A 288,358-nucleotide genomic window follows, 5' to 3' on the forward strand; every position below is an offset into this window, starting at 1 on the left:
CTGTGATATCACTCCGGAGAAACATTGCATCATTTCTTAATGCATGTATGCATTTCTAAATGACAATAAAAGAGGACTGAGTGTTCTCATAATCTAATCTAAATAAATGTCACCACACATTCTACTGACAACATAACATGTTCACAATGCTTGGCAGAAGAAAACAAGCATAAACATTTTCAGTATGTGGACTGCTAGCAGGACTTCACACTGAAGATGAAGTATAAAGTTAATTGCAGGATTCTTAGTAGTGTGGAGGAACAGATGAATCTTAGGTCCAAATCCATAGATTTCTCAAAGTTTCCACTCAAGTTCATAGTGTGGTTTAGAAGGCTATATGGTGTGTTGGCTTTCATTAGTCAGGAGATTGAGTTCAAGACTACAAGGTAATATTGCAGCTCTAGATCTTTGGTTAGATTACACTTGGAATATTGTGTTCAGTTCCAGTCCCCACATTATAGAAAGGATGTGAAACTTTAGAGGGGGTACAGAGGAAATTTACTAGGATACTGACTGGATTAGAGAGCATGTCTTATGAAGAAAGGTTGAGGAAGCAAGGTAGATTTTTTTTAAGCAAAGAAGTATGCGAGGTGTAGAAAATTGAGAGGCAAAGCCAGAACTTTTCTTGCAGGGTGGCAAAGGCCAATACCAGTCGGCCTGAAACGTCGACTGCGCCTCTTCCTATAGATGCTGCCTGGCCTGCTGCGTTCACCAGCAACTTTGATGTATGTTGCTGGCATTTGTTTAAGTTCAGTGGAAGTTAGAAGGAGGTTCTTTTAAAAACCAATAATAGGTCATAAACACCTAGTCTGCAGATGCTGGAAATTATTGTCTGTCCTTTATCTTTCCAACCCATCTGGCTTCACCAGAGCTACTCTTTCCCCACCCCCCACCTTTTTTACTCTAATGTCTTCCAGCTTCTTTTCAGTTCTGAAGGGTGTTGGCCTGAAATGTCGACTATATATTCATTCCCACAGATGTGCAGTACGTGAGCCAGTTTGACCTGCAGGGCTCTTCCTAAAATTGATGTACTGCAATTACAGTAAGAACACTAAGAATGGCTTGAGTTATCTGAGAAGCACAAGGAAAATTAGAGATTTATAAAAAGATTAACTATGCAAAATCTGCACTCTTTTTTAAAAACTGGAGCAGAAGTAACAGATATCCTAAATGAATATTACATAAGTGTTTGATAGGATAAAATAAAGACATTTCCATGCAAAAGGAAAGACCAGTGAAAGAGTGAACAGAAGAGCTTCACCAATAAATCCAACAGCTTTAGAGGAAATTTCAGTACTGCCACATTCTTTCTCAAGAAACATTAAGGCAAATTACTTGGGGCATTTAATAGAAAGCTAGGTAAGTCCACATGGAAGAAAGTACTAGGATATGATGATTAGATTAGGTGGTATGTATGAAGAATAAATATTGACATAGGACTTTGGCATTAAATAGTGTATCTGTCTTGTGCTGTAAAGTTCTGTGAAGCAACGTGCTGGCAAAAATGCAAAGGGCTGATACATAAACTCGCTTTAGCATTCCTGAGTACAGAAGCTCAATTCATACATTATTTTGATGCGAGGAAACCTCCACACTTTAAAATAATGACCAACCAGACCATACTTTATTGTTGATACTTAGCTACAATTACAAAAAGAAACCATTAAAAAGTAAATCGTGATCCATAAGGTGCAGAATGCAAATCTCTGCAGCAAGTTTACAGTATGAATGAGATAGATTCTATGTCCCTTGCAGACTGCTGCAGTATGTGATGTTGCAGTTCATTTAGTTCCAAAACATTTTGTACTCATTCCCATTCTGCTGCAGGTGCTTTAAAAATCACACTATTTACAATACAGCAAACGCCCGCAATATTCAAACGCCTCGCAAACACGCACTTTTTCTTTTCTTAAATGTCACAGTTATCATTCTGGTACAAAATATCAACAAAACAATAGATTTCTGCCACCGCTGCTGCTGACCCGCTGTTGCAATGAGGTTAGAGTGCATTAAAGTCATGTGTTGTACAGTGAATGAGGGACCGCAGGCACACAATAGATAGCAAGTTCATCACCTTTCACAAATAAAACCTTAGCAGTTATTACAGCAGCAAGGCCCAGACCTAAAATAAAACAAATCTTTTCTCATTAAGCATATTAGCATATACATTTCTCGTTTGAAATGAGGTAAAGCATGGTGCCAAGTGCAATGCTTAAATCGTGCTACATCTATATAACAGCAAAAGGGGGGTGGGGGGGAAACAGAACTGTGTTTTGTGTCTTGACAAAGACAAAAAAATAAAATGCAGCATCGATTAGGACTTTAAATGAGGAAGGTTGTTACAGTGGAAAAATATGATTTTATAAGTGACTGTAAATGATAGAAGCAGCCCACGCTTCTTTTAATTCTTAAAAAGTGTGATGCGCTGTTAATACTGAAAATAATTCCAAATTGGTGACATTGTGTTTGGTGTCATATTCTTTGTGACATTTCTAGCTAAATAAAATCTCTTTGAAAGTACAATATATGGAAATGAGTGTTTGCCCAAGTCTATGCCCATATGTTGGGGAACAAATCTGTTTTCTGGATCATGCAGATTAAAAGGAGTCTGCACTAATCAATTATGTACATGTGACAGCAGTTTTAAAAACAATTACTCATTTGTCAGCTTATACATTAATAAAAAGGTAGCCACATTTCTTTACTAATTAACAGATTTAAAAGGCTTTACTTTTCCAAGTGAAAAGAAAGTGATGTGAAAATGGAACATCTTAACACGTATCAAATTCATGTCTCCGTTTCATGTCAACAATAAAAGCTAAAGGCTAGCTTTCAAAATCTGAAACGGATCATTGTAGGAGAAGTGGGTAACATTGAGAGGATTTACCTGGAGAGCAAGCATTGAGACAAAGTTTCCAAATGTATTTTTAAAAACAAAAAGTAAATTAAAGAGGTATTATAGTTACAGTGCAAAAACAATTATTTAAAAATTTCAAGCATAATATAAAAACATAGCACCAAAAATAACGAGAAATCAAAAACGCATGCAAATGAGAACTGAGGTATTCAAAGGGAAGAACGCCTAATTGGTTTCTACTGAAAACATAACCACTACCTTGAGCTGAGCTAAGTAGGATGCATCCTCTCTTTAAAAGCTTGTACGCTGAAGACTGATTAAATGTAATCATATCTTATCACAGGATTTTCTGTTCCTTGCCTGTGCCATGTACATTTTAACTTTTATAAACTAAATGATGCAGCATGAATGTGGTTTCTTCACAAATACACAGCTTTGGTGTAAAATTCAACTGTTATGGTGCTATGGAAAAACACCGAGGATAGTCATGTGCGTGAATGTACATGTGCTGATTCGCGCGAGTGCTTGTTCTCTGTCCATGCATATGCAGGCGCCTGTGTGCATGTGTGCCTCAGTACGTGTATGTGTGTATGTGTATGCACATATATACATGTAATTTGCTGCATGCACTTATGTCTATGTATGTGTGTACGTATGTGCATTTTACCCCACCCCACTTATAAATGGAAAGGTGCTCATTAATAAAATAAACTTTCCAATTTTCTTTTAGAAAAATCTGCAGCATATTTTATGAATGATATGTCTAAAATCACTGTCATTAGAGCAACAGTTTCAGTGCTGCAGCACCAATTTACTGTCCTTTACATTTGGAAGCACCGCACTCACACCGTCAGCACAATGCACTTTCCCTAGAGACCAAATAGTGTAAATTTAGCTACTTGCATGAAGAAGAAAATTGTCAACACCTTAAATCTAAGTATCTGAAGCCATCTTATCTGTATTAAAATATATATGCAGCTACCTCTAGCTCTGCAGTAAGTTACACAACCACAACTCCAATGGAGGTCAGTCAAGGGCTGTAGTTCAGTATCATATAGTGTGTATTAAATGGGAATGTAAAACCAGCCATAGAAATGTATCAAAAGGTTCAAGAAAACAAAACAAGTGGGGGTTATTTTCAATTAAGGCAAAACCCTTTTGATTAAATGCAAGAGACTCATTGTGTGGCATTAAGTTGAACAAATGCTACTGTAAATGCCAGTCGCTTTAAGTGGAACCTGTTCCTATTTAAATTAAGTGCAAAACAAGGATAGGGCATGCCACCTCAAAATGTGAACAGATGACAAGGAAACAGGACAATACTGGCACGCTAGCTCTCTCTTACCAGCTCACACGACAGTTTTACACACCGTGGTTGGACTGGCACTAGTGCACAGGTCAAGAATTTCAAGATTACTAAAAATGTGCAATCTAATAACTAATCACTTTCCAGCATAAGCTTCCTGGCTCACTAAACACCAAGCAAAAGCTATTAAAAAAAATCAGTAAACAGCATAGGGAAACCTGACAACTGTTAAAATGCTTGCAAAATGAATATAAAGCACTCTTGTGATTAATCTAGCAAAAAGGGAAGGAGGAGGGGGAAGGATTGTGTTCGCGCAAGAGCTTACTATATTCTACAATTATTCTTAAATTAACTACTGTACTACAAACACTTTACACCTTCATAAAATAACTGGCTCACTCTTGACAACCCAGTCTCGTTTTTTGAGATCCCCAGGTGAGCTTATGAAAAGGTGCGGGCTGGGCTGGGGTTCGGGAGTACAGAGGACAAATCCTCAGCTGTTTTGCAATGGAGACTGGTTTGCCTTCAGGCTTCTTAGTGCTCGCCGAGCTGCCGCAGATTTAGCAATCCTGTAACTGCGACCAACTCCTTTGAATTTTCCTTTGCCAACCACCTCCACGGTGACGCGGACTTTGCCATCATATGTCCTTTCTGCAGGGCTTTTAAGGAAAAGCAAAGTAAGAGTGAGAAATAAATCTATTTAATGAGACATTTCAGTTAAACAAGGGAAAAAAAATCAACAGCTTACTTTGGTACAGAATGCACATAAAACAGGAGGATTATACTCAAGTCTGTGCTGCTGTTCAGTTATTTCTTGGCTTTAAATATTTGATTGCATATGGATGCCTATTCATCATGTAACTCAAATGACCAACCATACCACAATTTATTGTTGCTTTCCAAAATTCTGTGTTAATTTGCTTAATTAGGTTAAGTTTCCCAGTTACTGTGACGGGTATTACTGGATTGACCACTCTAGCCTCTGGACACTAGTCCAGTAACTTCATTGTTAAATTGCCATAAGTGAACAGTATACAGGGACGGTAGGAAACCACTTAGTCCCTCAATAAAAATATGGCTGAAACTCAAACTCTATATAGCAGCCTTTCCCATATTGACTGATTAACAAAAGAAAATCCATCTCAGATTTAAAACTAAGTATTGAACTTACAACAATTTGTTTACTTATATTTTTATTCTTCCTCAGCATGGAAAAGTTTTCTAACTTCATTCTTGAAAGGTCCAGCACTCTTTTTACAACTATGCCCCTACTGCAAGGCTCTGCAATTATAATATATTTCTTTCCATTTACCCTATGGTTCCCTTTAATATCCTGAAAATAAAAACTGGATCAAATAACCATCAACTAAAAATTCTCCAGGCAATAAAATCCTAGTTTGTATAATCTCTTTATATATAATGGACAGTTTTAATACCCCTACTTCCTAAAGATGGTAAAATACAGCTAATCATCTTTCTAATCCATTTCATTATGTCATATAAACCAAAGTATTCACAAACAGCAGAGCAAGTGCTTTAAACAAGACTTGAAAGTATTGTGGTTGGCTTATGATCAAACAGATTATATACTAAATGACAGAACAGATATCTAACCTGCCATTTAGGTCTCGGCTAATGTGAGTTTAAGTGAACTCTACCTGTAGATACGTTGCCTTCATTATAAACAAGAGTTTTTATATGCGCGCGCAGCAAAATCATCACAAAGTCATACACAATAACGTGGTTACTATTTTAGAGGCATCGTCTAAAGGTCAGCACAGCATCGTGGTCAAAGGGCCTGTACTGTGCTGTTGTCTTCTATTTAGTGATTTCTGCACAGAACGTGCTTGGAGTTACTGTACATATTATCCTTAGAATGTTGATGTGGATAAGCTGTGAAACTCCAGCTTCTGATTCTAGAGGCCATTGTGCTGTATAGTTGGGGAAACTTCAATGTCGGAAAACTGAAATAAAAGCTAAATTTCAGAGCAGGACTAAGGACATCTCAGAAGACTTGAATGCAGTTGAATTGCCCCCTTAATCTGTATTTTAAATATTCAATGCCTAGTTGTGTTTTTCAAGAAATTCTAACCCTTAGCACTTTATTTTTGTTTTATGAAAGATGTTATTCAATTTGCACATTTAATCTGGATCACATCAGCCCTTTGGCATATGAAGTCTGTGCCATTATTTTTCTCCAAAGGCTCTCCAGTTTAATTCTACTGCTCATTTCATCCATCCTATTTTGTCTGAGTTTGACATAATGGATCATGTTTAAATAAAAGTCTACAACAGAGAAGTCCACATTTTAAACAACATCTGTTCAAAAGAAATATTTTTTTGCTCCTCTGTTTCTTTCATTTTTAAAAATGTTCACTTCTTGCGTTCTTGTCAACAAGTAAAGAGCCCTGATTTATCTCAATCACATTGATGACTTAAATTTCTTTTTTAAAATGAAAAGTAGCTTTCAAAAACACCTCTTTTCTGGTCCTCAACCAAGCACTTTATCCATTGCTTATAATAATGTGAACAAGGCTGTACTAACCACAGGTTAAAGGGTCCTTTAATCCTCATTACCAGTTTATATTTTATTCATAGTGGCAATCCTGAAACACCTATCCTTACAGACATTCATATTTTTGCAAGTAACAAAATATACTATTATTATATTTTAAATGCGCTTGAATTCATTTTACCAATTTCCATTGTTCCTACTGTTTCTGTAAGTGAAAATACAATAATAAAAATTAAAGCATAAAACAACACAACTGGATATATCTCATATGGAGTGTAAGAGGTTGCAATCCCTGTTTGAGAATCTGAAGGAGCTACACCTCAAGTTCTGGCTTCACTTCAGCACCATGCTATGGTCACCAGTTGCGGAGAGGAGAGAAGAGGAGATGAGAGAGTTGCTCGAGGGAATCTCCTGTTAGGCTTACTCCTGGCCCTGGCCAAGATGGCCAATTATGGGTCCAGGCCAACTGCCTGCCCCTCTTCTAGGGTTATGTCTGTGCCTGAGTGTCTATGGGCACAATGGGGGAAGTTTCTAGAGCAGTGGGCCCCGCAGGGACTTGAATGTTTTATAGATAATAGCAATTGTATTTTAATTTGAAACTGTAAATAGTTTTGTGAACCTCTGATTATTGTATGTACTTCTGTGAATAAATATTTGTACATTTGTAAAAAAAAACCCTCTTTTATTTGCTTATATATTTGATACAAAGGTGTGGCTGTTTTCTGAACTGCTTTACTCTATTATTGGTGTGCAACATTTTGACAATCCTTTACCTGAATTTGGCAGTCTCCGGCTCCATCTCCAACAACTCACGAACAGGAGAGCGTGGCACATTTGCTGAAAACTTCTCTGAAACATGAAGTACAATGAAAAGCATTAGTATTTAAGCTAAACCAATAGGTACAACAACAAGAAGATGTTAACAAGGCAGCACTACCTATCAGGGGTCTCATCATTGGGTAGTACACTTGCCAAACCGTCTCCAAGGACATCCTGCTGTCCATATAGATGGCACCAGCGAGAGATTCAAATATATCCCCCATGGCCTTGGGAACCTCAATATCTTCTTCCTTTTCTTCATCCTCTTCAGATCTTCTTAGCTTTCAAGAAAAAACACAGTTAAAGATTGCAGACAGACTCTTGGTTTAGTGTAGGGGATGAAGAATAAGTGATTACTGAAGATTTTCTCCAATTGGCAAAATTTTGACCTGGAGGTTTACACACAAAACCTGTAACACTAGTAAAATAACTTAAAAATATTTTTAAAAATAAAATTATTTTCCAAGCAAACAGAGTCATTGCAGCCATTGGCGTGGTCTGCCAAACCGTTTAGATTCCCAAGAACCCAAGTCTTTTTTACAAAGACCCACTGTTTCAGCTGTTCTTCACAAAGACCCACTGTTTCAGCTGTTCTCATCCCAAAGAACCCTTATTACCACTCGATTCTGTCACCTACCCTGTGTTCAATTCTATGAAGCTTCTGATACTCTCTACCAATTCGACAGTTTCCTAATCCCAACTCATTCACCATTACCATCAATCTGTCTACGCCTGCATCCCACATCAGGATAATACAAGGGCCCTTGACTTCATCCATCAACATAGAACATATCACCCTCCCCCCCCCCACCTTATTTGAGGGGCTAATTTAAAATTGTCAGTACAAATGCAAACAAGTCAAGAGATGCTTTAGAGTCAATGATGCTTCAATTTTTTGTCACAAGGAATGTTTATGCAAAGAATAGGGACAAGCAGAGATTATTTTTGGACCACTCTGGTTAAAGTATCTTAAGTCTTTGATGGGCAGAATGGTTACACTAGGGAGTCAGCAGAGTCACTGAATCATGAATGGGATCCATAATATGTAATTATCGACATCAGGGTTTCTCAGCTGGGGTTCCATTAGAGGTTGCTAGGGGTTCCACAAGAGATAGTAATTAAAAAAAAAATGGCTTTTTGGAACACACTTTCAGTGGTGGGCAGTGACTGAGCAGCTTCGCTAGCAATCTCGTTTGAAGTCTCTCAGCCCAGTATGGCAGTGTGCAGTAGGTCCGCATTTATCTCACTCAGTCCACTCTCAGTCTTTGACGTGAAATAGGGGAGGCCGTCGACAATTGGTGAGCGCTGTATTGCACAGAGGGGAGGGTGGCAAGCTGATGGGGAGCAGGAGTGCATTTTCAAAGCATTACATGGACTTGCCCAACGCGGGCTGTGACATCAGCCTCTCCCTCCCCCAACTTCCCCCGATGCGTCGCCGACTGATTTATGGGAGCAAATAAACTACTAGTGTAGTAGAAAATCGGAGGGAATTTTTCATTCTAAAGATGGTCCAGTGTGGCGATTTTTTGAAGAGGAGGTGTGAGAAATATGGATTCTAGGCCACTGACTACAGACAATTCTGATAAGGTTGATGATAAAGAATTACAATCTGAGTCATTTCACTGCACTAGTGCAACAACGGACACAAAAAAAAAGTCCATCTCTACATGAAAGTTACTTATCAATGGATTTTACATGGACTGGTGATCCAAGTTGTCCTATTCCATTGTGACTAGTCTGTGGCAAACAACATACAAAAGTAGCAATGGCTCCAGCAAAATTGAAAGAACACTTTACAAATCACAGCCATATGACACATAAAGCGCTAATTGTTTTAAACCGCTATTGGAATCTCAAAACAAATAGATTAAAGCTTTTAAAAATAAAGTCACAGTCAGCAAAAAGAATCAGGAAACAAGTTATTTAGTAGCTTTAAGACCAGTTCACTCCAGAATGTTTAAAAAAAAAATCTGTGTGAAAACCTGGACACAGAGCTCACCAATCTCCTGCTACAAACAGAAATCAGGTGGATTAGCAGAGGAAGAGATTTCAACAGTGTGTTTGACTGAAAGGTGAATTGCAGGAGTACTTTCAAGAAAATAGTAAGCCAGATTTTGCTAAGTACTTGGAAGATGAAGAATGGCTGCAGAAACTAGCCTACTTAACAGACTTTTTTTAAATCATATAAACCAGTTGAACAAGTCTCTGCAAGGCCCTGGAGAAAATGTTTTTACTTCCAGTGACAAGATTCTTAAATTTAAAAGGAAACTGAATCTCTGGAAAAACCATGCTGCAAAAGAAAATCTTGAAATGTTTCCATTGCTGCTTGGGCTTGAGAGTGAGGAAGGATAACAGAAAGTCAAGTCTTATTAAAAACCACCTAGAAGAACTGCAGAACAAAATTGAACACTATTTTTCTCCTCCCTCAACTGTATGACTGGGTGAGGGACCCCTTCTCTGAACCTTCTGCTCAGCCTGAGAACTTGTCTTTGAGAGAAGAGGAAGAACTTTGTGAGCTGCACTCTGATCATGAACTCAAGATGAGATTTATTGGCCTGCCTCTAGACAAGTTCTGGATTTCTGTGAAAGAGTACCCTGCCATTCATAGGAAAGCAGTTTTCAACTTCTTACCTGTGTGAGCAAGCTGTTTCTTGTTTAACAAACATCAAGAGCAAGGATAGAAATAGTCTCATTTCAGTAGAAGGTGAAATCCATGCTTATCTCAAGTTTGACCCAGAATTGAGAAATTTATTATGTTTGCCTTATGAGATTTTAAAATTTAAGAAAGGAAAAGAGATTAATTTCAAGAAAGGCAAGCTAAGCTTAACTATTTTATTTTCCCGGGAAAGGCTGGCTAAACATTAATTTTCTACTCAAAAGAGCATTGACAATTATTTTTGGATTATTATATCAACAACTTACAGATCATGCTAATGTACTGTGACCTCTAGATATAATAATTTTTATGCAGAGGTTTCCTGAGACCTGAAAATTACTCCAGGGTAAAATGGTTGAGAAAGGCTGATCTACAGAGATGACTGTCTTACTAAAGAGTAACCGACGATTTATAATAAATACTGAGGGTAGGATATTCCTAGGAAGTTCAGCAACTCTTCAGATGTTTGAAATGATCCTTATCCCTAACCTTGGTCACCTTTTCCTCAGACTGTGGGAAAGTGCTAAGTCTCAATTCAGCAACATTTCATGATACCACATCTGTAACAATTGCAGTGAAAAGTTCTTGGTTCACTCTTGCAATAACTAAGGCAAAGTCCAAAGTAAATACATTATCAAAGTACATATACGTCACCATATTCAATCCCGAGATTCATTTTCTTGCAGGTATACTCAGTAAATCCAACAACTATAAAAGAATCAATGAAAGATTGCACCCAACAGCATGGATAAACAACCAGTGTGCAAAACACAACAAACAGTACAAACACAAAAGGGAATGAATAAATATATAAGCAATAACTATTGAGAACATGAGATGAAGATAAGTTGAAAGTGAGTCCATAGGTTGTGGGCAGTGATGGGGCAAGTGAAGTTGAATGAAGTTATCCCCACCGGTTCAAGAGCCTGATGGTTGAGGGGTAGTAACTATTCCTGAACCTGGTGGTGAGTCCTGTGGCTCCTGTACCTTCTTCCTGATGGCAGCAGTGAGAAGGGAGCATGACCTGGGTGGTGGGGGTCCCTGTTGATGGACGCTGCTTTCCTACGACAGTGTTCTGTGTAGATGTGCTTAATGGTGGGGAAGGCTTTACCTGTGATGGACTGGGCTGTAACCACTCCTTTTCGTAGGACTTTCCAATCAAGGGCATTGGTGTTTCCATACCAGGCCATGATGCAACCAGTCAACATACTCTGCACCACACATCTATAGAAGTTTGTCAAAGTATTGGATGTTATGCCGAATCTTCACAAACTTCTAAGGAAGTAGAGGTACTGCTGTGAAGTTTGCAGAAGATTCAGCATGATATCTTAATACTTTGGCAAACTTCTAATAGAAGTTCAATTTCAACTTCAATGGTCTAATCTGCCTACTTTCTTAACATTCTCCAGCTCTTCCAATATTGGACCTCTACACAAATTCAGCTTTGACCTTTTTCACATTATTGATTGTTCTTCATCCTCTATCAGGGGCATGCCTTCAAATGTCAATGCTCAATGCTATGGAATACCCTCCAAAAAGCTTCCTTACTTTATCGTTTACCACATTCACTGTCTTAATATCTGCTTATGCCCCAATACCAAATTCTGTTTCTTTGATACCAAGTGTTTCAGCCCAAATGTTCACAATGTCTATCACTTGCACAATACACTTCAACAGCTCATCAAGACTTCTTCAATACTACTACTACTATGTTGACTCAGACCTAGGGGGCCGGCATCGGGCACAATGACGAACTCTCCACTTCTCCCTCTCCCTCCTCAGTGTGTCTGAGGGCACACTGAAAGTCTCTAGATGGTTGTTATACACGAATGCTTCTTCAATAGTACCTTTTAAACATGTGCACAACCACTGAGGGACAGGGATGATATTCCATGTGTCTAAGAATTATCGGCATGCTTCATAGAACATAATACAGTACAGGTCCTTCAGCCCATGATGTTGTGCTGACCCTTTAACCTACTTTAAACTCAATCTAACCCTCCTCTCACACATAGCCCTCGATTTTACTTTTTCTTCAAAGTTACACCTTGCCCTTGGAGATGTAGCAAGTTCCTTCACTGCCGCTTTATCAGAGTACAGGAGTTTCCTGCTCATCGGCATTGTGGAGCATTTTCAACAGAGGTAGCTGTGCCTCAAAGTGTTGACTTCACTTCAACGAAAGTTAAAGGTGCTTAATAAATACTGATTTGTTAGGGATGCCCACATTCCATGAACTTCTTAAAGAAAAAGCCCCTTTGTCATGACTTGGTATGTTGTACCAAGAAGTGCTTTTTCAAATAATCCTTAAAATCCTTTTCTCCAAGAACCGTGGTTCATAAAATTTGCATATGATACAGAGTGTGGGGACTAACCTCAGAGTCCATTCCTTGCATTTCATTCTTTTCCAACTGGAACTGAACAAAGTCATCTATAACGTGGAACAACTCGGGTGAGATGGCTTTAAAGTACTTATGGTAGTCATATTTCACAGCTAAAGATGCAAAGATGGTATTATTCACAAGGGCTGAACGCAGGTCTGTCAACACTCCAGGAGAATGTTGCCGGGGATCTTCATAAAGGTGCTTGGTAATGAGGTAGTCCAAAATTGCATCTCCAAGGAATTCCAAACGCTGGTAACAATCTTAAAAAGAAAGATTTAAAAATGCTTAAAATATTGAGTAAAAATAATGAGTTAAAATAATTAATCTCACTGTATATATTGAAAAACATGCAGAATTGCCTTCCTGTATAAGGAATCATACTGCGGGAAACAGTGAAACCTGCTAATTTTCTGATTTATAAAATTTAAACTACTTAATCTCACATACATACATACATAGACACACACACAACACAAGCCCTTCCACTGGAAGCCTGTAACTAGTGCATCGTAGGCATCAGTGCTGAGATCCTTCCTGTTACCTACATTACCTTGGATAGGAATATAGGAGGTAAGATTTAAAGCTTGCAGATAAAACAATAGTTAGCAGTGTTGTGGAATGTCACAGCCTACAGGATATTATCAATCTATTGGCAAGATGGCAGAGCAACAGCAGACTATTTAATTTTGATAAAGACCAGAAGACCATAAGATATGGGAGCAGAAGTAGGCCATTTGGCCTATCGAGTCTGCTCCACCATTCAATCATGGGCTGATCCAATTCTCCAGTCATCCTCACTCCCGTCTTCTCCCCATACCCTTTGATACCCTGGCTAATCAAGAACCTATCTCTGCCTTAAAAGCACCCAATAACTTGGCCTCCACAGCTGCTCGTGGAAACGTGAGGTAATAATGCTAGAACACAATAATGAATGGTTGGGCCCTAGGAGTTTTCTGGAACAGAAGGACTTCCATGCACAGGTCAGAGGATTTCTGAAAGTGGTATTGCAAGTAGATAGGCACGAGCAGCCACATACTGTATATAGTAGGTAAAGGGATTTAAAACCAGACAGAATAGGTTTAGAGTAAAGGACAAAAATTGGAGAGGATATGAGGAAGAATACTTTCCATACAGAGGGTACCTGAATAGATAGTAAAAGCAAGCACATTTAAGCATCTAGATAAGTACCTGAATCACCAATTCTTAGAAGGCTACTTTCTGACTTTTGGATTTGTATAGATAGGTATGTGATGATTGGCATGGACATGGTGGGCCAAAGAGCCTATTTCTGTACTACACAACTCTATCACAAGCCCTTAAAACAGTGATCAGTCAAAATAGGTTCCTGCTGCTAAAAAGCACACTTCAGAATCAGATTTATTATCACTGACATGTGACATGCAATTTGTTGTCACATTGCCTTAGCTCATAATGTAGGTCAAAGGCCAATTAACAACTAATTAATCTACCTTTCCCAATAGTTACAGGGGAGGTGAAAGAAGAAAGATTTCTGTTACCAATAAACCAAATGCTTTCCAATCTTATTTGCTGCCCTTAGACATTTGCTTTGAGCCCAGGGCCAGTTTTAAATATATGCAGCTAACAAAGGGTTCTACCTCCCCATGCCATACTCACTGGTTCCTTCATAATTCTGCACACCTCTACCAAAACAAACCTACACAGTAATACTATACATTCATCAAAAATAATTGGCTGAGCTTTTTACCTGTGATTGTATTGTAGTGGTAGGAGGCATGAGTAAATGCCTGTAAAAGGTAGGCCTTGTTCTTGAATTTGTAGTTTATTTTATTTTCAAAATTTTCATAACCCGATATTAGATGGCCCAGTGTTCTGTCAGCATCCGGGTGATCAAACATGCACCTCGGAGGAATCTGAAGGTGCCCATATTCTAGACCTTTGCAGGGAGATTTCAAAGGAAGAATTTTGGATTCTCCTGCTTTATTGTTTGTATTAAAGGTGCCCTGCTCCTCAGGTGGCCATTTTCTCTCTTCATCCAGCTTTTCTTCTGCCGGCAGGACTTTCAAACCCAATGAGCAGAGAAAAAGCTGGGCAGCTCTTTCACCACAGCTGGTTAGGTAACAGCCCAATAAAGCCTCCACGCAATCAGCAATGCTCTTGTCTGCAATGCATTGCTCTGTGTGCAAGTCGTAAGAGATGCTCTGCTTGCCTGTGTCAACGCCACCATTCTCTTCAGATGGGTTCCAGAAACCCACAACAAAATCATCCTCATCTGTGGCCTTACTGGGGTCCAAGTAGCACATGGCATCCCAAGAGCTGTAATCAAACTCGTCACCATCAGAGACGGAATGGCCATTTCCTGTTGCAGATTTTTTAGGAGGTTTCCATTCAAAAGTTGTATCATTGGGTGGGAAGTCAGGCAGAGAGATCTTTTTCCCAAAGGCCCCAGACCCCATAAGCATATTGTCAATGAATTTTATATGCTCCTGATCATACTCTGAAAAGTCATCATCATATTCTGCCTCCTCCTTCTGGGCTGTCCACATCAGATCTTCACGGAAATCAGGGTCGTCATCATCCTCCTCCTCCTCATCGTCATCATCATCCCCATACGCATCACCGTTAGCCATTTGTCCTGTTACTGTCTGAAATAATAAATAACAGTTAGAAAGAGGTTTTATTCACATATACCTGTAGCCCCCCGGCCAACCTCAGGGTCGCTCGGCTCGCTGTCGTCTAGGGAAACAGCCCTTGGCCCCGCCAAACTGGGTAATTAGTTTGTGTGGATGCTGTGTGATGTACCCCCACCCCGCCCAAATAACAGACAATACACCAGATACGATTAAATGATTTACAGTTTATAGATATTACTGGAACTATATCATTAACAGAGAATAAAACATAAAAGGAAAATAAAAGGTGCCACACATCAAAATTCAATCTCTTTGTGCAGAAACAGTTGGAGCTCAGGACCCTTCTTCTTCACCCTGCGACCCCTCGGACCACCTCGACCGGCTGCCTGGGACCAACAACGGTGGTTGACCAGACGCTCCACACGAGTCCGTCTCCGTCCCCTTGCCGAACACCCTCCTTGGGGTCCGACCCCGTTAGCGGACATCACAGCACCTGGTCCATCCTCTGTCTCTCTCTCCTACCTTCTGCCTCCAAAACTCCGCGCATAGAAATCTTCCAAATACACCAAAATCATAACAACTATCCGAATTGGTTCGTAACATCTTATCAGCGCCTAACCCAAAACAAGCTGCTAGCGCAAAAACTTTCTCAGTGTTTAACATAACAAAGAAGCATTCCCAAGTATAACATAACAAAGAAGCCATTTTAATTAGCCTACGCAGTAACATAAGAGACGAAACCCCCTTACATACCCATGTCACTAAGATATTTGAAGTGATTATCCAAAGGCAAGCAACAGCTGACAGTACCATCACTGGTAATGTATGGTAGCATAATGCTTTATAGAGCTAGTGATTGTAACCGAGGTTCAATTCCCACTGCTGTCTGTGAAGAGTTTGTACATTCTCCATGTGATCATGTGGGTTTCCACTGGGTGCACTGGTTTCCTCCCACATTCCAAAGGCATACAGGTTAGGATTAGTGAGTTGTGGGCATGCTATGATGGTGCCAGAAGTATGGCGACACTTGTGTGCTGCCTCTAGCACATCAGACTGTGTTGAATGTTCACTCAAACAACATATTGCACTGTATGCTTCAATGTTTTCATGTGATGTAACACAAAGCTAGTCTTTCTTTCTGTATTTCGAAGAAAATGTAGTGGGGAGGCGGGAAGAAGGGAGGAAAAAGTAGTACAGTAGAGAAAGTTAAGGTAGCAGAATGAATTGTAGACAGTTCAGTGGATTCTAGTTAATTGGGGCAGCTACCTCTTTCCTTAAAGAACAAAAATTAATCAAGAAAATAGCAGCAATTCACTTCATTTATTTGGGACACTATGCCACTTCATGGGGCAGGATACAGTTGCTGAACTGGGTGGCCGTTACAAGGCACCACATAGTCTTTAGGGCGAACGTTTTTTTAAATAGCATCAGTTGCATGTGACACACATAAAAATTGCTGGTGAATGCAGCGTTCACTAGCAATTTTTATGTGTGTTGCTTGAAATTCCAGCATCTGCAGATTTCTTCGTGTTTGCATCAGTTGCATGCGTTTGTGTTCAAAAAGCAGAGATTTTTGTCACTGACAGTTGGTGAGAAATAAGCAGTAAGACAATTTGAAACTGTTTTACTCACTGCTGTTTTGAAGTATTCAGGTTTGGAGGGGCCAGAAACAGCCGAGAGTGAAAATGAAACAATTTCACTAAAGTTCAAAGTAAATTTATTATCAAAGTACATATATGTCACCATATCCATATACAACCTGGAGGTTCATTTTCAATGAAAGACCGCAACAACTTCAGCATTCAACCAGTGTACAAAAGACAACAAACTAAAAAATAATAATAATAAAGCAATAAATATTGAGATCATGAGATGAAGAGTCCGTGAAAGTGAGTCCATAGGTCGTGGGAACATTTCAATGATGGGGCAAGTGATGTTGAACGAAGTTATCCCATTTGATTCAGGAGCCTGATGGTTGAGAGGTAATAACTGTTCCTGAACCTGGTGGTGAGAATCCTGAGGCTCCTGTCCTTCTTCCTAATGGCAGCAGTGAGAAGACAGCAATCGATGTTCAAGTGTGACTTTCTGGTGGCCACTCGTTTCAATTCTACTTCCTATTCCCATTCTGACATGCCAGTCCATGGCCTCCTCTACTGCTGTGATGAGGCTACACTGAGGTTGGAGGAGCAACAACTTGTATTCCACCTGGGTAGCCTCCAACCTGAAGGCATGGATATCAATTTCTCAAACTTCTGGTAATTACACCCCCCCTTCCTTTCACCATTTGTGTTTCCCTCACACCTTCTCTTACCTGCCCATCACTTCCCTTCCTTTCCAGTTCTGATGAACGGTCTCAGCCCAAAATGTCAACTTGTGCTCTTCTGCATAGATGCCGCCTAACCTGCCAAGTTCCTTCAGCATTGTGTGAGAGTTACTTTGGATTTCTAGGATTTGCAGATTTTCACGTATTTGTGGGCTGCACCCACTATGTTTTGTAGAATTTTCTGTTCAAGGGCACTGATGTTTTTTATGCCAGGCGCTGATGCAGCCAGTAAATATACTCTCCACCACACATCTATAAAAGTTTGTCAAAGTTTTAGATGTCATGCTGATTCTTTGCAAACTCCCAAGAAAGTAGAGGTGGTGTCGTGCTTTCTTTGACAGATCCTCTGAAATGATAGCACTTACATATTTAAAGTAGTTGACCTCTCTGCAACTCTGATCCGCCGATGAGGACTGGCTCATGGACCTCTGTTTTCCTCCTCCTGAAGTCAATAATCAGCTCTTTGGTCTTGTTAACAGTAAGAGGTTGGTGCTGTGGCACCACTCAGATTTTCAATCTCCCTCCTATATGCTAATTCATTATTACCTTTGAATCAGCCAATGATAGTGATGCATCAGCAAACTTGACTATGGCATTGGAGGTGTGCTTAGCACACTGTCATAAGCGGGGGCTAAGCACACAGCTTTGTGGTATACCTGTGCTGATGGAGAATGTGGAGTGGTTGTTGCTAATCCACCAAGTGAGGAAATCAAGGACCCAATTGCACAAGGAGTTGTTGAGGTTTTTGAGGGGACGATGGTATTGAATGCTGAGCTGTAGCCGATAAAGAGCATCTTGATGTATGCATCTTTGGTCTCCACATGCTCCAGGATTGAGTGAAGAGCCAATGAGATGACATCTGTCGTGGACCTGTTTCTCCGGTAGGCAAATTGGAGCAGATCCAAGTAATTTCTCAGGCAGGAGTTGATATGTTTCATCACAAACTTCTCAAAACACTTCATCACTGTGAATGTAAGTGCCACTGGACGATAGTCATTGAAGACAGGTTACCACATTCTTCTTATAAGTGAAGTCTGTTTGAGCAGGTGGGTACATCAGACGGCAGAAGCGAGATGTTAAAGATCTCAGTGAACATGACAAACAGTTGATCAGCACAGGTCTTTAGTACTTGGCCAGGTACCCCGTCTGGGCTGGATGCTTTTCGTGGGTTCACACATCAGCCTTAGAGACTGAGATCACAGGATCATCTTGGGCTGTGGGAATTTGTGATGGTTTCCCATGTTTTGATGGTCAAAGCAAACAGAGAAGGCATTGGGCTATCTGGAGGTGAACCTCTGTTGTCATCTATGTTGCTTGATTTTTCTTCACAGAAGGTGATAACATTCAAGCCCTGTCACAACTGTCGAGTATCCTTGATTCAAGTTTAGTCCAGAATTGCCACCGCTTGTTTGATGGCTTTCTGGAGAATGTACCTGAACCTCTTGTAACTTTCTGGGACTTGAATGATTCTCACTTGGTCCTCAGCAGATTGTGGATCTGATGGTTCATCCAGAGATTCTGGTTGGGTAAGACTGAATGATTTTGTGGGGACACACTCGACTACAACAGTTTTTATAAAATCTGTCACAATTATAGTGTACTCATTCAGATCCTCCAATGAGTCCTTGAACTCAGCACAGTACACACTCTAAGCAATCCCGCAGCTGCCCCTCTGCACCCCGGCGACCACCTCTTAGTTGTCCTAATCTTTGGAGCTCTGCTGTATGCAGGTAAAAGGAGGACGGCCAGGTGATCAGATTCCCAAAATGCAGTCTGGGTATGGAATAGTAGACATTCCTCATCTTAGTAAAACAGCATTGGGAACTTGGGTGCTACAATTTATATGCTGATGGTAATTAGCCAGGGTTTTCTTCAAACAAGCCTGGATGAAGTCCCCGACCATGATCTGAAATGCATCAGGATGGACTGATTTTTGTCTAGAGAAGACATCATGTAGTATTTCAAGTGTGTGATTATAGTCGGCCACCGGTGCCATGTAAACTGTGGTCAGATCAATGGAGAACTCCTTAAGTAAATAGAACAGGTAGCATTAGACAACCATTAGGTATTCAAGGTTGGGGGAACACAGATTTGACAGAAGTGCCACATTCATACTTTGAATTGAGAAGCCTTCAAGTCTGATCACTGTATCTGGCAAGCTAACATACCTCGATTACCCACAGAACACAACAAACCCTCATTTCCCTCCAACAGCGAAACACTTAGAGAGGAGTGGTTTCATAAGACAGACACAGCATAGATTCAGAAAGGGCAGGTCCTGTTTGGCAAACTTACTGCAGTTCTTTGAGAACATAATGAGTGCAGTGGACAGAGGGGAACAGGTGGGTGTCATATATTTGGATTTTCAGAAGGCGTTAGATAAGGTGCTGCACAACAGACTTATAAATAAGATATGGATGCATGGAATTGGAGGAAGTGTATTGGCATGGATAGTGGATTGGTTAACCGATAGAAGGCAGAGGGTTGGTATAAATGGGTGTTTCTCTGGTTGGCAGTTAGTGGTGAGTGGGGTGCCGCAGGGGTCTGTGCTGGGCCTGCAGCTGTTTACCATTTACATTGATGATTTGGAAGAGGGGACTAAGTGTAGCATAGTAAAATTTGCCAATGACACGAAACTGAGTGGAAAAGCAAATTGTACAGAGGATGTGGAGAGTCTGCAGAGGGATATATATAGGTTAAGTGAGTGGGCCAAGGTCTGGCAGATGAAACACGTTGGTAAATGCGAGATCATCCACTTTGAAAGGAATAATAGAAGAGTAGATTATTATTTAAATGGTGAAAGATTGCAGCATGCTGTTGTGCAGAGGGACTTGGGAGTGCTTGTTCATGAACAGCAAAAAGTTGGCTTGCAGGTACAACAGATTAAGAAGGCAAACAGAATGTTGGCCTTCAATGCTAGAGGGACTGAATTCAAGAGCAGGGAGGTCATGCTGCAACTATACAGGGTACCGGTGAGGCCACATCTGGAGTACCATGTGCAGTTCTGGTCTCCATACTTGAGGAAGGATATACTGGCTTCGGAGTCAATGCAGAGGAGGTTCACCAAGTTGATTCCAGGGATGAAGGGGTTAAGCTATGAGCAGAAATTGAGTCGCCTGCTGCTGGCGACCGGGGCTGGGGTCGAAGCGTTTGGCAGAGATGGTGCTTGGTGTCAGAGGGCTGGTTGGAGCTCGAAGTTTTCGGACGACTCAGAGTCGGACTGAGGTCGGGTATAGCAGGGAGTTTTTTTCCTTCTCCCATCTGCGTGAGATGTGGGACTTTCGAGAGACTTTGAACTTTTTTACCGTGCTCACGGTCTCTTCATCAAGTTATGGTATTGCTTGCCCTGTTGTAACTATATGTTATAATTATGTGGTTTTTGTCAGTTTTTCAGTCTTGGTCTGTCCTGTGTTTCTGTGATATCACACCGGAGGAATATTGTATCATTTCTTAATGCATGCATTACTAAATGACAATAGAAGAGGACTGCGTGTCCTCATAATCTAATCTAATCTAATACCCTCTGGAGTTCAGAAGATTGAGAGGGGATCTTATAGAAACGTACAAAATTTTGAAAGGGGTAGATAAGATAGAAGTAGGAAAGTTGTTTCCACTGGTAGGTAAGACTAGAACTAGGGTACATTGCCTCAAGATTTTCAGGGGAGAAGATTTAGGACGGAAATGAGAGGAAACTGTTTTTCCCAGAGAGTGGGGAATCTTAGGAATTCTCTACCCAGGGAAGCAGTTGAGGCTTCTTCACTAAATATATTTAAGCAGTTAGATAGGTTTTTACATAGTAAGGGAATTAAGGGTTATGGGGAAAAGGCAGGTAGATGGAGCTGAGTTTATGGACAGATCAGCCATGATCTTATTGAATAGTGGGGCAGGCTCGATAGGCCAGATGGCCAACTCCCGCTCCTATTTCTGATCTTCTTATGTAATACAGCAATCTTGCCCCCAGGCACTCAATTTTGTTCTCCAGTGACTGCACATTTGCTAACAAGACACTGAGCAGAAGGGGTTTCATTCTGAAATCAGCCTGCTTTAGAGCCCCTCCTTCCCACCTCACTTCCAGCCATTGCGATTAATCTTCCTCTGCTTAAAGGTGCCATACCTGCTTACTTAAGAGTTAAGTCTGCTGAGTTCTTCAGAAGATTGTGAAATCTGTAGTTCATTGTCAATTTAAAAACACATTGCTGAAAGGGACATTACATGCTGCAGATTGCAATGAGAGTAATTCAAATGAGGTATATTTAAAAGTATTGTACATAGCCTGCAGAACATTGCCATCTCGCACCAATAGGAACTACAAAGAATTTGAAGGTATCAACAATCATCTTGAATGTTACAATGAAAATGAAGATTTGGAGAATGTGATCGTCGAAAGCATTGCCTAAAGTCAGTGCATTATTTACATTAAGTGTGTTTGCTCATTTACAGTCCATCGAAAAAACTTGACAAGGAATTCCTTTGTCAATAATTATTAGGAACAAATCACAGTTTTATGGTGCTATAGCAGTTTTATAGTATTGTAGTAGTACTCAGTTAAATAGTAGTTTGTCTTTCTTATACCTTATGTCTTTCAACTATTTCCATGAAACTTTGGCTACTTAGGGAAGATAACTGGGCAAAGATATACTGGTCCCGATGTATCCCAATTAACTGGAATCCATTGTATCTCAGAGTCATTGCTTTTTTTTGAATATCTGAAAAGCTATGTTGGCCAAGAGGGAATTAGTGAGGCAGTATGTAAGCAATAACTGTTTCTTGGAGTTGGAGTTAAAACATCTGCAAAGACACTAAAGAAATGGACAAAGACATGGATAAGGAGCAGAATGTGACAGCACAGTAGTAGGGTATCTGGCTCATCAACTTCTAGTGTCTGGTTAGACAAAAAAGGCAGTTCTAGTCAATCCTTCTTTCCTCACCATCACACAAATATTGGTATTTATTCAATTTCCTTTTTAAATACAAAATTATTATGAATCACTGCACTATACTTTCAGGCAGAGAATTTGCTGTACTGTGCAGCAGCATTGTGGAGTAACAGTTTCCTCTGACAACTCAGGATTTGATTCTGAACTCTCCCTGTAACTGGGTGGGTGCTCCAACCTCTTCCCACATTCTAAAACTGCTGGTTGGTTAGACAGCTACTGTACGTTTTGGGGTAGATTAATAACAACTAAGCCAGCTGGTGGTGTAATGGCATCTGCACCAGACTTCAAGGCCAGTGGTCCCAGGTTTGAATCCGGCCAGCTCCTTTCACGCTTTTCAACTGTGCTGTGTTGAGCGTTGAGCTAGCAACTGGGCCTTGCAAAAAAAAAATCAGAGACAAATGCAAAGTAAACGATGTGACAAAAGGCATGGAGAGAAACAGTAACAACAAAATGAGTGTTGATAGACATGTAGAAGAGAGCAAGTTTCAGAGGTGCAGAGAAATGAGAGGAGCAATGGAATTATTTGCTTGTGAAGTGCTCTAGGCTGAATAGTTTCCTGTATTGTTACAAGACTAAGATACAAGTATGAATGTTTTACTTATTGCATTCTTGAATTTTTTGCCAATCATTTAAAATATGTGCCCTCCACAAATGGGAACAGTTTCTCTTGATTTACTCTATCCAAGCCTATCATGATTTTGAACACTTCTATCTAATCATCTTTCGACCTTCTTGGTTCCAAATAAACATATTCCAGATTCACTGGTTTAACAGTTCATCCAAAACGCCTTCAGCTCCATTGGAAGTGACAGGGATAAATATGGAATCTACAAACCCCATTTCCAGAAAAGTTGGGATATTTTCCAAAATGCAATAAAAACAAAAATCTGTGATATGTTAATTCACGTGAGCCTTTATTTAACTGACAAAAGTACAAAGAAAAGATTTTCAATAGTTTTACTGACCAACTTAATTGTATTTTGTAAATATAGACAAATTTAGAATTTGATGGCTGCAACACACTCAACAAAAGTTGGGACAGAGCTAAAATAAGATTGAAAAGTGCACAGAATATTCAAGTAACACCGGTTTGAAAGACTCCACATTAAGCAGGCTAATTGGTAGCAGGTGAGGTATCATGACTGGGTATAAAAGTAGCGTCCATCAAAGGCTCAGTCTTTGCAAGCAAGGGTGGGTTGTGGCTCACCCCTTTGTGCCAAAATTCATGAGAGAATTGTTAGTCAGTTCAAAAGGAACATTTCTCAATGCAAGATTGCAGAGAATTTAGGTCTTTCAACATCTACAGTACATAATATTGTGAAAAGATTTAGAGAATTCAGAGACATCTCAGTGCGTAAAGGGCAAGGTCGGAAACCACTGTTGAATGCGCGTGATCTTCGAGCCCTCAGGCGGCACTGCCTAAGAAACCGTCATGCTACTGTGACAATTATAGCCACCTGGGCTCGGGAGTACTTCGGAAAACTATTGTCACTCAACACAGTCCGTCGCTGCATCCAGAAATGCAACTTGAAACTGTATTATGCAAGGAGGAAGCCATACATCAACTCTATGCAGAAACGCCGGCGAGTTCTCTGGGCCCGAGCTCATCTCAGATGGACCGAAAGACTGCGGAACCGTGTGCTATGGTCAGATGAGTCCACATTTCAGCTAGTTTTCGGAAAAAACGGGTGTCGAGTTCTCCGTGCCAAAGATGAAAACGACCATCCAGATTGTTATCAGCGAAAGGTGCAAAAGCCAGCATCTGTGATGGTATGGGGGTGCATCAGTGCCCACGGCATGGATGAGTTGCATGTATGTGAAGGTACCATTGACTCTGAGGCATATATTAGGATTTTAGAGAGACATACGTTGCCATCAAGGCGATGTCTCTTCCCGGGATGTCCATGCTTATTTCAGCAGGACAATGCCAGACCACATTCTGCACGGCTACAACAGCGTGGCTTTGTAGACACAGAGTGCGTGTGCTTGACTGGCCTGCTGCCAGTCCAGATCTATCTCCTATTGAAAATGTATGGCGCATCATGAAGAGGAGAATCAGACAACAGAGACCACGGACTGTTGAGCAGCTGAAGTCTTATATCAAGCAAGAATGGACAAAATTTCCAATTGCAAATCTACTACAATTAGTATCCTCAGTTCCAAAACGATTAAAAAGTGTTATTAAAAGGAAAGGTGATGTAACACAATGGTAAACATGCCTCTGTCCCAACTTTTGTTGAGTGTGTCGCAGCCATCAAATTCTAAATTTGTGTATGTTTACAAAATACAGTTAAGTTGGTCAGTAAGACTATTGAAAATCTTTTCTTTGTACTTTTGTCAGTTAAATAAAGGTTCAAGTGAATTAACATATCACAGATTTTTGTTTTTATTGCATTTTGGAAAATATCCCAACTTTTCTGGAAATGGGGTTTGTAGAAAAATAGAAGTCGGAGGTATCTATTACCCACGTCTTGAGATGTTTGCTAAGTTAGAAGTATTTGCACATAAATACAGTCTGCTTCCTGAAACACACAGATGCTGTGTAAACACCTATAAGAATTCCTTCTGCACTGGGAAAGGAGAGGCAAACCAGCTGAGCACGTGATATGTCAGGCCCCATTGTTGCAATATTTTTGATGCACATAGATTTGTTTCATTTTGGAGTGGTAACAGGGAGATAGAAACATAGAAAACCCACAGCACAGTACAGGCCCTTCGGCCCACAAAGCTGTGCCCAACTCGTACTTACTTCAGAAATTACCTCGGGTTACCCATAGCCCTCTATTTTTCTAAGCTCCATATACCTGTCCAGGAGTCTCTTAAAAGACCCTATCGTATCCGCCTCCACCACCATAGCCGGCAGCCCATTCCACGCACTCACCACCCTCTGCGTAAAAAACTTACCCATGACATCTCCTCTGTACCTACTTCCAAGCACCTCAAAACTGCCCTCTCGTGCCTGCCATTCCAACCATGGAAAAAAGCATCTGCCTATCCACACGATCAATGCCTCTCATTATCTTATACACCTCTATCAGGTCACCTCTCATCCTTCATCGCTCCAAGGAGAAAAGGCCGAGTTCACTCAACCTATTTTCATAAGGCATGCTCCCCAATCCAGGAAACATCCTTGTAAATCTCCTCTGCACCCTTTCTATGGTTTCCACATCCTTCCTGTAGTGACCAGAACTGAGCACAGTATTCCAAGTGGGGTCTGACCAGAGTCCTGCATAGCTGCAACATTACCTTTCGGCTCCTAAACTCAATCCCACGATTGATGAAGGCCAATGCACCACATGCTTTCTTAACCACAGAGTCAACCTGAGCAGCAGCTTTGAGTGTCCTATGGACTCAGACCCCAAGATCAGAATCAGAATCCTTTATTATCGCCAAGTATGTGGACACATACAGGGAATTTGATACTGGTTTCCCTGAGCTCTCGCTGTACAGAATCAAAAAGCAAACAAAACAATAGTGCAAATAATCGTGAACTATATACAATGAGGTATACCAGTGTATGTACAGGTGGACTTGGTTTATTTAATATACTAAAATTTAAGTGTTCATAAGACTGATGGCATACGGAAAGAAACTGTTCTTGTACCTATTTGTCCTGGCATACAGTGATCTAAAGCGCCTACCAGAAGGAAGGAGTTAGAACAGGTGATGTCCAGGGTGTGATGGGTCTACAATGATGCTGCTTGCTCGCTTCCTGAATCTAGATGCATACAAGTCCTGGATCGAGGGCAGCTTCACACCAATAATCCTTTCCGCAGCCCTGACGGTTCTTTGGAGTCTATTCTTGTCTTGTTTGGTAGCTGATCCAAACCAGGCAGTGATGGACGAACAGAGAACAGACTGGATTATTCCTGAATAGAATTGAATCAGCAGCTCCTGAAGCAGGTTGTATTTCTTGAGTTGACGTAGGAAATACAACCTCTGCTGAGCCTTTTTGATAACAGTGTCTGTGTTGGGTGTCCACTTCAGGTCCTGGGAGATTGCGACACCCAGAAACCTGAAAGTCTCCACAGCAGACACAATACTGTTGAGTATAGTGTGTGGGGGGAGTATTGGGGAGCTCCTCCTGAAGTCCACTGTCATCTCCACAGTCTTGAGCGTATTTAGCTCCAGATTGTTTTGACCACACCAGAGGGCCAGCCATTCCACCACCTGTCTGTATGCAGACTCATCACCGTCTCGGATAAGGCCAATGACAGTTCTGTTGTCTGCAAACTTCAGGAGTTTAACAGATGGATCCTGTGAGGTGCAGTCATTAGTGTAAAGGGAGAAGAGCAGTGGGGAGAGCACACATCCCTGGGGGGGCACCGGTACTGATTGTCCAGGTGCTAGAAATGATGCTCCCCAGCCTCACTTGCTGCACCCCGTCAGTCAGGAAGATCCCTCTGATCCTCCACACTGTCAAGAGTCTCACCATTAATACTATATTTTGCCATCATATATGACCTACCAAAATGAACCACCTCACACTCATCTGGGTTGAATTCCATCTGCCACTTCTCAATCCAGTTTTGCATTCTATCAATGTCCCACTGTAACCTCTGACAACCCTCCACACTATCCACAACACCCCCAACCTTTGTGTCATCAGCAAATTTACTAACCCATCCCTCCACTTCCTCATCCAGGTCATTTATAAAAATCATGAAGAGTAGGGGTCCCAGAACAGATCCCTGAGGCACTCCACTGGTCACCACCTCCAAGCAGAATATGACCCGTCTACAAACACTTTGCCTTCTGTAGGCAAGCCAGTTCTGGATCCACAAAGCAATGTCTCCTTGGATCCCATGCCTCCTTACTTTCTCAATAAGCCTTGCAAGGGGTACCTTGTCAAATGCCTTGCTGAAAGCCATATACACTACATCTACTGCTCTACTTTCATCAATGTGTTTAGCCACATCCTCAAAAAAATTCAATCACGCTCGTAAGGCACAACCTGCCTTTGACAGAGGCATCTTAATCATATTATGCCTCTCCAAATGTTCATAAATGTTCCTGCCTCTCAGGATCTTTTCCCTCAATTTACCAACCACTGAAGTAAGACTCACTGGTCTGTAATTTCCTGGGCTATATCTATTCTCTTTCTTGAATAAGGGAACAACATCTGCAACCCTCCAATCCTCTGGAACCTCTCCCATCCCCATTGATGCTGCAAAGATCATCACCAGAGGCTCAGCAACCTCATCCCTTGCCTCCCACAGTAGCCTGGGGTACATCTCGTCCGGTCCTGGTGAATTATCCAACTTGATGCTTTCCAAAACCTCCAGCACATTCCCCTTTCTTAATATCTACATGCTCAAGCTTTTCAGTCCGCTGCAAGTCATCCCGACAATCGCCAAGATCCTTTTTCCGTAGTGAATACTGAAGCAAAGTACTCAATAAGTACCTCTACTACCTCAGCCGGTTCCATACACTCTTTTCCACTGTCACCTTTGATTGGTCCTATTCTCTCACATCTTATTCTCTTGCTCTTCACATACTTGTAGAATGCCTTGGGGTTTTCCTTAATCCTGTCCGCCAAGGCCTTCTCATGGCCCCTTCTGGCTCTCCTAATTTCTTTCTTAAGCTCCTTCCTGCTAGCCTTATAATCTTCTAGATCTCTATCATTACCTAGTTTTTTTGAACCTTTCGCAAGCTCTTCTTTTCTTCTTGACTAGATTTACAACAGCCTTTGTACACCACGGTTCCTGTACCCCACCATCCTTTCCCTGTCTCACCGGAACATACCTGTGCAGAACTCCTCGCAAATATCCCTTGAACATTTGCCACATTTCTTCCGTACATTTCCCTGAGAACATCTGTTCCCAATTTATGCTTCCAAGTTCCTGCCTGATAGCCTCATATTTCCCCTTACTCCAATTAAACGCTTTGCTAGCTTGTCTGTTCCTATCCCTCTCCAATGCTATGGAAAAGGAGACAGAATGTGATCACCATCTCCAAAATGCTCTCCCACTGAGATCTGACACCTGATCAGGTTCATTTCCCAATACCAGATCAAGTATAGCCTCTCCTCTTGTAGGCTTATCTACATATTGTGTCAAGAAACCTTCCTGAACACACCTAACAAACTCCACCCCATCTAAACCCCTTACTCTAGTGAGATGCCAACTGTTATTTGGGAGATTAATATCTCCCACCATGACAACTCTTATTATTACACCTTTCCAGGATCTGTTTCCATATCTGCTCCTCGATATCCCTGTTACTATTGGGTGGCCTATAAAAAACATCCAGTAGAGTTACTGGCCTCTTCCTGTCCTAACTTCCACCCACAGAGACTCCGCAGACAATCCCTCTATCTTCCTCCTTTTCTGCAGCTGTGACACTATCTCTGAACAGTGCCATGCACCCACCCCTTTTGCCTCCCTCCCTGTCCTTTCTGAAACATCTAAAGCCTGGCACTCGAAGTAACCATTCCTGCCCCTATTTCGAGATATCAAACGAAAGAGACCCGGAGCAGTGGACTACGAGGGGTAACAAAAAGGGAAAATTTCCTCTTCTTGTATAAGATATCTGTTCGATTTGAACATATCTGGGCTTGTTTTGTCAAGAATTCTATTCTAAAGCTCTTGGATGCTTGTATGTGCCCTTTAGTAGGATGACTACCTACCATGATACTCTGGACATGGTTCCATCAAAGCCAAGTTAACTACCATCACAATTACTTATCAGTTAAAAGTTCTGAAGCTTGCAGATGAAGACATTGCCAACACGTTGCTCAGCAACAAAATGTTTACTGTCCATTGTGAATTCAGGCACTGGTGCAATTTCAAACAAGTCTTACAAAGTTGATGTGGAAAATATTACTTCATACTAAAAAGGAATCTGGGAGGCCCCCTAGCTCAGAGAGCTCCCTTTTATTTTTAAATAGGAGTCTTATCCACCTCGTCCATTAGAGAGAGTAGCTTACACCTACCGTGTCTTTCATTTCACTCTTGTCTGCAATGTATTTGTCCTGATTAACCACGTAGCCAGGAGGAAGCCAATTAACGGGTGGGTCAAATATTGAGACCACCATTCGACTAGGAAGACCTTTCTTCTTTCCGAGGCGATAGAGATTACAATTGCTGACCTGGTTAAGTGACACAAAAAGGCAGGTTATTAATTTTATCTAGCATTCAAATACAAAACTATCACCAACATTTTTCATGGAAAAGGGAAATGCCTACAATCAAACAGTGGGAAGAAATTTTATTTAACTGTCTTAAAAGAATAGGGGTATTATTGAATATGTAACTTATCCCACATTAGGGCAGTTAAGCTGATGCCAGGACTTTGAAATTATTCCAAATCAATCTTTCAACAGTCTACTGCAAATTATTTCAATAAGTTTGGTACTGCTTTCCATTGCCGTTCCATTCAGTTCTGACTTGGACAAAAAAATAACAAAATGGCATTTCAAATTTCTAACCTTTAAAATACACATCCAAGCAATATGATGGGACACTGAAAGATATGTTCAGCTTTAACAGTTCACAAGTCAATTAACGCAAACTGTCAATGCTTAATGACACTTGCTAATAAGCACTCAATCTGCATTTACTGTGGTAGTGACCATTTGGGCACCTATCCACCAAGTATCACTAGATTTTGTTGCAACTGCACTACTTTCATTTCTGTATGCATCCAACTTCATCTGCCAGACATTTGTCCCTACTACTAGCCGAGTTCTACACACTACTACAATTTATCACCTTTCCTCACCACTACACTGCAACCACCATCTTGAAATAAAGAATAAAAACCAGGCAGACCAACCAGCATCCAAAATGACATCTAATGCAAAGTTGCTCCAGCCTATTCAACTTTGGAACAAATCCTCATTTGCAAAACATCTAGAAACTGCAATCTAGACTGGTGGAGCTGCCTCACAAGTTAACCGAGCAACAGGCTGAAAGGGAAATTGTAGGAGTACCTTCAATTAAATGACAGAAAAAGTTATAAGAGGTGGCTAGAAAATTAAAGCTAGCCTTACTAGTGATACACAGTTCTTGTAAAATAAATAATAAAATCCATTCTCTCCCTGCCCCCCATGCAGGACATATACCAGAAGCACTGTCTTTGCAGAGCCCTCAGCATTGTCAAGGACTCTTCCCATCTGCAGCACAAGTTCTTTGATCTCCCACCATCACGCAGAAGATACTGCAGTAGAAGAACAAGTCTATTAGGCTGGGTAATGGCTTCTTTTCCCAGGCTGAGAGACTTTTGAACACCTTGCTATCAGCCAGTACACATACATTACAGTGCCAGCAGCATTATATTGATGCATACTTAACTATGTGGTATATGCTCTTTATGTCAACTTGTACATCTACAGAATATTTTTATTGTATGTTGTATGTTAATATTATTCTGTGCTGTATGTGATATATATATATACTGTGTTTTGCACCTTGCTGTACATATATGTATGGTTCAATCTTTATTTAAATTATTGTATGCCATATCCCCACAAAACATTAGGTTGGAAAATGGGATGTGGGGGGTTTGGAATATGAGAGTTTAGTATGTGTGCGCGCCAGAAGAGTCACTGAAGTAGTGCAGAGGAACAGGAAAAGAGAAGATGTAGATTTGTACTGAGATTTCAAATAAACACGAGTGGGAACATGGTCCAACCAAAAATGGGAAGAATAGAACAGGAATGAAGTCATAGATGGATTGGGATGTGGAGTTACAATTTTTCTTGTATTTTTATATAATCACCTATATAGGTACATATAATTGTTAAATGAATTTGCTAGTGATTACAGCACAGTTGCTCTTGTATTTTTCTAGAAGCTTCTTAGTTTTCAGTAGCAGGGACCACACCACTTGAATATGGCTATTTTATAGGCTAATAGTTATCACTGGAAGTTTTTGTCATCTCTATTCTGAGTACGAGATAACCATAACGGTTTTCTTCGTTTTTTCCTCTCGACTCCTCTTTCTTGTTCAATTTCCATTCTTGTAACACTTAATGAAACAACCATAAGCAACAGGTTTTATGCCTCATTCTTGAGATCCATTGGATTGCAAATGTATCAGGATCTAAAACATCATAGAAATTATAGAGCACAGAAATAAGCCCATCGTCTGTGACAACTGTGATGCTCATCTACACTAATTCTATTTGTCTGTATTACACCAGTATCTCTCTACTCTTTTCCTATCCAAGTATCTGTACAAGTGCTTTACCAATATTGTTATTGTACATACAACAGTGCAAGTGTTTGTTAGTCATTGATTCTATTGTATTTCTTTGTTCTGTGAATGCCTGCAAGAAAATGAATTCCAGGGTAGCATATCGGACATCAGAAGTTTTGAGAGGAGGGGACTTCATTCAGGTCCGTTGCCTGAGCACAAAAGACAGCACAGCGGGTTGCTACAGTGAAAAAGAGCTTTGACCAGCAACCAATTGGCATTTAGGATTAATTGATAAGCAACAGCAAATTAAAGGAAGGCCAGGACAAGTGCAGCAGCGATCGTCTGAATAGACAGAGTCAGGGTGATTTTGAGGCTTCAGCTCTTTGAGGTTTCAACAAAGAGATGATTTAGTCAAAGAAAGCAAAGGAAAGAAAAGCTGACGGTTAAGTTTTTTTTCCTTCCCTTCTTCGTATCTACTCAGCAAGGACAGTAGAGATGCCAAGCAGGATAGTGGGATGCGAGTAGGCAAGGAGACTGCCAGTGTCCCTGTCGACTACAACTGCAAGAAGTGCATCCTAACAAACCAGCTTCTAACAAACTGCGTTAAGGAGTCGGAGCTGGAACTGGGAGAACCATGGATCATTCGAGAGGCCGGGGGGGGGGTGGGGGTGGGGGTGATAGACAGGACATAGAGAGAGGCAGTTACACCCAAGGTGCAGGACACAGGAAACTGGGTCACAGTCAGGAAAGGGGAAAGGTTAAAGGAGCCAATGCAGAGCACCTATGGCCATCCTCCTTAACAAAAGGTATACCACTTTGGACAATGTCAGGGAGTGGGGGTGGGGGGGGGGAAAGAATGACCCTAACAGAGGAAAGTCACTCTGGCACTGAGTCTGCCTCTGTGACTCAGAAGGGAAGGGGCACGCTGCGGTGAAGGGGATTTGTTAACTAAGGAAAAGACTGGAGGTTCTGTGGGCAAGAATAAGATTCCCACATAATATATTGCCTCCAGGGTGCCAAGGTCCAGGATATCTCAGATTGAGTTTTCAGCATTCTTAACTGGCAGAGTGAACAGCCAGAGGTTGTGGTCCATGTAGGTACCAATGACATGGGTAGGATGAGTGATGAGGTTCTGCATAGGGAGTTTAGGGAGTCAGGTGTAAAGCTAAAGGGAAGAACTTCGAGGGTTGTGATCTCAGGATTGCTACCTACGCCACATGCTAGTGAGGTTAGAAGTAGGAAGATTATAGGGTTTAATACATGGCCAAGGTGTTGGTGTAGGAGGGAGGGCATAAGATTTTTGGATCATTGGGCTCTCTTCTAGGGAAGGTGGGACTTGTACAGAAGGGGCAGTTTGCATCTGAACTGGAGGGGGACTAACATCCTAGCAGGAAGGTTTGTTAATGCTGCATGATGGGGCTTAAACTGGAGTTGCAAGGGAATGGGAACCAGAGTGCCAGAACAGTTAGTGGGGAAGTTGAGGAGGGAGATGTTGGTAAGACCTCAGACATATATTTCAATGCAAGTAGTATCACAGGCGAGACGGATAATAGAGATGAACATGAGGTAGCTGTTTTACAAACAGAGGTAATGTGTAGTGAGGCGAGACTGGTGATAGGGCAGAACTGCAGACAACAGGATGAGTTGCAATGTTAAAGGCGGACAAAATAGAAAAGGGTGAATACAGGACTGAAGGTGTTGTATTTGAATGCATGCAGTATACGGAACAAGGTAGATGAATTTGCAGATTGGCAGGTATGATATAGGGATCAGTGAATCAAGGCTGATAAAACATTATATGTGGGAGCTTAATGTCTAAGGATACACAATGCATAAAGGACAGGCAGGAAAGCAGATGCGGTGGCATTGCTCTGTTGGTAAAAAAATGAGATCAAATCATTTGAAAGAGGTGACATAGGGTCAGAAGGTGTTGAATTATTGGGGATTGAGCTAAGGAACTGCAAGGGACATGATGGGAGTTGTATACAGATCCTCAAACAGTAGTAAGGACATGGCCTACAAATTACAAAGGGAGATAGCAAAAGGGCAATGTTACAATAGTCATGGAGGATTCCAATATGTAGGAAGATCGGGAAAATCAGGTTAGCACTGGATTAGAGAAGAAGAAATTTCTAGAGTGTCCATGGGATGACTTTTTAGAGCAGCTTGTGGTTGAGCCCACTAGAGGATCTGCTATTCTAGATTGGGTGTTGTGCAATGAGCCAGAATTGATTAGAGAGCTTAAGGTAAAAGAACCCTTAGGGATAATTGATCATAATATGATTGAATTCATCCTGAAATTTGAGAAGCTAAAGTCAGATGTATCAGTATTACAGTGGAGTAAAGGGAATTACATAGGCACGAGAGATGAGTTGGTCAGAATTGATTGGAAAAGAACACTGGCAGGGATGAGAGCAGAGCAGCAACGGCTGGATTTTCTGACAGCAATTCGGAAGCCACAGGATATATACATCCCAAAGAGGAAGGAGTATTTTAAAAGAAAGATGACACTACCATGGCTAACCAGTCAAAGCCACCATAAAGGCCAAAGAGAGAGCATATAATAGACTAAAAATCAGTGGAAAGTTTGAGGATTGGAAAGCTTTTAAAAACCAACAGAGAGCAACTAACAACACAAACAACAGGAATTCTGCAGATGCTGGAAATTCAAGCAACACACATCAAAGTTGCTGGTGAACGCAGCAGGCCAGGCAGCATCTCTAGGAAGAGGTACAGTCGACGTTTCAGGCCGAGACCCTTCGTTAGTCCTGACGAAGGGTCTCGGCCTGAAACGTCGACTGTACCTCTTCCTAGAGATGCTGCCTGGCCTGCTGCGTTCACCAGCAACTTTGAAGAAAGCAACTAAAAAAGTCATTAAGGCAAAGATGGAATATGAATGTAAGCTAGCCAATAATACTAAAGAGGATACCAAAAGTTTCTTCAGATACATAAAGTGAAATAGAGGTGAGAGTGGATATCGGACCACTGGAAAACTATGCTGGAGAGGTAGTAATGGGAGATAATGAAATGGCGTACAAACTTAATAAGTATTTTGTGACCGCCTTCACTGTGGTGGAAGTTCCAGGTATCAGGGTCATGAAGAGTGTGAAGTTACCATAACTAGAGAGAAGGCTCTTGGGAAACTGAAAAGGTAGATAAGTCATCTGGACCAGATGGTGTACACCCCGTGGTACTAAAAGTGGTGGCCCACAAGGCATTAATGATCTTTCAAGAATCACTAGATTCTGGAATGGTTCTGGACTGGAAATCTGCAGATATCACTCCATTCTTTAAGAAGAGAAAGAGGCAGAAGAAAGGAAATTATAGGCCAGTTAGTCTGACCTCAGTGGTTGGGAAGATGTTGGAGTCGATTAATAAGGATGAGGTCTCAAGAGTACTTGGAGGCATATGATAAAATAGGCCATAGTCAGTATGGTTTCCTCAAGGGAAAATCTTGCCAGACTGAGGCGCAAAGAGACTTGTGAGTCCTTGAGCAGGATTCCCCAAAGACTAATTTGCAGGTTGACTTTGTGTTGAGAAATGTAAATGCAATGTCAGCAATCATTGAAAGAGGACAAGAACATAAAAGCAAGGATGTAATGTTGAGAGATTATAAAGCACTGATGAGGCCTTACTTGGAGTATTGTGAGCAGTTTTGGGCCCTTATCTTAGAAAGGATGTGCTGAAACTGGAGCGGGTTCATAGGAGGTTCACATAAATAATTCCATGATTAAACGGCTTTTCATTTGAAGAGTGTTTGGTGGCTCTGGGTTTGTATTCACCTGGAATTCAGAAGAATGAGGAGTAACCTCATTGAAACTTATTGAATGGTGAAAGGCCTTGATAGATTGGATGTGGAGAAGATATTTTCTATGATGGGAGAGTCTAAGACGAGAGGACACAGCCTCGGAATAGAGGGGTGTCTTTTTAAAATGGAGATGAGGAAGAATTTCTTTAGCCAGAGAGTGGTGAATCTGTGGAATTCTTTGTCATAGGCACCAATGGAGGCCAAGTTTTTATATATATTTAAGACAGGTTGATAAATTCTTGACTGGTCAGGGAATGAAGGAATACGGGGAGAAGGCAGGAGATTCAGGCTGAGAGGAAAATTGGATCAGCCATGATAAAATGGTGGAGCAGACTCAATGGGTCAAATGGTCTAATTCTGCTCCTACATTTTATAGTCTCATATGGTGACACATTGATAATAAATTTATTTTGAACATTGCACAAGAATCCCAAGGCAACCACTATGTTGTTAAAGAAGAAACATGGATAAATACTTCTGTGTGAGTATACAGTAGGTTAATGTGGTATGGATGTATGAAATTGCAAAGGCAAAAGCATATGACCTTAGCAGGTATATTGAGTTGCAATCTAGCATACAAGTTAAAAACAGATCACATCACATCAAGGCCAGAGAGAGCGAGCAATCTAACAAGTGTAAGGGTATTGTCAAGAGTTTTTAGCACAAGCTAATAAAATTCACTTATAACGGAAGCTGTTCCTTAAAGAAGTTCCTGTTCCAAGGAATTTCTAAAAATACAGGTGTGGTCAAAGTAGTGTAACGATTAGAGAAATGAAAGCAGAGCCTGTGGCCACAAAGGAGGTCATCCAAAGGTCAGAGTGGCTTCCAAGAGGGTTGGAAAAAGCTGCAAGTGCTGTGAGGTCAAGAGTCACGGGAGAAGGAAAGCAAGTGGACAGGTTCACCCTTTGAAACAAAAGAAAAGCAAAAACATCTTGCATTTTGATTGGAAACAAAATGGGAAAAGAAATTAATGCAAAAGAAAGCAGCAGGGCGAGTTCGGAATCACAAAACAAAAATGATTGAACCAAATCTGGCAGCAGAGAACTGGTGCAGCAAAATGTCAGTCAACTAAGAATTGTATTGGATGAAGGATAAAGAACAAAAAATTATACTCAGATTATGCCAGTTTAGTGATTTTTCCACAGTTCAAGTGCCAGACTGAAAACTGAATAAGAGCGATTAGTTACTGAACTGATCCAAACTAGACTAGATTTTAAAATCTCAAAAGAAACAGAACCTTACCATTAGACCTATTCCTCCAAAAAAAATCTTTTAATGAGTGCTAAAGTAAATGAATTCAGGCTGAAAATGTAGCTAACTGAAGATCCATGTTTTCTCAGTAGGAAGCAAAGGGAATAGTTCTATTTTTAAAAAATAATTTTAAAGCCTGACATATCTGCCAGATTCCTACTAGTACATGGCATATTGTTGATGACCTAGATACTTGACCTCCAGTTAAAGGAGGGAGAATGAAGAATGTAGCTGTATCAATTGTGTGAGCTGTCGGTCTGGATGCCACCATCTAGAAAAGAACTCCGCATTGTAAATCCAGAAGACTCTTCCCATGTAAAGACATTAATTCTATCACTGAAAAACCCAATGGAGCTACAAGTGCCACCAGCCACAGGAGAACAACGTACTTATATACAAGGCGTGTTATACAAAGTATAATAAAACCCACATATTAATGTAGAGAATCTGCATGTCAGGTTCAAAGCCCTGGTGTAGCAGTTTGGGAACTCCTGTCATGGCTTCACTGCTACTTCAGGTTTGGGACTTAAAAAAAATCCAAAGGAGTGGAATATGGAGAAGTGAATAATGAAAATTCATATATTTGAATGAGAAGAGCACATTCAACTAAAATGGATTCTTGTACCTTTCCTGGTAATGCTGCCTTGCTGTATTTAAAATATTCACTTCATTGACAGGATTTAAGAAAAGCTGCCACATCAATTAAAAAGCAAAAAAAAAGGACTTTTCAAGTAGATTGATAGGTGCTGAAATAGAAAAATGTGCTAAGTGCCTGAAGGCTATGATGACTTTTGGTTAATAAAGTAAATAGACACCATCTTAAAAAACACAGCCAGTTTCAACTTACTCAGCTGAATAGATTAAAATACTAATGACTTGAATTTTAACAGCGATTATAAAACATCAAGTTGTTTCAGAGAAACAACCATACAGCTGAGCTTTAAAAAGTTTATAAGAATTAGTTTCAAAGGAAAGAGTTGGAAAGCTCAAGGCTTTATGGGTATTCGACAACTTTAATCATGGCCACATGACAAAGCACCTCCCAGGCACAAAAAAAAACAACATCCAGTTAAACTGCTTATTTTCCAATAACCAAAATAACACCAGGAATCAAAAATCACACAGAAGTGCTCAAGAATAAATAATGAAATGTTAATATACATATTATACACACGCACATAGAGTAAAGCAAATTATATTTGATTTCAGTTTCTTTTTGAGGGGTTTATTTTCCATTTTGAGGAGGAAATTGCAAACTATGCTTATAGATTTTTGATACCATCAATTTCCAGTCATTATAACAAAAACTATGAACACTGGAATTAAAAAAAAGTAACGGAGAAATGCTGGATGGTGCCAGGGCTTTGCTAGTAGCCTGGAATGTTAACCCATCTCTTCAGAACTTCAAACCTTTCGTGTTTTTATTTCATTTTGTATCCTTGTGGCTGCATCAATTTTGTTCAGCGCATCAATTAAACAGCAGCACGCCCGTCATAGCTAAAGCCAGGGGCGACTATTTAGGCAGAAACTGGTAATGTTTTCCAGGTGCCCCCTTTCTATTTTCTTTAAAATTGATTTATTAAGGAAACAGCTGCAATTACAACAATATAATTTAGAACACATTTCCTGCTAAATCATCCATTTTATTCTTTACACACCACACTCTGAAATAATTAAACACTACAATATTCCCCCCAATCTGAAATTATTCTGTCAGAACATGGGCTTCGTAACATTATTCCAGTGTATTACAGTATAATGTATAAATATGCTTCTAACAATCTGTCATTATGGTGACACCTAGAAGACTCTCCAGGATTGATGTGGGCAGACTCTGTAATCATTCAGTAACTCAAATGAAAAGTACAAGTGTCAAGATGTTTGGAAATATTGCACTGCACTTATAAAATAATAATTACTGTTATGACATTTGATTTCTTTTGACAGTTTGGAACAGATGGGATTTTTTTTTCAACATTCTCCAAATCTGATTTCCTTACATTTTCCTGTCGTGTGGCTGAATGTGCATCAAAAGCCTTTTTTTATCCTCCCCATCTGCCTTTTTATTGAGTCTACCAATTTAAGACGGCAGACAGGGTTAATTGTCCTGGCAATGTTTGCATGAGCACAAAAAGGCTTTTGCAGGAAGACTATGACATACCATGTTGAAACCTGACATTTAATTTCACTTGCCCAGATAGTCACTTGTGACAATTAAACAGTACCTGTCATTTCAAAAGGGCTATTTATTTCTTAAAAGGCTGATAACCTGCTTTAAAGTAAATCTTAAAAATTACACACATTAGTTGGAATTCAATATTTGCTCGAGCAAAGGACCGAGAGCTCCATTTGCAAGCTTTTAAGAGTGGTTCAGTTGATTCATTTAACAAGTGAGGACCCTGCCTGTTTGGATGATATTGAAATGAGAGGGACATTTTCTTCTTCTGCAGCAATAGACAAAAACAACTTCAGAAATAAAGGATAAAGTACTGGAATCCCAATACTGTACAACTGTTACAACTTCAAGTGAGTAGAGAAATCATATCATTGAGAAAGTCATTTTCAATAAAAGTGAACATTAAATGTGGTGACTTATTGCATGTTTGAAGAAACAAGACATAAAAATGTTAATGAATGAGTTCTCAAACTGATAATCTTATGGAAATGTACATTTAAAAAGAAGGACAAATCATTATTTTCACAGGATACCTTTCCTTGTTGTTTCGCCACCTAGGACTGTAGTGATGTTAGTAATTAATTTTGCTTGTGATCCCTAAAGGCATATTTCTAATACCAAGACTGGACTGGGATAGAATGCTCTGCTAAGCAGTATATTGCCTCTTAAGACAGGCAAAGATCCCAGTCACAGAAGAAAACTGAACTTCCTCACCATGATTTAGTGCAGGAATTTTCTTTCCTGAGACATCCTCCTTGGAGATTTAGCTTCTAGTTTTCCAAATCGAGGTGAAAGCTTCTATACTTTAGCAGCTTGCCCCCTAAACTGTTTGTGCATAATTATTAACTCAGCTTTTACTTTATAAAACTCAGTCCTGTCCCAGAGAAAGCCCATTTCCTTTTTTTCTAAGAAAGCAATTTTTGTGCCTGACTGGCAACCACTCACTCTGAGCTCAGTGTCTGCTTTAGATAATGTGATGCTGCTTGCCTGAAATAACAGGAACAGCAGCAGGTGACAGAGCCTTAAGCTTGGTGCCAGGTGGTCTTTGGTAGTACCACTTTCACCTGATCCGTGTATCTCTCAGCTTCAAGCCCTCAGTAAATTTATTGATTTGGCTTAAACCATCTTCAATAATTGAGCATCCCTCTACAGTACAGAATTCCCTCACATTTACAATATTCAGCCAGATGTCCTTGGTACAACTTCATGTCTGAAAATAACAAATAAGTACTTTAGCCCATGCCCAATTACTGAAATTGTAAGAGCACAAACTGTGGGTTACTTATTATTAATCAATAACAGACAGACAACACAAACACCTATGAACAGCATCTTGACGTCAACTATAGCTCTGCATTTAATACCATCATTCCCACAATCCTGATTGAGAAGTTGCAGAACCTGGGCCTCTATACCTCCCTTTGCAATTGGATCCTCGACTTCTTACCCAGAAGAGCACAATCTGCACGGATTGGTGATAACATCTCCTCCTTGCTGACGATCAACACTGGTGCACCTCAGGGGTGTGTGCTTAGCCCACTGCTCTACTCTTTATATACCCATGACTGTGTGGTTAGACATAGCTCAAGTACTATCTATAAATTTGCTGACGATACAACCATTAGTGGTAGAATCTCAGATAGTGACGAGAGGGCGTACAGGAGTGAGATATGCCAACTAGTGGAATGGTGTCGCAGCAACAACCGGGCACTCAGCATCAGTAAGACGAAAGAGCTGATTGTGGACTTCAGGAAGGGTAAGGCAAAGGAACACATACCAATCCTCATAGAGGGATCAGAAGTGGAGAGAGTGAGCAGTTTCAAGTTCCTGGGTGTCAAGATCTCTGAAGATCTAACCTGGTCCCAACATATTGATGTAGTTATAAAGAAGGCCAGACAGCAACTGTACTTTGGTACGTCAACAAATACACTCAAAAACTTCTATAGATGTACCATGGAGAGCATTCTGACAGGTTGCATCACTGTCTGGTATTGGAGGGGTGGGGGTTACTGCACACAGGAACGAAAGAAGCTACAGAGGGTCATAAATTTAGTCAGCTCCATGTTGGGTACTAGCCTACAAAGTATCCAAGACATCTTCAAGGAGCGGTGTCTCAGAAAGGTAGCATCCATTATTAAGGACCTCCATCACCCAGTGCCTACTCTTTTCTCACTGTTTCCATCAGGTAGGAGGTACAGAAGCCTGAAGGCACACACTCTGTGATTCAACAACAGCTTCTTCCCCTCTGCCATCCGAATCGTAAATGGACATTGAACCCTCAAGACACTACCTTACTTTAATATATATATATATATATATATAGCACAATTTTTAAGCTATTCAATATACATATACTGAAAATTTATTATTTTATTTTGTTTTTTTTCTTCTATATTATGTATTGCATTGAACTGCTAAGTTAACAAATTTCACAACACATGCAGTTGATAATAAACCTGATTCTGATAAACATGAAAAACAAAAGACCTGTAAACAATGTAGCAACTTTCTTTGACGCTAGTCGAAACTAGTTTCATTTCATATTAGAGGTTACTTTTTCCAAAGGCTACATTCAAATTTCAACCTTCAAGTATCCAGGTATTCAAGTATTCAAGAGACTGGAAGAAATGGCAAAGATCACAGCATGCAAAAGCTATAATACACTTATTGACACCTTTAAAAGTTGGAGATTTAACACTTACCTTCTTACTCCTCATGTAAGACAGTCGCCCTTCATGGGCATCAGGGTATGTACAAAAGAGATACGTTGTGATAGCATGTTTCAGGAATGAATCGCCAAGCATCTCCAGGCGCTCCAGATTGAAGCCATCACTGGCATTTGACAAGGTCAAGGCTTGGAGAATCAGGCCAGGGTTAGGGCCAAGGGTTTCTGTTGTATAAGCGCCAGGGGGGCAGTCACCCAAATCCAAAATCCATTGCAGAATTGCTAGAGGCTCTGAGGAATTGCAGGAAAATGCCTCCTTTAAGCAACAATCTGAGGTAGGTTTGTTAGTAATTCCGTCTAGGTTATTACTTTGTAGATTACATTCAGAACTGGGCTTGGGCTGGTTCTCACTGTGGTGTGTGTTAAGCATGGGAACTGAGGTAGCTGGTTGTACAAAGAAGTCATGCCTGTAAGAGTTAATTTGATTTTGATGGCAAATGCACCCTTGGTTTAGCAATTCAGCATTTCCATTGGTTAGGCTTTCGGTACAAACTACGCCATTAACTAGTATTGTGCTCTTGGTAACTTTGTCAGCACTGAAGAGCTTTTTGGGAGACAGATTCTTGGTGGCTGGATTGTTCACAGACATCTGGTGAAGGTTCTCAGAGGAGCTCTTGTCGATAGCACCTCGGTGTGCAGCATCTTCAGGGGCTACAGTTGTGCTGTGTTTACAGTAACACTCATTCTCATCTGTACAGCAGTTGGCAGCCAGGATATAAGCTTTGCTGTCTATAGACTTTTTCCACCCAAAGTCTAGGTTGGAATACCTTTAAGAAAAAAATCACAAATGTACAGTGATAAATTGGCAACTTCTGGAGAGCAAGAAGATAAAAGAGTGTAAATTAGGTACAAGCTCATTTTCCCAGGAGCAGAATTCAAAATCAAAGATGTCTTATCATTGTAATGCACTTCAGATAAAGTTAAGGAATAACCACTTACAAGAATGGAATCATATGCACGCTGGTCAGAATCAGCGAGGCAGGAGCCTGGGAATTTAATGCACCAAACTTCTACATTTATTGAAATGAATTTTGAATCTTGCCATGACAGAATTTAAATTGTTACGTTCAAGGTGTGAGCCCAGTGGGATGGCCATTTCTTCCCAGCCCGGCCTTGTTTTTGATAACATTGCATTGACCCTTTCTCTCATCCTATCAAAAGTAACAAAAATGCACAAATCCATTGTCTTCCTTCTATAACGTACAAGTTTTTAAAAATTCAATCACTGCTACTTTTTCCATCTTTTTTCCAATTTTGATGCCATCCTTGACCCAACAAACCAATTTTCCCATAAGGAATTTCTGAACTTTAGATAGGGTACATTCAAACCAAACTTTGGGTTGACAGAATTAGGCACCTCTCAATTGTTGGGATGAAAAAAGACAATATCAAGGTTCCAAATTCATAACTGCAACATAGGGCATCAGAAACATTCATGTTCTATTAAAGCAACACACATCAAAGTTGCTGGTGAACGCAGCAGGCCAAGCAGCATCTATAGGAAGAGGCGCAGTCGACGTTTCAGGCCGAGACCCTTCGTCAGGACTAACTGAAGGAAGAGTGAGTAAGGGATTTGAAAGTTGGAGGGGGAGGGGGAGATGCAAAATGATAGGAGAAGACAGGAGGGGAAGGGATGGAGCCGAGAGCTGGACAGGTGATAGGCAAAAGGGGATACGAGAGGATCATGGGACAGGAGGTCCGGGAAGAAAGACGGGGGGGGGTGACCCAGAGGATGGGCAAGAGGTATATTCAGAGGGACAGAGGGAGAAAAAGGAGAGTGAGAGAAAGAATGTGTGCATAAAAATGAGTAACAGATGGAGTACGAGGGGGAGGTGGGGCCTTAGCGGAAGTTAGAGAAGTCGATGTTCATGCCATCAGGTTGGAGACTACCCAGATGGAATATAAGGTGTTGTTCCTCCAACCTGAGTGTGGCTTCATCTTTACAGTAGAGGAGGCCGTGGATAGACATGTCAGAATGGGAATGGGATGTGGAATTAAAATGTGTGGCCACTGGGAGATCCTGCTTTCTCTGGCGGACAGAGCGTAGGTGTTCAGCAAAGCGGTCTCCCAGTCTGCGTCGGGTCTCACCAATATATAAAAGGCCACATCGGGAGCACCGGACGCAGTATATCACCCCAGCCGACTCACAGGTGAAGTGTTGCCTCACCTGGAAGGACTGTCTGGGGCCCTGAATGGTGGTAAGGGAGGAAGTGTAAGGGCATGTGTAGCACTTGTTCCGCTTACACGGATAAGTGCCAGGAGGGAGATCAGTGGGGAGGGATGGGGGGGACGAATGGACAAGGGAGTTGTGTAGGGAGCGATCCCTGCGGAATGCAGGGGGGGGGGAGGGAAAGATGTGCTTAGTGGGGGGATCCCGTTGGAGGTGGCGGAAGTTACGGAGAATAATATGTTGGACCTGGAGGCTGGTGGGGTGGTAGGTGAGGACCAGGGGAACCCTATTCCTAGTGGGGTGGCGGGAGGATGGAGTGAGAGCAGATGTACGTGAAATGGGGGAGATGCGTTTAAGAGCAGAGTTGATAGTGGAGGAAGGGAAGCCCCTTTCTTTAAAAAATGAAGACATCTCCCTCATCCTAGAATGAAAAGTCTCATCCTGAGAGCAGATGCGGCGGAGACGGAGGAATTGTGAGAAGGGGATGGCGTTTTTGCAAGAGACAGGGTGAGAAGAGGAATAGTCCAGATAGCTGTGAGAGTCAGTAGGCTTATAGTAGACATCAGTGGATAAGCTGTCTCCAGAGACAGAGACAGAAAGATCTAGAAAGGGGAGGGAGGTGTCGGAAATGGACCAGGTAAACTTAAGGGCAGGGTGAAAGTTGGAGGCAAAGTTAATAAAGTCAACGAGTTCTGCATGCGTGCAGGAAGCAGCGCCAATGCAGTCATCGATGTAGCGAAGGAAAAGTGGGGGACAGATACCAGAATAGGCACGGAACATAGATTGTTCCACAAAGCCAACAAAAAGGCAGGCATAGCTAGGACCCATACGGGTGCCCATAGCTACACCTTTAGTTTGGAGGAAATGGGAGGAGCAAAAGGAGAAATTATTAAGAGTAAGGACTAATTCCGCTAGACGGAGCAGAGTGGTGGTAGAGGGGAACTGATTAGGTCTGGAATCCAAAAAGAAGCGTAGAGCTTTGAGACCTTCCTGATGGGGGATGGAAGTATATAAGGACTGGACATCCATGGTGAAAATAAAGCGGTGGGGGCCAGGGAACTTAAAATCACCGAAAAGTTTAAGAGCGTGAGAAGTGTCATGAACATGGGTCGGAAGGGATTGAACAAGGGGTGATAAAACAGTGTCGAGGTATGCAGAAACGAGTTCGGTGGGGCAGGAGCAAGCTGAGACAATAGGTCGGCCAGGACAGGCAGGTTTGTGGATCTTGGGTAGGAGGTAGAAACGGGAAGTGCGGGGTGTGGGAACTATAAGGTTGGTAGCAGTGGATGGGAGATCCCCTGAGCGGATAAAGTCGGTGATAGTGTGGGAGACAACGGCCTGGTGCTCCAGACCTAATCAGTTCCCCTCTACCACCACTCTGCTCCATCTAGCGGAATTAGTCCTTACTCTTAATAATTTCTCCTTTTGCTCCTCCCATTTCCTCCAAACTAAAGGTGTAGCTATGGGCACCCGTATGGGTCCTAGCTATGCCTGCCTTTTTGTTGGCTTTGTGGAACAATCTATGTTCCGTGCCTATTCTGGTATCTGTCCCCCACTTTTCCTTCGCTACATCGACGACTGCATTGGCGCTGCTTCCTGCACGCATGCAGAACTCGTTGACTTTATTAACTTTGCCTCCAACTTTCACCCTGCCCTCAAGTTTACCTGGTCCATTTCCGACACCTCCCTCCCCTTTCTAGATCTTTCTGTCTCTGTCTCTGGAGACAGCTTATCCACTGATGTCTACTATAAGCCTACTGACTCTCACAGCTATCTGGACTATTCCTCTTCTCACCCTGTCTCTTGCAAAAACGCCATCCCCTTCTCGCAATTCCTCCGTCTCCGCCGCATCTGCTCTCAGGATGAGGCTTTTCATTCTAGGACGAGGGAGATGTCTTCATTTTTTAAAGAAAGGGGCTTCCCTTCCTCCACTATCAACTCTGCTCTTAAACACATCTCCCCCATTTCACGTACATCTGCTCTCACTCCATCCTCCCACCAACCCACTAGGAATAGGGTTCCCCTGGTCCTCACCTACCACCCCACCAGCCTCCGGGTCCAACATATTATTCTCCGTAACTTCCGCCACCTCCAACGGGATCCCCCCACTAAGCACATCTTTCCCTCCCCCCCCTCTCTGCATTCCGCAGGGATCGCTCCCTACACAACTCCCTTGTCCATTCGTGCCCCCCATCCCTCCCCACTGATCTCCCTCCTGGCACTTATCCGTGTAAGCGGAACAAGTGCTACACATGCCCTTACACTTCCTCCCTTACCACCATTCAGGGCCCCAAACAGTCCTTCCAGGTGAGGCATCACTTCACCTGTGAGTCGACTGGGGTGATATACTGCGTCCGGTGCTCCCGATGTGGCCTTTTATATATTGGTGAGACCCGACGCAGACTGGGAGACCGCTTTGCTGAACATCTACACTCTGCCCGCCAGAGAAAGCAGGATCTCCCAGTGGCCACACATTTTAATTCCACATCCCATTCCCATTCTGACATGTCTATCCACGGCCTCCTCTACTGTAAAGATGAAGCCACACTCAGGTTGGAGGAACAACACCTTATATTCCGTCTGGGTAGCCTCCAACCTGATGGCATGAACATCGACTTCTCTAACTTCCGCTAATGCCCCACCTCCCCCTCGTACCCCATCTGTTACTCATTTTTATGCACACATTCTTTCTCTCACTCTCCTTTTTCTCCCTCTGTCCCTCTGAATATACCTCTTGCTCATCCTCTGGGTCACCCCCCCTCCCCTCCTTGTCTTTCTTCCCGGACCTCCTGTCCCATGATCCTCTCGTATCTCCTTTTGCCTATCTCCTGTCCAGCTCTCGGCTCTATCCCTCCCCCTCCTGTCTTCTCCTATCATTTTGCATCTCCCCCTCCCCCTCCAGCTTTCAAATCCCTTACTCACTCTTCCTTCAGTTAGTCCTGACGAAGGGTCTCGGCCTGAAACGTCCACTGCGCCTCTTCCTATAGATGCTGCTTGGCCTGCTGCGTTCACCAGCAACTTTGATGTATGTTGTTTGAATTTCCAGCATCTGCAGAATTCCTGTTGTTCATGTTCTATTAAACTTGGTTTTATCAACATAAAAGCTAAAATAATTCTAAAGCACTTGAATTTTGTACTACCCCAATGCAGAACCTGCAGATTTGAGCTTTTCAGCAAGGCACTGTGCTTTTGAAATCATATGCTACAAGTAAAAGAAAACAGACTAAATCAGCTTGTAAATCAAAGTAAACTGCCCATTTTTCATAAAGAGTTTTCTAGGCATGCACAAGCCTCACCTTCACATTCATGGAATATCAAGCTGCACTAGTTCAAGATTCCCAGAATATGCTTTTCCCAAAAGATTTTAACTTAAAAATAGAAAGTGCTGGGAACACTCATCCAGTCTCATAGCATTTGTGGGAACAGAATTCATTGTTTTGGGTCTTTGACTGTAACCATTAATAGTTTTTTGTTCCAATAATGTTGCCTGATATGCTGAGCCTTTCCAGAATTGTGTTTTTATTTTAAAATTTCTAGTATCTGCTGTCTTGATTTTAATTTATCATAGAATCGGACATATCTTGTTCTTATGCAAACAATGATACAACAGCTGTGGGAGTCCTTTACAAATCTGCTCACAAAATTCAGAGACAATGTAGTTAATAAGCAGAAGGGGAAGCAGAATAATGTTGCCTGGGGTATCAGGCAGGAACTAATTTGCCGTAGCTCCACGAAACTGATTGGCACTGTTCTCAGTATGAAAATACAGTGCCGTATTTCTTCTTCCTACCACAGAATGGAAAGCACTATGATAACTACGGCTCTCAATATTCAATGAACACACAAGCTTCAACCACTGTCATAGTGACTGCTGAACCCTCAGGGGTACTTCAGCGCAGCCACTTAAGTGAGCAAACGTTTATACAAGTAGTCAGGATTTTGCTGTAACATAATCTTTGCGCTGTGATGACTAGATGACATTATGTTACTGCCGCAAGCTAACATGTACAAACTATGGATAGATCCTTCCTGAAGTTTGTTGCAAGTTATTCACAAAATACTTTGCACAGGGTCACAAGATGAAACCTCTCAAACATTACAGCACAAGGACACAAATTCATCCAAAAGCAAGTACTTCTAACTGTAAAAGCATGCTTTACACATTGCATAATCAGACACCAAGGATGAAGTTCAAGAGTGTAATCAATCTCAGGGTTCAGATGACGTTATATACCACTTACTATATGCCTTCACGGTTTCATGACATCTGAACCTTTTCTATTAGATTAGAGCCTTGTAAATTCCATCCCAAGAGAGTCGCTATTTTGTATAATACAATAATCACTGTAAAAATGATTGCATTGCTAGTGTTTACCCTGGACTGTTACCAGCATTCCTGATTTGAACTTCACCTCTTATGTCAACTGCAGTGATGTTTGTTCCAAACACCGTTACTACGACGTGATCTGTTATCCCCAAATGTTATGTTATATTCATGGTTCCTAAAATCAACCTTGTAGTTTCAGGATCCATTAAATGATCCTGAATCTAATTCTGTATATACACAAGACCGTAACCAACGATAATCATTGCTTGGAAAGCAAATACACAAATTGTGATGCCTTTTTAAAAGCTCTATGTACTTCACTCAAATATCGCTCAATGGCACAAAATCCTCACTGTCAGATCCCATCGATGCCAAGGAAACAAGTGCATCTCAGTCTAGGTGTCAACAACTGAGATGTGCCACTCCTCCTCCAAGACCTGTGGTTGACAATATTTTCCCCGACAAAAGTAGTCGGGAACAAGCGCTCACACTAAGGGAAAACTATAAAGAAAAGAATGAAAACAAATAATATGCCCACTTTACTTTGGGGGGGGGGGGGAGGAGTGGAATTCAACAGGTCATGCTCTTGCACAAAATTGGGTCCCTAAGATGTAAATGAAGGTTACCCTGAGTTTTTCTTTTTACTGAAATTCAAAGAGTCTAACTTCTCTCATATGTTTTGTAGGGATGATTTTGGGGAGCAGCATAGGGGAGTTAGGGTTTAGAAACAGGGACGGGGGGGGGAGGTGGAAGGGAGGAGTTCGACTGGAGCGCTCAGCAGTCAAAGGCCAGCGATCCTTGAGGACAGATGCTGGATTGGCAGGTGAAAACCAATGATCCCTGTGGTCAAGGGCTGGTGAACCCCCTCCTCAGGTCAGTTAGTCAAGAGTTGGAAATCAGAGACAGAGCAAGTGGAGTGAGGGGGTTGGGGGGGGGAGGAGAGCAGGAGCAGAAGCGTGCAAGTGTGAGAGGGAGAAAAGGGGCTTGTTTTGCTGTTGTTGTTATTCCTTGTGTTGTGGGCATGCTATGTTGACGGTGTAATGTGTTGACAACACTTGCGGGCTGCCCCCTTGGTTGTTAATGCAAACAATGCATTTCACTGCATGTTTCGATGTACGTGTGATAAGAATCTGAATTTATCATCCTGCCACTGTCTGTAAGGAGTTTGCACATTCGCCCCTTGACTACGTGGGTTTCCTCCCACAGTTCAAAGATGTACCAGTTGGTAGATTAATAATAAATTGTCATTGTAAATTGTCTTGGGATTAAGCTAGTGTTAAATCGGGAGTTACTGGGCAGTGTGGCTCAAATGACTGGAAGGGCTTATTTTGTGCTTTATCTCAAGTTTAAAAAAAAGGCGAGTGAAGGAAACTTGTGCTTGATAGTGGTGGGAGTGCAGCTTAAGTGTGTCTGAATACAATTTGTCACTGTTACTGATATGGGCTTTGATGAATTTGGTAAGCTCAACTCCTGGAGAAGTTTAAACACAGCATAATTTATTCTCAATTACAGAAGTCCCCTGCTTTTCGAACGTTTGATTTACGAAACCTCACTGTTACGAAAGACCTACATTAGTTACCTGTTTTCGGAAAAAGAAGGTGTTTTCACCGTTACGAAAAAAGGCAGCGCGCTGAAAAAAGGCAGCGCGCTAAAAAAAGCAGCACACACCCCGAGCAGCCACTCTCCCCCGGATTCGGAACTGCATTCTCGCCAGCATTGCTTAAACACGTGCCTGTGAGCAGCCGTTTGCAAGAGGAGTTCTAAGGTATCGGAAAAGTCTATGGGAAAAGACTAAAGGTGTTACACTTAGCGTAAAACTAGACATAATTAAGCGTTTCGATCGTAGTGAACGAAGGACGGACAAAGTGAGTTCGGCTTGTGGAAGTTGACGAAAATGATGTTGAAGAGGTTTTGGCATCCCATGACTAAGAACTGATAGATGAAGAGCTGATGCAATTGGAAGAGAAAAGGATAACAATCGAAACCGAATGCAGTAGCGAACAGACTGAAAGTGAAGTCGTCCAGGAACAGAACGTGAAGCAACTGCATGAGATTTTCGCTGCAATGAAAAAGTACAACTTTAATTTTGAAAGGGTATGTTGGTTTAGGGCATATTTGCAAGATGGTTTGAGTCCTTACAAAGAACTGTATGATACAAAAATGCACGAGGCTAAGCAGTCAAGCAAGCCTTCCACATCAGACGACGAACCTCGACTTTCGACATCGAGGCAGGCAGACGTGGAAGAAGATGACCTGCCTGCCCTGATGGAAACAAACCACCCTAACCCCTGGGCTGCGGAGAATGCAGCGGTAGCTGGGATGCACCCAACACACCTTTAAGAAAAAAAGCCGAAATAAGCAAGCTAATTAGGTGCCACCCGGCACGTAAATGTCGGCCCAGATCAGAGGCGATTGCCGATTGCGTTGCCTCTGATCTGGGCCGACATTTATGTGCCGGGCGGCACCTAATTAATTAGTTTGTTTATTTCAGCTTTTTTCTTAAAGATGTGCTGGGTGTGTCCCGGCTACCGCTGCACGCTCCGCGGATCGGTATCAGTTTGCTGCCCAGAAGGTGGGGACCACTGCACCACCCCAACCTCCGACGACTCAGCCTAACACACCATCAGTGTGCTCGGCGCTGTCTTCCCAATTCCGGTAAGTGATACTACATTGTACATACATTATTTCTACTTTAGATCGGCCGTGTATTTTTATGTGTTATTTGGTATGATTTAGCAGCTTCATAGCTTAAGGGTTACTGGAGAGGGTGTTTCTGCCAGGAGCGCTTGTGTGAGATTTTCGCTACAGAGAACAGTGCGGCAATGATTGTAGAGAAGTATTTCTATTTTATACAGGCTGTGTATCTATCATATCACTCCTGCTTTTATTATATGTAAATGTTATTTTAGGTTTTATGTGTTATTTGGCATGATTTGGTAGGTTATTTTTGGGTCTGAGAATGCTCACAAATTTTTCCCATATAAATAAATGGTAATTGCTTCTTCGCTTTACAACATTCCGGCTTACGAACCGTTTCATAGGAATGCTCATAGGATGGCGGGGGAAACCTGTATAAATTAACCTTTCCAGAACATGGATGTACTAGATAAACACTCTATATTAGAACTCAAATATTTGGCTTTTATATACACTCAATTTAAAAAAAAATCAAGAAGGTAGAAAAATATGAATATGCATCCCGAAAAGAGCAGCAATTTTGGCATTATCATGGAAATCCCGATGTTGTCACTGATTCCGTCTTTGTTCACAGGCTGTGCTAGTATCAATCAAGAAAATCAGTTAAGTTGATGACTTAGAGACTAGTCTCAACCAAAGTTATCGCACAAGGTCAGTGAGGTTTATCAACAATCTGGCATAATCACTGGCTACGATTAGTCATAAAACTTCATTTTAATATGCATGTGTTCATGTATACTATTTTGGGAAACAGTAAAAATTCCAGTTGTTAGTTCACACTCTATAAAATGCTTAAAATAATTAAAATGGTGCCGTCTCTGGTCTTGGTTTAGTGTTTGTAAGGATTTGTTAAGGGGATTGGCTGTTTAGCTTGCTCGATGACACCACTGTCTGAAGACTAAGGATTTGCATGAACTGATGCCTAACAGCAACGGACAATGGAAAAGGTTTTTACAACAAGTCAGTGGCAGGCACTACTGCTCTACCACTAATCACAGGATACAGATCATTAGGTGGCGAGATTTTTTGAAAAATGGGCAAGGAACTTGAGAACAAACAGGCACACCAAACGCTAGATTCAATTAGATCATAAGTGGGAGAAACAACTCTGTCTACAGATTGATTTGCCTTTGACGTTGACATCTTATAAAAGAGATATATCAGAAGATTAAATTTAATATCCATAAGACATAAGAGCAGAATTAGGCCAGTCTATCAAGTCTGTTCCAAGCACGGCTGGTTTATTTTCCATCTCAAACTCATTCTCCTGCCTTCTCCCCACAACCTTTCATGCCCTTACTAATCAAGAATTTATAAACCTTCATTTTAAAGATACCCATTGCCATCTGTGGCAACGAATTTCAGATTCACCACCCTGTGACTAAAGAAATTCCTCCTCATCTCTTCTGTTTGGTCTTGAAAATGAAAATGATTCAAAATCAGAAGTAGTTCCTTTTAAATTTAATACACCAAATGCCCTCCTTATATTCCAGTTTAGCACTTCTCACTAAGGCAAGAGACTGTGGGTTGAAGTTTCAATTCAAAGATGTACACAATGCAATATCCGACTTTGTGTAACACTGAGGAAGTATTAGGTTGTACAAGGGACATTTTACAAATGTGAAGTTTAATACAGGTCCTAATCCCAAAGTTTTGAAGAGCAGTATAGTTTGCCATGTATCAATGCAGGCTTGTTGGTCTGGAAGTGCGTGTTACCGTGCTGTCTCTCAAAGTAAATAAAACACTTATTCCTCAAGCAAAATGAACAGAAGAGATTACCTGGTTACCATATTGTTGTTTATGGGACATTGTTATGTGCAAGTTGGCCGCTGCATTATGAACATTACAAGGTACAATATTGTACAAATACTTCATTAGTTATATAGTACTTTGGAACATCCCAGATTATAAACAATACCATACAATTTCCAGTCTTCCTTTCTGTAGCAAACACACACACACCTGAAGTTTGAAGGGAGAGCTTCGATTCCCACACCTGCTTCCTTTGCTGTTTGGGCTCTCAGCTCCTCTGCTGTTAATAGACAGTGCAGTCGATAAAGAATACTGGGAAGGCATACAGCCTTTCTCCATAAGGAAGCTGGGATAGGATGAATAGCGCAGAGTTCTGGGACAAGAATCTTGTAGGAAGGAAAATATGAATTAACCAACCATCAGAAGTTTTATTTCTAACACAATGATGCAGACATATCACAAATGAGCATAATCAAAAAAATCAGAACCCGTGAAATATCATCTTCCTGAAATATTAACTGTCTTCCAAAGATGGTGTCTGACTAGATGAGCAATTTTTGTTATCTTGAACCTGCAGTACTTTAAACTTTTCTCATCAACAAATCTGAAAGACAAGAGAAGCAAATGATACTGTACTAATGAAAATATTTCCAGTGTCAAAACATCTGTTCCAAACAGCTTTTCAGCCTTTATGAACCTTTTAAATCCTGCAATTTTGTTTACATAAATAAGGAGAAGTCGGCCATTTAGACCCTTCTACCTGACCCCCTTATTTAACAAGAACACAGTTGATTAGACCATACTCTTCATAATTGTACCCATCTCTGGAAATCTTTCACCCCTTACTCATCATGAATTTAATTTTACCCTACATTATTTACCACTTAAGATGAGTGAGCAAACTTTAGTAGAGATGTCACAAGCAGATTTTTTGTGGAATGCACTACTGGGGATGGTGGGAGGGGCTGTTGCAATATCTGAATGCTCAATCCAACTTTTTATCTGGTCTTAAATGAGGCTTATAGAGAGCTTCCTACCTCTCCAAGCTTCGTCTGCAAGCTTACTAGTCACACCTTCCATATTCACATCTATGTGATGAATGTGTAGCAAACACAAGGGTCCTAGTATCGACCCTCACAGTACATCACTGATCAGCAACATTTAAGCAGAAAAGCCCCTGCCTCTTAATACCAAGCCAATTTTGGATCCAATCAGCCAGCTTGCTTTGAATCACATGCACCTTAACCTTCTGTACCAGCCTACCACGCAGATCCTTACCAAAGTGGAACTTTGCATATCACCTCTGCACATGGGACACTGGAGTGTGTTTTTTTTACTAGCACATGCTGGGAAGGCACAGTGCATGAAAATAGTTTGCATATATGTCTTTGGCAATGTTCTGCACATTACCAAATAGATTAAACTTTGATGGAGTTCTTAAAACAGTAGTGGTAGGTCACGAGAACAGAATAAGATAAGTCCACTTTGATTTAAATATTTCTCTTACGTGGTGGTTCTCCCAAGTCAATGACATAAGTGCTGCCAAAGGGCCCATTTTTCTGATGTTTGATTGAACATCTTGGCAGCAGGGATAAACAGTGAGAACTACATACCTGCTTGTTTTGCAGACTCTCCCATTTGGCCTTGCGCTTCTCTGCACTACTTAAAGGAAGTGCTTTTCCTTTTTGATTCAAGTGTCGGGGGGTTAAAAGATTCAGTCTGCAAAGAGGCATAGAAAAGGTCCTATTAGCTTATGTTTGAGAAAGATAGGTTGAACTTAAAGGTAACCTCCAAAAGAAAATAAACCGAACAACAAGCTTTTTGCATGTTCTCCACCTTTATTAACTATGATCATCATGTGCAATGATATCATACCAGATAGGAAAATATGGTTAATGAGTTCAAGACCAATTTTATTTTCCATTTTGCTGCACATAAATCTGCAAGGATTACTGCTGAAGTCGACTAGTCAAAATTTCTGACTTCCAACAGCAAGTATAAATGATATTAATTAAGTTCATATGAAAGCATAATCAAGATAAACAGGCTTAACGTCTCCTTCTAATGTTCCCTGCCTCACAGCATCAACATCGATGTCTATACGAGCTCAATGCTGGAAACATTCTGCAAGTCAGGCAGCTTCTCTGGAAAGAGAAACAGGACTGTGGAAAAGATGTCAGGACTGAGATCCTTACACAGAACTGGGAAAGAGAGCGAAGCAAGGTAGCTTTCAGTAGCAGAGAGGGATGGGTCGAACAATGCCACATATTACACTTCTTTGTCTTGTGATGTGTTGTTGACAGCCCACCAGAGTATACTAATGGAAAAAGCGGAGCAAAAGCAATGACAGGCAAAGTGCATTACCTAAAACTGGACTTTTTACGTTGCAACACACTCAACTGAAAATGAGATACAGTTCCTTAAGCTTGCATTGGGCCTTCTTGTAACAGTATAGGAGGCCACAGACAGATTGGTCAGGTGCAAGTTGGATGGGGAATCAGCACTGCAGCGAACCAGAGCTCAATCACTTTTAATAAATAATAGTGCTCCACAAAGATATCCCCCTATCTGTGTTTAGTTTCTCCAATGTAGCGAAAGCCACATTGTGAACACCGAATGCAGTACACTAGATTGGAACGCTGTATCCTTCTCTCACTGCTTCACTTGAAGACAGTTTGGGTTCCTGATGATGGGAAGAGAGTAGTGAAAATGTGAGAAATGATTGGTGGGACCTGAAGGATGGCTCTGCAAATCACAAAAATCCCTTCAAAATTCTGAAAGGGGAGGAGATGGAATTTGTCCGTCCTATTTGGTGTGGTCTTTCATTGATTCTATTTTGTTTCTTGGATTTATAATGTATGCCTACAAGAAAACAAATCTCAGGGCTGGTTGTATATAGTGACATACAGTATAAATTTACTTAGATAATAAATTTACTTTGATATATGAACAAACAATAGGCAGTTATGAGTGCAATGTTAACCTGGAAAACAAGAATAAAGTGACAGCGTCAAATTCAATAGTAACACTCAAAAAGGAACTGATGAGTAAAGAAAGATAGTTTATTTGTCAGGTGTACAAAGGAAACAGTGAAGTATATTGTTTGTGTCAATGAACATAGCCCAAGGGTATGATGAGCGTAACCGTGCTTTCAGCACTAATATAGAAAGCCACAATTCACTAGCCCTAAACCTACATCTTTGGAGGGAAACTTACAGTCTCCTTACAGACAGCACAGCCGGTCATCGCTGGTGCTGTAAAGTGCTGTGACAACCAGAATGCTTAAAGTCGTTGTTATGTCTTGCATAAAGGGCATGAAATTGAGCTGAATTGGCTTACATTTTCAAAGATGTGACCTCTGTGCTGAAAGTATTTTCAGTTGTACTCTACTGAATTTTTAGTGATTTTTAATTAAGTTTTATTGACTGACAGACTGAAATATAGTAGTTATTTACTATAAGTATATAGTAGTTATTTGGGGAAATAACAAGCCTGGGAGAGGGGTTTCGTGGCTACATGTTAAAGGCTGTTTAAGGTTTCGGCACCTGTGGGTTAGGAAGTAAGGAGGAAAATAAAGCAGCTAGAAGTCATCAGGCTTTAGTCTTCTCCATATAGCAGAGCATAACTGTCTCTAAGGTTAACTGTACCTGGGTGGACAGGAGGGCTCTACAACTGGTAGCCAAAATTGCCCAACACGCCACTGGCACCAGCCTACCTGCCATTACGGACGTAAATACTAAAAGGTGCTGGGAAAAGGCCAACAATATTATGAAGGATCCCACCCACAAACATAGACCGCTTGTCTTACTCCCATTAGGGAAGAAGCTGTACAGCTCCATCCCATGACCACTAAACTCAAAAGTTACTGCCCTACACTGTCAGGTTGATCAACACCTCTAGCCATTAACCTATTCCACCATCACAACTTTATCACTTCCTGTCAGTTACTCCTGTACCTAGTGTCACTTTATGTACATACAATCAACCTATGCATATAAACTAATCTTATTTACATTTATGGTGTTTTTATTGTGTTCTTTATGCTTACTGTGATTTTTTTAATGTTACATTGGAACTGGAGTAACAATCAATTTGCTCTCCTTTACATTTGTGTACTGAAGAATCACAACAATCTTGAATCTTCAATATACAGCACTCAGTGCACCTAAAAGCTCAGGTTCAAGCACAAGGAATGATTACCAGGGACAAGGTAGTAGAAGATGCATCTTAGTTCCAATGTAGACCTTCATAGTGAAAATATATGAGTGTACAGTTATCCCACCACAGGGTGGCTCTACAGATTCTCTTAACAATTTACACACAGTCACGTTCATGCTAATGTTTTTCCGGTTTCTGGAGAAAGGTCAGGTGGCCTAACTGGAAATTCCTCTTACCTGGAAGATGTGTGGTCCACGTCCAGCAAAGGTTGGTTCAGGTTGGTCAGATCCAGATTGTACTTGGTTTTGTAATACTCTGCAAACGTTTCATACTCGGGAGAAGGGAATTTACTGAGAGGTGTGAGATCTGTGTACACATCGGCCACATAAAAGCGATGAGGCTGGTCAAAGTTTCGATATCTATTCCAAATTGAGTACATTTATACAGTTGGTTAGATAGCTGATACAAAACTATGCAAACAAGGTTCAATAATAATTTAAAGCAGGTCTGATGCAGAAACACATTAAATGAGATGTGCTTCAGTTGTTACTATGTTACAATCTATTGAGAACAGAAGCTGAGTAAGTCCACTTTAACTTAAAAATTTCCCCATGTGATGGCCCTCCTGAGTTCATTTCCATGCCCGAGCAGATGCCTGAACCCCTGAACCTGTAACTCTATCCTACTGACAGATGGATACCTGTTCCCCATTGTCAACCCACTCTCTCCATGCTCCCTCAGTAAAGACCCTTGAGCACAATAAGAGTACAAGCCAAGTTGGGCTGCCTCTGAGGTCTTCATCCTCCTACAATAGTAGACCCACAAAAATAACTGGTCTGGGAGCACAGCCCATTTAATACACTTTACCAGGTCAAAAGAACTTTTCTTTGCAATAATTACAAAAACTTATCAGTTAGGATACTCCATGCAGTGATTCCTGTATGCACTATGCAGCTGATATCAGCATGTGGTGTCCAGAGTGAAAAGACTAGGACCTGTGATTAACATGTTACAATCCAGTAATTTCTGGGAATTTTCCTCAGGAGTCTGTAGAGGTTTAGCACGTCATTGAGAACCGTGGCAAATTTTTATAGGTGTGTGGTGGAAAGTGTACTGACTGGCTGCATTACGGCCTTTGAGCAGAAAATCCGACAAAAGGTAGCCCAGTACATCATGGGTAAACCCTCCCAACCGTTGAGCACATCTACACGAAATGTTGGCTTAGAAAAGCAACAGCCATCAAAGATCCTCCCCACCCAGGCAACAATCTTTTCTTGCAGCTGCCATCAGGTAGAAGGTACAGGTGCCTCAGGACTCACACCACTAGGTTCAAGAACAGTCACTACCCTCAACCATCAGGCTCTTGAACATAAGGGGATAACTAGGAGAGGACATTGCCTCAAGATTCAGGGGAGAAGATTTAGGACAGAGATGAGTAGAAACTGTTTTTGCCAGAGAGTGGTGAATCTGTGGAATTCTCTGCCCAGGGAAGAAGTCGAGGCTTCTTCACTAAATATATTTAAAATACATTTAGATAGATTTTTACATAGTAGGGAAATTAAGGGTTATGGGGAAAAGGCAAGTAGATAGAGCTGAGTTTACGGACAGATCAGCCATGACCTTATTGAATGGCGGGGCAGGCCGATGGGCCGGATTGCCTACTCCTGCTCCTATTTCTTATGTTCTAACTATACTCATTCAAGGATTCTGTTATATTGTCATTTCATGCCTGTTATTTATTGCTACTTACTTATATCTACATTTGCACAGTTTGTTTACAGTTTACAGATCCTGATGTTTACAGTTACTGTTTTACAGATTTGCTAAGTATGCCCACAGAAAAAGAACGTATATGGTGACACATATGGACTCTGACAATAAATCTTATTTTGAACTTTGAATACAAACTAAAATATTCTTACCTTGGAATGATAACTGCATCCTGATAATCTTCCAGATTAAATGTGAACGGCTTCTCCTTTGTGTACTGTGTATTGGGAATGCCTGTGCGAGCTTCTGACCTTTCTATATCTTCCATGAAGGTGAAGTCAATATCCAAATGGCTGGAACCATCAACTACAAAAGAACCATTTCATAAACAAAATTATTTTTGAGACCATTTGCCCAATTAACCAATTGCTGGACACATTAGGCAGCAGATATTTATAGAGTTTAGTGTTAAATAATCAAAGAGATGAGAAATGTATATGAAGAGTTTTATAAATCTTTTTGGTGTTGGTGGTTTCCTTTAATTGCTTAGTTTTATTGATCCCTCATGACGACCATAGCCTCTATATGCATATTTGGAACACAAAACTACTGAGAAACATATTCCAGATCAACACCCCTCCCAGTGCATAGGTACACTGCATAGTGACCAATCCATAAAATGGCCTAATATATTGAATAGTTATGACACTTTAACCAGAACGAATGCTCACAGGAAACTCTCAGTCCTGATGCATGGTCTTGACCCAAAACATTGACTAATCCTCTGGCTTCACAGATGTTGCCTGACCTGCTGAGTTCCTCCAGCAGTTTGCTTTTAGCTCCAGATCACAGCATCTGTAGTCACGCACCTCTAAATTGATTACTCCTTGCATTATTAGTGCAATTTATTTCCAAAAGAAGGAACAAAGTGGAAAAGCTAACTAAGCAGCAAAATAGAACATCTTTTTAAATGAATCTGTCATTTATTGTCCTCAAAGTAGCAGGGAAAGTCAATAGCACCTGGGGATTACCACTATCATAGTGAGAATGGAACCTCCCAAATGTCCTCCTCTCTGAAGATTTAATTTGATATCCAATTGCATATCTATGGTCTTCCCAGTCATACACAGAGCTTGAAGGGCAGAATCAATAATTGCTTTGTATAGTGTTACAAATGTTAAACAGGAGAGCTATACACACCAAAATTACACAAAGGTGAAATAATGATAGAAGTTTTAAAGGGCACCCACCCACCATTAATCTACATTGAAATACGAGTGTCAATAGCGGGTACCTATATCAAGAGGTAGAACACAATAGGCTGCATCAGCTTCTGTAGGCTTGAATTCTAGTGCAGGTTTCTCCAGACGAAGAATGTGAGAGAAGATATACTGATGTAGCCTAGTGATCAGCTCCAGCTGCTTGGAACTCAACGTGAAGTTCAATTTACCCAATTCAATAGATATGGTAACCTCACCAGAACGTGTATATACCGGAAAATGTGGAATCTGCCAGATGAGACACACCACATGAAAACAGGTTAAAAATTATCCTTGCAGTATTACTTTAAATTGTTTCATTTCTATTGTGTTATTCAAACTTTAATTTTCCCTTCACAACTTTGATTGAAAATACTTTCAACAACCTAGTACAAAACTCATTGCAACAGATTTTGAGCGGAATGTATGAGATGTTGCTCTGCTTCCAAACCTCCAGAGTATCCCCCTATGGAAGAAGTGGATTTGAATTGCAGGGGGCGGCATTGAACGTAAGAAGTCCCAAAATACTTAGCTGCACGGTTTCATTATTTTGCTTCCATCTTAATGCAGAGTTTCCAATTCCCACAAATATTTTAGGTTATTCTACACAAAACAAGCATTTTGCAATAAATTATTTTGCTGTCGTTTCAACAAATAATTGCTTTTAAATTTAGAAATGTTGAGAGATACAAATCTGTGGGAAATTCCTGACCCAATATACTCCTTCCTCCAACAAAAAATGTTACTACACTTTTCTTTCTCTGAAGCAAAAGAGACAATTTAAATTTGCATCAAATAACCAGTGCAGAGCAAAGGAAAGCTAATGCAGATGATTCCATTCAGATTTCGAGATATGCAATCCTTCACTGTGACGGTCATAAACTATTAATACCAATATAAAAAAAGAAAGATTTAACATCTGACTTCAACATTTCTATCACTTGTAGTCAAAATTAAATGTTTCTGATGAAAGGTCACTGACTTGAAAGCAACTCTCCACAGGGATTAGGTCTTTTTTCCACAAAGCGAGATTCAGATATGTTAGACTAAATTGCTTACCCTGTAAACTATGGAGTTTCCCATCTGTCTGTAAAACACCAATTCCTACATTGTCATGATTAAAGTACCTGTGGTATTGGTTTGGCAGTCAGAATTCCAAAACATCGGGTTGTATCTTCTGGAGGGTACAGCTTTCTCCTTCTGAAGTTAAGCTCATCAGGAAGAGGAGTGGTCAACACCATGCCAATCACATACAGGTAACATGGTTGATTTGCTTTAGGATAACTGTTCCTCAGACATTCGGGAATCTAATAAAAGTGAGAGAGGGGTATATGGTCAACAGACCAAATTATTTGACTTTGTAACAGTTTTGAAGGATCCAAAAGATTTGCAATTCATAGTACCATTTTTGAGACAGAACAAGAACAATGCTTAGAGGTGCCTAAAAGCCTAGACTGGAAAATAGAGCGTACATGAATACACCTCAAATGTAATTCAATGTGAACTGTGGTTTATTGATAAAAAATCCAGGCTGTAGGTTTAGATCAGATTCAGGTTATCAATTAAACATCTAGAATTTTGACCCTGAAGTTTAAATCTTCTTCTGATGAAGGGTCTTGGTCCAAAACATTGACTGTTTATTCCCCTTCATAGATGCTGCCTGACCCGCTGAGCTCCTCCAGCATTTTGTGCTAGTCTAGGCTGCTACTCTAGGGTGCATTACCGTTGGAGCCACCACTTTCTAGGAGACAATGTCCAGTAAAAGAGCAGCAAAGCCTTTAAGCATTGCGCAAATGAGAATGCACTGGAGACCACAAGCAGCAACCACGCAAAATGCAAAACTCAGGTTTATATGTTTTAAAATTGGTCAAGTTCTAGATGTCCACTGCTACATGTTAATATCCGGTGTTTGGCTATCAAGGTTAAAGCATATGACATTGGCAGGAATGTATTGACATGGATTGATAACTGGTTATTGGATAAAGAACAGTATGAATAAACAAATTATTCACAGGTTTCTAGTGCTGTGGCTGGGATCAGTGCATGGACCCCAGCTATTCAACATCTACATCAATGATTTTGCTAGGGGGATCCGAATGTCATATTTTCAAGTTATGCTGACAATCTAAACTACATGGGATTTTAAGTACAGTCACGTACCCCATGACCGGTTAAAGAACCAGTAGAAATAGAAAACACTTTGGAGTCTGGTATTGCTATTCACCAATACTATTTATTAGTAACTACACAATACAGTCATATAAATTCAGATATATTAAACAGGTTAGCAGAGACTTTATGTATATAAGTGTGGAAACAGAGAAACCAAGCTTCTTCAAGCCTAGGGGGTAAATAGATACAGTCTTACGGTGATGGGTAAAGTTCAGCTCAGTTCGTGGTATTGAGTCGAGTAGTGATGGAGAGAGAGAAATATTTGTAATCCAGGGTAAATGTTGAGAGAAGGCAATTATGTTGATATTCAAGATTTCACGACAACAATACAAAATAACAATAGTAGTGGGTTTTATCTCCAAAGTTGTTCCACTCCACACACAAAATATCACCAACAGTGATCTTCAACGAATATCCTTCCAACACAAGTGGTACCACACCCGAAATCAGTTACGGGTCATTCCAGTGGTGGCCACAGGATACTCAAACAGAATCCACATAGGGATTATCACCAACAGTAGCTTATCACTAAGGGGACCCTCTTCAAGGGAACCAACCCCAAACACATAACGTGATAGCCACTTATCCAGTTCCACGACATACGAAATAACTCCAACAGTGATTTGCCACAGGGTGCCTTTCTTCAGTGAGCTACCACAGCCAAACAAGGGTAACACACAAGTCGTATTCACAAAGATACTCCCCTCACCAGAGAACCCACTCTTGTGGATTAACTACATGACAGTCACACCTTCGTATTCAAATGGAACTCAAACTCACCCTCACGGGCTACTTAGAGAGAGAGTCCAAACAGTGACCTTTGTCACTAGGTTTCTTCTGTTTCAAACCTATCTCTCCTCTCTTCTCTTCCTTTAAAGTCACTGAATGTGCCCACAAAACGGGGACAGTTTTCGGTGCTGGAGTTATCAACCCAGGCAAGGGTTGGACACAGGAATAACTCCCTACCGGTCACACCTTTCCCACACTGCAAGAGCCACCGATCGATCCTCGGGAAACCCACCTTTCTGTGGGCACAACAAAGCTCATCCGGTGTCCAAAACCATGTGTCTGTCAGTCTATCAGCTGACCTTCTATTTATCTCACCATGCTAAGCACCAGCTGTCCATCAAGTAGCTCCTCCCTTCTCTCTCTGCAAGAACACAGAAGCTGGCAGTGTCCTTACAAAAGTGTAAACATGCTGCAGAGAAACCATAACACCATCTCAAAGCAGTCTATGCCCCCCTCCTCTCAATAATAAGGTGTTTGTGTTGAACAACTCTTTTACTCTTTTTAAAGGTATAGTCCATAAAAAATATGACCCCTAGGGGTACATAACAGTACAGAGAAGGATGTAAAGTGGCTTCATAGAAATAAAAACAAGTCGAATGAGTGGATGAGAACTTGCATGGAATACAATTTGGAGAGGTCAATCACATGGATGCATGTAACAGAAAGGAACTGTAGCTGTAAAACTGGGGACTTCCGGTAGCGCTCATGGAGTGAAGTCGCGTTCTTGACTCGCTCCATTACCTCTGAGTTTTTTTACTCTATGGTCAGCTATACTTTAATTAACCATTAAGGCATCAATTTTTATAATACTTTGAATTAAACTGAATTCTCTGACAATTGGATGATACTTGATCTGCTATGTCTAAGAACGGGAAAAACGGCAAGGATGGTAAACCTTCGGCTAAACCGAAAGCTACGGATCTCCCTCCGACTGAATCACCGGTGACTTTGAAAGCGATATCGGAGTTAATTCAGAGGGAAATTTCAACCTCTGTTAGGGAGATGATTCGTACGGAAATTGCAGGCTTTGTTAAAGATCTGATTCATGCGGAAATCTCAACTAATTTCCAGAAAATTGCCGATTTAATTGATAAGATGCAAACATGTATTGCGGAACATCAGTCGGCTATATCTGATCTTCAAAAATTCGCGCAACAAAGAGAGCTTAAGATGGGGAAAATCGAAGAAACAATTAATGTAATGAAGAAGAAACTTGACTTTTTGACTTTTAAAAACTCTGACTTGGAATCTAGAATGCGACGGCAGAATTTACGAATGATCGGCGTGAGAGAAGCCGTTGAAGCTAACAACCCCATGAAATATTTCTCTCAACTTTTAAAAGATGCATTCCCTACTGTATTTCCTGACCAACCACCGCTACTGGATCGTGTTCACAGAATCCCATCATACTCGTCTAGGTCAGATAGACCTAGGCATGTTATTTTACGTTTTCATTACTTTCAAGACAAGGAGAGACTGTTTCGATTCGCTCGATCTAAAGGTTTCATTGATTTTTCGGATCTTAAGTTCCGATTCGTGGAAGATTTCAGTAAACCAATCTGGGACCAACGGGTCCGTTACAGATCCGTGATGTCGGAATTCTATAAGATGGATTTAAGACCAGCGCTGCTGTACCCTGCACGTCTAAGGATTCGCATGTTAGATGGAGCCCTTCGTTTTTTTGATTCTCCATCGGATGCCCAGAGTTATCTGGATCAACTTTCATCTTCAACATCTTAATTGCCTTTTTTTTTTAATTTTCTCCGTTGATCGGAGGCTGTGAATTGGTTGGTTTTAACTTTTCTGTGCCCTATTTGGGCAGAAAAGTTTACTTTTGATTTCTTAATATGGCTGCTAAACTTTCTTTTTAACTGCGTCATTTCTTTCTTTTCCCAGGGGATTCTGGGTGGTTACTTCCCTTTTGTCATCTTACGTATTTCCTGTGTGGCCTTAAATTTTGTAGTTTTTTTTAAAATTTTATTCTGTTTTGCTTTTTATAATCACTTTATGTTAATAATCCTATTTTTTTTTGTTGCTGTGTCTATTCATGAGTTTGAGGTTTATTGTGGTTTTTTTTAATATATATTTTCCGGCTTTTGTTCTGTTCTGTGTGTATTCTAATTGAGCTAACTTTTTTTTTACTTTATTTTTTTACTGTTTTACAATTAGCTGATCCTTTTCATATTTATACCTTTTTTTTAGGGAGCGTATACCGGAAGTCATGGGGGTAGTTTTAGCGCTTGCTTCTTTCTGGCGGGTCTGCTTTAGATTTTGCCTTGCGGTCTTGGGGTGGGGGGTGGTGGGAGGGGCTTCACGTTTTAGTTTGTTTTTCTTTGGGCTATATACATTATTGAAGTACTGGTTGCGTCCTTTTCCCCGGTATCTTTTGTATGTTCTGTTTCCTCTCCGGATTTGTGGGTCGCGCCTATTGTCAATCCTCCTTGTTGTGGGTTGACTTTAGGATTTATGGAGTCTATTATTAATTTTGTCTCCTGGAATACTAATGGTCTTAATCATCCTATTAAAAGAAAAAAAGTTTTTAAAGTGTTCCGGAGACTTAAAGCACAAATTTTATTTTTACAAGAGACCCATGTACGGAGGGGGGACAGACTACGTTTTTTCAAATTCTGGAAGGGACAACAATTTCATTCGAACTCCAATGCTAAGATTCGAGGCGTCTCTATTTTTATAGATTTCTCAGTTACTTTTATACAACAGGATATTATCTCTGATCCGAATGGTAGATTTTTATTGGTTAGTGGTTTACTATTTAATAAAAAAGTAGTTTTGGTTAATGTTTATGCTCCTAATATGGATTGTCCGGAATTTTATAAATCATTGTTTGATCAGTTTCCGAATTTGAACGAGTTTTCATTGATTTGGGGCGGAGATCTTAATACCTGTTTATCTCCAGCTTTGGACCGTTCGGCTCCTTTACGGACTTTACCTAATAAATCTGCAAATTTGATTAATTTTTTTCTTTCTGATTCTGGGTCGACGGACATTTGGCGTTTTCTGCATCCTCAGGAAAAAGATTTTTCCTTTTTTTCACATGTTCATCATTCCTATTCAAGAATTGATTATTTTTTTATTGACTCTCGTCTCATTCCTTCAGTGATTAAATGTGATTATGATTCTATAACCATTTCGGATCATGCTCCACTTAAGCTTTCTATTAAAATTATGGCCAATATACCAAACAATAGACAATGGCGTTTTAATTCGCTGTTGCTTCAGGACTCGGACTTTGTTAATTTTATGAATGAACAGATTGAGCTTTTTTTTACAATTAACCATACAGAAGATATTTCGGTTAACACTCTTTGGGACACTTTTAAAGCCTATATTCGGGGTCAGATTATTTCGTATTCCGTTGCTTTGAGGAAGAAACAGAAGCAGGAGGAGATGGCAATTGTGGACAAGATTAAAGAAATTGATAAGAAATATGTTATGGCTCCTTCTGAGGAGCTATACAAACAAAGAACTGAACTTCAAATGGAACACAGTTTACTAATCTCGTCCTCGATTGTAAACCAATTAAAGAAAACAAGAAGTGATTTTTATGTTCATAGTGATAAAATTGGCAAGCTGCTGGCTAATCAATTGAAATCTAATTATGTTAAATCTCAAATCAATCAGATTTATAACCAAAATGATCGATTGATATTGGATCATGTGGGGATTAATCAAACCTTTTGTGATTTTTATTCTTCTTTATATCAATCAGAGTCTCCTCGAGATTCTAAATATATGAATGATTTTTTAGATAAGTTAGACTTCCCTCAGATTTCACAGGATATGTCTTCTTTATTAGATACTTCCATTACAATGGATGAGATTAAGAATGTTATTTTTTCTATGAATCTGGGGAAAGCTCCTGGCCCTGATGGGTTTACCGTTGAATTTTATAAATGTTTTGCTTCTTTATTGATTCCTTGGCTCTATAAGGTTTTTGAGGCTTCTTTGAAACTTGGTAAACTTCCGGAATCTTTTAATAGAGCATCAATTTCGAGACTTCCGGTAGCGCTCATGGAGTGAAGTCGCGTTCTTGACTCGCTCCATTACCTCTGAGTTTTTTCTCTCTATGGTCAGCTATACTTTAATTAACTATTAAGGCATCAATTTTTACAATACTTTGAATTAAACTGAATTCTCTGACAATTGGATGATACTGAGATCGGCTATGTCTAAGAACGGGAAAGACGGCAAGGATGGTAAACCTCCGGTTAAACCGAAAGCTACGGATCTCCCTCCGACTGAATCACCGGTGACTTTGAAAGCTATATCGGAGTTAATTCAGAGGGAAATTTCAACCTCTGTTAGGGAGATGATTCGTACAGAAATTATGGGCTCTGTTAAAGACCTGATTCATATGGAAATCTCAACTGAGTTCCAGAAAATTGCCGATTTAATTGATAAGATGCAAACATGTATTGCGGAACATCAGTCGGCTATATCTGGTCTTCAAAAATCCGCGCAACAAAGTGAGCTTAAGATGGGGAAAGTCGAAGAAACAATTAATGTAATGAAGAAGAAACTTGACTTTTTGACTTTTAAAAACTCTGACTTGGAATCTAGAATGCGACGGCAGAATTTACGAATGATTGGCGTCAGGGAAGCCGTGGAAGCTAACAACCCTATGAAATATTTCTCCCAACTTTTAAAAGATGCATTCCCTACTGTATTTCCTGACCAACCACCGCTACTGGATCGTGTTCACAGAATCCCATCATACTCGTCTAGGTCAGATAGACCTAGGCATGTTATCTTACGTTTTCATTACTTTCAAGACAAGGAGAGACTGTTTCGATTCGCTCGATCTAAAGGTTTCATTGATTTTTCGGATCTTAAGTTCCGATTCGTGGAAGATTTCAGTAAACCAATCTGGGACCAACGGGTCCGTTACAGATCCGTGATGTCGGAATTCTATAAGATGGATTTAAGACCAGCGCTGCTGTACCCTGCACGTCTAAGGATTCGCATGTTAGATGGAGCTCTTCGTTTTTTTGATTCTCCATCGGATGCCCAGAGTTATCTGGATCAACTTTCATCTTCAACATCTTAATTGCCTTTTTTTAATTTTCTCCGTTGATCGGAGGCTGTGAATTGGTTGGTTTTAACTTTTCTGTGCCCTATTTGGGCAGAAAAGTTTACTTTCGATTTCTTAATATGGCTGCTAAACTTTCTTTTTAACTGCGTCATTTCTTTCTTTTCCCAGGGGATTCTGGGTGGTTACTTCCCTTTTGTCATCTTACGTATTTCCTGTGCGGCCTTAAATTTTGTAGTTTTTTAAAATTTTATTCTGTTTTGCTTTTTATAATCATTTTATGTTAATAATCCTATTTTTTTTGTTGCTGTGTCTATTCATGAGTTTGAGGTTTATTGTGGGTTTTTTTTAATATATACTTTCCGGCTTTTGTTCTGTTCTGTGTGTATTTTAATTGAGCTAACTTTTTTTTACTTATTTTTTTTACTGTTTTACAATTAGCTGATCCTTTTCATATTTATACCTTTTTTTTAGGGAGCGTATACCGGAAGTCATGGGGGTAGTTTTAGCGCTTGCTTCTTTCTGGCGGGTCTGCTTTAGATTTCGCCTTGGGGTCCTGGGGTGGGGGGCGGTGGGAGGGGCTTCACGTTTTAGTTTGTTTCTCTTTGGGCTATATACATTATTGAAGTATTGGTTGCGTCCTTTTCCCCGGTATCTTTTGTATGTTCTGTTTCCTCTCCGGGTTTGTGGGTCGCGCCTATTGTCAATCCTCCTTGTTATGGGTTGACTTTAGGATTTATGGAGTCTATTATTAATTTTGTCTCCTGGAATACTAATGGTCTTAATCATCCTATTAAAAGGAAAAAAGTTTTTAAAGTGTTCCGGAGACTTAAAGCACAAATTTTATTTTTACAAGAGACCCATGTACGGAGGGGGGACAGACTACGTTTTTTCAAATTTTGGAAGGGACAACAATTTCATTCGAACTCCAATGCTAAGATTCGAGGCGTCTCTATTTTTATAGACTCCTCAGTTACTTTTATACAACAGGATATTATCTCTGATCCGAATGGTAGATTTTTATTGGTTAGTGGTTTATTATTTAATAAAAAAGTAGTTTTGGTTAATGTTTATGCTCCTAATATGGATTGTCCGGAATTTTATAAATCATTGTTTGATCAGTTTCCGAATTTGAACGAGTTTTCATTGATTTGGGGCGGAGATCTTAATACCTGTTTATCTCCAGCTTTGGACCGTTCGGCTCCTTTACGGACTTTACCTAATAAATCTGCAAATTTGATTAATTTTTTCCTTTCTGATTCTGGGTCGACGGACATTTGGCGTTTTCTGCATCCTCAGGAAAAAGATTTTTCCTTCTTTTCACATGTTCATCATTCCTATTCAAGAATTGATTATTTTTTCATTGATTCTCGTCTCATTCCTTCAGTGATTAAATGTGATTATGATTCTATAACCATTTCGGATCATGCTCCACTTAAGCTTTCTATTAAAATTATGGCCAATATACCAAACAATAGACAATGGCGTTTTAATTCGCTGTTGCTTCAGGACTCGGACTTTGTTAATTTTATGAATGAACAGATTGAGCTTTTTTTTACAATTAACCATACAGAAGATATTTCGGTTAACACTCTTTGGGACACTTTTAAAGCCTATATTCGGGGTCAGATTATTTCGTATTCCGTTGCTTTGAGGAAGAAACAGAAGCAGGAGGAGATGGTAATTGTGGACAAGATTAAAGAAATTGATAAGAAATATGTTATGGCTCCTTCTGAGGAGCTATACAAACAAAGAACTGAACTTCAAATGGAACACAGTTTACTACTCTCGTCCTCGATTGTAAACCAATTAAAGAAAACAAGAAGTGATTTTTATGTTCACAGTGATAAAATTGGCAAGCTGCTGGCTAATCAATTGAAATCTAATTATGTTAAATCTCAAATCAATCAGATTTATAACCAAAATGATCGATTGATATTGGATCATGTGGGGATTAATCAAACCTTTTGTGACTTTTATTCTTCTTTATATCAATCAGAGTCTCCTCGAGATTCTAAATATATGAATGATTTTTTAGATAAGTTAGACTTCCCTCTGATTTCACAGGATATGTCTTCTTTATTAGATACTTCCATTACAATGGATGAGATTAAGAATGTTATTTTTTCTATGAATCTGGGGAAAGCTCCTGGCCCTGATGGGTTTACCGTTGAATTTTATAAATGTTTTGCTTCTTTATTGATTCCTTGGCTCTATAAGGTTTTTGAGGCTTCTTTGAAACTTGGTAAACTTCCGGAATCTTTTAATAGAGCATCAATTTCTTTAATACTAAAGAAGGATAAAGACCCTGCTCAATGTGCATCTTATAGACCAATATCTTTATTAAATGTTGATTCTAAAGTTTTTTCTAAGTTATTAGCAAATAGACTAGAAAAAGTACTTCCTTCTATTATTTCGGAAGACCAAACGGGTTTTATTAAAGGTCGTTACTCTTTTTATAATATTCGTACATTGTTAAATATCGTTTATACTCCCTCACAAAATGTTCCTGAGTGTGTTATTTCTTTAGATGCCGAGAAAGCTTTTGATAGAGTAGAATGGCCTTATTTATTTAAGGTGCTTGAAATGTTTAATTTTAGCTTGAAATTTATATCCTGGATTAAACTGTTATATCACTCCCCTGTAGCCTCGGTTCGTACTAACTCCTTAAACTCACCTTTTTTTCCTCTCTTTCGTGGTACTCGACAAGGCTGTCCTCTTAGTCCCCTATTATTTGATATTGCATTAGAACCTCTTGCAATTGCTATTCGAGAATCTTCAAATATTACTGGGATAACTCGGGGATTAAAGTCCCATAAATTATCACTCTATGCTGATGATTTACTTTTATATATTTCTAATCCTGAGAGATCCATTCCTGCTGTTTTAGAGTTATTAGCACAATTTGGTCTTTTCTCAGGTTATAAATTAAATCTTAGTAAGAGTGAACTTTTTCCGATTAATAAACATCTTCCCTTATATTATAAATTTCCATTTAAATTGATTAATAATTACTTTTCATATCTTGGGATTAAAATTACTTGTAAACATAAAGATTTATTTAAGACTAACTTTTTACCATTAATAGACCATATTACTCAACTTTCATCTAAATGGTTTCCCTTATATTTAACTTTGATTGGTCGTATTAATGCAGTTAAGATGTTTTTTTTGCCAAAATTTTTATATGTGTTTCAGGCATTACCAATTTTCGTTCCTAAATCTTTTTTTGATAAAGTTGACTCTAAAATTTCTTCATTTATTTGGCAAGAATAAGAATCCGAGACTGGGTAAAATACATTTACAGAAAGCTAAGAGAGATGGAGGTTTAGCATTACCTAACTTTAGATTTTATTATTGGGCTATTAATATTCGACATATGAAATTTTGGTTACTTGACCGGGACATACTATCTATTCCTAAATGGGTAGCATTGGAATTACAATCTGTTCAGGGTTATACACTTGGTTCTATTTTAGGTTCCTCTCTTCCTTTTGATTCGAAACGTCTTAAGCAGGTCTCTAACCCGATAGTTAAATATGCTTTGCGCATTTGGTTTCAATTCAGAAAATTTTTTGATCTTAATCAATTCGGGTTAGCGATTCCTATTTTAGGTAACATATTTTTTCCTCCCTCTTTTACGGATCGCGCTTTTCAAACTTGGAAGACTAAGGGTATTTTACGGTTTTTGGATTTATTTTTAGATGGTTCCCTTATGTCTTTTGAACAATTATCTAATAAATATAACTTATCAAGAATACATTTTTTTAGATATTTACAAGTTAGAAATTTCCTAAGTACTATACTTTCTTCCTTTCCAATGCTTCCTCCTATATATATTTTAGATTCGATAATTAACCTTAATCCATGTCAGAAAGGTGCATCGGCTATGATTTATAATATTATTATGAAACTTAGGAAAGTTCCATTTGATAAGATTAGGGTAGATTGGGAACAGGAATTGGGGCTTACCATTTCTGTGGATGATTGGGGGCAGATTTTACAATTAGTTAATACTTCCTCTATTTGTGCTAAACATTCCCTAATTCAATTTAAAGTGGTTCATAGAGCACATATGTCCAAAGATAAGTTAGCGCGTTTTTACTCGCATATTAATCCTTTCTGTGATAGATGTTCGGGGCAGATAGCCTCTTTAACTCATATGTTTTGGTCTTGCCCTACTTTGGAAACTTTTTGGAGAGATATTTTCAATATTATTTCTAAGGTATTAAATATAGATATCTCTCCTCACCCTATTACTGCTATCTTTGGACTACCTAAAATTTCTAGTAATCTTTCCCCTTCAGCCCGTAGAATGATTGCATTTCTTACTTTAATGGCGAAAAGATGTATTTTACAACATTGGAAAGAGCTTAATGCTCCAACTACCTTTTTTTGGTTTTCTCAGACGATTTTATGTTTGAATCTGGAGAAAATTAGAAGTAACCTTTATGATTCTTCATTTAAATTTGAACAGATTTGGGGACCTTTTATTCGATATTTTCATTTAATGTAATATTTACCCTTCTTGTTTTTTCTTCACTGTTTTAATGGAGGTCGGGATTGAGGACGTGATTTTAAGTTTAACTCTGTTTGGTTTCAAGTTAGCCCATTGCTTTGCTTTGCTTTTAGTTAGTTGCACGGTGGGTTTTTTTTTGGGGTTTTTTTTTCTTTTTTTTTCCATTGATATATATAAAATCTAGTATACTATTATGTTATCTTGGTTTCTTATGCTTAAATTACATTGTTTGTAGTATTTTCTTTTTGGTATTGTTATCTTTTGGAATTTTATTATACTTTAACATTGTATTAATGTTTATATGGCTTACCTTTTTTGTATACTTACTCAATAAAAAGATTTAAAAAGAAAGAAAGAATAGAGCATCAATTTCTTTAATACTAAAGAAGGATAAAGACCCTGCTCAATGTGCATCTTATAGACCAATATCTTTATTAAATGTTGATTCTAAAGTTTTTTCTAAGTTATTAGCAAATAGACTAGAAAAAGTACTTCCTTCTATTATTTCGGAAGACCAAACGGGTTTTATTAAAGGTCGTTACTCTTTTTATAATATTCGTACATTGTTAAATATCGTTTATACTCCCTCACAAAATGTTCCTGAGTGTGTTATTTCTTTAGATGCCGAGAAAGCTTTTGATAGAGTAGAATGGCCTTATTTATTTAAGGTGCTTGAAATGTTTAATTTTAGCTTGAAATTTATATCCTGGATTAAACTGTTATATCACTCCCCTGTAGCCTCGGTTCGTACTAACTCTTTAAACTCACCTTTTTTTCCTCTCTTTCGTGGTACTCGACAAGGCTGTCCTCTTAGTCCCCTATTATTTGATATTGCATTAGAACCTCTTGCAATTGCTATTCGAGAATCTTCAAATATTACTGGGATAACTCGGGGATTAAAGTCCCATAAATTATCACTCTATGCTGATGATTTACTTTTATATATTTCTAATCCTGAGAGATCTATTCCTGCTGTTTTAGAGTTATTAGCACAATTTGGTCTTTTCTCAGGTTATAAATTAAATCTTAGTAAGAGTGAACTTTTTCCGATTAATAAACATCTTCCCTTATATTATAAATTTCCATTTAAATTGATTAATAATTACCTTTCATATCTTGGGATTAAAATTACTTGTAAACATAAAGATTTATTTAAGACTAACTTTTTACCATTAATAGACCATATTACTCAACTTTCATCTAAATGGTTTCCCTTATATTTAACTTTGATTGGTCGTATTAATGCAGTTAAGATGTTTTTTTTGCCAAAATTTTTATATGTGTTTCAGGCATTACCAATTTTCGTTCCTAAATCTTTTTTTGATAAAGTCGACGCTAAAATTTCTTCATTTATTTGGCAGAATAAGAATCCGAGACTGGGTAAAATACATTTACAGAAAGCTAAGAGAGATGGAGGTTTAGCATTACCTAACTTTAGATTTTATTATTGGGCTATTAATATTCGACATATGAAATTTTGGTTACTTGACCGGGACATACTATCTATTCCTAAATGGGTAGCATTGGAATTACAATCTGTTCAGGGTTATACACTTGGTTCTATTTTAGGTTCATCTCTTCCCTTTGATTCGAAACGCCTTAAGCAGGTCTCTAACCCGATCGTTAAATATGCTTTGCGTATTTGGTTTCAATTCAGAAAATTTTTTGATCTTAATCAATTCGGGTTAGCGATTCCTATTTTAGGTAACATATTTTTTCCTCCCTCTTTTACGGATCGCGCTTTTCAAACTTGGAAGACTAAGGGTATTTTACGGTTTTTGGATTTATTTTTAGATGGTTCCCTTATGTCTTTTGAACAATTATCTAATAAATATAACTTATCAAGAATACATTTTTTTAGATATTTACAAGTTAGAAATTTCCTAAGTACTATACTTTCTTCCTTTCCAATGCTTCCTCCTATATATATTTTAGATTCGATAATTAACCTTAATCCATGTCAGAAAGGTGCATCGGCTATGATTTATAATATTATTATGAAACTTAGGAAAGTTCCATTTGATAAGATTAGGGTAGATTGGGAACAGGAATTGGGGCTTACCATTTCTGTGGATGATTGGGGGCAGATTTTACAATTAGTTAATACTTCCTCTATTTGTGCTAAACATTCCCTAATTCAATTTAAAGTGGTTCATAGAGCACATATGTCCAAAGATAAGTTAGCGCGTTTTTACACGCATATTAATCCTTTCTGTGATAGATGTTCGGGGCAGATAGCCTCTTTAACTCATATGTTTTGGTCTTGCCCTACTTTGGAAACTTTTTGGAGAGATATTTTCAATATTATTTCTAAGGTATTAAATATAGATATCTCTCCTCACCCTATTACTGCTATCTTTGGACTACCTAAAATTTCTAGTAATCTTTCCCCTTCAGCCCGTAGAATGATTGCATTTCTTACTTTGATGGCGAAAAGATGTATTTTACAACATTGGAAAGAGCTTAATGCTCCAACTACCTTTTTTTGGTTTTCTCAGACGATTTTATGTTTGAATCTGGAGAAAATTAGAAGTAACCTTTATGATTCTTCATTTAAATTTGAACAGATTTGGGGACCTTTTATTCGATATTTTCATTTAATGTAATATTTACCCTTCTTGTTCTTTTCTCACTGTTTTAATGGAGGTCGGGATTGAGGACGTGATTTTAAGTTTAACTCTGTTTGGTTTCAAGTTAGCCCATTGCTTTGCTTTGCTTTTAGTTAGTTGCACGGTGGGTTTTTTTTTGGGTTTTTTTTTTCTTTTTTTTCCATTGATATATATAAAATCTAGTATACTATTATGTTATCTTGGTTTCTTATGCTTAAATTACATTGTTTGTAGTATTTTCTTTTTGGTATTGTTATCTTTTGGAATTTTATTATACTTTAACATTGTATTAATGTTTATATGGCTTACCTTTTTTGTATACTTACTCAATAAAAAGATTTAAAAAGAAAGAAAAGCTGTAAAACTGTAGCGTTGATGTTTAAAATTACCTAAATTTGCTTGTATACATCAACAAAAGCCAACAGGAAAGTGCAGTAAGCAAGGGGTGGGGGGGCGTAGGGGTGCGCAAATGGCATGTTAGCCATTACTACTTTGTTAGAAATCAGGAGAAAGGAAGTGTAAACTGCAATATCCTATTCTGGCTGGCTGCCGGTTACCAGTGGAGTACCACAGGGGTTGGTGTTGGGACCAGTACTTTTTACGATGTAATGACTTGGACTATGGTATTAATGGATTTGTGGCTAAATTTGCCGATGATACAAAGATAGGTGGAGAAGCTGGTAGTGTTGAGGAAACAGAGAGCCTGCAGAGAGACTTAGATAGTTTAGGGGAATGGGCAAACAAGTGGCAGATGAAATACAACATTGGAAAGTGTATGGCCATGCACTTTGGTGGAAGAAATAAATGGACAGACTATTATTTAGATGGGAAGATAATTCAAAATGCAGAGATGCAAAGTGACTTGGGAGTCCTTGTGCAAGATACCCTAAAGGTTAACCTCCAAGTTGAGTCCGTTGTGAAGAAGGCGAAGGCAATGTTGGTATTCTTTTCTAGAGGTATAGAATATAAGAGTAGGGATGTGATGTTGAGGCTCTATAGATCACTCATGAGCCCACACTTGGAATATTGTGCAGTTTTAGGCTCCTTATTTTAGAAAGGATATACTGACATTGGAGAGGGTTCAGAGAAGATTTACAAGAATAATTTCAAGAATGAAAGGGTTACCATATGAGGAACGTCTGGCAGCTCTTGGGCTATATTCCCTGGAGTTCAGGAGAATGGGGGGGGGGGAATCTCATAGAAATATTCTGAATGCTATAAGGCCATTTAGAACCAAGATGTAGAGAAATTGCTTTAGTCAGAGGGTAGTAAATCTGTGGAATTTGATGTCACAAGCGGCTGTGCAGGCCAAGTCATTGGGTGTTATTAAGGCAGAGATAGATAGGTTCTTGATTACCCAGGGCAGAAAGCAGGGGAGTGGGGATGACCGGAAGAATTGGATCAGCCCATGATTGAATAGCAGAGCAGACTCGATGGGCTGAATGGCCTGCCTCTGCTCCTATAGTCTTATAATAATAATAATAGGGGCCGAGTAAAAACACACTCAGAATATGGTTTTGGTTTCTTGCAGACGGAATTCAGCGAAGGCTCACAAGATGGTTTCAGGGATGACTGGCTTGCTGTAGGAGGAAAGATTGAGTAGCTTGGACTGCATTCTTTAGATTTCAAATGACAGAGAGGTCTGAATAAAACATACAAAATTCTTAAATGGCCTGACTTGCTCTGTAGGACTAGGAAGCAAAGTTTGAGAAAAAATGTAGACGACCATTTAAGATTGAGGTGATAAGTTTCTTACTCTTTGAAACCATGAAACTCTCTGTCCTCAGCAGCTATAGAATGTCAGCTGTTTAGCTCATTTGAAGGTCAAGCGATTCAAGGTTTTTGGGGTTTAGTGCAGGAGAGTGGCGCTGAGGTAGAAGGTAAACCATAACCATGATGAATGACAAGGCAGCGCCGAGGGCAGAATGGCCTATTCCTGCTCATCTGTCTATATCCTTACACGTACATACTCCATTCCACTTACTGCTTTAGGATAGCACTGTCTTCGTTTTGTGGAACCTGGTCTTCCAGGAATATTGGTTTCTTCCTCATCATGCAAATCAAGCTCTTCTTCATATTTCACGGTTTCCTTTCCGACTGGCATTAAGTGATCATCCAGTTCACCTGCACAAAAGAGAAACTATAATACCTGCAGTAGATTGTCTAGTTGCTCAAATACAAGAACAAGTTTGTTTATCACTTACCTATTTTGTGCAGTCGTTCACAGCAAAGAAGGGCTGCTGCTTTCTCAGCCAATCTTATGCAGGGCATTGGAAGACCCTAGGTTTCAAATAAAAGTTAATGATATATATCACCTTTATCAGATCTAGCTATTTTACTAAGAGTCAAAACAAGGCCACATTACACAGCCAAATACTGAGCTTGCAAATTCAATGCATGAGGTAAGACGGAGAGGCAGGAGAATCAGAGAACATCAAGATATCAAAGAGATGGTCAAGAAATCAAAGATGTAGCACTATTAACTCTGACTCGAGCCAATAATATAGCTTAAATCATTAGACTGGCAAACCGAAAAGCCGTTTTTCCATTTCTAAAGGTATAAGATGACCCACAACGCAACATGAGGAGAGTTTTCCCAGGTGATGTTACCAATTCATCCCCTATATCTACAATACATCACCAAATTTTACCTCACTGCTATGTGTCGACTTAACTGTCACTTTTTTAAACATTGTAACAGTGCCTCTACTTAGGGGATCCCAGAGGTCATGACAGGCACTTCATAAATCAAAATTCCTTCCAATACGAACAACATGTAGGAATTATACAATGGGTCAGTACTTGAAAAGAAAAGGCAAATAAGAACACGTCTTTTCTCTGGTTGATCAGTGTATTTTCAGCTCTTTCTGTGAAGACTGACAGGATTTTTTGAATTTATTCCTGGAATGTGAGCCACAGGTGGTGGTAGGATATATCTTAATGCCATGTCACTATTTAAAAAACTACAATACTCTCCTGACCAATCAAGTTCAAGGCCTTTTGGGAGGATACTCCGTTTCCAAACTAATTTCTTGAATTTCAAAGTAGTTTCATGAATAGTCTAGATTGAAAATCGGTTGGAATTCCGCCACCCCCCCCCCCCAAAATGCAAATCATTAACTTAGTCAGGAAAAAGGAATCATTAGCTGAAACTATGAGCAAGCACAATAATCAAGGGTTTACATTATGAGGATACCACTAGTTCAACGCTTACTCACAGTTACTGGGATGCGGAGGGGTGAGTTGATTGGAAGATAGAGTGTTGACTTAAAGGTACCATCTGATAGCTCTTGAGTTTTACACTTTGGTGCCAAATGTGTGAAGGGGTCACTTGGTAATCTGGCACAGTACCTATAAAGAAAACAAATAAAATTACAATTCATATTCCTACCAAGTTATGCATTTGGTGCAGCACAGAAATTACATCAACATTTATTCAAAATGCAATGTGTAACACAGGCTGAAACATTCAGCTTCACAAAAGCTGTTCCTACAAAGTATATCACAAGAGAAACATTAATACATATCGTCTTAATTATGAAAAGGAAGTCATCATGATATGACAAAATCAGCTTAATACAAATGTCAAACTATTTCACAATCTATTTTTATTCAATTTATAATTCTGTATACCATCACCTTCATACATAAAGCAGATACGTAGAAATGAACATTCGTGCTGACAATAGTATAAAGATAACATAGCCTCTAAGGGAGATATCCAGCTCAAATGGCTAAAAAAAATGAGTTTCTGGGACTGTATAATCCCTTCCTAATGTTGTTTTTTGTAATGGAGATAAAGTTAGGATGCAGTTATACCAAACCCAGCAAAATTCATAAATCTTTACATTGTGTAATGTAATGCTAAAATTTTACCCTTTTGTTAATTATGACCATGAAATCTCACTTACAGAAAGAAGCACAAGTAGCAAACTCACTAAAACAACAATAGTAAATTTGAAAATTGGAATACATCTCCAAATGCAATCAGGGCATATAACCACACAAATTTCAGTGTGTATTAATTCATGAATATTAAAATGCTGATCTTGCATGCAACCTAAAAATCAAAGCACTTAAAAGACATGAAGTAGAGAATACATCTGCTAACCTCTGGAAGATACTCAAGATGCTGCTCTACATTCCCCCCCCTTTTTTTTTTACTTCCCTGCTCAAGGAAAACCATGGGAAGATTTAACAAGACATCCTATCACTCAAAAGGAACTGTTTTTAAAACAGCATGAAAGAGTTGTGTTTAGGAGCTCAATTAAATTGAAGGGGAATCTCTAGAGTACATTTTTCCTGCCTGAGTATGATATAAAGGGCATAAGAATCACAATTACTTTTCCTTAGTACACTCAATGCTAACATTAAGTCAGAACTGCACTGACATGTACTTAAGAATGTGGATCATGTCTACAGTTATATCAATAGCTGCCTGATTAATCTGCTCGGCCTAAAAATGCTTTCACATTGCACACTACTGATAGTTTTGGTCTGCTGCTGAATGCCCATTGTACACTTTCCTCACTGTACTGATGTCAGGGGACAGAGGGCTGACAATCAGTGGCCTGCCCGAAGCCTGAAGAGGAGGGGCCAATTTCCTGTAAGATATGCTGTGATGCTTCGAGTGGAAGATTCCTCCCTACCACCCTGATAAGGTGCTAAGTTGGAGCTGGAAGCATAGTGACACACGTGGGCTGTCTCCAGCAATCTGCAGACTGTGTTGGTCATCGATACAAACGACACATTTCACTCTATGCTTTGATTTTCAATGTTCTTGTGACAAATAGACCACTTTCTAAATGGGGAGCAAAATCAGAAATCAGAGGTGCAAAGGGATTTGGGAGTCTTAGTGCAAGATTCCCTAAAGGCTAACGTGTAGGTTGGGTCAGTGACAAGAAAAGCAATTGTAATGTTGGCATTCAAGAGAACCCAGAAAAGGCTCACGAGAATGATCCCTGTAATAAAAGGGTTAATGTATGAGCAGTGTTTGTTAGCTCTGAACCTGTACTCTGGAGTTTAGAAGAATGATGGGGAATCTCATTGAAACGTATCAACTATTGAAAGGCCTAGATAGAGTGGATGTGGAGGATGTTTCTGATAGTGGGGGAAGTCAAGGACGAGAGAGCACAGCCTCAGAATACAAGGATGTCCTTTTAGAACAGAGATGCAGAGAAATTTCTTTAGACAGAGGGGGGAATCTGTGGAATTCATTGCCACAGACGTCTGTGGAGACCAAGTCATTAGGTATATCTAAAGCAGAGCTTGATAGATTCTTAATTAGTAAGGATGTCAAAGGGTTCCTCAAGATTGTTGGAGGGGGAGCAGCAGGGGGAATAAGCTCCCACTAAATGTTCCCAATGGCATGTGTCTCAAACAGTCCCTGACAACCAAGTCCAGCTCCTAGTCTTCACATGTGACTTAGCTACTAAGTCCAGTGGAACCATTTCTACTGACAGGAGGAGCAAAGGTGGGCTACTGGTGCTTTAAAACCAGTTGCTTTGGGCAGATGGGGCTCGTTGGCCATGGTTATCAGCTTATTTAAAGGAAGCAAAACTCTGACCTCAACCTCCATTATCTTGTGGCTATACCCACTCTTGGGGAAGGCTCTGGAAGTGAACCACAAGGAAAAATTTGGAGCTGGTGACCCTAAGGCAGTCCTATGTTGAGTTCACCACTGATTGGCAAGTCCTGTGACACCAGTGGTGCCTTAACTGTATCAGTCTCCGCTGTTCCTTTGGATTCATCAGCTGCATGAAGAGGGGAAGCCTGCTACATGGGCAACAGCTTGCTCTCCATATTGTACTGCCCTGGCTTGTGTCTCACATACATAGCAGGGACACAACATCCATGATCGACCCTGATCAATGGAGAACCCAAAGGATATGGGGAGAAGGCAGGAGAATGGGGTTGAGAGAGGTAATGCATCAGCCATGATGAAATCTTATTTTTATTTTATTTAGAGATAGAGGGGAAGACAGGCCCTTCTGGCCCAACAAGCCACAGTGACCAGCAACCCACCTATTTAATACTAGCCTAATCACAGGACAATTTGCAACAACCCACACAGTCACACGGGGAGAATGTGCAAACTCCTTACAGATAGCAATGGAATTGAACTCCAAACTTCAGAATGCCCTATGACACTATCGAGAGGAAATGGCAGAGCAGACCCTAATCCTGCTCCTTGGTCTTATGGTCTTAAAAAGCAAATCTTCATCTTTAAAACTGTATACAGTAGTTGGTGCAAGGGTGATTCTCAATTAAAAGTGCCAGGTCAAATTCTGTTGTACAGTGACCGAAGATGGCTCCAGGTGGTTTCTACTCCAGAAATAAACAACCCTCAGATCCACCAGAGCAATTGTTCCCAATTTGGGGCCCACAGCACCCTCGGTTAATGATAGGGGTCCATGGCATAAAAAAGGCTGGGAACCCCTGCACTAGACTAAGAAAAAGTGCCATGTGACTGAGCTTCTGGATCTTGTTGTAATTAAGATAATGCTGCAAACTACAGCACTGCAGCGCCATCACAGTAAGTTTAAAAGATCACCTCAGTATATCAATTTGGATTGAAAAAGAACATCTTCTCACTGGCAATCAACATTGGTGCACCTGAAGGATACATGCTCAGCCCACTGCTCTATTCTCCCTACACCCATGACTGTGTGGAGATATACTGGAGAGCATTCTAACTGGTTGCATCACCATCTACTATGGAGGGGCCACTACACAGGATCAGAAAAAGCAGCTTAAGGTTGTAACCTCAGCCAGCTCCATCATGGGCACTAGCCTCCCCAGCAGAGGACACTTTCAAAATGTGATGTCTCAAAACTGTGGCATCCATCATCAAGGACCCCCTATCACCTATTACATGCCCTATTCTCATTACTACCATTAAGGTGGTGGTACAGGAGCCTGAAGACCCACACTCACTGATTTGGAAACAGCTTCTTCCCCTCAGCCCTAAGGTTTCTGGAATGGACAACGAACCCATGAACACTACCTCGCAATTTTTCCCTCCCTTTTTGCAGTACTTGGTTTAATTTTTAAAATATAATCCCCCATCTATAATTCTTCTGCTCTTCAACTTTTCGACCACATTTTGACTCAGACTCACTATTACAGCCAGCTCTTAGATCCACCCCTCCCCTCCTGTCTTCTCCAATCATTTCGGATCTCCCCCTCCCCAATCTCTTCCTATCTCTTCTTTCAGTTAGTCCTGACGAAGGGTCCTGGCCCAAAACGTCGACTGTACCTCTTCCTATAGATGCTGCTTGGCCTGCTGCGTTCATCAGCACTTTTTGTGTGTGTTGCTTGCATTTCCAGCATCTGCAGATTTCCTCGTGTCAGCACATTGTAATTAATAGTTTTTAAAAAATTACGTATGGCAATGTACTGCTGCCTCAAAACAACAAATTTCACAACATATACCAGTGATATTAGACCTGATTCCAATTCTGAATAGCAGTATCTCAGCAAGGCCTATTCAAGAATTGGATATTAAGCCAGTAGAATAGTAAAAATACCAGTAATTTGTCATTCAATGATTTGGAACTCTTGTTCAGTACCTGCCTCACCAGGTTGTGTTTGCTTCAGACTCAGCATGTTCCGGCTTCAATAACCCCTTTAACCTAATTGTACTTACAGAAAAATTTAAAAACTAGGGAATAATATCTAATAATCTAGAAACTTTGCCTGATCATATGCTGGTTTCAGAGTTTTACTGCATACCTAATGACTTGGTTTACTTCGTGATTGCAGTTGTGTACTTGCAATACCAAATAGAAAACTTGAGTACGACTACTTTAAAGATAGTGTTTGACCCTCAGTTACTTCTTTTCCAACAGGTTCTGTGTCGAACTTCCAAGAACAATATGTTATTCACAGCAACTGCTCAAGCACCTTGTATGCAAGCTCTACATACAAATTAAATATCTGTATATTCAGTTTGTCATGCATTTTATCTTTCAGACTTAAATTTCAGTTAAGCAATAGGCTTTAAGAAAGTTTTGGAAATTACTTTTACATAGAAAGAATTTTTTTTTACAAAATTAATTATTGATGAGGCCAACATTTACGACCAATCAATAACTGCTTTTCAGAGAGTTTTTAAAGTGCTACCGTCCATTTGTTGAGGTCCTTCAACAAAAATATGGTTATTGGACAGGGATTCCCTCAAATTAACCCCAGCAATGCAGCAGATGATACAGCTGTCTCACAACTCCAACAAGATGATTTGGATTTTGACCTCAGGTGATTGTATGGGCTCCCCTAGTTTTCTACCACATCCCAAAGTTAAAATGGCTACAGTTATAAGCAGATACAACTTAGAAACAAGTCCCTCAGCACAGAGTCCAGGCTGTGCATCAAACACCCATCTTTCCACTCAACCCAACCCAATCCATTTTATTCTCTCCACAATCACAACTGACCTGAGATTATACCACTTATTTATACACAAGGACCAATACACAGTGGCCAATTAACCCATCAACCTGTACATGTTTGGGAATGTGGGAGAAAAGTCATTTCTCAGACAGCAGTTAATATGTTTCATCACAAAACACTTCATCACTGGGCAATAGTCATTGAGGCAGGTCATCATGCCCTTCTTGGGCACTGGTATAATTGAAGCTGGTGGGTACCACGCTGCCAAAGCGAGAGGTTGTAAAGATCTCAATAAACATACCAGTCAGTTGATTAGCACTAATCTTTAGTACTTGGCCAGGTAGTGCATCTGGGCAGGATGCTTCACATGAGTTCACCCTCCTGAAGGTTACTCGCACACTGGCTTCAGAGATTGAAAGCACAGGATCATTGGGGGATGTGGGAGTTCGTGATGCTTCCTCCATGTTTTGATGGTCAAAGTGAGGATGGAAGGCATTGAGCTCATTTGGAAGTGAAGTCATGCTGTCTCCTATGTCGCTTGATTTAACTTTATAAGGGGTGATAGTATTCAAGCCTGACAGAACTGTCGAGCGTCCTTTGTTGATTCAAGTTTGGTTTGGAATTTGCCTTGAAATGGCTTTCCGGAGATCATATCTGGACCTCTTGCAACTTGCTTGGAGGCTTGAAAGCTTCTGATCTAGCTCTCAGCAGATTTCGGATCTTATGGTTCATCCAGGGCTTCTGATTAGGAAAGATGGAATGATTTTGTGGGGATACACTTGTCTACAGCTGTTTTAATAAAGTCCATTACAACCACGGTGTATTCATTCAGATCCTTGGATGAGTGCTTGAACTCGCCCAGTCCACTGACTTGAAGCAAGCCCATAGCTGCTCCTCCACCTCCTGCGCCCACCTCTTTGCTGTCCTAATCTCTAGAGCTTTGCTCTTTAGTCTCTACCTGTATGCAGGTAGTAGCACAGCCAAGTGATGCAATTTACTGAAGTGGTGGTCATTCTTTAATGTGGAAGACACCAGAAGCTTGAGTGTGTCAGGGGACAGGAGAAGATGCTTGGGAAGTTGAAAGGTTTGAAGGTAGATAAGTCACCTGGACAACATGGATGACACCAGTATTCTGAAAGAGTCTGGAATGATCCTGGAGGACAGGAAAATTGCAAGTATCACTCCACTCGAAGAAGAGAGGGAGACAAAAGACAGGAAATTATAGGCCAATTAGCCTGACATCAGTGGCTGGGAAGATGTTGGAGTTCATTATTAAGGATGAGTTTCCAGATTACTTGAAGGAACATGATAAAATATGTAGACATTCAATTCCCCAAATTATAATTGTATGCATCAAGTATTCCAAAAAAAAACTTGGACCTTCAGGAATTAGCATTTTATGAATCAAAAGAATAACTAAAGGATATACAATTTAGGTTACTACACTACGTGCTAGGTCTTTTGTACTTTTTGTTATTACTGTATTTTATGAAAACTAAATAATAAACCACAAGTAGATAGTAGACACAGCTGAAAAAAGGCTGGTGTTATTGAATGCCTAGAAGTGTATTCTGCCAATGCTCAGACTCTTACCTGTTCACATGTCCAATTGCAGTGTTAATAGTTACTCGCGGGCTCCCGTCTTCTGGTCTCAGTACATATGGAGGAAGCAGTTCATCATCATCGGTTACAGGTTCTACCTCCACATCAGCAGAATCCACAGACTTTGAGCATTTGTTTCGGAGAATCTTAAATTTCAAAGTAAATTTATTATCAAAGTACATATATGTCACCATATACAACCCTGGGATCATTTTCTTGCAGGCATACTAAATAAACCCATAATAGAATCAATGAAAGACCACACCAACTTGGGCATTCACCCAGTGTGAAAAGAACAAACTGCAAAAACAAAATGAAAGAAATAACTATCATAAATAAGCACAAAGTATCGAGCACGGGATGAAAAGTCCTCAAAAGTGAGTCCATAGGTTGAGGGACTATTTCAATGATGGAGCAAGTAATGTTATCCCCTTTGGTTCAAGAGCCTGATGGTTGAGGGGTAATAGCTGTTCCTGAACCTGAGGCTCCTGTACTTTCTTCCTGATGGCAGCAGTGAAAAGAGAGCATGTCCTGGGGGTTGCTGATGATGGATGCTGCTTTCCTACAGTGCTTCATGTAAGTATGTTGAATGGTGGGGCGGGCTTTACCCATGATGGACCGGGTGGAACCCACTACTTTTTTGCAGGATCTTCCATTCAAGGGCATTGGTTTCACACCATGCTGTGATGCAGCCAGTTAACGTACTCTCAGGACACATCTATAGAAGTTCGTCAAAGTCTTAGATATCATGTCAAATCTTCACAAACTCCTAAAGTACAGGCACTGTCGTGCATTCTTTGTAATTGCACTTGCGATGCAGGGCCCAGGACAGGGGCCTCCGGAACAATAGTACTGAGGAATGTAAAGTTGCTGAACCTCTCCACATCTCATACACCAATGAGAACTGGCTCTTGGCCCTCTGGTTTCCTTATCATGAAGTCAATAATCAGCACCTTGATCTTGTTGATATTTAGTAAGAGGTTGTTGTGATGGCACCACCCAGTGGCGCCAGATTTTCAACCTCCGTCCTATATGCTGATTTGTCACCACCTTTGATTCGGCCCATGACAGTGGTGTCGGCAGCAAAGGAGGTATCAATAGAAATATGAATTTCCTAGAATATATAGCAACAATGTAATGTTTTACAATCATTGTTCAATCATTAAGTACATTTTTGATGATAATCTCCCAAGGCATTTCCTACTCACTTTTTAAGAAACCTGGTGCACTGTTTACGTCATTCAGCATTCCCCAAAGAATCCCACTGCCTGCCCGCTCAACTATATAACATAAACTCGATTTAGTTTTAATATAACATTCATAAATACAGGCACAGAATCTGCAGCAAAAGAATTGCTGGAGGAACTCAGCTGGTCTAGAAGCTTCTGTGATAGGAAAAGAATGATTACTGTTTTGAGTCAAGACCATAAAATAGAATGGGATCATAAATGTAGACTACAGAGGAGACTTGATAGTAGACAGGAACATGTATGTTAGCTGGTTTAACCATGCAGCCACCTGTAGATGCTCAGCCACCAGCATGGCCAAAGCCAGCTTAAATTAACTTGTTCTCACTTTCACAAAAGCAATAAGTTTGATTTTGTATTTTTTGTGACAAACAACAAAATCATTGGCTTCAATGTTCCTGGGCTGGTAGATGTGTGGAGAGTCAGCCTCTATCCAGGAACCTCTGCAAGAAGGGGCATGAGTGTGTCCATAGAGGTTGCATCACGACACAATGGGAACCAACTAATATTACCTTGGCTGAAATTTGGATTCAGAAATGGCTTGCCCACAGATGAGAGGGTAGTGGTGAAAGTGTCATTCTATTTTTTTTTTAATGTTATTTAGAGATACTACACAGAATAGGTCTCCCTGGTGTTTCGGCCATGCTGCCCAGCAACTCGCCAATTTAACCTTAGCCTAATCACAGAACAATTTATAATGACCAATTAACAGGTACGTCTTTGGACTGAGGGAGGAAACCAGAGCACGCAGAGAAAACCCACACATTCCACGGGGAGGACATATAAACTCCTTGCAGAGGACACTGGGATTGGCTCCGAACTCCAACGCCCCAAACTGTAATAGCACCATGCTACTCACAGCACCCATCCTGACTGTAGGCCAGTGACCAGTTGGTGTTCCGCAGAGATTGGCACTGAGGCATGTTTTTTGTGATGTATACAAATTACTTGAATGAAAATTTAGGTGTGTTGATTCGTAACACTGCAGAAGACACAAAGTTTGGTAGAGTGCAGACAGTGTAGAGGATTGTCAAAGGAGATACAGGTGTCCCCCACTTTTCGAAAGTTCGCTTTACGAAACCTCACTGTTACGAAAGACCTACATTAGTACTCTGTTTTCGCTAACAGAAGGTGTTTTCACTGTTACGAAAAAAATCAGCGCGCGATAAAAGGCAGCGCGCGCCCCGAGCAGCCACTCTCCCCCGGATTCAGAACTGCATTCTCGCCAGCACTGCTTAAACACGTGCCTGTGAGCAGCCGTTTGCAAGGTGAGTTCTATGGTATTGGAAAAGCCTAAAAGAGCTCGTAAGGGTGTTACACTTAGCATAAAACTAGACATAATTAAGTGTTTTGATCTTGGTGAACTAAGTAAGGACTAAGTGGGTTTGGCTTGTGGAAGCTGACGAAGATGATGTTGAAGAGGTTTTGGCATCCCATGACCAAGAACTGATAGATGAAGAGGAAAGGATAACAATCGAAACCAAATGAGTAACGATAAAGTACGACTTATTTTGAAACGGTACGTCGGTTTAGGGGATATTTGCAGGATGGTTTGAGTGCTTACAAAGAACTGTATGATAGAAAAATGTGTGAGGCTCAGCAGTCAAGCAAGCCTTCCACACCAGCCACAGCAGACGACGAACCTCGACCTTCGACATCGAGGCAGGCAGTCATAGGAGAAGATGAGCTGCTCTAATGGAAACAGACGACGAGATGACACCCCAGTGTCCCACCACCCAGGCCGCGGACAGATACTGATTCGTGGAGAATGCAGCGGTAGCCGGAAGACACACAGCACATCTTTAAGAAAAAAGCCGAAATAAACATGCTAATTAATCAGGTACCACCCGGCACGGAATTGTCGGCCCAGGTCAGAGGCGATGCAATTGGCAATCCTCTCTGATCTGGGCCAACATTTACTTGCTGGGCAGCATCTGGTTAATTAGCTTGTTTATTTCGGTTTTTTTCTTAAAGACGTGCTGTGTGCCTCCCGGCTACCGCTGTACCCCTGCATGCTTCGCGGATCGGTATCAGGTCGCTGTCCGGAGGGTGGGGGCCACTGCACCACCCAAACTCTGACGACTCAGTCTAACACACCATCATCAGTGTGCTCCACACTTTCCCAATTCCGGTAAGTGATACTACACTGTACATACATTATTTCCACTTTATATCAGCTGTGTATTTTTACGTGTTATTTGGTATGATCTGGCAGCTTCATAGCTTAAAGGTCACTGGAGAGCGCTTGCACCGTCCTTTTGCCAACGGCACTTGCATGAGATTTGCTACGGAGAACAGTTCAGGCAATGATTGTGGAAAAGTATTTCTACTTTATATAAGCTGTGTATTTATCACATCATTCCTGCTTTTAATATGTTACTGTTATTTTAGGTTTTATGTGTTATTTGGCATGATTTGGTAGGTTATTTTTGGGTCTGCGAACGCTCACGAAATTTTCCCAGATAAGTAAATGGTAATTGCTTCTTCGCTTTACGACATTTCGACTTACGAACCGTTTCATAGGAATGCTCTACCTTCGGATGGCAGGGGAAACTTGTAGCAGAATATAGATAAAAGGCAGAGAAATGGAAGATGGAGTTTAATCCAAGCAAGTGTGAGGTGGGAGGTCTAACGTAAGGGAAAAGTTTACAGTCAATGACAGGACCCAAAACAGTATAGGTTTTCAAAGTATATTTGGGTCCAAACCCAGAGCTCACTGAAAGTGGCCACACAGTTAGACAGGGTAGCAAAGGTAAGTTCATTGGTTGATATGTTGAATACAAGTGATTTATGTTATCAGTTATATAAAACTTTGGTCAGGCTGCACTAGGAGTACTGTGTGCTATTCTGGTCACCCTTTTACAGAAAGGATGTTGATGTTTACCAGGGTACTCTCCTCACCTTTCCACTCAGTCCTGATGCAGGGCTCTGACCCAAAACTTCAACAACTTCCTGCCTCGCACACATATTGGATCATTTCTTAATGCATGCATTACTAAATGACAATAAAAGAGGACTGCGTGTCTTCATAATCATGCTGCTCAACCTGCTTCCTTCCAGCAGGTTGTTACTTAGCAGGATGCTGCCAAGATTAGAGGTTATGAGCTATATGGACAAACTTCGGTTGTTTAATCTGGAGCAGAGGCTGAGGGGAGACCTGATGACAATGAGAGGCACTGATGGTCAGAATCTTTCCCCCCCAGGGTAGAAATATCTAGCAATAGACAGCATGCATTTAGGGTGAGAGTGGGGAATTTTAGAGATGTTTGAGGAGTTTTTTTTTAAACTTGTGGAGAGGATGGTAGATGCATGGGGGATTGGTGAAAGTAGATACAACAGTAGCATTTAAGAGGCTGTTAAGAGACATGAATATTATATGGAGTTACAGTGAAACCCTGGTTTTACGCGCCCCGATTTAATGTGAATTCGGATATAACGAGATGAGTCATTGGACTCCATGTCAATCCACACTCCCCTTTCTCCAGCCTTGTATCCCTTTTGCCAATCAACTTCCCAGCTCTTGGCTTCATCCCTGCCCCTCCTGTCTTCTCCTATCATTTCAGGTCTCTCTCTCCCCCTCCCACTTTCAAATCTCTTACTATCTCTTTTTTCCATTAGTCCTGACAAAGGGTCTCGACCAGATGCTGCCTGGCCTGCTGCATTCCACCAGCATTTTGTATGAGTCATTGGACCTTTTTTTTTGCTCAAAATGGAACAAACTGCTAGAAAAAGAAAATCTTTTTCTGTGAAAAATAAGCTTCACGCACTTGACACGATCAAGACTAAAAGTCAAACTCAAGTTGCATGAGACCTCGGGATACCGGAATCAACACTTCATGGCTGGAAATCTCACGAAGAAAAGTTACACGTGTCGCTTTGCGAAGTTGAAGCAGGAACGCCTGAAGACAGCCAAAGATGTCAGCCTCAATGACTCCCTGTATGAGTGGTTCGTTCAAGCTCGCTCAGAAGGCCTTCCAAATTCCGGTCCTATTCTCGAAGCTCAAGTCGAGAAGTCTGACAAGCAGATCAATGGAGAAACCTCACAGTTCAAAGCTAGCAATGGATGGCTATAGACCGGTTTAAACTCTGTCACGGGATTTCTCAAGTGTTAGTGTCAGGAGAAATTTGCTGAGCCGACAGTGCCACCGCCAGTGACATGCTACATTCAAGCAAGGAACACTCGATCACTTTTTTAAGAAATAAACTGTAAATGATGATTGCTAATATTCTTGAATGTTTTTATTTGTTGTTTTGTATATTAAGAAGCTCTACTAAAAATTAATTTGTTTTAATTTCTACAGTAACAACAACCCTGATTTAGCACGACCCCGCTTTTTTTGCGATGACATTATGGACCCAAATGATCGCGTTATAACGGGGTTTCACTGTATATGGATCAGATGCAGGCAGAAAATTTAGACTAATTTGGCATAATGCTTGGCGCAGACATTATGATGGGCCAAAGGGCCTATTTTGTGTGGTACTGTTCTACGTTCTATAAACCTGAAGAGCAATCAGTTGCGGATCTGGTAGCACAATGGATTTGAAACCCAAAACTGGTCTGTTCAATTCACATCATGACAATCTGAATAATATAAGTTAGCGTACCAACTTAAAATATTGATACCATCAAGAAATTTATATAAATTCATATGTAGATGCCATAAAGCTGAAACAAAAGGCTTTGGTGGCACTTATAGAGAGATAAAGTTAATGTTGCAGGTTACTGACTGATGACTACTTCAGAAAAAAATACTGATGAGTTATCAAGAAAGTTGGTGAAAAGCCAACTGCTTCATCAAGTAGCTTCCAAAGTTCAAAGTAAGTTTTATTATCAAAGTATATGTCAGCACATACAGCTGAGATTAATTTTGCTACAGGCCTTTCCATTTCCATCCTTCATGTTTCTGGTCCAGTAAATCAAGTTGTTATTGGTATAATAATAAACATTGGTTGTCACTGTTTTCTAAAGCCCAAGAATAAAGTTAAACATAGTTGATCAGATGAAAGCATATTTGACATTTCACTTCCCCACCCTTGTAAAATGATGTAAGTATTAATTAAGAAGTGATCATTGCTACTGTACAACTTGTACTTATCAAATAAATGATCTGGTACCTTTTCAATTGCTTTGTAGGTTTTGAGATCCTCTTTGAAGTCTTCAATTTTGTCAGAATCTGAAAGCATGATGTAGTTTGAGATGGGCGCTCGTGCTCTTCCTTTTGATTGTACATAAGAACGATATTCTGTTGGTAAATCAAAGCGAACTACCAGATTGCACTTTGGAATATCAACTCCCTCCTCAACAACACTAGTTGCGATGAGCAGGTTGGTTTCATGTGCACGAAATTTTCTCAGCACCTGCAACAATGTTTGAGGGGAATAAGAATGACATTAATGTTGCTAAAGTTCTTAAAACTCAACAACCAGTCAATAATGCAAGAGATCACAATTTGTCCATCCCTTTGAAATTTTGAGGAAGATGTTCATGAACCAAAGAATTGAGTTAAAGTCAAAGTATGCATACACTATGCAACCTTGAGACTCGTCTCCTCACAAGCAACCACAAAGCAAAGAACCCCTCCAAAAAAAATTTAAGAAGACTAAACAACCCAATGCGCATAGAAAAAAACACAAATTATGCAAACAATACAAGCAAGCAAATAGCGTTTAGAACTGGAGTCAACAAAACAGAGCCCGTCACACCAACATGCAGCTACAGCCCCAGTTCAGCGCAGGGTCCGGTAAATGTTGCGGAGCTGCGAGCTGAACTGGCCAGTCCCTTGCCTCTGGCCCCCAACACCCTGACCTTTTCAATCTGGACCAGCACTTAAATCGTCCAAACATCAAGTTCTGTCACTTCGAAACGCTCTGGAACCTGAACGCCGCCTGAACGCCGCCAGCTCGATTCAGCCTGTACCTGACCCAGCACCTACAGTAATCAAACCATGGGTCTTTTCCCACTCTTAGGAACAGGCTCCAACTTGACTCCACTCCACTCCCTCTAAACCTTGCCCATCCAATTGATGTCTAAAATGCATTTTAAGCATTGTAACTGTACTCACCTCTACGATTTCCTCTGCCAGCTCACTCTATATATCCACCATTCTGTTTGGAAAAAGCTGTTCTTCAGGTCCCCTTTAAGCTTTTTCCCCTCCCACCTTAAATCTATGTCATGACTCCCCACTTACCATCTTTCAGCCTCCAACATCCCTTGCTTATTCAGTCTCTCTTTCATACCTCTAGCCTGCCAGTCCTGGTAACACCCGGTGAATCTTTATTGCATCCTTTCCATAGCTGGACTTCTCATAATGCCAACTTAGGCAGCTGTAATATGATGCCCCAACATTTATGCTCAATGCTCTGACCAGTGTTCTTCATTACCTTGTCTACTTGTGTCTCTACTTTAAATAAACTACGTACTTGTACCCAAGTCTCCATTTTGCAATATTCATCATACAGGTCCCGCCATGGCTTAACACCCCAAAATTCATAATTTTACACTTGTTCAAGTTAAACTCCATCTGCAGTTCTGTTGAATCCACTTAGTTAACTGATTCTGTTACATGTTTATCAGATCACCTGTCTTTTTAATCCTGTAATCTTAAACCATCTTCACTGTCCACCACACCATCAATTTGTGTCATCTACAAATTTACAAGCATATTGTGGTCCAAATTGTTAATATAAACATTAAAGAACAGTGGACAAAGGCCCAATGCCTGCAGCACACCAGGGCCACAGGCCTCCAGGCCTCCAACTTGAGAAACAATCACCCACTACCACCCTCCAACTCTCACCATCAAGCCAATTTGTTTCCAACCGGCTGGCTCACCATCGATCTCATGTGATCTAACCTTCCAGACAAGCCCACCATGTAGGACCATGTCAAAGACCTTGCTGAAGCCCAGGTGAACAACATCCACCACCCTATCCTCATCAATCCACTTGGTCATATCTTCAAAAACTCTAATCAAGTTTGTGAGACAAGGTTGCCTACACCCAAAGCCACGCTGCCTATTCTTAATCAGTCCTTGCCTTCCAGGTGCTAACAGATCCTGTTTCTCAGAACTCTGTACTGTAACTTTCCCATAACAGATGTTAGGCTCACCACAGCCCAAAATTCCCTGGCTGAGGTGAAACCAAAATGGGAAAAGAAACAAGATGCTCTCACCTCTTCTTGTTTCCTGAATTCCACTTCCATCTGTTTATTACGAGGTTGGTTCTTTCCAATGCCATGACCAGTTATAAAATTACTGCTGACGTAAGCCAACTCTAGATCCTGCTTACCAGCTTCCTTTATTAATCTGGATCAGATAATCAAAATAAATCAAACTCTTAAAATTGGAGGAAGAGGAATTGAGAGGGAAAAACCTTCAAAAGTTAACAAATCTAAGATAGCAAATCTAAACTATCTCAAGATGATTATCATCACTGACACGTAACAAAATTTGTTATTTTGCGGTTGCAAAAAATATATTATAACTCACAAATAAAGTGCAAAAGAAGAATAATGAAGATAGACTTCATGGATCGTTCAGAAATCTGATGGCTGAGGGAAAGCAGCTGTTCCTAAAATGTTGACCTTGTCTTCAGGCTCCTGTATTTCCTCCTTGATGGTGTGAGAAGTGGGCATGTCCCGGACAGTGAGGGTCCTTAATGAAGGACACGGTCTTCTTGTGACACTGCCTCTCGAAGATATCATTGATGGTGGGAGGGTTGCGTTCATGATGGAACTGGCTGCTCTTCCCTATCAGGCTGTGATATACCACTCAATGTTTTCCACTGTACATTTATAGAAATTTGCAAATGTTTGGTGACACACTTAAGTGTCCTCAAACTCCGAATGAAGTTAAGCCTTTAGTGTGTCTTCTTGGTGATTGCATCAATGTTTTGCTGTCACCCTGGAACCTGAAGCTGCTCATTCCATCAGTGACTCCTCGAGTACTGGCACACATCCTCCCAACTTCCCCTTCTTGAAGTCCACAATCAATTCCTTGGTCTTGCTGACACTGAGAGTGAGATTATTGCTGCAACACCACTCACTTAGCAATCTATCTCATCCTGTATGTCTTCTCATTGCCACCTGAGATTCTGCCAACTATAGTAATGCCATGTGCAAATTTTCAGATGATGTTTGAGCTATGCCTCACCACAGAATCAGTGCAGACCAGGGATTTCCAACCTTTTTGTAATGACATGGAGCCTTACCATTAACAGAGGGGTCATGGACACTGTTGGGAACTCCGAGAGCAACGGGCTAAGCTCATATCCTCTATTGATTGGGACAGGTCATTACTGATCCGCTCTGACTGTGGTTTCCCAATAAAGTTAAGGATTCAGCTGCAGAGTGAGGTGTAGTGGCCCAGGTTTTGAAGCATTTTATTAGTACTGAGTGGATGATACGTTGAATGCCGAGCTGTAATTGATAAACAGCATCCTGACACATATTTTGCTGTTGTCTATATACTGTCAAGTGCAGATCCAGTGAGATTGTATCTGCTATAGACCAGCTGTGGTGATAGGCAAATTGCAGTGGGTTCAGGTACTTGCTTAGGCAGATGTTAACCTTAGCCATGACCAACCTATCAAACCTCTTCATCACAGTAGATATGATAGTTATTGAGGCAGTTCACCTTCACTTCTTGGGTACTGGTATAAATTTTGCTCTTTTGAAGTAGGTGGGAACATTTAAGTACAGCAGTAAGAGACTGAAGGTGTCCCTGAACACCCACCAGTTAGTTGGCACAGGTTTTCAGTACCCTACAATTGGGGCCTGACGCCTTGCGAGGGTTTCCCCTCATGAAGGATGTTCAAATATAGAACAAGATTGTTACTATTACAGTTTCTCCAGCAGCTTGCTGTTGCTGGATACAAAAAATGCACAAATGCCCTGCCTTTCAAATCTACTGTTGTGATAACATGGGAAATAGAACAAAATTAGGGAGCAACAGAATGTTGAGATTGGAATCCCAGCTTCAAAGTTCAAAGTAACATTATTAAAGTATATATACGTTACCATATACTACCTTGAGATTCATTTTCGTGCAAGCATTTATAGAAAAAGGTACAACACAATTTTACAAAAAACAATACATAAACAAATACCGACAAAAAAGCAATGCATAAAAGACCATCTGTGTAAATAAAAAAGTACTGAGAACATGAGTTGTACAGGTTGTAAAAAGTCTGAAATATAAAGGGTTGGAAGTGAGTTGGTACGTTGTAGAATCAGCTCAGAGCGGTGGTGATCGAACTTATCTGCACTGGTTCAGGAGGGGCTGATAGTTGTACAATAATAATTTTTTTCAATTAAAGAACAGTACAAGGACCTACTGTATTTCCCAGAGTCAATATCCTGTACTCCACAGCACTAAGCCAGGGTTGAGTGGTCCATGCTACCAGGATCGAATGGTTCATGCTGCTAATGACAGTACACTGCGACATCCAAAGGCACACTGAAGTCACTGGATATAGTCCACGCCATGCGCAACATGTATCTGAAGTCATCTTTTGGTGATGTGGAAACATTTAGAAATACAGCACAAATTTAGCAGCTACTTGAATGAACTGAAGCTAATGGAGATTTGTGTGGTGACACCTGCAGCACATCCTTGGGTGTGTGGCTGTTAACACAAATGATGTATTTAATTGTAAATTTCAATGTACACGCAATAAATCTGACTGAATCATTTCGGGTGGGTGATCTGTGGAATTTTGGGATGGATCAATGAATTCAGGATGGAACTAAGGGACTGAATGTTCCAGCTCAACCACACTTGGCAAGTAAAATCTATGGCGAAGTTTTGTACTGTTAGTCATTTTACTCTTGTCTAATAAAATCACAGCGACTCTTCCCAAATGTTATTTCTAGTTCACTCTTGCTATTCAGAATGCAACAGGCTGTCCACAAGATTTTCAACATGCTCTTACCTGTTTAGTACAACTGCTGTATAACGTCTCTCAACAAAAATAATCCCACAAAGTATATTGGTGAAAGGGGATGGAAAGTTAGTGTCAGTCTTCTCTTTCTCCTCTATTTCTTCATCCTCATCTTCATCTTCTGAATCACTCCATGACACATAATTGTCTTGGTTTCTGTTGTTGTACCATTCAACACTTTCAAACTGCTGCCGCTCAAAAGGTTTGTACTCATGCAAGATTTCCAACAGTTTGCTGACTTTTGGGGTCACATATTTCAGATCGAGAGCAGCAGGTGAAAAGTGTTCTTCACAGAGTGCATGAATTTTCCTTAAAAGAGTATCTGTAAACAAAAGGAACTTCCTGTTCAACTCCTCCTGTTCGTGCTTTATGTATTTCTGGAGTTCCCTCACCATCATACCAGCTACTTTATCGGCACACCAAGGTCCCAGAACGGTTAAAACTGCGCGGCAATCTACTAGTACCTATAGTGAACACAGAAACATAATTATTCATTGTGAAAACTGACAGATTCATTATTTCCTAAACTCTACAAAATAATTCAATTGTATTCATGTTGTACAAATTGTGACGTATGGGCCACATACAGACTGCTGGGTGTTTCTTTCTAGTCTGCCCAGAAGCTTACCAGGCACAAGGGTTGACTAATTGTCTCAAGTTTCTCCCATTGGAACTGCAAGTGTTCAAAATGTTTATTTATCTGAAAATAACAAGTCAACAATCATCTCACTTCCCAGCACCCACAAATTGCTGTCATCGAGGGCACTGATGAAATTATTGAATCTATGTGTGGATCTGCAGAAAGATGACTCAAGCTGATACTGAAATATCAACAGCAGATGGAACTTTCCCTTGTAGATGAACGGATCATGTAGAAACTGCTGCTGGTGATTAGACAAGGCGATGTTATGGTATCATCTGTTCTGTTGGCTATACTTTATTCCATGAGACTGGAAGCAAATTCTTCAGCAGATGGGGAGGGCTGAGGCATGCATAAGCGATGTGTGAGGATTTCACAAGCAATACAGTCATAATTACTTTACCGAAACTCAGAATACAGAATCCCTTAAACCTGTTCACTAAGGGGATGTAAAGTCAACACCCCAAGCCAATACATTAAGGATGTCTGTTCAACATTCTTGATCAATTTTCTTTGTCGACTTGACATAATGCATCAAAGTTAAGGCAAGGGTGATTGAATGGCCACTGAGGAAGTGTAAGGGGAAATAGGGTGGGATGTAAAATCAAACTAACTGAATGGCACAGTAAACAACAGGAATTCTGCAGATGCTGGAAATTCAAGCAACACACATCAAAGTTGCTGGTGAACGCAGCAGGTCAGGCAGCATCTGTAGGAAGAGGTGCAGTCGACGTTTCAGGCCGAGGCCCTTCGTCAGGACTGAATGGCACAGTGCTGGTTCCCATAGTACTATATTGACTAAATGGTTACTATACAATGAAGTTAAGAGCTTCCAATTTGTTCGGACCTCAAAATAGTCCTGGGAGATAACATTACAAATTAATCACAAAGCATTAATGTTTCATTTTTTAATAATTTTATAAGTTTGATTTAATTAAATAACATGTAAATTTGAAAGGCAGTTTATAATTTAAAGTAAACATTAAAATAAAAAAATACCATAGATAATGGAAATCTGAAACAAAAACTAAAAACGTTCAAAGGTTCATTTATTATCAAAATATACAACTCTGAAATTCTTCTCCAGATAGCCACGAAACCCAGAAAGAATGGCAGCACGATCATCAACTCCCAAATCCACCCCCACCGCACACAAAAAAACAAGAAAAATCAGACAAAAAACAGTCTTTAAAAAAAACCTACAGAACTGGAAAAAAGTCCATAGTCCAAGTCCATACCCAAAATGCAGAAAACCTGGGTAATATTCTCCAGACACAGTGGCAGCAGAGCAATCAAAAGGCAGTGTCCCCTCTCTGGCAGCAGAGTGAACCCACCAGAGATCAAAAGGCAGTCTCCCCTCTCCGGCAGCAGAGTGATTCCACCAGAGATCAAAAGGCAGTGTCCCCTCTCCGGCAGCAGAGTGATCCCACCAGAGATCAAAAGGCAGTCTCCCCTCTCCAGCAGTGCAATCCCACCAGAGATCAAAAGGCAGTCTCCCCTCTCCAGCAGCAGAGTGATCCCACCAGAGATCAAAAGGCAGTCTCCCCTCTCCGGCAGCAGAGCGATCCCACCGGAGATCAAAAGGCAGTCTCCCCTCTCCGGCAGCAGAGCGATCCCACCGGAGATCAAAAGGCAGTGTCCCCTCTCCGGCAGCAGAGTGATCCCACCAGAGATCAAAAGGCAGTCTCCCCTCTCCGGCAGCAGAGTGATCCCACCAGAGATCAAAAGGCAGTCTCCCCTCTCTGGCAGCAGAGCGATCCCACCAGAGATCAAAAGGCAGTCTCCCCTCTCCAGCAGCAGAGCGATCCCACCGGAGATCAAAAGGCAGTGTCCCCTCTCCGGCAGCAGAGTGATCCCACCAGAGATCAAAAGGCAGTCTCCCCTCTCCGGCAGCAGAGCGATCCCACCAGAGATCAAAAGGCAGTCTCCCCTCTCTGGCAGCAGAGTGAACCCACCAGCGATCAAAAAGCAGTCTCCCCTCTCCGGCAGCAGAGTGATCCCACCAGAGATCAAAAGGCAGTCTCCCCTCTCCGGCAGCAGAGTGATCCCACCAGAGATCAAAAGGCAGTCTCCCCTCTCCGGCAGCAGAGCGATCCCACCAGAGATCAAAAGGCAGTCTCCCCTCTCTGGCAGCAGAGTGATCCCACCAGAGATCAAAAGGCAGACAGCCAGCACTTACCTTTGGCATTCACATCAATGTTTCAGTCTCACTCGTCACTTTAATCAGTGAACAATGGAAGCTTTAATTGGTGAAATAGAGTCATACACTGACTTGTGCCTATCCTGCAGCCTTCTTGTCATGAGGTTCGCATACACTGCTCATCTCCCAGAATCCTCCTGGAGACTGCAGAGCACTGAAAAACCCAAATGATCTCCAAACCGCAAATCACATGCTCCAATAGCTCCAGAATCACATTCAAGATGAAAAGCAGATGTAAAAGACATAAAAGAAGTGTAATATATGGTTTCATGGTCTATCTAGAAGATGTTGATCTTGGGAGCGTTGTACGCAGGCGCCACCTTGACCGAAAATGCTGAAAATACTGACAATACTTAACAGGTCATCTGTAATTATTTGCATTTCAATAGATGCTGTTTCATCTGTTAGATATTTCCATCAGCTTTTTTAAAAACCAGTATCCCAAATAGAACAAAATTCAAACTTGAGAGTATCAAGACTGATACAAGATTTAAAAGTGTTCTGAAGTTATGCTGGCAAATCACTTGTACCAAGATCTAAGGAACTGTGCAGGCTTTGGCTGTAATCTAAACAGAAGCTGTGATATTAATAATATTATCGAGGCGAGAAGACTGCAAGAAGCAGGGCACTGTCTACGCCACCCCGAGCTACCTGCCAGCCTAGTCATCATATGGGAGCCCAAGCATGGGAGGATGAACCCTGGGCGCCCTCCCAAGACTATGGTCAACATGCTCCTAGAAGACAGCAACGCAGCTAATGTAGATGAACTGAACACACTGATGAGAGAGAGGGAGAAGTGGAGAGTCTGTCATCGTGTCCGACACTGGCCCCCTAGGCCTGAGTCGACGTAGTAGTAGTAATAATATTGTATACTCACATAAATGACAAAAAGTCAATATCCAGCTAATATGGTTAAAATATTTTGCACACTTACTGGATCTCAGAAGAAATTTGGGCATTCCCTATAAAAAGCTGGGCATCACTAAAGCACACAAGTTAAACTTTGAAAAACAAAAAGGGATTGCTAAAGTTAAGATAAATTTCATTCAGCTTGTTAAGGAGAGGCTTCCCAGGATATTATACTCACCTTAATTGCTAACAATGTTAATAACAATTGTGGAATGCAGAAGTAACAGCTCACACAACACTAATTCAGGACACAAAATAATGGTCTAGTTTGCATTCAGTTCTTCTGCCACCAACATTAACAAGGATAATGCTTTTTAAATCAATGACACGAATTATTTTCCCAATGAAATATCATGACTTCACCTTCAAATATGAACACTGTTTTCAGTGACTGTGCCTTTAATCCATTGGAAGTGATTTCAAACCAATACATCACTGGAATCAGCTAGGCTTCACTCAACATAGTTGTGAAAGAAATGATGTCTGAAAACTTGCCAGTGACAAATTAGCAAAACTGCAAAAATGGGTAATAGAAAAAGTAGAAAACATACCTGCTTAGGGACTGAAGTTGGGCCTCGATCATCACAGTGTGCAGATACATTATTGAAGTCATTAATAAAATTAAGTGCTTCATCCAATTCTTTCAAAAGCTTTTTGTATAATCCACTTTTATCTTCATATGGGCCACAATCGAGCACAACTTCATGAGGCTGAGAAGAATACCTATAGCCAGAAGAGGAAGAGAAAATATGAAGCATAAATGAAGTAAATAAAGGGGTTCAGCATGTTACAGTAGATAAGGCAGGGAGAATAGCCAACAAATGCTGGCCCTGCCAGCAGAACCCTTATCCTGGAGAAGTGAAATACAAAATGGTAAATTAATGGCAGAAACGTAACAACTGGAATCTAATGAGGCCAACTGTAAAGAAAGAACAGAAAAGCAAAGCTATTTCAATTGTGCCAGAGTAATGAATGGTGACATGCAGAGTTGAGTGTCTTCATACAAGAAACAGATAGCAATAACAACAAGAGCTGGAAACTTTTAGTATATTTTACATAATTCTCTTTTGGGTGCTTTTTCTTATTGTTATGAATTACATATTGGATTTGTTTGTTTCACACTGTATAAATCTCCATTTTGTTGTTGGTTTTTTCCCTGTAGTTTTATTGTAGAAATGCATTTTAAAAATTTTTTAAAAAGAGACTTTTAATATATCAGGTAGCATCTATGGAGAAAGAAACAAAGTTAGTATTTTAAGTCAATAGCCAACTAACTGTACTTAGGACAAAACAAATGTGAACAGATTACTGAACCATGTTCATAATCAGGTTGAAGTTTAGGTCAGGACTAATCCTACCTCTCAAAAGCAAATAATTCTGCTATCAGAACATGAAGGGCAACAAAATAGCATTGTAGGTAAATCTGGATTTGATCCTGACCTCCAGTACTGTCCGAGTGAAGTTTTGCACATTCTCTTAGGACTATGCAGATTTTTTTTCTGGGTGCTCTTGCTCTCTCCACATCTCAAACTCTTCCTAATTGGTTGTCAATTGGTTACCAAGTTATCCCTAGGGTTAGTGCACTGCAGAAGCATCTGGGGGAAGTTGCTGTGCGTGTAAGAGGTGGTTTACCAGAAATAAGTAGAGGGATCAGATTGATGGAATTGTTCTGAGAGCTAGCCTTCGATGTTATTATAAACATTCAATGATATGAAAAAGATGAAAATATGAAGAGTTTACAACTTACTTGTCCAACACCACCAGGTCAGTGGCAGTTTCTGCACTGCTCCTGAGAATCTTTTCCAGCTTCAGGATCTTCTCCTCCAACTCAGAAGGATCACATTTTCCATTTAAAATGGAGGCAGTTAGTCCCAAGATACGAGGGCATGAGAGACTTTCTTCACACATCTAAAGATAAAACTAGAATGATCCTCTCAAAAAGAAAAATACCAGACTAGATATTTGTTTAATTATCAAATGCAGAAGACAATCACCAGCTGTGAAGTTAAAAGTAATTGTGGGGAAAAACAATATGCTTGGGCCCTTATTCAAAAAGATACTATCATGTGCCAAGAGACATATACAGGACTTGGTTGTTGCACATCTGGCCAGCAGCATACCAGGCAAAGAAAGATAACTGGTTCAAGATGCTGAAAGATAAGGGAGAATGCACCCTCAGAAAGGAACCCTATGTACATTAAAATTTCTCAGGTATGCAGCCTACACCAACGTTTTCCTTTAGTTATTTTCAGAAGATTATATGCTTTCCTATCCCAACAATAAACTTCAATTTCTGTTGAACACGTTTTTTCAGAATTATATTTTACAAAATGGAGTACAATAATAATAATAATAATAATCTGATCATTCCAGCTCACCAGCTTTTCTTGTGCACTGGGTCAGGCTCAAGGTGGTTATTTACTATCCCACAATTCCAATCATATTTAAACTGCTCAATCTGACAATACTCCTATTCTGTAAATAAATTAAGGAAGCTATAGCAATTATAAGCTTAACATTTCTACAGCAAGTCACATGAATTCCAAAATTAGATTACAAATGAGGTTTAAATAAATGTACTTTAACAATGCGAAAGTTTTATGGTAGGGTATTTTTGGAATTACTTAATTTTTGATGCCAGCTGTGACTCAATGGGTAGCACCCTCATTAAGTCTATGAGCTCTGGTTTCACGTTTTACCTCAATAACTTCAGCACAAAAAACTCAGGCTGATGTTATGCACAGTACTAAGACAATGCTATAGTGTCAGAAGTACTTGCATTCACTGAAATTTTAAATATCAAGAGGGCCTAATTTGAATGTGCAATATCTTGAGACGATTGACGGAGTGCATGTGGAGAGGACATTTCTTCTTGAGAGAATCTAGAATTAGAGGGTTACTGTTCAAAAATAAGTCACCCAGGTTCTGAGATTCTGGATCTTTGGAATACTTGCCCTCAAAGCATAGTGGGAGTCTTTGAGTACATGTAAAACAGAGGTAGAACGATTCACGAACCTGTTAATTGGTAGAGCAGCTAAGTGCCAAAGTGGTCTACTCCCAATTCATATGTTTGTATGTACTTGTAGGTGGGGCATTAAACCTCACAAAAAGATAGCCTTGCCTGCCCTTATAGGTGGCCACAGAAGCTCCTATGGCACTATTTCAAAGAGCACAGGAGTTTTCCTTCATTCTCAGACTAATATTTATTCCACTATAAATGTAACTGTGGCATGGTAGTGTAGTGATTAGTGTAACGCTATTAAAGCACCAACTGTAGGACCAAGGATTTAATTCCCACTGCTGTCAGCAAGGTTCTCCCTGTGACCGCAGGGGTTTTCTTTGGATGCTCAGGTTTCCTCCCACATTTCAAAGAGTATATTTAGGCTGAGTGAGTTGTGGGCATTCTATGTTGGCACTGGAAGCTTGGTGACACTTTCAGGCTGTCCAGCACATTCCTTGCTGATTTGATTTGACACAAACAAAACATTTCACTGTATGTTTCGATGTACTTGAGACAAATAAAGCTAACTTCCTCTTTAGCAACTTTGCTCCCTTTGGGGATGCTATGTAAATAGATACTAGATTGCAAAACCACTTCATTGTCTATAAAGCTCTTTGGGATATTTGGGATGAAACCAAGGAAGGTTTAAAACCATTAAATCTTTCTACTTTTGAAACCAGGTAGGTTAATATTGCAAAGACAAGTAATATAACGCAATCACACTGATGCCAACTTTTACAAAGTAATAAGAAGTTAAAACAACATGTCTTGTGTGTCAAAACCGCAACATTTAGCAATTTTACAGATGACAGCAGTTAAGAGTGGCAAACTGTTTTAAGCATGCGCCTCCAAATTGGCAATAAACTTCCCAAAAATTATCTTGTATGCCATGGTAATTTTGAGCAGAGATGATCATCGATTAATGAATTAGCAACAATAATTATGGACTTAAAAGAAAAAGGAAGAGTCCTGTTATTTACTTACACGTATTCATTGTTTTACTATTAATAAAAGTACAGGTGTCCCCTGCTTTTCGAACGCTCGCTTTACGACACCTCGCTGTTACGAAAGACCTACAATTTGTTACCTGTTTTCGCTAACAGAAGGTGTTTTCACTGTTACAAAAGAAGGCAGCGCGTGCCCTGAGCAGCCAAGCTCCTCCCCTGGAACTGCATTCTAGCTGGCATTGCTTAAACACGTGCCTGTGAGCACCTGTGCTTTATGTCAATTTATTTTGAGCATCTGTTAGTAAGGTGAGTTCTGAGCTATCAGAAAAGCCTAAAAGAACTCGTAAGGGTGTTACACTTAGCTTAAAACGAGACATAAATAAGCGTTTTGATCGTGGTGAATGAAGTAAGGACAAAGTGAGTTTGGCTTGTGGAAGTTGATGAAGATGATGTTGAAGAGGTTTTGGCATCCCATGACCAAGAACTAATAGATGAAGAACTGATACAATTGGAAGAGGAAAGGATAACAATCGAGACCAAATGCAGTAGCGAATGGACCGAAAGTGAAATCGTCCAGGAACTGAACGTGAAGCAACTGCGTGAGATTTTCGTTGCAATTGACAACACTGCAATGATTGCAGCAAAGTACAACTTTAATTTTGAAAGGGTACGTAGGTTTAGGGCATATTTGCAGGATGGTTTGAGGGCTTACAAAGAACTGTATGATAGAAAAATGCGCGAGGCTAAGCAGTCAAGCATACTGTCATTTTTCAAGCCTTCCACATCAGCCACAGCAGACGAACCTCGACCTTTGACATCGAGGCAGGGAGACACAGAAGATGACCTGCCTGCCCTGATGGAAATGACACCCCAGTTTCCCACTACACCAACTTCCGACGACTCAGCCTAACACACCATCATCAGTGTGCTCACTGTCTTCCCGATTCCAGTAAGTGATACTACACTGTACATACATTATTTCTACTTTACATAGGCTGTGTATTTTTATGTGTTATTTGGTATGATTTGGCAGCTTCATAGCTTAAAAGTTACTGAAGAGAGTGATCCTGCCGAGAGCACTTGTGCCGAGTGTTTCTGCCGAGAGTGCTTGCGTGAGATTTTCGTTGCGCTAGACAGTGCTCCAATGATTGCAGAGAAGTATTTCTACTTTATATAGGCCGTGTATTTATCATATCATTCCCGCTTTTACTATATGCTACTGTTATTTCAGGTTTTATGTGTTATTTGACATGAGTTTGTAGGTTATTTTTTGGGTCTGGGAACACTTAAAAATTTTTCCCATATTAATAAATGGTAATTGCTTCTTCACTTTACGACATTCCAGCTTACAAACCGTTTCATAGGAATGCTCTACCTTCAGATAGCAGGGGAAACCTGTACTAGAGACATTGAAAAAAGTCAAGCATTTCAGAAAAGTGTTGGAAAATTAATAGCAGATTCCAGATAATTGGGCCATCGGTTAATTGGGGCAACAATTTATTTGAGACATGATGCAGCTAAATAAGGATAGGAAACTATTGCCAAACAGTTTCTAACTAGCATCACTCGCATGGCCATTAGACGCTACACGGTGCTTAAAGTGAACAATTTTTAAAATTGTGTCAGCTGTATATGTTTGTGTTCAATTTTTGTCACCAGTAGTTGATGAGAAATATGCAGTAAGAAAATTTGGAACAGTTTTGCTCACCAGTTTCAGTACTTCAACAATATAGGAATTATGAAGTATTTGGAAGTATCTACAACCTTCCTGAATATTACAATGAAAAAGAAGAATTAGATGATGCAATCATGAACAGCGTTGTATGAAGGCAGTCCATTATCTGTAATGTACTTGTGCTAATTTTGTTAATTTAGTCAATATAACCAAGGGGTGGTAATAGGGACAAGTTCCCACTACCTATTAAATGTTCCCAAAGGTGGGTGTCTCAAATAGCCTCTGACAACCAAGTCCAGTTCCTGGCCTTCACGCCTGGTTTAGCTACTAAGTCCAGCAGAACCTTTTCTATTGACAAAAGAAGGGGCAAAGGCGGGTCACTGGCACCTTAAAACCAGTCGCTTCAGGCAGATGGGACTTGTCAGCCATGGTTGGCAGCTCATCTAGAAGGAAAACTCTGATCTCAACCAACCCCTGCTTTGCAGCTATATCCACTCACAGGGAAGGCTTCACGAGTGAACCCCGAGGGAAAAATCTGGAGATGGAGTCCCTAAGACAGTCCAACATTGAGTTCAATGCTGACTGGTAACTCCTGCGATGCTGCTGGTAACAAACTGAATCGGTCTCTGCCTTTCCTTTACGTTCATCAGATGTGAGGAGAGGGGGAGCTTGCTACATGGGCAACAGCTCGCTCTCTGTATTGTACTGGCCAGGTTTGTATATCTAGACAGCTAAGACCACAATATTCATGGTCAACTCTGACTGACAGAGGCCCTCAGCTGTCAGTCAAAAGAACACAGAAGAATTAGGGAGAGTCAACATGGCTTTGTGTGTGGTAGGTCATGTTTGACCAATCTATTGGAGTTTTTCGAGGATGTTACCAGGAAAGTGGATGAAGGGAAGGCAGTGGATATTGTCTACATGGACTTCCGTAAGGCCTTTGACAAGGTCCCGCATGGGAGGTTAGTTAGGAAAATTCAGTCGCTAGGTATACATGGAGAGGTGGTAAATTGGATTAGACATTGGCTCGATGGAAGAAGCCAGAGAGTGGTGGTAGAGAATTGCTTCTCTGAGTGGAGGCCTGTAACTAGTGGTGTGCCACAGGGATCAGTGCTGGGTCCATTGTTATTTGTCATCTACATCAATGATCTGGATGATAATGTGGTAAATTGGATCAGCAAGTTTGCTGATGATACAAAGATTGGAGGTGTAGTAGACAGTGAGGAAGGTTTTCAGAGCCTGCAGAGAGACTTGGACCAGCTGGAAAAATGGGCTAAAAAATGGCAGATGGAGTTTAATACTGACAAGTGTGAGATATTGCATGTTGGAAGGACAAACCAACGTAGAACATACAGGGTTAATGGTAAGGCACTGAGGAGCGCAGTGGAACAGAGGGATCTGGGAATACAGATACAAAATTCCCTAAAAGTGGCGTCACAGGTAGATAGGGTCGTAAAGAGAGCTTTTGGTACATTGGCCTTTATTAATCAAAGTATTGAGTATAAGAGCTGGAATGTTATGATGAGGTTGTATAAGGCATTGGTGGGGCCGAATCTGGAGTATTGTGTTCAGTTTTGGTCACCAAATTACAGGAAGGATATAAATAAGGTTGAAAGAGTGCAGAGAAGGTTTACAAGGATGTTGCCGGGACTTGAGAAACTCAGTTACAGAGAAAGGTTGAATAGGTTGGGACTTTATTCCCTGGAGCGTAAAAGAATGAGGGGAGATTTGATAGAGGTATATAAAATTATGAAGGGTATAGATAGAGTGAATGCAAGCAGGCTTTTTCCACTGACGCAAGGGGAGAAAAATACCAGAGGACATGGGTTTAGGGTGAGGGGGGAAAAGTTTAAAGGGAACATTGGGGGGGGCTTCTTCACACAGAGAGTGGTGGGAGTATGGAATGAGCTGCCAGACGAGGTGGTAAATGCGGGTTCTTTTTTAACATTTAAGAATAAATTGGACAGATACATGGAGGAGGTGTATGGAGGGATATGGTCCGTGTGCAGGTCAGTGGGACTAGACATAAAATGGTTCGGCACAGCCAAGAAGGGCCAAAAGGCCTGTTTCTGTGCTGTAGTTTCTATGGTTAATTCCTCTATTGATAGCTATTAGGAACTGTACTACAGAGGTATTGGTAGTATTCTAATTTAATCTGCATATAATTTAAATATATCAAATTGTTACTCACTTAAATAGTAGTTTGTCTCTTTTTTTAATATACTGTATACCTTTTAACTATTTCCATGAATCTTCAGCTAACTGGGGCCAGCTGCTCAATTTGGCCAAAATACACCGGTCCCGATGTCCCAATTAACTAGAATCACTGTATTGATCTTTTAAAAAGACAATTGAAAAATAACATTTCTAAATAGTGCTATTATAACTATTTACTATCCAAATACTGAAGTATACAAGGCTGCAAGGATCTCAAAATGTATTATTGAGTGTCATGTGTTTGTGTAACCATCTAGCTGGTGCCAAGCCATGCAGGTCGTTTCCTGTAAAAACATCTCACTGCTCTTGGGATGTAAAGATAATACCACTCATGTGGTAGTAAAGTTAATCATTATATCTATTTATTATGGGTGGGGGTTAAATTGAAAGGCAGCACTGCATGCCATGTGCCAACACATGTGCCATAGGTTTACCACACCTGATAGCTGTTGTCATTTTAAGATTTTTAAAAAATAAAATGAATACTGAATACATTTTGGCATACTATACCATGTCATTAAAAGTTCAGTATGCTGCCTGCTAGCAGCAAACTGATCAAACATTTCCTAGTGAAAGATTGCTGTTAAGTGTAGCCGAGTTAAAATGTCATTTTAAAATATTTAAATCATTTATGCTTTATCAGAGGAAACACAAGTCTCAGCAATTCTTGCCAGATGCAATAAAAATTTCAATATTATTCCCAGTCTCTCCACCCACAGGATTAGACAAATCATTCAAGTTGACAAGTTCAATAACACAAATGAACTCCATGTTTAACAAAGAGCAATAATGGCAAATGAAGCCCTGTCGTGAAGCTTGAAGTCTGAAAACTTGCTTGCATCGTGCCAAAGGGAGGCAAGCATAGAAAAAGTAAAAGAGAAACAGCTGCTTCACTTCTTTTTGAACATAGGCAGTAACATGCAGATTCACGGGGCGAGTCCAGTCAGATGGAGAATGATACAGGTCTACACTGGTGCCATGCAAGATGATGGCTCCATTCAAAGACATTCTGTTTTCATTTGGATTGCTTTAACCTCAGCATTACATACCCGATTCAAATTCATTTAGTTAATTTGATTGCATGGCTATCAGACAGCCCAAATGGAATGATTGGCAATGCTCTGTTTCTATCAGAATGTAGATTATACTATCTACACTGCAAGATGGTGCACATCATTTAAGTATAAACAGTATTCATACATCACACATAGAGAATCTAAGAAAAGCAACATTAATACAGCCCTTTAAAGTATTTGCTGAAATTTATGTAAAGTCCAAAAGGCAGGACTTGTTACTGAAGATGCTAAGACAAAGGAATTAAAAATGCACAGCAATGCTTAAGTCAAGTGATTCTCACAACATGCTGGAGGAACATAGCAGATCGGGCAGCATCCGTGGAAACGATCAATGTTTCGGGCCGGAACCCTTTGTCAGGACTGTAGAGGGAAGGGGCAGAGGCCCTATAAAGAAGGTGGGGGGAAGGTGGGAAGGAGAAAGCTGGTAGGTTCCAGGTGAAAAACCAGTAAGGGGAAAGATCAAGGGGTGGGGGAGGGGAAGCAGGGAGGGAATAGGCAGGAAAGGTGAAGAAGGAATAGGGGAAAACACAATGGGTAGTAGAAGGAGGTGGAGCCATGAGGGCTTGCGTGACATTGATATAAATTCAGATATATTAAACAGGTTAGCGAAGTTTATATGTATATAAGTGTGGAAATATAGAAACCAAGCTTCTTCAAGCCTGGGGGTAAATAGATAAAGTCTTACAGTGATGGAGTAAAGCTCAGTTCAGTTCGTGGTATTGAGTCGAGTAGTGATGGAGAGAGAGAGATATTTGTAATCCAGGGTAAAAGTCAAGAGAAGGCAATTATTATTATTATTATTATGATTATGAGGACACGCAGTCCCCTTTTATTGTCATTTAGTAATGCATGCATTAAGAAATGATACAATGTTTTTCCAGAATGATATCACGAAAACGCATGACAAACCGACTTAAAAACTAACAAAAACCACAAAATTATAACATATAGTTACAACAGTGCAAAGCAATACCGTAATTTGATAAGAACAGACCATGGCACAGTAAAAGTCTCAAAGTCTCTCGAAAGTCCCATCATCTCACGCAGACGGTAAACCTCCAGCACCACCAACTTGCTGATGCAGCATCCCGGAAGCATCCGACCACAGTCAGACTCCGAGTCCGTCCGAAAACTCCGATCCTCCGACCAGCTCTTTGACACCGAGCACCATCTCTGCTGAGCGCTTCAACCCCAGCAACAGGCGATAGGCAAAGCTGAGGATTTGGGGCCTTCGTCTCTGGAGATTCTCGATCGCACAGTAGCAGTGGCAGCAAAGCAGGCATTTTAGAAGTTATTCCAGATGTTCCTCTGCGCTTCTCATGGCTGTCTCCATCAAATCCGGATTGTGCACGGCCCCCTAGTTACACATAATCGATATTCATTTGGAACAGCCGTGCACGCTGCCATCTTCTCATCCTCCCACTATATCGATATTCCACAGATTCCACGACAACAATACAAAATAACAATAGTAGTAGGTTTTATCTCCAAAGTTGCTCCACTCCACACACAAAATATCACCGACAGTGATCTTCAATGAATATCCTTCCAACAGAAGTGATACCACACCCGAAATCAGTTATGGGTCATTCCAAAGTGGTGGCCACAGGATACTCACACAGAATCCACATAGGGATTATCACCAACAGTAGCTTATCACTGAGGGGACCCTCTTCAAGGGAACCAACTCCAAACACACAATGTGATAGCCACATATCCAGTTCCATGACATATGAAATAACTCCAACAGTGATCTGCCACGCGGTGCCTTTCTTCAGTGAGCTACAACACCCAATCAAAGGTAACACGTGGTATTCACAAAGGTACTCCCTTCACCAGAGAACCCACTCTTGTGGATTAACTACGTGACAGTCACACCTTCGTATTCAAATGGAACTCAAACTTACCCCTCACGGGCTACTTAGAGAAAGAGTCCAAACAGTGACCTGTTTGTCACTAGGTTTCTTCTGTTTCAAACCTTCCCCTCGCCTCTTCTCTTCCTTTAAAGTCACCGAATGTGACCACAAAAAAGAGACGTTTTCTGTGATGGAGTTATCAACCCAGGCAAGGGTTGGACACACGAATAACTCCCCACTGGTCACACCTTTTCCACACTGTGAGAGCCACTGATTGATTCACCTGACCAATCCTCCCAACACCCACCTTTCTGTGGGCACACAAAGCTCATCCAGTATCCAAAAACATGTGTCTGTCAGTCTATCATCTGACCTTCTATTTATTTCACCATGCTGAACACTAGCTGTCCATCAAGTAGCTCCTCCCTTCTCTCTCTGTAAGAACACAGAAGCTGGCAGTGTCCTTGCAAAAGTGTAAACATACTGCAGAGAAACGATAACACCATCTCAAAGCAGTCTTCGCCCCCCCCCTTAATAACAAGGTGTTTGTGTTGTACAACTCTTCTCTCTTTTTAAAGGTATACTCCATCAAAAATATGACCCCTAGGGGTACCATAACAATAATGTGAATACTATTGAGTCTCAGCTAGGGAAAATCTCTCAAACCTCCATCAACTGGGCTCTGGTCTACCTTCTAGTACCATCTCAGTGCAGACTGGCACACTTTCTCCGATTAGCATCAGGAGTTGCTCGGGATTTCATAAGAAACAGATTTATACATGCTCTCCACATCCATGCTGACCTTTCTGTTCATCAAGACTTATCCCATTTACCTGCATTACAGCCTTGATGTCCCATACCTTGCCTATTGAAACACTAGCCTAGATGTTACCTAAACAGTGATTGTATCCAATTCTATCAGCTCCTTTGACAGTGAGTTCCACATATCAGCTAATCTGTGCAAAAAAAAACTTGTGCTTCAAATCCTTTTTATCGAATCCTCCTCCTCACCTTAAACCAACCTTAAGCCAATGCCCTTTTTTTTTTAAAATACCCTTATCATTAGGAAAAGATTCCACCGACCCGATATATGCATCCCTCTCCCCACTTTGCTCCAGTCTATCCAATCTCTCCTCATAGCTAAAGTACTTCAATCCAGGCAACATTCTGGTGAACCTGTCAAGTGCAACTACAGCCTTGGTAGAATCAGGCAACCAGAACTACCCAGAGTACTACAAGTACAATCTCAATGTTCTGTAAAGCTTCTCCAAAGATATGCTGGTTGTTAGGTCACAGTGAAGGGTGGATGATGGGAGAATCAGGGGTGGGGGGGGTGGTTCTATGAACAGACATACAATTGAAAATCAGTTACAAAAAAATAATAGATTGATGGGTTGACTTTAATGGACGCCGATGTCATAATCCAATAATAAATATGAAAAATCTTCATACAAACTTTTCCATTTTAACATCCTATTATCTAGTTAAAAAGAAAACAATGCAAAACTGCACACACAAATCCCACAGTATCACACAAAAATCAGTTGCAATTACAGCTCCAATTTAGTCAAATTCCTGACAAAATACAAATTTATTTAACCTTTATTTTTGATGTTCTAAAATCCTATACGGTATTCTTAATTAAGTTACATGTACACCCTAACCTCGTTATATGCGTCTTCAGACTATGCGGATTCACAGTTATGCCAGGAACCTATTTCTACCAACGTCTCGTTATATGCATCCAAAATTCACAGTTTGCGAGGAGCAGTGCCTTCCCGCCAATATAAGTCACAAGCGCACGCTTCACAGTCTCGCTGTTGGGACGAGAAGCACCGCTTTCCCGCCAATACAAGTCAGGTGCACACGCCTCACAATTTCACTCCCGCCACTCTCGCATTGGTTTTGGCAAGGCCCGGATGCGCGATCTTAAACTTTTGTTGGTTTTACCTACGGTGTAGTGATTTTGTGCTTGAAATATTTAACTATGCCTCCTAAGTGTCCAATGTCATGTCTTGGGCCATCAGCCGAGTGGCAGAGAACCGCTTTAACACTTGAAAAAAAAGTTGGAAATTATAAACAGCGTGGCATCAGCTGAAGGTAACACAGCTCTGGGACGCTACTGCCAGGAACAAAATCTTAAACATTTGGACAGCATTCATCCTAACATAACAGTGCGTTTCCTGCCGCTTAACACAACATTGCTGATTCAACCACTCGACCAGTGTGATCCATTCAAGGCGTACGTATTTTTTTTACAGCGAACTATCTCCCAGATGCTGCAAGCAACAGACGACTTTGAAAATCCCAGGAGTTTACCAACAGTGAGGGAATGGTGGAAGTTGGAACACTTGGCACAAATGGCGATGGACATGGACCCAAGTTTAGAACGGAGTCAGCATTTCAGTCGTTCCCTGCCATCAACCCTTCTTCTCTACAAGCAAATTTATGCTGAAAAACAAAACGCTGCCAAGCAAACAACCCTCACCAATTTATTCAAATCACTGTAATCTTCTGCTGCCAGCAGTTCTAAGGGTTCTGTGAATCTTCCTTCACCCCTTGCTGTGCTTGATGTGATCCTGATGACCACAACCATCCACCTTATCCGTGTAAAGCTGCCTGACACCACAACAACCACTCATCTCCCGGAGCGAACACACCCGCCACTGTTGGTGAGTACTGTACACCAGAGGATGTTAACTTTCTATGATTTATTACATTGAATATTATCTTAAGTTGATTAAATATAATACAAATGTCGCCTTGTGGTACTGCTTTTGTGTCGTATTGGTAAGAAAATGTGAATAAATTACAGATAAAACATATTTAGTAAGCCCTCTGGAACGCATCCCTATTTTCTTCATTTAAATAACTATTCACATTATGCGTCAACTTCGAGGAACGTAACCCTCGCATATAACGAGGATAGGGTGTACCCTTGTCTAGGAATCCACCACCAAACCCCAAGACTCCTGCACCTTACATCCATTTTCAATTCCTGATGTTGAGCATTGGGATATCTAAATGAGCATGATATCATTACCTCCATAATTTCCTGATAGGGATGGTCTTTAATTGCAAGGTGACATTCATCAAACACCAGTAAGTTGATATTCGAGAGGAAAATATAGCCTCGCTTCAAGATGTACAAGAAGATGTGGCAAGTCATAACTAGCACCTGTCAAAATAGAACAAGGTTTGGGAATGTCAATCACAGTGCATTTTATACAAAAAATACCAAGTCTGGTCAAGTCACGTCTCTCACAATGTATGACAAAATACACACATACAGAGCAAGATCACAATAAATTGTATCCTTACTTTTCTTTACTTTTACGAATAGGCAATAAAGTTGGCCTTTCCAGTAACACTCTGACCCTGACATGAATAAGAAAATATTTGATTACCTGCTGTCCGCTGAAGTGTTTATTCCATTCTTCCTTCGCCCATGACTCAACACTTTCCATAATAGAATATTCCCCCACCTTCAGATCGGAATGGGTCTTGACAGCTGCAGCAAGCTGAGCCACTGAGGATGCTAGGGGATGTAATGCTTAGTTACTCAGTGCAATCTTACCAGAAACACAAGTTATATCATCTCTATTTTAATTTCCTCACATACAGCAATATTAGTCATGTATGCTGGCGATCAGATTTATGGCAAATTTAGCTTACAGATTATTTCAGTGGGCTTTCATATTAACCAAAGCCACTATCCAGGAAGGTCACTGGTTTGACCCCAATCTGCAAGCCAGAAGTTGTGATTTACAAATGACTGCAGCATTCCAACATACCCGTTCTCTCTGCTTATGGCCAGTAAGAAACCCATGCCTGATCACTATCCTTTGTTTTACATAATCATGTATCCCAAATGCTCCAGAGCTGGTATCAGTCAAGAATCAACCTCAAAGATACCTTCAGAGGCACAACTAGGCCAGACAGAGCAACGAAGATAGATTTACTTCTCTAAAGCACATAAGGTAGACTTCAGTTGTGGTAAGCATTACTAAAGCTTTTATTTAAAAAAATTAAACCAAACTGCGCTAACCACTTTCTTTGGTTAACCATTTGAAAACAAAATGGTTATTTTATCCACATGGAACTAAAAACAGACCATATAATGTGAAAGTTTACTGTTCAGGAAGTTAGAGTAGCTATACTTACATGAACTAACTAAAAACACAGTCCGTGAGCCATTCTTGTTGAACTGTCCCCTGATCTGATGAGATAACTCCTTTGTGAGTAGCACTGCAATAAAGGTCTTCCCTGAGCCAGTATTTAAACAAACGATAGTATTGTGTTCCAAAGCTGCTTCTAGAAGTTCAACCTGTAAAAGACAGTAAATTTTGCAGTTTCACAGCAAATTATAATAATGAACTACTGTTAAGCTTCTCTCCATTCTCTACAGCAATTCCTCAGCTGATTTCCCATTCTATATTTAAGAGTCAGACTGCCAGAGACAGAATCCTTTCAGGCATGTGGGCATGAACTTGAAGCTCTCATACCATCCCAAATGCTCCTTCACAAGTTTGAGCCGGGAAGTGTCAAGTTATCAGGGGGTGTTGCATTTATTTAAGAGTGCTTTGAGCAGATCAATAAATCTGTACCCCTGTCCACCAGATAATCCCTTTCTGTAGCAGAGCCTGAAAAAAAAATTAATAATTCAGAAGTCTAGTGTTGTGCTACAAGTGATCTGACTTGCTCACTGAAGCTAACTGACTGAATGTGGCCTCAAGGTAGGGAACCTTGGCCTAGGCGGGAATGCAAGACAGATTCAACTTTATTTCTGGTAAATCTGTTTGCTGGAATATCTTTCAAAAGTCACAAGGTATCTGCTATAGGCAGCTCATATCCGAGAAGCATACAGGAGGGCATCATTTGCTGCCTGGTAGATTAAATGATTAGTGGTAGGGTTGAGATTCTGCCTTCAAGCATCCTTCCCCCACCCCCCGCCCCCACTAAAATCTACCAAATACTGTGTGACTCACTGAAGTCCGTAAATTTCATCACTGATGTTTACCTTTACTGAGGGGAACTCCCAAGATATGGGAAGAAGCACATTTTTCCTATAGTCTTACCCTGGACATGTATTTTAACTCAATTGTCAGGGACTTTGGAACACCCTCCTCAAGTGTCTACCTGCTTAATTTCATTAAGCTTTGCTTCATTATGATCGTCCAACTAATGATTTTAAATCAATGATCTCACAATCAAGACAGTTCATGGCACCACAGTTGGCTCTGATGCACAGCAGGTGAGGGAAAAGTCTAGGCAAGATGTAGAAGCCGAGTAGTTAATGGGGAACAGACCAAGAATGAGAAGGGTATAAAGAATCATACAGAGAAGGGCCAAAGAGAACAATTAAAGGTCGTAGAACATATTGTTTTATACTAATGAAATTGTGCAGCAACCAATCAACATGAGGTAGTGCGTAAAAAGATCAACCTTTTTAATCAGGTCGCGATCATGATTTAAAAGGCAGCTTTGCAACAGTTTCTCCAAGCCATGCTGTGACTAATCAACGAGCGATTCGTTAGAAAGGGTGAATAAAAATAGCGCAAACGCAAGTGAAGTGGCCATTCTTTTGAATGTGCTGGTCTTTAGCTCATCAGGTTTGGGCAAGGTAAAGTACTGGGTTTCTCTGTTTTTTCTCTTACTTGTTCTTTCCTTGTCTGTTAAGGTAGAATAATGTAGTGAGAATGGCTCCAGGGGCAGTGTTTTATTGTGTAAGTGCGATGTGGGAAGCTTGGGAGACCTCCAATTTTCCAGATGGACACATCTGCATCAGGTGCACCGAGCTGCAGCTCCTGAGAGAATGGATTAAGGAACTAGAGTCACAGCTCAACCTTTGACTCGTACAGGAGAATGTGATACAGGTGATAAACAGGAGATACAGGGAGGTAATCACCCCTAGGTTGCAGGAGACACGCAACTGGGTGACTGTTGGAGAAGGACAGGAAATGCACAGCCAATGCAGCGTACACCTGTGGCCATTCCCCTCAATGAGTACACAACCCTAGGTACTGTTGAGGGGGATGACCTACTGGGGAGAAGTCATGGTGAATGAGTCTCTGACGCCGAGTCTGGTGCTGTGGTTCAGAAGAGCAGAGGAGTGAAGAGGGCTGCAGTGTTGATAGGAGATTACATAGTCATAGGAACAGAGACGTGATTCTGTATGTGTGATAGAGACACATTGCCTTCTTGGTGCCAGAGTCAGGGATGTCTCAGATCGGGTCCTGAAGAGAGATTTTAGGGAGCAACGTAGAAAGTTGAAAAACAGGCCCTCGGAGTAGTAATCTTTGGATTGCTGCCTGTGCCACGCACCAATGAGGGCAAGAGTAGGATGATTTGACATAGGATGAGGAACTGTTGCAGGGGACAGGGGTTCAATATCTGGATCATTAGGATTTCTTCTGGGCAAAGTATAACCTGTGCAAAAGGGATAGATCCAATATCCTTGTGGGCAAGTTTGCTAGAGTTGTTCAGGACAGAATTTCTAAAAATTTCTAGAGAATTTCTACAAGATGGCTTTTTAGAACAGTTCATGGTTGAGCCCACTAAAAGATCAGCTTTTCTGGATTGTGTATTGTGCAACGAACCAGAATTGATTAGAGAGCTTAAGGTAAAAGAACCCTTGGGGGAAAGTGATCATTATATGATTAAGTTCACCCTGAAATTTGAGAAGTTAATGTCAGATGTATCAGTATTACAGTGGAGTTAAGGGAATTAAAGAGGCATGAGAGAGGAGTTGGGCAAAACTAATTGGAATAGAGCACTGGCAGGGATGACAGCAGAGCAGCAATGGCTGGAATTTCTGGAAGCAATTTGGAAGGCGCAGGATATATATACACATTCCAAAGTGGGAGAATTATTCTAAAGGAAAGATGACTCAGCCATGGCTAACAAGAGGAGTCAAGGTCAACATAAAAGCAAAAGAGAGGGCATAAAATAGAGCAAAAATTATTGGGAAGTTAGAAGATTGAGAAGCTTTAAAAAAAAAACAAACACAAAAAAAAAGGCAACTAAAAAGGTCATTAAGGAAAAGATGAAATATAGAAGTAAGCTAGCCAATAATATTAAAGAGGATACTAAAAGTGTCTTCAGATTTTTGCAACATTCATTGACTCAGGGCCTTGGACTATTATTTTTTATATTTTTGGGTAACTATTTTACTGTGCTTGTTATCTCATGTGCTTTGAGCTGTGTGTGACTGTTGGTTCTGAGTCATATCTTGGCCCCAGAGTAACACTGTTTCATTTGGTTGTATTCATGGATTTTTGAATGGAAGTTAAACTTGAACTAAATTAAACTACGTTTTTTTTTTAAAACAAAAGGATGGCTAGAATCTAGAACACATTTCCAGTCGGAGTATTGGGGGAGAAAGTCTAAGTGGTGTTGGATACAACAATTAGTATCTAGACAAGCTCTTGAATTATCAAGTCATGGAAGCTATGGGCCAAGTGCCAGAAAATGAGATTAGTGCAGAAGGGTGTTTAATGAACAAGGTGAGTTGATGTGCTGTAAACTCTATGACTTTGAATTTCCCACTGGCTCTGGTGGGATGCAAACTTGTCTCCAGCTCAAAGGCGAAGGATTTTGGATAACAGAAGCAGCTTCTTTATCCACAATACGAATGGATGAAGGATGAGGAAATAAGGAAGAAAAAGTCTATATTTTAACACAGGGTACTAGGTTCTGAGTTAAGAAGGCTTTGAAAGTCCAAAAAAAATTTTAATGTTTTCCCTATTCTATTTTGTTTCCTTTACCTTTTTCATTAACAGCACATACCTGATATTTTCTTGGTGTAAAAATGTTATCATGAATAGCTTCCTGTTGCCACGGCAGTCCAAAAAAAGGGCCCATAGGTGATGAAGCAGGTGTCATGAGCTGTAGTCCTGCCATTCTCAGATTTCACAATGCAGGTCCTCTCATACATCCAGTGTTTCTGTCATTTCATGTGTTCCAGCAAAGCCTGTGAGGTAGCCATCCAGAACAATAAATGCACTATTGCCAAAGTAAACTCCCTTTGTAATCACAAAGCACAAAATACCAATGTAAACTTCAAAATTAACAAGTACCACTTTATTCTATCCCAAATGCATAATAAATAAAAACAAAGAAAAAGGACATTCATCAATGCTAATCATAAACATAAGAAATTCTGTGGATGCTAGAAATCCAGGGTAACACACAAAAATGGAGGAACTCAGCAGGTCAGGCAGCATCTATGAAGAGGAATAAACAGTGAATGTTTTGGGCCAAAAGTATGAGCCTTTTATGGGTAAATGGTATTAGTACATATGTAACATCAGAAAGAATGTGATGGGACAAATTGCTTGTTTTTAATGCTGCACAATTCTATTACTGTAATAATAGAATTGTGCAGCATTAAAAACAGGTGAAAAAAATTAAATCTACAAAAAGATATAGTTTGCAGAAACCAATCTTCCACAGCTCTCAAACACCAAAGGTTAATAGCACTCTGAATGGAGAAATTTAATCTCCATCCTAAATGGTCAATCTTTCATTTTGTTTTAAATATTTCAGCTTAAAGAAACATCCCTGCACCTACCCCATTAAGCCATAAGGATTTTGTATGGTTCAATGAGATCGCCTATCATTCATCAGCATGGTTCCAGGTTTGCCTCAACTTAGAGATAGCACAAAAATACAAGCCAAATCAATTCTTATGAAGCAGTGGTCCTTTGAGGAAAGATTAAGTAGACTGAACTTTTATTCTCTTGAATTTGGAATGAGAAGGGATCATATTGAAATATCAAGATTCTGTGACCACTGGATATAGTAGATATTTGCCCTGGAGGGGAAATCCAGGGGCATGGTCTCCAGATAAAAAGACACAAATTTAAGACTGAGTTGAAGAGTTTATTTTCTCAATCTTTGGAATTCTCTACCCCAGAGAGCTGCTGATGTTAACTTGTAAAGTACAAGTTTGGAAGACAGATTTTTGAACAGAGTTGAAAGATTACAGGAATCAGGCAGGAAAGTGGAAAAGAAGCCAATCAGATCAGCCAGAATCATGTTGAACAGCTGAACAGACACCAGGGACCAGATGAACATTCCTCCTTATTTCTGTGTTCCTATGCAATTTCCAGATAAAGGCTTCAGGGTCCAAGTGACAACATGAATTCCAGCTCTTTTTAAACTTTTCCATGTTTTTAAAAAATACTTTGGAGAATAAACTCTTCAGCTCAGTCTTAAATTTGTGTCTTTTTATCTGGCCACCATGCCCCTGGACTTCACCTCAGGGCAAACATCTACTATATGCAGTGGTCACAGAATCTAATGTTTCAATATAATTCCTTCTTGTTCCAAATTCAAGAGAATAACATTTCAGTTTACTTAATCTGTCCTCAAAGGACCACCACTTCATAATTGAATTGGTCGGTATTTTTGTGCTGTCTCTAAACTAAGGCAAATAAAGAGCCACGCTGATTAATGATAGTCAATCTCATTGAACCATACAAAATTCTTATGACTTAACAGAGATAGATACAGGGATGGCATTTCTTTAGGCTGAAGTGTTTAGAACCAAATAAAAGATTGACCATTTAGGACAGAGATGAAACCCAGAGAGCAATTTATCTTCAGTATTTGAGAGCCGTGGAGGCTTGGTTGCTGAGAATATTCAAGACTGAGAGTGAAATATCTTTAGATATCCAAGAAAAATCCTTTCCAGACAGGGCTAATGCAAAAAATTACTTTTGTGATAATTCCAATAACTAATACTTTTCCCATCTGAAGTTATCAATCTGTCAATTAAAATAACACTTTCAATTCAATTAGTGAAAAAGACTGCACAAATCTGTTAAGTTGTTCTGTTATCATTAATAGTGGACGTGAGAAGGACACCCGCATGGTTTGTTGCCTCCCGGGTGCCAGGATCCAGGATGTCTCTGACCAGGTGCACGACATCCTGGTACGAGAGGGAAAGCAACCAGAAGTTGTGATGCATGTTGGTACCAACGACATAGGCAGGAAGGAGGTTGAGGTCCTGAAGTGTCAGTTTCGGGAACTAGGCAGAAGGCTGAAGAACAGGACCTCAAGGGTGGCGTTCTCAGGATTGCTGCCAGTGCTATGTGACAGTGATGGTAAGAATTGGAGGAGATGGCAGTTGAATGCGTGGCTGAGGAGTTGGTGCAGGGAGCAGGGTTTTAGATTTTTGGATCATTGGGATCTCTTCTGGGGAAGGTGGGACCTGTACAGATTGGATGGGTTGCACCTGAACTCGAGGGGGAGCAATATCCTTGCAGGTAGGTTTGCTAGCATGCTTCAGGAGGGTTTAGTCATAGTCATACTTTATTGATCGCGGGGGAAATTGGTTAAACTAATTTGCAAGGGGGATGGGACCCAGAGCGATAGAGCAGTGAAAGAAGTGCATGGAGTAAAGCCAGATCTAACATACAGAGAGGCTTTGAGGAAAGAGAAGCAGAATAAACGGTGTAAAGACAAGTAAGGTAGAAGGGCTGAAGTATGTGTACCTCAATGCAAGAAGTATCAGGAACAAAGGTGATGAACTGAGAGCTTGGATACATACATGGACTTATAATGTAGTGGCCATTACAGAGACTTGGCAGGCACCAGGGCAGGAATGGATTCTCAATATTCCTGGATTTCAGTGCTTTAAAAGGGATAGAAAGGGCGGAAAAAGGGGAGGAGGGGTGGCATTACTATTCAGGGATACTATTACAGCTACAGAAAGGGTGGGTAATGTAGCAGGATCCTCTTTTGAGTCAGTATGGGTGGAAGTCAGGAACAGGAAGGGAGCAGCTACTCTATTGGGGGTATTCTATAGGCCCCCTGGTAGCAGCAGAGATACAGAGGAGCAGATTGGGAGGCAGATTTTGGAAAGGTGCAAAAATAACAGGGTTGTTATCATAGGTGACTTTAACTTCCCTAATATTGATTGGCACCTGATTAGTTCCAATGGTTTAGATGGGGCAGAGTTTGTTAAGTGTGTCCAGGACGGATTCCTGTCACAGTATGTGGACAGGCCAACTAGGGGGAATGCCATACTAGATCTAGCACTAGGTAATGAACCAGGTCAGGTCACAGATCTCTCAACGGGTGAGCATCTGGGGGACAGTGACCACTGCTCTCTGGCCTTCAGCATTATTATGAAAAAGGATAGAATCAGAGAGTTCTTTGAGGAGGTGACCAGGCATATAGATGAGGGTAGTGCAGTGGATGTGATCTATATGGATTTTAGTAAAGCATTTGACAAGGTTCCAGACGATAGGCTTATTCAGAAAGTCAGAAGGCATGGGATCCAGGGAAGTTTGGCCAGGTGGATTCAGAATTGGCTTGCCTGCAGAGGGTCGTGGTGGAGAGAGTACATTCAGATTGGAGGATTGTGACTACTGGTGTCCCACAAGGATCTGTTCTGGGACCTCTACTTTTCGTGATTTTTATTAATGACCTGGATGTGGGGGTAGAAGGGTGGGTTGGCAAGTTTGCAGACGACACAAAGGTTGGTGGTGTTGTAGATAGTGTAGAGGATTGTCGAAGATTGCAGAGAGACATTGTAGGATGCAGAAGTGGGCTGGGAAGCGGCAGATGGAGTTCAACCCGGAGAAGTGTGAGGTGGTACACTTTGGAAGGACAAACTCCAAGGCAGAGTACAAAGTAAATGGCAGGATACTTGGTAGTGTGGAGGAGCAGAGGGATCTCGGGGTACATGTCCACAGATCCCTGAAAGTTACCTCACAAGTGGATAGGGCAGTTAAGAAAGCTTATGGGGTGTTAGCTTTATTAAGTCAAGGGATAGAGTTTGAGAGTCGTGATGTAATGATGCAGCTCTATAAAACTCTGGTTAGGCCACACTTGGGAGTACTGTGTCCAGTTCTGGTCACCTCACTAAAGGAAGGATGTGGAAGTATTGGAAAGGGTACAGAGGAGATTTACCAGGATACTGCCTGGTTTAGAGAGTATGCATTATGATCAGAGATTAAGGGAGCTAGGGCTTTACTCTTTAGAGAGGAGGATGAGAGGAGACATGATAGAGGTGTACAAGATAATAAGAGGAATAGATAGAGTAGATAGCCAGCACCTCTTCTCCAGGGCACCACTGCTCAATACAAGAGGACATGGCTTTAAGGTAAGCGGTGGGAAGTTCAAGGGGGATATTAGAGGAAGATTTTTTTTTACTCAGAGAGTGGTTGGTGCATGGAATGCACTGCCTGAGTCAGTGGTGGAGGCAAATACACTAGTGAAGTTTAAGAGACTACTAAGACAGGTATATGGAGGAATTCAAGGTGGGGGGTTATATGGGAGGCAGGGTTTGAGGGTCGGCACAACACTGTGGGCCGAAGGGCCTGTACTGTACTGTTCTATGTGTTCTATATAGTATTTTAGATAATTTTTGAGAAATTTCAGAACACCACAGGATGATCAGGATCATCAAGAATATTCCTTTTTCAAATTTTAAGAATTAGTTTTCATGAAATTGAAAATCCTTCCCGGAGTTATACCTTCACCTATTTCAGGAATCACAGGGAATCGGGTACAGGTGGAATATGACTTGCATCGAATATAGAATGAAACATTTGTTAGGATTATTCTGTGTTCCTTGTAAAATTCCTGCTAAAACTCAAATGCCACAATCTATTTTACATCATTTACAAACAGCCCGAGTGAGACATCCAGCCCTTCAAGTCGCTCTGACATTCACAGCTGATCTTCTACCTCAGTGCCCTTTACTAGCACTAGCCTTCAAATGTCCTATCCTCTTGAGATAAAAGCTAGTCCATTTAGTAACCCCTATTCTCAAGCTGTGCCCCAGACCTAAATTCCTCTGTCAAGAGAAACATTCTTCCTGCTCATCAAGCTCTTTGGAAGTTTCAAGGAGATGGTCTTTCACTTCTCGAAACTGTACAAAATACCTGAAAAGTCAAATGTCTCCTTGTTCTGTAAACGTATCATCCTTGCTATTAGCCTGCTTAAATCACTATTGCATTTCCTCTACGTTGATATGTCAGTTGTAAGGCAATTATACTCAATACTCCAGGTATAGTCACACCAAGGCCCTATACAATTACAACACAATGTCTTTACTCCTATAGGTCAAACTATTAAACAGTAAAAGCCAACATACCATTAGCTCTTCCAACCACTTGCTGTACCTGTATGTTGGCCTCTATAGAGCACCCCAGGTCCTTTTGAAATCAATTACTACACAATTTCTCATTACTTAAATATCCTGTTTTCTGTTATATGCACCAAAATGGATAATCTCGAATTTTTCAACATTATATTCCTTCTGCTAAATTCTTATTTTCACTCAGGATCCCCTTGAAGCCTCATCCATACTCTCAAACCATCTGCAAACAAGAAAATCTGCAGATGCTGGAAAATCAAGCAACACACAAAATGCTGGAGAAACTCAGGAACGGTGAAGGGTCTCAGTCTGAAATGTCGACTATTTACTCTTTTCCATAGATGCTGCCTGCCTGCTGTTTCTCTAGCATTGTGTCTCAAAACACCTGTGCAGTCCTGCATACATACTGGTAAACCATTATGTTTTATCTCATCAGCCGAAGTGTTGATAGAAGACATGGGAGCAGAATTAGGCCATACAGACCATCAAGTCTTCTCCGCCATTCTTCAAGGTTGATTTATTTTCCCTCTCAAACCCATTCTCCAGCCTTCTCTCCACAACTTTTGACACCCTGACTAAACAAGAACCCATCAACCTCTATTTTAATGACTTGGCCTCCACAGCCGCCTGTGGTAATGCATTCAATAGATTCACTACCGTATGGGTAAAGAAATTCCTCATCTGTCCGAAATGGAGGCTCCTCTATTCTGAGGCTGTGTTCTCTGGTCCCAGACTCCCTCACTATACAAAACATCCTCCCTGCATCCACTCTATCCAGATCTTTCAATAGGTTTTAAAGAGATCACCTCTCATTCTTCTAAATTGGCCCAGAGCCAAACACATCTCATACACTAACTCTCATTTCCAGAATCAGTCTCATGAACCTTCTCTAGATCCTCTCCAATCCCATCACATCTTTTCTTAGAAAAGGAGTCCAAAACGGCACACAAAATTCCAAGTGCGATCTAACCAATGTTTTATAAAGCCTTACATCACATCCTTGCTCTTATGTTCTAGTCATCTCAAAATGAATGCTAACATTGTATTTGCCTTCCTTACCACCGACTCAACCTGCAAGTTAACCTTTAGGGAATCTTGCACAAGAACTCCGAAGTCCCTTTGCACCTCTAATTTTTGAATTTTCTCATTTAGAAATCAGTCTATGCCTTTATTTCATCTACCAAACTGCATATCAATACACCACCCTATACTATTGTAACGTTCAGTTATATTGGCTCATATATGTCTAGGGGAAATCCCACCCAGCACCTGCCTCAACGCTTCCCATAGAGTTAGCTGCCGCCCGAATCAATCCCAAACATCAATCATCAGCCAGTACACCCAGTACGTTTTATCAAGTACACTTTATAGATATTACTAAGTCTATGACATTAACATAAATTCGATACAGAAAAGGAAGTAATGAAAAAAAAGACGCCAAGGCTTATCAAAGTCCAAGTTCTTTGTGCGCAACCGTTGGAGCTCAATCGATTCCTGTTGAACACCCAGATCCTGTCGACTCACGGCTCGGGACCACTTGGAGTGATCGACCGGAGCCTTTCCGCACGTCCACCGTCCACCCCGTCTCTCCTCCGACTCCCCGCCAAAAACCCCGTCCACCAACCTCTCCATCTCTCCTCCGACTCCCCCCAAAAACCCCGTCCGCCGTCCTCCCCGTCTCTCCTCCGACTCCCCCCAAAAACCCCATCCCCAGTCATATGAGACAGCATTATCATCCGAAAACAAAACAATACATGAACACCCACTGGCTAATAGCACCCGGCTGTCTGTATTAACCCAAGCAAATGTCTAGCTAGAGACTTTCTCAGCATTTAACATAACAACATTTTAAATTTAACATACAAAAAAGAAAGACCCCGTACACTCTTCCCCCACCAAATAAAAGTCATGCCCTCATGACGTTAACAGGGTTCACCAGTGCTCCTTGCAAAACACAAAACCCAACCCAGGTGCATAAAACAGTGACATAACTTTCCAGGGCAATAGAGATCACACCCTGTTCTCCCGGCGCTGTGTAAGTCAACCTCTCTGGGAGGGCACCTACTCCTCTGAGACCTCTGTACTTCCTCTGCTGACTCTTCCTGTACAGACACCCCAGGTGACACCCCGGGCCTACCTGTTGGACCCTCACCCTCATGGGGACCCCTCGGCACCTGTGAGCCCTCTGCCTCGGGTTCTGGTTCCACCCTCTCCTCCCCCAATTCCGGCTGTAATACAGGCGGCTCTGCAACACCCTCCCTCGGTTCCCCTGACTCAGTGATGGAAGGGCCAGGAGTCTCTTCTCCCGGCACCAGGGAATCAGCGAACGGAAACAGGTACCACACGTCCGAATCATCATCTTCCAATGACGTATCCCTTTTCGAGGTGGGGACCGGCCCCGTCTCTTTCGCAGCGGGCTCTTCCCTCACCACGCGCCCTTGCAGAGTCCTTGTACTAGCCGTAAACTCCCATTCGGGCTCTGGGTCTACCTTCACCTCTCGACCCAGAGGCAACAGGTGGTTCCGATGGAGTACCTTGACAGACCCCTTCCCGTCCTCGGGTCTCACCCGGAAAACAGGGAGATTCGGCAACTGACTCTCCACCATGTAGGGGGTGGCTGCCCAACGATCCCCCAACTTGTGCTTACCAGGTAGTCCTAAATTCCTGAAAAGGACTCGGTCTCCCGGCAATAGCTGGATGAACTTTACTTTCTGATGATACCTCTTCTTATTCCGCTGACTCTGCTTGGTGGCTGCCGCCTCAGCCAACTCGTACGCCCTTTTCAACTCTCTCCTCATATCGGACACGTACTTCAGATATGGTTTCAAAGGTATTTCACCCGCTTCAGTCCCAAAACACAGATCAATGGGCAACCTCACTTCCCGTCCAAACATCAGATAATAGGACGAGTACCCTGTAGCGTCATTGCGAGTACAATTGTAACAGTGAACCAAATGGGCGATGTGCTGACTCCACTTACTCTTCTGTCCAATCTCCAAAGTGCCGAGCATGTCCAGCAGGGTCCGGTTAAACCTCTCGGGCTGAGGATCACCCTGCGGGTGATAGGGGGTGATTCTAGATTTCTCAACCCCAAGCATACCCAGTAATTCATGGATAAGCCTGCTCTCAAAGTCCCGTCCCTGATCACTATGGATATGCCGAGGAAGGCCATAATGAACAAAGTACTTCTCCCATAACACCTTCGCCACAGTAGTCGCTTTCTGGTCCTTAGTAGGAAAACCCTGCGCATATCTAGTGTAGTGATCCATGATGACCAAGACATTGGCGGTGTTGCTGGTGTCTGGCTCAATAGACTGGAAATCCATACACACCAGGTCCAGGGGTCCCGCACTCTGCAAGTGGGATAATGGAGCCGCCTGCGCAGGCAAGGTCTTCCTCCTGACGCAACGGCTACAGGTCTGACAGTATTCTTCCACCTCCCCCCTCATCCGGGGCCAGTAAAACCGGACCTTGACTAATCCATAGGTCTTCTCTACCCCTAAGTGCCCGGAATCATCATGTAGTGCCTGGAGCACAGTCTTCCGATACTTCTCAGGCATGACCAGCTGCCAACGCTGGGGGTGGTCCGGGGGCAACATAACCCAGTAGAGGACATGGTTTTTCAGCTTCAACCGAGGCCATTCCTTCAGTAGTAGGGGAACGGAGGCATGCTTCGCCTTCTCCACCTGGCCTATATCACCCTGGCTAACCGCGTACTAGATACTGCCAATGCTCGGGTCATCAGACTGAGCCGCCCCCACTTCCTGGGGGCTCAACTCCGGCAGCTGCCTGTTCCTCAGAGCAGTCACATTACAGTAAACAGTGGGTAGCACGTCATCGTCAATCCCCAATTGATCCACTGCCCAATCCGTTCCCATCGGGGCTCCTACTTTCCTGTCGCTCCCAACTTGACATATGACCTTTATTCCCGGGGCAGGGACACTCTTCCACTCCTCAGCCGTGCCCCATTTGTTGAAACTCCGCTAAAAGTTGCCAGGGATCTCCTGACAGTCCAAACACTCCGACAGGGAAGCCGAAGGGCATTCCGCTCTCAACTCGCGGACTACACTGGCCGCCACGCCCCTTAAACTTTCCACCAATCGCTGTCTCTTTTCCTCATCTGAAACTGACCACGCCTCTAACAACTGGGACGTATTCTCAATCCATGCCTCATATTCATCCTCCCCTTCCGGGGTGGGCATGACTCCTGAGAAAATTCTCAGCTTCCGGCGGGGCCCCTCAACCCTTCTCACTAGGGAGGTAATGGCAGCCGCTAACTTGGAGGTCTCACCCCTTACTGGGGGAACGGGGCCTGGCCCAGCCTTCCCACTCCGCGCCTCCACCCCTGGCTACTGGCACCTCCCCTGGGGTCTCATCTAGCTCCTCCTCCGGCACCTCCTCACTTTCGTCCTCCGGGAGGGTGTAAAAACCCCACGGCCCCGCCTCCCCCTGGACTTGGACTGTCGCTGGTAGTTCCAACGTCATGACGTCGGCACTTGCCCGAACCAACATCCAGCTGGACTCCAGTTCTTTCCCACCCCTTCTAGCTATAAGTTCTACCTGCCCGATACCTTTAATCAAACTCAACCCTCGCACCAGTACATCTGCCGGAATGTGGAATTTGACCCCACTTAGCATGCACACATGATTCACCGGTACATCCTCTAATTGACACCAACTTACAATCTTATCTCGATCCAGCTTCGCACTACTTAACGCGACGACTATACAGCTTTACCGAAAATCCAAATCCCAACAAGCCCCCACTTGTAACACTCAGTTATATTGGCTCGTATGTGTCTAGGGGAAATCCCACCCAGAACCTGCCTCAACACTTCCCACGGAGTCAGCTGCCGCCCGAATCAATCCCAAACATCAATCATCAGCCAGCACACCCAGTACGTTTTACCAAGTACACTTTATAGATTTTACTAAGTTTATGACATTAATATAAATTCGATACAGAAAAGGAAGTAATGAAAAAAAAGACGCCAAGACTTATCAAAGTCCAAGTTCTTCGTTCGCAACCGTTGGAGCTCAATCGATTTCTGACGACCACCCGGATCCTGTCGACTCACGGCTCGGGACCACTCGGAGTGATCGACCGGAGCCTTTCCGCACGTCCGCCATCCTCCCCGTCTCTCCTCCAACTCCCCCCCAAAAACCCCATCCACCGTCCTCCCCGTCTCCTCCGATTCCCCCTCAAAAGCCCCGTCCACCGTCTTCCCCGTCTCTCCCCCAACTCCCCCCAAAAAACCCCGCATGTCCGCCATCCTCTCCGTCTCTCCTCCGACTCCCCACCAAAAACCCCGTCCACCGTCCTCCTCGTCTCTCCTCCGTCCTCCCCGCCAAAAACCCCGTCCCCAGTCATATGAGACAGCATTATCATCTGAAAACAAAACGATACATGAACACCCACTGGCTAATAGCACCCAGCTGTCTGTATTAACCCAAGCAAATGTCTAGCTAGAGACTTTCTCAGCATTTTACATAACACCAAGAAGCATTCCCCAGTATAACATAACAAAGAAGCCATTTTAAATTTAACATACAAAAAAGACCCTGTACATTATATTCCATCAGTCACTCCTTTGCCCATTCTCCCCAACTAAAGACCTTCTGCAGACTCCCTGCTTCAACACTATTTGCACCTCCACCTATGTGTGTCATCCAGAGTCACAAAGCCATCAATCCTGTCATCTAAATCACTGACATACGTGGAAAAAAAAGCAGTCCCAAAACCAACCTCACAGAACACCACTAGTCACCTGCAGCCAACCAGGAAAGGCTCTCTTTATTCCCACTATGCCTCCTGCCAATCAGCCAAACTTCTATGCTTGTATCTTTCCAGTAATACCATGGGCTCTTGTCATACGTACTCATGTGTGGCATCTGGTCAAAAGCCTTCTGAATACCCAAAGAAACAACACCCACCAACTTTCCTTTGTCTATCATGCCTGATATTTCCTCAATGAATTCAGTTTTGTCAGGCAAAAAACCATGAATATAGAGCATGAATAGTTGGAGACCAAACCTTTTCACCTACAAATCACTTTCCTGAGAAGAACATTTCTACAATGCTTTCTGTCCAATATCTCTATCAATGTCAGTATATTATCATTAATTCCATCTGCCCCAACAAATTTCTGTGCATGCTCTTACAAAAATTCAAATATACCAGTTCAATTGTTTTTTTCCTTATTTAGTTTATTAGCCATATCCTCAAAGAATTGCAGCAGCATTAATCTAACCAAGTGTAGATAACTAAAGAGATTAATCTTGAACATGGGGCAAGGGATAGAGAAGATTGCATGCTATGGTAGCATAAATTACAAATATGTAAAGGTGAACTTATTTTGGACCTTAAAGTTTTTGTTGGATAATGAACCAAGAGACACAGAGCAAAGGCAGAAAAATTAAGTTTAAACCTAGATCTGACTTTATATAATCAAATACAGAACATGTGATATTACAGTGCTCTTCACTCAATCCAGGTTTCCTTGTTATGGACCCTGTCATCTTGCAAGTACAGGAGGAATAGTATTTATCCCCTGATTATAACTGACCCAGAAACTATTACACCTCCAAAGAGCACCACAACCTTGGAGATTCCATGATCTGGAGAGCTATGCTGGCTGGAGCCAGGGCCTTATGCTCTTGGCAGGGCCACCCATTCCAAACAGGTCAAAGGGCAGAGGCCAGACTAAGAATTGTCCACTGATCCTCCAGGTTTGGAGGTTCAGCTCAGAGCTAACAACCCCAACTGGCTAAACAAAACTGTTACGGAAACAGCAATGAAGAATCCTTCTACATCCATGTGTGATGGTATTCCAGAGTCTCCATGCGGGACTTGCATAACTGACAGCAGTGAAAACTGAGGGGAAGTTACTGGCACTATGAATGAAGCCCTGGACACTGCCAAGACCAAGACCAAAATTGTTGACAGAGATGGAGGACCTTCATTGCTGCCCTAAATGCCAGTGGAGTAATGTGCAGTAAGAAATTGAATAAGAATTTATTTACAGGAGAGGTCAACTTTGCTGAACCCAATACGCAAAACTGGCTTAAAATTAATAATATTCAAATAAATAACAAATTCTAACATTTATCATACTATAATTCTTTCTAATTATAGCCTGTGTCAAACAAATCACAGCATAATTAATGGTACAAAATAATAATTCATTCCCTTCATTTCAATAGTTAAAAACTGACAACATCACCGGTTTTCCTTCATATTCATTGCCAGTATAGAATTTGAAATAATGTAACACAAGCACGTCCCATAAGGAGTTTGCCTGGCAAGTTATAAACTCTGTGCTTTAATTTTCACAGGCTTCAGCTACACACAAGAATCACATCTTCAACTATCTATGGTCTAAGGTCAACTAAACTAAACTATTAATCATTTCTCACTCTCCAAAGATGCTCCCTGACCAGGTTCTGCAGAACTTACTTCAGATTGCTAAAGCTTGCAGTTTCTTTGCTGCTCTTTAATACCAGCACAGGTGACTTAATTGCTCTATGACACAAATACTGATGGCATAGAGAAACTAGATGCACTGGTTATCTCCAGAACTCCAGACATTCTGGAACTCCCACAATGTAACCCCACCATTTATATTTAAAAAATGGGAACTATAAAGCAGTTAGTCTGACAATAGCAGTGTTGAAAAATCATAGAATTCTCATTAAATAATTAGTAACTGTGCACATATTTCACAAATCTACTGGATTTTAACATGGATAGGGATTGACTAATGATACTTTGTTTTTGAATTTTCAGATGGCTGATAATGTACCACAGGTAAAGTTCTTAAACAAAACTACATCACATGAGACTGTGGGCAATGTTTTGATGTGAGAATGAGGAAGGAGCAGGGGCTCAGATCTTCACCCAAGCCTTTTGACTGTATAAAGCCAGCAGCAATCTGACTAATGAGAAGGGTGAAGAGAGAATGCCAGGGATAGGCCAGATGAATGGACAATGTATGACAGAGTCACATTAACAAGGGCACAGCAGATAGTTGGGAAGACAAAATGAAGTCGCTCTTTATTGAATAGAGGATTTGACTACAAGAAACAAAACCGCAATTATAGACGTCTTAAAAGAGATTGGAGGTGTGGCGTCCTATCTGAAAGGAAGATATACTTGTGATGGGTAGAGTGCAGTGAAAATTTATCGGGATTGATGGGAGTAGAGGATAAATTGCTTTGAGAGATTAAACTAATCAGGCTTAAACTCTTATATTTTTATAAAGTTTGAAGGGAAAGATACTTCTCCTAGCTGGGATGCCTGAAACCGGGGCTAATCTCAAAGTAGGGGCTTAGTCATTCACGATTTAACCAGGAAACATCTTCATTCATTTCTTATGTCAATTTTCACTTTTCTTGTGTGGATGAATAAATTCAGCTCAGAAGTCAGGTTCAGAAATGCCTAATGGCCTAGTTTTTGAATGGTATTCTTTTACAATCTAAACCAAATAATGGCCAATGTTAAATCATTTAGTAACTTCAGTATTCCAATTCCAATCCATTAAAACAATTCAGTTTTAATAGTCTACTTACAGTTTCACAGGTGTCTACATTTGCTCTGTTTGTATAAAATGTTAGCATCATGAATCTGTATCCTTTACGTAATCACATCATTCTTCAACCTGTAATTCCTGGTTTGATGTAACAAGAGAAAAGGTAAGGAAGAGATGGAAAGAGCAGATCCTACCTAGCAATATTCTGAAAAGATTTAGCAAATTTAAAATGATAATAAAAATCAAAGTTCAATAATTGTTTTTTCTCTTTAAGTACAGTGCTTGAAGGATAAGTTTCCTCCCAGCTCACCAGTAAATCTTCAAGTGGTAATATGCACTGATGGGGGGCAAACACCAATGATCCAAAAGTGATTTCAAAACAAAGTATTTTTGAATTGAATAATACAGGGTTAGTCATTCCAAGTTACCCAGTTATTTAAGCCTATTGCAGTTAAGTAGGTATTAATTGCTAATCTAGAACCATGGACTAATCGCACATCCCTGCCTTTCAGGGATGTACATACAGTATCAATTCTGTAGCTTAGCAGTCAGCACATCACTTTACAATGACAATGAACCCGGTTCATTTCCCTTGGCTGCCTGTAAGGTGTTTGTATGTTCTCCCCCTGAAACTGCATTTGTTTCTTCTGGGTTCTCATTTTCCTCCCATATTCCAAAGACATATGGGTTAGTACGTTAATTAGTCACATGCATGGGTGTAACTGGATGGTGCAGGCATAATAGGCCCTCTGTATCTCTAAATAAAAATAATAAATTCTAGCAATCAAGTAAAAACATAATTACTTTTTATTGTGTTAACTTGGGCATCGGCATGCCAACCAATAGAATTAATCTTTCATTATTAACTTTCTGTAAACATTTATTAAAATCCATAATCTTTTCCCATGTGAAAGAGACTCAATTTTTAAAGCCTTTCTTAGCAATAACTTTATACTTTATTGTCACCAAACAATTGGTACTAGAACGTACAATCATCACAGCAATATTTCATTCTGTGCTTCCCACTCCCTGGATTACAAATAGTAAATATTAAAAATAGTAAACAATAGTAAATATTAAAAATTTAAATTATAAATCATAAATAGAAAATAGAGAAATGGAAAGTAAGGTAGTGCAAAAAAATCGAGAGGCGGGTCCGGATATTTGGAGGGTGCGGGTCCGGATCCGGGTCAGGATCCGTTCAGCAGTCTAATCACAGTTGGAAAGAAGCTGTTCCCAAATCTGGCCATACAAGTCTTCAAGCTCCTGAGCCTTCTCCCGGAGGGAAGAGGGACGAAAAGTGTGTTGGCTGTGTGGGTTGTGTCCTTGATTATCCTGGCAGCACTGCTCCAACAGCATGCGGTGTAAAGTGAGTCCAAGGACGGAAGATTGGTTTGTGTGATGTGCTGCGCCATGTTCACGATCTTCTGCAGCTTCTTTCGGTCTTGAACAGGACAACTTCCATACCAGGTTGTGATGCACCCTAGAAGAATGCTTTCTATGGTGTATCTATAAAAATTAGTGAGGGTTTTAGGGGATATTGTACTTCTCTTGGAATTCTTGCACTTAGGCTAAGAAATCAATGACTCTAACTCAAGGTTTAGGAAGAAAAGTTTTTTTCCCCTCGGACCCACCAACTATGTACAGAAAAAAAATACACATCAGATATTTCATTTCAGAGAGTACATTGTCTAGTGTTACACTTACTCAAAGTAACACATCACTACTAAAATTTGATGACACACCTTCAACATTCGCAATACAATTCTCTTCATAATTTTAAATGACTCCATTGGCGACAGACCCAATCTCAGGACTTTAAATTTTTAATCATAAACTTAAGCTGTTCTATCTAGACAAAATACAGGTTCAGAATTCAATGCAATGTTGGGTGATTCAGACATTGCTCCAAAATTTCAGACCAAACATTATTAAAATACTGATGACAAAAAAATTGCAGTTGAAGAGACACATGCTGTCTTTAGCTATTGACATACCTTGAACATTGATGCTTTGCTGGTTTGAGTCCAAGGTTGAGCTTCTTTGAGCAGAAATAGCCTGAGGAAGAAAAGCACTCAGTTTATGTAGTGCTCCCACTGACAGGCCGCCTTCTGGATTCCAGATATTGATGGTTGTTCTATAGAACATGTACAACAGGCTTAACAAACTAGTTATCACACTTGTTTGTTTGGACAAGAGAAGGCTTTAGATGCCACGGTTACGTCAACAAAATCTCAGCTCAGTTCACTGGTAGCAAGCTTGTGTCAGACAGAAAGCTAAGGGCTCTAAATCCACACCAGGACTCGAGCACTTATTAAATATGACACTTTGGAGTGATGCAAGTTCCTTTCTGCCAAGAAACTGAACTAAGGCTTTACCTACTTCATAACATAAGCAGAAGACCACAGGTTATCCAAATTCTCTGTCTGACAATACTGACAAGATATCAGCATTCCAAAACTCAATGCTGCATTGGATGACATAACCAAAATTTTTCCATGCTTGGTCACAGTTAAGTCCTTTTCAATATGCCGACAGTAGGAAAAAATGCTATGTGAAATTAACATTTTGAAAAGCTGAAGTTAAATGATAACTTTCTGAACCTGTATTACAAGAATCTGATTTACAGTCTAGTGATGCTTTAAACATTCGAGCCTAAAAGAATATAGTACAGATTAACAGATAATTGAAATAAAGAGTTAATATCACTTTATTCGGAAAATATTAATACTATTGTGTGTTATCTAATGAATAACAGGTTTTAAAGACAAGAACCCATTTAACTTTTAAACTGCTGTCTGGCACAAAAAAAAATTCCATGTGCCTATAACAAGCAATATAGAAAGTTTTTCAGTCATACACTCAGATAGAAATAAACTAACAAAAGCATTTTGTTTAAATGGTTATACTGAAACACCTCCTAGGAATTTACTACTCCTTCTATTTCTACCCTGAATCTTGATTTCAACTTTATTCAAAATATTTGAAATGTTTAAACTTGAAATAGCTCATTAGCCTTTTCTAACATCCCCTCTGATGTTGGCAGTGGAGGGGGTAAATTCTGATTCACATAGTTTAAGCTATAGACGAATTTGATTTGAGAAAGTCAACCACATCAGCCTCTGGTGCGTTTCCCACACAAACAGTAAACTCACAATGACCCCAAGAGAGCATGACCCCACAAGCATATTCATCTTCTTTGTCTTTCAAATCAGCACTGTGTCCAAACAACTGCAAATGAAAAGCACTCAGGAACCAAGCTTCAGAACTGCTTGTTTATCTAGTAAACAAGTACTACTACTTTCTTTCTGTTCATCCGGACAACATAATAAAAATGTAATTCAACTGGAAAAGAATATCTCCAAATAACGATATAGAGCCATAAGCACTACTAAATTGCAATGCTTTAGAAAGAACTTTTTAAAAAAGCAAAACATTGATTATATAGGAAAAGAAGTAGGCTATTCAGACCCAAGCCCACCCATAGAGAAAATAAACAGGAAGAAACTGGTTCAAGTGAAAATCAATTAAAAATGCAGATGCTGAAAATCTGAAACAAAAACAGAAAATGCTGGAAATAAGATATACATAGGAGTGGAAAAGGCCACTTGGCCCATCAAATCTGCTCCACCATGGCTGATTTATTATCACTCTCAAACCCATTCTCCTGCCTTTCCCCATAACCTCTGAAGCCTTGGCTAACCAAGAGCTTATTAACCTCTTGTTTATACACTGTAACTCGGCCTTCACAGCCAACTGTGGCAATGAAGTCCACAGATTCACCACCCTCTGGCTAAAGAATTTCTTTCTCCTCCATTCTAAATGGATGCCCCTCTATTCTGAGGATGTGCCCTCTAGTCCTAGACTCCCCCACTAAAGGAAACATCCTCTTCACATTCATTCTGTCTAGGCGTTCCAATATTTGATAGGATTCAATGAAATCACCACTCATTCTTCTAAACACCAGCGAGTCCAGGCTCACAGCCAAACACTCCTCATACATTAACCCTTCCATTCCCATAATAATTCTCCTGAACATCTTCTGGACCTATTCCAATGCCACACATTTTTTTAATACTCATAGACTTAATACTTTTCAAAATATTCAGGAGATCAGGACACATCTGTGACGAAAGAAACAGTCAACATTTCTGAGGTGAGGTCCTGCAGGAGCTAGTTCGTGTTTTGATCTAATGCCCATCTGTTTATACACCACAAGGCAGAAGATGAGAGGTGGTGACACAAGCAACTGAAACCATAAAGTTCCAAAGCACAAGTCATCCTCAGCATGAGCAAACAGGAAGAACTTCAATTTACATAGCAACTTTATGTAACAAAACATCACTTCTTTCTTAAAAGCCACCAAACACAAGGTATTATTAGGATAGATAACCAAATGTTTGAAGAATGTAATCGATAATAAGAAGCACCTTAAAGGGTTGAGGGCTAAGGGAGAAGATTCCATAGCTAAGAGTGAAGGCATCTACAGAGCTGTCAGCTTATAGTATTTAGCTATCATTCAGCCACACACAAATATAGCCAAATGAAACAGCATTCTTCCAGAGCCAAAGGTGTAAAACATATTACCAACAGCACACAGTACAGTGCCCAAAGAATAAATAGCACAGGTATAATTTCAGAAAAAAAATCACAAAGAGGAAAAATAATAATAATAATAATAATACAGACTGGTGCCAGAACAGGCAACGTACTCAAAGTCAGATTTGAACACACTTTGATACTTCCATAAGAGTAAATTTGCATTGACAGTACCTGCAGCCTGGGTCTCATGCAAAAGGGTAACTTCAATGTAACCTTGACATGCTTGCTCAATCTTGGTTGAGAAATACTTTTTACTCGCTTTTACAAACATTATGCTAACACCAATACACAAAGGGAAGTGTTATTATCTGTAAACCTTTTTAAAAAGAACTTCATCATGGACTGCAGTGTGTATGAATAATGCATCTTCTCCATTCAGAGAAAACCAGTTCTTCCTATACTTACATCATCTCTACAGAAAATGTAAGTGGCTCTAAATTTATAGTTTGGCCAAAGGTCTTCTACTTTTCCCTATGAATTATTCATAGAAGAGTTTTAAAAAGTAGTGACGGAAGATTCAAAACAATAATAATTAATCAACCTACCACACTTAGAGGAAGGTAGGGAAAGGCCACAATTACATGCAACTTTGGCAGCACCACGAACACTTATCGTCAGAACAAAAATTGTGAAAAACTGTCTGACATGTAATTTTTGTTCCACCGCCACATTCCTTTCTGCTTATAATTAAGACTGCCCATTTCAGTCATTTTAACTCGCAGAAAAATAACACAATGCTTCCCGGAAGAGGTGGCAATGAACAAAAATCAATTAAAAGCACCACTGTATATCTCAATATGAAAGATAACGTCTAGCCAGACAAGCCACGTCACATACTTTGTCAAGTTCAGAGAGAGAACAGTTAGCATAACCCATATTAGCATGTAAATGGCGCGCAGCACCTACTGGAACAAAGCAGTTCGCTTGTACACGGCCATCTCTCACATTGTGAAGGCCAAAGGCAGCTGCAGCTTCCTGTGTTGATGCCAAACAATGGAGCACAGTGAATGGTTACTGCAGCAATGAACGTGACCTTTACAATTTTGTTGTAGATTCCGGCACCGACAGTCAAGCAGCGAAGGGCAAAAAAAATTATCTATGAAAGGAATTCGTTGTAGGATCAAACTACTCACCACAGATAATGTGGATGCAGTGAACGTGCTTCACCCCTGGAGTTTAGGAATCCAAGGTAAAAAAATTAATGCCGACATCATAATTTGCGCGTCTGCCTTAGCTACCTCTGCCCCCTGTTTTAAGGCTGTCAAGAATCTGGATTAAAATCTCAAACGTAAACTTGCATAAAACAAGAGCACGAATCTGAAGGCTGTAAGCAGAAGAAAATTAGAACAATAAAGTGGGTGAAAATAAAAGCTACAGAAGACAGCTGCTCTCTCTAAAGAAACAAATATGGCGGTAGACTACCCCCCCCCACCCCCTCCACCCATCAGTGACTTTGACAGTGCTCAACAAATTCCCACCTTACAATTCAAAGCATACTCTTCTCAGAAATGAGCCACTAATTAGCTGCAAGCTTCTGCAATCGTGAGCCACAATAACTCCTTTGATATCTTTAGACAGTAACGCAGAATCATGCAGAACATTCACACAAGCAGCGAGTCCTCAAGGGTAGCTGCATCAACGCAACAGTCACAGTACTTGAAACATATCAACATCCTGCTGCTTAATTAAAAGGCATGCCACTAATCGCCCACATGAAAAATATCTGAGAATTAATTGCATCAGATGAAATAGTAGAGGTAGCTCAGTAGTAGTAGAAAAGCTGTAGAATACACACTCATTCACCTATTCCCAGCATTTCAAGAATTACAAATGGCGTCCAATCTCAGTTACAGTTGAAATATAGGGAATTGTTTAAAGCATGTGGGCACAACCTCTGAACCCTCAGGGTGAAATTCATCCTTCCTGCAATAAAGAACAGAACACTGCACTTAGCATAAACCCTCCATTAGATCAAGCAATAACTGACTTAATTGGATTGTAGCGTGTTGTAATCTTAATATAGCTCCTCTAGTGTAAGACTAGAAACGACATATTTCACTTTTGGAACATACTAGATCCTGGTCTATTATTGGAAGCTAAATCTAGAATCTATTCAAGGAACAACCTATATAGTAAAGATCACAAATAAAAAAAGCACACAAGGATTCCAAGTTATGAAATTCATTTTTAACTAGAGCAGTCACAACTGAGTATGGTAATAGAATTCATCACAAAGTCACCACTATCACAGGAAACTGTTGTCCCAGGCAATACATCTTTACAGTAAAATTTCAGAACAGGATGTTGGGGAACAAAGTGAAAAGAGTTTTCATCAAGCTCCTTCTCAACTTCTCCAACCCCCATTCTACTAAACTAAAACAAGGGCATTTATTTTAATCTACACTGATTATTTTGGAAAAAAGATTCAGTTTTACTTTGGAAATCCACAATGGCAGAAGAAACCTACAAGGACGAAATCCAGACAAAACAAAATACAAACAGCCTCAGTGTTAAGTGACCCCACATTAGGGACCATTTGCTTGACAACACACACAATGCTGGAGGAACTCAGCAGGCCAACATCTATGGAAAAGAACATAGTCGACGTTTCAGGCTGAGACCTGACTGGAGATGAAAAGGTGAGGAGTCAAAAAGAAGCTGAGGGGAGGAAGAAACTCAAGATGAAAGATGATGCAGGGTTGGAGAGGAGCACCAGAGGGAGGTGATGATGTAAGGAAATAAGGTGAAAGATAGGAACTGGGAATGGTGCAGTGGGGACGGGGGTGGCACATTACCAGATGTTCAAGATATCGATGTTCATGCCATCAGGGTAGAGGCTACCCAGATGGAATACAAGGTGTTGCTTGTCCAACCTGAGTCCGGCCTCATCGCGACAGTAGAGGCAGCCATGGCCTGACATGTCAGAATAGGAATGGGAAGTGGAATTAAAATGGATGGCCACTGGGAGATTCCGCCTTTTCTGATGGATGGAGCGTAGGTGCTTGGCAAAGCAGTCTTGCGATCTACATCAGGTACCAACAATATATAGGAGGCCACATAGGGAGCATCGGATACAGTAGTCCTCACTTGGAAGGACTTTTTGGGGCCCTCAATGGTAGTGAGGAAGGTGGTGTAGGGGCAAGTGTAGCACTTGTTCTGCTTGCAAGGATGAGTGCCAGGAAGGAGATCAGTGAGGAGGGACAAATGGAAAAGGGAGTCACATAGGGAGCAATCCCTGCAGAAAGCACAAAGTTGGGGAGGGGCGTGGAGGAGAAGAGAGGGAAAAGTCTGCTTGGTGATGGGATACTGTTGGAGGTGGCAGAAGTTACAGAGCATTATGTGCTGGACACAGAGGTTGTGTGGTGGGACAAGAGGAACCTGCCCCTGGTAAGGTAGCAGGAGGATGGGGGTAAGGCCAGACATGCATGATATGGAAGAGACGCAATTGAGGACAGTGCTGATGGCGGTGGAAGGGAAGCCCCTTTCTTTGAAGGAACACATCTCCTTCGTTCTGGAATGAAAAGCCTCACTGACAGAAGGTGCAATACAGAGGAATTCAGTGAAGGGGACGACATTTTTACAAGTAACAGGGCGGGAAGAGTCCAGGTAGCTGTGAGAGTCAGTGGGTTGATAATTGACATCAGTAGATAAGCTGTCTCCAGAGACAGAGAGTGCGAGAAAGGGGAGAAAGGTGTCAGAAATAGACCAGGTAAATTTGATGGCAGGTTGGAAGCTGGAGACGAAGTTGATGAAGTCGATGGGTGCAGGAAGCAGCACCAATTCTTAAGTACACCACAGTGACCAAACTTGAAGTAACGAGGATGTTAATTTCCTTACATATACATTGCTTGGAGAAGGGGAGGAATATGAGTTAGTTTTGCTCCTGAATGATGAAAAACCTGATAGTCAACTTAGCTGGAGCAGTCACAACAAACCATCTATTGCTGTTTCATTAAGGAATGGAAAACAAAAATCAGACCCTTATCAAAAGTCTACTTTTAGTTATTCCTACTAAGTATTTGACAGCATTCCCAGAAAGAATTTATTTAAACACCAGAGCATAACATTATTTCAATTATCTGTAGCGCTCTGCATTACCATTACAAAAGATGGATAATGAAATTTTTTACACCAGTCAAAGCATCACTTCCATAGCATTTCAGTATTTGAGAATTACCAGATATTATCTACTAAAAAAGTTACTTCCATGGTGCCAGTTCTCTCTTCAGGAATCATTTATTATTTTAACTACATAGTATTTGGAACATTTGCAATATTGTATTATTGTAATATTTGAAGTCTTGTTAAATGATAAAAGCTTTCAAAAATCCCAAAATAAAAATGATCATCAGCCACAAAAAGTTTCTGAGAGGAGGATTAGAGTGCACAACACTATTCTGGGTTTTAAACAGCAGAAAAACAGAAATTAAACCAATGAAGAATATGCAATTCAACTCTGCCATTACTTCACACAATAAAATGATTATACACATGCTTTAAAAAAGGTTTGGTACAAATGACATTTTATTCTCAGAAATAATTGACTCAGTGGTTATACTCAAAAGTCAAAGAATTGACAAATTTGTGTCAAGAATCTCACACAGAGTAATATTTCTTTCCTCAGCCAGGAGACCTGATCAACAGGTGCAACAGAAAATTTTAAATAAAGAATCATTTATTGTTGTCCCTTTATTAATATTTCTGGTTAATAATAAATAAACATTAGGTTGCAATTATGAAGTCAAATACAGCGGATTCTGATCAATTGGGTCATCGGTTAATCAGGGTAGCCACAATCTAGAAAACTGCTGGCATTCCCTTCACTTATTTGGGACACTATGCCGCTTAATTGGGACGGGAGACTGTTGCTGAACAGGTTCTCAGCTGTGTGGCCACTAGACGCTATACCGTGCTCAGAGTGATCAGTTTTTAAATAGAATCAGTTGCATGTATGTGTTCAAAAGAGTGATTTTTGTTACTGATAGTTAGCGAGGAATAAGCAACAAGACAATTCAGAACTGCTTTGTTCACTGCGAATTGATGCATTCAGGCTCGGAGATGTCAGAAGCAGCCGGGAGTGGAAGTGAAATACGCAAGTTAGGAAATATGAAGAACTTGAAGATACTGATAATCATTTTGAATATTGCAAAAAGTGAAGATTTGGAGGATACAAGCATCAAAAACATTGTTTGAAGGCAGTCCATTATCTGCACTAGATGTATCTGCTCATTTTGTTCATTGCATACACTGGATGAATTCCTCCATCAGAAACTATTAGGAACTAATATAGTTTTATCATACTATAGTAGTATTGCTAGTGGTCTAATTTGTTCTGTATTTCAGTTAAGTACATAATTTGTTACTCAGTGAATTCTTTATATACCTTTTTAACTATATCCATGAAATTTCATGGGGCAGCCGCTTAATTAGGTCCCAATGTATCCTAAGTAGTCAGGTACCACTGTACATACATCCAGTGTAGTCTGACATATTACAGGCATTGCTGCCGGTTTTACAGCAACAGCTGGTAAAAATAAATAAATAAATAAATCAAGCCCCAGAAATCATTTAAGGTCTCTTAGACGGTTGATATGAATTTTGGGCGTCAAAATCCACCAAGTCCTATTAGCAGGTAACATTACAAAAAGACAATTAATAGTGTATGATAGAGCTTTTTCACTTGTGCCTCTTTTCTAGGAATAAAAAGCTCAGATCATCTCTTAAATTGTTACATTTTCAAGTGTGACGCTTTTAACAAAATAGGTGTTAACTGACTGCAATAGGGATAACCACTAAGCTCCTTCCCAACCAAGAAGAACCCTCATATGCAATGTCTTGTAAAACAAATTCTGGTTATTTTTTCCTCCTAAACCATCAATGGACAGCACAATAACCAGTAAACAGACATTTTCTAAGATTGTGTGCACAATATTGGGAGTAGCAGCAAAAGCCAGATATTGGAATCTGAAATAAAGACAAATGCTGGAAGAACTGAATCGTCAAGCAACATCTGTAAAAAGAGAACAGTTAACATTTCTGGACAGTGACCTTTCCTCAAAACTGGATATATACCAAGTGGTTAACGATGAAAAACGTAGAATAGGACAGACAATACCTGAAACGCTCCGCTGATCAGGCAACATCTGTAGAATGCAAAAGCTAAGTAATATTTATGGTCAAAATGCTTTCATTGAACTCTTTGAAGATATAATGCTAAGGTAGCAATTTGGTCTACAAGTAAAATGCAGAGGAACTTTCAATAAATATAACACAAGGAATTCTGCAGAAGCTGGAAGTTCAAGCAACACACATCAAAGTTGCTGGTGAACTCAGCAGGCCAGGCAGCATCTCTAGGAAGAGGTACAGTTGACGTTTTGGGCCAAGACCCTTCGTCAGGACTAACTGAAGGAAGAGCTAGTAAGAGATTTTAAAGTGGGAGGGGGAGATCCAAAATGATAGAAGACAGGAGGGGGAGGGATAGAGCCAAGAGCTGGACAGGTGATTGGCAAAGGGGATACGAGAGGATCATGGGACAGGAGGCCCAGGGAGAAGGAAAAGGGGGAAGGGGGGAAATACCCAGAGGATGGGTTTCAATTAATATAGACAGGTTAAGTGATTGGGGAAAGAGCATGTCAGATTGCGTAAAAGAATGAGCACATCTTCTACTCTAGTAGAGATAAAAGCAGATAAGCAGAGAATTTTATATACACTTGCTGAAATATTGAAAGGTATACTTGTTCAGAGCTACTCGATTCATGTCTTCACATGAATCAAAGTCCACATGTTGGTAAAGCAAGCAATTATGAAGGCAAAGCACATGCTGTCTACAAATCCTCTTACAGTAAAGGTCAAGAGTGACGATATCTTTTTCTGACCACATAGGGCCCCAGTAAGATGCCATCTACAACAGAACATGTCTGTGCTCAAGGAAAGATATACTTTCAATTGTGTGTAGCAAAGGTTTACCATGATGATTCCTGGTATGATAAATCTTATGAATGAAGAAAAATTAATTAAGAAAATAGCCAAGACTCCTTTCATTTGAGAAACTATAATTGCTGAAGTTTCTAACAATTGCCAGTCGTGTGAATGTGTGTGGCATTAGACACTACACTGTGCTTAGAGCAAACAGCTTTTACATGTTACATGTGTTTGCATTCAAAAAGCAGCAATTTTTGTCACAAACAGTTGGCAAAAACTACGAAGAATTTAAAGGTATCGATAACTATCTTGAGTTTCAGAATGAAAAATAAGATTTGGAGGACATAATTGTTGAAAGTACTGTATGAAGTAGTCCATCTGAACTAAGTTTTTGTGCTAATTTTGTTCATTTAGTCAATCAAAAGAACAACAGTGTGTTGGTTGTCCATTGTATCTGACAATGACAGTGAAACCTGTGTGAGTGAGTTTTTAAAGTGGGAAAGAGTAGAATTTGCAACAATTCCACTGTCTTGACCTTGGAAGTTCAGGTCTAATGGTACGAGTAGTCATCACAGTCTGGGATCTTTCTTGGTTACAGCGGATAACCATGAACTCTGTACCTTCTCATGCTCCACAAAGTGGTAAAGACCTATCTACTGGGTGCTGCATCTCGTCTACCCAGTGCACCAGAGCTGACTTCACATGCTAAGCATGTTCCTAATTCACCGGGATATGAGGCCTGCAAGCTCCCCTCACCCAGTTTAGCCTGACTGTTGAAGCAGTGTACTGCTGTGCAGCCGCTGATGCATGCAAACAGCTACTTGGAACTACAGGTGAGAGATGAGTGTCTGGTCTTGACCAAAAGTGAGCTACCCCAGAATGGACACAAGCCCCTTCACCCCAAGTGCTACTCCTCTCTATATAATGAATTCCTCTGTCAATAACCATTAGAAACTAACATAGTTTCATAGTACTGTAGTAGCATTGGTAGTTTTCTAACTTGTTATGTATCTTATTCAAATACATAATTTGTTACTCAGTTAAACTATAGTTTGTCTTTTCTATATCTTTTTAACTATTTCCATGAAACTTTGGTTAATTGGGACAGCCATTTAATTGGGTCAAAATATACTGGTCACAAAGTGTCCCAATTAACCAGAATCCATTGTACTGTTAATTTTCGTGCTTCCTCAAAACTAATCTACAACACGAAAAAAAAAGCAATACCAAACAGTGAATCACTTAAGTAATGTTATATCTTGAGACCTCAGGTGCTATCTGTGTGAAGTTTACCCTTTCTCCGCTAACCGTGGTGGTTTCTTCTGGGTGCTCTCAAATCCCAAGGATGTGGGCTGGTAGATTAATTGGCCACTGTAAATTGCCCTAGTGCGTAGGCAAGGGGTTAAATCTGGAGGAACATTGAGAAGAATTTTGGGTGAATAAAAATGGGTGTAATACAGGATTACTGTCAAGATTCAAGATTGTTTCCTGCACACAAGCAAAAAGGAGAACAAAATAATTGTCACTCCATATCAGATGCAGCACAAAAAAAACAAAACAATAAAAAATGTACAAATACACGATAGATCGATTGTATGTTCATAAAGTGACACCTGGCAGTACTCTCAATGTGTGGGTGGTGGTCAGTACAATGGCCCAAATGGCCTCCTTCCATTCGGTACTCTCTAAAACAATGATTTTATATAACAGAAGATTATAATTCCAGATTTCCATTTGAAAGCCAAAAGTCAACATCCCCTTTCACACAAGTAACACATCTAAAACTTGGTTTTAATGACCAGTCTCACCCCAAATACCTACAGTACTTTTCCTACATTTATTGATTTATCCAATCCTACTAAGCTCTGGTTAATACTGCCGGCCACAATGAAAACAGAAACAAAAGGAAGAGCAACCAGAGTGCAGACTGAAGGTTATCAAGTGTCAAATTTAGTGGCAATTTCTTCACCAATGTCAAAATGCCTGCTGCTACCTGTCAAAGCTAGAGCATGAATGCCATTTGGGTGATGGTTTAGCCACCGGCACAAGATAAATATTAATTATATTTGTCACATGTACCTTGAAACAAACAGTGAAATTCACTGTTTGTGTCAAATCAAATCAGTGAGGATTGTGCTGGGCATCCCACAAGTATCACCACCAACATAGCATTCCCAGAACTTACTAACCCTCAACCGTATGTCTTTGGAATGTGGGAAGAAACCCATGCGGTCACACGGTGAACGTACAAACTCTTTACAGGGAGCAGCAGGAGTTGAACCCCGATTGATCTCTGGTGCTGTAAAGCACTGCGCTAACTGGGACACCACTCTACTGCCCCTCTCCGAACACTTTAAGATGAAGAAAAATTGAAATAGGGAGAAAATAATGAGGCATTTAGTGACGGCATAATATCCCTTGTTTAAAAAAAAAACACACCCAGGAAATACGACATCTGTTGTACTACAGAAATGAAATTTTATTCACCTCCTCATTGAAGGTTGAATTTATAAGTCACATAGTACTTTATCACTATCATGTTATCCGCACAGTCCACTTGTTTGGACATAGTTACCATACTGGTGGCAGCTATAACAGGTTTTTTAGATAAATACTGGTTTATGTGCCATATTAGAATTAAATAAATCTATGTCATATTTGTAAACTTCTGAACACTTACAAATACAAAGCAATCTGCTAACAAGAACTATATTTGCTTTGACAATACTGTGCATTAAATGATCCACAAAATCCTGGACATCAATATGTCAACACCATTGACATCACATTCCCCTCTAACATGCTGGCGAGACAGAATCCTCAGGGGAGGGAGCAAATGCATAATTCATCCTACTCCCTTATGGTACTTTCAGTACGGATAATGACCATGTTTAAAAGAACACAGAAGTTATAAGGATCAAGCCTAACCCTTACCAATTTAGATTTTGAAAACAGTTCATATATATACTGTACATTCAACTTACCTTTGTAAAGCACAACTTTCAAAACCCAGAACAAAAGATATGGCCTAAGTTCAATACAAATAAGGCTTACTCGCGTTCGATACATTTCACAGATGTGCTAGGGTTATTCTGTAACATGCAAGTAGAATACAAGTAACACCAGCCTGAAAACTTCAAATACAGTGGCATGCAAAAGTTTGGGCACCCCGGTCAAAATTTCTGTTACTGTGAATAGTTCAGTAGAAGATGAACTGATCTCCAAAAGTCATAAAGTTAAAGATGAAACATTCTTTTCAATATTTTAAGCAAGGTTAGTGTATTATTTTTGTTTTGTATAATTTTAGAGTGGGAAAAAAAGGAAAGGAACACCATGCAAAAGTTTAGGCACCCCAAGAGATTTGAGCTCTCAGATAACTTTTACCAAGGTCTCAGACCTTAATTAGCTTGTTAGGGCTATGGCTTGTTCACTCATTGTTAGGAAAGGCCAGGTGATGCAAATTTCAAAGCTTTATAAATACCGACTCCTCAAACCTTGTCCCAACAATCAGCAGCCATGGGCTCCTCTAAGCAGCTGCCTAGCATGCTGAAAATTAAAATAAATGATGCTCACAAAGCAGGAGAAGGCTATAAGAAGATAGCAAAGCGTTTTCAGGTAGCTGTTTCCTCAGTTCGTAATGCAATTAAGAAATGGCAGTTAACAGGAAAGATGGAGGTTAAGTTGAGGTCTGAAAGACCAAGAAAACTTTCCGAGAGAACTGCTCATAGGATTGCTGGAAAGGCAAATCAAAACCACTGTTTGACTGCAAAAGACCTTCAGGAAGGTTTAGCAGACTCTGGAGTGGTGGTACACTGTTCTACTGTGCAGCAACACCTGCACAAATATGACCTTCATGGAAGAGTCATCAGAAGAAAACCTTTCCTGCATCCCCACCACAAAATTCAGCGTCAGAAATTTGAAAAGAAACATCTAAACAAGCCTGATGCATTTTGGAAACAAGTCCTGTGGACTGAAGTTAAAATAGAACTTTCTGGCTGCAATGAGCAAAGGTATGTTTGGAGAAAAAAGGGTGCAGAATTTCATGAAAAGAACGCCTCTCCAACTGTTAAGCACGGGGGTGGATCGATCATGCTTTGGGCTTGTGTTGCAGCCAGTGGCACAGGGAACATTTCACTGATAGAGGGAAGAATGAATTCAATTGATTACCAGCAATTTCTGGAAGCAAACATCACACCGTCTGCAAAAAAAGCTGAAGATGAAAAGAGGATGGCTTCTACAACAGGATAATGATCCTAAACACACTTCAAAATCCACAATGGACTACCTCAAAAGGCGCAAGCTGAAGGTTTTGCCATGGCCCTCACAGTCCCCCGAACTAAACATCACTGAAAATCTGTGGATAGACCTCAAAAGAGCAGTGCATGCAAGACGACCCAAGAATCTCACAGAACTAGAAGCCTTTTGCAAGGAAGAATAGGCAAAAAAAAAACCCCAAACAAGAATTGAAAAACTCTTAGCTGGCTACAGAAAGCATTTACAAGCTGTGATACTTGCCAAAGGGGGTGTTACTAAGTACTGACCATGCAGGGTGCCCAAACTTTTGCTTTGGGCCCTTCTCCTTTTTTGTTATTTTGGAACTGTAAAAGATGGAAATAAAAAAGTAATCTTACTTAAAATATTAAAGAAATGTGTCATCTTTAACTTTATGCCTTTTGGAAATCAGGTCATCTTTTACTCGCTTAGCTATTCACAGTAACAGAAATTTTGACCAGGGGTGCCCAAACTTTTGCATGCCACTGTAACTTCACAGCAATGGTGCGTGTGATGTTCCCTGTCTGGTAGCAGAGTGGAACAACTCAGTCAATGGTCATATTAGTCAACTGGTAGAGTTAGGTATACTAATGGAACGCAGGGAGCAGACTCAACCGTGAGGGTTAGGTACACTAATGGAGCCCAGGGAGAAGATACAGGAAATTAAGATGTCAAGACCAAAGGTCACTTAAACTGTCCTCAAATAATTGATAATGGTTATCTAAATGGAACAGAATCAGAAACCAGCTTCAAGGTTTATTTCAATCTGAGCAAAAAGACATGCAAGTAGCTATTCAGAAAGACCAAGTGATTAAATCCAAACTTCATTCAGTTGTCAGCATTACAGCTCAATTTGATTTGCCCATTAGTTTTGCTTTCATTAACATCAACATTGCTGCTTCAAGTAACAAAAGGACCTCTCTTCAAACTGAATGACTCTTCCTCTCAACATTCGGCAAACCTCTCCTATTCACACACACTTCGTATTTCTTTTACTAAAAAGCTGCCTTTTAGAAAAAAAAATCAGAGGTCCGCAAAAAAATGTTGGGAAGAATGAGTATTTCTCTGCAATACAATAACATACTTCTTTACAGTTACAGTGCAATAACAAATCTACACAATAGTAATGTGAATTACTTACATATTTTGACTCATTGATGCTTATCCTACTTACTGTAGATACCCGCCAGATCAACCATCACTGGTTTGTAGATTCAGAACTAGCAGCACCAACCTAACCAATTATCCCCACAACACTCACAACGTGCCGGAGGAACTCAGCAGGTCGGGTAGCATCCGTGGAAAAGATAGGTCGACGTTTCGGGCCGGAACCCTTCGTCAGGACTGTAGGGGGAAGGGGCAGAGGCCCTATAAAGAAGGTGGGGGGAGGGTGGGAAGGGGAAGGCTGGTAGGTTCCAGGTGAAAAACCAGTAGGGGGAAAGATAAAGGGGTGGGGGAGGGGAAGCAGGGAGGTGATAGGCAGGAAAGGTGAAGAAGGAATAGGGGAAAACACAATGGGTAGTAGAAGGAGGCGGAACCAAGAGGGAGGTGGTAGGTAGCTGGGGGAGGGGGCAGAGTGACATAGGGATAGGGGAAGGGAGGGGGAGGGAATTACCGTAAGTTGGAGAACAGTTATCCCTGCAACAGACTCTGCATCACAGATATAGATCAACATGGAAATGCCTAATATCACATCACACCAAGATTGCAAATATAACACAAAGATGTTTCTGGTTATAGAAAGCCACTGATCCTGAAAATGAAACCTGTTAATAAAGCCAAAACTGGACTCAGTCAATCTTAGTTGCAGATATGAAGCACGATAAATAACTGTAAAACAGAAGCTGTGACAAAACAGTATCTTTCATACCTCTGGGTCCCACTAAACCTCCGAGCTTACTGAAAGTGGACAATGTCCGATGAAATCAAAACAATCATCACCCATGATACCCTATCCTTTTGTACATTGGTTGTTTGCCAGTCTTCGTGCAGTTTTTCACAGATTCTAATGTATTTCCCTGTTCTACTGTGAATGTCCACAAGGAAATGAATCCCTGATAGTATATGGTGACATACTTTTCTGGGAGAATAAAGAGTGAGGCAGTAGATCAATGATGGCAGCTACTCAAGAAAACATTTCAAATATCAGCTAAGTTATTCCAGCTATACACTACTTGGAAAGGTGTGGTGAAAACTCTGTAAGCATACAGTGATGCAAAGAGAATAAAGTAAGCCTGACAATTGCAAATTGTTTTATATTCATAGAAACATAGAAAACCTTCAGCACATACAAGCCCTTCGGCCCACAATGCTGTGCCAAACATGTACTTTAGAAATTACCTAGAGTTACACATAACCTCTATTTTTCTAAGCTCCATGTACCTATCCAGGAGTCTCTTAAAAGACCCTATCATATCCGCCTCCACCACCATCATCAGCAGCCCATTCCATGCACTCGCCATTCTCTGCGTAAAAAAACTTACCCGACATCTCCTCTGTATCTACTTCCAACCACCTTAAAACTGTGCCCTCTCATGTTAGCCATTTCAGCCCTGGGAAAAAGCCTCTGACTATCCACACGATCAATGCCTTTCATTATTTTGTACACCTCAATCAGGTCATCTCTCATCCTCTGCCGCTCTAAGGAGAAAAGGCTGAGTTCACTCAACCTATTCTCATAAGGCATGCTCCCCAATCCAGGCAACATCCTTGTAAATCTCCTCTTCACTCTTTCTATAGTTTCTACATCCTTCCTGTGGTGAGGTGACCAAAACTGAGCACAGTACTCCAAGTGGGGTCTGATCAGGGTCCTATACAGCTGTAACATTACCTCTCAGCTCTTAACCTCAATCCCATGGTTGATGGAAGCCAATGCACTGTATGCTTTCTTAACCACAGAGTCAACCTGCGCAGCAGCTTTGAGTGTCCTATGGACTCGTACCCCAAGATCCCTCTGATCCTCCACACTGCCAAGAGTCTTACCATTAACACTATATTCTACCATCATATTTGACCTACCAAAATGAACTATCTCACACTTATCTGGGTTGAACTCCATCTGCCACTTCTCAGCCCAGTTTTGCATCCTATTGATGACCCACTGTAACCTCTGACAGCCCTCCACACTATCCACAACACACCCAACCTTTGTGTCATCAGCAAATTCACCAACCCATCCCTCCAGTTCCTCATCCAGGACATTTATGAAAATCACGAAGAGAAGGGGTCCCAGAACAGATCCCTGAGGCACACCACTGATCACCAACCTCCATGCAGAATATGACCCATCTACAACCATTCTTTGCCTTCTGTGAGCAAGCCAGTTCCGGATCCACAAAGCAATTTCCCCTTGAATCCCATGCCTCCTTACTTTCTCAATAAGCCTTGCATGGGATACCTTATCAAATGCCTTGCTGAAATCCATATACACTACATCTACTACTCTCCCCTCATCAATGTGTTTAGTCACATCCTCAAAAAATTCAATCAGGCTTGTAAGGCACAACCTGCCTTTGACAGAGCTAAGCTGATGATTCCTAATCATATTACGCCTCTCCAAATGTTCATAAATCCTGTTTCTCAGGATCTTTTCCATCAACTTAGCAACCACTGAAGTAAGACTCATTGGTCTATAATTTCCTGGGCTACCTCTACTCCCTTTCTTGGATAAGGGAACAACATCTGCAACCCTCCAAACCTCTGGAACCTCTCCTGTCCCCACTGATGATACAAAGATCATAGCCAGAGGCTCAGCAATCTCCTCCCTCGCCTCCCACAGTAGCCTGGGGTATATCTCATCCAGTCCCGGAAACTTATCCAACTTGATGCTTTCCAAAAGCTTCAGTACATTCTCTTTCTTAATGTCCATATGCTCAAACTTTTCAATCTGCTGTAAGTCATCCCTACAATCGTCAAGATCCTTTTCCGTAGTGAATAGTGAAGCAAAGTATTTATAAAGTATCTCCGCTATCTCCTCCAGTTCCACACACACTTTTCCACTGTCACACTTGACTGGTCCTATTCTCTCACATCTTATCCTCTGGCTCTTCACATACTTGAATGCCTTGGGGTTCTCCTTAACCCTGCTCGCCAAGTCTTCTCATGGCCCCTTCTGGCTCTCCTAATTTTATTCTTAAACTCCTTCCTGCTAGCCTTATAATCTCTTAGATCTCCATCATTAGGCTTTTTGAACCTTTCATAAGCTTTTTTCTTCTTGACTAGATTTTCAACAGCCTTTGTTAATCACGGTTCCTGTACCCTACCATCCTTTCACTGTCTCATTGGGACATACCTATGCAGAACACCACACAAATATCCCCTGCACATTTGCCACATTTCTGCCGTACATTTTCCTGAAAACATCTGTTCCCAATTAATGCTTTCAAGTCCCTACCCAAAAGTTTCATATTTCCCCTTACTCCCCTTGTTCCTATCCCTCTCCAATGCTCTGGTAAAAGATCATTACAGGTGTCCCCCGCTTTTTGAACATTCGCTTTATGAAACCTCTCAAAGACCTACATTAGTTCCCTGTTTTCGCTAACAGAAGGTATTTTCACTGTTACGAAAAAAGGCAGCGGCGGAAAAAGCAGCGCGCGCCCTGAGCAGCCGCTCTCCCCCAGATTCGGGACGGCATTCTCGCCGGCATTGCTTAAACACGAGCCTGTGAGCATCCGTTAGCAAGATGAGTTCTAAGGTATCGGAAAAGCCTGAAAGAGCTCGTAAGGGTGTTACACTTAGTGTAAAACTAGACATAATTAAATGTTTTGATCGTAGTGAACGAAGTAAGGACAAAGTGAATTTGGCTTGTGGAAGTTGACGAAGATGATGTTGAAGAGGTTTTGGCATCTCATGACCAAGAACTGATAAATGAAGAGCTGATGCAATTAGAAGAGGAAAGGATAACAATCGAAACCGGATGCAGTAGCGAAAGTGAAGTTGTCCAGGAACTGAATGTGAAGCAATTGCGTGAGATTTTTGCTGCAACGATTTTAATTTTGAAAGGGTACATCGGTTTAGGGCATATTTGCAAGATGGTTTACAAAGAACTGTGTGATAGAAAAATGTGCGAGGCTCAGCAGTCAAGCATACAGTACTGTCGTTTTTCAAGCCTTCCACATCAGCCACAGCAGACGATGAACCTCGACCTTTGCCATCGAGGCGGGCAGTCATAGGAGATGAGCTACCTGCCCTAATGGAAACAGACGATGATGAAATGACACCCCAGTGTCCCACCACCCTAACCCCCAGGCCACAGACAGATACCGATTCGCGGAGAATGCAGCGATAGCCGGGTGGCACCTAATTAATTAGCATGTTTATTTCAGCATTTTTCTTAAAGATGTGCTGTGTGCCTCCCAGCTACTGCTGCATTCTCCGCGAATCGGTATCGGTCAGCGGCCCGGAGGGTGGGAGCCATTGCACCTCCCCAACCTCCGACGACTCAGCCTAACACACCATCATCAGTGTGCTCTGCGCTGTCTTCCCGATTCCCGTGATACTACACTGTACATACATTATTTCTACTTTATATAGGCTGTGTATTTTTACGTTATTTGGCAGCTTCATAGCTTAAAGGTTACTGGACAGTGTTTTTTTGCTGCGAGCGCTTGCGTGAGATTTTCTGCCGAAAGCGCCTGCACCGTGTTTCTGCTGCAAGCACTTGTGTGAGATTTTCACTACAGAGAACAATGCAGGCAATGATTGTGGAAAAGTATTTCTACTTTATATAGGCTGTGTATTTACATATCATTCCTGCTTTTACTATATGTTACAGTTATTTTAGGTTTTGTGTGTTATTTGGCATGATTTGGTAGGTTATTTTTGGGTCTGCGAATGTTCACAAAATTTTCCCATATAAATAAATGGTAATTGCTTCTTTGCTTTACAACATTCCGGCTTACGAACCGTTTCATAGGAACGCTCTCCCTTCCGAAGGTGGGGGAAACCTGTATCTCCAAAATGCTCTCCCACTGAGAGACCTGACACCTGACCAGGTTCATTTCCCAATACTAGATCAAGTACAGCCTTTCCTCTTGTAGGCTTATCTACATATTCTGTCAGGAAACCTTCAACACACCTAACAAACTCCACCCCATCTAAACTCCTTGCTCCAGGGAGATGCCAATCAATATTTGGGAAATTAAAATCTCCCACCATGACAACCCTGTTACTGACCCCTTCCAGTTTCTGACTTCCACCCACAGAGACTCAGTAGACAATCCCTCCATGACTTCCTCCTTTTTGGCAGCCGTGACTCTCTCTCTGATCAACAGTGCCTCGCCCTCACCTCTTTTGCCTCCCTCCCTGTCCTTTCTGAAACATCTAAAGCCTGGCACTCGAAGTAACCATTCCTACTCCTGAGCCATCCAAATGTCTGTAATGGCCATAACATTGTAGCTCCAAGTACTGATCTACACTCTCAGCTCATCTGCTTTGTTCATGATGCTTCTTGCATTAAAATAGACACATCTTAAACCATTAGTCTCAGTGCATCCCTTCTCTATCACCTGCCTATCCTCCCTCTTGCACTGTCTCCAAGCTTTCTCAATTTGTGAGCCAACCACCTCTTCCTCCATCTCTTCATTTCGGTTCCCATTCCCCAGCAATTCTAGTTTACACTCTCCTTAGCAAACCTCCCTACCAGGATGTTGGTCCCCCTCAGATTCAAGTGCAACCCATCCTTTTTGTACAGGTCACGTCTGTCCCAAAAGAGGTCTCAATGATCCAGAAATCTGAATCCCTGCCTCCTGCTCCAATCCCTCAGCTACATATTTATCCTCTACCTCATTCTATTCCTATATTCACTGTTGTGTGGCACAGGCAGTAATCCCGAGATTACTACCTTTGAGGTCCTGCTTCTCAATTTCCTTCCTAAGTCTCTGAAGACTATTTTCAGGACCTCCTCCCTTTTCATACCCAAGTTGTTGGTACCAATATATACCACAACCTCTGGCTGCTCTCCTTCCCACTTCAGGATATCGTGGATGCGATCGGAAACATCCCGGACCCGGGCACCTGGGAGGCAAACTACCGTCCATGTTTCTTTCCTGCGTCCACAGAATCACCTGTCTGACCCCCTATTACTGCTGCCTTCTTCCTTTCCCTACCCTTCTGAGCCTCAGGGCCAGAAGCGCGGCCACTGTTGCTTCCCCCAGGCAGACCGTTCGCCCCAAACAGTAGGGGGACAGACACAGCGGTACTCTAATACCTGACTCTTGCCTTTCCCCCTCCTGACTGTGACCCACGTATCTGTCTCCCGAGGCCCTGGTGTGACTACTTGCCCATAGCTCCTCTCTATCACCTTCTCACCTTCCCTAAGCAGACAAAGGTCATAGAGCTGCAGCGCCAGGTCCCTAACCCAGTCCCCGAGGAGCTGCAGCTCGATGCACCTGGGGCAGATGTGGCCTTCCGGGAGGCTGAGAGTCTCCCGGACTTCCCAAATCCGACACCCAGTACAGAACACGGGTCTCACAGACATACTTCCTGTTTCTATTCTACAAAGGTAACAACTCACCTCGATCTGTTATCGCGGAAGCCCTGTTGAGCCAAAACCTTCTCACTAAGTCTACCTCTACTCTGACGCCTGCTCTTTGAGCTGGTCTAACTCGCTGACATCCATGTGCTTACAGAGTTGTCCCTCGATCATAGGATTATGCATGAAATTATAAGCAGGGATGACTAAAATGAGAACCATCTTCAGGAAATAAAACCTGTCCAAAATTTAACTTCTGATACTTTGTGGCTAGTGAAACCAATTATTCAGATTGTCCCACTGAAACTATATAGGGAAAGGCTTTATATGAATGTTCCTGCTATTAGCATTGTTGGAGGTGTATCCCTGCCACTAAGGTACAGTTCAAGACAAGTCTGTCACTTAGTTGTTTATGTTCATGGAGTCAGAACTTAACACTGTAACAAAGTGGTATCTTTTTGGAGTTTTGAACAGACACCAGCATTGAATTTTCAAAGGAGTTCTGCTAGTTGATGTCCTGCTATTGTAAATATGTTACTCTGTAAGTTTACTTGGCTATATTCCAAATGTGAAAGTAGATGATTATAGCAACAAAAATCGTAGTTAATCATTTATTGTCATCTTTATGATTGTGCCAGGAGAGTGAGATTCAGCTGGACTCTCATCTGGAGGTTTGCTGTGTGAATAAACACTTATAATTCCCAGTTAGATCTTCCTTGTGGCTCAGCTTTAGTCAATCACAACAAAGTAAATCAAATCCCCTGTATCGGAGGGTTTATAAAGAAGTGGTATTTTGGACGGTGAAGGTTATCAAAAATTACAGAGGGATCTTAATCAGCTGAGCAAGTGGGCCAATGAATGGCAAATCTAAATTAATTCAGAAAAGCACGAGGTACTGCAGCCTACTTAGAAAATCAAATGCAATAGGACTTTCACTGAATGGCAGGGCCTTCTGGAGTGTTGTAGAGCACAGGGATCATCAAGTACAAATACACAGTTCACTGCAAGTTTAGTCACAGATAAGCAGGATGATAAAAGTGCTGTTCTGGCCTTCACTAGTCAGGGCAGAGTATAAAAGTTAGGAGATTATGATGTGGTTGTGTAGGGTACTGGTGAGGCTGAAGTTGTAGTAGTGTTCAGTTTTGCTAAAGGAAAAACGTTATTAAACTGAAAATAGTACAGGTCCACAATCCCTTACCCAAAATTTTAAGATCTGAAAACTGAAGTTTTTCGTGTGGAGTGTGTTTGGCGCACCAACAGCTGACATCACTCAGGTGTGACGTGGCAGCACTAGCAAAGGCTTTCGGATGTCAGTTATGGCTCAGCACTCGTACTGGTTACACATGCATTTGCTGTTCGCTGATATTTTGTGTTCACTGTTGACTTTGTGTCTAATTTCACTGTGAAAATGTCAAAAAGAGCTGCAGATACCTCTATGGGTAGCAATAAGAAAAAGGAAGCATCTATCATCATCAATAACTCAGAAAATATTCAGAGGGTTGGCTGCAGAAATTTAAGCAGCGTCATGGTGTAAAATATCTGAAAATGTGTTGAAAAAGCTTCTGCTGATCATGAAGCAGCTGAAAATTACATTGACGAATTTGCCAATACCTGATAAAAAACCTTAGTCCTGAACAAACCTACAATACTGATGAAACAGCTTCGTACTGGCACTAAGTTCCTAGAAAAACATTAACGGCTGATGACGATATGGTGAAAATGTGTGATCAGTTAATTGCCGGCCTTGAACAATGTGCATTTATCAGTGAGCAAGAGATTATGGCAGTTTACTCAGTTAAAGAGAGATTGCTTAGACATAAACCTATGTTAATGAGACAGATGACACTTGAAGTCTTTAAAAACGCCCTCTGTCGTAGTGCTGCTTCATAACTTGAGAATCCTGTTCCTGGCCCATCAGGTACCTGTGGAGTATTTAGCTTTGTTTGCCAGACTTAATGCAGCTTAACTAGAGGTACCTGTACGTATTTAGCTTAGTTTGAACCTGTATATGTCCTAGAGTATTTACGTTCTACATTTATTCCAATAAGTCATTTACCACGTATTTGATTAGGTTCATTTGAAGCTGAATATTTTTGTTTTATTGAATGTTTTTGTTGGAAGTAAAATGTACTAGTGTATTATGGTCTACAATTAACACATTACTTCATTTATCAGTATATCTGTTGTGTTCTGGTTAACAACAGATGGTGCAATCCGGGTCATATTACGATCGAGGAACATGTTTGTAGACCGGATATTGAACTTTTTACTGTTGGACTTCGGCCATATTCCACCGAGATACGATACTGGGCAGCACGAGAGGTCGTTCCTGCCTGTGGCCATTGAACTTGCAGCTCCTCCCGTGGAGGGTCAGACACCCTGAGCCAATAGACTGGTCCTCGACTTATTTTCCATCTGGCATAGTTTGCATTTTGTTGTTTGATTGTTTGTGGTTTTTGTATTGCTATATTTATGCTCTACTCTTGGTTGGTGCGGCTGTAACGAAACCCAATTTCCCTCGGGATCAATAAAGTATATCAATCTATCTATATTACTCTATAAATAAACTGCAATAGTATTTGTAAAAGAGTGCGGATCTGGAAAACCTGGAAGTTCTCTCTCCAGCACTCATTGTTTGAGCATGCACAGACTTTTTTCCTGTCATTATTCCCTAAACAATACAGTATAACAACTATTTACATAACATTTACATTGTATTAGGTATTATAAGTAATCTAGAGTTGATTTAAAGTATACGGGAGGATGTGCATATTTCCGGAGCTCCCCCGGACCCTGAAGTCCACCGCACCGAGACAGGTTAATTATCAATATAATTATCAATTTTCTGAAATCCAAAAAATTCTGAATTCTGAAATGCAACTGACCCCAAGGATTTCGGATAAGGGATTGTGGAACTGTACAGAAAAGATTAGTACAGTAGTGTAGCGGTTAATACAGCGCTAATATAATGCCAGCAACCCAGGGTCAATTCCCGCCATTCTCTATAAGGGGTTTGTACATTTTCCCCATGACTGCTCGAGTTTCCTCCTAGTGCTCCAGATTTCTCCCACATTCCAAAGACATATGGATTAGTAGGTTAATTGGTCACATGGCTGTAACTGGCCAGTATGGGCTCATTACGGTGTGGTATCCCTAAATTGAAAAAAAAATTACAAGCATGTTGCCAGAGTGTGGGGGCCTGAATTATCAGGAGAGGTCATGCACACTAGTACTTTATTCCTTGGAGCTCACGAGACTCACAGGTGATCTTATATAGGATCTATAAAAATGTATAAACCTTGAGGGTATAGAAAGGGTGAATGCACGCCCTTTCTATTTCCCACTCAAAAACTTTTATAGATGTACCATGGAGAGCAATCTGACAGGCTGAATCACTGTCTGGTATGGGGACAGGGTGGTGGTGTGCTATTGCACAGGACCAAAAGCAGCTGCAGAGGGTTGTAAATTCAGTTGGTTCCATCTTGGTTACTAGGCTACAAAGTACCCAGGACATCTTCAAGGAGTGGTGTCTCAGAAAGGCAGCGTCCAATATTAAGGACCTCCAGCACCCAGGGCATGTCCTTTTTCTCGTTGTCACCATCAGGTAGGAGGTATAGAAGTCTCAAGGCACACACTCAGCGATTCAGGAACAGCTTCTTCCCCTCTGCCATCCGACTCCTAAATGAACATTTAACCCATGAACACTATACTCACCTTTTTAAAAATGGATATTATTATTTCTGTTTTTGCACAATTTTTAATCTATTCAATATACATATACTATAACTTATTTATTTTTTAGCTTTTTTTCTTCTACATTAGTGCATTGAGCTGCTGCAGCTAAGTTAACAAATTTCATGACACATGCTGGTGATAATAAATCTGATTCTGTATTCAGTCCAGGGTCGTGGAAATCAAAACAAGAAAGCATAAATTTTTTTTGGGGGGGGGGGAGGAGATTTAGTAATACTTAGAGGGGCACCTTTTTGCACAAATGGTGTTATGTATGTGAAATGAGATGCCAAAGGAAATAACTGAGGCAGGTACTATACCAACTTTTAAAAAGACAGTTGAATGTGTACATGCATTGGAAAGTATTATAAGATTATGAGCCGAACGCTGGCAAACGGGACCAGCTTGGATGGAGCATCTTGGTTGGCATGAACAAGTTGGGACAAATGGTCTATTACCATACAGCACAACTGTCTGTGAAATCATGAGGAGGACAGAGGAAATTGTAAGAATCTTTCTCCCCTGGTTGGAATGTCCAAACCAAAAGAGCATAGGCAAGAGAATCACAGATGACAACACATCATCATCCCCAACTTCTGCCATCTCTAAAGGGATCCTACCACCCTCTGCTTTCTACAGGGATCACTCCCTCTGTGATTCCCTTGTCTACTCCTCCATCTCCACTAACCCCCGCCTTCCAACAATGCTACATCTACCCATTCACCTGCATTCAAGGCCCAAAACAGTCCTACCAGGTAAGGCTGCTGGGGCCATCCAATGTGTCCAGTGCTCTCAATGCAGCCTCCTCTGTATTGGTGAGACCCATTGTAAACAGGGGCACCACTTCATTGAGCACCTCTGCTCCATACACCAAAAGCAGAGCTTCCCAGTGGCCAAATATTTTAATACCAATTCCCATTCCCATTCTGACATGTTGGTCCATGGCCTCCTCTTGTGTCAAGTCAAGGCCACCCTCCAACTTGATGGCATGAATATTGATTTCTCTCTGAAATGTCCCCCCCCCCACTTCTATTAACCATTCTGGCCTGACCTCTGCTCACCTGCTACCACCACCCCTAGTGTCCCCTCTTCCTTCCCTTTCTCCTATCAGATTTCTTTTTCTCTAGCCCTTTTCCCTTCCCACACCTTCATTTCCACAGATGTTGCCCGATTTGCTGAATTCCTCCAGCATCTTGTGCGTGTTGCCATAGATGAGTGGTGACAATTACAAGTTCAGAGGAAACCTAACTATTTTTAAACCACAGAGGCTGAAATTTGGAACACACTGTAAAGTGAGGAAGCAGTAAGCACTCCCAACACAGGTATTTAGAGAAGTACTTCAGTTTCAAAGACATACAGGGTTGCAGGCAAAATGGTGGTACAGGTGGCCCCCGTTTTCCGAACGTTCGCTTTACGACATATCGCTCTTACGAAAGACCTACATTAGTTACCTGTTTTCGCTAACAGGTGTTTTCACTGTTACGAAAAAAGGCAGAGCGCACCCAAACAGCCAAGCTCCTCCCCCGGAACTGCATTCTAGCCGCCATTGCTTAAACACGTGCTTCATCCCGAATTATTTTGTGCATCCGTTAGCAAGGTGAGTTCTAAGGTATCAGAAGAGCCTAAAAGAGCTTGTAAGGTGTTACACGTATAATTACGCGTTTTGATCGTGATGAATGAAGTAAGGACATTGTCCGCGCGTTGAACTTGCCTGCATCCACCATTTGCACTATTTATACGCAGAGAGAAAGAATTTTGAAAGCTGCCAATGTTACTGTTGGTTCTGCTCGTAGCAAAGTGGTCTCTCTTAGTCGGCATCCAATAATGGATAAAGTGGAAAGTCTATTGCTTGAGTGGATTGATGGGTGTACAAAGCGTGGTGTTCTGTTAAGTTTTCTTGTACTTAAGGAGAAATCAGTCAGCCTTTTTAATAAGCTGAAACAGAAAGCACTGGACGATGGTGATGAAAGTGTTGCAAAAGTGGAATTTAAAGGTTATGGGTGGTTTGATCGGTTTCTGAGGCGAGGCCAGCTTCATAGCTTAAGCAGTGGTCCCCAACCTCCGGGCCGCGGACCGGTACATTGCTGCGAAGAATGCAGGGGTGCAGCAGCAGTCGGAGCGCACCCAGCACATCTTTAAGAGCCGAAATAAACAAGCTAATTAATTAGGTGCCGCCCGGCATGTAAATGTCGGCCCAGATCAGAGGCGATTACTGATTGCATCAGGTGGTTATTCATATAAGCAAGGGTGTAACTGTGACAAAACTACAATTTATTGGCGTCTTCCCGATTCCAGTAAGTGAAACTACACTGTACATTTCTACTTTATATAGACTGTGTATTTTTATGTGTTATTTGGTATGATTTGGCAGCTTCATAGCTTAAAGGTTACTGGAGAGAGTGTTTCTGCCAAGAGCGCTTCCGCGAGATTCTTGCTGCGCTAGACAGTGCTGCAGAGAAGTATTTCTACTTTATATAGGCTGTGTACTTATCATATCATTTCTGCTTTTACTATACGTTACTGTTATTTTAGGTTTTATATGTTACCTATATCCTACTAAATTATATTGTCTGTTTGTGACCTCCAATTAGCGCAAACGGTGTATTACAGCGGCACTTTTTTTGGCTAAATCGAATTAAAATACGCTAACTTACAGAATGCAGGCAAAGTTCAAGGTTATATATTCGTATAAAATTGCTCATTCACCAAAATAAACAGGCTAGCTTTCACCTGAGACCGGATCAGCCATCATGGAAATCGAGACGCGACAGCCCAACGCATGCACACGGCCAGTCTCAGGAGTGACACCTACTGGAGCAAAAGGGCAGGGCAGCTCTATTTCGAGGGATCACCATCAGTATGTGCAGGATTGGAACAGATCTAACTGCCACCCATCAATAAGAGATAATTAAATCTTATTGTAATGACATACTTCGAGACACCCATAAAACCCTTTGCTGCAGTCAAATGACAGCGGTGACTATATCACGTCCACTTAGGAGAGCGCAAACCACATCAAGAATAATCAGCATCCTTTGGTGTTACTGCTTCATATCTTCTATCCAGCATTAGGGTAAAAAAAAAAGGTCAGCCTAATTATGCCACGTGGAAAGGGAAGGGGGACATGATGGTCAAGAGATGATGCCAAACGTCATCGGGAATCGGCAAGGAGAGGGAGAGAACAAGAATCAGATGAGGCCAGGGCCACACGACTCCAGGATCAGAGTCAGATGAGGCCAGGGCCACACGACTCCAGGATCAGAGGGTCAGGACAAAAAAAGATGAGAGAAGAGACAGAGGAGGAGAGGCATGCAAGACAAACAACAAACAGCAGAAGAGGTGAAGAGACGGGGGATGAAAGGGCTGCATGTCTCCAGAAGGGTGGCAAATAAACCAGAAATAATGCCATCAAAAGTGTCCTTCGTTAAATGAGGAGCAGCTATATTTGTTTTGCTACGCATCATTCTTCTTCAATAAACTGAGGTTTTCTACTTCAGTTTCCAAAGCAAAGCGATACCAATAGTATTCAGGAAAATTTTATGTTCATTCCGGTCAGGTCAGACTGCACTACCCTTCTCTCAATGGGTGCCCCAACTGGTCACCCCGTTGTGTAGTTTGGCATGATTTTGTAGGTTATTTTTTGGGTCTGGGAACGCTCAAAAATTTTTCCCATATAAATAAATGGTAATTGCTTCTTCACTTTACGACATTCCAGCTTACGAACCGTTTCATAGGAGCGCTCTACCTTCGGATAGCAGGGGAAACCTGTAAATGAGACTACTCTGGATGAGAACAATGGTCAGCATGGACATGGCAGAATAAAAGATCTGTTTCTGACTGCACAGTTGGAACTCTATGGATGTGATCTAATAAAATTCCCTGGATCCAAGAGATGACCCAGAAGAATGAAAGAGGCTGGAACCAGAAAATAAGCAGATTATGTCAATGTCATTGGAAATAATAGGGCATTTAGAATCAGAATTGTCACTGACACAAGTTGTGAGATTTGTTGCTTTCTGGCACCATCACACTGCAGGCAGACCAAATTACAAGTTACAATAAAACAGGATAGTGCAAAAGAGGAATAGCAAGGTAGTGCTCATGTCCGTTCAGAAATCTGATGGCATATGTGGAAAAAAACTGCCTAAGATGTTGTGAGCCTTTAAGCTCCTTTCCAACCTCCTTAATGGCAGTAATGGCATTCAGAAAATGATGAAACAACCTAACAGAGTTGATATGAATTTATGAAGGAAAAAGTGACTGACAAACCAGCTAGAGCTCTTTGAAAATTTAAGTGTGCAAACAAGGAAACCAGTACAGTACAGCATTTGGATTCCCACAAATCATTGATAAAGTACTATAGAAAAGGTTGTTGCACAAGAACTCATATGATTTCCTCTATTTCCTGAGGAGACTGAGGTCCTTTAACATCTGCCGGACGATGCTGAGGATGTTCTACGAGTCTGTCGTGGCCAGTGCTATTATGTTTGCTGTTGTGTGCTGGGGCAGCAGGCTGAGGGTAGCAGACACCAACAGGATCAACAAACTCATTCGTAAGGCCAGTGATGTTGTGGGGATGGAACTGGACTCTCTGACGGTGGTGTCTGAAAAGAGGATGCTGTCCAAGTTGCATGCCATCTTGGACAATGTCTCCCATCCACTACATAATGTACTGGGTGGGCACAGGAGTACATTCAGCCAGAGACTCGTTCCACCAAGATGCAACACAGAGCATCATAGGAGGTCATTCTGACCTGTGGCCATCAAACTTTACAACTCCTCCCTTGGAGGGTCAGACACTCTGAGCCAATAGGCTGGTCCTGGACCTATTTCCTGGCATAATTTACATATTACTATCTAACTATTTATGGTTTTATTACTATTTAATTATTTATGGTGCAACTGTAACGAAAACCAATTTTCCCCCGGGATCAATAAAGTATGACTATGACTATGCAACACACATAAAAGTTGCTGGTGAACGCAGCAGGCCAGGCAGCAACTTTTATGTGTGTTGCTTGAATTTCCAGCATCTGCAGAATTCCTGTTGTTTGACTATGACTATGATTGGGATATTATACTGGTAGATGGACTATGTGGGATATTTAGAATTTAGAGATATGGATTCAAAAGAGAGAGGCCCTCCACTGGTCAGGTTCGACCGTGGCTGTTGTGTCTCAGCTGTCAATGTGATATGCAAGCCAGGGCAGTACAATATGGTGAGAAACTATGTTGCCAATGTAGGACGCTCTCCCACTACGCAGCTGATGAAAAGATTATCTATTTAAGAGAAAAGTAATCAATTGTTCGCAAAGGTTCATGAATCTTTGGAATTCTTAGCCTACACAGATCCTTGGTGGATATATTGAGCATATTCAGTATTAGAGAACCACATGAATTACAAAGGCACACAAACTGCCAATGAAATAGTGGTAAATGTGATTACTATGGAGAAGAACAATACTCCAGATATGGTTTCAACTATGCCCTATAGTCATTTAATTTACCTTGAAATAAACATGAACATTTTATTTACTTTCCCAATTAGTGTACTTGCATTCTAGCCTTGACAGTACCAATTCAACTCAATTCTTCACCTCTACTGCTTCAAATATTCCTGCTAAACAACTGGTGGGTCTGCACACTGGCCAGCTTGGGTAAGGAAGGCAGCATTCCTTGAACATCAAGAACCCGATGCAATTTTGGGAAAAAAAAAATCATCCAGATTAATGAATGTTGGTATTGAGTCTAACCTCGTAAAAACCCGAGATATATCCCTTCAATTTAAATTTCCCAACTACCATAGTGAAATCCAAATAAGTCTTTAGATTAATAGCCCTGATCTCACTGCTAGCTCAGTAACCTAATCATCAGTGCACTAGTATACCCAGAATATTGTTGTCATTCTTCTCCACGCCTTGTGGTACATCGGGCTGCAACCCCGGCACTTCTTTAGCATTTTGTCTGTTTTTTTATGAGGCTGTGTTAGTTGTTAACTCGACGCTGAACACAACATGGATTGGAAAGTGTGCCAGGAGCAGGCTGGATTCAATCCTGGGACCACTCACCACAAAATCCAGTGCTGATGCATGACCAGCTGGCAAAAACATAGCCACCTAAAAAGGTGCCACTGTGGCGCAGAAGTTAGCATGACAGCAGTTTGGAGTAAAATTCCAATGCCGTCTGTAAGGAATTTGTACATCGACCACTGGGCGTATGTGTTTCCTCTGGGTGCTCTGGTTTCCTCCCACATTCCAATGGCATACTGGTTAGTAAGTAATAGGTCACTGTAAATTGCCTTCTGCTTAGGCTAGGGTAAAGCAGGTAGGTTGCTGGATGGTGGGCTCATTGGGCTGGAAAGAGCCTGTTCTACTCATTTCTAAATAAAATAAAATGCCACGTTATCAGCTATGATACAAGAAAGATTCCGCTGTAGTTACACTACCCAGAGCACCTGCAAGTGCTTTACAGAGCAAATAGGAAGCACCAGCTCCTTGGCATCTACTCATGTTTGCAAATGCCAATAGCAACTTGCAATGTTTACTATTACTGAAGCAGAATGAATAATGCGAAGACTGTTTACATTATGTAGTACATTCTTGAGAAATATCCAAATAATTCCACTAACAAAGTTATTTAAATACATGATTAGTCATCACTATAAACCTGGAGATACATGTTAAACCTGGAAGAACTGCAAAGCAGCACAATGCACTCACTATTCCAGCTCTGTTGAATGATGAATTCTTCATGTTGTGTTAAAGGAGCTTCAACATCCAATTCATTTGGAATCTTCACTTCACATGAAGAAGAGGATTTCCAGATTACGCTAAGTGCTTGCATCTTGGCTTTCATGTGTGGCTTAGTTATTAACCCAGTGGAACCGCTCCTGCTGAACAAAAACAACAGGAATTCTGCAGATGCTGGAAATTCAAGCAACACACATCAAAGTTGCTGGTGAACGCAGCAGGCCAGGCAGCACCTCTAGGAAGAGGTGCAGTCGACGTTTCAGGCTGAGACCCTTCGTCAGGACTAACTGAAGGAAGAGTGTGTAAGGGATTTGAAAGTTGGAGGGGGAGGGGGAGGGGGAGATCCGAAATGATAGAAGACAGGAGGGGGAGGGATAGAGCCGAGAGCTGGACAGGTGATAGGCAAAAGGGGATACAAGAGGATCATGGGACAGGAGGTCCGGGAAGAAAGACCGGGGGGGGGGGACCCAGAGAATGGGCAAGAGGCATATTCAGAGGGATAGAGGGAGAAAAAGGAGAGTGAGAGAAAGAAAACAACAGGAATTCTGCAGATGCTGGAAATTCAAGCAACACACATCAAAGTTGCTGGTGAACGCAGCAGGCCAAGCAGCATCTATAGGAAGAGGCGCAGTCGACGTTTCAGGCCGAGACCCTTCGTCAGGACTAACTGAAGGAAGAGTGAGTAAGGGATTTGAAAGCTGGAGGGGGAGGGGGAGATGCAAAATGATAGGAGAAGACAGGAGGGGGAGGGATAGAGCCGAGAGCTGGACAGGTGCTAGGCAAAAGGGGATACGAGAGGATCATGGGACAGGAGGTCCGGGAAATAAGACGGGGGGGGGGGGTGACCCAGAGGATGGGCAAGAGGTATATTCAGAGGGACAGAGGGAGAAAAAGGAGAGTGAGAGAAAGAATGTGTGCATAAAAATGAGTAACAGATGGGGTACGAGGGGGAGGTGGGGCCTAGCGGAAGTTAGAGAAGTCAATGTTCATGCCATCAGGTTGGAGGCTACCCAGACGGAATATAAGGTGTTGTTCCTCCAACCTGAGTGTGGCTTCATCTTTACAGTAGAGGAGGCCGTGGATAGACATGTCAGAATGGGAATGGGATGTGGAATTAAAATGTGTGGCCACTGGGAGATCCTGCTTTCTCTGGCGGACAGAGCGTAGATGTTCAGCAAAGCGGTCTCCCAGTCTGCGTCGGGTCTCACCAATATATAAAAGGCCACATCGAGAGCACCGGACGCAGTATATCACCCCAGTCGACTCACAGGTGAAGTGATGCCTCACCTGGAAGGACTGTTTGGGGCCCTGAATGGTGGTAACGGAGGAAGTGTAAGGGCATGTGTAGCACTTGTTCCGCTTACACGGATAAGTGCCAGGAGGGAGATCAGTGGGGAGGGATGGGGGGGACGAATGGACAAGGGAGTTGCGTAGGGAGCGATCCTTGCGGAATGCAGGGTGGGGGTGAGGGAAAGATGTGCTTAGTGGTGGGATCCCGTTGGAGGTGGCGGAAGTTACGGAGAATAATATGTTGGACCCCGGAGGCTGGTGGGGTGGTAGGTGAGGACTGGGGAACCCTATTCCTAGTGGGGTGGCTGGAGGATGGAGTGAGAGCAGATGTACGTGAAATGGGGGAGATGCGTTTAAGAGCAGAGTTGATAGTGGAGGAAGGGAAGCCCCTTTCTTTAAAAAAGGAAGACATCTCCCTCGTCCTAGAATGAAAAGTCTCATCCTGAGATCAGATGCAGCGGAGACGGAGGAATTGCGAGAAGGGGATGGCGTTTTTTTGCAAGAGACAGGGTGAGAAGAGGAATAGTCCAGATAGCTGTGAGAGTCAGTAGGCTTATAGTAGACATCAGTGGATAAGCTGTCTCCAGAGACAGAGACAGAAAGATCTAGAAAGGGGAGGGAGGTGTCGGAAATGGACCAGGTAAACTTGAGGGCAGGGTGAAAGTTGGAGGCAAAGTTAATAAAGTCAACGAGTTCTGCATGCGTGCAGGAAGCAGCGCCAATGCAGTTGTCAATGTAGCGAAGGAAAAGTGGGGGACAGATACCAGAATAAGCACAGAACATAGATTGTTCCACAAACCCAACAAAAAGGCAGGCATAGCTAGGACCCATACGGGTGCCCATAGCTACACCTTTAGTTTGGAGGAAGTGGGAGGAGCCAAAGGAGAAATTATTAAGAGTAAGGACTAATTCCGCTAGACGGAGCAGAGTGGTGGTAGAGAGGAACTGATTAGGTCTGGAATCCAAAAAGAAGCGTAGAGCTTTGAGACCTCCCTGATGGGGGATGGAAGTATATAAGGACTGGACATCCATGGTGAAAATAAAGCAGTGGGGGCCAGGGAACTTAAAATCATCGGAAAGTTTAAGAGCGTGAGAAGTGTCACAAACATAGGTCGGAAGGGATTGAACAAGGGGGTGATAAGACCGTGTCGAGGTATGCAGAAACGAGTTCGGTGGGGCAGGAGCAAGCTGAGACAATAGGTCGGCCAGGACAGGCAGGTTTTTGGATCTTGGGTAGGAGGTAGAAACGGGAAGTGCGGGGTGTGGGAACTATAAGGTTGGTAGCAGTGGATGGGAGATCCCCTTAGCGGATAAAGTCGGTGATGGTGTGGGAGACAATGGCCTGGTGCTCCTCAGAGGGGTCACGATCGAGGGGTAAATAAGAGGAGGTATCCGCGAGTTGTTGCTGTGCCTCGGCAAGGTAGAGGTCAGTACGCCAGACTACAACAGCACCCCCCTTATCGGCGGGTTTAATAATAAGGTTAGGATTAGTGCGGTGGGAGTGGAGAGCAGAGCGTTCCGAAGGAGTGAGGTTGGAATGGGGACAAGGTGCGGTGAAGTCTAGACGGTTGATGTCCCGTCGGCAATTAGCGATAAAGAGATCCAGAGCAGGCAGAAGACCACAGCGGGGTGTCCATGAAGAAGAGGAGGGTTGAAGACAGGAGAAGGGGTCATCGGTGGGGGTGGAAGAGTTCTTGCCGAAGAAGTAGGCTCGGAGACGGCGGAAGAAAAGTTCCGCATCATGGCGAACACGGAACTCGCTGAGGTGTGGGCGAAGGGGGACAAACGTGAGGCCCTTACTGAGAACAGAGCGTTCTGCCTCCGACAGTTGAAGGTCGGAGGGGATGGTAAAGACCCGGCACGGATGAGAGCTGGGATCAGAGGGGGGAGGGGGGAGGCTGGGTGTATCAATGGAGAAGGGAGGGTTGGGGTGAGAGGAAGATGGAGCCTCCGAGGGCCCAGGAGCTGACGGTGGGATCTGAGGAAGACGGGGCTGCGGAGTAGTGGTGGGGGAAGGGGAGACGGGAGTCACAACAGCAGCACATAAAGACCTGGCCTGGAGCTCAAGGCTGGAATCCTGAGAGCTGGGATCAGAGGCGGGAGGGGGGAGGCTGGGGGTGTCAATGGAGAGGGGAGGGTTGGGTTGAGAGGAAGATGGAGCCTCTGAGTACCCAGGAGCTGACGGTGGGATCTGAAGGAGACGGGATTGCAGAGTATTGGTGGGGGAAGGGGAGACGGGAGTCACAATAGCAGTACATAAAGACCTGGCCTGGAGTTCAAGGCTGGCGTCACAGCTGGTGGTTGCGCAATCGCTGTGAAGGTGTCCATGGTCGTTGCTGGACTCCGGGTTTTGAATATGCCCTGAGGTGTTGGAGCCGGCGAGATCAATGGCAGAGGCGATCTGAAGTTCATGCCTGCTAGTTTCAGGGCCAGCAGGCTCTGGAGTCCGTAGATGTAGGATCTTGCGATCTTTGCCTAACATGACAAAGTCAAAAAAACGGCGATTGCAGGCGTGAATCCGACGGAGGATGAAATAATGGGTAGGACCATTACAGACGGCGAAGAAAGTGTCCCGAAGGTGTGGAAGGGTCTGGGATAGGGACACCAAGTACCTCCTCATGGCGGAGAGAGTTGCCTTCAGAGCTTGATGGGAGAAGCGGCGAGAGGCAGAGTCAATAAAATGTGAGTACCTTGGATCCTCAGAAGGTCCAAATTGAGAGGCTTGGAAACGAATCCTAAAGCCAACTGGAGTAAGTTGGCAACGGAGGCACGTTCCAAGAAAGGATATATGGCTGTGATAGCGAGTCTGAGTCAAAGTGTGGTCGAAAAGTTGAAGAGCAGAAGAAATTACAGATGGGGAGCAGTGAGAGATGGTTTCACTGAACTCCCGTCGAAGAGAGGATCTAAACTTCTTCGGTGTAGGCATCACCGGAAGAGGCTTCGCAGTAGTGAATTTAAACGCAAACAAGAGGAATTCTGCAGATGCTGGAAATTCAAGCAACACACATCAAAGTTGCTGGTGAACGCAGCAGGCCAGGCAGCATCTGTAGGAAGAGGTGCAGTCGACGTTTCAGGCCGAGCCCCTTCGTCAGGACTAACTGAAGGAAGAGTGAGTAAGGGATTTGAAAGTTGGAGGGGGAGGGGGAGATCCAAAATGATAGGAGAAGACAGGAGGGGGAGGGATAGAGCCGAGAGCTGGACAGGTGATAGGCAAAAGGGGATACGGGAGGATTATGGGACAGGAGGTCCAGGAAGAAAGACCCGGGGGGGGGGGGACCCAGAGGATGAGCAAGAGGTATATTCAGAGGGACAGAGGGAGAAAAAGGAGAGTGAGAGAAAGAAAGTGTGCATAAAAATAAGTAACAGATGGGGTACGAGGGGGAGGTGGGGCCTTAGCGGAAGTTAGAGAAGTCGATGTTCATGCCATCAGGTTGGAGGCTACCCAGACGGAATATAAGGTGTTGTTCCTCCAACCTGAGTGTGGCTTCATCTTTACAGTAGAGGAGGCCGTGGATAGACATGTCAGAATGGGAATGGGATGTGGAATTAAAATGTGTGGCCACTGGGAGATCCTGCTTTCTCTGGTGGACAGAGCGTAGATGTTCAGCAAAGCGGTCTCCCAGTCTGCGTCGCGTCTCGCCAATATATAAAAGGCCACATCGGGAGCACCGGACGCAGTATATCACCCCAGTCGACTCACAGGTGAAGTGTTGCCTCACCTGGAAGGACTGTTTGGGGCCCTGAATGGTGGTAAGGGAGGAAGTGTAAGGGCATGTGTAGCACTTGTTCCGCTTACACGGATAAGTGCCAGGAGGGAGATCAGTGGGGAGGGATGGGGGGGACGAATGGACAAGGGAGTTGCGTAGGGAGCGATCCCTGCGGAATGCGGGGGGGGGGGAGGGAAAGGTGTGCTTAGTGGTGGGATCCCGTTGGAGGTGGCGGAAGTTACGAAGAATAATATGTTGGACCGGAGGCTGGTGGGGTGGTAGGTGAGGACAACTGAACAAAAGACAGGTTATATTCGCTTCTTTCAGATAGGGCTCATCAGCCTGGTTGGCAGCTCATCTAGGAGAAGGAAAAGTGATTTTAAACCACCGCTGCCTCCTGGCTATACCTGCTCCTGGAGAAGGCTTCAAGGAGTAAACCCTGAGGAAAATGCGGAACTGGAGTCCCTAAGGCAATCCCACGTTGAATTCAACACCGACTGACAACCCCTGCAATGCTGCTGGTGCCAAACTGTATTGGCCTCTGCCATTCCTTTGGATTCATCAGCTGCATGGAAAGGGGGACCCTGCTGCACAGCCAACAGCTTGCTCTGCATATCATACTGCCCTGGTTTGCGACAGACAGCTACGATGTAACATTTGTGGTTGATGCCGACCAAAGGAGAACGTTATGGATCCTAGTATTGGCTAGCATCTCAACCTAGCCTCAAGATGCAAATTCATTCCTGTCTTTTAGGGTAATGGAAAGGAACTACATGTCACTTATTTAATTTTTTAACCCTTTATCACATGGCACAAGACTGAATTCAGATTAACTCATGTGAACTAGAAAAATGTTTACTTAAACCAACATCCAATCTGTAGGTAAGCCAACATATAACTTGCTATCAAAGATGTTAAAAGGAACGTAAACTATGTGCATTTCAGATCACAGGTCCTAAAATGTTAACTGACTGAAATCATACAATAGTCTTAAAATATTTAGACTAACTTGGCTATAGTTCAGCACTATATATCATTTGTTTAGTACTTCTAAATCTACTTTTCACTAAATGTATGGCAAACTGATGATTTTTTCCTCTAGAGATATATTACAAAGGGTGTAGATAATGTTAGCCCATGTTCTGATTAGAGAACATAGATCTGAGGTGAGAAGGGAAAGATTTGAAAGATGCCCTAGTGACAACTTTCAAACAGAAGGTGATGGACAAAATGGCAGAGTGATGTACAAGCACAATATCCGAAAGACATTTGGACAGATAGATAAATAGAAAAGTTTTAAAGGGATACATGCTGAATTCAGGCAAATGGAATTAGCTCAGAAAGACATCTTAATCAGCATGGATGAGTTGGGCCAAAGCACCTGTTCGCCAGCTGACTCTTTCTGCATTTCTCCACCAATCAATTTCACACCAAAGTGTCATTTAAGTCAATTCAGTGAAGTTAGAGAGACATTCGATGCACAACAGCTGCCATTACTTTCTATAATGCAAAAACCAACCATAAAAGGCAGTGTGAATCCCCACTGCATATGGTGACCCTATGACCTATGTCTCATGTCTCAGAGACTAGCATCAGGACATCCTTCAAGAGGGTGAACCCTTGCACGGTCTCAGTGGTGTACCTGATAGGGTACTGAAGCCTGTGCCACCTGGCTGGAGAGTTCAAGGACATCTTGAGTCTCTTCCTGCTGCAGTCAAGAGTTCCCACCTGCTTCAAAAGGCTGTCAAATATTCCAGTGCCCAAGAAGAGCCGGATGAGCTACCTCAACCACTAGTTGCTCAGTAGCAATCTCATCTACTGTGATGAACTCCTTTGAGGTTGGATATGGCTACAATTTACTCCTCCCTGAAAAATGACCTAGACCTGCTGCGATTTGCGTACCACCAGAACAGGAGATTTGACCAAGCACTCAGCTCCACATACCTGCCGTTTCCCCATAACCCTTAATCCCCAGTACACAGAAATACACCTAACTCTCTCTCAACCTCAATGCGACTCAGGAGTTGATTGTGGACTATAGGAAGCAGAAGTCACACGCCTGTCCTTATGGAGTAATCAGCAATAGAAAGGGTGAGCAGTTGCAGGTTTCAGAGCATCAGCACCAAGTTTTGTGCTGGCCCAACACGTTGATACAATCATGAAAAACAGGACAGTGGCTTCACATCATTAGAAATTTAAGGAGATTTGGTATGTTAACTAAAGACTAGCAAATTTCTAGATGTAGGCTGGAAAGCACCCTGACTGGTTGTATCACTGTCTGGCACAGATGCTCCAATGCTCAGGATCAAGAAGCTGCAGAGTTGTGGACTCAGCCAATTCCATTACAGACACAACTTCTCCACCAGAGAACATCTTTAAAGGCAATGGCCCAAGACAGCATCCATCACTGAGAATCCTCACCGCCTCCCAAGGCATGCCCTATTCTCATCACTACCAGAGGTAAAGGAGTCTGAAGAGCCACACACAATGTTTTATGAACAGCTTCTTTCCCTCCATCATGACTTCTGAATGGCACGTGAACACTACCTCACATTCTTTTACAGTTTATTTGTAAATTACATTAACTTTTTATATTGCACAATACTGCAACTGCAAAACTACTACATTTCAAGATAAACTTCAGCGACAGTAAACCTGATCCTGATTCTGGCTTTTGTCTAAATACCGTATTCTAAACTTGCCAAGTCCTTTTTTCAAAATAAGAGTGTAATTCTCCAAGATTCAGTTTTATTTTGTACACATTTGATCCATAATTGATAACCTTTTTCACATAAGTGCTGTTCTTTAGGAAGTGTGAAATATTAAAGGCTATGAAGTTGTGGAAGAGGTTATTAATTATTTCCACCAACCATTGGTTTTGAGTGAATCTGCTTACTTATAAACTGACATAGCAATGTTGTTGGTTTGCCCAGAACAGCCCAATCATATCCTCATCAGCAAGTCCTTCAACAACTGATCTCTCTCCTGCTGAAACATCTGTGGACAAATGTGTGACTATCAAAATTAAACAACATTGATCATTGAATAATCACCACCTAAACTCATCTGTCAAGTGTAAAATGAAGTCCAGGTGAGATGCAGTGTGAAGGATTTTGGTCACGTGTGCATCCAATTACTATTGCCCCCTCATTCCCAACCTCACCTGCAAATACCTAGTCCACAACCTCATAAGTTTCCTTAAATATCTGCAATTCCTTTGCTTCAAACCTTTAACATTTCCACTGATCTTGAAAGTTTCCAGTATTTTCTGCATTTACTCTAAACTTGCCTCACTTGTCCTAAAGACATTGAGGAATAGTGTCATATATTGTTAGGTAGTATTTCTATGAAACATCAAGAAAAAAAACTTGCATCTTTTTAAACTCTCCATGATCACAGTATTTCAGAAGTAACTTTGAACCAATGAAATTTTCTGAAACAGTAACTACTGGAAAACAAAATCTGGTTTTCTAAAATGAAAACTGATTCCTCTCCACATCCACATGAGCTAACACTAATATTCAGAAATAAATACTATGTATCAAGTGCTTCTGCAAAAGGAATTACTTTTATTTAGAATAACCACCACCAAACTCAATCAATTAGATAGCAACAAACTGAGAAAATATGGTAGGGTTAGAAAACAAAAGAACTAAACAAAGTGTACCCAGCACATCAGAATATGGCCAATTGTCAAGCATATGCTGTCTGTCCTGCAGAGCTGATGTATGGTTAGAATGACAATAAAGTTTTTTGAATCTTAAATAAGCATCATTTTTCATCAAGGCAGAAAATGCACATTCAAATCACTTTCCATGCTGAGGACTTGATCACAGAAAAGGCACAACGAAGTTGGTGAATAAAATATTTCCAGGGCTCCTAATTCAAAGAAAAGCATTAGTGCTAAACAGTGATTCAGCTGGCAATAATACAAGTATTAACTGCCAATTCCCAACTTCCTTCATGAACTACTACACTCCTCCAGGTGAAAGAGCTTCCAGAGAGATGGTTACATCATGTAAAATCTGTAACACAGAAGACCCATCAACCCATCTTATCCAGACCAGTGAAAAAAAACTACACAACCCAATCCAGACTTTGAACTTGCACTTGTGCTGGTCACAGTTCTTACAAGTAGTGTATATAAGATACAAGATATATAAATCAAATGTGGTGAATGTCAGACAGCAAGTACCTGACCCATCACTTTCAGTGCCTCAACAACCTTCTAATATCTCAATCAATTGCTCTGGATTACCAACAGAAAGCATCCTTTCCAGATGTGTCATGGCTTGATCTGGCAAGTGCTCTACACATGACTGCAAGAACCAACAGTTGCAGACACAGTTTGGCATGCCTGACCAAAACAGCCTGACCTCTGTGGACTATCCGCATTTTTCGCTACCTTGGTAAAGAAGCCAACATAATTAAAGACCTCATCCATCCTGGACATCCTCTTCTCTTTGCCCAATTAGGAAGATATAAAAACCTGCAAGTACGTACCCTTCTAGTACAATAAAATGGACTCAAACTCACAATCTACCTCATTACGGCTTGCATCTTATTGTCTGCTGCACATCTTTATTTTGCATTTTGTTATTGTTTTTATCTTGTACTACCTCAATGCACTGATGGAAGCATGCAAAACAAAATTTTTCCATTGTATCTCAGTACATGTGACAATAGTAATGCATTTTATCAAATCTTCTCTGCACTCACTAGACGTTTTGGGTGGAGACCTTTCTTTGGGACTGGAAAGAGACAGCCAATGGTGAGGTGGAACAAGAGTGGCTGGGTGATGGGTAAATCCAGGCAATGTAATCTGATAGAAAAGAACAGTGGATCATTGAACAAAAGGATGCAAATGGACAGTGGAACTGGAAGGAAGAATGTGCGAGTGAAAAGCAGATTAACGGGGTGGGAGAGGAGAAACAAGTAGGGGGGCATTGGGATGAGAGAAAATTGGGGTGGGGGACAGAAAGAATGCAAGATGTTTTTCCTCTAATATTTTCTGCTAGTAAAGTGCAAAAGATGTGGTTTAACTACTATTGTACACAGACTGGCATTACCAGATTGAGTGCTTCAAGTTTTGACTGCAATCAGCCATCTGTATCTGCGCCAGTGAAAACTATGACTCAGCCTAATCCCATCTTCCAGTACACTCAGACCCAGCATAACGCTACCCCGCAGAGTGTGCTGATTTGTTACAACACGGTTATTCAATTCTCTTTGGAAATTTTTAAAAATGACAAAAATTCATCCAAAACAACTTAGGATTTCTCATGACCAGTTGCCATTAAACATTCGATCAGCCAGTGAGCTCTGAGCCACTCACAGCCGATCACTTATTAATTCATGTTCTTGCTCCCTAACCAATTTATTCTACTTTTCCACCCATGATGTCTGGAAAGTGGCCTGCAACTTCCAGTGAGGGTAGTACATCTAAGATGTCTAGGAAAAGCATTAGCATCAATGTGAAACTACAAGTGATACAGCATTTGGAAGCTGGTGAGCATCAGGTTGATGATGGTCCACTTTGAAATTGGGTACATCAACGATCAGAACAATTATAAAAAATGCTGACAAGATTAAAGCTTCTGCAACAACAACCTCAAAGTTACCATCAACAAACGTCATTTGCTTGGAAAATAAAGGAAAATAAATATATGGGTGGATGATCAAACACAATGAAACATGCCCCAAGCCAGCTGATAATAATGGAAAAGACAAAAAGCATCTTCAATCATATTCAAGAAACCAACCACTGCCAGCAGAGGTTGGTTTCACAGATTACTCTCCGTAGCATACCTATCTCTGATGAAGCAGCTAGCGCAGACAGCAAGGCAGCCCAGGATTTTCCTGCAACACCGATGGCCATAATCATAAAGGACAATTATCCTCCCAGGCTTGTCTTCAATGTGGATGAAACGGGCCTACTTTGGGAAAGAATGCCTTCTTGTACTTTCTACTCCCAAGAAGAGAAACATGCATCTAGGTTCAGGCTGCAAAGGACTAGTTAACTCTTTTGCTAATAGGCAATGCTAAAGGCAACTAAGGCTTTTCATTGTGTATTATTCTGAAACACCAAGAGCAATGAATGACATTTTAAATTCAGGTTTACCAGTGATTTGGAAATCAAACAAGAAAGCCTGGGTGACCACTGATGTTTTCCAAAATTAGTTTGTTTCACATTTTTGTCCAGTACTGAAGCGGTATTGAGGAGCATGACTTCGAATCTAAAGCAGTGATGGGGCTTGATAATGCCCCAGGCCATCCTGAGAATCTCGACACGCTTCAGACCTGCATTCCTGTAGATGTGGTTTACCTTCCACCCAACACCACTTCATTACTCCAACCAATGGATCAAGGAGTAATATCGAATTTTAAAGCCTTCTACCTTCACTGCACATTCAAGGAAATAAAAGGCCAAGGCAAACAATCCATTAGGCAATTTCAGAAAAACTATATCATGAAAGCTGTAGACAGCATCAGAGTAGTCTGGGATGAAGAAACTTCGAACTGCATGAACCGAGTGTGGAAGAAGCTTGCAACGATATCCCAGGATTTCAAGCAGAACCAATCAACCAAAACATTGTTGAACTGGTCAATAAAGAGGGATTAGAGAATATTAATGATGACGAAGTTGAAGAGTTACTGCATTCTCATATTGAGAGCCTTAATAACGAAGAGCTTCGGGTACTGTCAGGGCAACACATCCTGGGTGAATCTGAAGACACGGATGGAAAAGAGGAAACATCAGCAAGAAACCTTACCACAAAATTCCTCAGCACTAGCATGACCACGATCACACAAATCATGGACCAGTTCATCACTAATAACCCTGACTGGGAGCGAATCAATAAGGCAAACAGGTGTTCGTGACATGATATTCTGCTATCAAGAACTGCTTCATGAGAGGAAACTTAAGAAAAGGCCATCAAATCTCGACGTCTACTTGACGAAGCCGCCAAAGTTAGAGGAGGACCCACAGCCCGGTCCCTCCACTACGATGTAAGCACCACCTGTTTCCCACCACTGATGTACAGGTTAGCCCTAGTTACTCCATGAATTACTATGTATACATAAAATAATAAATCATAACTCGGGCTTGACTTTTTTTAAAAAATCAGACACACATATCAATTTACATAATGTTATATGACCTCGCACAGCATTGATTTACGTAGCGCTCCACCTCTGAAAAACCCATCCTCAGTGTCTGAGTATCAGTACTAAGCAGGGTCTGAGTGTATTAAAATCATAGTCTGCAGGTACTGCTTCAATACCATGGTGCTTCATTCCCTTTCAGGTAGAGTGTTCCAGATCCCCATAGGCCTTAGTATTTCTCCCCTCACCCCCACACCATGACTATTAACCCCAGCCCCATGAAAACTACCCTTACTGTGTGAAACCTTATCAAGTTTTTCAAAATATACATCTACTGCTCCTGCCTATCTATTCCATAAGTCAGATAATTCCTCAAAAATTGGACTTCCCTTCCCAAAATAGGCCGAGGTGAGTTATAAACCCCCTCCCACAAAATAAGAACTCAACAACCCCCACCTAAAGCAGAAGCCTACACCGCTGGCTTCCCAAAATTCAAGTTGGAGTCAACTGCAGCACATCCATACTCCCAAACTGAAGTTCGGGACTGCCATTCACTTTCCCTCCTCCCACCCTCCCCTCAAACCAAGCCTAAGTGGTCCCTCCTCCTCAGTAGGACCTCGGGGGGAATCTCCACCTACCTCCCCTCCCCATACTGGGAACCTCTTTCCCAAATAATCTCACTTCTCCAGCTCCATCTCTCCCCTGCCCCCACCCCGGCGTTGTTCCGTGACTTGCCCCGTCCCTGTGGTGGGAAAACGGAGGGTAGAGGCGGCACTTCCCACGATTAGCACCCCTCCCCTCCTGTAACCAGCCCGAGCCGCTAGGCCCCGGCCGACCTTGGCCTTGGCCCAGTCAGGGAGACCAAGCCACGCCACCGCGCCCCGCCCCCCCCCCCACACCGGCCTGAAGGAAAACAAAACTTAACACATCTGGAAATGACGACCCCCCCCCACCCCCGGGGGCTCGCCATGCAAGCCCGAAACATAAAATCGATCGCGCTATCTTTTTGGAGGGAGGCGAAGATTTACTTCAGCAACGTGCGCGGCCCGGCGCCGCTGAATGGCGATCGGTGGCGCGCGGTCGGGCTCCCGCCAACCCTCCCCCTCCCCCTCCCCCTCCCCCTCCCGCCCGCCGGCCGGCGCCGCGGTTCCCCCACCCGCCGGGCGCTTACCCCCGGGCTGCAGCGAAGCATTGAGCGCGGCGTGGCTCTGCGAGGGGGAGGGGACAAGGATGGCGACGGTGACCACTTCCCGAGCCCGCGCTCGCTCGCCCTCTCTCCACTATCCGCCAACCTTGAGGTACACCGGCGTGGGTAGTCGGTGCAGCGCGCCAGTCGCGCTCCGCCGCCGCTGTAGCTCTCCGTGTCTTCGCACTCGCGCTTCACCTGGTCAGGCCCTGCCGCTGCGCGCGCACTCGCCCCGCCTCCCTTGACCCCGTGCGGCCGCCTGCCATTGGAGAAGGGCGTAAACAGCGGTGGACCAGGTCCAATCAGCCGGCGCGTCACGGCGGGCCCCTGTTCGGGCTGGACTAACGCGGGGATAGGCCGTATTCAGAAGCTGCCATCTTCGACGTGACCTTTCAACCCTGTCCTGGCGCAGGGTCTCGGCCCGAGGCGTCGATATTTTATTCCTTTCCATGAACGCTTTCTGACCTGCTGAGTTCCTCATGCATTGAGTGTGTGTTACTCTGGATTTCCAGCATCTTGTTTACCTTTCAACCTGTTCTCCGCCCAGTGGAAACACAAGGAGGCTGCGGCAGATCCCACGCAACGCACACAGAATGCTAGAGGAACTCAGTAGGGCAGGCAACATCTATGGAAATAAATAGTTAGTCGACGTTTCGAGCCCAGACCCTCTGGTACAGAGTGTTGTTTCTCTGTATCATTGGCTTTGGTGATTTTACCCCTCCAGACACTGCCTGACTGATTTCCTCCCAGCCGCTTGCTTTTGGCTCCAGATTCCAACATCCACAGCCTCTTACGTCCCGTCGTTATTATTTCAGGATTCAGATTCATTGATTTATCGCATGTACATCGAAGTATACAGTGAAATGCGTTGTTTGTGTTAACAACTAACACACCCAAGGATGTACTGGGGACAGCCCACGAGTGTCACCACACCGCCAACACAGCATGCCCACGATGTTCAGCAGAACAACAAAACAGAACAAAGCAAGCAAGCACCAAAACAACAAGAGCAGTACAAGCCCCTTTCCTCCCTCCCTCCCACTCACACACACACCTCTAATCCCAGAACAGGCCATTTTCACCCTCCTGCGAACTCATGGATTTACAGGTATTGGTCCTTCAGCTTCCCGAGCGGACTCGCAGACTTGACGCTCGTGTTCTCAGTATATTTTAGTTGCACAGTTTGTTTTTTTTTACATATTGGTTGTTTGTCTGTCTTTGTTTATGTATTGTTTTTTTCTTTGCAAATCCTATTGTATATCTGTGTTTTTTTCCTGTCATGCCTGGATGTAGAACCTGACCCTTACCATCCATCTCCTGCAGAGTCTGTATTTTGCAGGCTGTGAGAATGTTCAGCAGGAGTGAACTCGGAAACATGAAGTTTTATCTGTTTACGACGTACTTATCCATAAGGAATTCACAACTCGCCAGGTTCAGAGTTCAAAGCAAATTTATCAAAGTTACTACATACCACTTCGATATTAATTTCCTTGCAGGCATTTACAGAAGAACTATAATAGAATTTATGAAAAACTATATATAAACAAAAACAACTAATGTGCAAAAGACGTACTGTGCAAATAGAAAATAATTCCAAGAACTTGAAAATTCAAAGTTCAAAGTAAACTTACCATCAAATACATACATGTTTCCAAACACTGCCCTGAGATTCATTTTTTTGCAGATATTCGCAGCAGAACAGAAAAAGCAATAATGCAATGGAGCCAATAGGCACCACGGTAGCGTAGCGGTTAGCACAGCGCTATTACCGGTCGCGCGTTCCGAGTTCAGAGATCAATTCCGGCACCGTTCTCTCCTTACGTCGTCTCCGTGGAATGTGGGGGTTTCCGGTCACAGTCCAAAGACCTGGATTAATCAGTCACTGTAAAATTTAGGGTTAGATCGGGTTTGTTAGGGGTTGCTGGGCGGTGAGAGTCGAAGGGCATACTCCGCTCTGTATTAATTAGTTAATTTAGATATCTAGATTAGTTAGATACATGAAATTACACACAACCGGTGCAAAATCAGTCAAATTATGCAAACTAAAACATAAATAAGTAGATGATGCTGAGAACACGAATTGTAGAGTCCTTAAAAATAGGTTGTGGAATCAGTTCAGAGCTTAGGTGAGTGAAGTTATCCATCCCAGCTCAAGAGCCTGGTGCTTGGAGAGTAATAACTGTTCCTGAAACTGGTAGTGTGGGACCAAAGGCTCCTGTACCTCCTGCCCGATGGCAGCAGCAAGACGAGAGCATGGCCAGGATGCCTACTGATCAATGTGCTTCCATTACGCCGGAGGGTAAAGGGTGACCATCTGACAGTGGGGATAACTCAGATGTCTTCATATTGAATTGATCCCTGAATGTTCCTCATCATCATAAACAGAAGAAATTCTGCAGATGCAGGAAATCTAGAGTAACACAAAATGCTGGAGGTATTCAACAGGTCAGGAAGCAGACCGGGGTTTAAAGTTAAAGGAGTTTCCAGCTTCTTCCCCCAGTTCTGATGAAGGGTCTCAGATTGGGACATCGACTGTTCATTCCTCTCCACTGATGCTGCCCTACCTGCTGAGTTCCTCATTGTCTTGGAATGCCCAGGCAGGCACTGTGTCCACAATTTCTCTGAGACTGTGTCCTAGCATCTTTAACCAGTGGAGATGAGGTCAAATATTAAAAACGCACAAAAGAAAAACGGAGTTTAAAGATTTTTATTAAACAGTTTGAACAAAATTCTATTCACATAAACTAATTTTCTTTACAGAATATTCCAAAAATGTACATCATCTCATGGAAATATTATCAATATTTGTGTGAAAATATTTGATTTTGAGATTCATCATATAATTTTACTAATAACATCGAGTTGAAAGACTGCCAAGTCAACCAGCTTCTATCAAGAACTATAAATGATGGATGTCTCTAGATTTCTGAGTCAGAAAGCACACCCTGTGGAGGGCCAGCCTCTGGGCCACACTATCCCTTCTGTCGAGGAATGTACAACTGACCCCTACAGGACGATGGTACGAGACAGCCACTTCCTTTATTAGTTTTTTAACCCAAACAGCTGAGCAAGTCAGAGGTCTGGACAACAGGGGAGAAATTAGCCTGGACGGCACAGCCCTCAGAATATGCTCGCCTTGAGGTGACTGCAAAAACAAAAGGAAATAAATCAGACAGTGACTCTACCAGCCAGGCTGTGGTGAAAAGATTGCCAAAAGTCCCACACTAAACATGATGCCCTGATTGAGAAATCGTTTCTTTGTTTGACGTGCCAAGAGAACGTTCTTAGCTGAAAGTTCCGGAGACCCCAGAGTCATTCCATAGATGACAGACCCACTCAGTAACTGGTTTCTTGCTCACCCGAGATTAATTGAAGCCTACTCTGGAATCATCCCCTGACCTACAGGCACTTCCAGGAATTTTCAGAGTTCTTCCCAGCAAGACCAGATAAAACTCCATGTCCAAGTACAATTTAGCAACTTTAACCACAAACCACCCTTAACCCAACAGAACTGGAAAGCAGCCATGACACCAAAGCTTTCATGACATTATGTTTGGTCCACTAAAAATAGATTAAATTCATCTCATTGGATTTAAAAATCAAACATGGAGCACTTGATACTGTACCTGCCAGTACTCTTAATACATTAGCTATAGAACTCAGCAGTGTCTGTTCGAGCCTCAAATATCTGTAACACTGCCATGAGCCTCCAGTATCCACCTGCAGACCAGTACCAGAGGAACTCAGCGGGTTAGGCAGCATCTGTGAAGGGATACAGACAGTCGATGTTTCAGGCTGAGACCCATCAAGGGTTCTGAAATGGAAACAGTCCCCCTCTCCGTATCGATGCTGCCTGATCTACTGAGTCCCTCCAGTGCTCTGAGTGCTTGCAGTGACGGAAGAGGGAAACAGGAGCAAGGAGAGTGGCCACCAGCCATCCTCACTGACTTTGCGAGCGACTTCACAGGAAGGATGTGGAAGCTTTAGAGAGGGTGCAGACGAGATTTTAAACACAAGAGATTCTGCAGGGCATGATGTGCTATACTCATTCTCGAAGCTGCTGATTGGTCAAGATAACTGGTAGTCATGGAACATCTCTAGTAACCCATGAATGTTACAGAATGGCACTGTTCCTTCAGGCAGAGACTGTACATATCCTGTTGGGAATACCCTGCCCCTAACCAGATCCAACATCGATAAGGCTGACAGGAAGACAAGAGATTCTGAAGGTGTAGGAAATCCAGAGTAACACACACAAAATGCAGGGGGAATAGAGTTGATGTTTTGGACCGAGATCCTTCATCAGGATGTGACAGCAAGTGAGGGAGGTGGTGTGTGGGTGGGAGGGTGGGGTCACAGCTTAGGAATGTGCCTGTCAGTGAAGCAGGCACAGACCTTTAAGCACACGATGGTGTTACACAGGACTTGCGGTAATTTTAGAGAAAAGGTTTATAAATCTTACAGGGCACATCCTGGGTACAAGATGTAACCTTCGTAAAAGACCCTGCCACCCGGCTCGAACTATCTACACGTTTTGAAAATAACTTCGGTTCCCTTACTGCTGCTTAACAGGAAAAATCCAATAGATATAGAGGATGTCTCCACTGTGTGGGGAGGAAGAGGTTAAAAACAAACTTACGCTCACAAGGTAACAGTAAGACTGCTTCAGTAGTAAAATCAGATCTGTCTCAGGCTGCACAAACACAGACGCACAGGCATAAAATGCCATTCAGAAGTACTTGTACATTAGCTACACGAACAGCAAAGGCCCAGCCTCTACTTCCTGCAGCAGTCTGACGTATCATTTTAAGTATTGTTACCATCAACTGGATGAAAGAGGAAAAGATTGCACCAAGGAAAAGCTAAACCAAAAACCCAAGAGATTCTGTAGTTGCTGGAAATCCAGAGCAACACCCATAAGATGCTGGAGGAACTCAGCAGGTCAGGCAGCTTCTATGGAGGGGAATAAACAGTCATTGTTTCGGGCCGAGACTCTTTGGTGACTCCACGGATGCTGCCTGACCTGCTGAGATGCTCTGGCACTTTGTGCATGTTGCAAAAGTGACACTAAACTGAAGCGAGCCTTGTCCTTAGATTTCATCAGTGTCATTACATACACATTTATCGAAGGCGGACACCCACTGGCAAATAAGTAACCAATGATGGATAGGTTATGAATATTAGAGAGAAGGAAAGAGATCCTGGATTTAAGTATTCTGCAGGCTTTAGTCATTATATTATTAATTTACCACCAGGGTTCAGACAATTGTCCACTATGGAGTCTTATCTTTATATTTTGTGTTTTTCAGCAAGAGATGGAGGAGTTGGAACAGCAATATAAGATTGTCATAATCTGGATCAGCTGCTATTTTTCTTTAATTTAAAGGCTTCTAGAGACACTGGAAATCTGGAGTAACACACACACACACAGATAAATGCTGGAGGAGCTCAGGAGGTCAGACAACATCCATGAAGAGGAATAAACAGTTGATGTTTTTGGCCAGTACCCTTCACGAGGACTTAGTTTAATTAATTGCCTTTTGCACTCGATCAGATTGCACTGTTATCTTCTGGCTTCCTGAACCTGGTGGTATAGGATACCATACCAGCTTTCTCCACCCTTCCTTTCCAGTCCTGATGAAGGAACTTGACCTGAAACATCAACTATTTATTCCTCTCCATGGATGCTCCTTGACCCATTGAGTTCCTCCAGCATTTTGTGTGTAATACTAAAGGTTTTATCACAGAAGGATTGAAGGCCAGTTTTGTGGGGAAACCAAGGTGGATCATCTCAGAAGCCACAGGAATCAGAATCACAGAGTTATGCTTATTGCACAGAATACTAGGTAGATGCACAAATGTGTGCACCCAGCCGTGATAGGTGGAAAATGGACGTGGATGACTGGTATCCCTGTTCTCCAGGCATTTTCTATGAGAAGTTCAGAATCCAGAACATTCCCATCTGACTAACTACTCTGCCCAAATCTTCAATCTTGGTTTTGTTACCCTTGGCCACATGTATCAGCTTTTCACATCCCTGCACTTTCTTTTCAGTTTTGGCATTTACTTCCCACATTGTAGCTTATTAATGACGTACCAGGCAGAAAAGTAAAATAATTTAGAAAAAGATCACTTCACGTACAAGAAAACTGTCACTTTCCTTCTCTTACCCAACTGACACAAGGTCTCCACTTACTCCAAACCTCTTGTGCACATGCGGTTATGTACAACCGTGGGTTTGTTATCCAATTGTCTGGTTTCTTTGAAGATAGGCATGGGGATTTATTAATAACCAGACCTGATCTGACCATTCTCACGAATCTACCCTTTCATGTTTTATGGAAAGAAAATAGTTTCTCAAATTTCACCCAGTGGCTACAATTATAAAGATTAGCCATTTATCTTTGTTAAGAGCATTGGAAGAATGGGATTTCACTACGGAATATGGGCTGCCATTCCAGAATAGTTTTTAAAATTTTCCACTAAGATAAAACCGAACAATGCAAAACAAGTCAGCTATGAGCAGAGCAGACTGGATTGTCTGGTAACATTAACTGGATGCAAAGAGCCCCAGCCTCTCCAGGTCGAGGTGCAGAAGAATGATCATCCAGTACACGGCCATCCAAAGCAGAACGATCAGGTACAGAAGATGAGGATGTGCAGTCAAATCTAAAGGTGTCTCCTCACAGCTTTCGATGGAGGCTTCTCGACTGGCAAATGTCAATGCAATTGGATTGCAAGACTCTAGGGCTGACCTGTAGTTCAGCAAGAATAAAAGGAGAGGATAAGTAAGGGCTGAAGTTCCAGTCGCACTGAGTGCGAAAAAATACAGCAGTACCGGGCAAGGTGTCATAGTACATACACACTCAGTGGCTACTTTATTAGGTACACCTGTAAACCTGCTTGTTAATGCAAATACCTAATCAGCAAGTCACGTGGCAGCTCTCAATGCATGCAGGCATGGTCAGATGTTCAGTTGTAGTTCAGGCCAAACACCAGAATGGGGAAGAACTGTGATCTAAGTGACTTTGACTGTGGAATGACTGTTGGTGCCAGACGGGGTGGTTTGAGTATCTCAGAAACCCGCTGATCTCCCGGGATTTTCACACACGACAGTCTTTGGTTTACAGAGAATGGTGTGAGAAACAGAAAAAAACAAGTGGGCAGCAGTTATATGGACAAAAGCAGCTTATTTCTGAGAATGGCGAGGCTAATTCAAGCTGACAGGAAGGCGACAGTAACTCAAGTAACCTTACTTTTACAACAGTGGTGTGCAAAGCATCTCTGAACACAACGCGTCGAAACTTAAAGTGGATGGGCTACCACAGCAGATGACCATGGACAGAAAGTGGCCACTGAATACTGGTTTTCATTGATACCAATGTATTTCTTTTTCTGCTGTGAATGCCTCCAAGAAAATGAATCTCGGGTTAGTATGTGGTGAAAAATACACACTTTGATAATAAATTTGCTTTGAACACTATTTCATCCTGGACACAGTGGGTAGTGTCCTCTTATTATTTCAATATGATTGAGGTTAAGGAAGTTCAGCTTGTTACGGGGCACTAACAAACTTCTACAGATGTACTGCTGGAAGCATCTGACTGGTTGCATCATGGTCTGGTACAGCATTTCAAAGGCACAGGAACACAAGGAGCCACAGGGGGTAGTGTAGTCTGCCCAATACATCAAAGTCAAAGTAAATTTATTGTTAAGGTACATGGCGGATGAACAAGTGGCTGCGGAACTGGTGTAGGGGGCAGGGTTTCAGATTTCAGGATCATTGGGACCTCTCCTGGGGCAGGTGGGACCTGTACAAGAGAGACGGGTTACACCTGATCTACAAGGGAACCAATATCCTTGCAGGGAGGTTTGTTAGTGCTATTGGGGAGGGTTTAAACTAGATTTGCAGGGTGATGGGAACCAAAGTGCCAGAGCAGATAGTGGAGCAGGGGGTGAAAGTAAATGATGTTAATGCAAAGTCACAAATAGAAGGGTTGTGTGTGGTGGTATTAATCTTCTGAGGTGCGTCTACTTCAATGCAACGAGTATTGTGGGGAAGGCAGACGAGCTGAGGACATGGATTGACACATGGAATTACGACGTTATAGCCATTAGTGAAACTTGGCTACAGGAGGGGCAGGACTGGCAGCTTAATGTTCCAGGGTTCTGATGTTTCAGACGTGATCGAGTCAGGGGGATGAAGGGTAGAGGGGCGGCATTGCTAGTCAGGGAAAATATTACAGCAGTGCTCAGGCAGGACAGATTAGTGGGCTTGTCTACTGAGGCCATATGGGTGGAGCTGAGAAACAGGAAAGGTATGACCACATTAATGGTGGTTGTATTATAGACCACCCAATAGTCAGCAAGAATTGGAGGAGCAAATCTGCAGAGAGAGATAGCAGACAACTGCAGGAAACGAAGTTGTGATAGTAGGGGATTTTAATTTTCCGCATATTGATTGGGACTCCCATACTGTTAAAGGTCTAGACGGGTTAGAGCTTGTAAAATATGTTCAGGAAAGTTTACTAAATCAATATATAGAGGTACCAACTAGAGAGGATGCAATATTAGATCTCCTATTAGGAAACGAGTTAGGACTGGTGACGGAAGTGTGTGTAAGGGAACACTTTGGTTCCAGTGATCATAACACTTCAAGTTTCAACTTGAAGTGGATAAAGAAAGATCTGGTTTTCGGGTTGAGGTTCTAAACTGAAAAAAGGCCAAATTTGAAGAAATGAGAAAGGATCTAAAAAGTGTGGATTGGGACAGGTTGTTCTCTGGGAAAGGATGTGATGGTAAATGGGAGGCCTTCAAAGGAGGAATTTTGAGAGTGCAGAGTTTGTATATTCCTGTCAGGATTAAAGGCAAAGTGAATAAGAATAAGGAATCTTGGTTCTCAAGGGATATTAGAACTCTGATAAAGAGGGAGAGAGAGATGTATGACATGTATAGGAAACAGGGAGCAAATAAGGTGCTTGAGTATAAAAAATGCAAAAAAAACTTAAGAAAGAAATCAGGAGGGCTAAAAGAAGACATGAGGTTGCTTTGGCAGTCAAAGTGAAGGATAATCCAAAGAGCTTCTACAGGTATATTAAGAGCAAAAGGATAGTAAGGGATAAAATTGGTCCTCTTGAAGATCAGAGTGGTCGGCTATGTATGGAACCAAAGGAAATGGGGAGATCATAACTGGTTTTTTTGTGTCTGTATTTACTAAGGAAACTGGCATGGAGTCAATGGAAATAAGGCAAACAAGTAGTGAGGTCATGGAACCTATACAGATTGAAGAGGAGGAGGTGTTTGCTATCTTGAGGCATATCAGAGTAGATAAACCCCAGGACCTGACAGGGTATTCCCTTGGATCTTGAAGGAGACTAGTGTTGCAGGGGCCCTGGCAGATATATTTAAAATGTCAGTAGCTACGGGTGAGGTGCCGGAGGATTGGAGGATAGCTCATGTTGTTCCGTTGTTTAAAAAAGGCTCTAAAAGTAATCCGGGAACTTATAGACCAGTAAATTTGACATTGGTAGTAGGTAAATTATTGGAAGGAGTACTAAGAGATAGGATCTACAAGTATTTGGATAGACAGGGACTTATTAGGGAGAGTCAACATGGCTTTATGCGTGGTAGGTCAAGTTTAACCAATTTATTAGAGTTTTTCGAGGAGGTTACCAGGAAAGTGGATGAAGGGAAGGCAGTGGATGTTGTCTACATGGACGTCAGTAAGGCCTTTGACAAGGTCCCGCATGGGAGGTTAGTTAGGAAGATTCAGTTGCTAGGTATACATGGAGAGGTAGTAAATTGGATTAGACATTGGCTCAATGGAAGAAGCCAGAGAGTGGTGGTGGAGGATTGCTTCTCTGAGTGGAGGCCTGTGATTAGTGGTGTGCCACAGGGATCAGTGCTGGGTCCATTGTTATTTGTCATCTATATCAATAATCTGGATGATAATGTGGTAAATTGGATCAGCAAATTTGCTGATGATACAAAGATTAGAGGTGTAGTGGACAGTGAGGAAGGTTTTCAAAGCTTGCAGAGGGATTTGGACCAGCTGGAAAAATGGGCTGAAAAATGGCAGATGGAGATTAATACAGACAAGTGTGAGGTACTGCACTTTGGAGGGGCAAACCAAGGTAGAACATACAAGGTAAATGGTAAGACACTAAGGAGTGCAGTGGAACAGAGGGATCTGGGAATGCAGATACAAAATTCCCTAAAAGTGGCGTCACAGGTAGATAGGGTCGTAAAGAGAGCTTTTGGTACATTGGCCTTTATATATCAAAGTATTGAGTATAAGAGTTGGAATGTTATGGTGAGGTTGTATAAGGCATTGGTGAGGCCGAATCTCGAATATTGTGTTCAGTTTTGGTCACCAAATTACAGGAAGGATATAAATAAGGTTGAAAGAGTGCAGAGAAGGTTTACAAGGATGTTGCCAGGACTTGAGAAACTGAGTTACAGAGAAAGGTTGAATAGGTTAAGACTTTATTCCCTAGAGCATACAAGTTGATAGAGGTATATAAAATTATGATGGGTATAGATAGAGTGAATGCAAGCAGGCTTTTTCCACGGAGGCTAGGGGAGGAAAAAACCAGAGGACATGGGTTAAGGGCGAAGGGGGAAAAGTTTAAAGGGAACATTAGGGGGGACTTCTTCACACAGAGAGTGGTGGGAGTGTGGAATGAGCTGCCAGATGAAGTGGTAAATGCGGGCTCACTTTTAACATTTAAGAAAAACTTGGACAGGTACATGGATGAGAGATGTATGGAGGGATATGGTCCAGGTGCAGGTCGGTGGGATGAGCAGAAAAATGGCTCAGCACAGCCAAAGGCCAAAAGGCCTGTTTCTGTGCTGTAACGTTCTATGTTATATAGTTCTATATATTAACATATACTATCTTGTGATTCATTTTCTTGCAGGTGTTTAACAGGAATTTTTTTTTTAATTTATGAAAAACTATACAAAAACAAAGACTAGCAAACAACCACTGTGCAAAAGATGACAAGTTGTGGCAAGTAAAAAATAAATAATATTGAGAAGATGAGTTGTAGAGTACATGTAATTGAAGGTGAGCCTGTAGGGTGTGGAGTAAGTTTAGAGTTGTGAATGAGTTACCCACACCAGTTCAGGATCCTGATGGTTGTAGGGTAACAACTGTTCCTGAACCTGGTGGCGTGGGACCTCAGGCTCCTGTATTTCCTGCCCAATCGTAGTTGCGAGAAGAGGGCATGGCCTGCCCAGTGGGGGTCCTGGATGATGGATGCTGCTTTCTTCTGATGATGCTCCTTGTAAATGTACTCTATGGAGGGAAGGGCTTTTTCTGTGATGGACTGGGCTGTATCCACCAAATTTTGTAGAATTTTCCCTTCCTGAACGTTGGTGTTTCCATTCCAGGCTGTGATGCAACCAGTCAGGATACTCTCCTCCGTGCATCTATAGATGTTTTGCAAAGTTTTAGGTGACATCACAGGCCCATAACCCCCCCCCCCCGCCCCACCACCACTAGTAATATCTACAGGTGCTGCTGCCTCAAGGTGGCAATATCCGTCATACCAGATCCCCACCATCTGGGCCATGCCATCTTCTCAGTTACCATCGGGCAGGAGGTACAGAAGCCTGAAGTCCCACACCACCAGGTTCAGGAACAGCTACTTCCCTTCAACCATTCACATTTTGAACGAACCTGCACAACCCTGATCACAACTTCAGTTTAGCAACACTATGACCACTTCCCTCTATGTGGAATTTGTAGTAGTTTTATTCTAATTCTGTTTTATTGTATATGTATTTTCCTATGAATGCAAAAGTCCCACCTGGTCCAGGTTTACACCACCAGATTCAGGACCATCCCTCAACCATCAGGCTCCTGAACCAAAGGGGATAACCTTACTCAACTTCACTTGCCCCCTCACTGAAATGCTCCTACAACCTTTGGATGTACTTTCAAGGACTCATCTCATGTCTTTGATATTTATTGCTTATTTATTTATTATTCTTTTTCTTTCTTTCTTTTTGCATTTGCAGATTTTGCACATTGGTTGAACGCCCACGAGGGTGCAGTCTTTCATAATTCTGTTATGGTATTACTCAATGGATTTATTGAGTATGCCCAGAAGACACTGAATCTCAGGGTCGTATATGGTGACATATATGTACTTGGATAATAAATTTCTGGCGTGCTACTGGTGTCTTCCAGTAAAGACTGAAACAAAATACTTATTAAGTTCATCTCTTTGTTCCCCCATTACTAGATCTCCAGCGTGATTCTCCAATGGTCCAATATCCACTTTCACCTCTCTTTTACTCTATATACTTGCAAAATCTTTAAGTATCCTCTTTTTTATTATTGGCTAGCTTACCTTTATGTTCCATCTTTTCTCTCCTTATAGCATTTTTAGCCTTCTGTTGGTTTTTAAAAGCTTCCCAATCCTCTAGCTTCCCAATAATTTTTGCTATATTTTATGCCCTCTCTTTTGCTTTTATGCTGTCTTTGATTTCCCTTGTCAGCCACAATTGCCTCATACTCCCTTTAGAATACTTAATCTCTGAAATGTATCTGTCCTGTTTCTTCTGATTTACTCCCAGAAACTTCAGCCATCGTTCCAGCTGGGGATCTCATCCAATCAACGTTGGCCGACTCCTCCCTCATGCCTCTGTAACTCCCTTTACTCCACTGTAATACTGATACATCTGACATTTTCCTCTCCCTTGCAAACTGCAGGATGCATTCTATAATATTATGCTTACTGGCTCCTAAGGGTGCCTTTACCTTAAGCTCCCCAATCAAATCTGGTTCGTCACACAACACCCAATCCAGAATTGTCTTTCCCCTAGTAATGGGCTCAACCACAAACTGCTCTAGAAAGTCATCTCATAGGCATTCTACAAATTCCCTCTCTTGGGATCCAGCTTCAATCTGAATTTCCCAGTCTACCCCCATAATGAAATCCCCATGACTATCATAACATTGCCTTTTTTACATGTCCTTGCCATCTTCTATTATAATTTGTATCCCACATCCTGACTACTGTTTGGAGGCCTGTATACAACTTCCATTGGGGTCTTTTTACTCTTGCAGTTTCTTAACTCGACCCACAAGGATTCTACATCCTCCAATCGTATGTCACCTTTTTCTATGGATTTGATTTAATTTTTTTTTACCACCCACCCCCTCTGCCAACTTGCCTGTCTTTTTGATACAACAAACAAATGTTTATTCCTGGATGTTAAGCTTCCAACTCTGATCCTCTTTCAGCCACAACTTCATACCTGCCAATCTCCAACAGTGCTGCCAGATCATCTACTTTATTTCATATACTGCGTGCATTCAAATATAACACTTTCAGAACTGTATTCATCGCCTTCGTGATTCTGCCACCAGGTTACACTTCATCTCATCCCACTTACAATTTTGCCCCGTCATCTGCCTGTCCTTCCTCACAGTCTCACTACACACTGCCTCTGCTTGTATACCAACTGCCCCATCTTCAGCCCTATCACTCCAGTTCCCATCCCCCTGCCAAATTAGTTTAAACCCTTCCCAACAGCTTCAGCCTGTAAGGATATTGGTCCCCCTCGGGCTCAGGCGTAACCCGACCCTTTTGTACAAGTCCATACCTTCCCCAGAAAGGATCTCAATGATCCAGAAATCTGAAACCTTGCTCTCTACACCAATTTGTCAACTATGCATTCATCTGCCAAATCATCCAATTCTTACTCTCACTGGCATGCGGCACAGGCAGCAATCCAGACATTACTACCCTGGAGGTCCAGCTTTTCAGCTATCTACCTCACTCCCTCTATTCTCTCTTCAGGACCTGCTCCCATTTCCTACTTATGCTGTTTGTACCAATATGTACCACGACTTCTGACTGCTCACCCTCCCCCTTTAGAATGCTGTGGACCCAAGCCTGACCCTGGGACCTGGGAGGCAACACACTATCCAGATGTCTCTTTCATGTCCCCAGAATCTCCAGTCTGCTCCTTGAATTATGGAATTCCCTGTCACTACTGCACTCCTCTTCTCCCCACTTCCCTCTGAGCCACAGCACCAGAATTAGTGCCGGAGACCTGGTCACTGTGGTTTCCCCCCAGTAGGGCTTTCTTCCCCCACCAACAGTATCCAAACTCGTACGCTTATTATTGAGGGGAATGTCTACAGGGGTTTTATGCACTTCCCATTCCCTTTCCCTCTCCTGACAGTCGCCCAGGTACCAGCCTCTTGCAACTTGGGGGGTGACCATCCCCCTGTAGCTCCTAGTGAACACCTCCTCAATCTCCCATATGAGCCTCTCCAGTTCCCTAACACAGTCTGTAAGGAGCTGCAGCTTGATGCACTTCATGCAGATGTAGTTCTCAGGGAGACTGGCCATCTCCCAGAGTTCCCACAAAGAACATACCACTAATTCTGGACCTAATCTCAGCACACTAGACATCTACTATTAGACAAAGAAAGAGAGCAAAACAACTCACTAGAAACTTACTTAGAACCTCTGCCTGTGCTTGCCCAAGCCTGCTGAGAACTATGCAGGACAGAAGCATTAGATTGCTCTTAGAGCATCTTAAATGGTCAGCACAACATTGTGGGCTGAAGGGTCTATACTGTGCTACACTGATCTAGCACCTCATTTTCTCTCTAGGTAGTCTCCAACCTAATGGACTGAACATCGATTTCTCTAACATCTCCCCAGTTCCCCCTTCCCCTTCTGGTTTCCCCCATTCCGGTAGCCCTCTCTCTTACCCTCATGAACTGCCCATCACCTCCCTCTAGTTTCCTGCCTCCTTCCCTTTCTTCCGTGGTCAACTGTCCTTTCCCAGCAGGTTCGTTCTTCTTCTGCTCTTTACCCTTCTACCTATCCCCCCCACCTCCCTCACCTAGTCTCATCCATCACACGCCAGCTTGTACTTGTTCCCTCCCCCCCATGTTCTTGTCTTCTTCCCACTTCCTTTCCAGTCCTGACCAATGGTCTCTGTCTGACTTGTCGACTGTTTATTCCTCTCCATTGGTACATGGAGGTCATACCTCATTTATATATTGATTTATGATGGTCACATATACCAAGGTACTAATGTCCTGCCTACTGTGCCCATAGATCAAATCATTTCCCGAACACTGGTGAGGCCACATTTGGAGTATTGTAGACAGTTTTGGTCATCATGCTAGAGGAAAGATGTCAGTAAGCTGGAAAGCGTGCAAAAATACTTAGAAGGTTGTTGGCAGGAGTTGAGGGATGAGTTAGAGGGAAAGGCTGGACAGGCTAGGGCTATATTCTTTGGAGCACAGGAGCCTGAGGTCTTACAGAGGCGTATAAAACTTCAGCGGCATAGAAAACGACCCTCAGTCATTTCTCAGGGTTGGGGAACGAAGAACTAGAGGTCAGAGGTTAAGGTGAGAGGGGAAAGATTTAACAGGAACTTGAAGAACAATTTTTTTCCCCCCACACGTAATGGATGGTTTCCGTGTGGAGTAAGCTGGTGGTATGGTAATGTTGCAGTCAGTGTAACGCGTTACAGTGGCAGAGCCCCGGTTTCAGTTCTCACCGCTGCCTATAAGCAGTTACTGCATTCTCCCTGTGAGTGTATGGGTTTCCTCTGGGTGCCCTGGTCTCCTCCCACATTCCAAAAGCGTACGCATTAGGGTTAGTGAGTTGTGGGCGTGCTACCTCGGCGCTGGACGCACGGCGACACTTGCCGGCTGCCTCCGGCCGGTCCTCGGACTGTGTTGCTCATTGATGCAAAACAAGCGTTTCGCTGCATGCTTCCACGTACAAATAAAGCTAACCTTTGAAAAAAAGTCGTGTGGGGTAAGCTGCCGGGGGAAGTGGTTGAGGCACATACGGCAACGATGCTTAAAAGACAGGCAGACTGGCACATGGATTGTAAAGGTTTAGAAGGTTGGCAAATAGGATGCGCGTGAATATGGCGCCTTGGTCAACACAGACAGGTGGGCTGAAAGCCTTTTCTTCCTGCTGTAGAACTCCGTGACCTTGTGCATACTTGGAACCCCAAAGGTAGCTGGAAGTTCTGAGTATTTCTAATGCAGATGGAGACATGAGAAGCAAGTGGGTCAGAGGTTACCATAGGTAAACAGGAATGCAGTGTAGCGGTTACAATAAAGTCAGCCAGGTAACCTTTTCCTGCTTCCAAATCTGTATGCTTGTCTGTTCATTGTTGTGTGCTGACGTCATTGTGGTTAGACCTTAACTGCACCTTCCTCAGGCACACAGAAAGGTTTCAGATGTCACTGGAAAACAGGTTGTTCCGTGTGTCGGTTAGGACGGGGTTGAAAGAAATTCTGGAGGGGAGAGAGAGAGAGATGCTGCACGAGTTAGACAAACCATATGTTAATAGGCTGGAGGCACACGAGATTCTGCAGATGCTGGAGATCTGCAGCAACACACACAAAATGCTGGAGGAACTCAGCAAGACAGGCAGCATCTACGGAGGGGAATAAACAGTCACGGTTTCAGGCCAAGCCCCTTCTTCAGGACCGGAAAGGAAAGGGGAAGAAAGTGGAGGGAGGGGAAGGAGTACGAGCTGGCAGGTGATAGGTGAGACCAGATTAGGTGGTAGGGGGAGGTGATCAGTGGAAGAGACTCTATAGAAGACTGAAGGAAAAGGAATCTAATAAGAGAGGGAAGTGAAAGATGGGAGAGAGGGAAGGAAGTGTGCGGCACCAGGGGGAGTGTTAAATAAATTTTTCAGTAAATGTAGTATAGGTGATTCTGTATTTTCTAGAAGCTTCTTGGTTTTTCTGCAGCAGGTGTCATGCCAGTTGAATCTGGCAGTTTTATTCGTTAGGTGTTATCTCTGGAACGTTATTATCTCTAGTCTGAGTACGAGATGACCATGACTCCTTTTCCTCTGATAGTTCTTTATTCTTGTAACACTTAATGGAACAGCTATTATCACTAAGTTTTATGCCTCATTTTTGACTTCCAAAACCTTTTTGGAATGATATCAGCACGATTGTCTGCACCGTCTCTGTAACTATAACACTTTCTTCTGCATTCTGCGATTGTTTCCCTTTGTACTACTTCAACGTACTGATGTGATGAAATCACCTTCACTGACGGCATGCAAAACAATGTTTTTCACTGTACTTTGCTACACGTGACAACAATAAAACAGTCTACCAATTTAAATGCATCAGGGATATTGAATAGGTGAATGATCAGTCTTTTCCCTGAGTCAGAGGAGCCAAAAATTAGAGGGCGTCGGTTTATAATGGGAGGGGAAAGAGTTAAGAGAGACCTGATGGGCAACTTCTTCCCGCCCCCTTCCCCCACCAACAGGGTGGTGTGTGTATGAAACATTTGGAAGATATTTGTACAGGTAAAATGACGAGGGATACAGGCCTAAAGCAAGCATATGAGACTAGATCAGTAAAGCAACTTGGTTAGCATGGACAAGTTGGGCCAAAGTGCCTGTTTATGTATTGTCTAAATCAAAATTATCTACTCTCCTCAGAGAAACCTTGCACACATACTAGTAGATCTACCTGGAATATTTCAAGTCAGCACAGATTATTGCCATCATATTTCACCTAATGTTGCTGGGTTCAAGCCTCAGTTGAGATGCCAGGTCCCCACCCTGAAATACAGATGCTCTTTCAGTTTCTGAGATCCTTTCATCCCCAGCTCCCACATATCTTCACATTCCAGATTGTTTATGTCATTCTTCAGTATACGAGTATAAAGGAGAATGAAATGACTTACTCCGGATCCGATGCAACATTAAAAAAAACAATCAGCATTAAAAAACATAATAAACATAAATATGAAAGCAATCCTATAAAACACAATGTAAAAATAACTGAGTGTGCCCGTACATACTCAAGATTAGATTATATACATAGACTGGCAGTATGTACACACAGCGCAGGGGTATCTGAACATAAGGTGACAGACAGGAAATGATAAAGTGACAAAGTGATTCTAGGCAAGAGGAACTCTTCCAGGTAGCGGCAGGGCAGATGAAAGCACAGTAGGACAGTGACCGTCAGTGTAGGTATGAGGTGTGCAGTGGAAGTGTAAAGTGGCAGTGTATGAAGGCTGCTTTAACGAAACACATTCTTAATGCTGCTCTGGAGCGACACAAAACATGTGTGTACTTGACCAAAGCTTAATTTCATATTTGAATGGCTGCCATAAAATATGTCTGGCAAGCTATCCTGCGGGTGGAAAGAGCCATAGTTACGGACAGATATGAAGTCATTATTCTTACCTTGTTTCCACACTTGTTTGCTCTGTTATTTTTGGTTCGTTCAAGGGCAGCTGACAATCTGATACCTGTTGTTCAAAAAAAATAAAAGGGAGCAGCAGTAAATCATTAACTCACCTTTACGCTACTTGCAAAACCTATACTTCATCAACACAGCTCACAACCAGCAAACAAACCCAACGTAACTTTCGCTCAATGTTCTCCACTAGAAGTTAGCAGGGCCATCGGGTGCCCCTGCTTTATAAAATGGCTGCCACGAGATCCTAAAGAGCCAAGCTGATCACATCACTAGATTCTACCAACATCTCAGTCTATAAACCATTAAAAAAAGAGCAGAATTAGGCCATTTGGCCCATCACTGTGGACATGCCATATTGATGCCAGAATGTGTGGTGACACTCCCCAGGTTGTTAAAACAGACAACGCATTTCACTGTGTTTCAATATACACGTAATCAATAAATCTGAATCAATACATCTGCCATTTCTCAGCCCAGTTCTGCATCCTGTCAATGTCCTTTGTAACCTATGACAACCTTCTACACTATCCACAACTCCACCAACCTTTCATCTCCAGCTCCCACTACCACTTCCTCATCCAAGTAACTTATTAAAGAGCAGGGGTCCCTGTGGAACACCACTGGTTGCCGACCTCCAGGCAGAATCTGCTCCATCTACTACCACCCTCTGCCTTCTGTAGGTATTCCAATTTTGTATCCATGTAGCCAAGTTTCCCTGGATTCCACGTCTCCTGACTTTCTGAGTGAGCTTATCAAATGCCTTACTAAAATCCTTATACACCACATCCGCTGCTCTCCCTTCATCAATTTCCTCAAAAAAAAAGTCAATCCTTTCCAATAGTTTGCCCACCAATGACGTAAGTCTACAATTCCCACGATTATCCCTATTACCTTTCTTGAATAAAAGAATAACATCTTCACTCTCCAATTTGCTAGGGCTACTTCTGAGGCCTGCGCAGACGCAAAGATCATCGCCAAAGGCACAGCAATTTCTTCCCACATTTCCCATTGTAACTTGGAGTATATATCCTGTTCGACTCCGGGGACTCATCTATCAGAACTCTTGAAAAAGATTACAACACTACCTCTATCACATCACACTTAAATGTCAAGAGCAGTTGATTAGATTCTTTTTTGTTGGAACCGGTTGTAAACCTGGAACTCGGATAGCTCGATGTTACTTGCCAATTCTAAACACATTGTCCAGATATTGCTGCAGGCACAAGGAGCTCTGAATGGAGTTAAACTTTGTGTAGTCGTCAGAGAACAGGAACATCTTCTGCCCCTCTGTCATCAGAGCTTTGAATACGACCTCATTATTTCTTTTTTTGTTTGCACTGTTTATTTTCTAAATTATAGCAATTTTATGTCTTTGCACTGTACAGCACAGGCTCTTTCGCCCACAATGGTTTGCTGACCTATACAAACCTACTCCACAATCAATCTAACCCTTCCCTCCTACACAGCTCATAATCCTCCATTTATCTATCACCCATGTGCCTATCTAAGAGTCTCTTAAATGTCCCTAACGTTTCTGCGTCAACCACCACATCTGGCAATGCATCCCACCCACCCACCACTCACTATGTGAAAAAAAAACTATCTCTGAACTCCCCCCTAAACTTTCCTCCAAGCACCTTAAACGAAGGCCAATTCCATCTTGGGGAAAAAGTCTCTGGCTGTTCCCTCTATCTATGCCTCCCATAATCATGTACACCTCTATCAAGTGGCCTTTCATCCTCCTTTGCTCCAATATCAGGACGTACCCAGCACATGATAAAGAGAAGGTGGGGTGTAAACAAGCACTACCTCGCGCTGTTCGTCCTGTTCTGCTGCTGACATCAGTAGATCATGGGAGTGTTCATCAAGTGTTCCCAGTTCCAGCAGTGACTTCATCTGATCTTGCTCACTTGCATGATGTTGCCAAAGATTTAAATGATCTTCGTCCTTAGTAAGAGGGAAGCAAGAGGCTCTGATTAGTTTGGAGGCTGTAAACTTGATGCATTTGAACAAATGCAACTACGTACTAAAAGCAGAAGGCCATTCAGCCCCTTGAATCTACTCCGTCATTCACTGACCACATGCCCGAAGGTCGAAGACCGAAGTCAGTGAGTCTTGAGGTAAAGGCCCAAAGGTCGAATCTGAGAGTCCTGGCCAAGGACTGAAGGTTGGAGGCCCAATGCCTGTGACTCAAAGAATGCGGAATTAAGGACTAGAGGCCTGGAGGCATCCTGTCCTCGTGTTGGAAGCCTGTGTGTGTTTCTGGTGGGGCGGCTTTGCTGTTGATGTCATTTTGACCTGTTGTTCTACTGCTGAACCTTGTGCCTACGTTGGTGTTGGAATGTGTGGCTACATATATGGTCTTCCCCCAGCACATCCTTGGTGTGCTGGTTGTTATGATGCTTTTCACTGCATGTTTCAATGTACATGTGATAAATAAATCTAAACTCTGAGGCATTTGATAAGGTACCCCATGTAATGCTTATTGAGAAAGTAAGGAGGCATGGGATCCAAGGGGTGCTTGCTTTGTGGATCCAGAACTGGCTTGCCCACAGAAGGCAAAGAGTGGTTGTAGCAACATTCACAACACGCTGGAGGAACTCAGTAGGTTGGGCAGCATCCGTGGAAAAGATCAGTCAACGTTTCGGGCCGGAACCCTTCGTCAGGACTGTAGAGGGAAGGGGCAGAGGCCCTATAAAGAAGGTGGGGGGAGGGTGGGAAGGAGAAGGCTGGTAGGTTCCAGGTGAAAAACCAGTAAGGGGAAAGATAAAGGGGTTGGGGAGGGGAAGCAGGGAGGTGATAGGCAGGAAAGGTGAAGGAGGAATAGGGGAAAACACAATGGGCAGTAGGAGGAGGCTGATAGGCAGCTGGGGGAGGGGGCAGAGTGAAATAGGGATAGAGGAAGAGAGGGGGAGGGAATTACCGGAAGTTGGAGAATTCTATGTTCATAGCAAGGGGCTGGAGACTACCTAGACAGTATATGAGGTGCTGTTCCTCCAACCTGAGTTTAGCCTCATCATGGCAGTAGAGGAGGCCATGTATGGACATACCTGAATGGGAGTGGGAAGCAGAGTTGAACTGGGTGATTACTGGGAGATACTGTCTGTTTTGGCGGATGGAGTGGAGGTGCTTGACGAAGCGGTCCCCCAATCTGCGTCAGGTTTCACCGATGTAGAGGAGGCCGCACCGGGTGCACCGGATGCAATAGATGACCCCAACAGACTCACAAGTGAAGTGTTGCCTCACTTGGAAGTACTGTTTGGGGTCCTGAATGGTGGCAAGAGAGGAGGTGTAGGGACAGGTGTAGCACTTGCTCTTACAGGGATAAGTGCCAGGTGGGAGATCCATGGAGAGGGACGTGTGGACTAGGGAGTCGTGGAGGGACAGATTCCTGCGGAAAGCAGAGAGGGGTGGAGAGGGAAAGATGTGCTTAGTGGTGGGGTCCTGTTGAAGGTGGCAGAAGTTGTGGAGGATAATGTGTTGGATCCGGAGGCTAGTGGGGTGGTAGGTGAGGACAAGGGGAACTCTGTTCCTGTTGTGGTGGCGGGAGGATGGGATGAGAGCCGAACTGCGGGAAATGGAGGAGATGTGGGTGAGGGCATCACTGATGATAGCAGAAGGGAAACCACCATCCTTAAAGAAAGAGGACATTTGAGATGTCCTGGAGCGGAAAACCTCATCCTCGGAGCAGATGAGGCGGAGACGGGGGAACTGGGAATAGGGAATGGCATTTTTGCATGTGGCAGGGTGGGAAGAGGTATAGTTGAGTTAGTTATGAGAGTGAGTGGGCTTGTAGAAGATGTCAGTAGACATCTACTGACAAAGTGGTTGTAGACAGGTCATATTCTGTATGGAAGTTGGTGACCAGTGGTGTGCCTCCGGGACCCCTAATCTTCGCGATTTTTATAAATGACCTGATGAGGAACTGGAGGGATGGGTTAGTAAATTTGCTGATGACACAAAGGTTGGGGGTGTTGTGGATAGTGTTGAGGGCTGTCAGAGGTCACAGCGGGACATTGATAGGATGCAAAACTGGGCTGAGAAGTGGCAGCTGGAGTTCAACCCAGATAAGTGTAAAGTAGTTCATTTTGGTAGGTCAAATATGATGGCAGAGTATAGTATTAATGGTAAGACTCTTGGCAGTGTGGAGGATCAATGAGATCTTGGGGTCCATGTCCATAGGACACTCAAGGCTGCTGTGCAGGTTGACTATGCAGTTAAGAAGGCATATGGTGCATTGGCCTTCATCAACTGTGGGATTGAATGCAAGAGCCGAGAGGTAATGTTGCAGCTTTATAGCACCCTGGTCAGACCCCACTTGGAGTACTGTGCTCAGTTCTGGTCACCTCACTACAGGAAGGATGTGGAAACCACAGAAAGAGTGCAGAGGAGATTTACAAGGATGTTGCCTGGATTGGGGAGCATGCCTTATGAGAATGCCTTACGTGAATTTGGCCTTTTCTCCTTGGAGCAACGGAGGATGAGAGGTGACCTGATAGAGGTGTATAAGATGACGAGAGGCATTGATCGTGTGGATAGTCAGAGGCTTTTCCCCAGGGCTGAAATGGCTAAAACGAGTGGGCACAGTTTTAAGGTGCTTGGAAGTAGGTACGGAGGAGATGTCAGGGGTAAGTTTTTTTTGTTACGCAGAGAGTGGTGAGTGCATGGAATGGGCTGCTGGCGACTGTGATGGAGGCTGATACGAGAGGGTCTTTTAAGAGGCTCCTGGATAGGTACATGGAGCTTAGAAAAAGAGGGTAATGGGTAACCCTAGATAATTTCTAAAGTAGGTACACGTTCGATGCAGTATTGTGGGCCGAAGGGCCTGTATTGTGCAGCTATGTTTCTATGAAACTGAAATCTGACCTCATTGCAACTTTATCCCTGCATTCTCCTCCTAGACTCGCCCACTACAGGGAACATCCTCTCGACGTCCACTCAGCTTCCAATGATTTGGGCTGATGGATGGCATATAAAACAAAGTTTTTCGATGTACCTTGGTACATGTGACAATAATAAACTAACCCATCAATTTCCCTTCAATAATTTGGTTCTTAATGCAACCTTCACAACCCAAACCACGTCAGTGCTGCAACACTACCACCACTTTCCACTACAATGCATTTTGTCTGTTTTTGTTCCAGTTGTGTTCTTTCTTGTATAATTTAGTATCATTTATATCTTTCTTGTGCATGTTGTGCATTTGATGCTGTGTGCCTGTAATTCTGCTGCAAGGAGATGTGTACATACACAAGTTCCCAGTCTACGTCACTCACCACCACTTCTGCAGGCAATTCTTGATCCAGACCATAAGGATCGTAGCTGTTTGCATCTCTCACGTCTTCAACACTTCTTGTAACTATTGAGCTGGTAAAATAAAAGCCACAAACCAAATAATTTGACAAGCACACTTGGACAAAGTATATGATAAGAAAACACATTAGTCAGGCTTTTTTTGAATCAAGAAAATAGTTGTCCTTTTGGCCTCATTGATCACAACAGAGGAGTGTTTGATGGCTCTGGGCCTATGCTCGGTGGAGTTGAGAAGAATGAGTGGGGATCTCATTGAAGTCTATTGAATATTGGAAAGCCTAGATAAAGTGGAGAGTCTAGGACCAGAGGGCACAGCCTCAGAATACAAGGACATCCCTTTAGATCAAAGATGAGGAAGAATTTCTTTAGCCAGAGGGTGGTGAATCTGTGGAATTCATTGCCACAGACAGCTGAGCAGGCCAAGTCACTGCGTATATTTAAAGCGGAGGTTGATAAGCTCTTGATTAGTAAGGGTGTGGGATTAAGGCAGGAGAATGGGGTTGAGGAGGATAATAAATCAGCCATGGCAGAGCAGATTTGATGGGCCAAATGACCCAGTTCTACTCGGATTTCTTATGGTCTTATTGTCATATGCACAGGTGCAATGAAATTCAACCAGAGGGTGGGAAGGACCTCCTTTCCTCCTTCTACAGGCTTCTAACTTGCAGCCCAAAAGGAGGTCTCTACTCAAACCATTGACCATCCATTGCTCCCCCAAGCCCACAGATGCTGCCTCATTGGCTCAGTCCCTCCCGCAACAAGCAATCTGCTGAAGGACTCAGTAGGTCGAGCAGCATCTGTGAGGGGGGAGTGGGGTGGGTGAAGAAATTGTCAAGACTCTGAATCAGGGATGAGACTTTGTCCGGCAGACTGTTGCTCCAGATTCCTGTGCCTGCAGTGCCTTGTGTCTCCTGTAGAGTTTTTGTTCCTCTAGTTCAGGTTATCTAGTTGTAGTACCAAAGAAAAGTGGTAGATCAGCTGCGGGGGTGGGGGGAGGCCGAGAAGCGTGGGCCAGACATGACAGAGAAAAGTCATGGGTGTTCACCTTGAAACCTCGGTGCTCTGTGGTTCTGCGAGTTGCTGTGAGCTGGCGATGGCCACCAGCTCTGTCTCACTGCCCAAGCCCTCCTCCTCTTCTCCAGTCTCCTCTGCCCTGTCCCTTGGATTTGTCTGCAGGTCCCACTGCTGGGCTCCAACCTCCTAAAATATTCAGAATCAGAATTAGATTTAATATCACTGACCTTGACGTCGTGAATAACACACACAAAATGTTGGAATTTAGAATTTATTTAAAACCTTACATCCATTGACAACGTGAGGGAGTAAAAGCCTTTGCGTTATGACTCCGTTTGCAATGTACAGACAAGTGAATATAAAAGTCTAATGGCTTGTAGAAAGAAGCTGTCCCGTAGCCTGTTGGTCCTGGCTTTAATGCTGTGGTAGCATTTGCCAGACCGAAACAGCAAAAACAGTGTATGGTTGGAGTGACCTGCGTCCTGATCATCTTCCAGGCCTTCTTCATGCAAATGTCCTCAATGGAGGGAAGTTCACATCCACAGACGCGCTGGGCTGTCCGTACCACTCTCTGTAGTGCCCAACAATCAAGGTTGGTGCAGTTCCTGTACCAGGCGGTGATACAGCCAGTCAGTATGCCTCAATGGCGCCCCTGTAGAAGGTCTTCAGGATTTGGGGACCATGCCGAACTTCTTCAGTTGCCTGAGGTGGAAGAGACATTCTTGTGCCACGCAGCTGGTGTGTACAGTCCAGGCAAGATCTTCGGTGATGTGTATACCAAGGAACTTGAAACTGCTCACCCTCTCAACTGCAGACCCGTTGATGTTGGTTGGGCTGAGTCTGTCTCCATTCCTCCTGTAATCCACAATCAGCTCTTTTGTTTTTTGGACATTGAGAGAGAGGTTGTTATCCTGGCACCCCTGTGTCATGGTGTCAACCTCTCCTCTGTAGGCTCTCTCATCACTGCTAGAAATAAGGCCAATCAAAGTTGTGTCATCGGGACTGAACAGGACTGGAAAAGGTTCTCAGCCCAAAACACCGACTGTTTATTCCTCTCCATAGATGCTACCTGACCTGCAAAGTTCTTCCAGCATTTTGTGTGCGCTACTCTGGACTTCCAGCATCGGCAGAATCTTGCGTCAGATGGCATGCAGCTTACTGCTTTGTGGCAACAGCACAGTGCAAAGACAGCAGAGGGTCATAGAAAAGTACAGCACAGAAACAGGGCTTTCAGCCCATCTAGTCTTGCTGAAATTACTATAAATTACAAAATAAATACATAGTGCAAAAGAAGGAATAACGAGTATTCATAGGCTGTGCAGCAATGTGATGGTGGAGGGGAAAAAACTGTTCCTGAACTTGAGAATGTGTGATGTCAGGTTCCTGTACCTCTTCCCCATGGTGGTACGGAGAAGAGGGCATGTCCTGGCTGGTGAGGGTACTTAATTATGGATGCTACCCTCCTGAGGCACCACCTCTATGGTAGGGAGGGCTGTGCTTGTGATGGAGCTGGCTGAGTCTACAGTCCTCTGCAGATCCTTGTGATTCTGCACATTGGCACCTCTACACCAGGCTCAGATGCAAACAGTCAGAAAGCTCTCCACCACACGACAACAGAAATTGTCAAGGATCTTTGGCTGACTTGGAGTACTGTGTTCCGTTCTGATTGCCCTGCCAAAGGGAAAGACGTTATGAAACTGGAAAAAGTACAGAAAAGATTCACAAAGATGATGCCGGGACTTGAGAGACAGAGTTACAAGAGGAGGCCGGACGGGCTAGGACTTTATTCCCTAGAATGTAGGGTTCTGAGAGGTGGTCTTACAGAGGAGTTTAATGTCATGAGGAACATAGATAGTGTGAATGCAACCAGCCTTACTCCCAGTGTTTGGGAAATCAATAATTGGACAGCATAGGTTTAAGGTGAGAGAGCAGAGAGTTAAGAGAAACGAAGGAAAATTTTTAAAAACCCAAGCGGTAGTATAATTGTGGAATAGGCTGCCAGAGGTAGTGGTTGAGGTACGTACAAGAACAACTTTTAAAAGTACAGTTGAACAGATACACAGACTAGAGCGCTTTAAGAGGTCGTGGGCCAAGCACTGTCAAATGAGACTTGGATGGGCATCTTGGCGGGTAGGGAAGAGCTGGGCAAAAGCACCTGGTTCTGTGCTGTATGACTCTATACCGAGTTCAAAAAAGAGTAGAGCCATTGATGTGCCTTCTTCACAACTGCATCACAGTGTTGGGATACCAGCTGTGTTGCTACCGTAAAATAATATTCAAAGATTTCATAAGCCATCTGATATTTTTAATTAAACTTGAAAAATAGAATTCTTATCTTCCAAACACATTCTTTGTTTTAGAAATTTCAAACTCAATTTCCATTTCTTAGGAAAGTATCTTTCAATTCACACCAATACTTATCAGCAGTTTCTGCCCCCACAACACCGGCAGCACTGTGGCACAGTGGGCTGAGCCGCTGTCTCGCAGCTCCAGCAGCTCACGTTCAATCCTGACCTCGGGCACTGTCTGCGTGGAGTTTGCACAACTTCCCCGTGACCGTGCCCGATTTCTTCTGACATTCACCTCAATGACATGTGGGCCAGTAGGCTGCTGTAAACTAACCTGATTGATTAGGTACGCCAACACGAGGAAATCTGCAGAGGCTGGAATTTCAAGCAAACACACACAAAATGCTGGAGAAAATCTGAGATCTGAGATGCTGCCTGGCCCGCTGCGTTCCACCAGCATTTTGTATGTGTTGCCTGATTGTTTAGGCAGACAGGTAGAATCCAGGGGGAGAATGAAGGGTGGTTGATGCTTAGCATGAACGTGTGGGCCGAAGAGCCTATTTTAGTGCTGTATCTCTGGGCATAGGTACATCAATGTGTATTTGTCTGTACCTACATGCCCTTGATATGGCTGCAAGTTTTTCACTGTACCTGTACCTCACCGTACTTGTGCACATGACAGTAAACTCGACTTGGATTGACAATGCATCATGGGCACATCCCTATCCACCATCTCAGGAGTATCTACAGGAGGTGCCACCTTGAGAAGGCAACATCCACCACATGGGCCATGCCAGCCTCTCTTCACTACATCGGGCAGGAAGTACAGAAGCCTGAAGATCCACACCACCAGGTCCAGGAACAACTACTTCCCTTCAACCATTTGATTCTTGAACCAACCAGCGAAACCCTAATCACTACAGTAACACTACAATCACTTTGCACTAAAATGGACATTTTTTTTTGCTCTAATGGCATTCTTCCTGAACTACACCATGTACAATTTATGCCCAACTTAAGTTTTTCACGTGAATGCTGCTTTGTGTGTGTCATGCTGTTGCAAGTACGTGTTTCATTACACTTGTGCGTATGACAATAAACTCGACTGTGATTTTGTAGACTTGACACATATGACCGTTGTTGCAAACAGGACAATTTACTTAATGAAGAAATGTTACCTCTGAACCTTCACGCCTTTCTTCTTCATCCGCGTGAGATCCTCCCTCAGATACTTGAAGATCTCCGTTGTTTGGTTCTGAGGACTTTTCTTCCCAAGGTCTATCAGGATGGTGTAGTGTAGGCTGTCCTGACAGCTCACCCTGACACACCACAGCCAGTTCGCCGGGAATACCAGTCTTCACCTCGGGCACAAACTCGGCCGTCTCAGTCTCTTGCAAGGAAGACAATGGCTGAACAACCTCTCTAGTTTCTGAAGGACGAGAATGATTCAAAGTGTCTGCTTGATCAGTGTCAGGGGAGCACAGCGCGTAATCAGATGAGGTTGGACTGAGTTCTTGCAGTGAGAATGTGCCACTGAACTCGGAACAAGACTGATAGGCTTCGTCAGTAAGTGGTGACAGTTCTTTGTCAGACTGAATCCTGGGAATAAGATCCCTCTGTGAAGTACCGGTAACCGAGAAAGCTTCAAGCACCTCAGACACAGGTACGTCGTAATGAGGGTAATAAACAAGGTTGAGTGGTATCACAGACACTTTCTCATCGCCCTGGAGGATTGAGCTGATCCCCGTGGAGGACCTCTCATTCTGCTGAACAGATGGCTTCTCATCTGTCTGCGTACCCGATTCTGAAACGGTACGGTTCTGGGCAGGAGCGCTGGCCTCCGCTCGGAGGTCGACAGGACATAAAGAATGAAGTTGAGAGTTACTGGAATTGTAAGAGTCCATGACGCCTTTCTGTACGGAGGTCTCCGAGGAGGCATCACCTGCCGATTTTACAGACGACGCAGAGGCTTCAACATTGGGTACAACTGTGAAAACGTCATTGGCTGAGACCGGTGAGCCGCTGTCATGGGAGACTGGGGACGATGGCTCCTCCTCTAGAACCAATATCTTCTCTCCAGTTGAAGTCTTTCTCCTCACTGGATGCAGCAGTACAAATATCTCCTCTACTGTCTCAGTAGCCTCGGGGCTATGCTGCGAGGATCGGCGGCGCAAATCCAATGATGGCGGTCCATTATCTTGATATATAGTTGAGTTATTGGCATTGGGAATGGATGAAGGAGATGCTTCTCTCTCAGAGCCTCCATTCTCGTTAACAAGGAAGTGATCAACGTCATCATGTGATGGTAGATCATCGACCATCTCCTCTCTCTGCGAGGTGTGCACAGGTTCCTTGGTATTTTCTGAAGCATAGGATTCATTGTTTAAAACACTGTTCAGTTCTTCTTCCTGGGTCTTACTTGAATATTGCACTCCTAAGTTTGAAGGCATAACTTCAGGGCTGAAGCAAGAGTTTTCCAATGGCAATTCAGAGGCATCTTCTGCCAAATTGTTCTGTCAAGAAAACAAAATAATTAGACGTATTAAACATACACACATCTCCTAATCTTTTAAAAGCTCAGAGTGATGGATTGTTAGTCACAGAGGTAGCCAGTCAAACAGCACATAAAACAGACCCAACTGGTTCATTTCAATCAAGGTGCCTACCTAAGCTAGTCCCACTCACTCGCATTTGGGCCATGTCCCTGTAAGCCAGGGGTTCCCAGCCTTTTTTATGCCATGGACCAACACCATTAAGCAAGGGGTCGGTGGACCCCAGGTTGGAAATCCTGCTCTAAATCTTTGCTGTCCATGTACCCGTCCAAATGTCTTTTAAGTATTGTTACACTACCGCCTCAACTTCTTCATCTGGCACCTCATTCCATATACATACTGCCCAAGCATGAGAAAGTAGGTGGTGTGTATAAATCTTCCTCTTCTTGCCTAAAACCTATGCCCTCTAGTTCTGCATTCCCTTTCCCTGAGAAAAAGACTGTGCATTGGCCCTGTCAATGTCCCTCATGATTTTATATACCTCGATAAGATCACCCCTCATTGTCCTACATTCCAAGGGATAAAGTCCTAGCCTGCTAAAGCAAAGGCTAGCGTAATACTATCACAGCACCAGCGTCCCGGGTTCAATTCCTGCCGCTGTCTGTAAGGAGTTTGTACAAACATCCCGTGACCACTTAGGTTTCCTCCGCGTGCTCCAGTTTCCTCCCACCTTCCACAGATGTAGGGGTTAATAGGTTAATCAGTCACATGGGTGTAGTTGGACAACACAGGCTCATTGAGCTGGAAGGACCTGTTATCATGCTGTGCTGTATCTCTAAATAAAATAAAACCACTCCCTACAACTCAAGTCCTCGAATCCAGGCAACGTTCTTCACTTTGCTCTTCAGGACCTTGTTGAAAGAAGGCTTTATTACCAGAAAATGAAGTCTAACTAATTAGTGAGTGATAGTTGGTCTTAATCTCCTCAGGTGATCTCCCAGTACCCTTAGTAACACCAGGCACAGTGGTCATCTATTTGATAGAATGGGTGGCACATGGGCACAGTGCCATGGACCCAGGTTCGATCTTGACCTCAGCTACTGTCGGTATGGAGTCTGCATGCTCACCCCGTGAATCAGTAGAGTTTCCTCCACCTGCTCCTGCTTCCTCCCACATTCCAAAGACATGTAGGTCAGAGGGTTGATTTGCCGCTGTAAATTGCCCCTGGTGTGTGGGTGAGTGACGGAATCTGGGGAGAGTTGCTGAGAATGTGGGGGGGAGTGAAAAAGGGGTCAATGTACAATTGGTATAAACGGGTGGTTGATAGTTAGCGCAGACTCATTGAGCCAAAAGGCCCGTTTCTGTACTGTATCTATGACTATCCTCCTGGAAAGGGTATGGGTATTGGTATCGGTTTATCATTGTCACACATACTGAGATATAGCGAAAAGCTCGTGTTTGTGTGTCATCCACACAGACCCTGCCAATCACAAATACAAACAGGAAGAATAACAGAATGAAGATACAGTCAAAAGAAGGATGACAAAGTATAGCCCAAATACTTTAATTATATTATATAGATTAGATTAAAGATTAGCTTTATTTGATGCAAAGGACACATTTCACAGTGTTTCGATGTACATGTGACAAATAAAGCTAATCTTTATCATCATTGTTATTGTTTTGCCTTGTTCTACCTCAGTGCACTGTGCAATGATCCGATCTCTATAAACCGTATGCAAGACAAGTGTTTCACTGTATCATGGTACATGTCACAATAATAAACCATTTCCAATTCCAAGCCTGTCAACAGTGCTTCTTTATTATTAATTGGCCTGATTAAGTTTTCTGTCTTCTCGGTTCAGTCATGCTGTTCAAACTCATCTGACTCACAGACACTGGCGGAGAGAGCAACTCAAGACAGCTGACTGTTGATGGCAGAGTTTGCCAGACGCTGAGACACAAATCTCCTACCTCGTCCACATAAGGGAAATGTTCCAGAAACTGTGAGACATAGGTCGCAATGGACTGTTCTTCAGGACGTTCAACATCCACATCTGAAGATCAAAGGAAACACAAGACATAGGAACAGAATTAGCCAGTCATTCCATCGAGCCTGATCCATCACTCAATCCTGGCTGGTTCATTTTCTTTCCCAACCCAATTCTTCTACTGTCACCCTGTAACTGTTGACACTCCTACTAACCAAGAACCTATCAACCTCTGATTTAAACATACCCAATCACTTGTCCTCCCTGAACACTTGCATCAATGGTGTTGAGGTGGGAAGGGCTGAGAGTGTCAAGTTCCTGGGAGTGAACATCACCCACCAATAGCCTGTCCTATTCCAAACAGATAGAAACATAGAAACATAGAAAATAGGTGCAGGAGTAGGCCATTCGGCCCTTCGAGCCTGCACCACCATTCAGTATGATCATGGCTGATCATCCAACTCAGAACCCTGTACCAGCCTTCCCTCTATACCCCCTGATCCCTTTAGCCACAAGGGCCATATCTAACTCCCTCTTAAATATAGCCAATGAACTGGCCTCAACTGTTTCCTGTGGCAGAGAATTCCACAGATTCACCACTCTCTGTGTGAAGAAGTTTTTCCTCATCTCGGTCCTAAAAGGCTTCCCCTTTATCCTCAAACTGTGACCCCTTGTTCTGGACTTCCCCAACATCGGGAACAATCTTCCTGCATCTAGCCTGTCCAATCCCTTTAGGATTTTATACGTTTCAATAAGATCCCCCCTCAATCTTCTAAATTCCAACAAGTATAAGCCTAGTTGATCAAGTCTTTCATCATATGAAAGTCCTGCCATCCCAGGAATCAATCTGGTGAACTTTCTTTGTACTCCCTCTATGGCAAGGATGTCTTTCCTCAGACTAGGGGACCAAAACTGCACACAATACTCCAGGTGTGGTCTCACCAAGGCTTTGTACAACTGCAGTAGTACCTCCCTGCTCCTGTACTCGAATCCTCTTGCTATGAATGCCAGCATACCATTCGCCTTTTTCACCACCTGCTGTACCTGCAGGCCCACTTTCAATGACTGGTGTATAATGACACCCAGGTCTCGTTGCACCTCCCCTTTTCCTAATCGGCCACCATTCAGATAATAATCTGTTTTCCTGTTTTTGCCACCAAAGTGGATAACCTCACATTTATCCACATTAAATTGCATCTGCCATGAATTTGCCCACTCACCTAACCTATCCAAGTCACCCTGCATCCTCTTAGCATCCTCCTCACAGCTAACACTGCTGCCCAGCTTTGTGTCATCTGCAAACTTGGAGATGCTGCATTTAATTCCCTCATCTAAGTCATTAATATATATTGTAAACAACTGGGGTCCCAGCACTGAGCCTTGCGGTACCCCACTAGTCACTGCCTGCCATTCTGAAAAGGTCCCGTTTATTCCCACTCTTTGCTTCCTGTCTGCCAACCAATTCTCTATCCACATCAATACCTTACCCCAATACCGTGTGCTTTAAGTTTGCACACTAATCTCCTGTGTGGGATCTTGTCAAAAGCCTTTTGAAAATCCAAATATACCACATCCACTGGTTCTCCCCTATCCACTCTACTAGTTACATCCTCAAAAAATTCTATGAGATTCGTCAGACATGATTTTCCTTTCACAAATCCATGCTGACTTTGTCCGATGATTTCACCGCTTTCCAAATGTGCTGTTATCACATCTTTGATAACTGACTCTAGCATTTTCCCCACCATCGAAGTTAGGCTAACTGGTCTATAATTCCCCGGTTTCTCTCTCCCTCCTTTTTTAAAAAATGTGGTTACATTAGCCACCCTCCAATCCTCAGGAACTAGTCCAGAATCTAAAGAGTTTTGAAAAATTATCACTAATGCATCCACTATTTCTTGGGCTACTTCCTTAAGCACTCTGGGATGCAGACCATCTGGTCCTGGGGATTTAGCTGCCTTTAATCCCTTCAATTTAACTATCACCACTTCCCTACTAACATGTATTTCCCTCAGTTCTTCCATCTCACTGGACCCTCTGTCCCCTACTATTTCCGGAAGATTATTTATGTCCTCCTTAATGAAGACAGAACCAAAGTAGTTATTCAATTGGTCTGCCATGTCCTTACTCCCCATAATCAATTCACCTGTTTCTGTCTGTAGGGGACCTACATTTGTCTTAACCAATCTTTTTCTTTTCGCATATCTGTAAAAGCTTTTACAGTCAGTTTTTATGTTCCCTGCCAGTTTTCTCTCATAATCTTTTTTCCCCTTCCTAATTAAGCCCTTTGTCCTCCTCTGCTGGACTCTGAATTTCTCCCAGTCCTCAGGTGACCCACTTTTTCTGGCTAATTTGTATGCTACTTCTTTGGAATTGATACTATCCCTAATTTCCCTTGTCAGCCATGGGTGCACTACCTTCCTTGATTTATTCTTTTGCCAAACTGGGATGAACAATTGTTGTAGTTCATCCATGCAACCTTTAAATGCTTGCCATTGCATATCCACCGTCAACCCTTTAAGTATCATTTGCCAGTTTATCTTAGCTAATTCACGTCTCATACCTTCAAAGTTACCCTTCTTTAAGTTCAGAACCTTTGTTTCTGATACCACATAGACACTATGGTCAAGCTCACTGGTGCTTCTACTTCCTCAGGAGGCAAAGGAAATTTGGCTTGCCCCTTAATTTTATCGGTGCACCATAGAAAGCATCCTGTGTCGATGTGACACAGGTTGTTATGACAACTGCTCTGTCCCCGACCACAAGAAACTGCAGAGAGTTGTGGACACAGCTCAGCACATCACTGAAACCAGCCTCCCCTCCATGGACTCTGTCTACATTTCCTGCTGCCTCAGTAAAGTAGTCGGCATAATTGAAGACCCCACCCACCTCAGACATTCTCTCTTTCCCCCCTCCCATCGGGCAGAATCAGCACCAGTCTCAAGGATAGCGTCTACCTCGCTGTTATAAAACTAATGAATGATTCCCTGGTACGATAGACGGCCTGTCGACCTCATTACCTACCCCATAATGGTCTGTGAGCTTTGTTGTCTACCTGCATTGTGCTCTCTCCGTAATTGTAACACTTTATTCTGCATTTTGTTATTGCTTTCCCTTGTACTGTCTCAATGCGCAGTTGTAATGAATTGATCTGTATGGGCAGTAAGCAAGACGAGCTTTTCACTGCACTTTGGTACACTGACAGTAACAAACCCAGTCACTGTTCTGTCATCTCACATATAACTAAATTCTGCATCTCTACTTTCCCATGAGAGTAAATAACTTGCATTACCTAGATTATATTCCTGTCAAGTTTTTGCCAGTTACTCAACTCAATGGAATTAGTTCAATATCAACATGCTATTGTCACATGTCTTACGAACTTTTTTCTCTTTTTCCTTTGTCTGTTCTCTTACTTCTCTTCTTCTCATCTGCCCATCACCTGCCTCTGGTGCCCCTCCTCCTTCCCTTTCTTCCATGATTCACTCTCCTATCCTATCAGATTCCTTCTTCCTCAGCACTTTACCCTTTCCACCTGTCACTCCCACTTCCCTAGTCACTAACCTTTCCCGATCACCTTCCATCACCCTGACGTGTAAAAAAGGCACCCACCACTCTGTGTAAAAAACTACTAGCTCTGATATCTCCGTGAAACCTTTCTCCAATCACCTTAAATGCACGTCCTCTGGTATTAGCCATTGCTGTCCTGCGGAAAAAGCACTGGATATCCTCTCTATCTATACCTCCTAGCATCATGTACACCTCAATCAAATCACCTTTCATCCTTCTTCGCTTCAAAGAGAAAAGCCCCAATCTGCTCAACCTTTCCTCATAAGACGTGCTCTCTAATCCAGGCAGCGTCCTGGGAAATCTCCTCTGCACCCTAAAACATCCACATCCTTCCTATAAGGTGACCAGGATCAAACACAATACTCCACGTGTGGTCTAACCAGAGTTTTACAGAATATAGATAGGGTAAATGCAAACAGGCTTCACGGTTGCTGGGTCAAAATCCTGGAACTCCTTCCCTACCAGCACTGTAGATGTACTCACACCTCGAGGTCTGCTGCTGTTCCAAGGGGGCAACTCACCACCAACCTTCTCAAGGGCAACTAGGGATGGGCAATTAAATACTGGCTCAGTCCCACGTTCTCAATTCTTGACTATTTTGAGAGCTTTCTATTGAGAATGATGAACAGTTGCTTGCCACTGCACACAGAAGTCAGACGACTCTGAAAAGGAAACTTCCTGAGAAGTTTTTATGAGCCTTTTGAAACTGTGATAAAATTCTTCGAATACTCAAATGCTTCATGCAGTAATTAACTCAAGAATATTAGACACGTCATTGCTTATATGTCAGAATTATTCAATAAATTTAATGAAATTAATCTTCAATTGCAAGGAAATGGTGTGAATTTTATCAAAGTCAAATCAGTCCTCTCTACAATTCTGTTCAAGTTAACCCTATTTAAGTTCAACATTGGCTGTTGTGACCCTTTCCAATTTCTGAGCCTCTCTGAGTTAGAAGAGAAAGAAAGAATACCAAATGATGATCCTCAAGCATACTGTGCCCACCCGGGTGAGCAGCATAAGGACATCTCTCGATCCAATTTCCAGACAGGCTAATAAATTAATTCTTGAAACCTTGTAATGAGAAATTAACATGAAGGATGGAGGAAGAACTGATCTAACTACAAAATGACTTTGAGCTTAAGCCAAGGTTCAAAAAATTATATCAAGACTTTTGGTTGCAGAAAGAACTGTCTGAATGCCATCTTGGACTGTGGAAAAAGGTCAAGATATTCTTTATTGCCTTTCCAACTTTTTTTTTACTGGAGTGTGGTTTCAGTGCAGTAGCCCAACTTCTTTCAAAGAAACCAAACAGGGAGTGTGTGATGAGACAGCATTGAAGGAGGTTCACTCTGCGTCTGACCCCAGGAGTACGTGATGGGACTGTGCTGAAGGAGCTTCACTCTGTGCCTGACCCCAGGAGTACGTTATGGGACTGTGTTGAAGGAGCTTCACTCTGTGCCTGACCCCAGGAGTACGTGATGGGACTATGTTGAAGGAGCTTCACTCTGCGCCCGACCCCAGGAGTACGTGATGGGAGTATGTTGGAGGAGCTTCACTCTGCGTCTGACCCCAGGAGTACGTGATGGGACTCTGTTGAAGGAGCTTCACTCTGTGCCTGACCCCAGGAGTACGTGATGGGACTGTGTTGAAGGAGCTTCATTCTGTGCCTGACCCCAGGAGTACGTGATGGGACTGTGTTGAAGGAGCTTCACTCTGCATCTGACCCCAGGAGTACGTGATGGGACTGTGTTGAAGGAGCTTCACTCTGTGTCTGACCCCAGGAGTATGTGATGGGAGCAACACACATAAAAGTTGCTGGTGAACGCAGCAGGCCAGGCAGCATCTGTAGGAAGAGGTGCAGTCGACGTTTCAGGCCGTGACCCTTCGTCAGGACTAACTGAAGGAAGAGTGAGTAAGGGATTTGAAAGTTGGAGGGGGAGGGGGAGATCTGAAATGATAGGAGAAGACAGGAGGGGGAGGGATAGAGCCAAGAGCTGGACAGGTGATAGGCAAAAGGGGATACGAGAGGATCATGGGACAGGAGGTCCGGGAAGAAAGACAAGGGGTGGGGGGGGGGGACCCAGAGGATGGGCAAGAGGTATATTCAGAGGGACTGAGGGAGAAAAAGGAGAGTGAGAGAAAGAATGTGTGCATAAAAATAAGTAACAGATGGGGTACGAGGGGGAGGTGGGGCCTTAGCGGAAGTTAGAGAAGTCGATGTTCATGCCATCAGGTTGGAGGCTACCCAGATGGAATATAAAGTGTTGTTCCTCCAACCTGAGTGTGGCTTCATCTTTACAGTAGAGGAGGCCGTGGATAGACCTGTCAGAATGGGAATGGGATGTAGAATTAAAATGTGTGGCCACTGGGAGATCCTGCTTTCTCTGGCGGACAGAGCGTAGGTGTTCAGCAAAGCGGTCTCCCAGTCTGCGTCGGGTCTCGCCGATATATAAAAGGCCACATCGGGAGCACCGGACGCAGTATATCACCCCAGCCGACTCACAGGAAAGATGAAACCACACTCAGGTTGGAGGAACAACACCTTATATTCCATCTGGGTAGCCTCCAACCTGATGGCATGAACATTGACTTCTCAAACTTCCGCTAATGCCCCACATCCCCCTCGTACCCCATCCGTTCTTTATTTTTAAACACACATTCTTTCTCTCACTCTCCTTTTTCTCCCTCTGTCCCTCTGAATATACCCCTTGCCCAACCTCTGGGTTCCACCCCCCCCGTCTTTCTTCCCGGACCTCCTGTCCCATGATCCTCTCGTATCCCTTTCGCCAATCACCTGTCCAGCTCTTGGCTCCATCCCTCCCCCTCCTGTCTTCTCCTATCATTTTGGATCTCCCCCTCCCCCTCCCACTTTCAAATCTCTTACTCACTCTTCCTTCAGTTAGTCCTGATGAAGAGTCTCGGCCTGAAATGTCGACTGTACCTCTTCCTAGAGATGCTGCCTGGCCTGCTGCGTTCACCAGCAACTTTTATGTATGTTGCTTGAATTTCCAGCATCTGCAGAATTCCTGTTGTTTGAGTATGTGATGGGACTGTGTTGAAGGAACTTCACTCTGTTGGTGTAAAACTAATCTCCAGTTTGCAGACAATCCTTCTATCCAAACACATAAACAAAGAAACAATATCGTGAAGAGAAATTTGGACCCACCTTCTGGCTCGAGGAGTGGTGGGATCTCAAGACTGTCTTCTGCTATCTTGAAAGCATCTTCAAGGTTTACCCGGCTCGGTCTCTCCATCGCTTTCGCCATGTCCACCAGGCTGGGCTCGACGGCCTTGATGAGCGCCAGGAAGGCGATTCCACTCCGCCAGCTGCTCCCAAAGTCCTGGACGGCCACACCATACCTACACACAGGATACATTGAGGTAGCATGAAAGGAGAACTGAATGCAGACATGATCAAAAGAAGGTTGATAAAAAACAGCACAAGTAATTTAATTGTGAAATTATTTAATATCATTTATACATTATATGGATTAAAATACAGATTAGCTTTATTTGTCACATATACATTCATACATTTTTACATACAGTGAAAAGCATCAACAGCCAACACAGTCTGAGGATGCCCTGGGGGCAATCTGCAAGTGACACCACACTTCCAGCGCCAACATAGCATGCCCAAAAAATTATTAATCCTAACCCGTACATCTTTGGAATGTGGGAGGACACCAGAGCACCCAGAGGAAACCCACAAGGTCATGGGGGGAATGCACAAACTCCTTACCAACAGTGGTGGGAATTGAACCTGGGTCGCTGGCACTGTCGAGCATTGTACTAAATGCTACATACTGTACTGTCTTTATGCTACTATAGAACAGTATAGTGCAGGGACAGAACCTTTGGCCACGGTATTGTACTGATCTATATTAACCGGCACATTGCAAGATGAACAACACTACACTCGGATATGGCCCAAGTGCGGAGCGATGACACTGAAGCGGGTCTATAATTCACAGACTTTAATGTGAACAGAGTTAGAGGGAAAAGAAAACAATAAATGTTAGGCCAAACAGGGCCGTTAACTAAAACTTTCAAATGGAAGCTGAAGCCAACACTTCGGCTGAAAGGAATAACTAAATATAAAACGAATTCCACTAATCTTCAGAGTCAGTTGACTCGAACAGTCCAATTTCTCAGGCAAGGCCAAATGCAAGTAGGCAGCAAAATATCGCTATGCTTATCTCAAGTCTTGACAAGCACCACGATGAAAAGAATGGAGTTAGACACCATCACAATGAAGTAATAATTAGCTGACACGTGCCTATTCACGAGTGCAATTGCCATATCTGCTGCGCTGGCAAATCCGCGGTTGTGACACAAAGCGTATAGAACATTGAAGAGTAGAGCAATAAAACAGGCCCTTCAGTCCGCAACAGTGGTCCCCAACCTCCGGGCCGCGGACGATACTGGGCCACAAGGTGTGCAGCGGTAGCCGGAGCGCACCCAGCACATCTTTATGAAAAAAGTTGAAATAAACAAGCTAATTAATTAGGTGCCGCCCGGCACGTAAATGTCGGCCCAGATCAGAGGCAATTGCCGATTTCACTTGCTCTACGTGATGTTCACTCCTCTTTCCAGGGCGCTGGAGCCTTTAGCTGTTCCATTGTTTGGTCAATTTAAACGCCAGCCCAGACAGGCTGAAAAGACAGGGCTGTCAGGATCGAGGTGACATGTTGAATCTACACAAACTAATAAAGTATAGGCACTGCTGTGCTTTCTTTGTAATGACAGTTACGTGCTGGTCCCTGGACAGATCCTCTGACACTTTTCAGAGAGAGAAACGTCGATTCTTAATGCCAAAGAATTTAAAGTTATTGACCCTCTCCACCTCAGTTCCTCCAATAAAGACTGGCTTCTGGGCGGCACCTAATTAATTAGCTTGTTTATTTCGGCTTTTTTCTTAAAGATGTGCTGGGTGCGCTCCAGCTACCGCTGCACACCTGCATGCTTCGCAGCCCAGAGGTTGGAGACCACTGGTCCACAGTATCTGCTCTAAACACAAGGCCGAATTAAACTAATTTCTCCTGCCTGTACACGATCCATATACTTCCGAAACCTGCACATGCATTTATCTAACAGTTTCGTAAATACCTCTATTATATCCATTTCCACCACCACCACAACAGCCTGTTGTAGGCATCCACCACTCTGAACGTCAAAAAACTTGACCTGCATATCTCCTTTAAACCTTCCCCCCTCACCTTCAACACAGCTCCTCTTATATTTGATGTTTCTACCCTTAGAGAAAAAGATTCTGACTGTCTACACTGTCTATTCCTCTCTGAATTTTATACGATGACCCTCTTCAGCCTCCGACCCTCCAGAGAAAACAACCCACATTTGTTCAACTTGTTATACTCCCCCTGGTGGTCGTGTCACAGAGCGGTGCTGTACTGTGTGCGTCCAGGCCCTTCGGCCCAACCAGTCCATGCTAACCATGGTGCCCAGCCAGCTCGTCCTAATTTCCTGCGTTCAGCCCACACATCTCCAAGTCTTTCCCTTCCATGTACCTGTCCAAGTACTGAAATGATATTATTGTATATGCCTCAACCTCTTCCTCTGGCAGTTCGTTCTATATATACATACCATCCTCTGTGCAGATGAAGTTGCCCCTCAAGACCTTCTCAAACCTTAAGCTCACCTGAAACCTGCTCTCTTTAGTTTTGGACTCCCCTATCCTGGGGAAAAAATGGTCACCATCCAATTATCTTGGCCTCGCTTACTTTAAACCCTTCTATAAAGTAACCCCCTCATTCTCCTAAATTCGAAGGAATAAAGATCTAGCCTGGACAACCTCTCCCTATAACTCAGGCCCTTGAGTCCTGGCAACATCCTCTTAATCTTTTCTGCACTTCTTCCAGCTTAACAGCGTCTTTCTTCTAACAGGTGACCAAAACTCCAAGTACAGCCTCACTAATGATTTATAAAACTGCAATATAACATCTCAACTCCTGTGCTCAATGATCCGCAAGAGTCACCACACATTCTGGCACCAACACAGCATACCCCACGCTGTGCAGAGCAGAGCAAGAACAACAAGACAAGTCCCTTTCTTCCTTCCCATCCACACACCTTCACCCAAGAACAGAAAATCTTCGGCCTCCGGTAAACTCGTGGATTTGCAGAGTTCCCCAGTGGACTCACAGAGACTCACAGACCCAAGGCTTCTGCTGACTTCCGACTGACCTTCGGTATCGACGCTAGGACTCAATGATGATCTGATTAAAGAAGGGTGGCATGTGAAATGCCTTGTTCACCTGTCTGTCTGTAACACCCATGCACTTGTAATCCTAGGTCTCTCTGTTCCATTATACTCCCGTTCACTGACAGACATTCACTGTAGAAGTCCTGCACTGGTTTGACCTTCCAAAGTACATCAGCTCACACTTCTCTGTAGCTAATACTGTTAATAGCTCACACTCTCTAATCCGGGCAACATCTTCTGCACCCTCTCCAAATCCTCCTGAAGGAATGGAAAAGCAGCCAGAGTCTCGTCTAGACCAGCAGAGGATAAAGATGGAAGACAGGCAGTGGGGAATGGAGGGAAGAAACTTACTTTGCCGTTGCCCTCTGCACCCACTTCAGTAGTGCTTTAATAACCTTCCTCTGGTCCTTGTATGGGGCCAGGGGCACCGCCTCCTGGACAGAAGCAGGCTGTTTCGTCAGGTCGCTCTCATTCCCATTGTGCAAGGACGACAGGCTGTTAGTCATGGAGAAAATCTTCAGGTGGCCCGCTGCTTCCTTTATCTGCAGTTACAGAAAGAAGATCAATAGACAGAAATAAAGGACAAAATCACCCCCCCGCCCCCCGAAGATAGGACCCGGAGATACACATCCATCATTCCTTGAAAGTTGTTTATGTGGAGATAAGAGTGCAGATCAAGCCTTTCCATTTAACCCTACCTAATTGCAGGACAATTCACAATGACCAATTGATCTACTAACTGGTGCGTCTTTGAAATGTGGGAGGAAATCAGTGCACCCACAGAAAAACCCATGCGGTCACGGGGAGAATGTACGAACTCCTTACAGAGGGCACCAGTATTGAACTCTGAACTCCAAAACCCCGACTAAAATAGTGTTGTGCAAACTGCTACGTTACCATGGCACCCCAAAGTGGAATGGGGTGTAGTTTCCTTGTAGCTTAACTCTCCCATGCTTGCTTGTAATTTTATGCCATCACCTACATACGTGTAACACACATAAAAGTTGCTGGTGAACGCAGCAGGCCAGGCAGCATCTCTAGGAAGAGGTCAGGACGAAGGGTCTCGGCCTGAAACGTCGACTGTACCTCTTCCTAGAGATGCTGCCTGGCCTGCTGCATTCACCAGCAACTTTTATGTGTGTTGCTTGAATTTCCAGCATCTGCAGAATTCCTGTTGGTTGGTTACCTACATACGTGTAATTGTTCAGAGAATTTGCCAGTAGTCACGCTACAATCACTTCTGTATTTTTCCAGAAACTTCTTAGATTCAGCAGCAGGTGTCACATCACATGAGCCTTCAGAGTTTATTGGTTAATTGTTATCACTGGAACTTGTTATCTCTCGTCTGGTATGAAAAGACAACTACTTTTCATCGTTCTTTTTACTTTGTTTCTCTTGAGTTTCTTTTTCTTTGCTCGTGTAACATTTAATAAACCAGGCATAACTGACTGTTTATTTCTTTCTATAGACGCTGCCTGATCCGCCGAAACACAAACCCAGCACTCTGTGCGTGTGTAACTCTGGGTTCCAACTTTATTCCCCGGAACATAGGAGAGTGAGGGGAGATTTGATGGAGGTGTACAGAATTATGAGGGTACAGACAGGGTAAATGCAAGCAGGCTTTTTCCACTGAGGTTGTGTGAGAGGAGAACTACAGGTCATGGGTTAAATGTGAAAGGTGAAGTGTTTAATGGGAACCTGAGGGGGAACTTCTCACACAGAGAGTGGTGAGAGTGTGGAACGAGCTGCCGGTGGAAGTGGTGGATGTGGATTTGACTGCAACATTTAAGGGAAGTTTGGATAAGTACATGGATGGGAGGGGTACAGAGGTCAGTGGACCAGGTGCGGGTTGATGGGACTAGGCAGAATAACAGTTCGGCATGGACTAGGTGGGCTGAAGAGGCACACACAAAATGCTGGAGGAGCTCAGCAGGCCAGCCAGCATCTGTGGAAAGGAGTAAACAGTCGATGTTTCAAGCCGAGATGCTTCATCAGGAAAGAAAGAGGAGGGTGAGGGGTCTGTATCTGTGCTGTAGTGATCTATGACTCTGATAGAAGGGGAGGGGCTGAGACAAGAACTAGCAGGTGATGGGTGGATCCAGATGAGGGGGTAAAAGGCAAATGGGGGGGTAATGAGAATAATTACAGAAGCTGGGAGGTGATGGGTGGATGTGATAAATGACTGCACATGGCAGGAGAAGAAGGTGAAGCTTGGAACCAAATAAGGGGGGTGAGCGAGGTAGATGGTGGGGGGGGGGGTAGGGAGCCCAGTGGGAGAAGTGTGTGGGTAACAGGCAGATGGAGTGGATGCAGGAAGGGATTCAAGGTAATTAGCCAAAGAAACACAGACACTGGGGTGGGGCGGCAGATAAATTAACTTAATCAAAAACAGCCTGGCCTGGAGTGGCAATGGGAAGCAAGCTTACGAGTGAATAAAGCCGGGGGTTCCTAACCTTGTTTAAGCCATGGACTCCTACCATTAACCAAGGGGTCCTTGGAACCCCTGGAATAAAGTCAACGGGAAAGCCATACAGGTTCGTGGGGAGCCAGTCTGTTTCAGACTGAGACATGAATATTCAGGATATTTATTGATTTTTTTATTTCGAGATGCAGCTTGGTAACAGCTCTCCCACGCTGCCCAATGGCATCCAGGTAACCAATTAACCTGGAAAACGGCACATGGTGGGAAGCTGCACTCAGAGAAAAGCCACACAGTCACAGGGAGAACATGCAAACTCTTTACAGACAGTGACTGTAATCATGCCCAGGAACCACCTACTAACACTGCACACTTTTGGGATGTGGGAAAACACCAGAGCACCCGGAGGAAACCCACACGGTCTCCGGGAGAATCCACTTCTTTCAGACAGCCGCAGGATTGAAACTGGGTTGCTGGTGTTGTAATAGCATTACACGACTGTGCAGTCCGCAAATGGGTCGCATGCAGAAAGGATTCAGTTCAATTCGGCATGGTGTCTGAGACAGACGTTGTTCCTGTGATGATACTGCTCCCACGGAGGAAGAGTGTGTCACCGCCTTACCTGGAAGTGAAGGATGATGTTCCAGATCAAGCCCAGGATCATCGAAGGGTTGCCGTCTGCAATCTCAGGGGCATCGATGCTGACCAGCTTCACCTGTCATCAGAAGACAGTGAGTGGCCACAACATTCACAATGACCGCTTCCAGTTACTGCCCGTCCCCTCGCGCTGTATGAACATGGGCTATAAACCTCCCTGTCCCACTCCCATCAGGAAAAGAGGCCATGCAGCATTCACAGCAGGACCGCCAGACTCAGACAGACACATCCCCCGAGCCGTCCGGCTGATCAACACCTCTACTCACTAACCCAGCCCATACTCGTTACTTTATCATTTCCTGCCAGAGTCACCTTATGTACTGCAGGCTAGTGCCACTTCACGTGCAGTACAATCAGTCTGTATAGATATGAGCTAATCCTATGTCTTTATATTTATTGTGTTTTTACTGAGTTCTTTACTCTTACTGTGTTTTTTTTAAACCCGTGTCAGATCTCGAGCACCAATCATTTTGTAAACACAAGGAATTCCGCAGGTGCTGGAAATCTAGCGTTTTGTGTGTGTTGCTAACAATCACTCTGTTCTCCTTTACGCTTGTGCATTGACAAATGACAACAACCAATCTTCAATCTCAAACCCTCAACCTGTCCGGGAAACAGAGGTAGGTTTTTTTTTTAAATACAGAGAGAGCGGCGGATGCGTGGAATTGGGCAAAAGGCTGCAGAAGGAATCTGCGAGGGGAGAACACAGCATCATGTGAAACTAGGTGAGTGGGTGGGAGAGCCCTTTGCCTCTTCCACCCATCACCTGCCAGCTTTTTACTTCATTCCCGTTCTCTCCCCACCCACCCGCCTTTCCCCTCACCAGGTCTCACCCGTCACCCGCCAGCTTGAACTCCTCCCTTCCCCCACCTTCGTACTCTGGTTTCCTCCCCCCCATCCTTTCCAGCCCCGAAGGAGGGTGTTGGCCCGAAACCCCAATGTTTACTCCCCTCCACTGATGCTGCCCGAGCAGCTGCGTCTCCTGCTCAAAATCTCATGTCTCTGTGGAGTGGATGTGAGGTGTCATGGAATTATTTTGAAAAGTGTGCAAATGGCAGGTAGAGCTACACAGATACAACACTCACATAGCCATCCTCCAGGAATTTCAGGGCTCGGGCGATGTTGTTCAGCCGGAAAATCCGATGCCTTGAGTGCTTGTACTGGTGCATCTGAACAAAGAAAGAGGGCATCGGTCAGCAGGTACAGGCAGTAATGGTTAGCTGCCAATCTACAGTTATACCCATGGCTCACCGGTATATCCCGGGCATCGGTCAGCAGGTACAGGCAGTAACGGTTAGCTGCCAATCTACAGCTACACCCATGGCTCACTGGTATATGCCAGGCATCGGGGCACTAGTCAGCAGATGCATGCAGTAATTGCCAGCTGCCAATCTGCAGTTATACTCGGGTATATATTGCTGGTATATACCCGGGCATCAGTCAGCAGATGTAGGCAGTAACGGTTAGCTGCCAATCTAGTTATACCCATGGCTCACTAGTATATCCCGGGCATTGATCATCAGGTACAGGCAGTAATTGCCAGCTGCCAATCTACAGTTTATATCCATGGCTTGCTGGTATATGCCAGGTACCAGGGCATCAGTTAGCAGATTAGATCAGTAATGGCTAGCTGCCAACCTGCAGTTATACCCATGGCTCACTGGTATATGCCAGGCACCGGGGCACCGGTCAGTTGATGCAGGCAGCAATGGCCCACTGCCAATCTGCAGATATACCCATGGCTCGCTGGTATATGCCAAGCATCGGGGCACTGGTCAGCTGATGCAGGCAGCAATGGCCCGCTGCCAATCTGCAGATATACCCATGGCTTGCTGGTATATGCCAAGCATCGGGGCACCGGCCAGCTGATGCAGGCAGCAATGGCCAGCTGCCAATCTGCAGTTATACCCATGGCTTGCTGGTATATGCCAGGCATGGGGCAACACTGCTGGTGTCTGTAAGGAGTTTGCTCGCTCTCTCTGTGACCGCATGGATTTCCTCCAGGAGTTCTGGGTTCCTCCCACATGCCAAAGACGTACGGGTTAGTAACTTCGTTGAGTGTAAGTGGGCAGCACGGGGTCATTAGGCCAGAGGGCCTGTTCCTGTGCTGTATCTCTAAATCTCGCATCCTTGGACATTCTCGCTTCGCTATCCTCCGGTCGCACAGCTTCTATCCCACTGTTACCCGAGTTTCCAGTGAGAAGATGGACTCTTCACCTCGTTATGATCCTGCACTTTGTTTACCTGCACTTCTTTCCCCCAGTGACTTTTACATTTTATTCTGACTTGTTACAGTTTTCCCTTGTCCTGACCGCATGCCCTGTGTAATAATCGGATCTATGTGTAAACAGTATGCAAGACAAGCTTTTCACAGTTTATGAGCTCATTGTGACAATAATAAACCAACATCAATGCTGCCCTTTCTCTGTAGCTGTAATGCTATACCATGCTATTGTTCTTTTCCCTTTCCACCACACGGATGTATTTACAATGTACTGCATGATCTGTATAAGTGGCAAGCAGACAAAAGCTTTTCCAGAAGACATACGAGCAGAATTGGGCTGGTCTGCCCCGCCACTGCATCATGGCCAATTTATTCTCCCTCTCAACCCCGTTCCCCTGGCTTCTCCCCATAACCTCCAACATCCTTACTAAGCAAATTCTTATCTAGCTTTGTTTTAAATATACCCAATGACCTGGCCTCCACAGCTGTCCGTGGCAATGAATTCCACAGATTCACCACCATTTGGCTGAAGAAATTCCTCCTCATCTCTGTTCTAAAGGGATGTCTTTCTATTGTGAGGCCGTGCCCTCTGGTCCTAGACTCTCCCACTATGGAAACATCCTCTCCATATCCATTCTATCTAGGCTTTCCAGTATTCACAAGGTTTCAGTGAGATCCTCCCTTCATTCTTCTAAACTCCAATGTGAACAGGTCCAGAGCCATCAAACGCTCCTGAGATTTTAACCCTTTAATTCCTGGGATCATTCTCATGAATCTCCCGTGGACCCTCTCCGACGCCAGCACATCCTTTATTAGGTAAGAGGCGCAAATCTCAGCATATGTGACAAAAATAAACTAACTAATCAGAACAACATTCAAAGGAACAGAGCAGTGAATGACGAGGTCCAGCAATAACCTTACCAGCTTGTGCCCAGACAACACCTCCAGCAAAGCCATCAGCACCTTCCCATCTTGCATGTCATGGAACAGATCTCTCACCTCCAGCGGTGGTTTGCACTGAGAGAGGTCAAACAGAGAGGGGCAGGAAATGAGCAAACCTGGGCAGGACACTCACGTACATGTACACACACGTACACACAAGATAGGGGAATCATTCAACCAGCTGGGACAATGGGGAGAGCTGAGATAACATTCCATGGTTGGAGGCCGGAAGAATGAGTCTCCAAGTCTGGGCCAGGTACTGGCAGTTGGGGCCTGGTGTCTGTGAGTCTGAGTTTGTGGTCCAGGACTGGAGGCTCAGAGGCAGCCTGTCCAGGGATGGAGACCTGTCTCTGCGTGTGAGGAGGTGAATGAGTGAGTGAGTGAGTGGGGAAAGTGGCTTGTCTTGTTCTGATCTGTTGTTGCCTCAACCTGTCCTGTCGCTGTCGCCTCGTCCCATCCTGTCACCTCATCCCGTCCTGTCCCATGCCCATCGCCACGTCCCATCCCCATCGCCTCATCCCGTCCTGTCCCATCCCCATCGCCACATCCCGTCCTGTCCCATCCCCGTCGCCTCGTCCCATCCTGTCGCCTCATCCCGTCCTGTCCCATCCCCATCGCCTCATCCCGTCCTGTCCCATCCCCGTCGCCTCGTCCCATGCCCATCGCCTCATCCCGTCCTGTCCCATCCCCGTCGCCTCGTCCCATCCCCATCGCCTCATCCTGTCCTGTCCCATCCCCATCGCCTCATCCCGTCCTGTCCCATCCCCGTCGCCTCGTCCCATCCCGTCCCCGTCGCCTCGTCCTGTCCCCATCCTGCTGTCTTGTTTGTTTTGTTGTGTTGTTGTTGCTGCTGCAGCTCGTGTTGTTCTGCTGAACCCCGTGGGCTGCTATGTCACGCAGTTAATGGGATGTGTAAATATTTAAAGTGCAGCAAAATAAATAAGCAGGATTAAAAGGGAAAGTTCATCCTCACCCTTTCCAAGTGGAAGTTGATCCATCGTGTAAACGTCCTCTTCTGGGTCCTGACCCGTTCAACTGAAGAGACACAGGGAACAGTCAGTCATCACCACAAAGATTTAAAGATTAGCTTTACACGTCCCAAGTACATTGAAGCATGGAGACACACAGTGAAATGCATCGTGTGCGTCAATGCCCAACACCATCTAGGAACATGCAGGGAGCAGCTTGCAAATGTCCCCAGGCTCCCAGTGCCAACATAACATGCCTGTAACTTCCTAACCCTGACCCACGCGTTATTGGAATGTGGGAGGAAACCCACACAGTCACGGGAGAATGTACAAACTCCTCACACACGGTGACAGAACTGAACCTGGGTCGCCAGCACCGTAAACTGCTGCGCTACTGTGCCCCAAAGACGTACATTGACCGAACACACCGCTCTGGCTGGGAACTCCTGGTGGCCTTACCCATTGCAGCACAACTATGGCTGGTCTGGTTAGCAAAGGCCGATCTCACTCTAACCCACAGACCCACATTAACGTTTCCACTTAACCTGACCTTGGTTCATCAAACCACAAGGGACCCGAGTAAGGTGGATGATCACAATCTTTTCCCCAGGGTAGGAGGAATCAAAACCGAGAGGCCAGAGCTTCAAGGTGAGAGGGGAAAGATTTTAAATTGATCAAAGGGATAACTTCTTCACACAGAGGGTGGTGTTTCTATGGAATGAGCTGCCAGAGGAAGTGGGTGGAAGGGGGTACAATTACATTATTTAAAAGGCACTTGGACAGGTACACGGATACAAAAGGTTTAGAAGGATATGAGGCAAATGCAGGCTTAGATAGTATCTTGGTCGGCGTGAACAAGTTAGACTGAAGGGCTTGTATTACTTATTGACAACACGTTAGGCAGCAATTCATCGGGAGCGCGCGTGGACCAAGATGGTTTATCAGGACGATGCATTCTAATAGTTCAGCTGACCCAAGGAGAAAATACTTCCTAAAAATAAAACAGAAACTGCAGAGTTGTGAACACAGCTCAGCACATCATGGAAACCAGCCTCTGCCCATGAATTCGATCCACACTTCCTGCTACCTCAATAAAGCAGCCAGCATCAAAGACCCCACCCATCTCAGACATTCTATCTTCTACCAAAACAGACTGAATGGAGGGAGGATGCTTCTTCCAGATGAGGTTTCAAGGACCAGGAGTCACTCCATAAAGCCAGAGAAGAAGATATTTGGGAATTCTTTGCGAATTCCCTATCCTGGAGGTCTGTGGAGGCTCACTCACTGGGCTTGTTCAGATGTAGAATCAAAGGTATCGGGGGAGGGGGGAAATGGAGAGATATAGAAACATAGAAAACCTACAGCACAATACAGGCCCTTCGGCCCACAAAGCTGTGCCGAACATATCCCTACCTTAGAACTACCCATAGCCCTCTATTTTTCTAAGCTCCATGTACCCATCCAGGAGTCTCTTAAAAGACCCTATTGTTTCTGCCTCCACTACCGCTGCCAGCAGCCCATTCCACGCACTCACCACTCTCTATGTAAAAATCTTACCCCTGACATCTCCTCTGTACCTACTTCCAAGCATCTTAAAACGATGCCCTCTCGTGCCAGCCATTTCAGCTCTGGGGAAAAGCCTCTGACTATCCACACGATCCATGCCTCTCATTATCTTGAACACCTCTATCAGGTCACCTCTCATCCTCTGTAGCTCCAAGGAGAAAAGGCCAAGTTCACTCAACCTATTCTCATAAGGCATGCTCCCCAATCCAGGCAACATCCTTGAAAATCTCCTCTGCACCTTTTCTATAGTTTCCATATCCTTCCTGTAGTGAGGTGACCAGAACTGAGCATAGTACTCCAAGTGGGGTCTGACCAGGGTCCTATATAGCTGCAACATTACCTCTCAGCTCTTAAACTCAATCCCATGATTGATGAAGGCTAATGCACCGTATGGCTTCTTAACCACAGAGTCAACCTGCGCAGCAGCTTTGAGTGTCCTATGGACTCGGACCCCAAGATCCCTCTGATCCTCCACACTGCCAAGAGACTTACCATTAATACTATATTCTGTCATCATATTTGACCAACCAAAATGAACCACCTCACATTTATCTGGGTTGAACTCCATCTGCTACTTCTCAGCCCAGTTTTGCATCCTGTCAATGTCCCGCTGTAACCTCTGACAGCCCTCCACACTATCCACAACCCCCGTAACCTTTGTGTCATCAGCAAATTTACTAACCCATCCCTCCACTTCCTCATCCAGGTCATTTATAAAAATCACAAAGAGTAGGGGTCCCAGAACAGATCCCTGAGGCACACCACTGGTCACCGACCTCCATGCAGAATATGAGCCGTCTACAACCACTCTTTGCCTTCTGTGGGCAAGCCAGTTCTGGATCCACAAAACAATGTCCCCTTGGATCCCATACCTCTTTACTTTCTCAATAAGCCTTGTGTGACGCCAAACCAAGTATTGGACGATTGATGCTGAGAAAGATAAGAGAGACAATGGAGAAACGTTCAAAATGTTAATGAGAGAGGAGAGAGAGATTAACGGAAAAGAAACACAATTCAGCTATTGACAGACTGGTTACTTTGAACCTGAACTGTTTGAAGTTTGATGGACAAGTGATACCCCAGCAGGGGGATAAAAAGAGCAGGTTCGCTAGGCACGCGACACACCACGAGATCACGAGATAACGAGATCCTGGAAGGAGCGGTGTGCCCCCACAAGTTGGTGGGAGTTTGGAGGTCCGGTTCGCGGGAACCGACCATAGACTCACAGGGTGTAAAGGTATGATCGGTGGGAACCTGGTGTGTGTGTCCGCCCTTGCCTGGGTGCTGGGTTCACCGCGGAAGAACGGTCGTATCCGGAATGGAGGGGTCACAGTCGGTGACCACAGCGGGATAGAAGACATCAAAGGTCTGCCTGAAACAAACTGCATCCTCTCTCTCTCTCTCTCTCTCTCTCTCCAATGGCACAACAGCGATTACTGCGAACTGTACTAAGCTGAACTGAACTCTGCGTTACTTAAGACTGATCATTTTACCCCTAGACTGCGATAGAGCTTGGTTTGATTCCTATTACCCTAGTTCTGTGTACATGTGTGTATTATCATTGCTAACCTGTTGCATTTATATCCTTACGATTAGAGTACTGTGTTACTTATTTCTTTAATAAAACTTTATTAGTTCCTAGTAATCCAGACTCCAACGAGTGGTCCATTTCTGCTGGTTTGGCAACTCAGTTACGGGGTACGTAACACTTGCATGTGGTATCTTATCAAAAGCCTTGCTGAAATCCATATACACTACATCTACTGCTCTTCCTTCATCAATGTGTTTAGTCACATCCTCAAAAAATTCAATCAGGCTCGTAAGGCACGACCTGCCTTTGACAAAGCCATGCTGACTACTCCTAGAGCTTTGTGGAAGATAATCAGAATCAGGTTTTATCACTGACATGATGTGAAATTTATTGTTATACAGCAGCAGTACGGTGCAAAGGTATCAAAATATACTGTATATGGTACAATAATAAATCATCATGTGCCACACCATGGCCACAATTGCTCTTGACAAACTTTGGTATGGAAGTGGTTTGCCATTGCCTTCTTTTGGGCAGTGTCTTTACCAGATGGGTGACCCCAGCCATTATCAATACTCTTCAGAGATTGTCTGCCTGGCGTCAGTGGTCGCATAACCAGGACTTGTGATGTGCACCGGCTGTTCATACGACCATCCACCAGCTGCTCCAATGGCTTCCGTGACTCTGATCGGGTGGGGGTTGGCCAAGCAGGTGGTGCACCTTGCCCAAGGGTGACTGGCAGGCTAGCGGAGGGAAGGAACTCCTTTGCATCTCCACCCCACACCCGACAATAATAAATAGTGCACGAGAAAGGAGTAGAGGTAGCATCTATGGACCATCCAGAAATCTGATGGCAGATGTCTTCAGGCTCCAGTACCCCGTCCCTGATGGTAAGTATGAGGAGAGGGCATGTCTCTGATGGTGAGGGTGCTTAATGACGGATGCCACCGTGTTGAGGCACTGCCTTTCAAAGACGTTCCCGATGGTGGGGAGGCCCGTGCTGTTGATGCATCCGTGTCTTCAACCTTCTGCAGCCCCTCGTGATTCTGTGCACTGGAGAGTGGAAATGGCTAATATGAGAGGGCATGATCTTAAGCTGCTTGGAGGAAAGTTATCGAGGCAAGAAGTAGCTTTTTATTTACACAGAGTGGTCATCGCGTGGAACACTGCTGGGGGGTGGTGGTAGAGGCAGATGCATTAGGGACATTTAAGAAACTCTTAGATAGGCACGTGGTTGATAGGAAAATGGAGGCCCAGTAGTAGGGAGGGGGTAGATTGATCTTAGAAGGTTAAACGGTCATCACAGCATTGTGGGCCGAAGGGCCTGTGCTGAGCGGTACTGTTCCACGTTCTACTTCAGCCGACACCCCACCACAGTGTGGGTTCTCACAGAATCAGTCAGCACTGCACTCCCAAGGAGACAATCAGCTCCCTACAGACAGTCCCGACACTTCACAATCAGCAGTAAAACATGAATAGGTCAGGCTGAAAGTACCATGGAACCATTCCCAAGAAACACCAACATAGAATCACACTGCTCAGTCTACTCTACCTGCACCATATCCAACAGTCCAAGCCCTCTACTTCCTATAACAGCCTTTTTTCTCCTATTTAGAAACTGTTTGAATTTGCTTTTGCTATTCAAGTACTGTAGTAAAGAATATCTTGCAGATGTGGAATCAGCTCGGAATAATTTGGAAGGGAAATCACCAGCAGAGGGCAGAGTGAGTCCACTGACAGCAAGTCATAAGCAGAAGAGATTCTGCAGAATCTGGAAATCCAGAGCAACACGCACAAAGTGCTGGAGGAACTCAGCAATTCAGGCAGCATCTATGGAGGGGGAATAAACAGCCAATGTTTTGGGCTGAGACCCTCCATCAGGACTGGGGGGGGGCAGAAGGCGGTGGGGGAGGGGGAGGAGTACAAGCTGGCAGGTGATAGGTGAGGTGAGGGTGGGGGAGATGAAGTAAGAAGCCGGGAGGTGATAGGTGGAAAAGGTAAAGGGCTGAAGAAGGAGGAATCTGATAGGAGAGGACAATGGACCATGGAAGAAAGGAAGGGAGAAGGGCACTAGGGAGAGGTGATGGGCAGGCGAGGAGAAGAGAACGGAGAATGGAAGAAGAGAGAAGGGGGAGGGGGAAGAAAGTACCAGAAGTTGGAGAAATCGATGTTCATGCTGTTAGGTTGGAGGCTACCCAGACAGAATAGGAGGTGTTGCTCCCCCAAGCTGAGTGTGCGTGGCCTCATCACGACTGATGAGTCCAAGTAGGAATGGGAACATTCCAGCCCCCCTCCTCTCATCAAAACATGTTTACTTGTGCGCCAGCTCCCTCTGTGCATCGCGACAATAGGCACAGGGTAACCCAGCTGTGCAATTAATTGCCGTACATGGGCAATGTTGGCATGGCAACTGGATTGCAATGAGATTATCCACGTTCCACCCCTCCTCCTCTGGGGACTGTAGGAATCTGTGAGGCTTCAGGTGCATAGGGATCCCCTATCATTAATTAACACCTCTAACAGTCGTGTACAAGCTTACAATGGGCTTGCCTCACTGTCAGGACCCCTGTACTTCATTGACACCGGACAGTCCCACCTCTCCCACACAGGGAGTGAAGGAGCCCCACCCTCTGGTAACCAGTACTGAGGGTGCCTCTCATTATCACCTGGCTCGCTCCCCAAAACCTCCCTCAATCCCCAATGGTTCCTTCACTCCTCAAAACCTCCCTCAATCCCCAATGACTTCCTCACTCCCCAAAACCTCCCTCAAACCCCAATGGCTCCCTCACTCCCTAAAACCTCCCTCAAACCCCAATGGCTCCCTCACTCCCCAAAACTTCCCTCAATCCCCAATGGCTCCCTCACTCCTCAAAACCTCCCTCAATCTCCAATGGCTCCCTCACTCCCCAAAACCTCCCTCAATCCCCAGTGGCTCCCTCACTCCCCAAAACCTCCCTCAATCCCCAATGGCACCCTCACTCCCCAAAACCTCCCTCAATCCCCAGTGGCTCCCTCACTCCCCAAAACCTCCCTCAATCCCCAGTGGCTCCCTCACTCCAAAGATCCCTTTACTTTCCTCATTTCCCTGCAGCTCCCCTCCTTCCCATAGTCCTTTGCTTTTCCCTTACTCCCGAGACCCTATTACTCTCTCTCTCTCTCTCTCTCCCCGGATCATCATTCCCAAGAAGTCTTCACTTCTCTCATTCCACCAACTTTTCAGATGCCTTCACTTCCCCCCCTCACTTCCCCAGATGTTTGAGGAACTACAGCACAAAAGAACAGCAGTGTCAGGCAGGGGATGTTGAGGGAACACACACCACCCCTCATCAAGGAATCGGCAGTGGAAAGGGAGAGCACTTTCAAATTTCTTGGCGTCGACATCTATCCTGGGCCCAACGTATAGATGCAATTACCAAGAAGGCACAACAGCGGTTGTATTTCATTAGGAGTTTGTGGAGATTTGGTACGTCACCAAAGACACTCGCAAATTTCTACAGAGGTACTGTGGAGAGCATTCTAACTGGTTGCATCAGTGCCTGGTCTGGAGGGGCCGCTGCGCAGGATCAGAAAAAGCTGCAGTGAATTGCAACTCAGCCTGCTCCCTCATGGGCACCAGCCTCCCCCGAAACACCCTCAAAAGGTGATGCGTCAAGCAGGCAGCATCCATCACTGGGGACCCCCACCACTCAGATCAGGCCTTCTTCTCATTGCTGCCATCAAGGTGGTGGTACAGGAGCTCGAAGACACACTCTCAAAGTTTCAGATCCCTTCTTATTTAATTTAATTCTTTTTACACTTCTTGTAATTTATATATTTTTATTATGTATTGCAATGTACAGCTGCTGCAAAACAACAAATTTCACGACATACGCCAGTGATACTAAACCTGTTTCTGATTCTGAGGAACAGAGTTAAACTCATCTCAAAATGTAGACGGAACGTTTATGTGTTTAAACTGTTCCCAACCACCCTGTCTCCCTGGTCACTCCTGAACCAAACTGTCCACCGCCTTTTGGAATTTGCCACTAGTGATGAGAAGTCAGCGACTGTCCCCCGACACCACCCGTCTGTCTGTGTTCAGCACAAGACGAGGATGTACATTTCTACAGGCACAGTGGGAGCATTCTGACTGGTTACAGCACTGCCTGGTGAGGAGGCTCCAGCGCACAGCGTCACAGGAGGCTGCAGAGGGTTGCAGCCAGTTCCATCATGGGCACAACCCTCCAGGACTCTTCCAAAGGCAACGACTCCAGAAGATGGTTTCCTATCATTAAGAACGCTCGCCATCCAGTACAATCCTTGTCCTCGTTACTACTATCGGGGAAGAGGAACAGGAGCCCGAAGACCCACACTCAATGTTTTAGGAATAGCCTCTTCCCCTCTCCCATTAGATTTCTAAACGGTTCATGAACTCTACCTTATTATCCCTCTCTTTTGCACTATTTGTTTACACTTTTTATTGTAGCCTGTAGCAATTTTGATGTCTTGCTGCCACAAAACAACACATTGACAATGTCTGATTTGACGTCATGTCAGTGATAATGAACCTGGCTCCGAATCTGAACGTCAGCAGACAGTGATTAGCTCTCTTATCTTCCTTTTCCCCTTGAGCACGGCTAATAGCCGCTACCTCACCGCTCCAGAGACCCGGGTTTGATCCCAATGTCCGGTGCTATCTGTGTGGAGTTTGCACGTTCTCCTTGCGTCTATAATAGGATTCCCCGAGGCGTTCCGGTTTCCCATATCCCAGAGATGTGTGGGTTGATAGGTTAATTGGGCACTGTAAATTGTGAGTGGTAGAATCCGGGAGGGGAAGGAAATTTGATGAGAACATGAAGCAATAAGTTCTTTACACAGAAAGCGGTGGGTGTGTGTGCCAGATAGAGGCAGATATGTTAGGGACATTTAAGAGACTCTTAGATACATGAATGAAAGGAAAATGGAGGGTTCTGGGGGAGGGAGGAGTTGGATTGCTCCAGGAGTAGATTAAAAGGTCAGCAGAACATTGCGGGCTGAAGGGCCTGTACTGTGCTGTGATGCACTATGTTCTGCAGAGCTCAGAGAATGGTCAGGCTGGTTCAAGCTGATAGGAAGGTGACAGTAACTCGAGCATGCATTACAACCGTGGCGTGCAGAAGAACGTCTCTGAACTCACAGCACATTGACCCGTCCAAGTGGATGGCCACAAACATACACTGAGTAGCCACTTTACTAGATACACGAAGTAGCTAATAATGTGGCCACTGAGTGCATGTTCTATCACCTTTTTTACTCTGACTTTGCACGTTCTCCCTGTGAGTTTGCTCTGCTTTCCTCCCACCTCCCAAAGGTGTGCGGGTCGGGGGGTTAACTGACCTCTGTAAATTGTGTAGGTGTGTGGCAGAATCTGGGGGAGTTGATGGGAAGATGAAAGAATTGAAAATGCAATTAATGCCGGATCAGTGTAAACGGTTAGCAGACTCTGTGGGCTGAACAGCCTGTTGGTACACTGTGTCTCTTTGTTGCTGAATGACTCATTACTGCCAGTCATGTTACCTGTCACTTTTACCAGCCCACATCCAAATCCCGCTACACAAATTGCTTCACTTGCTGCGGAGCTGGAAATGGAATTGAACGTTACATAAACAACAGCAGACATCATCTGCTTCTGACTGTCTTAAGGAAAGAATGCTCCATTTGGGGAGGTTAAACCAGGGTAGGATTTCCACAGTGAGCAGCAGGCAATATTATGAACAGAGTTCCCTGCAAGTACAAAATGAAGAGGGGTAGAGATAGTGTGAATGCCAGCAGGCTTTTCCCACTGAGCTTGGGTGAGAACTAGAGGTCGTATGTTAAGGGTGAAAGGTGAAACATTTAAGGGGAAGCTGAGGGAGGCTTCTTCACTCAGAGGGGTGTGAGAGTGAGAAGTGAACTCCAGCACAAGTGGTGGATGCGAGCTCCATTTCAACGCCGAAGAGAAGTTTGGATAGGTACAAAGGTGAGAGGGGCAGGGAGGGCTATGGTCCCGGTGAAGGTTGATGGGACTTGGCAAAATAGTTCAACATGGACTAGATGGGCTGAAGGGACTTTCTGTGCTGTGGTGCTCTATGATTCAAAAATGTCACTGAGTGTTGAAGAAAGGATTGTGCTGGGTGTCCCGCAAGTGTTGAAACGCCTCCAGTACCAACATAGCATTCTATAATTCACTAACCATAACCGTACATCTTAGTGGGAGGAAATTGGAGAATATCTCAACTCCCTAGAGCCAATGGCGGGAATCAAACCTCGATCTTACAACGCCTGCTGTGTGTAAACCGCTAAGCAACCTATAAGAGGCACTGGAATTTTATTCCCTGGGAACATTGCAGAGGTCTATAAAATTATGAAGGGCATAGATAGGGTAGAAAGTCACGGTACCCAGCTCCCCAACCCCACCTGCAGAGTAGCGGAGTCTTAAACAAGATGCACAAATTTAAATCAAGAGGGGAAAGATTTAAAATGGGACCTGAGGGACAACTTGTCCCACACAGAAGGTGGTACAGTAATACAGCAGTTAGCGTAACTAGGTTCGATTCCCGCCACTCTCTATAAAGGAGTTTGTACGTTCGCTCTGTGACCACGTAGGTTTCCTCCGAGTGCTCCAATTTCCTCCCACTTTCCAAAGACACAAGGTGAGGATTAGTGAGTTGTGGGCACCAGGAACACGGTGACACTTGTGGGCTGCCCCCAGCACAACCATCGCCCATTTGATTACAATGTACACGTGAAAATTAAAGCTAATCTTAATCTTTGAACAAGCTGCCAGGGGAAGTGGTAGAGGTGCAGACAATGTCAATGATCATGGATAAGAAAGGCTTAGAAGCATATGAGCCAAACATCGGCAAACGGGACTACCTTGAGTAGACATTTTGGTTAGCATGCACTAGTTGGGCCGAAGAGCCGATTTCCCTATTATATATCTCTAATGCTTTGTACCATCTCTCCCCACTACCTGGCACAGAGGTCCTCTCCCGTCCTAGACCCCACCCCTTTCACTCCCTTCTCTCCTCAACACTGTCACCACTCTACACTTTTAACAATCACTGCTCCCCTCTCCTGTGGCTGTCTATACACTCAGCCGGGTGCTGGTGGTGATGTTCCCAGTATGTCCCACTGCTGCAGGAGAGAGAACTTGCTGATCTGGGTGCAGGTAAATTTCCAAAACAGTCGGTTGTACAACTGCCCTGTTTGCAAAGGGTTCAGAGAACAGAGTTGAGGAAAAACTTTTTCACACAGAGGGTTGTGGTTCTGTGGAATGCTCTGCCTCAGAAGGCAGTGGAGGCCAATTCTCTGGATGCTTTCAAGAAAGAGTTAGATAGAGCTCTTAAAGATAGCGGAATGAAGGGATATGGGGAGAAGGCAGGAAGTGGATACTGATTGTGGATGATCAGTCGTGATCACAGTGAATGGTGGTGCTGGCTCGAAGGGCTGAATGGCCTACTCCTGCACCTATTGCCTATTGTCTATAGAACACTGTAAATAGAGCAGTATAGCACCATACTGGCCCGAATATGCTGGAGGAACTCAGCAGGTCAGGCAGCATTTATGAAGGGGAATCAACATTTGAGATAGAGACTCTTCATCACGACTTCTCCAGGGACAATTAAAGGAGGTAACAACTGGTGATCGTACCAGCAGACCCCACATCCTCATTCTCCCCCTCCCCTTCTCTCTTTTTCCATTCCTCATTCTTGTTCCCCTCTTACCCCTTCACCTCTCCTCACCTGCTTATCACCTCCCTCTGAAACCCCTCCTCCTTCTCTTTCTCCCATGGTCCACTCTCTTCTCATTCCTTCCTCACAGCCCTTTAGCTCTTCCACCTCTCACCTTCCAGGTTCTTTCTTTGTACCCCTCCCCCACCCACCCACCTACATTTTCCCTCACCTATTACCTACCATCTTGTCCTCCTTCCCCTCTCCCTAACTTCTTATTCTGGCTTTTGCCCTCTTCCTTCTCAGTCCCAATGAAGGGTCTCAGCCTAACAAACAAGAGAAAATCTGCAGATGCTGGAAACCCAAAGCAACACATCAGGACTGGTGAAGGGTCTCTGCCCGAAACGTTGACTGTTTACTCTTTTCCATGGATGCTGCCTGGCCTGCTGAGTTCCTCCAGTATTTCGTGTGTGTTGCTCTGGATTTACCTCATCTGTAGAATTTCTTGGGCTTACAAAACAGGTCCTTTGGCCCACAATCTGTGCTGACCTTTTAACCTACTCCAAGACAAGTCCAACCCTTTCCACCCACGTGGCCCTCCATTTTCCTCTCATCCATTCGATGTAAAGCTAATCTTAAAAACAAAACTGATCTTTATTTTTCTTTCATCCATGTCCCTGATATATCTGTCTCTACCAACACTCATCGTGGTGTGTTCCATGCACCCACAACGGTGTGTGTAAAAAAAACTTAACTCTGACATTCTCCCCTATACTTTCCTCCAATCACCTTGAAATTATACTCCTTCGTATAAACCATTGCTTCCCTGGGAAAAAGTCTCTGGATGTCCTTCTATCTATGCCTCTTGTCATCTTGTACATCTCTCATCCTCCTTCACTCTAAAGAGAAGAGCCCTAGCTTGCTTAACCTACCTTCATAAAACATGCAAGGTTGTGCAATGTCAAGTCAGATTAATTCCGTGGATCTGGAGCTACAAATAGGCTTAGATTAAAGGGCTGGGCTGAAGCCATTCCATATTACAAATGGGAGTAGGTGTGAGCTCCACCCAGTCTCAACCAATAAGGTTAGTTGCTGGTGACTGGGTTTTCCTCATAGTGGTTCCGGTAAACACAAAGCAAAAGACACCTTGCAAAATCTGAGAGAGTACCACCCAAACCACAGAGCTTGAGTGATACAAAAAGATTAAAGATCAGCTTTATCCGTCACGCGTACATCAAAGCACATGGTGAAATTCAGTCTGTGGATGTGCTGGGGGTCGCCCAAAGGTGTCACCGAGCTTCTTTCACCAACATGGGATGCCCACAACTCACTAACCCCAACTGGTACGTGGGAGGAACCCGGAGCATCTGACAGAAACCCGCGCGGACTCGGGGAGAACGCACCAACTCTTTGCAGACTGCAGCGGGAACTGAACCCTGGGTCTTACGGCTGGCACCGTATGACGTTACACTATGTGCCGTGGACGCAACAGGCAATCTTCCAGACAAAGCTATTGAAATGTTTTCCGATTTCATAACATCACCCTCATAAAATCTGCAGTATGGGCGGGGGGGGGGAACGAAGTGGAGTAAAAGTGAAAGTGAACAGTTTTGCAGACTGTTCATGTTATTACACGGTGCACTGAGGTACTACAAGGTAAAACAATAACAATACGGAATCAAGTGTAAAATCTGCAGGGAAATCTACATTTCCAGCATCTGCAATCTCTCTTGTATTCCACGTTTGAGTCGTGCAGAGTAACAGGCCAGTTGGCCCCCAGTGTCCATGACAACCCACTGACATCTCATGATAACCTGTATTTGATCTTCTACTTAGAGAAAATAGGACAGTACAGCACAGGCCCACTGTGTCTGTGCTGGCCATGATGCCAAACTGCACTAGCCTCATCTGCCAGCATGTGACCCATACCCCTTCATTTCCCTGTCTAAATGCACCGTAAATGTTTCTATCATCCGACCTCTGCATCCACTCTCTCCCTGACAGCGTGTTTCAGGCATCCAGCACACTCGATGTAAAATACACTTGCCCTGCACATCTCCTTTAAACTTTTCCCCTCTCACCTTAAACCTATGCCCTCTCGTTTTCGACATCTCCACCCTGGGAAAATGTCCATCAGTTTTATTATTACTGACGTGTGTCATGAAACGAGTTGTTTGACAGCGGCAGTACAGTGCAACACATTATTGAATTGAATTGACTTTCACTTCTTACATCCTTCATATACAAGGAGTAAAAATCTTTATGTTACGTCTCCATCTAGATGTGCCATGTGCAATCATAGTAATTTATAATAAATAGAACAGTCAATGTAATACAGAGTACACTCAAATCAGCGTGAGTTCATCAGTCTGATGGCCTGTTGGAAGAAGCTGTCCTGGAGCCTGTTGGTCCTGGCTTTTATGCTGCGGTACCATTTCCCAGATGGTAGCAGCTGGAACAGTTTGTGGTTGGGGTGACTCGGGTCCCCAATGATCCTGCGGGCCCTTTTTACACACCTGTCCTTGTAAATGTCCTGAATCATGGGAAGGTCACAACTACAGATGTGCTGGTCTGTCCGCACCACTCTCTGCAGAGTCCTGTGATTAAGGGAGGTACAGTTACCATACCAGGCAGTGGTGCAGCCAGTCAGGATGCTCTCAATTGTGTCCCTGTAGAAAGTTCTTAGGATCTGGGGACCCATACCAAACTTCTTCAACCACCTGAGGTGAAAGAGGCACTGTTGTGCTTTTTTCACCACACAGACGGTATGTACAGACCACGTGAGTTCCTCAGTGATGTGGATGCCGAGGAACTTAAAGCTGTTTACCCTCTCAACCCCAGACCCACTGATGTCAATCGGGGTTAGCCCGTCTCCATTCCTCCTGTAGTCCACAACCAGCTCCTTTGTTTTTGCGACATTGAGGGAGAGGTTGTTTCCTTGACATCACTGTGTCAGAGAAATAACTTCTTCCCTGTAGGCCACCTCGTTATTGTTTGAGATTGTACAATCAATGTCGTGTTGTTGGCAAATTTAATTAGCAGATTGGAGCTGTGGGTGGTGATACAGCCGTGGGTATACAGGGAGTAAAGGAGGGGACTCAGTACGCAGCCCTGAAGGGCTCCTGTGTTGAGAGTCAGAGGGTTGGAGGTGAGGGAGCGCACTCTTACCACCTGCCGGCAATCTGACAGGAAGCCCAGGATCCAGCTGCACAAGGCAGGGTCAAGGCCGAGGTCTCTGAGCTTCTTGTCGAGCCTGGATGGAACTGTGGCATTGAATGCTGAACTGTAGTCCAAGAACAGCATTCTCACCTAAACATCCTTCTTCTCCAGATGTGTACAACCCCAGAAATAAACTAAAAGCAACATTAAAATGAACAAGCGCCAAAAGTGAGATGGTGTTCACTGTCCATTCAGAAGTCTGACGGCAGAGGGTGAAAAGCTGTTACTACAACATTGAGTGTGTGTCTTCAGGCTCCAGTACCTCCACCCTGATGGTAGTAATGAGAAGGGGACGTGTTCTGGGTTGTAGAGGTCCTTAACGATGGATGCCACCTTCTTGCGGTATCACTTGTTAAAGATGCCTCGCTGGGGGGGAGGGGAGGGGAGGGGAGTGCCCATGATGAGCAAACAATCCACTGCAGTTTTTTCTGATCCTGTTAAGTGGTCCCTCTGCACCAGACGGTGATGCAACCAGTCCGAATGCTCTCCAAGGTACATCTGTAGAAGTTTCTGATCTCTACCCTATCTATATCTTCCATCTATATACTACTAAAACTCTCGTGCTCTGTCTGTCTGTTTGTGACCTCCAATTAGCGCAAATGGTGCATCACAGCGGCACTTTTTTGGCTAACTCGAATTAAAATGCGCTAACTTACAGAATGCAGGCAAAGTTCAGGGTTTGTATAAAATTGCTCATTCGCAAAAATCAACAGGCTCCCTTTTAACCTGAGAGCTGATCCGCCATCATAGCAATCGGGACGTGACAGCCCAACGCATGCACACGGCCAGCCTCAGCAGCGACACCTACCGGAGCAAAAGGGCAGGGCAGCTCTATTTCGAGGGGTCACATTCTGCTAATCACCATCAGCATGTGCAGGATTGGGACAGATCTGACTGCCACCCATCAATAAGAGATAATTAAATCTTATTGTAATGACATACTTCGAGACACCCATAAAACCCTTTGCTACAGTCAGAGGACAGCAGTGACTATATCACGTCCATTTAAGAGAGCGCCAACCATATCATCAAAAATAATCAGCATCCTTTGGTGTTACTGCTTTGTATCTTCTATCCAGCATTAGGGTAAAAAAGAAAAGGTCAGCCTAATTATGCCGCGTGGTCAAGAGATGATGCCAAACGTCGTCGGGAAGCGGCAAGGAGAGGCAGAGAACAAGAATCGGATGAGACCAGGGCCGCACGACTCCAGGATCAAAGAGTCAGGACAAAAAAAGATGAGAGAAGAAGAGACAGAGGAGGAGAGGCATGCACGTCTCCAGGATCAGAGACAAACAACAAACAGCAGGAGAGATGAAGAGATGGGGGATGAAAGGACTGCATGTCTCCAGAATGACAACAAGAGGCACAAGGGTGGCAGATAAGCCGAAATGATGCCAAAAAGTGTCCTTCGTTAAATGAGGAGCAGCTATATTTGCTTTGCTACGTGTCGTTCTTCTTTAATAAACTGAGGTTTCCTACTTCAGTTTCCAAAGCAAAGTGATACCAATAGCATTCAGGAAAACTTAATGTTCATTCTGGTCACATCAGACTGCACTACCCTTCTCTCAAAGGGTGCCCCATCGGGTCACCCCGTTGTCTAGTAATTTTATATATTTCTATTAGGTCTCTCCTCAGCCACTACCACTGCAGAGAAAACAGCCCAAGTTTGTCAAGCTGTCCTAATAGCTCATACCCTCTAATCCAGACAGCCACCTGGCGAGCTCCTCCTGCACCCTCTCCAAAGCCATGTCCTTCCTGTGGTGGGACAACCAAAACTGCACACACTACTCCAAATGTGTCCGAACAACTGATTTATAGGGCTGCAACCTTACGTCCCGACTCTCGTAGTCAACACTGCAACCAATGACGGCTAGTATGCCTTTCGCCTTCTTTACTCCCCTATCTACTATGCGATTTGACAGCTTAAAGGCTGTGAGAGCATTCACGTAACCACTCCCGATGGAGAAAGGTTCCTCCTGAACTCCAAGCAGAATATTTTATGCTTCTGCTCCGCAGCTGCAGTGCAGAATGGCATTTATTATTTTGGTTGGGATGGGCGCTGTAAGAATGCAGCTCCTATTGTTTCTGGTAATTTGAAGCAACTCTTTTCTGGGTGTGACGATGTCCATGACAATAATGAGTTACTCACGTTCAGGCTGCCTAGAGCTCATTGAAAAATAAAGATTCTTGGGTGCACATCCTTGCATTAACCTCCTGGGACACATCCAACAGTTGGCAGCCCCTTCCCTGGCATTGTTCTGACATCCCCTGGCAGACAGCCCATCTATTCATAACAATGACGCCTCTTTACCAATGCCACGCCCTACCACAAGAGGAAGAAAGGTCCTTGATAGGGGACTTGAAGTGGTATGTTCTCTCAGTCAGATATTCAGGGTTTCCACTACAAGAGCCAAAAAAAACCTTATTCAAGAACAGAACATAGAACAGCGCGCAGCTTACAAAACTACTAAATATACTTTTGCACTATCTTTACACTTTGAATAAGACCAGTTCACATAGAACAGTGGCTCACAGTACAGGCCCTTTGGCCCACAATGTCATGTCAACCTTTTAACCGACTCTGACATCAACCTAACCGTTACTTCCTGTATAGCCCCCTGTCCGGGTGGCACGGCAGCATGGCAGTCACTGCAGCACTTTAGTGCCAGCAAACAGAACAGGGTTCAGTTCTGCCACTGTCCATAAGGAGTCTGTACGTTCTCCCTGTGACTGCGTGGGTTTCTTCCCACATTCCAAAAAAAAAGACTTGGGTCTAGGTTCAGTAAGTTGTGGGTATGCTATATTGGCCACGTCACAGAAACTGGCATAAGCACCGGCCTGATGGGCCACAAGGCTCGGGACAGACTTTAACAAAAAAATGCTATGTTGGCACCAGAAGCAGGCTGCCTCCAGCACATCGTCGGACCGTGTTGGTCATTGACACAAAAATAATGCAATTCATTGTATGTTTTGATATATCGATGTAACTGTGACAAATAAAACTAATCTGTATTTTTCTTTCGTCCATATGCCTATCTAAGAGTTTCTTAAATATCACTAATGTATCTGTCTGTACCACCACCCCTGGTGGCGTGTTCCACACACCCAACACTCTAATAAAACCTCCCTCTGCCATCATCCCAGACTTTCCTCCAATCACCTCAAAATTACATTTTCACCTTGTGTAAATCATCCCTGCCCTGGGAAAAAGCCTCTGGCTGTCCACTCTATCTACGCCCCTTCTCATCTTGTATACCTTTATCAAGTCACCTCCCAGCCTCTTTCGCTCCAAAGAGGACAGCCCTAGCTCACTCAACCTTACCTTCATATGGCATGCCCTCTAATCCAGGAAGCATCCTGGTAAATCTCCCCTGCGCCCGTTCTACAGCTTTCGCACCCTTCCTATAATGAGATGCCACAATACTCCAAGTGTGGTCTAACTAGAGTTTCATAGAGCTATTGAGATTTATAGAGTTAGATTTTATAGAGCTTTACAGAGTTACAGTGCTTTACAGAGCTGCAGTGTTACCTCACAGCTCTTGAACGTGAGCCCTTGACTAATGAAGGCCAACACACCATACGCCTTCTTAACCACCCCATCAACTTGCGCAGCAACTTTGCGGACTCTAGGAACTTGAATCCCGGGATCCCCCCGTTCCTCCACACTGCTCGGAGTCCTACCGACCTGCCTGACTTTATAACGTCGCACTGTACTGCTCCCAAAGCCATAAGGGTCATCGAGAGATAGAGCAGAGAAACAGGCCCTTTGTCCAGCTGAGTCCGAGCTGACCATCAGTGACCCACTCAATATTCACCCACAATTCCCATAAATCCATCCCTGGTTCTGTTCCCCACCCACACACTGGGGGAAACCGATAGTGACTGATTAACCTAACCAACTAGCCGGCAGAGTTTTGGGATAAGGGAGGAACTGGAGCACCCGGGGAAACCCGGACAGTGAGGAGGAGGACATAAAAGATCCACACAGACAGCACCCGAGGTCAGGATCTCTGGCACCGTGAGCCAGGCAGTGGCTCTACCCACTGCCTCATCACAGAGAGGCACCCGGTTTCACTTGCTCTGCCCCTCGCTTTTCAAGTTCATATCATCCCAACTGCACCTCGGGCAGGAAGAGGGGAGAGAAATTCAAGATGGCATTTCAAACACCTCGCTGAAGACACAAGATGGTAGAAAGTGGGAGAAACCAAAGGAGAAGTTGTTCAAATTCCAGCGGGTGGAGAAGAATGTTAGTGGACTGCATTGGTTTACTTTAGGCACTAGAAGGAATTTTACATCCCCAAGGCCTTCCTGATGGGGTGTGGAAGTACACTGGCAACACACAATGTAGTACAATGCAGCACAGGCCATGTCTGTGCCAAACACAAGGCTAAGTCAAACCAAATCTCCTCTGCCTGCACATGATCCACATTCCACCATTCCCTGCAGATCCCGTGCCTGTCTAAAAGCCTCTGTTGTACTGCGTTCCGGGCAGCCCATTCCAGACCCAATATTCTCGCCGGCACACTATCGAGTTCATCCTCAAAGAGCGTACCTCAAGCAGGCAGCATCCCTCATTAAGGACCCTCACCGTCCAGGACATGCCCTGTCCTTGTTACTACCAACAGGGAAGAGGTACAGGAGCCCTGGAGATACACATTCAACGATTCAGAAATAACTTCTTCAGATTCATCTATCTATCAGACAGTGAAAAGTGCCGTTTGCATTAACAGCCAACCCACCTGCTGGGGGCTGCCCGCAAGTGTAGCCACACCTACCGGGGTCATGATGTTCAGCAGAACCACACAAGCGGCAACAGGAAAGCAAGGCCCATTCCTCCCTCCTACCCACACACAGGCAGTCCTCCAACGCCAGGACAGGCTGTCTGACTCGCTGACACCGGGCCTTCCACTTTCCCAGCAGACTTGCAGAGCCAGGCTTCAGCTATTGACCTCTGGATTCCAACTGATCTTCGGGCTTCAATACTCGGCATCAACCGAAATCTCACCAATAGTGACAATGAAGGACCCCAAACACCAGGCCTTGAACTTCAGACTCACCGATAACAGGATAACTCCATCATCAGATATCTGAACAGTCTTGAACAATACCTCACTATTCCATAATGTATTTATTTATAAACGTGCAGTACCGCTGTCACAAAACAAATTTCTGAACATTGTGGGCATGCTATGTTGGTGCCAGAATGTGAGGTAACACTTGCGGGCTGCCCCCAGCACATCCTCCGGTGCGGTGGTTGTTAACGCAAACGGGACACTTCACTCTACGTTTCGACGCGCGTGACAAATCAACTCGAATCTTGACATGCAATGTTCTGCCGAGCATTGTGGGAACGCTACTGGTGGCGGAATGTGCAGCAAGAGTCGCGGGATGCCACCGGTGTGCTGGTCATTAACGCCAACGATGCGTGTTCGGACGTACATGTGACACGTAAATGTACATCTGAATCTGATATGTCAGTGATATTAAACCTCACTCTGATGTCATCTGGCTGTTGATCATCTGGACCAAGGTTAGAACAGAACAACAGGATCATCACCTCAGCTGCTCCGGACCTTGGCAGTCAGGGCAGAAATCTTGGCATAATGAAGCACAGCCCACTGCAATCCCAGAGGGCACTCTGCACTGCACATGAGAATTCTTTACCCATCCACAAACTACTCACCGCCAACACCATTTGTGTGGAAGACCCGTCTTCCGACAAAATACACAAGACTATAAGGCATGAGAGCAGAACTAGGCCATTCTGCTCATCGAGTTTATAGAAGGAGTGGCAGCCAATCAGCTGTCCACTCTCCGCATAAAGAACACTTAACGTAAAACAGTACAGGCCCTTCGGCCCACTCCAACGCTGGTGGACGTACTTGAGGCAGGAAGAGCCCAGGAACAATGGAGGGGACTGGGACCAACTTTGATTAACTGACTCCTAGACCTTTCACTTGTGGTTGACAGACTCCCACCACCCCCCCACCCCCACAATGTGTTCATGTGTCACAGGTCTTTTGCCCAGCTCTAACCCATAGTCTGCTCTGAAAATTTTGGAGCCCTAATAATTTTTGTAAACTACTTAAGACTTAATTTGGTTCAAGCCAATGGGGTCATAGAACAGAGCAGTACAATACAGCAAAGTACAAATCCATTGGCCCAAACTGTTGTGTCGAACTTTTAGCCGCCTCTAAGATTAATCTATCACTTCCCTCTCTCATAGCCCTCCATCAGCAAATCCCCTCAGGCAGGTGGGTCCCAAGATCAGATGCTCATGACAGCTGGTACACGAGTCGGCAACACCTGGTTCAAGGCCTAGAGTTCAGGGCCCTGTCATCAATTGGTGCTGGGGTCGATACAGAAGATTGAAACCTGAAGGTTGATTGGAAGTCTGGAAATACAGGCCTGACGGTCAAAAGCCCTGGGTCTACGTGTCTAAAGTCCACTGGGGAAGTCAGAGGTCCATTGTCTGCGAGTCCGCTGGAGGCCCAAGGCCTGTCCTGGAGTTGGAGGATTGTCTTGAGTGGGTATGTGGTGGTTTTAGGAACGGGACTTGTTTTTCTGTTGTTATTTTGGTGCTTGTTTTGTTCTGTGTTGTTCTGCTGAGCACTGTAGGGATACTATGTTGGCACCGGGACATGTGGCGACACCTGTACAGGTTTATCCTGAGCTTGTGCTGGGTGTTAACACAAATGAAGCATTTCACTGTCTGTTCTGATGCACGTGATAAATGAGTGAGTCTGAATCTGATTTTTTTTTAAAAAATCACACTGTACACATGCCTACAGAAGAGTCTCTTAAATGCCCCTAATGTATCTACCTCCCACATAGCCCTCCATCCGGCATAATAGTGAGGCACTCAGCATAACATGAGTAGAATTCAATTCTGCTGCTGTCTGTAAGGCACCTGTATGTACTGTACTCCCCTGACTGCATGGGTTTCCTCCGGTTGCTCCAGTTTCCTCCCACAATCCAAAAAATAGTCTTCCCGTTTAGGGTCAGTAAGTTGTGGACACGCCATCTTGGCAGCGGAAGCAGGCTGCCCCAGCACATCATCGGACAGTGTCAGTCATTGACGCAAAAATGTATTTCACTGTATGTTTTACATCGAAACCTCAAATGTGACAGATGAAACTAATCTTTATTTCTCTTTCATCCATGTGCCCAAGAGTCTCTTAAATGTCTCTAATATATCTGTCTCTGCCAGCACCCATGGCAATGGGCTCCACACACCCACCACTCTGTGTAAAAAAACCTACCTGTACCTCTGATGTTCCCTCTATACTTTCCTCCAAAACACCTTAAAATTATACCCCCATGATTTAGCTATTTCTGCCCTCCTTTTGCAAGGGGCAAATTTCACTGAAGCTTCAATGAGCATCAAAATACAGCCCAGCAATTGTTCATTCACTAGCTGTGTGATGTCAGGAGCAATGCACCCAGGTTTACATAAAACACACTGAATAATGAAGGCTTGGAGACACAAAAGACAGCAGCTGCTGGTAGCTGGAGCAACAAACAAACTGCTGGAGGAACTCAGCAGGCTGAGCAGCATCTGTGGGGAGATGTTCTGGGTCAAGACCCTTCATCTGGAGTGAAAGAGCACAGGGAAGACAGCCAGCGAGGAGAAAAGGTGGAGCAAGAACAGTGCAGAAACACTGGTTAGTCCAATGACTCCTAATCCCTTCGACCTGCACCTGGTCCATATCCCTCCATTCTCTTCACATTCATGTGACCATCTAAGGGTCCTTTATACTGTACATCACTATTGTAATTGCCTCCACCAACACCTCTGGCACTGCCTTCCAGGCACCCACTGCTCTCCATGTAGAGAAAAACTTTCTGAACATCTTTAACTCCCCCCCGCAACACACTTTTAATCTAGTATTAGACATTTCAACCCTGGGGTAAAGCTAACAGCTGTCTATTTAATCTACCCCATTATAATTATATAAACTTCCATCAGATCTCCCCTCAGCCTCTATCCAGAGAAAACAATCCACGTTTGTCCAACCTCTCCTTGTAGGTCGTACCCTCTAATCCAGGCAGCAACCTTGTGAACCTCTTCTACATCGTCTCCAAACCTCCACATCCCCCCTGTACTGGGACAACCAGAAATGAAGGCAATACTCGAGAACACCCCCTCTTCTCCCCTCTCCCACCACGCAGAAGAGTCAAAAGCCTGACAGGACATAGCACCAAATCAGGGACAGCTTCTATCCCACTGATATCGGACTCCTGAACAGACCTCAAGTGATGAAATGGACTCCTGGCCTCACTATTTAACTCATAATGACCCTGCACCTTATTGTTTACCTGCCCTGCATTTACTCCGTGGCTGTACCACTTTATTCTGAGTTGTTATTGTTTTGCCTTGTTCTACCTGAATGCACTGTGTGAACAATATGCAAAGCCAGGCTTCTCACTGTATCTTTGGTACCTGTGACAATGATAAACCAATACCCTCACCTCCACAACAACTGTTCCTCAAGAGATGGGTGAAGCAGTCTTAGTCTCTGACTCTCCCTTGGAGACCTGCACTCCTTTGAAATTGGAATTGGTTTATTATTCCCTCAGGTACTGGGACACAGTGAATACTTTGAGTAGAACAAGGTAAAACAGCAACAATGCAAAATAAAGTGCCAACATTACAGACAATGTTCAGTGCAGGTAAACAATAAACTGCAAGATTATAATGAGATGGATTGTGAAGTCAAGAGTACATTGTATCAGTATGCAACCACTTTCAAGGAGTCTTCATCTCATGTCTCTATATTTATTGCTTATTAATATTTTTCTTTCTTTTTGTATTTGCACAGTTTGTTGTTGTTTGCCCGCTGAATTTATTGAGTATGCCTGCAAGAAGATGAATCTCAGGGTTGTCTACGGTGACATGCATGTACTTTGATAAGTCACTCCCCCCTGCACGATCTGACATGCAGCATACATTAACAGAGGAGGGGCAGGACGAAGGCCACTTCCCCGGGCACACGTCTCCCCTCCCCCTCATTCTGACTGATGACATCAAAAAGGCACATCCATCATTCAGGACCCCCACCACCCAGGACATGCCCCCTTCTCATTACTGCCATCCGGGAGGAGGCACACACACCACATTTTAGGAACGATTCCCCTCCGCCATCAGATTTCCGGACTGCCCATGGACGCTGCCTCACTATTCCCATTTTGCTCAATGTTTATATTATAACTTTCAGTCAGTATTTCACGTTTTGCAGTGTACTGCTGCTGCCAGCCAACACGTTTCAGGACCCTGGCATTTCGATGGGGAGGGTCTAGCAAGAGTCACATTATAAAGTGCAGGTTGATAGGTTCTGGATCAGTAAGAGTGTCAGACATTACAGGGGCACAATTGAGAGCATCCTGACTGGCTGCATCACTGCCTGGTATGGGAACTGTACTTCCCTCAATCGCAGGACTGTGCAGAGAGTGGTGTGGACAGCCCAGCGCATCTGTAGGTGTGAACTTCCCACTATTCAGTACATTTACAAAGACAGGTGCGTAAAAAGGGCCTGAAGGATCATTGGGGACCCGAGTCACCCCAACCACAAACTGTTGTAGCTGCTCCCGTCTGGGAAATGGTATCGCAGCATAAAAGCCAGGACCAACAGGCTCCGGGACAGCTTCTTCCACCAGGCCATCAGACTGATTAATTCATGCTGACACAATTGTATTCTTATGTTATATTGACTATCCCGTTGTACATAATATTTATTATAAATTACTATAAATTGCAGATTTAGACGGAGACGTAATGTAAAGATTTTTACTCCTCATGTATAGGAAGGATGTAAGTAATAAAATCAATTCAATTCAAGACTCAGGAGAATGGGGTTGAGAGGGAAAATTAATCAGCCACGATGGAATGGCAGAGCAGACTCGATGGGCTGAATGGCTATGGTCCGGGATGATGGGTCAAACGTGGGCATCTGGGACTAGCAGAAGATGTGGTGGGTCAGCATAGGCCAGTTGGGCTGAAGGACCTGCTGTTGTGCTGTATTATTGTATGACGCCTCTTACTATGAACCTCTGCCCTCCAGTATTTAATATTTCTGGACCTTAAGACACAGGAGCAGAATTAGGCCATTTGGCCCATTGAGTCTGCTCTGCCATTCCATCATGGCTGATTTATTATCTCTCTCAACCCCATTCTCCTGCCTTCTCCATGTAACCTTTGATGCCCTGATTAATCAAGAACCTAGCAACCTCTGCTTTAAATACATGATGTGACTCATCGCATCAAAGTGCACTGAAGGGCAATGAGACATGACCCTTCAATGCCTTAAGCACATAGCCGAGCTGGGACAGCTGATCCACTGACATGTTGCAAAACAGAGACACAGAGCTCTACAGTGCAGATACTCTGAAGTTTCCACAGCCTCTTGTGAAATAGAAAGGGGCGATGTCAGAGGTAGGTTGTTTTAGAGTGGTGGGTGTGCGGGACACGCTTCCAGGGGTGGTGGCAGAGACACATACACTAGGGACATTTAAGAGGCTTCTGATAGGCACATGGATGATAGGAAAATGGAAGGCTATGTAGGAGGGAAGGGTTGGATTGATCTCAGAGTAGGTTAAAAGGTTGGCACAACATTATGGGCCGAAGGGCCTGTACTGTGTTCTATGTTCTGACAGAGCAGTTGCCGTACCAAGCTGTAATGTATACATGTTGGGAGACCCGTCTCCATTTTTCTTTTTTATGTTCGTAGGGATGACTCTGGGGTCAAAGCAGGGATTTGGGTGTCGGTTTTGGTTTAGGGACAGGGTTGTGGGGGGAACTGGAGATCAGGCCAGCGCGCAAGCCTCCACTCCACATTTGACGCAGAGGTAGGGCATCTGTGGTTGGATATCGGGCCGGCTGACCAGCATGGACGAGGGGCGGTGAACCTCCCCCTCACCGGTCAGCAAGCTGTGGGTGGGTTCTGCAGTCGGAGTTCCATGCAGGAAGGAGGGGTGAGGTCCCGAGATCCCCTGGGTACGCGATTCAGTGAGACCAGAGTTTATCAGTTCGTGCTTGGTGTCCCTCCATCGACGAATCCAGAGTTTGAGGCCTAGTGTTCAGGGATCAGCGGGTCCTGGGGTTGATGCAGAGGATCGAGGCCTGGGGATCGAGTGGAAGTCCGGAATTCGAGGCCCGAAGGCCAGAGCCTCGAGCCTGCAAACCCGCCGGGAAGTTGGTGGCCCAGTGGCTGCAAGTCCAAGTCCACAGGAGGCTGAAATGGCCTGTCCTGGAGTTGGAGGACTGTGTGCGTGTTTGGGGGGTGGGGATATGGGCCTTGTTTTGTTGTTGCTTTGTCAGATGTTGTGTTCTATTCTGTTGTGCCCTGTGTTGTTCTGCCACTGGGCACCGGAATGTGTGGCAACACTTGCAGTTGCCCTCAGTATACCCTTGGGCATGTTGGTTGATGCATTTCACTGTATGTTTCAATGTACATCTGATAAATAAATGCTGAATCTAGAATCTTGACTTTTCTTTCTCCTCTGGAACCTCTCCAAATGCCTGCATATTGTTACTTAGATACGGGGTCTAAAACTGTTCACAATACTCCGAATGTGGTCTGACCCATGTCTTATAACGCCTCAGCATTACATTTTCGTCATTAACCCTGTAATTAACTGGTGTGACACAGCTTGTTTCATGGTGGGTGTCCTGCTCTGCAATACAAGTCCAGTAACCCAGGCGCCTTGGCTGATAATGGCGGGTCACTTGAGGGTAGCGGTGCAATGTTATATTGTGACTGCACAATACATTGGTGAGGCGGCCTCTGGGATATTGTGTTCAGTTTCCTTCACCTTGCTGTAAGAAAGACGCCATTAAGCTGGAAAGAATGCAGAGGAGATCTGACAACGTTGGAGACACGAGAGAGCAATCCTAACCCTAAACAGCACGTGTTTGGAATATGGGAGGAAGCCAAATCCCCAGGAGGAACCCCACACCATCACTTAAGCACCAGACAAAAAGCTGACTTGACCTTGTAACTGCAATTTCCTGCATCACCAGTCCCGATGAAGGGTCTCAGCCCGACTGTTTAATCCCCTCCATAGATGCTGGAGGAACTCAGCAGGTCTGGCAGCATCTTGTGTGTATGTGCTCCTCCAGATTTCCAGCATCTGCAGAATTTCATACTCACCTCCTATCTGTGCCTTCTCTCTCCCTCTCATCAGAATTACTTTTTGCAATACTTACTCATGATTTGCAACAACACTGTGACTCCACAGTCTGTTCCTTCTCCCAACCCCACCTAACCGCATCTGAACTTCAAGCTCTGGTTGGTCTAGTTCTGGTCGAAAGGTGGGGATCTACAAAGGGTTCCAATCCACCCACGTCCAACTCCACTCCACCCTTGGCCACTAAACCACCCCAACCTCTTCCCCCACTCCACCCCATGCACCCCCACCCCTTCAACCAGAATATTCCAGCAGTTCTGGCCATCCCACTGCAGGAGAAGGTGCTGAAGGGGTTCACCAGAACATTGCCTGGAATAGATGGCACGACGGGGTGTGAACATTCAGGGAATAGAGAGATATGATCACGTGCGGGCAGGTTTATTAAAGTTTCGCCTCATGATTGGCAGGGAGGGATATCCAAAATGAGAGTAAAAGTAGTGAGGCAATGTTCATGGGTTCACAGACCATTCGCAAATCTGACTGTGATGGGGAAGAAACTGTTCCTAAAACATCGGGCAACATGCACAAAATGCTGGAGGAACTCAGCAGTCCAGGCAGCATCTATGCCTTCTCTCGGCGACCTGCCGAAGGATCTCGGCCCAAAACGTCGACTGTACTCTTTTCCATAGATGCTGCCCAGCCTGCTGAGTTCCTCCAGCATTTTGTCTATGTTGCTTGGTTTTCCAGCGTCTGCTGATTTTCTCTTGTTTGTGCCTTAAACATCGAGTGTGAGTCTTCAGGTTTGTGCACCTCCTTGCTGAGAAGAGAGCATGTCCTGGGTGGTGGGTGGTGGGTGTCCTCGGTGATGATGCTGCCTTTTTGAGGCATCTCCTTTGGAGGTCCTTTTCAAGAACTCAATGCTGGCCACAGTGTCAAATGCTACAACACATCGACAAGACCTGAAGAGCATTTTATCATATGTGTACGGGTAACTGCCGAATAGTTTGATTTACTGTTAATACTTCAATGCAACAGCCCATGTTATGGCTACCATAACTAATACACAAACCAGCACTTCCCTTCATAACCTGCTTGCACCCTCCAACTCTGTGTTGCCTTCATAACTGCACCTTTCTGCAGAGATACCTATGCCTAGTGTTTTCACCCCTTATGAGGTATTCCCTGGGCTGCAGGGATTCACTAACAGCAAAATGAAACTGACTTCATTCCATTCCACTGAGATGAGGTGAGGTGGAGGAGGAGGCCAGAAGGAATGAGTCACCCTGTTTCTTTTTCTGTCAGTTAATTGGATGAAACGACTCGACATTTGTCACAGACTGAAAGAGATGCTCTGTGAGAAGCGGAAGTTTGAACAGGTTCAGACTTTATTTCCCAGAGCACAGGAGAATGAAGGGAGATTTGACAGAGATATACAAAATTACCAGGGCTATAGAGTCTGATATGGATTCAGAGAATGGAGGGATATGAATTATTTGCGGGCAGAAGAGATTTAATTTAATTTGACATTGTATTCAACAGAGCCATGATAGGCCGAAAGGCCTCTTCCTGCGCTCCATTGTTCTATTATCTACATTCCAGGTTTTGTTAACCGAGGTCATTTAGGGATTTGAGGAAAAGGTGGCGAGATGGAGACATTCCACAGATTATCCATGTTCTCCTTCAAATTGGATAAGATTGAAAGAGCCCCGAGAAATTTAACAAGGATGTTGCCAGGACTTGAGGACCTGAGTTATAGGGAAAGGTTGAATGTGTTTGGGCTTTATTCTCTGAAGGGTAGGAGAAGGAGGGGGGGATTTGATAGAGGGATTCAAAATTATGAGGGGTACAGATAGGGTAAATGCAAGCAGGCCTTTTTCACTGAGGTTGGGTGAGAGTAGAACTGGAGGTCACAGGTTAAGGGTGAAAGGTGAAATATTTAAGGGGGGCCTGAGGGGGAACGTCTTCACTCAGAGGGTGGTGAGAGTGTGGAACGAGCCGCCAGTGGAAACGGTGAACGCAGGTTTGATTTCAACATTTTGGAGAAGTTTGGACGAGTACATGGATGGGAGAGGTATGGCAGGCTACGGACCAGATGTGGGTCGATGGGACTAGGTAAATGAACAAATAAATGGGCTGCGGGGCCTGTTTCTGTGATGTAGAGCTCCATGAATCCAAACCTGATAGAAATGTAAACAGAGCAGACAGTCAGAACCTTTTTCCAGGGGTGGAAATGGAAACGGTAGTGCAGTGATTTGCCGAATACTACTAGTGCCAGCAATGCAGGTTTAATTCTGCCGCTGTCTTGTTAGGAATTTGTACGTGACTGCACGGCTTTCCTCCGGGTGCTCCGGTTTCCGCCACACTCCAAAGGGACACGAATTAGTAGGTTAATTGGTCACATGGTGTAATTGGGCGTTACTGTCTCACTGGGCTGGAAGGGCCTGTTAACGTTCTGTCTCTCTAAATAAATCAACCAACCAAAAGCTGGCAAGTTGAAAGTAAAAAAAAACACTTAGAAACACTTGGCACAACAGTCAGCGTCTGTGGAGAGACAGTTAACATTCCAAGTCAAAGACCACAGAAAAGGTGGTTGTTCGTCACCTCAGTGTTCCTACAATCTGTTCTCATTTAGCACAGACAGCCTGAGGAAGGTTCTAGAACAAATGGTCCCATTAGAGGGGATATTGGATGTAATTCCCAGCAGGACCCAGTGCTCCCGTTTGTGAGCATTACCACTTTTTTGGTTGCTAAGTCAAAGCAAAAAAATCAGATTAGCCGAAAGCTTTTGGAGATGTGAAGAAAATGGGCTGCAACACCATTGCAATCCATCTCTGCTGGAGGTTTGATCTGATTTGCCATTTTATTCTGAGTCATGCTATTAGCTTCGGTATTTATATTTGACTTCTTTTCACGGTGTTACTCAGCATTTGCCGCGTGTGATTGCAATTTTCCAAAATGGAATTGTTGGTGCATCTTAATGAGCAAATATTCACCAGTGAAATGGCGGGTACAAACAACTAGAACACAGAATATTACAGCAGAATACAGGCCCTGCAGCCTATGACGCTCTGCCAACCTTTTAATCTACTCCAAGATCAATTTAACTCTTCCCTCTCACATAGCCCATTTTTCTACCACGCATGTGCCTGAGTATCTTAAATGTCCCTGTTGTATCTGCCTTTACCGCCACCCTGGTAGAGGGTTCCACACACCCACCACACTCAGTGTAAAAACAACTACCTCTGAGCTCTGACATCCCCCTATACCTGCCACCAATCACCTTCAAACTATGGTGCCTCGTATCAGCCATTTCCACCCTGGGAAAGAGTCTCAGGCTGCCCTCCTCATCTATGCCTCTGATCATCTTGTGCCTCTTCTCTCTTTGCTCCAAAGAGAAATGCCCTAGCTCAGTCAAATTATCCTCATATGACATCCCCTCTAGTCCAGGCAGCATCCAGACGAATTTCCTCTGCACCCTCTCTAAAGCATCCACATCCTTCCTAAACTGATCGCAATACTCCAACTGGGATCTAACTGGAGTTTACAGAGTTACAACATTACCTTACAGCTCAAACTCGATCCTTGACTAATGACAGCCAACACAACAGATGCCTTCTTAACAACCCCATCAACCCGCATGGCAACTTTGAGGGCATCTACAGACATGGACCCCAAGATCCCTCTGTTCCTCCACACTGCTAAGAATCCTACCATTCATTAACTCTGTACTCTGCCTTCAAGTTCGAACTTCCAAAGTGTATCACTTAACACTTTTGCCAACTTGAACTCCACCTGAAACTTCTCAGCCCAGCTCTGCATCCAATCAATGTCCCACTGTAACCTCCTCCACTATCCACAACACCATCAACTGTAGTGTCATCTGCTCAAATGATAATTAGCACAAAATAAATACAGAGACCACAGGTGATACATTTGGTTGGATCATTTTGGGGGAGGTGTGGTAGAGACCAGACCTGCTAAACGACAAGAGGCCAAGATATAATGACATTACAGCATTGGCTAGAGTTTCCCTCAATTTGTATATTAAAATCCTGCCAGGGTTTAGTTAACAGATCTAGTTATTCAATCAGTTTCAAAATGTCAGCCCTGCTTTGGGTTGGCCATTGAAATACTCCAGAACATTCTCTCTTCGCAGCAACACACACAAAATTCAGGAACTCAGCAGGCCAGGCAGCATCTACAGAAAAGAGTACAGTCGACGCTTCGGGCCAAGACCCTTTGGCAGGACTGGGAAAAAAGATGAGAAGTTAGAGCAAGAAGGTGAGGAAGGAAAGAGTACAAGGTGGTGGGTGACAGGTGAAACCAGGAGAGGGGGAGGGGTGAAGTAGAGAGCTGGGAAGCTCTTCTCCTCTCTTCCTTCTTGCAAATGTCACTCCACATTTTAAAAAGGGTGGGAGGCAGACAAAAGGAAATTATAGGCCAGTTAGCCAGACTTCAGTGGCTGGGAAAATGTTGGAGTCCATTATTAAGGATGAGAAGTACTTGGAGGGACATGATGCAATAGGCAAAAGTCAGCATGGCTTCCTAAAGGGGAAATCTTGCCCGACAATTCTGTTGTAATTCTTTGAGGAAATAACAAACAGGACAGACAAAGGGGAGTCAGTGGATTTACAGAAGGCCTTTGACAAGTTGCCACAGGTGAGGCTGCTTATCAACATAAGAGCCCATGGTATTATAGGAAAGGTACGAGCATGGATTGAAGATTGGCTGACTGGCAGGAGGGAATAAAGGTGTCCTTTTCTGGTTGGCTACAAGTAACTAGTGGGGTCGATGATGTGACTGCTTCTTTTTAGGTTATACGCCAATGATTTGGTTAATGCAATTGATGGCTTTGTGGCCAAGTTTGCGGACAATACAAAAGGTAGATGGAGGGCAGGTAATGTTGATGAAACAGGGAGGTGATGGGAGGACATAGATTGGGAGAATGGACAAGGAAGTACCAGATGGTACTTCACTAGCATAGTGAAGTGTATGGTCATGCACTTTGGTAGAAGTAATAAAGATGTAGACTATTTTCTAAACGGGGAGAACATTTAACAATCAGAGGTGCAAATCAACTTGAGAGTCCTCGTGCAGGATTCCCCAAAGATTAACTTGCCGGTGAGTTAGAGGTAAGGAAGTCCAATGCAATTTCAACATTCATTTTGAGAGGAGTGGAATATAAGAGGAAGGATGTAATGATGAGGCTTTATAAGGGATTGGTCGGACAGCACATAAAGTATTTGAGCAGTTTTGGGCCCCTTATCTAAGAAAAAGTATGCTGGCATTGGAGAGGGTTGTTCACAAGAATGATTCCAGGAATTAAATGGTTAACATATGAGGTGTGTTTGATGGCTCTGGGCCTATATTCACTGGAGTTTAAAAAAATGAGAGTGGATCTCATTGAAACTGTCAGGACACTGGAGCAGGGATCCAATCGCAGACCCAGTACTGTGCACAGTAATATTAATTGAGTAACAAATCCCGAGGTGCAAACAAAGTCACTGTCAAAGTTCAGGCAGAGATCAAAACATCCAGGGAAATCCCAAAACCAGAATCCGGGAAACAGGCAAGGTCAATATTCAGACAGACAGAGTACAGATACAAATACTGGAAAGACTCAGGAAAATTCACTGGCACAATCTAGCAACAAACAGGTGGAAACACAGGAGTGAAATACACTGAGCAATAAACAGAGAGGCAGATGACAGGCAGAGCACAGTGAGACAGAGGTGGCAGCAATTCAGGTAATAATGAGGAACAGATGAGAGACGGAGTACTCAGTAATACAGGGGCCGGAGTAGAGCAGGAGCGGGGACAGGAGCACATGGCAATACAAAACCACAGACTGACACCCAGGGGAAAAACACACAAAAAGACAGAGTTCAACCGGAGGTACTGACAGAAACCTATTGAATATTGAAAAGCCTAGACAGAGTGGATATGGAGAGGATGTTTCCTATAGTAAGGGAGTCTAGGACCAGAGGGCACAGCCTCAGAATAGAAGGACGTCCCTTTAGAACCGAGATGAGGAGGAATTTCCTTAGCCAGTGGATGGTGAATCTGTGGAATTCATTGCCACAGATGGCTGTGGAGGCCAAGTCACTGGAGCATTGGAGGCTGAGGATAAAGCTGACAGAAGGTGATAAATTTATGAGAGGCCCAGACAGTCAGAATCTTTTCCCCAGGGTCTGTAGAGTCCTAGGGTCACAGACTACTACAGCATAGAAATAGGCCTTTTGATTCATCTAGTCCATGCCAACCTACTATTCTGCCTAGTCCCATCAACCTGCATCGGACCGTACACCTCCATTCCCCTCCCATCCATGTACCTACTCAAACATCTCTTAAATGTTGCAATCAAATCTGCATTCACCACTTCCTCCTGCAGCTCAGTCCACACTCTCACCACCCTCAGTGAAGGAGTTCTCCCTCATGTTCCCATTAAATATTAAACCTTTCACCTTACACCCATGACCTCTAGCCAAACCCAACCGCAGTGGCAGAAAAAACCTGCTTGCATTCACCCTATCTATACCCCTCATAATTTTGTATCATCTCTATCAAATCTCCCCTCATTCTTCTACGCTTCAGGGAATAACCTATTCAATCCTTTCCCGTAACTCAGGTCCTCAAGCCTTGTACTGTTACATTCTATGTTTCATGCCCTGCGTTCTAATTCTAATTCCAAGCTTTGGAAGATGCTGAGAAAGGGGTGGTTTTGAGATGCAAAACCTGCTGTAATCAGCAGTTAGGACTAGCCACTGTCTCACTGCTGTGAAATCCTGATACAGGAGTGAGTGAGATAAGATGGTGGAGTGGTGTCGCAATAACAACCTTGCACTCAATGTCAGTAAGCCCAAGAATCTGATCGTGGTCTTCAGGAAGGAGAAGTCAAGGGAACACATACCAGTCCTCATCGAGGGAACAACAGTGGAAATAGTATCAACATCCCTGCAGATCTATCCTTGGTCCAACATATTAATGCACTTACAAATAAGGCACGTCAGTGACTATGTTTCATTCTGAGTTTGAGGAGACTCCAGCAAATTTCTATAGCTGTACCCTGGAGAGCATTCTGACTGGTTCCATCACTGTCTGGTATGGAGGGGCCACTATTCAGAAATGCCGCAGTGGATTGTAGAATCAGCCATTCCCATCGGGGGACTAGCCCACCCCCCCACCCCACAAAGGCAGCATCCACCATTAAGGACGCCCACCACTCAGGGCACGCCCTCTTCTGATTGCTACCATCAGGGAAGAGGATCAGGACCCTGAAGCTACATACTCAACGTTTTAGGAACAGCTTCTTCACCTGCACCATCAGGTATGCGAACAGACAATGAACCAATCCATCTACACTACCTCATTACCTTTGCTCTCTATCTGCACTATTAATTTGATTTTACGTAAATATTTCTTATGGTAATTAGTTTGTTTTTTGTGTATTGCACTGCACTGCCACTGCAAAGCAACACATCTCACAGCATGTATCAGTGATATTAAACCAGACTCTCATTTCCTCTGCTCGCATTTCAGTCCAGTCTGACTGTCTCCCTGTCACTCTGAGTGCTTGCTACACGGTTTACAAAGCTCTCCCCCCACCTCCCCCCCTCAACTCGTCTCACCTGCAGGTGAGGCACCCAGATTCAAATTTAGAACGAGAGTGGAGCTTTAGTCAAAACAAGCTAATTAGCTTTCCAAAACAGATGGAAAAAACATGTCGAAGAGCTGCACGGAGGATGAACCTCCCATTGTTTATGTGCTTATTACGTAGAACAGTGCAGCTCAGTACAGGCCCTTCGGCCCACAATGTTCTGCCGATCCTTTAACCTACTCAAGGTCAACCTAACCCTTCCCTCCCACACAGCCCTCCATTTTCCCATCATCCATGTGCCTATCTGAGAGTCCCTAGATGTCTCTAATGTATCTGCAGGGCATTGCGTACACCCACCACTCTGTGTAAAAAAAAACCTACCTCTGCCATCCCCATTAAACACTCGCCCGATCAATTTAAAATTAGCCAGTCCAGATGAATGGTCTCGGCCTGAAATGTCAACTGTTTATTCCTATCCATAGATGCTGCCTGACCTGCTGAATTCCTCCAGCATTTTGTGTGTGTTGCTCTAGATTTCCAGTGTCTGCAGAATCTCTTGTGTATATGACCTTAAAATTGTGCCCCCCCCCCCCCATAATAGCCATTTCCACCCTGGGAAGGAATCTCAGGCTGTCTACTCTATCAACAGCTCGTACACCTCTATTGTCACCTCTCATCCTTCTCCACTTCAAAGGGAGAAGTCCTAGCTCACACGGTCTCTAATCCAGGCGGCATTCTGGTAGATCTCTTTCACGCCCTCATTTTACGATAGAGGAGGAGGACATTTGATCCATCATGTCCATGCCAGCACCAGGAAGAGCAATCCCACCTACTTAGAGATGCAGCACGATTGTCGGGCCTCCCGGCACTCCCTAGTTTGGGTGAGATGAGTCACTGTCACAGGAAAGGAGAATCCATCATCAGGGATCTCCAGCACCCGGGCCATGCCTGGTTACACCCATGTAACCGACTAATCTGCTAACCCGTACGGCTTTGGAATGGGAGAGGAAACCGGAGCACCCGGCAGAAACCCATGGGGCCAAGGGAAGAATGCACACTTTACAGACAGCAGCATTAAGTCTGGGTCACTGGCGCATTGCGCTCACCATTACGTTACTGTGTCACTCTCACTGCGTATCCACCAACTTAGAGTCATGGAGTACTACAGCACAAGCACCAGGCCTTTTGACCCATCTAGTCCCTGCTAGGCTGATCTTGTCTACCTGCACCTGGACCATACCTCTCCATGTACCTCTCCGAACTTTTCTTAAGTGGTACGACTGAATCCCTTATCCGCCGCTTTTGCTGGCAGCTCGCTGCACGCCGCCACCCGTTTGAATGAAGAAGTTTTCCCTCAGATTCCCCTTAAATATTTCTCCTTTCACCCTTAACCCATGGCCTCCCCAGTTCTAGTCAAAGTTCTAGGTAAATCTATTATCAAAGTCGCCACACACAACCGAGATTCATTTTCTTGTGGGCATACTCAATAAATCCACAACCGAATGATAATCGTAATAAAATCAATGAAAGGACGCAGCAACTTGGACGTTCAGCCCGAGTTCAAAAGACAAGAAACTGTGTGAGCACAAAGAGAAACCACACCACCACACTCGGAACCATCATTGCCCTAAAACCATCGGGTTCCTTAACCAACGTGGTTGGTTCACTCACCTCAACACTCACCGATTCCACAACTTACAGACTCACTTCCAGTGACTTTACAACTCATATTCTCAGTATAATTTCTATTTTTTTAAATTTTCAAAACGTGCCTTCTTTTTGCACATTGGTTGTTTGTCAGCCTTTAGAGTTGTTCATAAATTCCATTGTTTTCCTTTGCTTTTCCTGTAACTGGCTGCAAGAAAATGAATCTCAAGGTTCTATATGGTGACAAATATGTACTTTGATAACAAATTTACTTTGACCCTGAATGTGGGAGGAAGTAATATAGGATTAGTGTAAATGGGCGGCAGTCAGATAGCATGAACTTGATGGGCTGAAGGGTCTGTTTCCATGCTTTATCTCTCTATATCTCTTCAACATCAGCATTCCTTCCTCTTTGCCACATCTCTCAAGACAATTGTACCTCACACTCTCCCCATTACCATCTGCTCCTCTGACAGATTTCATTGAATCAGTTACAGTATGTTAGCCCAGCGCAGTTCATTGCGTTCACACCACTGATCGTAGGCAGTACTATTGACCACATGAACCCTTGCTTGCAAGAACAGCTTCAAAATCACATGAACTCTTTAATAAGATTTCAGCATAAGTACGGTAACATACTGCTGGCTATGTTTTTCTGTAGACAAGTCTTTGATTAGACTCTGGCCTGTAATTCACTGCTGGGTAGCTGTTGTTCTACGTACAAAGCTCGTCATTAGGGCCTGTAACTCACTCCCTGGTCTGGGTGATCACAGCAGTGCAAACTTTCACAACTCCGCTAACTTGCTAACAGGAAAGAAGCAAGGAAAGTTACCTGTGGCGGGGGGGAGGGGGCAAGAGGGGGAGAAGGGGGAGAGGGGGGAGGGGGGAGAGGGGGGAGAGGGGGAGAGGGGGGAGAGGGGGGAGAGGGGGGAGAGGGGGGAGAGGGGGGAGAGGGGGGAGAGGGGGAGAGGGGGGAGAGGGGGAGAGGGGGGAGAGGGGGGAGAGGGGGGAGAGGGGGGAGAGGGGGATCCCCTCTCACCATACCCCCTCTGTAATTTCTATTGCTTTTCAAAATTCAAAGTTCAAAGTAAATTTATTATCACAGTCCATATGTCACCACATACAACCCTGATTTCTTGCGGGCATTCACAGAAAACACAAAGAAATACAAAAAAAAGGAAAACTGCACCCAAGGATGAACAAACAACCAGAGTGTAAAGATAACAGATACATAAAAGAAAATGCAATTAAATAAACAAATAAATAATACTGAGAACATGCGTTGTCAAGTCCTTGAAAGTGAATCCATAGGTTGTGAACTCTCACCCATTCCCCATGCACAGACGCGATCAACCTGCTGAGCTCCCCCAGCAGCTTGTTCGTTGCTCCAGGTTCCAGTACCTGCCGTCTCCTGCGCCTCCATTACTGAGACCATGGTTATTTCACTTCCACCTTGCCTCTGCGGAGGTCGAGTTTGTGGGAGCGGGTTACTCGTGGGTTAGTTATTTCCCATAACCTCACACCGCTTCGCTTATCAAGAAACTCGGGACCGAACCCATTCAAACATTTTCAGTGGCCTTTGTGGAAAAGAGCCGCAAATGTTTGCCAGCTTCTGAGAGAAATCAAATCATCACCTCTCTCTCTTAAATGAGCAACTCTTTACTTTTTAAGGTGACCCCTAGGTCCTCCTACACGAGGAATCATCCTTTCCACAAGCACCCTGTTGAGATCCTTCAAGATTTACTGCGTGCATCCCATTACAGGAAGGATGAGGAGGCTTTGGAGCGAGTGCAAAAGAGGTTCACCAGGATGCTGCCTGGATTAGAGAGCACGAGCTGTGAGGATGGACAAACTTGGGTTCTTTTCTCTGGAACATTGGAAGCTGAGGGGAGACCTGACAGAAGTCTATAAAATTATGAGGGGCATAGTTAGGGTAGATAGTCAAGGCCTTTCTCCCAGGGTCGAAACGTGTAATACTAGAGGTCAAGCATTTAAGGTGAGTGGGGTTAAGTTTAAAGGTTATCGACGAGGCTCGACGCTATGTTAGCATTGGAATGTGTGGCAACACTTGCGGGCTGCACTTGGGTGTGTTGATTATTAACACAAATGACACATCTCACTGGATGTTTCAATGTCCATGAGCTGAATGTGTGGGGTGAGTATTTTATACAGGTACCTGGGATGAGCTGTCAGGGGTAGCGATGGAGGCAAATATGACAGAGGTGTTTAAGTGACTCTTAGAAAGGCACATGAACGTGCAGACAGCAGACCCAACCTGGGCTCCACACACGCCTCGGTTAATGGTAGGGGTCCATGGTTGGGAACCCCTGGGGCAGAAGGACATGGATAAAATTACACAATTAATTAGTTCAGCACAAGATTGTGGCCAGGGACTGTACTGTTCTATGTTTTGGATAGAGTAAACAACATGAATCTTTTCCCCAGTGCAGAAATGTCAAAAACTAGATGACATGCATTTAATGTGACAGGGTGAATTTTTAAAGGAGATGTGCTTTAAGCAGACAATAGTATGAGCTGCAGGGGAGGTGGTGAAAGCAGATAGGATAGTGGTATTCAACAGGCTGTTAGACACACGTTGTTCCTTAAGGTTGTTATAGCCGAGGGTGGTAATGGGGATAATCTCCCACTACATATTAAATGCTTCCAATGGCGTGCACCTCAAATGGCCTCTGACAGCCAAGTCCAGCTCCTGGCCTTCATGTGTGGCTTAGCTACTAAGCCCAGTGAAACATTTCTACTGACAGAAGAGGAGGCAAAGGTGTTACTGGCACCTTAAAACCAGTTGCTTCGGGCAGCTGGGACTCATCAGCCGGCTGTCAGCTCATCTAGGAGAAGGAAAACTCTGACCTCAAACCTCAGCTGTCCAGCAGCTATACCCAGTCGCTGGGAAGGCTTCGGGAGTAAACCCGAGGGAAAAATCCAGAGCTGGAGTCCCTAAGGCAGTCCTATATTGAGTTCAACGCTGACTGGCAACTCCTGCGACACTGCTGGTACTAAACTGTATCGCTCTCTGCCGTTCCTTGAGTTTGTCAGAGGCGTGGGGGGTGGGGGGCTTGATACATGGGCAACAGCTCGCTCTCCATATCGTACTGCCCAGGCTTGCTGCAACATGCATGGTTGACCCTAACCGATGGACTCTTGACCAGACACACAGACATTGACTAGACACACAATGTATATTGACTAGACACACAGACATACATTGAATCACGTGCAGGCAGAAGGGATTTAGTTAAATTTGGCACTGGGTTCAGCACAGACATGGTAGGCCGATCCTGTGCTGTTCGATGTCCAGATATTTTTTTAAACTTTGTTTATCTCCCCTCTCACTTTGCTAAGCTCTGCCGTACCATTCAAAAGAATCTCTGCCAACTATTAACAGCCAATCTTAAATAAGGAGACCAACACTGTACCTGGTGCTCCATAATGTGGCATCACCAATATGCCATGTAGCCAAAACGCAATCTTGCTGATTTTTAAAAAATTTTACTTCCTTTTAATTGTGCCAATGTGCCCTTGAAAAACTCACTCAACTCCTCATTTTGTTCATCGCTGTAAACTCTGACAGGGCACTGCAGACAACTGAGCAAGTTAACCCTATCCTGCCCTTCACAAAAGATTCGCAGATGCCAGAAATCTCAAAGCAACACACACAAAATGCCACTTGCAAACGTCTTACATTAATTAGATCACCAGAAACTTAGAGCAAGGGGGTCACAGATTAAAGGTGAAAGGTGGAATATTTAAGAGGAATGTGAGGGGGGAACTTCTTCACTCAGAGTGGTGAGAGTGTGGAGCAAGCTGTCAGTGGAAGTGCCGGGTGCGAGATCGATTTCAACATTTAGGAGGCTGGATGGGAGGGTTATGGAGGGCTATGGTCCAGATGCAGGTCAATGGGACTAGACAGAATAGCAGTACGGTACAGACTAGATGGGCCGAAGGGCCTGTTTCTCTACTGTAGTGCTTTATGACTCTGTAACTCAACAGGCCAGGCAGCATCTATGGAGGGAAAGAAACAGTTGACACTCCAGGCCCAGACGCTTCCTCACAAATGCTGCATGACCCGAGTTATTCTGGCATTTTGTGTGTGTTACTCATTAATAATAAATCTGATCCTAATTCTCTGCCCTGATCCTGTTTTTTCAGCCATTGCTTCATTCTGCATTCTTTCACCACCCTCTCCCGCTCACAGAGGCACCAATAATCCACAATGAGGGGCAGCTTCTAGTTCCTAGGTGTCAGCGTCCCTGAAGATCCAGCCTGAGCCGAACGTCCTGATGCAATCACAAAGGCGGCGCACCAGCAGCTCGACTTCATCAGGAGTTTGAGGAGATGTGGCATGTCACCACAGACTTGAGCAAGTTTCTATAGATGTATCATGGAGTGCATCACTGGTTGCATCACCGTCTGGTACGGTGGGGCCACTGCACAGGATCAGAAAAAGCTGCAGAGGGCAGAGGGTTGTGAACTCAACCAGCTGCATCACGAGAACTAACCTCCCCACCCTCGAAGGCACCTTCAAAAGGCAGTGCGTCAAGAAGGTGGCATCCATCGTTAAGGACTCTCACCACTTGGGGCATGCCCTCTTCTCATTACTACCATCAGGGAGGAGGAGATACAGGAGCCTCAAGCCCCACACTCAACGATTCAGTAATGACTTCTTCCTCTCAAAGGAGTGTTTGGAAATCTGATCCTCTTCCTGTGGTCATGATAAAGTGGATGACCGCAGAGCTTTTACCCCAGGGTAAAGCTAGCGGGCACAGGTTTAAGGTAAGGGGAGGCTGGGAAGTAAAGGGGACCTGAGGGACAAATTTTTCATGATGGGTACATGGAACAAGCTGCCAGAGGCACATGGAAGAGTACAGAATAGGGACAGGCCTTTCGGCCCACAGTGTCTGTGCTGAGCAAAACGTCAAATTACACCAAACCTCTTCTGCTTGCACACAAATCATGTCCCTCCATTCCTGCATATTCATATATCTATTTAAAAGCTTATTAAACGCCTCTATCTACTTCCCCCACCACTCTCGGCAGCTCATTCCAGGCACCCATCACTCTGAGTGGTAAAACAAACATGCCCTACGCATCTCTCTTAAACATCTGTCCTCTTTCATACCGAAATGTATGATTTGCAGTTTTTAACATTTCTGCTCTACAGTTATACCGTGGAGAGCATTCTGACTGGTTGCATCACCGGCTGGTATGGAGGGGCCACCGCACAGGATCGGATAAAGCTGCAGAGGATTACAAACTCTACAATCCCTACCAACGAGGACATCTTCAAAAAGGAATACCTCAGGAGAACAGCAGCAAAACAAAAGTCCCTCACCACCCGGGACATGCCCTCTTCTCAGTACTACCGCCAGAGAGGAGCTCCAAGTCCCTCACCACCCGGGACATGCCCTCTTCTCATTACTACCGCCAGAGAGGAGCTCCAAGTCCCTCACCACCCGGGACATGCCCTCTTCTCATTACTACCACCAGAGAGGAGCTCCAAGAGCCTGACATACACTCAAAGTTCAAAGTAAATTTATTATCAAGATAAATAATAATAATAAATAAATAAGCAATAAATATTGAGAACATGAGATGAAGAGTCCTTGAAAGTGAATCCACAGGCCGGGGTAACATTTCAATAATGTTCCCAAGAGAAATTCTATCTGCCATTTTTCAGACTAATATTCCAGCTGATCCAGATCCCTCTGCAAGCCATGATAGCCTTCCTCACTCTTCACTACACCCACACTCCTTGTGTCATCTGCAAATTTGCTGATCCAGTTAACCACATTATCATTCAGATCATTGATACAGATGACAAACAACAACAGACCAGCATCGATCCCTGTGGCACACCACTAACCACAGGTCTCCAGTCAGAGAGGCAACCATTACTATCACTCTCGGCTTCTCCCACAAAGCCAATGTCTAAATCAATTTGCTACCTCATCTTCAATGCCAAGTGACTGAACCTTCTTGACCAACCTCCCACACAGGTCCTCATCAAATACCTTGCTAAAGTCCATGTAGACAACATCCACTGCCTCGTCTTCATCCATTTTCCTGGTAACTTCCTCAAAAAACTCTACAAGATTGGTTGAACATGACCTACCACACATGAAGCCATGCTAACAACCCTTAATCAGTGCATGTCTATCCAAATACTTATATATCCACTCCTTTAGAATACCTTTCAATAACTTTCCTACAACTGACATCAGACTCCCCAGCCTATAATTTCCTGGTTAATGTTTAGAATCTTTCTTAAAAGGCAGAACATCATTGGTTATCCTCCAATCCCCTGGTACTTCTCCTGTCACTAAGGATGTTTTAAATATGTCAGCTGGGGCCTTGCCAATCTCTGCACTTGCCTCCTGTATGGTCCAAGGTAACACCTTGTCAGGCCCTGGGGATTTATTCTCCCCTGATTTGCCTCTGGACAGCAAACAACTCCTCCTCTGTAACCTGTATAGGGTCTCTGAAGTTGGTGCCACTTTGCCTCACTTCTATAGACTCTGTGTCCATCTCCTGAGTAAATACAGAAGCAAAAAACTTATTTACTATCTTCCCCACCTGTTTTGGCTCCATACATGGATTACCATTCTGGTCTTTCAAAGGACCATTTTATCCCTTGCAATCCTTTTACTCTAAACATATCTGTATAACCCTTAGGATCTCTCCACCTTGTCTGTTAGGGCAACTTCATGCCTTCTTTTAGCCCTCCCGATTTCTTGCATTTCTTATACTCCATAAGCACTTTATTTATTCCTACCTGCCTATACCTGCAACACACCACCTTTTTTCCTCTGATTCTGGCCTCAATATCATTTGAAAACTTCTACACTTGTTATCTTTACCTTTTATTCTGACAGGCACACACTAGCTTTGTACTCTCAAAATTTCACTTTTGAAGGCCTCCCACTTACCAAGAACGCCTTTGCCAGAAAACAGCCTGTCCCAGTCTACAGTGGCCAGATCATTTCTGATACCATCAAAATTGCCCTTTCTCCAATTTAGAATCTCATCCCGCAGACCAGACCTATCATTTTGCATATTTACTTTGAAACTAATGGCATTGTGATCACAATGCAAAATGTTCCCCTAAACAAACTTCTGTCACCTGGCCGGCCTCATTCCCTAATAGCAGGTCCAGTATCGCAAGCTCTCTTGTTGGGACTTTCACGTACTGACGAAGGAAACTATCCTGAACACATCTGACAAACTCTATCCTAGTCCTTTTACAGTGTGGGAATCCTGGTCAATATGTGGAAAGTTAAAATCACCTTCTTTAACAACCTTGTGTTGCAGCAGTCTGAAATCTCTGTACAAATTTGTTCCTCTAAATCCTTCGGACTGTTGGGTGGTCCGTAATATAACCCCATTAACGTGGTCATACCTTTCTTATTTCCCAGCTCCACCCATAACACCTCACTAAACGACTTCTCCAGTCTGTCCTGAAGGGGCACTCCACGACATTTTCCCTGATTAGTAATGTCACCCCTTCTCCTTTAATCCCTCCCCCTCTGTCCCCTTTGGTTCAACAGCCTGATGGTTGAGGGGAAATAACTGTTCCTGAACCTGGTGGTGAGAGGTCTGCGGCTCCTGTACTTTCTTCCTGATGGCGGTAACAAGAAGAGAGCGTGACCTGGGAGGTGGGGCTTCCTGATGATAGGGGCTGCTTGCCTGGGATGTTCATGCTCTAATGCTTTAGGAACTTCACTATTTTGATCACTTTTTCCACCAAGTAATTTTAGTTTTTTATGCATTATACTGTACTGTTGCGCAAAACAATACACCTCACAATATACTAAACTGGAATCGGATTCTATTGCAGTGTTTTTAAGCTGGATACATAACGGAATGAGCAAGACAAGGATGGAACCACTGGCATTCTGAAATAGAACAAATGAAACTCAAGGGGAAATTTGATAGAGTAATACAAAGTTATGAGGGATATCCACAGGGTTAATGCAATCAGGCTTTTCTCACTGAAGTTAGATGACAGAACTAGATGCCACAGGTTAAGGGTGGAAGATGAAATGTTTAAGGGGAACTCAAGGGGGAAGTTCTTCACTCAGAGGGTGCTGCAAGTGTGGGAACAGGCTGCCAACAGATATATATATGTGGAGCGGAGAGTGAGTTCATAACTCTGGCAGTAGCAAAGGATGTTGAGAATGGTGAGGGTGGAGCACTGGAGGAGTGTGAGACAGGTGACAGAGGAGTGCCAGGGGTGGGGTAGTGTCACAGATGCAGACACACCCAGCCCTGAGACACCAAGCACAGTCATTTGATTCCAAACAATTGGTTTATTGACCATTACAAAATGTCTCTCTGGTGCTTCCTGCTCCCTCTCCTTTCCCCAAACACGATTCCCCTCTCCCTGCTCCCTTCCCACTCTCAGTCCACAATAGAGACCCATATCAGAATCAGGTTTATCATCACTTACATATGTCAAGAAAAATGTCAATTTTTTTGGGGCAGCAGTACAGTGCAATAGATATAATTCCCTCAGTACTGTGCAAAGCTCTTAGGTGTGTGTGTGTATATATGTGTGTGTATATGTATGTGTGTGTGTGTGTATATATATATATATATATATATACACACACACACACACACATACATACATACACCCAAGAGCTTCGCACAGTACTGTACATGGATGGGAAGGGTATGGAAGGATACGGTCCAGGAGCAGGTCAATGGAACTAGGCAGAATATCAGCATCTAGATGGGCCAAAGGGCCTGTTTCTGTACTGTAGTACTATACCACTCTAAGGAGAAACTCAGCAAGGCAAGCGGCAGCTGTGATGGGAGAAACATTTCAGGTTGAAGAGGAACGGTCAGAGGAGTACATCATAACCACTGGGAAAGGGAGAGAGATTTGACAGGAGAGGTACACAAGCGGTCGGGAAACAAGAGAGATGGTGGGACACCTGAGTCTTTCATTCCCATAGTTAGGGATGGAGCATCACAATCTGCTACGGCAATTCAAATGCGCAGGAAGACAAGAGGCTGCAGAGAGTAGCGGGCTCTATCCGATACATCACAGACCATCCCTCTCCACCACCAGGAGTGCCTGCAGGGGGCACTGCCAGCTTCAAAAATACCCATTATCAAAATTCCCATCACCCAGGCCATGCCAGCTTCAAAAATACCCATTATCAAAATTCCCATCACCCAGGCCATGCCAGCTTCAAAAATACCCATTATCAAAATTCCCATCACCCAGGCCATGCCAGCTTCAAAAATACCCATTATCAAAATTCCCATCACCCAGGCCATGCCAGCTTCAAAAATACCCATTATCAAAATTCCCATCACCCAGGCCATGCCAGCTTCAAAAATACCCATTATCAAAATTCCCATCACCCAGGCCATGCCAGCTTCAAAAATACCCATTATCAAAATTCCCATCACCCAGGCCATGCCAGCTTCAAAAATACCCATTATCAAAATTCCCATCACCCAGGCCATGCCAGCTTCAAAAATACCCATGATCAAAATTCCCATCACCCAGGCCATGCCAGCTTCAAAAATACCCATTATCAAAATTCCCATCACCCAGGCCATGCCAGCTTCAAAAATACCCATTATCAAAATTCCCATCACCCAGGCCATGCCAGCTTCAAAAATACCCATGATCAAAATTCCCATCACCCAGGCCATGCCAGCTTCTCACTGCTACCATTGGGCAGGAGGTACAGAAGCCTGAAGGCCCACACCACCAGGTTCAAAAACAGCTACTCCCTTCAACCAGTCAGCTCTTGCAGCAACTGGCAAAATCCTAATCACTGTAGTTTAGCAACACTTATGAACACTGATCAGTTTGCATTAACATCCACCTTTTTAGTTCTAAATCTTTTCAACCGGATATATGTTTTTTCTTGTGAATGCTGCTTATCTGATCATCTGTGCCGGTGATGCTGCTGTGAATAAGTTTTTCATTGCACCAGTACACACGTGCACTTGTGCACAAGATAATAACCTCCATGTGATTTGACATGACACAACTTAGCCCGTGTCAGTTTCTCTCTCTCATGGACACAAAAGCACACGCGTACAGTCTTTGACAGGAGTGAGGGAGAACGAGTGGACAGAGTGACGGCAGTAGTCAATGAGGAAAGAGTAGCAGATCCTGAGTTGTATGGAGAGGCCGGAGTGAAACACAATGAGACATGTTAAATAACAGACCACGGGCCAGGGAAGAGACCAGTTTTACACAATTAACACCACAGTGAGCAGGCGAGAGTAAGAGGGGCAACAGGTTGTCAGAGTCTGGGTCAGCGTCATTCACCCCTTCACTGCAACCCTCACACCATTCTCCCCACACCCCTCCCTCACAGCACCCCCAATTCTGCTCTGCTCACTCCCCCACTCTTTCCCACCCCCCATGCTCTCCTTCCCCTTCCCTCCCTCCTGTCATGCACTCTCCACTCCCCTCACTCTCTCACCTATACCTCTCTCCCAACCTCTTCACTCTCCTCCCTCACACCTTCTCTCTTAGCCCCCATCAGTGACACACTCTTATCCCCTCACCCTCTCTCATTACCCATCTCTCTTGAACCAATTCTCTTCCCCTCACCCCACCTTTCAACCTCTCTCCCAACCCCCCCTTTTACCCTCTCTCTCACCACCCTTCTCTCAAACCCACTTTCTCCCATCTCCCCCTTCTCTCTCAAAACCCTTCACCTCTTATCCCCTCTCTCTCATCGCCGTCTTTCCCTCCCCATATTCTTCCTCAATCCCTGCTTCTTCGCAACACCCTCTCTCCTCCACTCCCTCACATCTCACTCCCTAACCCCACTCTATCACCTTTTCTCTCACCCCACTCTCTCATCCCTTCTTTCACACACTCCTTCTATCCCTCACACACCCCTCTCTCCCAACCCATCTCTCTCTCACACACACCCCTCTCTCTAACCCCCTTTTCTCCCTCACCCCTCTCTCTCACCACCCTCTTCCCTCCCGGTATTCTTCCTCAATCCCTGCTTCTTCACACCGTCTCCCCCACTCCCTCACATCTCACACCCCTAACCCCCAGTTTCTCATCACCTTTTCTCTGACCTCACTCTCTCATCCCTTCTTTCACTCACTCCTTCTATCCTTCACACACCCCTCTCCCACCCCCTCCCTCCCACTCTCACACACCCCTCTCTCTAACCTCCTTTTCTCTCTTTCACTCACCCCCTCTCCCTCTCTATCAACCCCTACTCCTTCTTTCTCACCCCCTCTCTCCCTCCCCAGACGGGCTGCCTCCCCGCCCCTCACGGGCTCTGAGAGTCCGGACCCGGACCCACCCCCACCCCCAGCCGCAGCCGCACACTCCCCTCACACCCCGGAGATGCCGCTGCCCGGCCTGGGAAACGTCCCAACTCGGGACTCTAGGCGCTGGAGGAGCTAAACTTCAGGCGGACTCACCCTGCAGGTTCTGTACCCTCAGGTCGCTGATTTGTCCGATGAGTTCCTCCCGCTGAAACCAGTCCCAGTCGGTCGCTGCCATCCCGTGTGCCCAGACTCCGGCTCTCCGCGCCGGATCACGGCGTCCCTTCAGCCCGAGCAACAAGCTCGGCGACCGGCGAGCGGCGAGAAGGGGGAGGGACGGAGCCTCGCTCACTGGCACGGCGTACGGGGCGGAACCGCCGCCTCCTCCCGACGTCTCTGCACTACCTGAGCTCAGAGAGGCAGGAACTTCCTCAGAGTCCAGGCACACCCTCTAGTAGGCTCCCGGTCCAAAGAAACACCTTTAAAGAGACATATCCTCACACAGACTACAGGCACACCTCCAAACCGGCACAAACTCATAGACGCACCCACTGACCGTACAGTCACACTCTCAAACTGACACCCAGTGTACAGTCACACTCTCAAACAAGCACTCAATATGCAGTCACACCCTCAGACTGACCCAGTATACAATTACACTCTCAGACAAGCACTCAATATACAGTCACACCCTCAAACTGACCCAGGGTACAGTCACACCCACAAACAGGCACTTAATATACAGTCACACCCTCAAACTGACCCAGGGTACAGTCACACCCACAAACAGGCACTCAATATACAGTCACATTCTCGAACAGACGCTCAATATTTATTTACTTTGATGAGATTTATATACTGTAGTTGATGTTACCTAACATCCATGGTTCAAAAAGGAACAACTGCTTCATTTCTACAGGTAGTAAATTGTTAGAAATTTTGAAATGTAATATATTAAAGAAGAAGCTTAATTTTGCTTTGTCCCATTTTCTTTTTCTCTCTAAATAAGAGGAAGTTTCACTCCCACTCATTTTCCGTAGCAGATTTAATTCTAATTCTTCCTATTTCCTCCCCTTTCATTTGTCAGTATTCTCATTAAATGACACACGTATATCGAAGGTCCCATCTTTCAGCAAAGTCCCAGGAGCCTGTTTACCAGGTTGGCTACCAGATACTGAAAGACCTGGACAGAGTGGACTTGGAGAGGATATTTCCATCAGTAAGAGGGTCTAGGACCAAGGCACCAACACAGAATAAATAATCAGAATCAAAATCAGGTTTATTATCAGTCAGCAGCTACTTTATTAGGTGCACCTGCTCGGTAATTGAACGGTCCCCTAGTATGATAAGATGGACTCTTGGCCTCACAATCTACCTCATTATGACCTTGCATCTTATTGCCTGCCCGTAATGCACTTTCTCTATAAATCATAACACTTCAAAGATCAAAAGTAAATTTATTATCAAAGTACATATATACAACCCTGTAATCCATTTTCTTGTGGGCATACTCAGTAAATCCATGGCATAATGACCTTAACAGATTCAATGAAAAACCGCACCAACTTGTGTTCAACAAGTGTTCCAAAGATAACAAACTGTGCAAATCAAAAATAAACAAACAAACAAACAAATAAGCAATAAATATCGAGGCTATGAGACAAAGAGTCTTTGAATGTGAGTCCATAGATTGTGGGAACAGTTCGATGATGGGGCAAGTGAAGTTGAGTGAAGTTATCTCCTTTGGTTCAAGAGCCTGATAGCTAAGGGGTAATACTGTAACTGTTCCTGAACCTGGCGGTGTGAGTCCTGTGGCTTCCTGATGACAGCAGTGAGAAGGGAGCATGGCCTGAGTGGTGGGAGTCCCTGATGAAGGAAGCTGCCTTCCAGCGACAGCGTTTTGTGTAGATGTGCTGAATGGTGGGGAGGGCTTTACCCACGATGGACTGGGCTGTATCCACCACTTTTTGTGGGATTTTCTGCTCAAGGGAATGGAATTCTATTCTGCACTCTGTTCCTGTTTTACCTCAATGCACTGCGATGTGATCTGTATGGATAGCAAGTAAAACAAAATTTTTCACTGTACTTCAGCACGTGACAATAATAAACCAATTGACCCACTCGGCCCATCGAGTCTCTGCTGACCCTCAACCACCTATTTATATTAATGCCACTTTATTCCCCCATCACCCGCACACTGGGGGCAACTTACAGCAAACAAGGAACTTACCTCTGGGATGTGGAAGGAAGCTGGGGGACCCAGGGGAAAGGCATGCAGTCACAGGAAGAATGTGCGAACTCCACACACAGTTAATGATGGCAGTCAGGACTGAACACAAATCTCCAGAGCTCTGAGGGAGCAGCTCTACCCACTGTGCCTCCCTGCCACAGATGACAGATGTGTTACTCTAATGCTACTGAGTGGAAATAGAAGGGTTAATTTTTGCTTCATGATGATGGAAAGACCTAGGAAATTCAGAAGCTACAGTAATTATATCTGGAGGATAAACTCATGTGAATCTGCTGTGTGCTCTCATTCCCGTACAGTATTCTGTATCCAGCTGTCACTTACACATACACACACACACACACACACACACACACACACACAGGCACAGAGACACAAACACACACTCACAAATAAATACACACAGAGACCACAGACACACAGAGACACACACACACACACACACACACACACAGACACAGACACACACATACAAATACAAACACACACATACACACAGACATACACACACAGACACACACACACACTCTTCGCCTTATGCTTGCTGAACACTCACACATGTCAGATTCAGATTTATTTCTTTACTGTATTTAGATTTCAGATTCATGTAGTTATCACATTTACTTTGAAACACAGTGAAATACGTCATTTGCATTAACCAGCAGGACCTAAGGATGTGGTGGGGGCAGCTGGCAAGTGTCACCATATATTCCAGCGCCAACATAATATGTCCACCATGTTTGGCAATCTTGGTCCCGACGGTGAAATACGTCATAGATGTAATTACATGTATTTCTGTGTGGGTGGGAGTAGATCTGAATTCTGCCTTCCCTTTCTCTTCCACCTACAAGCGTAGAGAATGAGATGCATCTGTGTGACTAATTCCCAGCTGAGCCTGGAGATTGTTATTGCTGGTGGATGGGGCAAGGTCTCCGGGGGCGATATGCAGAATACTGAAAACTCAATCAAATCCTTTACTGATGAAAATAACCCCTATCTCTTTCTCTGTCACTCAGAGTTAGTGTTGAACACTTTACAGAAAGCATTACAACACAGTACATGCTCTTTGGTCCATGATGTTTTCACCTGCTCTAAGATAAATCGAACTTTTCCCTCTTATGTAGCCCCTCCATTTTCCACCCTGACACAGGCCAATTCAATTTTCAATGTGTTCATATCTGAGGAATGAGGCAGTGACAGGTGAGTGATGGAATCACAACATCATCCAGGCAGCATGGTGGCATAGCGGTTAGTAAAATTGCTTTACAGTGCCAGGGAGCACCATATGCGGTTCAATTCCCACTGCTCCCTGAGAGGAGTTTGTATGTTCTCCCCGTGACTGCGTGGGTTTCCTCCGGGAGCTCCAGTTTCCTCCCATAGTCCAAAGAGTAAGTTGTGGTCATGCCATGCTAGTGACAGAAGTGCGGTGACAATATTCCAAGTGTGTTCAAACCCTGCTTTTATAGACCTGCAACAATTCCTCACAGCTCTTGAGCTCAATGCAAGGCTTTCTCTCTTCTTCATTGTGTTGATCTATCTAGTGACGTCCTCTAGCCCAGGAATTTTTCTGTGGGCTGGAGGGCTCTTTCCTATGCACAGTGATGTAGGCGTTCATCATACAATGTTGCTTCTTGTTAAGTAGGTATGTTGAATATCTCAGATTTGGCAGAATCATATTGGTTTACATAAAGAATCTGGAAGGAATTACTTTCTGTGGCTGATGGTAAGAATGTGGATATTGTTACCCCATACTTTGGGAAAGTGTGAAGTGATTCCCTTTGGAAGGTCATTCCTGAAGGCAGAGTACAGGTTAACAGCAGAGTGGATGAACAGAGGGATCTTGGGTTCCTCACCCATAGGTCCTTCATAGTTGCCATGCAAGTTGATAGGGTGGTTAAGAAGTTGTACGGTGCGTCGGCTTTCATTGATAGATAGATAGATAGATTCTTCATAGATCCCAAAGGAAGTTACAGAGTCACAGTAGCATTACAAGTGCACAGATATACAAATGTATAAATATTAGAAGAGAAGTAAGAAAGAATAAAAACAGTCTAAAAGGAGGGAGTCATCACTTCTCCGACTATAGGTTGACTCATTATGGAGCCTTATGGCCAAGGGTAAGAATGACCTCATACAGCGCTCTTCGGATCAGTGTAGTTGTCTTAGCCTATTACTAAAAGCGTTCCTCTGTTCAGCCAAGGTGGCATGCAGAGGGTGAGAAACATTGTCCAGAATTGCCAAGATTTTCTGTCGGGTCCTTTGTTCTACCACAGGCTCCAGTGTGTCCAGTTTGACTCCTATAACAGAGCCAGCCTTTCTAATCAGTTTATTGAGCCTATTGGCATCTCCGTGTTGATGCCATCGCCCCAACGCATAGAGGTTTGTACTGGTGAGAACATACTGGTAAAACATGTGAAGGTAGGCCTGCGTACTCCGAAGTACCTCAGTCTCCTCAGGAAGTAGAGGAATTAGTTGGGGAATTGAGTTCAAGGGCCACGAGGTGATGTTTCCACACTATAAAACACTGCTTAGATCAAAAATGGAGTATTGTGTTCAGTTCTGGTCACTTCATTATAGGAAGAATGTGGAAGCATTAGAAAAAGTGCAAAGAGATTAACTGTGCCAAGTGTGGCCTCACCAATGTCTTGTGCAACTGCAACATAATGTCCTCAATTCTTACTGTACTCAATACCCCAACTGATAAAGGTGCCAAATTTGGAGTATTTGGAGTATTGTGTGCATTTCTGGTCATCTACCTACAGGACAGATATCAATAATCTTGAAAGAATGCTGAGAAAGTTTACAAGGATGTTGCCGGGACTTAAGGACCTAAGTTATAGGGAAAGGTTGGATACTTTATTCCCTGTAGCGTAGCAGGGCTTTGCTTCCAGATGAGCTAAATGCCTTCTATGGTCACTTAGATTGTCAAAACATGGAGGGGCCATCATGAACTCCCACAGCCCCGGTGATCCAGTGATTTCCGTCTCTGAGGCCGAGATGGGAGCAGCCTTCAGGAGGGTGAACCCACAGAAAGCATCCAGCCTAGACGGGGTACCTGGCCAAGTACTAAAGATCTGTGCTGATCAACTGGTTGTTGTGTTCACTGAGATCTTTAACCTCTTGCTTTTGTAGTCTGAGGTACCCACCTGCTTCAAGCAGCTTCAATTAAACCAAGAAGCCCAAGAAGAACATGGTAATCTGCCTCAATGATGATAATCCAGAAGCACTTAAACCCACTGGGATGAAGTGTTTTGAGAGGGTGGTGGTGAAACATTTCAACTCCTACCTGAGAAATGACTTGGATCCACCCCAGTTTGCCTAATGGGACAGCAGGTCCATGGCAGATGCCATTTCTTTGGCTCTTCACTCAATCCTGGAATATCTGGACAGTGAAGTGCATACATCAGAATGCTCTTCAACAACTACAGCTCAGCATTCAATACCATCATCTGTTCAAAACTAATCAATAACCTCCAAGACCTTGGCTTCAATACCTCCTTGTGCAATTGGATCCTCGATTTCCCCACTTGTAGACCCCAGTCAGTTCAGACTGGCAACATCTCCTCCACAATCTCCGTTAATGCAGGCGCACCCCAAGGCTGCGTGCTTAGCCCCCTGCTCTACTCACTTTACACTTATGACTGCAGCTAAGCACACCAATGCCATATTCAAGTTGTTGACAACACTAGCGTCGTAGGCCAATTGAAATGTGGTGATGAATCAGCATATAGCAGGGAGATTGAAAATCTGGCTGAGTGGCACTATAACAGCAACCAGCAAGACCAAGGAGCTGATTATTGAACTCATGAGAAGGAAACCAGAAGTCCATGAGCCAGTCCTCATCAAAGGATCAGAGGTAGAGAGGGTCAGCAATTTTAAATTCCTCAGTGTTATTATTTTGCAGGGTCTGTCCTAGACCCTGCATGCAAGTGTAATTACAAAGAAAGCAAGGCAGCACCTCTAGTTCCTTAGGAGTTTGTGAAGATTTGGCATGACATCTCAAACTTTGACAAACTTCTATAGAGGTGTGGTGGAGATTATATTGACTGGGTGCATCACAGCCTGGTATGGAAACACCAATGTCCTTGAACAGAAAAGCCTACAAAAAGTAACGGATACAGCCCAGTCCATCGTGGGTAAAGCCCTCCCCATCAGTGAGCACATCTACACGAAACGTTGTCGCAGGAAGGCACATCCAGGAGCCCCCACCACCCAGGTCTTGCTCTGTTCTTGTTGCTGCCATCAGAAAGAAGGCACAGGAGCCTCAGGAGTCACACCACCAGGTTCAGGAACAGTTATTATCCCTCAGCTATCAGGCTCTTGAACCAGAGGGGATAACTTCACTCAACTTCACTTGTCCCATCAATGTTCCACAACCTATGGACTCACTTTCAAGGACTCTTCATCTCATGTTCTCAATATTTATTGCTTATTTATTATTATTATTTCTTTCTTTTTGTATTTTGCACACTGGTTAAATGTGCAAGTTGATGCGGTCTTTCATTGAATCCGTTCAGGCTATCATTCAATGGATGTATTGAGTATGCCCACAAGAAAATGCATCTCTGAGTTGTATATGGTACTTTGACAGGGGAGATTTGATGGAGGTATACAAAATTATGAGGGGTATAGATAGGGTAAATGCAAGCAGGCTTTTTCCACTGAGGTTGGGTGAGACTAGAACTAGAGGTCATGGGTGAAGGAGAAATATGGGTTAAAGGTGAAATATTTAAGGGGAACCTGAGGGGGATCTTCACTCAGAGGGTGGTGAGAGTGTTTGATATGAGCTGCCAGCAGAAGTGGTTAATGCAGGTTCGATTTCAGCGTTTAAGAGAAGTTTGGATAAGTACATGGACATGAGGAGTATGGAGGATTATGGTCCAGGAGCAGGTCAATGGGACTAGGCAGAATAAAAGTTTGGCATGTCTAGATGGGCTGAAGGGCCTGTTTCTGTGCTGTAGCACTCTATGACTCTATAGATACTGCGTACAGTTTTGGTCTACATGTTATAGGAAGGATGTCACTAAATTGGGAAGACTGCAAAGGTTTACCTGGATGTTGTCAGGACTCGAGAGCCTGACTTTCAGGGAGAAGTTGGGCAGGATAGGAACTCATTCATGGAATGTAGGAGACTGAGCGGTGACCTTACGGAGGTATATAAAATCACAAAGGTGAAATGCAGGAATCAAAAACTGGAGTGTCTCAGCTTAAGGTGAAAGGGGAAAGAGTTAAAATGGACCTGAGGGGCAACTCCTTCACAAAGAGTGTGGTGGGTAAACACTGTATGGCCGCTTTATTATGAACCCCCTGTAGCCTGTCCACTTAAGGTCTGACGTGTTGTGCGTTCAGAGATGTTTTCCTACACACCACTGTTGCTTGAGTTACCACTGCCATCCCTGTCTGCCTGATCCAGTCGGGCCATTCTCCGAGCATCTCTGAACGCACAACATGTCAAACCCTGAAGTGGATGGGCTACAGCAGCAGAAGACCACAAACATAATAAGTTGGCCGGTGAGTGCATGTCTCTCGTGTTCTCTCATTCAATAAGGTGATGGCTACTCTCACCCTCAGCACAGCCTTCGTATGCTAACCCCATATATCAGATTACCCAGAGCAGTGCCCACAAAGCACTGGAGGAACCCAGCCGGTCAGGCAGCATCTATGAAGGGGAATACACAGTCGATGTTTCTGGCTGAGAACTCTCCATTAGTTCTGGAAAGGAAGGGGAAAGAAGCCAGAATAAGGTGGGGGGTGGGGAACACGTTCAAGCCAGCAGGTGGTAGGTGAGATTGTGGGGATGACTTGCAGCGGACTGAAAAGCTTGCACAGGTAGATATTAAGAAAGAGGATGTGCAGGAGCTTTTGGAAAGTGTCAAGTTGGATAAGTCACCGGGATCTGACGAGATGTACCCCAGGCTACTGTGGGAGGTGAGGGAAGAGATTGCTGAGCCTCTGGCGATGATCTTTGCATCATCAATTGTGACGGGAGAGGTTCCGGAGGATTGGAAAGTTGCAGATGTTGCTCCTTTATTCAAGAAAGGGAGTAGAGATAGCCCAGGAAATTATAGACCAGTGTGTCTTACTTCAGTGGTTGGTAAGATGATGGAGAAGATCCTGAGAGGCCAGATTTATGAGCATTTGGAGAGGTATAATATGATTAGACATAGTCAGCATAGCTTTGTGAAAGGCAGGTCATGCCTTATGAGCCTGATTGAATTTTTTGTGGATGTGACTAAACACGTTGATGATGGTAGAGCAGTAGATGTAGTGTATATGGATTTCAGCAAGGCATTTGATAAGGTACCACATGCAAGGCTTATTGAGAAAGTAAGGAGGCATGGGATCCAAGGGGACATTGTTTTGTGGATCCAGAAATGGCTTGCCCACAGAAGGCAAAGAGTGGTTGCAGACGGGTCATATTCTGCATAGAGTTTGGTGACCACTGGTGTGCCTCTGAGATCTGTTCTGGGACCCCTACTCTTTGCGATTTTTATAAATGACCTGGATGAAGAAGTTGAGGGATGGTTAGTAAATTTTCTGATGACACAAAGGTTGGAGGTGTTGTGGATAGTGTGCAGGGCTGTCAGAGGTTACAGTGGGACATTGATAGGATGCAAAAATGGGCTGAGAAGTGACAGATGGAGTTCAACCCAAACAAGTGTGAGGTGGTTCATTTTGGTAGGTCAAATATGATGGCTGAATATACTATTAATGGTCAGACTCTTGGCAGTGTGGAGGATCAGAAGGATTTTGGGGTCCGAGTCCATAGGACACTCAAAGCTGCTGCACAGGTTGACTGTGTGGTTAAGGAGGCATACGGTGCATTGGCCTTCATCAATTGTGGGATTGAGATTAGGAGCCGAGAGGTAATGTTGCAGCTATATAGGACCCTGGTCAGACCCCACTTGGAGTACTGTGCTCAGTTCTGGTCACCTCACTACAGGAAGGATGTGGAAACGATAGAAAGGTTGCAGAGGAGATTTACAAGGATGTTGCCTGGATTGGGGAGCATGCCTTATGAGAATAGGTTGAGTGAACTCGGCCTTTTCTCCTTGGAGTGACAGAGGATGAGAGGTGACCTGATAGAAGTGTACAAGATAATGAGAGGCATTGATCGTGTGGATAGTCAGGACTGAAATGGCTAGCACAAGAGGGAATAGTTTTAAGGTGCTTGGAAGCAGGTACGGAGGAGATGTCAGGTGTAAGTATTTTACGCAGAGAGTGGTGAGTGTGTGGAATGGGCTGCTGGCGACGGTGGTGGAGTCGGATATGATAGGGTCTTTCAAGAGACTCCTAGACAGGTACATGGAGCTCAGAAAAATAGAGGGCTCTGGGTAACCCTCGGTAATTTCTCAGGTAAGGACATGTTCGGCACAGCTTTATGGGCCTAAGGGCCTGTATTGTGTTGTAGGCTTTCTAAGTTTCTATGAGACCAGGTGAGGGGGAAGCACTGTTTCCTCCAAACTGTGCAGGTGCCTAGCTGGAATGCTCCCATGCACATGACCTTTGTTGCTGCACAGCTGGAATTTTATCTTATGCACTGTTAATGTAATTTTGAAATCTACAGCATGTAAATACAATTGTGAAATACCCTGTAATAAATTATGATTTAATGAAATACTCAGCTACTATTATGAAACTACAATGAAAGCGTCACCTCAGAAATGTCTCAGCAATACTGTGATTTCAAATATGTCATTTCTGAGGAAGTTAAAACCGGTTCATTTAAGATATGTTGAACAACATGCTCAGAAACAAAGAATTTGAAGAACTGTCAATTCTTGTTGACACCACTGGAACATTTCAAGCTTCTAGTGCTGACTGTAAATGTGGATTCGGTTTATGAATTCATTGAAATGTAAATCCAGAAACAGGCTAGAAGTGGAACATTTGGGTGATCTAATGAGGATTAAGATGTTTCTTTAATCTGGGTAGTGTTTCTAGACAATGGATTTGTAATAAAGACAGGCGGAACAAGTTTATGAAACGTGAAAGATTTTCTTTGTTGTACTATATTCATCATACCCTTCAATTAATAAATAAAATCAAAAGTTTGTGATTTCTCAATTTTCATTCTAAATATTCATAGTATGCATATTACAAAAAAAAACATTTAAGATGACACACAGTTTTCAGGCCATGTAAAAATTTCCTGATCAGAGCAAAGTTGGACTGTGCAGCTGTTAAAATATTCAGTGGTAATATTGGGTGGTAAGGGAGGAGGGATGAGGACTGGGAGGTGAAAGGTGGAAAAAGGAGAGGGCTGAAGAAGCAGGAATGTGATAGTAGAGAAGAGCGGATCAAGGAAGAAAGGGAAGAAGGAGGGGTGGCTGTACTATCTAATGACTCATTCTCATAGGGTTTATAAAATGCTCCATCCAAGCTTGTCCCACTTGCCAACATTTGGTCCATAACCTTCTAGACCTTTCCTGTCCACATACAGTAGCTGCCCAGCTAGCTTTTTAACACTGACATTGTACCACTTCCTCTGTCCTCTCATTCCACATACACACCACCCTTTGTGTAAATAAGATGTCTCTCAAATTCCTATTGAATCTCTCCCCCCTGACCTTAAACCAGTCCTGATGAAGGGTAAGAAACTGGGGGGTGGGGTGGGGAGGAGTACAGGCAAGTGATAGGTGAGACCAGGTGAGGGGGAAGGTGGGTGGGTAGGAGAGGGGGATGAAGTAAGAAGCTGGGAGGTGATAGGTGGACGAGGTAAAGGACTGAAGGAGGAGGGATCTGGTAGGAGAGGAGGGTAGACCATGGAAGAAAGGGAAGAAGAAGGGGAACCAGAGGGAGGTGATGGGCAGGTGAGGAGAAGTGAAGAGGTGAACAGGGAGTGAGAATTAATGGAAAAAGAGAGGAGGAGGAGTAATTACTGGAAATTTGAGGAATCAGTGTTTATGCCTTCAGAGTGGAGGTGTTGATCCTCCAACCTTAGGGTGTAAAGTATCTGGAATTCTGTTCCTGAAAGGACACTGGAAGCAGAGTCTGAATCAACTTAAGGCAAAAGGAGATACTTGTAAAAGAGTGACGGTATGTACGCAAGGAAGTGGAGTTCAGATACGCCAACAGCTCTTCTTCACTAGGAGTCTGAGGACTGAATATGAGGCGTTGCTCCTCCAGCCTGAGTGTGGCCTCATTGTGGTGTAGACTGACAATGGTATAAGTAAGATTTTGGGTAGCTAAAGGGTTAAATATTTCATTCTTCTTGTTTCCTCCCCCACAGACTTTCTTTCCTCCTTGTCTCAGCTCCAGATTCTCTGCAGCTTGTGCTGTCTGTTTCCATCTGAGAACCCTTAGCAGCAAAAGAACAGAATATTAATAGTTGGTTTCTGTGGGAATAATGGCAAAAGTGCAGAGAATATTTTGACCTTATCTTCTCCATTCAATCCACTGTGAACTAATGGAGGGAGAGAGGGGGAGAGAGACACACACAGGGACAGAGAGGAAGGACCCCAGCTAGTCCGGGATGCAAATGAAAGGAACTCTGTAACAAATACTCATTTTTCCCCCTTTGTGGGCAGAACCTGTGTGGAAGAGGCTTCAACTTCTGTTTATGAATGAAAGTTATTTATCAGCGGCTTTAGATTAATGAGCAGTGCAAAGGATTTAAATGGGACATTATAGCATTTCTCAGCAAGACATTGACATTTCTGGCATATAGTGAAAGGTTTTAAAACATAGAACATTACAGCACAGTACAGGCTCTTCGGCCCACAATGTCGTGCTGCCCTTTTAACCTAATCCAAGATCAATTTAACCCTTTTCCTTCCACATAGCACCCCATTTCTTTTTTCCCCCCCTCTCTTAAATAAGCTCTCAGTAATGGTAAACAAGAGAAAATCTGCAGATGCTGGAAATCCGAGCAACACACACACACAAAATGCTGGAGGAACTCAGCAGGCCAGGCAGCATCTATGGAAAAAAGTACAGCTGACATTTTGGGCTGAGACCCTTCAGCAGGACTGGAGAGAAAAAGAGGAAACTCTTAGATAGTGTTTCCAAGTTTCTAGTCAGGGATATCAGTCAACCAAAACTTTGCAAATACAGCACCACTGAATTAATAAATGAAATTATTTTTTATCCACTAGCAGCGGAGCTAATAGCAGTACTTGGCAGACAGGGGCTTCCATGGACACCGGCACTGGTGACAGCAGCTTGGCCTTGGCGGCTCAGCTGAAAGACTGGAGAATGCAGGAGGTGCAAGAGGAAGCAGAGAGCCAAGGCAGAGACAGCACCAGTAGTGAGGACCACGAAGGTGTGTTCATGGGAGGTGGGGGAGTATTAGCAGACCTGCCTTGAGTTGGTAGACTTTACGACATTCAGGGTTTCATCTTTGGATCTGAATGAATATGCCAGAATTGACACCGACTTTATCAAGAGCTGTATGGATGAGCGAGCACCTTATAGAGCACACCAGACATACCCCAAACCAAAGGCCATGGAGGGACCAGGAGGTTCATAGCCTGCTGAGGGCGAGATCTGTGCATTCAAGACTGGTGATCCAGAACTTTTCAAGAAATCTATGTATGACCTATGAAGGGCTATTTTAAGAGCAAAAAAAAAATCTCTCACTGCTGCAGTCAGAGATTCACACCTGCTTCAAAAGGACAACAATCATTCCAGTGGCCGGGAAGAGCAGGGTGTGCAGCCTCAACGATTATTGTCCAGTTGCACTCATATCCACTGGGATAAAGTACTTTGAGAGGTTGGTCATGGCCAGTATCAACGCCTGCCTAAGCAAGGACCTGGACCCACTGCAGTTTGCCTAAAGCCACAAAAGGGCTACAGTAGATGCAATCTCACTGACTCTCCACTCGGCCTTGGATCACCTGGACAACAGCAATATCTACGTCAGGCTGCTGTTTATTGATCACAGCTCAACATTCAACACAATCATACACACAGTACTAATCAACAAGCTCCAAAATCTGGGCCTCTCTACCTCCCTCTGCAACTGGATCCTTGATTTCCTTATCAGGAGACCACAGTCAATGCAGATCAGAAATAGCATCTCCTCCTCACTGACAACACTGGAACACCTCAACGATGTGTGCTTAGCCCTCTGCTCTACTCTCTCCACACCCATGACTACGTGACTAGGCACAACTCAAATGCCATCTGTAAGTTTGCCAATGGCACAACTACTGTTGGCAGAATTTCAGATGGCGATAAGGAGGCCTACAGGAATTAGATCAGCTGTCACAACAGTTTTGCACTCAACATCAGTAAGACCAAGGAGCTGATTGTGGACTTCAGAAAGGGGAAATGGAAGGAACACACTTGAATCCTCATTGAGAGGTCAGCAGTGGAAAGAGTGAGCAGTTTCAAGTTCCTAGGTGTCAGCAGATTTATCCTGGGTTCAACACACAGCACTGATGGCATGGCAGTGGCTATATTTTAAACAAAAGCTGCAGAAAGTTGCAACCTCAGCCAGCTTCACCATGGGCACCAGCCTCCCCAGCATTGAGGACATCTTCAAAAGGCAATGTCTCTGAAAAATGGCATCTGTCATTAAAAGGACCCCCATCACCCAGGACATGTCCTCTTGGTATTGCTACCATCAAGGAGGAGGTACAGAAGTCCGAAGACACAAACTCAATGTTTTCAGAACAGCTTCTTCCCCTCCACCATCAGATATCTGAATGGACAATGAACCCATGTACACGGCCTCACTTTTTTTTGCTCTCTTTTTGAACTACTTTACTTAATTTATATATAAATTAAATTAATTTCTTATTGTAATTCATTTTTATTTAGCTGCTGCAAAACAACGTATGTCAGTGATGTTAAACCTGATTCTGATTCTAATAATCCTCTTATTATCAGAGTAGTTTAGGTAATACTATGATGGGAGGTATATGGAAGGCTATGGTCCAGGTGCGGGTTGACGGGACTAGACAGAATAGCAGTATGGTATAAACTAGATGGGCTGAAGGGCCTGTTTCTGTGCTGTACTGCTCTATTACTCAATGACTCTATGTCATTTACAGTCATTCCTTTGACTTAAATATCATGCTAC

General features: G+C 43.2%; 2 protein-coding genes across 7 annotated transcripts; both read right to left on the reverse strand.

Annotated features, from left to right (window-relative positions):
* Nucleotides 1-1,611: 1,611 nt before the first annotated feature.
* On the reverse strand, nt 1,612-179,320 carry dicer1 (dicer 1, ribonuclease type III). Of its 6 annotated transcripts, none has more exons than XM_063045302.1 (30): nt 179,084-179,304; nt 165,779-165,948; nt 134,059-134,119; nt 132,102-132,199; nt 118,208-118,391; nt 114,584-114,746; nt 113,827-113,957; nt 113,463-113,597; nt 101,395-101,555; nt 100,199-100,370; nt 95,890-96,362; nt 93,131-93,263; nt 91,075-91,317; nt 84,701-84,855; nt 77,935-78,067; nt 76,921-76,996; nt 76,701-76,840; nt 60,708-60,887; nt 59,616-59,829; nt 58,534-58,687; nt 56,848-57,030; nt 54,067-54,172; nt 52,664-52,839; nt 41,485-42,274; nt 29,341-29,496; nt 14,261-15,158; nt 12,526-12,794; nt 7,616-7,778; nt 7,452-7,527; nt 1,612-4,822 (listed from the first exon to the last, which is right to left on the reverse strand). In XM_063045302.1, exons 5-30 carry the CDS (start codon nt 118,319-118,321, stop codon nt 4,657-4,659), a joined length of 5,760 nt encoding a protein of 1,919 aa, XP_062901372.1. In that variant the 5' UTR covers nt 118,322-118,391; nt 132,102-132,199; nt 134,059-134,119; nt 165,779-165,948; nt 179,084-179,304; the 3' UTR covers nt 1,612-4,656. The 6 variants fall into 6 exon arrangements, with proteins under 6 accessions (XP_062901372.1, XP_062901384.1, XP_062901379.1 ...); XM_063045314.1 differs by having other exon boundaries at nt 179,205-179,276; XM_063045309.1 differs by lacking the exon at nt 165,779-165,948 and having other exon boundaries at nt 179,205-179,306.
* Nucleotides 179,321-181,794: 2,474 nt separating this feature from the next.
* LOC134345140 (calmin-like) lies at nt 181,795-274,688 on the reverse strand. Its single transcript, XM_063045345.1, has 14 exons — nt 274,239-274,688; nt 227,449-227,510; nt 226,455-226,550; nt 224,395-224,478; nt 223,275-223,367; nt 220,585-220,775; nt 217,177-217,370; nt 210,421-210,503; nt 207,133-208,467; nt 203,698-203,852; nt 202,616-202,706; nt 199,149-199,286; nt 197,324-197,388; nt 181,795-185,853 (listed from the first exon to the last, which is right to left on the reverse strand). The coding sequence occupies exons 1-14, from the start codon at nt 274,318-274,320 to the stop codon at nt 185,649-185,651; spliced, it is 2,874 nt and encodes a 957-aa protein (XP_062901415.1). The 5' UTR covers nt 274,321-274,688; the 3' UTR covers nt 181,795-185,648.
* Between the last annotated feature and the right edge of the window lie 13,670 nt (nt 274,689-288,358).

The sequence above is a fragment of the Mobula hypostoma genome, chromosome 1 (genome assembly GCF_963921235.1).
Source record: "Mobula hypostoma chromosome 1, sMobHyp1.1, whole genome shotgun sequence".
Classification (NCBI taxonomy): domain Eukaryota; kingdom Metazoa; phylum Chordata; class Chondrichthyes; order Myliobatiformes; family Myliobatidae; genus Mobula; species Mobula hypostoma.

Excerpts from the sequence above, each read along its gene's own strand:
- LOC134345140 (XM_063045345.1), bottom strand. The coding sequence starts at position 274,320 with ATGGCAGCGACCGACTGGGACTGGTTTCAGCGGGAGGAACTCATCGGA. Across the intron at positions 220,776-223,274 it reads ACATCATCCTTCACTTCCAG|ATAAAGGAAGCAGCGGGCCA; the intron begins GTAAGGCGGTGA and ends CTGTAACTGCAG. Across the intron at positions 202,707-203,697 it reads CAGAGCACCGAGGTTTCAAG|CTCAATAGTTACAAGAAGTG; the intron begins GTGAACACCCAT and ends TTATTTTACCAG.
- dicer1 (XM_063045322.1), bottom strand. The coding sequence starts at position 118,321 with ATGGCAGGACTACAGCTCATGACACCTGCTTCATCACCTATGGGCCCT. Across the intron at positions 113,598-113,826 it reads AACACTTCAGCGGACAGCAG|GTGCTAGTTATGACTTGCCA; the intron begins GTAATCAAATAT and ends CTATTTTGACAG. Across the intron at positions 42,275-52,663 it reads GCTCTCCCTTCAAACTTCAG|GTATTCCAACCTAGACTTTG; the intron begins GTGTGTGTGTGT and ends TTTTTCTTAAAG.